This window comes from Lemur catta, chromosome 1 (assembly GCF_020740605.2).
Source record: "Lemur catta isolate mLemCat1 chromosome 1, mLemCat1.pri, whole genome shotgun sequence".
NCBI classification, from domain to species: Eukaryota; Metazoa; Chordata; class Mammalia; order Primates; family Lemuridae; genus Lemur; species Lemur catta.
Genome location: NC_059128.1, coordinates 108,098,008 through 108,381,609, shown reverse-complemented (window position 1 = coordinate 108,381,609; position 283,602 = coordinate 108,098,008). Strand labels below are relative to the sequence as shown.

At 51.4% G+C, this 283,602-nt stretch overlaps 8 protein-coding genes across 15 annotated transcripts; 5 read left to right on the top strand and 3 right to left on the bottom strand.

Moving 5' to 3' along the window:
- Nucleotides 1–10,718: 10,718 nt before the first annotated feature.
- LOC123633264 (zinc finger protein 555-like) lies at nt 10,719–22,003 on the top strand. The gene is made up of 4 exons (XM_045544370.1): nt 10,719–10,788; nt 17,202–17,328; nt 18,196–18,256; nt 18,656–22,003. The coding sequence occupies exons 1-4, from the start codon at nt 10,786–10,788 to the stop codon at nt 19,743–19,745; spliced, it is 1,281 nt and encodes a 426-aa protein (XP_045400326.1). The 5' UTR covers nt 10,719–10,785; the 3' UTR covers nt 19,746–22,003.
- Nucleotides 22,004–47,338: 25,335 nt separating this feature from the next.
- Nucleotides 47,339–56,677, bottom strand: LOC123633258 (zinc finger protein 555). The gene is made up of 4 exons (XM_045544359.1): nt 56,565–56,677; nt 50,607–50,733; nt 50,024–50,207; nt 47,339–49,262 (listed from the first exon to the last, which is right to left on the bottom strand). Exons 1-4 carry the CDS (start codon nt 56,565–56,567, stop codon nt 47,696–47,698), a joined length of 1,881 nt encoding a protein of 626 aa, XP_045400315.1. The 5' UTR covers nt 56,568–56,677; the 3' UTR covers nt 47,339–47,695.
- Nucleotides 56,678–61,749: 5,072 nt separating this feature from the next.
- Nucleotides 61,750–67,051, bottom strand: ZNF554 (zinc finger protein 554). Of its 2 annotated transcripts, XM_045544335.1 has the most exons (4): nt 66,610–67,051; nt 65,607–65,733; nt 64,220–64,411; nt 61,750–63,427 (listed from the first exon to the last, which is right to left on the bottom strand). In XM_045544335.1, the coding sequence occupies exons 1-4, from the start codon at nt 66,781–66,783 to the stop codon at nt 62,241–62,243; spliced, it is 1,680 nt and encodes a 559-aa protein (XP_045400291.1). In that variant the 5' UTR covers nt 66,784–67,051; the 3' UTR covers nt 61,750–62,240. The 2 variants fall into 2 exon arrangements, with proteins under 2 accessions (XP_045400291.1, XP_045400300.1); XM_045544344.1 differs by lacking the exons at nt 65,607–65,733; nt 66,610–67,051 and adding an exon at nt 64,760–65,475.
- A 7,999-nt stretch (nt 67,052–75,050) lies between these two features.
- THOP1 (thimet oligopeptidase 1) lies at nt 75,051–97,376 on the bottom strand. Of its 2 annotated transcripts, XM_045544313.1 has the most exons (14): nt 97,245–97,376; nt 94,145–94,357; nt 91,371–91,519; nt 89,744–89,851; nt 87,114–87,216; nt 83,646–83,806; nt 82,356–82,373; nt 82,136–82,271; nt 81,513–81,879; nt 80,865–81,066; nt 77,939–78,125; nt 77,632–77,760; nt 76,763–76,899; nt 75,051–75,494 (listed from the first exon to the last, which is right to left on the bottom strand). In XM_045544313.1, exons 1-14 carry the CDS (start codon nt 97,258–97,260, stop codon nt 75,339–75,341), a joined length of 2,082 nt encoding a protein of 693 aa, XP_045400269.1. In that variant the 5' UTR covers nt 97,261–97,376; the 3' UTR covers nt 75,051–75,338. The 2 variants fall into 2 exon arrangements, with proteins under 2 accessions (XP_045400269.1, XP_045400279.1); XM_045544323.1 differs by lacking the exon at nt 82,356–82,373.
- Nucleotides 97,377–99,116: 1,740 nt separating this feature from the next.
- Nucleotides 99,117–120,584, top strand: SGTA (small glutamine rich tetratricopeptide repeat co-chaperone alpha). 4 transcript variants are annotated; one of them, XM_045544303.1, is made up of 12 exons: nt 99,117–99,193; nt 109,160–109,326; nt 109,934–110,040; nt 110,345–110,426; nt 111,657–111,756; nt 112,783–112,887; nt 113,518–113,656; nt 114,404–114,466; nt 116,375–116,412; nt 117,819–117,908; nt 118,097–118,219; nt 119,489–120,584. In XM_045544303.1, the coding sequence occupies exons 2-11, from the start codon at nt 109,227–109,229 to the stop codon at nt 118,209–118,211; spliced, it is 939 nt and encodes a 312-aa protein (XP_045400259.1). In that variant the 5' UTR covers nt 99,117–99,193; nt 109,160–109,226; the 3' UTR covers nt 118,212–118,219; nt 119,489–120,584. The 4 variants fall into 4 exon arrangements, with proteins under 4 accessions (XP_045400259.1, XP_045400234.1, XP_045400251.1 ...); XM_045544278.1 differs by having other exon boundaries at nt 110,342–110,426; XM_045544295.1 differs by having other exon boundaries at nt 99,137–99,193; nt 109,188–109,326; nt 110,342–110,426.
- A 6,643-nt stretch (nt 120,585–127,227) lies between these two features.
- SLC39A3 (solute carrier family 39 member 3) lies at nt 127,228–133,844 on the top strand. Of its 3 annotated transcripts, none has more exons than XM_045544266.1 (3): nt 127,228–127,254; nt 128,644–128,975; nt 132,924–133,844. In XM_045544266.1, exons 2-3 carry the CDS (start codon nt 128,766–128,768, stop codon nt 133,656–133,658), a joined length of 945 nt encoding a protein of 314 aa, XP_045400222.1. In that variant the 5' UTR covers nt 127,228–127,254; nt 128,644–128,765; the 3' UTR covers nt 133,659–133,844. The 3 variants fall into 3 exon arrangements, with proteins under 3 accessions (XP_045400222.1, XP_045400214.1, XP_045400206.1); XM_045544258.1 differs by lacking the exon at nt 127,228–127,254 and adding an exon at nt 127,292–127,332; XM_045544250.1 differs by lacking the exon at nt 127,228–127,254 and having other exon boundaries at nt 127,369–128,975.
- Nucleotides 133,845–141,610: 7,766 nt separating this feature from the next.
- Nucleotides 141,611–147,240, top strand: DIRAS1 (DIRAS family GTPase 1). Its single transcript, XM_045544238.1, has 2 exons — nt 141,611–141,716; nt 144,203–147,240. The coding sequence occupies exon 2, from the start codon at nt 144,271–144,273 to the stop codon at nt 144,865–144,867; it is 597 nt and encodes a 198-aa protein (XP_045400194.1). The 5' UTR covers nt 141,611–141,716; nt 144,203–144,270; the 3' UTR covers nt 144,868–147,240.
- A 3,298-nt stretch (nt 147,241–150,538) lies between these two features.
- Nucleotides 150,539–274,210, top strand: GNG7 (G protein subunit gamma 7). Its single transcript, XM_045544224.1, has 5 exons — nt 150,539–150,589; nt 186,177–186,235; nt 241,950–241,991; nt 268,218–268,333; nt 270,467–274,210. The coding sequence occupies exons 4-5, from the start codon at nt 268,253–268,255 to the stop codon at nt 270,590–270,592; spliced, it is 207 nt and encodes a 68-aa protein (XP_045400180.1). The 5' UTR covers nt 150,539–150,589; nt 186,177–186,235; nt 241,950–241,991; nt 268,218–268,252; the 3' UTR covers nt 270,593–274,210.
- Nucleotides 274,211–283,602: the final 9,392 nt, after the last annotated feature.

Here is a 283,602-nt window from a genome sequence, read left to right as displayed (position 1 = left end):
AGATAAAGGCGGTTGTCAGGGTTAGCAGGGGAAGGAGGGAGGAACAGGGAGAGCAGCAGAGGATTTTTTAAGACAGTGAAATCACCCTATATGACACTACAATGGTGGATATGCGTCATTCACATTTGTGAACATTCATACAATATACAACCAAGAGGGAACCCCAATGTAAACTGTGAACTGTGGGTGACACTGATGTGTCAGTGGAGGTTCACCAATTGTAACAAATGCACCACTCTGGTGTGGGACGTTGACAGTGGGGAAGGCCGTGCATATGGGGGGCAGGAGGCATGTGGGAACTTTCTGTACTTTAATTTTGCCCTGAACCTAAACTGCTCTAAAAAATAAAGTCTATTAAAAAAGAAAGAGTTAAACATGGTGTTATCAAATGGCCCAGCAATTCCACTCCTAGATATAGACTGAAGAAATTTGAAAACAGATATTCAAAGAAATATTTGTACCCAAATGTTCATAGCACTATTCACCAGTCAAAAGGTGGAAACAACCCAAATATCCATCAACTGATAAATGGGTGAACAGAGGGTGGTGTGTTTACACAGTAATCACTCAGCCATGCAAGGAATGAAGCACTGACAGATGGTACAACATGAAAGACCCTTGGAAAACATTGTGCTCAGTGATAGAAGCCAGACACAAAAGAACACATGGTGTGTGATTCCATTTATATGAAACAGAACTGCAAATCCACAGACAGGAAGTGGATGAGTCATTTCTTAGGGCTGGGGAACGGAATATGGGGGAATAGGAAGGTGATAGCTAAAGGGTATGGGGTTTATTTTTGAGGTGATGAAAATATTCTAAAGTTGGCCATGGTCTTGATCACACAACACTGTGAATACACTAAAAAACCAATGAAATGTACACTTCAAATGGTGAATTGTATGATATGTAAATTATACATCAATAAAGCTTTTTTAAAAGAACATATAAGTAGCATGAAGTTCAGTGTCTTCCTCAAAAACATTAGATACAAAATGAAGATGCTCATTCCCTCACCCTTGATCAACATACCAGATCCACTGCCACTAGAATACAAATTGATAAGAATTATAAAAGAAAAACTTCTCTTTATGCATACCTCTAAGAATTATGCATGTAAAACCCAAACAGAACAAAAAGATAATCACAGAATAAGATTTTTAGTAAGAGTCCAAGAAGCTGCATTATGTTTTTACTTAATAGCAATAGCTGGAAAATTAATGTTTAAAAACTAATGTATGTAGAGAAAGATCCAAAGTTAAGTAAGTACTTAGCAAGTCTAATGAAGGATAGAAAGATCCCTGGCTGGGCCTGTAATCCTAGGTACTTGGGAGGCTGAGATGGGAGGATTGCTTGAGCCCAGAAGTTTGAGACCAGTCTGGACAGTACAGCAAGACCCTGACTCTACAAAAAAAATCTCAGTGGAGAAATTAAAACATTATTGGGTAATAAGAACTGGGTAATATCAAACATGGAAAGATGGTGCAAGCTCTTAGTATAATTCTATGTCACCAAAACGTTGGATCTCCCACAAGACTTATAATCTTTATAAAATTCCATCATATCTTCAAATGAGACTTTTTAGTACTTAAAAAAAAAAACTACTTTCCAAACCTAATGGGAAGAAAAAATGTCTAAAAATAGCCAAACTTTTCTGAAGAACAAGCTTACCTAATACAGGGCAAGGATTTTAAAACTATTATATTAGTCTGAGCAAGAGACAGTATTAGCAGAAGAATGGACAAATAAAACAATGGGAAAATGGACATATCTGTGAAATAATCATAAACAATTAAAATACTGTAGCTTTTAGAAACAGAAGACAGGGGACAAATAAGTGATAATGATGTTAGGAGGAGGAGGAGGGTAGCTGGCTTTGGGTACCAGAGAGGGATTTTGGATTTTAGGGATTTAATTCCAGCCTTAGGAGAGGACAAGCTGGGGGATCTGTGACAGAACTTTGCATACAGAGTTGAACCATTGTGTCACATAAAACTGAAGGCCCCACCACTTCATTTACATTTCAGGTCACTATTTTTTAAGAACCAGCCAGGGAAGAACCGTGCCTAATTTGTCAGCACCCACGAGTTTAGAGCAAGCCTCATACTTATTAGGTGTGTTTGGGCTTTGAAGGCAACATAGTCCTTATTTACAAACTTTACTCTAACCCATCTGCTGTTACAAACCAGGCCACTCTGGATGGGGCAAGAAGAGGTTCTAGATTCCGTCCAAAGTGCACTGACAACAGGACTCCACTGCGTCTCCCCGCTCCCCGGACTCCTGCTCTGTGGAGGCTGCTGATGCCTCCGAGAGTGTGAGACCACCCTGATGACAGTAGATTGCCCGGGGGCATCTGCTGCAAGACGCTGCCCACCCAGTGCTACACATCGCTAGAGCAGTCGCTGCTGGCCACACACCGAGCCCTGCAGGAGAACATGGCTCTCCCAGGTCCCGAGCCTGTGCCTCTGCACCCAGCTGCCCCGATGCCTGGGGCCACGCGGGCTCACACATCCAGAAGCCTCTTTCCCGACATGAAAGTGGTATCTACAGGCAGAGGCAAACCTTGGCCTCTTGGCCCATCCCACCTGAGGACAGTCCTGTGGATGCAGGACACGATGGCACTCAGGAACTGTCCAAAACACTCTAACCACAAGCAGTGACAGCTACTGTTCAGGAGCTTTACAGGAAGGATGACACTCCCTGGCAGCCACGACAGCTGATGACACTTGGCTTTGGACTATTTCTTGGCCAGCCACGGACAGGGGTTTCCTTAAAGGGGCTGCTTGTTCCATGTGGGTGGACAACGCTGGTGAGGCTGTGAGACAGGACGTTAAAATAATCAATAACGTTGCTTGACTCTTTGCACTGAGCCCCAGAACCCCACTGGCACTTCTTCCTGGCTCTCCGGAGTGCCCTGAGAGGACTGAGATGCAGGCTCTTCCAAGGCCACTTGTCTTAACGAAAGTGTGTCACTTGGGCATTTGGCTTCTGAACTTCACACTCAAATTCACATTAAATGGGATAAGACGCAATTCCGTCATTGTGAATTAGAATAGAGAGACTGGATCCATTTGTGGTGTTTGTTAACAGCTTTTCAAACCCCACCCTCCTCCTCCCCTGCCCCACGTCAGGTAACCAGACAAGGAGGTCCCCGAGGGCCACTCATCCTGCGATGCTGTGAGCATTAAGGTCAAGGTGCACGAACCCCCAGCCCCACCCCCAGGCACCACAGGGGCCTCACCCCATCCCTGCTCCCCTTGTGCCACCTGGACCAGCCCACCCGCCCTGATCTGCCCAGATTACTGAAAATTTTGTTCCCCTCTCGATGCCTGTGTCTTGACACCGAATCCATTTTGAGTGGGGGTGGGGGTTGGCACCCCTAAAAGGGCAACCATGAAGCAAAATCATGAGACAGGAAGACTGGCCGGTTTCCTGCTTTGGCGTCCAGAGGAGGGGCAGATGCCCCTTGCTCTAGCTGTGGCTGAACTCCTAGCCAGTAGAAGCAAGAGACCAAAAACCTGTCAACCGCAGTTCCTGCTTTAGAGGGCTGGGGACTCACCCGGAGGTCCCCGCAGGCACAGTTAGGTTAAGCTCCAACTTACAGTAACCTTTCCCTCAATTTAATAGTAAAAATTGCCCCCGGGGTGCAGACTTAAAATGCTAATGCTACATACAATGCATGAAGTAGTATGTAAAGCTACTGCGCAGGTGCTAGGAACCCCTCCCCCCCCCACACACATGCTTTGGCCCGACCCTTCCCCTTAGAAGAGCCCATAAAACCAACCCCCACACTGTCCTTGCGGAGCAGCCCAAACTTTTCCTTCCTCAGTGCCAGCTTCCTTGTGGACAGCTGAATAAACTTTGTAAACTCTTTTCTTTGTCGCTGTGTCTGGGGGTCTCCTCTTGATTCCCATCCTGGGACGTCCCAAGAAGCCAGGGACAACGGTAACAAGGCTAAGACATCCGATGCTTAAGACACCCACATAGTGTTTGCAAAAGCGCCGGTCGTGATGGGAGAACCCCGTTGCTACTCAGTGGCTACAGGCACTGGGATCCCTAGGTGACAGTGGTGTGGTCCCATAGGGGGCCAATACAGGGTGACAAAAGTGACTGAACCACCATTCCATGGAAAACGACTGTCACCGTGAGAACAAGAAACCTGACACACGGTGGTACACACAGTACTCTGCCACCTGCGTTCAAAATCAGCCCTGCAGAAATCACACATACGGACTCCAAGGTGCACGCACTCTACTCACCCAGAGAGAGGCCTGGCCCGGGCCGTGCTCTCCAGCGGGGTGTCTGGGTGAAGGCTTCTCCGAGTCTTGGTCTGGCTCTCCTTACACAGAATCTTACTCTAGAACGTTTTGCTTAATTGTGCAATTGTTTATGCGTTTTTCTATATATTATACTATATAATGAAATATGATGAAATCAGTTTTTTTGTTGTTTTTTTGGGTTTCTTTGAGACAGAGTCTCGCTCTGTTGCCCGGGCTAGAGTGAGTGCCGTGGTGTCAGCCTAGCTCACAGCAACCTCAAACTCCTGGGCTCAAGCGATCCTCCTGCCTCAGCCTCCCGAGTAGCTGGGACTACAGGCATGCGCCACCATGCCCGGCTAATTTTTTCTATATATATTTTTAGTTGTCCAGATAATTTATTTCTATTTTTAGTAGAGATGGAGTCTCACTCTTGCTCAGGCTGGTCTCGAACTCCTGACCTTGAGTGACCCACCCAACTTGGCCTCCCAGAGTGCTAGGATTACAGGCGTGAGCCACCTCACCCAGTTTTTATAATTTATCCCAATGCCACATTAAAGGAAAAATCATATGAACAGATGAAGAAAAAGATGTACTACTCCCAATGCACCCAAGTAAAATCTCTTAGCAGGTTAGGATGAGCACAGCTTGACAGAAGGCATAAGGAAAGGCAGTGTTCCTTAAAGAACATACAAATGACATAAAGTACAACCCATTCCCAATAAAATTAAGTACAAAAGGAATCCTATGACCTCACTCCTACTAGCATTGCACTAGAGGTCCCATCCAGAGCCAGAGAAAACATAAGAATTATAACGGAAGAAAAAAGTTCCCTCTGTTCATAGTTCAAAGTATGATATATGCAAGCCCCACAGAAACATGAGGAAAACCAGAGCTACGATTTAGTAAGCTTCCAGAGTGCAAATGCAATATAAAAATAAATCTCAGTATATTAATATTTGAATTACTAGCAACAGTTTAAAAAACTTTTTAGAAGATAACAGACTACAAAAACTACCTTAAATTACAACTTTTCAACTTATTACAAATTTTAAGTGTTACAGTGTGTCTAATGAAGGATATAAAATGATCATCATGGAAAAATTATAAAACATTGAATGACATCAAAGTAGAATGGAAAGAGGGCACACGTTCTCAGAAAGAAAACTTTATGGCACCACGACAGCAGAGCTCTCAAATAGATCTAGGGTTTTAACAAAACTCCATTAAATCCAAAATCAACTTTATTTTTTTTAAGAGCAAAAGCAGGTTTATTGAAGTAACAAACAGGAAGGTTTGCTCTATAGGCAGAGCAGCAGCTGTCTCTCAGAACAACAGAAAACAGCCTGTTTTGCTTTTTAATTTATGAAAAACTTTTAAGAATTGAAATGAAAGACAAATATCTAAGAATAGCCAAGTTTTCCACAGACAAGATGGAAGGACTTTCCTAAAAGACATCACGGCATTTAAAACACAATAGTAATTAGGAGAGAATAGTATTAGCAGCAGCAGGATGGACAAATATGTCAATAAAAAGGAACGGAAATCTCTGAAACGGGACCATCTATTCATGGTGCCTGAATCTGTAACAGCAGGTGTCGCCCACAGTGGTGGAAATGAGGGACATTTGAACACCTGGGGCAAGGACAGCTGGTTATCAGTGGGAGAATAAGGGATGTTCATATCAACTCCATGTACAATAATATAATATCTCACTGTGAACGACAAAAGTAGAACACTCATGAGAAGTTAAAGTCAAGTGTTATGACTTCTAAGTACAGAAAGTGTTCGTATATATACACGTGTATATACACACAAAAAACAATAAGCTACAAAGGAATAGATTGACAAATTCAATTCTATTCAAATTAAGAAGAGTCCCCTCAGCAGCACAGAATAGAGGGAATGAAAAGGTAAACCACAAACCAAGAGAGAATATTTGCAGTACCTGCAAATGAAAAGGCATGAGAAGAAATGAGAAACATAAGAAAGCAATACGCAGACAGATGAGTTAAAGGTGAGGAAATGTACAGACTATTTCACAGATGGTGAAATACCACATAGGAAAAATGCTCAAATTCAGTGGTAGCCAGTAAAAAGCAATATATAATCACAAGCAGATCCTGTTTCATACACTAGATGGATGGAAGTTAATTAGATAATTGCAAGTGCCAGTGATCATGTGGAAGGAATAAACACATAGTCACGAGGAGGCGGGGTGGTCAGTTCACACCCTCCACCAGCATTTTCTACTAAAGTTAAACTTACTCATAATCTACAACGCCACAGCTTTTCTCTCAAGTGTAGAAAGTTAGGATGCATTTTGCACTTGGAGACAGAAGCAAGGATGACTGCCGTAGCATTGTTGAGTACATCAAAAAATCAACTCGAAATAACCCAAGCCCCAGAAGCCCTGGATGGATGAGCTAACGGGGCACCCACAGCCTCGGATGCCAGCATGTGCACAGGACCAAGGCAACAAAACCACAGAAAAGCCTTGGGAGCGGGGCGAGAGGGGGGTAGTGGCAGTAATATTCTGGTTGAAATTTAAAAGGAGGCAAAATTAAACAAAACCCTGCTTGGTGATAGATAATAGATGGTAAAGTTAGAATCTGGATGGTGGTCACCCTGGGGACAGGAGAGAGATGAACAGATGTTAACAAACACCCAAGGCCTATTTGCTTATTGGAGTGGTGAGGCCACTGGTGTTCATATTATTAAACCTTAATGCAAAAACCAAACCAGCTGTTTAGAAACAGCCCCGAGGCGACTGCAAGTGCCCCCAAGCACATCTGCAGGCTGACGGCCCTGGCAAAGATCTGTAGACTCTCTGGGCACAAACAGCTCCTGCTGTTGCTGTTCTGAGCATCTGAAGGGCCCCTGCCCGCGAAGGCGCTGGAGCAAGGCCCAACTGCACCTTCTTTGCCCTGGTAGCATGCTCGCCGGAGACGCAGCTGGAGTCACTGAGCGCAGGCCTCGCCTCCCTACCCCAGGTGCTGCAGACATTTGCTTCACTTTAACACATTGACTGTCACACACAAAAAAATCAGAAACTTTTCTTTGGGGCCACAGTGTTTTATCATGAAAATAGAATAAAAACTTTTGAGTGTAATTTAAAGGTAAACGTAAATAGAAAAACGAAATCTATTGACCTCTATTCATTGACTCCACGTTTATAGAATTAAATTATCAATATTAATTGTAACAATAAGAACATCAACAAGTAAGATTTTATATATGCTTCACGTGGCCCCGGGGTCAAAACTAGAGGGAATTCAATACAACTTTCGTGGCAGTCAATGTGTTAAATGACACAAAGACCCCGCTCCCAGTGTCCAAGGCAGGAGAATCAGGACTTTCATCCTGTGCTCTCGTAAGGGAAGGAAATTCAAAAGCATTTTTTATAGCATTAAGTCACTGGAAAATGCTTACCCCTATCAGAAAACAGATACTGCATAATTACTACCCTCACGACAACAAACTGTAAGTTACTCAGACTTGCACACTCCTCAGTTGTACAGGTCACATTTTGGGAAATTTGCAGTAGTGACGCCCAGAGGAACAGAAATGGAACAGGGTCACACACTGTCACAAAATCTGCACCTTGTGTGGAAGAGTAACTATGGTTTTTAGGAACATTTCAATCCATCTCTTCATCTGCTTTTAGGTATGTAACCACGGACGTGCCGTTTCCCCACGGTTGTGGTGGGACAGGGAACATTCCCGAGTGATTCCCCCGCGGCATCTAGTTGCGCCCCAGAGAAACAGGAGACAGCACCGGGGGGCGAAGGGCAGACCTGAGAAACTTCCTGTTCCCGCTGGGCAGAAGGACCAAGGCCAGCAGAGGACGTTGCTCTACATTTACTCAAACCTGCCGCCCCAGTAAAGGAATCCTCAGGGCTGCGCTGGACACACCTGACAGTCCCCAGGTGTGGGACCAGGTGGGACCAGAGCAGGGCACTCCCGCTCTCGAGGCTGGCCCCGCAAACCGCCCCCAAAGCCCACTCGCCCGCGCTGTCCCCCGCACTGCCCCGGTCCCATCGCCCCCGGCGCCCCCAAACCGCCCCCGGCCCCACGCACTCACCATGTCCCGCCGGCCCCTGGGCTCTCCCGGGCGAGCTCCGCGGCCCGTGCAGGTGAGCGCGCCGGGGTCGGGGACACCTGGGCAGCCCAGGGCAAGTTGGGCTCGGGCATCCCTGGCAAAGCCTTTGATTGGACACTGCTTCATACCTAAATAATGGTTCCGCCCCGCCCCAGCGCCTTGATTGGACAGTTGTCAGTCTCTGGGGCCTCTGATTGGGTAGCTCTTCCAGCCCCCAACCCGTAATCCCTGATTGGACGATAACTTCCGACTCCGCACCGCCCCCTGCAGTCTGTGTGACAGGCGCGTCGCGAACACCCGTGGCTGACTCCGCCGGTGACCTTCACATCTGGGGGAACTCAGTCCGGCCCAGGACGGACACCGGCCTCTCCCCGCAGTCGGCGGTGCCTCCCAGACGCGCGCGGGAACTCCAGACTTTGCTTTTTGCTTAACATACTTTAGATCAGGCAGTCCCCGGACTCTCTGGGTGCCAAGTGCTCGCGAGAAGTTGGAACCCTGCAGCCCTAGTCTTCTCAGAACAACCAAAAGATAGGTGTGTTTACTAAAATTTTAGATCACTTTTTGAATGTGTCCCTAGAGAACTTTGATATGTACAAAGCGATACTATCTCTAAGGCAACTGATTGATACTTTTGCTGATTAAAAAAACAACAACAATAAAAGCTTATATAAATTTGGGATGAATCAATTAACACAATAGAAATAGAGAAATTTCAGCACTTGAAAGTAAGACTTTACCCACGTGTAAGGAAAGACCTATTCCCCAGTGGGGAGTTTAATAGGAGTATCAAGAAAAATAAAGTTGTTTCTGATTCACACCAAGGCCATCCCAGTAAATGACCTAGTTTCTGATAAGAGGGCAGTGTGTCTTGTAGCAAAGATGGTAAAATAATGGCCACAGGTTTCTTTCCCAGTGGTGCTTAAATTAGGTCAGGGAGACAGACAACACCACATGAGCACATAGAAAATGATGAGGGTGTGAATTCGAAGAAGAGATTCCTGGGTTTCTTTGTTTTTGTTTTTGTTTTTTTGTTTTGTTTTGTTTTGTTTTGAGACAGAGTCTCACTCTGTCGTCCTGGATAGAATGCAGTGGCATCATCATAGCTCCCTGCAACCTCAGACTCCTGGGCTCGAGTGATCCTCCTGCCTCAGCCTCCCCAGTAGCTGGGACTACAAGCATGCGCCACAAAACTCAGCCAATTTTTTTCTATTTTTAGTGGAGACAGGGCCTCCCTCTTGCTCAGGCTGATCTCGAACTCCTGACCTCAAGCTATCCTCCCGCCTCACTCTCCCAGAATGCTAGGATTACAAGCATGAGCCACTGCGCCTATCCTAGAGATTCCTAATAGAGCCATTAATAAAAGTAAAGATATTGCTTCTGGGGCCTCTCTTCAAAAGGCAGTGTGAAGACAGACCTTAAGGCTGAGACCGAGGGGTAAAAGTGGAAGTGCCGTGGAGAGGGTGGAGCAGATGGATCCTTACATGGAAAACCTCATTGATTTTGTAATCTCGCATCTGAGGATGAGACAGAGGGTGGTGGCGGATCTGTCCAGACCTCTGACGGCAGACTTTCCAAACAGGGAGTCGGGGTGCCACATACAGGAAATAACAAACTAACTGAGGGAAGGAAAAGGAAGTTAAATCGTAACATTGACAGAAAATAATATAAATCTTAAAGAAGCAAGGCAGAATCAGATCTCTTTTAAGTCCACCTAACAACAAAAAAAGCCAACAAATTCTGAGACCAAACTAGAAAATAAATACATGTTTTCCCTGAAACATTCAGGCACAATAACATCAATTTTTAGTGTAGGTGTTGATATATTATAGGCAAAGGTCCCTGGGAGGGCCTGCAGCTGTCCCCGAGGTCCCCAAAGCCCCAGGCCCACACCTGGCCCTGCAGGACCCCAGGCCCTCGTGGCCTGTCCAGTCCCGACCTGGCCCCTCCTGCCCTGGACAAGGGGTCACTCCGTGGGGAAACTGAGTCTGGAATTCCGTGCACACCTGCATCCCGGAGGACGACGCAGGGGTAGATGCCCCGCTGTCCGCCCCGGGGCCTGACCGAGCTCTACCTAGAGGGGAAAGTCCTCTGACCTCTGTCCCCGTCCTGGGGAGGAAAGCCGGGTGGGTAAGGGCAGAGGCCGAGACGCCGCATTTCCGCCCGGCTTAGCCACGTGATCGCACGCCCGTCTGTCACTCGGCGGAACACTGCGCAGAGGCGGCCAAGCCTGGAGCACTGTCCAATCAGCGTTCAGGGGGCGGGGAGTGCCTGGAACACTGTCCAATCAGGCTCCGAGGGCGGGCGGTCGCTGTCCCCCGGGGCCGCGCGCGCTCTGCCTGTCCCTGAACGGCGCAGGCGTCCCGGTGCCCGGCGCGCTCCCCTCAAGGGAAGCAGAGCTGCCTCGGAACGCTCAGGAGCGGGCGGGACATGGTGAGTCGCAGGGTCCGGGAGGCCGCGGGCCGGAAAACCCCCCGGGGAGGCTCCGGGACCCGGTCAGGCGGCCGCAGGGTGGTCCGGGGCCCGCCCGGCTCCCCGAGGCCTCCGGGGCGGGGAAGCCGGTGCCCTGAGCCCGACTCCGAATCTCGCCGTCCGGCCTGCGGGTCCGGCCTCCGCCCGGGACCCCGGACCCTCCCCGCTCCTCACGGGCAGCCTCCCGCGCTCCCGAGGCCTCGGGTCCCGCTCATAGTTCGTGCGCAGCGCAGCCGACATCTCTCTCCAGGGCTTTGGTGGCCGCGTCCCTCCGCTCGGCAAGAGCAGGCGGCCGGGCCCCCAGTCCCGCGGGGACAGTCCCAGGCCCTCCCTGGGATGGGCATCCGGGAGCGGCGGCGGGTCGGGGCCCGGGCTGGTGTCCTGATCTCAGCTGCCAGAGTTCGGGGACCCGCCGGGCTGCCCCGCAGGACAGCGCGGGGTTGGTGGCGGTCCCCGGGGCTGGGAGGTATCGCCAGGCCCCGCCATGTGAACAGCCCACTGCTGGGGCACGCGGAAGCGTGCCCCCCTAAGTCCCAGTGTCCTTCTTGGGGACACGGTGGTTAGTTTCCTCGCACCCGCAAGGTGCTGGTAGTAAGTGGGGAAGACAGGTGACTCCCGGCCCTGGGCTTTCACATACAAGGAGGAAAAAGACACGAGAGAAACCCAAACCTGGGAAGGAGTGTAACGACCCGAAAAGCAAAGTGCACTTCAGACACATGGCAGGGGCCGGGCGCGGTGGCTCACGCCTGTAATCCTAGCACCCTGGGAGGCCTAGGCGGGTGGATCGCTCGAGGTCAGGAGTTCGAGACCAGCCTGAGCAAGAGCGAGACCCATCTCTACTAAAAATAGAAAGAAATTATCTGGCCAACTAAAAATATATATAGAAAAAATTAGCTGGGCATGGTGGCGCATGCCTGTAGTCCCAGCTACTTGGGAGGCTGAGGCAGGAGGATCGCTTAAGCCCAGGAGTTTGAGGTTGCTGTGAGCTAGGCTGACGCCACGGCACTCACTCTAGCCTGGGCAACAAAGCGAAACTCTGAAAAAAACAAAACAAAACAGACACAAGGTAGGGACACAATCAGTTGGGAGGTTGGTGACTTTGTGTCCTGGGACTCTTGTAACAAATGGCCACAAACTGGGTGGCTTGAAAGAACAGAAATTTACTCTTTCACGGTTCTCTGGACTTAACTTTCTGAGATCTGGTCTTTTCCTGTGAGTGCAAACCGATGGGATTCCAGGATTTATCCTTGAGAACACTACTGAGGGAAAGAATCTTGGAAAAAATAGAGAAAATCTCCCTTCCAATGTGGCTGCAGAAAAAATGAATACGAGTTTACAAAAAGAGTGAGGGAGATAGATTGGTGAATTACAAAGATTCACAAAAATATCAGTTACTTTCCTGTGCAAAGTGGAGAATTTTGGATTTTCTGTGTCCTGTTATCTCGACTTCAGAAATAAACGCTGAATCCCAGGAGATGAGTCTTGTAACACTAGACATGTGCAAATATGATTGTTTAGGAATAATTTGGTAGAATGGAAATAACTAGCTGGCATCATGCATCCAAGGCCCATTCCCACTTTAGGGCCCATGCTGTGGCTCTTGCTTTCATCTGGAAGGATCTTTTCACACTCTGCAACTCTGGGCCGAGACTTTGCTTTTCCATGAAGTTTACTCTAAACACCATAATTAATTTTGCATATTTCATTCCTGCTGTCTTCATCCTCTGGAGTTTGCTGTCCTCCCTCCTCCCCAGAGGACATATCCCCTCCACAGAAAATACATGATTTCATTTTGTTTTGAACGTCTGACTTACCAAGTTTCTCAGATCATAAGGCCTTAAAAGAGAAGAGCTTTTTACTTCTCATCGTTTTACTGCATCCAAGTGTTTGGCACGTACTATGCACTCAAGTTCTTTTTGACGAAATGGAGGGACTCTGGTGCCCTGGCATTGTGTTTCTCAAATGTAAAAAGCTAGGAATAGAATCAGCACTTCGATAAAGGATGAGCTGGGATTACTTTGAATCTATACATAGATTCAAAGGTGAATTTATATCCTTACAATATGGAGCTTTCCAATCCATGAACTTGGTATGTCTCTGTATTAATTTTGATCTTCCTTAATTTCTCCCAGTAATGTTTTATTGTTTTCTTCATAAATGTTTTACAAAACCTTGGTTAGACTTCTGACTCTGCATTTAAGATTGATGTTGATTGAAGTGGTATCTTTTAAAATACTATTACTAATACATAGAAATAAGTGGATTCTTGAGCATTGTTCTTTTAACTAGTGTCCTCATTAAGTGCAAAATAAATTTTAATTATTCCGTTAGTTCTCTGAATCTACATGCAAAATATCTGCAGAATTTCAACACTTCTCCTATTCATTATACCTTTCATTTCTTTTACTTTCTTTAGTTTACTCACTAGGACCTCAGAACTCAGGGTCCTAAAGTAGCATAAACACACTGTCCATCCGTCCTTGCTTGACAAGAAACTGTTTACGATTTGAAAATTTTCATTTAACATTGCAGATTTTTTATGCACCCTCTCCCCCAACTAGCCCCATTCCTTCATGTTGTAATGTATTAAATTTTGATATCTATTAATGATAGTGACGTAACATTCATATTTTGGGGTCCTAGGACATGAATTATGGTTTTCATTAATGTGGTAAAATGGAGTTTCTGAATCAATTTCTAAACACTTTTGCATTCCTGGAATAAAACGGGCTTCATTGTGCTTTTTAAATATTTTATTTTTTTACCCAAGAATATAGATTCAAGTTGTGCTGAATATACACTCCTGGTTGTGCTGTATTATGCATATTATTCATTACTCTGTTTAGGGTACTAATGTCTTTTATAGAATTTTGCACTTAAACATTTTTTAATGATATTATGTTTAATTTTTTAAAGGTATACTGTTAAGCTCTTGGCATGTCTCTAAAAAGTAATTACTTCCTACATTCATAATTATCAATCTCTTTAATAATTAGTAAAACTGGCCTGGAAAACAATTTGAAATTTTTGTTTCCTGTGTGTGAATATTTTAAAACACCCTTTTATTTTCTTTCAACTACTGAATACTATGGCAGTCCTCAGATTTTAACATTTTATTTTAGATCATTCGTGTCACGTTTAATCCTTGCAACATCCTAATTAGCATACTTTTTGTCTGTAACTTTATTAGTTCCTGCTTTGTTTTTCTTGAAGAAAGTTGCCAAAGGTTTGTCAATTTGTTTTCAAAAGATATATGTATTTATTTAGCCTATTTTTATATCATTAATTTTGCCGTCCACTTTTCTTTCTACACTTTTTTCCTTTATGCTACTGTTCATTTTCCAAAATCTTGAGTTCATTTTTTAGCCCGTCCATACTGCTCCATCCTTCCTTTTGGGAGTCAATGATATTTCTGCTCTTGGCTGGCATGGGGGACAATGGCCATCTCCTTTGATTCTCTTGCCTCTCAGTTGGGACTTGGTGAAGCTGACAAACACTTGAGACCTTTCCTGGAATTTTTGTGAAATTATGACACTTTGTTTCTAATTCTTTAGAGTTGAAAAATGCAGTGACATTAAAAAAAAAAAAAAAAAAACAAATTCAAGTATCCATTTCCAGTGTGACTTCAACTGGTTGTTTTACTGTTTTTATTTTACTCCGTCCTAGATCTGTTTGCTCGTATGTTTCTCACTCTACAGGCCCTCCTGTGTTTTATTTATAGTGCTTAACCCCATTACCTATATTATATCTGATTTACTGCCCTTCCCCTAAGAATTTAAGAATCATATGGTTCAGAATTTTTTCCTTTTAAGTGCTGTATCTCTATAGCATATGTATATAGTAGGAACTGTCTGAATGTTACCTAAATCAGTTTTAGCAAATGAATGAGCCAGAGAGTTATAGGCATGGAGGAACAACTTGCTTGGGACACAGGGCTCCAGTAGAAGGAGCCCAGGGATGTCTGAAGAGAAGTTTCATTTTTCTAGTCTCCTCAGGGTCGAAATCTGCACTGTCCAGGACAGCAGCCACTGACTACATGTGGCTGTTGAGTACTTGAAATACAGCTAGTCAAAACTGGCCTGGGTTCTATATGCAAAAACACATACCAGACGTGTAGGACTGTAGTATAATGAAAACAATATAAACTATCTCAAGAATTATTGGGTACATGTTGAAATGACATTTGTATTTAATGGATAAATAAAATATACCATTAAATATAAGGTTAGTATAAATATAAATAAATTCCAATACTCCTTTTGATAATATGGATTACATATGTGGTCTGCATTGTATTCTTATTGGATGGGATTTCCCTAGATTAAGGATTGGCAAATTATCTTCCACAGGTCAATTTCACCCTAATACCTATTTATGTCAATAAAGTTTTATTGACACACAGCCACATCCATTCCTCTACATGTTGTCTGTGGCTATTTTTGTGCTACAGAGTTGAGCAGTAGCAACAGAGACGACATGGCAGAAGAATTCCAAACATGCACTATCCATTTATAAAGTTTGCCGACTTCTGCCCTAGATCATCTGTAATTCATGCTGAGGAGTAGTAGCTGTAATAATACTGTAAGGTGTGTGCAGAAACGCAGCTATTAGGAGTTTAAGCTTTGAAGGCAAGCAGACCTGCAACATTCTAATTGGGTGACACTGAGCATGTTAATAATTCACTGTGTCTTAAGTTTCTTCTGCCATATAGATTGTAATGATATGTATACTTGGAAGATTTATGAGGATAAATGAATAAGCTAATGTGTGGGAATTTATGTGCAAAACGTCTCACACAGGGGTGCTCAACAGCACATTTTATTGCTATTGTTGTGATAGAGATTGTTATGGGTTTCATGGCTTTAAAATGTCACCTGACGCACTGCAGTGGAGGAGCTGGTTGAATCTTGTCTGTAGAGAGAGAGTTGTTGTTAGACAACTTTTGGATTCCAGTGTAGCAAGAGTAATTAAAGGATGCCCAGGCATCTTACCTCACTTACTGACCTCACAAGCAGAGTCCCCATTCTGGAGCATTCTAGTGCTACTGGTTGTTTATTGTGCAGGCAAACTGTAGCACCTGTGTTGCAGTGTGGCAGCCTGTATTGACACCCCTGCATGTAGAAGCCAAGGGGATGATGTGTTTTCTAAGAGACCAGGTTTTCTGGGGACCCTGCTATCGGATTCCATGCTCAGCGGTGGGGGAGTTATGCTTGTCTGCATGCCAAGGGGGTTGGAGATGGTTACTGTGTGTAGAGCTCCCAGGAGCCTGGTATAAAAGTCATACTTCTGAATTTTCAGACAGTGGGAGTGGATGTTCTTTTCGAGGAAAGTGTCACCTGATCCCTTTATGAATTTCTAATCTTAGCAAATTCACAAACTTTTCTGGACTCCAATTAACCTACTTCTACAGTAGGACTCATGACATTTGCTTCCCAGGCATCAGGGAGCACTCTTTTTTGCAGGAGACAGTGCTGTTCTGGGATCTCATGGCCACAGTCTGTGTGCTGAGGGAGCTGTCACCTGTAACTGGTGGCTAGCAGCACCCAGGCCCCTGAATGTGGGATTATGGTGAGGTCTGAATCTTTGTGCTTCCTTTCTCTTGTTGGAGCCCAACTTATCTATACATTGCCTGTCTCCTGGAAGAGGATGTAGAAAAAGGAGAGTTGCTGTTTTATAGAAAAATGTCATAAATAAGTAAATATTAATGCTTCTTGTGAAGAATATTCTTATTCCACCATATAGGCCTGTCAGTTTATAAGGATTGGAGTTCTTCAAGGAAATATATCTATCTCAGAGCCTGGGTTGAAGGTTGGGCATAATCAGGCCTCTGGGAATCAAGTTGTTGGTGGAGGTATAAGGAAGGAAATGCTCCCAGGCCCTCAATGTGTTTTCATTCATTAAAACCTCATTCAGGCCTGACCCTTGTTGCCTGTCATGGTGAGAGCTATCGTGGGCAAATGAAGAAGGTGAAATTATTTTCATCACAAGGAACTGATGTTTTTAAAAGAAATAACTTTCATTTGTACAGTATTTCCTTCATTTCTCCAGTGTATTGTGGTCTTTTCTGGACCCTTCAGATGGAGAGGAAGAGTGGAAGAGTGGAAGTAGTCACAGTCAAACTGCAGAGAGATAAGTTCATCAGAGGTGCTGTTAAATCTCTGAGGCAGGATGGGATCACTACAGAAGAGGGTGCTGAAATAGGGGGGAAATAATAAGATGATGGAGCCTTAGAGTAGACGGGAGGCCACAGAACCATGTGTGAACTTGCTATGATTTGATTCTCAATCCTCCAGTGCCGGCAGCCTCATCCTCCCTCATGCACACACTGGTGGAGAATGGTTTCTCATTGAACCAGAATTTGTTCCGTGTTTTAGGACTCAGTGGTCTTTGAGGATGTGGCTGTGGACTTCACCCCAGAGGAGTGGGCTTTGCTGAATCATGCTCAGAGGAACCTCTACCGAGATGTGATGCTGGAAACCTTTAGGAACCTAGCCTCAGTAGGTAAGGATGACACCATCCCTTCACTTAATCATTTAGAGTATAAGTATTCCCTAGCTACTGAGCTTGTCCCAAAACTTGGGCTGAACAATGGGAATTTACTGCTAAGTAAGACAGACGGGGTCACATTACTTATGGAATGCATCATCTAATAGTTTTTCTCATGAACTACTACTATATAAGCCTACTTTTTCTCTTAAATGCCTTTAGCCTCCTGAAGGGTTATAAATCTGTGCCTTAGAGGAACAGTCCTTGTTGAGGAACATTACATTTGGAAATATTAATGAACAAAATAAATGAATTTTCTTATTGAGGAAGGTGAATTTGGCAGATTCCTTGGCTTCATTGTTTGATTTTCATGTATCCTCTCAAAAGGTCCTTGTTGCAAGGGAAAGACCATCCCTATATTTCTTTGTCTAAAGTTAGGATCTGGGCAGATGCATTTGTCCATTTCCTTTCCAGTTGCTTTCCTGATAACAAGGCATACGTATTCCTATTTGTCTCACTGTTCTTGGAAGTATTTTCAGTACATTGTCTACCATTTTGTCTTCTAGTTCTTATTACTGTTAAATTCCTGAAACAGCTAAAACTCCTCAAAGTCTTTTTTGCTGTAAAATGCATTCTTCCTTATAAAATTTATTTTTGGATCACTATTTGAAAAGGAATGTACATGTTCCCTACTTATTTTGTTCCCTTCATCCTACTAGTTTTTTCCAAAGAAAGTAAATTTTGTTACCATTTGTTTTATATATAACACACAACTTAAAATTTATGGGTAAAATCCTCTGCACTATATATTTGGGAAAGAAATAAGAAGTGAACAGAATATACTATGATTCATAAAAAATGATTCCTGGTTCTTCATTTTAGGAGAAAGCTGGAAATGTTATGGCATTGAAGAACAGCACAAGAACCAGGGGACACATTTGAGGTGAGTGACATTCACATAAGAGAAAGTAATGTCTCAGGAGAGAGTATTGGCATGCCATTTGTGTGTGTGTGTGTGTGTGTGTGCATGTTGATATATCGGATATTAAGCATTCACAGAAATTTTTCATCAGTTTTATAAAAGTGATGTAGATGTGGATTGAGACATAGTTCAGTTGTAAATAATTATTAAGAAAAAAAACCCAATTTAAGAAAACACTGAAAATGATACCTGTGGTTGAGCCCTCTGTCAGAGTATTCAGCTCATACCACTTTGAAACAATTCCAAGGTCAAAAGATATACACGTTCACTAGAAATGGTGACTGTAATCATATTAATCATTAATAGCCATCAACAAATCATTAACAAAAAAATTGATAATATGTTTCCTCTTTTCAACAGAAGTCATGTGGTGGAGATACCCCTAAAAAATAATGAAAGAAATCAATGTGGAGAAACCTTCAACCAGATTCCAAAACTTAATGTGCATAAGAGACTTTCTACTGGAGTAAAATCCCATGAAAACAATAAGTTTGAAAAAGCCATCATAAATACTTCATCCCTAAAGAGTCACATAGCATCATCTCAACATGGACAAAAACTCTATCAATGTAAGGAGTGTGAGAGAACTTTTATTTGTTACTCATCCTTTAGGGCACATGTAAGAGCTCACACTGAAGAGAAACCCTATGCATGTAAAGAATGTGGAAAAGCCTTTATATATTTCTCCAAACTTAGAGTACACATAAGAACGCACACTGGAGAGAAACCTTATGAATGTGAAAAGTGTGGGAAAACCTTCAGATCTCCCTCAAACCTTTGGACACATAGAGAAACTCATACTGTTGAGAAACCTTATTCTTGTAAAGAATGTGAGAAATCCTTCTCTTCTCCTTCTTCCCTTAGAAAACACATGAAAGTTCACAGTGCAGAGAAAGCCTATGAATGTAAGGAATGTGGGAAAGCCTTTCTTCATTCTTTTTACCTGATCATACATGCAAGAATGCACACTGGAGAGAAAGCATACAAATGTGTGGAATGTGGGAAGGCCTACAGTTGGCCCTCAGACCTTAGGATTCACATGAGAACACACTCTGGAGAAAAGCCTTATGAATGTAAACAATGTGGAAAATCCTTCAGTTCTCCCTCATCCTTTAAGGGACATGTGAGAACTCACACTGGAGAGAAACCATATGCATGTAACGAATGTGGGAAAGCCTTCAGTAGTCCTTCATACTTTAGAACACATGTGAGAATTCACACTGGAGAGAAACCCTATACATGTAAACAATGTGGGAAGGCCTTCAGTTGGTCGTCATCTTTTCGAGGACATTTGAGAACTCACAGTAGAGAGAAACCCTATGAATGTAAGGAATGTACAAAAACCTTCAGTAGACTCTCATCCTTACAAAGACACGTAAGAATTCACAATGGAGAGAAACTATCTAAATGTAAGCAATGTGGAAAAGCCTTCTGTAGTCCCCATCCTTAAAAAAACACATAAGAACTTACACAGGAGGGAAAACCTTATGTTAGTAAGTAACATGGGAAAGCTTTCATGAAGATTACTTAATGTACACAACAAATTTCATATGGTTAGAAATTTTTGTAAAGGTCTTATATAGTGTTGGCTTTATTAGTGCCTTATGCTTAAAGTAGACCTCTAGCACATTATTTCTGGTTCTGTTTGAGAAAAACACTTAGGAGATAAGTATTCCTTTATGTATTACTTTCCAAGGGGTGCTATAACAAATTGCCACTACATTGGTGGCTTAATGACACAAATTTATTCTCTTACAATTCTAGAGGCTAGAAGTCTGAAATCAAGGTGTCATTAAGGTTGGTTTGTTTTGGACATTCCCAGGGAGACTCTGATCTCTCCAAGCTTCTGGTGGCTACCATCAATGCTTGGTGTTCCTTGGCTTGTAGATGCATCATTCCAATCTCTGCCTCCATATTCCCATATCCTTCTCTAAGAGTTTTATCCCCTTCTCTTATAAGGCATTGGATTCAGGGTCCACCCTAATCCATCATGATCTTGAGAACCTTAATTACTACATCTGCAAAGATGCTTTTTCCAAATAAGGTTGCATTCACAGGTTCTTGATAGATACATCTTTTGGAGGGCACCATTCTATTACATACCTGCTTAGTCAAATTATATAACTTTTGGTATATATACTTTTAATTATGAATTACTTATGCAAAAATTGTCCTATTTGTAATATAAAGTTTTTCAGACTCATCTTTTGGAAGTGTGTTGCCAATATGCAACTGTTGGGATTTTAGATATATTTATTTCTAATTTTCATTATGTTCCAGACATGTAGCTATTATGTTAATGATACTTTAGTATCATTAGGATTTTATTTCTGGCCTAACATCACAGATACTGGAATTGATATATCTGATACATATCCTCTCTTTTCTCCTTTCTAACACGCTATTTATGGTGCTCTTAGTCTTTAGTATTAAAAAAATGTATATTCAGTATTTTTTTCTAGTTACTAGGCACAATATTTCATTATCCTGGGAAGAACTGCTAAACACCAGGCTGTTGAATGAGGACACCCTCGTCTGACTTATTTTCCTCTTTTGCTGTTTTCTGTTTATCCTAGCTCCTGGCTGAGAATTGGACACAAAGTTTTGTATTAAAAACATAGAACTTGTTGCTTGAAGATGATAAAATATAGAGTAGATGTATGGTGCAAGATTACCCTTTCAACATGGGTACATTTGATAGACTCTCTTCCCTATATTGGTGCAAGTTGACCAGTGGCAAGACTTGCATGAGATCTGGAAAGCAGAAATGAATACTGTGTCATACTTAGTTTTTGGAGCTACCATACAGGGAGATAAACAAGGTGCATAAGGGCTTGACAGATGCCCATTTCCAGCTGTTTTTCCTGCTTTCTGGGCCCACCAATAAAGGATGTCCACAAACCAAACACCATACCTCCATTGTTGGTGACTTCCACAGACATCTCCAGTAACTCTCCTGACATAGATCTACTTCCATGCTCATCCTTCCACAATGCCCACACAAGCCACTTGTTTGTACTTTTGTGATTGGTGACTATCACTGTTGCTCTGACTCCCCTTTGTCTAGTTCTTACCAAATTTGTTCTAGGTCTAATTTGTGCATTGAATATCTTCTTCCATGTGTCTAGTGGCCCTGTGTTCTTGGCTCCACCCTGAAAGTTACACTTGTAGCATCAGAAAACACATAGGACTTTGTTTCCTGATTGCAATGTTGAGTGGTTGTATTTACCCTGTACTTTTTGTTTCTGGACAATTCCATATGAGTAATAGACACCTTGTAGATATATGAAGCAGATTGTAGGAGTTTTCTGTTATTCAGAGCTGAATGCCATCTCTAAACAATAAACTCGATATGTGTTAAGTAATTACCATTTTTAAATTTGGAAAATAATCTACATTTTATATGAAAAACACAAGGTTCTGTATATATTTCTTAGAAAAATCCCAGAACTGTTTTTATATTTGCTTTGTACTTAAATTTTTAACATTATAATTCATGTACTGAGAAAGGATATGTCAAAGTGTTCCAATACAATTATGAATTGTTAAATCAATTTTGTAATTTTATGTTTTTAAACATGTTAGGTCTGAGACCATAGTGCTAAATGTTTTTGAATTTTTTATGTGATTTTAAAAATTCTTTTAATGTTAAACAACTTTCTCATTAAAATGATTTATTTATATAAAGATTACATATTGGTTATGTCAATGCCCACCAGATAAAAACCATGAGAAACACACTTGCAGTTGAACAAAGTTGGGTTTGTTGGCTTATTTCAACGTGACTGCATAGCACGGGGAACAACAGGACATCTCAGAAACTGCATGTTACATTGGACTTTCCTTAGGTGACTTGGGGTGGCTTCAAGGAAGCAGGCTTTGCACTAGGTTGGATGTTGTCAGGAAGTTTACATTAAAGTTAATTCAGCAAGCTTTGGTTGATGAAACCCTGCACTTTCCATAGAAAGCACTGGTCCTTGACCAGATAGATTATCCTAACAATGTGACTTATGGTAAATGCCTGTTTTAATATGCCTGAGGCCATAGACAATGCGGTATGTGTTTGATCTGAGACAAGCTGGAGACTAAGTAGCTAATGTCAGTCATTTGGATGCTGCATGGCTACATGACTGACCTCCAATAAAATCCCCAGACACCTAGCCTCAGATGAACTTCTCTGATTGGCAACACTTCACAAGTTGTCACACATCATTGCCAGGAGTGCCTCTTGACTCCACTGAGAGGACAACTGGAAGTTTTTGCCTCATTTCTCCTAAACTTCACCTTAATGGCCTTTCCTTTTGCGGATTGTAATCTGTGTCCTTTCACCATAATCATGAGTACAACAGCTTTTCTGATCCGTCAAACCTACTGAATCATTGAGCCCGAGGATGCACTTTAGGAACTTCTGATACAGGAAGTGAATATAATTTTATGATTGGAAATTTTAATAGTTCTTGTCTAGAAGCCAGGAAGCGTAGACTTGAGCTAAAACTGATTTGTAAAGAAGCAGAAGCCAGTTTTATTAGCTAGAGTAGGGGAATAGTTCATCATTTTGTGGTTTGCATAATTCCTTTTGTTCTGTGCAATGACACAATTACATAGCCCTAGTGAAGCGGGTTCACTGTGCTTGTCTGAGTGCAGTGAGGACACCCATGCATGTAGTAAGTTACATGGAGCAGGTTTATTACATATCGATAGGCAGAAAGGGACTAGGGAGGCCTAGGATTCATGGTGAGCTGATTCCTCAAGGCTCAGAAGGCTCTCTCAAGCAGATGCAGCCTCAACCACACATGCCTCACTTACACCACACCTAAGGACCTCAAAAGGTGGCTGGTCCCAGGCCATATACCTCAGGGGAAACATGACATGCTGGGCTAAAGCATTAAATGACATCCTGTGTTTTTTGGGGGTGGGTAGGGGGAATGGAGTAGAACTCAAGTATTCCAGCCAGCTCCATCCACCCTTATCTCAGGATGTTGCACTCCCAGTACATTCTGGTTATTTTTGAGAACTGCAAGTGAGAGAAGGGAGAACAGTCCTGCACTCTTGTTTTTGCCTCACTCCATCATGATCACCTACTGGCCCTCTGTGATGTTGGTGTCATGAAAAATTATTTCTGTTCAACAGAACACCATGACTAAGGAGTGAATGCCAGGCCAGGTTCCAGTTCTCAGGAGCTGACTTTTCTATGTAAACAGCTGAATGTTGCTTACTATACATCTGCCATTGTTTTCATTGTTTCCCATAAATTCAGTTAACATACATAAATTCAGTGAACCCTCCAAAACTATAATGTAGACACTTTTATCATTTCCTTTTGTGAGTTAACTGAGTCCTGCCCATTACGAAGTTTGAAAGTGATATAAGACAGGATCAGGATTCAAGACAAGTCCTAGCCTACCATGCTCCTTACTAATGTTTGAGCCTCTGTCATGTACCAGGCATTGTAAGCTCAAAATGAAAACAAATAGCCTCAAAATTAATCAAAGCATGGTGGGCTCTCAGCTTAGAAGCAATAAATAAGTCTTTGCAGTTCCAGTGCATGTATTTTTGTGGGAAAAGGGATGTTTTTAAAAACTGAATATTTTAACGTAAAAAGTAGAGATTTGGTATAAAAGATATTGGAGGGAAAAAATTCACACCAAGGAAGATAATAGGGAAAGCAGGAGGATGTGTAGTCTGTATTTTTTCTGTGGAGGGTATCAGAAAATGAGGATGTATTCATTAATTTATATTTCCATCATCTAGTGTGTCTTAAGGAAACACTGTTACAGGGACTGCTCCAGGGTGTTTGTAAATAGTGAGGAGTGATACACAGTCCATGATTTTCTACAAAATAAAATCCTCATGGTTCAGGTTTATTTTTGCAATGGTCAAAAGCTTTAGGTCATGGGATATGTATTTATGAATGGGAAAAGGTTTCTGTCACCGGAGTCCCATCATTTATTAGGGCCACTGAGTGTGGTTGTTTATATTAATAGTCCTTTTGAATGAACTGTAACTTTTATTAAAGAGGCAGCATGATTATTTTGCTATGAATATATTCTGACAGAATTTATAGTTTAGAAGACCATAGAGTTGCCCCTATGTTAGAAAAGGTATAAGGTCATCCATACCGTTTTACTCCAGCATGTGGAGTAAAATTCCTAGAAGCAGAATGACATCTATGTAAGCTCTTGGTGATTTGGTAGTTGCAAGCGGAAGCACCAGGGAGGGTGAGGGGAATTCTAGAAATAATAAAGGTGAGGGGAAGACATAGTATCAAAGAAAGTATATTGGGCATTCTCAAATATGGAAAGTTTCAATACCCTTTCGTAGAAGATGGAAGATTTTTGTTTTAGTGATGCATAAAGCCCAAAAGGGAGCACATTTTGCTCTTCACAGATTATTTACACATGCTTAGTCTTCCAGTACATGTTAGAGGAAAGAAGAAATGCAATATCTTTTTGCTTAAACAGCAAAGGAAGCCAAATCTGTGTCCATTTTCCCAATATTAACATTTTTATCACACGGCAGATATTTCAGTGTAATTGAACAATTACCATCTCATTTGATATTCCCTCTCCCCATCGCTACCACCTTCCAAAGAAGAAAGTTAAGCATAAGGAGCACATTCTTGCATAATCTCATGGAACTTATAATAATGATAAAAGAATACAATGGCAGGTGTTAAGACTTACTTCGTTTCACGATGTGTACTAGCCACTGTAAAAACCTAAAACTCAGAACATCACTAAAAGGAAAGTGTAATTAATTACCCTGTCTTACAAAAATGAGATCAGACATTATAAATCTGACTCAAATGCTACAATGACTGCATTTATACGGCAATCAGCTTTTGGAGAAAGCTAAGGTTTAGGAATCTATAACAGATAATGGTCTAAGGGTGGGGAGGGAGTTTGACTACAAGTTGGGCAGCTCTAGAGTAATTATTTGGGGTGGTGGACTAGTCTGTGTCATGATTGTTCATACCACTGTATGCACCTGTGAAAACTCACAGAACTTCATTAAAAAGACTGTTACCATTATGCACATTCATAAATAATCAAAAACGCACACACCTGTGAACTAAGAGGAAACTTAAACTCACCTGAACCTTGATTTATAGGTAAGCAAAGCCAATTCTTTCCATCTCCGTCGCAATCTTACAGAGGATGGCAGGTGTGGGAAAGTAAACATTTGAAGTTACCAGTCCTTTCTTGGGACCCAGCATGAAATTAGGACACGCCCCCTAGGGCCGTGTCTCTCTCACCTCAGACACATATCTGCAGGGCAGTGAGAGGTTCCTGGAGTCTGAGTTCTGGAAATACAGTAGGTCTGAAATGTAAAGTTCCCTTTTGAGGTTCCCCCTGGGCGGAATTCTGATGCTTAGCCGTCTGCCTCATGTCTTCCGAAAGCTCGTATCGGGGCCCTTTCAATCTTAAAACGCCTATTCCACATCCAGTTCTTTCTGCTGGGAATCTTCTTTAGAGATCCATAGGTGTCCTCGTCTTGAGAATATTTCCTTGGAGCCCCGAGAAAGAAATCTTAGCAATGTGGTGAAAAGAAGTAGAAAATGGGGGTAACCTGGCCTCTGGACACCGGCACCCTGACCCCTGGGCCACAGGAACCCGGCGCTTCCACCCCATCTCCTCGGGACTCCAACTTGCAGTCGCCATGCACGCCACTTCCGGGAGAGGATGCTCCACCCACAGTCGCTGGGGCACGCACAGGCGCACGGGCCCCCGGGTTGCAGTCACCTGACTCAGTCCTGAAGCCTGGGGAGGCTTGGGGCCACACATGCGCAGTCCACACCTATGGCCCCTGCACTTCTGGCTTCCTGCCCATCCTCAGGCATCATGCAGGGGGCCTGTTGAGCAGTTTCCTTCTTGCCCCCTGCTCGCCCACTGCTGGAGAGACCACCAAAGGAACCCCAAGCCCTTTGGGAAAATGCAGTTAAAAAAAAAAAAGACAGCCCTTAGGCGCTAAACAATCTCTGCCCTCAGATTGCTCCCAGCATGCAGTGCAGCCCATCCTCCGGGGCGGATGTGCCCCAGGGGCCGCTGGGAGTTCCGACCTCAGCAGCCTGCGCAGGTGGAAGAGAGTTTTCCTTCCGGGGGGCTGGGCGAGTGGAAAGCTATGAGGCTGGTTTTCTCGAAGGCCAAGAAAGGGAGGCGTTTACCATAATGGTACTTTGTGTATCTGAACATAACCAGGCATAGAAAAGGTACAGCTCTCCAAAGAGATTGTGTATTCCTGTTGCTCCACATCTTCACCAACACTTCGCAATTTCCTGGGTGTTGATTTTCTTATCTTAGCCATTATTATGGTGAGGACGTAGTGGTATCTCACTGTGCTTCTAATTTACATTTCCCTTATTACAACATTGACCATAATTGAAGAATGTGTTAGCCATGTGGATAGCTTCCTTTGTGAATGATTCATTAAATCTGTTTCTATTTTACTTTTCTGCTGCACTGCCTGCTGCATTAATTTGTAGGAGCTCATACTCTGGATGTAAGCCCTTAGTAATATATGTATTGCAAGTTCCTTCTTCCCTGATATATGCTGTCTTTGCACTGTCCTCATAGTGTTTTTGTTGAGTAGTTCCTAATATCAGTGAATTCTGTTTTTTATGGTTGGTGTTTTTGTGTTTCAAGAAATGTTTGCCTATTCCAATTCATGAAAATCATCTATTATGTTTTCTTCTTAAGTTGTTTAATTTTTACATTTATCTTCAATCTGGAAAGAATTTATATGCATGGCCTGATTTAGAGGTCTAGATACATTTTATTTTTGTGTGAAGTTCCTGGCTAAGGAGCAGAGGCAAGAATATGACTCAATGTTCATGGCTAGGAATGATCACAGACAAAGGGGGAGAAGCCGCCAGGTTGGCTCAGTTTACATCCACAAAGAGAAGCCCCTACGAGTCCCCATGGTTGGAGGGTGGTGCAAAAGTGAGGAAAATAAGGCCAGACAGCACTAAATGTCAGCCTATACTGCCAGTGATTTGACAGGACTCAAGGTTCATAGGTAGAGGACTTTGCAAAGATTCTTGGGCTCCATGTGTGTGTAGAGGGAGTGGGCTGCCTCACTTATAGCTTTGGCCTGAGCAGCATCCTAAATAATACACACACAGTCACCGCAGTCACCGGCTGCACTTGCTTGAGCCCGCTTAACCTTCTATTAAATTCTGACACGTGCTCTCTGCTACCACCTAGTGATAACTAATGAAAATGCACACTCCCTAAAACAACTGATGAGAGGGTGTTTAGAAGACTGTAAAGGTCAATGACTTGTAGTTTTTAGAGCAGAGTCAAAAGAATAAACTTGTCCTTTTGTGACTTGGGTTTAATTTTCTTTCGGACTGGATAAAGCCAAGATTTATGGATGGTGCAGTAAAAATGTAATCACCCAGACTTTGGCACTTGGGACACACAGGTAGACACTCTTAGAAATAATGGTCTCAGAGAAACTAACAGATTTCCATGTGATGCAAACACAGCACAGACTCTCTGTACACCTCCCCTGGCTTATTTTTCTCCCTCAGACTTACCACCATAACCATATATTTTACTTAATGTATCTATTTTGCCTTCATAGAATTTCAGCTCTAAGAGGAGTATTTCCTCTGTTCTGATCACAGATAAATCAACAGCACCTGGTACAAAACCTATTACACATATAGAAATAAATGCTTATTGCAAGACTGGTACATGTATACACAGACGCCCTGTGTGGGGACTTTTTCTGTTTATCCACACTCACAGGTTCACATCCACTTGATCTGTAGAAAGCGAAGGGTTGTCTACCCACATTCAAAATAGCAACAATGTCTGTTGGCCACTGAATGTACCTGATAATATTGATTCACAATGTATAATGCTTAAATTCACAAAGTTACAAAGTTGATTTGACAATTCATACTTTCAATATTTTATTCAGCTTTGAGTAAATGAAAAATAGAAATTGACATTTGTTAGTACACAACTTATTTGAAAACACAGTTACTAGGCTATTTCTCAGACACATTTTATACAATTACATAGTATGCAATTTATTTGAAAACACAGTTAACATGATATTTCTTAAAAACAGAAGCTTTTGTTTTAATCATACATAATCAAACATAATAATTGAACACATGCTGAGAGATTGTGTTCAGCTCTGAATAGCAGAAAAACCCCACCATATGCCCAATATATCAGTAATGTATTTATTTATCTAATGGAATACCGGATCTATCTAATTCTAATGGAATACCGGATCAAGGTAGTCTCTCAATGATACAGTAGGGAAACAATCCCATGTGTTTTTATGGCTGCACCATTCTATCTGCCATGGTGGAATCAGGAATACAGAAGCATAAGTGTTAACAGAATGAGGTATTCACCATACAAACTAGACTTTACATACATATGTTAACACTAGAGTAAAGGGGAGTCAGAACATCAGATAAGATCAACCATCATGGCATCCTGACTCAGTGGCCTGGTGGACAGCGTAGGGCTTACAGGAAGATCCAAACTGTGGATGTCTGACCATGCACTGTAGTACATCCATGATGGGAAATCTGGTGGGGATGTCTGTGGAAGCCTACACCTCTGAAAAAACGGAAGTCAAGCAGTTGATATGTGTAATCTAGACCCTGGTTTTCACAGTCCCTATGCATCCATCTATCCTGTATGGTGGTGGCTCCATAAACTGAATAATTGCTTCTTCCAAATCCCATGCAAGTTGGGATATTATGGAATTCTAACATGGAACCATATAGAGAAGGCATCCTGGGAACTGTACTTCCTAGTCTTACCTATGTTGATATAACACAATCCAGCAGAACCATCTCCTCCTCTAGATTTCACTGCCATATAACAGGCCTCTCTTCGTAACTCAAACCTATTATCCAATTCCCAGCCAGAAGCAGCAACTGATGAAGAGTAAACAGCAACTGATGAAAATAATAGTTCATAGGAGACTATACTTGTCCTGGCCCGCAAGACTGTCAACGCGGACCCTGGAAGAGGGAGTGGGAATTGGGGGGACAAGAGACATGAGAAATGGAGACAAGACAGGAGTCTGATCAAGTCTCACTTATTGTACGCTGAATGGCAGGTTATATAGGTCAGCAAAGCGGGAGAGGAGAAGGCGAGGTAAAGACAAAAAGCAGCCGTTAAGCAAGGCGGGAAGCATCAGCTCCTCCCATGGTGGAGATAACTGTGCTGCTGCTCGTGGAGTGGAAAACTACTGAGCTCAGGCGTCAGAGGCAATGCTGTGGCCGGGCCTCAAGGCTCTGGACAGGCCCCCCCCTTTTTTTATTATTTTTAATGCCGAGAGGGTTCCCTCGGGGACTGCGCCTGTCTTAGGTTGTCGAGTCTTAGGAAACCACCCGTACCCGTCACTGGTCGATAGTCCTCAGAGCGACTAAGACCTGTCTTAGGTTGGTGTGGTCTAGACCCAATCTTACCCGTCTTTGGCTGTCCAGTCCAGCTCGCAGGGAGGTGGCTGACAATGTGTCATCTCTTATTTAAAGACAAGCATGAACCACCCTGTTCATTCATCTCAAGGCGATGATAATGGACCTGTATAGGCTTAGCCTGAATGGCCTCAATCTGTTGTCTGATGAATGCCATGAGCTTATTAAGCAACAAAGGTGCCAGTGTAAGGAGGAGCAGCAGGGTAATGAGGGGACCCCAAAACGGTAAGAGGTAGGGTAAGAGTCCACTTAATCCGGTCCAGAACGGGTTGGCCGTCATCTCCTTTCTGCACTGTTCTAGGTCGTCTTGTAGCTGTTTAATCTTGTCTCTGATGATTCCGGATTTGTTTGCGTAGAAGCAACATTTCTCCTGTAAAGCCAAACAGATGCCTCCCTGCTCTGCTGTAAGTAGGTCTAAGCCCCTTCTATTTTGTAGCACTACCTCAGCGAAGGAGCCCACCTGGTCTTGTAGGTCCTGGATAGTGTCTGAAAGGATCTCAACATCTGAGATTAGCTGTCTGGATAGTTTGGTGTATTGGGTGAGGGAGACGCCCAGGCCTGTAGTTCCAGATGCTATGGCGGTAGTTACTCCCAAACCTACAAGCAGCGGAATTAGCTGCACTGCTCTTTTGGACATTCCTATGATGTGATCTATGGTAGGAATGGGAACAGGTTCGTCTCCAGGGATGATGTCTATGTCTGGAAAGAGGTAAGCGACTGCACACCTGCCTGTCCAGTTCCCAGGCAATAGAGTGTAAGCCCTATTGCTACCACAGACAAAAACTGTACCATTTGGAGCACATAAAGGACCCGTAGCGTTAAACGCTTTGCTGCAGTTGGCAAAGCCGGCCATACCAACGTCTACCTCATCAGTGCTGTTGACCATGACAAAGCTTACTGCCCCAAAAGCTTGTGTCAGGGCCTGGGGCTGGCCCCTCATCCCGTTTCGCTGCTGGGGTGGCAGAGAGTTTCCCTGACTATCAGTTTTGGACCGACACTCATTGGCCCAATGTTTCCCTCTTTTGCACCTAGGACAGAGACCCGGAGTTTTTGTTTCGGCGTTCTTGTTGGGGGCCCCCCGGCAGTCCTTTGCGAAGTGCCCTGACTTGCCACATTTAAAACAGCCCCTTTTATTTTTATCTCTATTATTGAGGAAATCTTTTACTGTTTGTCCACTAAAGGCTGCCGCCATTGCCAGGCCCTGTTGATATGAGGGGCCGATATCCGAACAGAGGCGGATATACCCTGTCAGATCTGTCTTTTTTCTATACGGTCGAATTGCTGCCTGACAGGCCGGATTGCCATTTTCGAAAGCTAGTTGTTTTCGATAAGAGATTTTTTCCCAAGAGATTCCTTCCCAGGAGATTCTTTTCTCAAGGACATTCGCCCTGCACAGCTGGCCTCTTTATCAGGAAGTTATTTGTGATGTGTGTTCTTTTTTTTTTTTTTAACTGCATTTGAGCATGGTTTTAGCTCTTTATCGTAACCAAGCAATAAGCAAGCAAGCTTTGTGTACAGAAGCAGAATTTGGCTGTTAGCTAAGAGCAAAAACAAGTCACCATCAAACAAACTAAAATATTGTTTTAGTCCTATTTTACATTCCCCCCTTTTTCTTGTCTCTACGAGCATCCTTGCTCGTGTATGGGGTCTTTTATTTTATGAGCCTTTTATGTTCCTCTTGTCGGGTCTATGGCTGTCATCACCGTGGGTGCGGAAGCCATGTTATAGGGAGGAGGGTATGAGATAGATGGAGGCCAGTCAGGATTATATTTTGCTGCCTCCTCTTCTATTTCGCCCCAGTCCACCTCTGAGGGATCAGGATTATTTTCATTATCATGTTTTTGCAGTTCCCTGCTCACTGGGAACTTTTTAGGCTTTGTACTGCACTGCAAACTCTTCCTCCTTACAGAGGAACATTTGGCCCCCTCCTCCTCTTAATTTTGTGCCAAAGGAACCTCCTGGGTGCCCTTTGCCGGAAGAGCCTTGGCTCCTTCATCATCACTATTTAAGGAAATAAGATCTATCTCTTTCTCTGGCGGGAGTTCTCGGAGATCAGGTTTTGAACAGGATTGTCTTAATAAGTCTTCCGTTTGGGCGATAGCCGCCACTATCTGTGGATAGTCCTCCCTTTTGTCTATTAATTCCTTGATCAAGTTCCAATATGAAAAGGCTGTAATGGGAACCTTTTCAGGCCCAAAAGTTCTGTAGTAATCTTGTAAGGCATCTCCTACTCTTTTTCATCTCTTTATATCAATGGTTCCTTCTTGCGGGAACCAAGGACAGGTGTCCTTTATGAAGTCAAAAAATTTAAGCAAGTCATAACCTTTAACCTTTACTCCTTGCGCCTTTAAAGCCTCTTTTAATTGTTTCACATAAATCTGATGCTGGCTGAGTTCTTGCCCCATGTTCAGATGCTTTCACTTACCTTCAGTTCCAACGCGGCAGGTTCCCATGGCAGCTGAAGGACACTTTGCTCACTTGTATTGCCGGCCTTTCTTTGCGTCTGTTCCTCACGTTCATCCCTCGTGCCCAGGCCCCACGTTGGGCGCCACTTGTCCTGGCCCACAGGACTGTCAACGCGGACCCTGGAAGAGGGAGTGGGAATTGGGGGGACAAGAGACGCGAGAAGTGGAGACAAGACAGGAGTCTGATCAAGTCTCATTTATTGTACGCTGAATGGCAGGTTATATAGGTCAGCAAAGCGGGAAAGGAGAAGGCGGGGTAAAGACAACAAGCAGCCGTTAAGCAAGGCGGGAAGCATCAGCTCCTCCCACGGTGGAGATAACTGTGCTGCTGCTCGTGGAGTGGAAAACTACTGAGCTCAAGGTCAGAGGCAATGCTGTAGCCCGGCCTCAAGGCTCCGGACATATACTCTTTCAAGACTTTTGCATACTTACAAATTTCTACCACCTATTTATTAGCCAGCCAGCAAAATGGAAGACGTATTCTCGGACCAAAAAATTTAAGTCACTGAGAATACATAGTTTATGTAAATGTTTTAATATTAAAAATTGTTGGATTTCTAGTAAAATAGAAAGGTGGGGTATAAGTAATGGGTAAGTGATATCCAGTTTGGAACACATAGAGCCAGTCAGAAAATGCCAACAAATATCAATGTTTCATTGTCTAATGGTCTCATATTTACAGAACAGCCAAAGAACTATGTAAAAATTAAACTTAATGAAAATTAAAAATACACTTCATACCACCCATGGGTCCAACATACTTCTAAATGGAAAGAGAAAAATTATTAACTGAATTTATAAGGAAAAACACTTTTATCAAAATTTATGTACTACAGATGAAAGAGTACTTAGAGAATTCTCACCTCAATCTTTATCTACCAGAGAACTGGAAATTCATTTGCTAGAGGTCTACTTTTAGTATGTCTTACTGATACAGGCAATACTATATTTATAATCTTTATAAGATTTCTCTCCTGGTGTGAATTATCTAAATCATTATGCATTAATTTGCATAGGATTTCTCACACTACTTAGATTTATAGGGTTTCTTTCTAGTGTGATTTCTCATATGACTTTGAAAGGACTTGGGACAATTGAAAGCTTTCCCACATTTTTCACATTTATAGGGCTTCTCTTCAGTCTGAAGTCTTACATTTTTGGAAGAATGAGGCCCAACTGAAGGCTTTCCCACATTGTTCACATTTATAGATTTCTCTCCATTGTGCTTTCTCACATGTTTGTGTAAGGATGAGGACCAACCAAATGTTTTCCCACATTTTTCACATTTATAGACATTCTCTCCAGTCTGCTTTCCTACATTTTTGGAAGGATGAGGCCCAACTGAAGGCTTTTCCACACTGATTACATTTATAGGTTTCTTTCCAGTGTGCATTCTCACATGTTTGTGTAAGGATGAAGGCCAACCAAATGCTTTCCCACATTTTTCACATTTATAGGGTTTCTCTCCATTGTGAATTCTCACATGTCTTTGAAAGGATGTAAGCCAACAGTAGGCTTTCCCACACTGCTTACATTCATAGGGTCTCTCTCCAGTGTGCATTATCATATGTACTCTAAAGGACTTTTGGCAACTGAAGGCTTTCCCACATGGCTTACATTCATAGGGTTTCCCTCCACTGTGCATCATCACATGTGATCGAAAAGATTTGGGGCAACTAAAGGCTTTCCCGCACTGCTTACATTCATAGGGTTTCTCTCCAGTGTGAGTCCTTATATGTTCAGTGAGAGAATGGGAACGAAGAAATGTTTTCCCACAAAATTTACATGCATAGGGTTTCTCTCCACTGTGAGTTTTTACATGAATCCATAGGTATGAAGGACGACCGAAGGCTTTCCCACATTCCTCACATCGATGTAGTTTTTGTCCACTATGACTTCTTTTGTGTCTCATAAGGGATGAAGAATGAGTAAAGACATTTCCACACTCACTGCATTCATACCGTTTTACTCCCATAGGACGTTTCTTGTACAGCTTAAGATTTGGAATCTTGCTGAAGGTTCTGCCATGCTCATCATCTTTACTATTTTTACATGGTCTTGCCATCATTTCAATTCTGTGAAAAATGGGAAGCACATTATTAATAGTTTGTGTTAATAATTTCTTAATATTTACTAATGAGTATTAAGATTACATTTTTACCATTTTCTATGTAAGGTTTTCTGTCTTACTTGAATTAATTCAAAGTAGAATAAACTATATGATGTAGAATAACTTTCAACTATTGCCTATTACTACAATAGCAATATATGGGGTTCCCTCATAATTGTTTCCAACTGAATTATCTTTCAACACTTTGTGTGTAAGTCAGATAAAGAAAAAATTGGGGGATAACTCTCTGTGAATAAATAAATTTGGAGCAAGGTTTATGAGGGTTTTGAAAAATTTCATGAAATACTATGATTCTGTAGTAGGATATTACTTTTCATTTTAAGTGTAACTCACCTCAAGTGTCTCCCCTGGTTTTTGTGCTTATCTTTGATGATATAGTCTCCCCAATTTTTTCCTAAAAGGGAGGCCCAGGCATCATTTCTTTTGAACCTTGCTATTTTCTGTTCAATGGATAATTTTTCTCCAAAAATATCCTCCTGAGAAATTAACCCATTGATTTTAAGTTGAGTCTCATTATCTGAAACAAAAAAGTGAACAAATCTTATTAGAAGTCACCTGTGAGCAAATAAATACGTTTGGGTGTTTAGCTGTTTCATGACTTCATTATAAACAGGCACGAGAGTTCAAAATGGCAGGCAATTTAAAATTCACAAAAAAATCACAAGGTTTCAAACCATAAATCTCTCTGTGGTCCCCAAATGACCCATGAATATGTACCCACACTAATGACACTAAAGGAACCTAAGGCTTTTAAACAAGACAGAAAGAAAACATACATTAATATATATATATATTATTATCACAGAGAAACTATTAAATTATAGGTCAAATACAACAATGATTATAACTGTCCTATTAAACAACATATTCCCCTATTACACTCCAAATCTAAGAATAGGATCAATGAGCAAGAAATACTTATTCTTTAAATAACTAAGTGAAGAAATTATACCATCCTTACCCACTGAGGCCAGGTTCTTGAAAGTTTCCAGCATCACATCTCTGTAGAGTTTTCTCTGAACAGGACTCAGCAAGTCCCACTCCTCCACTGTGAAGTCCACGGCCACATCTTCAAAGTCCACTGAGCCCTAAAATAAGCCACGTATATGTGCAGGAGTATGGATGAAACTCATGGCACTGGGTAACTGGATTCAACTCATAGGAAGTTCCCACAAGATCCTATGGTCTCCCCACATCTATTTATGACTCACTTGTCAGACCTCTTCCTTTATGTCCATAGTCACTTGAACACATCACCAGTTAGAGTGGGGAGTAAAATTTCTTAACTAAAATAATTTAGCCAGTCACCAAACAAATACAAACATAATAATAGCAAGTCCAGAAGGGAAGGGCTAATTTCCAGAGTTGTTAAATATATTACCTAAAATGCCCAGTTTTGAATAAAAAATGACAAGGCGCACAAAGAAACAGGAAAATGTACTCCTTACATCAGGGGAAAAAAGCAGGCAATAGAAACTGCTTGTGAGAGCAAATAGAAGTCAGATTTAAAGAAAAAGCCTTCAAAGTAACCATAGTAATGTTCAAACACTTAAGAAGCCACAATTAAAGAAGTATGATGACAATGTTGCATCACATAAAGAATACCAAAAAGAGATAGAATTATATATATATTTTAAAAGAACCAAGTAAAAATAATGGTGTTGAAAAACATGACAACTGAAATGAAAAAGTCACTAGAGAGGCTCAACAGTAGATTTGAACTAGGGGAAGACAGAACTACAAGTTATATCATTCCACACATATGAAATGTCCAGGATAAGGAAATCTATAGAAAAAGAATGTACATTAATAGTTATTTATGGCTGGGAGGGGTAACAGTGGTGATAGTTAAAGGGTACAAAGTTTTTTTTGAAATGATAAGAATGTTCTAAAATTGACTGTGGAGATGGTTGCACATACCTGTGAATAAATTGAAGCCATTGAATTATGCACTTTACATTGATGAATTGTATGGTATGTGAATTATATCTCAATAAAGCTTTGTTGTTAAAAGCTAACACATAATAAATAAATCTATTGAAGGATATAAAAGAATCATAACTTTTAGAAAAGAATTTAACTTTATTGGATAATATAAAAGCAGAAAGAAATAAATAGAAAGAATTCAATGACACTAAGATGGCAGCTCCCCCCAAAGAGACCTGTAGACATTATAAAATTGCATTAAATCCCCAAACCTGACTTTCTATGACATCATAAAAACTATTTTTTCCAAACTTAATAGGAAAAACTAATGTCAAAAAAAAAAAAAAAAGGCCGGGCGCGGTGGCTCATGTCTGTAATCCTAACACTCTGGGAGGCCGAGGTGGGCGGATTGCTCGAGGTCAGGAGTTCGAGACCAGCCTGAGCAAGAGCGAGACCCCGTCTCTACTAAAAATAGAAAGAAATTATCTGGCCAAGTAAAAATCTATATAGAAAAAATTAGCCGGGCATGGTGGCGCATGACTGTAGTCCCAGCTACTCGAGAGGCTGAGGCAGTAGGATCGCTTAAGCCGAGGAGTGTGAGGTTGCTGTGAGCTAGGCTGACGCCACGGCACTCACTCTAGCCTGGGCAACAAAGTGAGACTCTGTCTCAAAAAAAAAAAAAAAAAAAGCCAAAATGTTCTGAAGGACAAAATGGGGGCTTGAATAACACGCAGCAAGGAATTTAAAACTATGAAAGTCCAGAAAGGAGAATATTAGCAGAGAGGCAAACAAATAGGTTAATGGAAAAGTAAAGAGTCCTGGATAGACCCTTGCATATGGAAATCTGAATAATGACACAGCAGGCTTTTCAGAATGATGTATACTTTACTACAACAGAGAAGGCAGAAATTGGTATCTAACTGCAAAAAATGCATTGAATTCCCACTTATTCCACGGATAAGAACTAACTTATTGTAAATTTAAATACAAAAGACATAACTAGAACACTTTCAGAAGGTACAGGCAAATATTTTTACAACATAAGAATAGGGAGATTTTTCTTATATAAGAAAAAAAGTGTTAGCTATAAAGAAAGAGATTGACAAATTCAACCTTATTAAAAATTAAGGGAATGAAAAGATAAACTACAAACTTAGAGAAAGATATTATGTGTGTGTGTGTGTGTGTGTGTGTGCGCGCGCGCGTGCATAGACTAAAATTGAATGGTCAGACAAATGAATTTCAAAAAATGGGAAAATGAACCAAACATATGTCACAAAAGATGAAAGACCATATATGAAAAAATCCAACCTTACTGGTAATGAACAAATAGCAACATCTCAAGTAGATACCATTACAAACCAACAGAAGGGCAAAAATTAGTAAATTAGATAATCCCATGTTGGTGACCCTATTGAACAAATAAGCAGTTATGATCAGGTGTTTGAACAATCAACTAGTACACTCTCTTGGAGTTTCTTGGTAAATTTGGACTTGGCCATGATCTAGAACCCAGCAACTTTTCTCCAATAGGTGGAGAATTTACTGTGTATTTTTAATTGCAATTGGAGACTGAAACCAGAATCACAGAAGCAGCTTTTTCACAAGAGCAAAATAAAAATAAAAATAAATAAAAAAAACTTGAAAAACCCAAGTGCTATACACATTGGAAGAGGGAACGGGATGGCCCACAGCCTCAGAAACCAGCACGTGCAAAGAATTCTCAGAATATTCACTCATTGAAAGCTCTAAAAGGGCAAAACTAAACAGAACTCTGGTTAGAGAAAAATAGTAGAAGGTCAAGGTGTGAAGAATAACCAAAGAATCAGTGGTCACTGATGTGGCAAGATGGCGATGAGTGCAGGGAGAGGCACCTCCAGAGACCCGACCAACTACCCAAGGCCATTTGTGAATCTTGACGGACAGTGCACAGATGTTCTTGTAGTTACTACTTTTTTTAAAGCTCCCATGAAACATTTTATACCTTCTTTTGTGACTATGACAGATTTCACATAAAAATGTAAAGCATAAATTAAGGTTGAAAAAATATAATTTTTATGTGTTTGTTGCACCATGTAATGTGACTCTGTCGGCTTTTGTTCACAGTCTTTTGTAGCAAAAGACTGGAAACAGGCCAAGTGTCTAATAGAGAGAATTGGTTACGTAAATTCATCATAAGCACCTTTATGAAAATCTATACCAGCAGGTATCGATATGAAAAGATCTGCAGGAGTTACCAAGAGAACAAATAAGCACAGTGTACTGTGAATGTTACCTTTCCTTTAACAAAGGAATGAAAGAAAAATACATACTCATAATGGCTAGTTTTAATATAAAGAAACACTAACATAATGTCCAAGAAATAAAACTGGTTGTCTGAGGTGGATGAGGCAAGAACACTGCAGCACACCAGGCTATGCTGGGCTAAGTTAAACTTAAAACACTTTATGGATTTTTTTAACTTTGCATGCATTATTTACTTTAAACTGAGAGAAATTTACATAAATCATATTTTGCTTTTTAATCATTTTTATGTTTATTTGGAAGCCACTTTTCTACATAGGAAACCATTTTAAGATTCAATTCTCCAAGCACTAAAGTTTATAAAAGTACAAACAATAAGAAATGAAATATTTTCAAATTTCTTGATAACTAAAATGACAAGTGACGTCATAGTTTCTGTTTCTACTCTATCTCTGAGGAGTATTTTCAGAAATGAGTAACATATTTAATGTCTCAGGGGTCTAGGCATAACCCATTAAAGGAACTCCAATTTTCAAGGCTTTACATATCCTAAAAGGATATGTGTCTTCATGTCAGCTAAAATAGGAATTGTCTTAAGAATAGTACAGCCATTTAAATCTCAGAACTCTCTAGGGACTATTATTGATGTAGAAACATGAACAATGAACCTGAGAATTTAAATACACCCTATCATATCTCAAGGTTCTCTTGCCAAAAAGGCAGAATAATTCCAGAATTATCATCTTACATTTTATCTCTCAATCCACTTAAATTTTCACCCACAAAAATAAAAATCTTACACATTCAAACAAGGAGATAAAATTACCAAGTGCTTAGGGAAACTGGAGTTAGTTGGCAGCAATATTTGACACAGGAATGAAAAGGGAAGCAAATAAACATTTCCATAAGCTCAGACGAAGCAACCAGCTTCACCCACAGTTTGCAAGGAAAACTCACATTCAGAAGCTGAAACACATTCCCAACATTGGCATCCAGACTCTCGCTGCAAAAATATAATCCCTAGAGTGGGTCACTCCCCAGTGATCGAGGGTAGGGGGACTTGAGCAGCCACAGGAAGGAACTCAGAGCCCTCTCTCCTCCTCACAGTGTGGAAACACTCCCTTCCGCAGGACTTCAATTCCCACTAACGAGGAAACTCTTAGCTGCAAAGTTCTGACCCAAAAAACTCAGATTCATCCCTTTCTCCAGAAGCCAGAACCCAAAGGAGTCTTTCTCTCAGTCTGACCTTGACAGACTGTCTCAGTTTGCACAAATGACACTCAGACCCCACGAACGCTGTAGACGCCAAACCAAACCTACTAGCAGGAAACAGCCCAAGACAATGACAATTATGACCTCAGAAAGGACATCGCGCCCCACCCACATCTGCCTGTGGGTCCCCGGCTTCCCAACGCTCTACATCTGTTCCCAGTGTAACCAGCTGCTCTTGCCGAGGGTGTGAGAGGCTGGGACACCTGCAAGGGGAGGCGCCCCAGGAAGAACCAACTTCATTTTTCCCTCTTTGGACGCTCCCCATTGGCCTTAGCTTGGAGTCACTGGCCCCAGACCCCTGCTGCTTGGACTCCCTTGGATATTTTAAACGAGACAAACTCAGTGTTTGAAGAATCTAGCAAATCACTCAAACCCAGAGTTTGACGGAAGAGAAGAATTCAAGGAGGGAAGAAAATGTAAGTACTTCTTGTAGTTCAAGAAGGAAACCCACAGGTATCTATTCCTTTCAGAAAATAAAGCGGTCACTCAATTATTTCTGTGATAACAAAATACTTTGTAAACAATTCGATTTCAAAACTTCTAGGTGGTGCAAGATTCAGGACATAGCATTTTGCATTCATCTCTGAAGTTCAGGTAATAAAAGAGAACAGAATTATCCATTGTCACAAATGCTCCACCCTGCAAAAGGTGAATAACTGATGGTTCAGTGAGTTTTTGTAATTCACCAATTGATGCACCAAATATGTTTTTTTCTTGTAGAAATGCATTGATTTTGGGGGTGTCATAACGAAAGAGGGATTTATTCTGTTTCTCCGAGATTCCTTTCCCCGGGAGCATTTTCAAGGCTAAGCCCTGGAATCCCACTTGTCGTCACGGAAAGGAAAACAACAGATGTGAGAAACTTAACGACAAGGGCAAAAAGGGACAACAGGAGAATTAAAAAGAAAAAGAAAAAGAAAAAAGATACAGATGTATTTTTAACAAATGCAATGTAAGACTAGAACTTTATTTTTTCTGAAATTCACCTTTAAGTTGCCTCTTTGGAAATAGTGTATCTTCCAAGCTCTATTCATTATATATATGTTATATTTACTGGGAAAAAAATCTGAGGCTGAGTCACCAAATAAATCTTTTGAAGGGACAAAGCCAGGGAGGGGCAGGGCTGAGCGGGACACGGCCTCCAGGGTCAGGTCCGGCCACCCTGCACCTGTTCCCGAAGCGCAGGCCTAGGGACGCTGGCTGTGTCCCCGCTGCGAAACCACAGTGCGTTTCGCTTTGCTCCAGGTTAGTTTTTCTCCCCGGCCGAGGGGCAGGAACGATTTCCGTGTCCCCCCTCGGGACCAGCATCCCGTCAGCCGGCAACGTCTCTGCAAGAAAACCGACGCCGGGACTGACTCTCCGCGCGCCCCCGGGACCAGACGGAGACAGAGGCTGCACCCGGGGTCTCCGGCGCGCCCAGCCCCCAGGCTGTCCCGCCCTCCCGGGGGGGGGATGACCCGGGGCTGCCGTTCTCGGGACTCTCCTGACCCTAACCGTGACCCTGACCCCGACCCTGACCCTGAGATCCTGACCTGGCCCTGTGCGCTCACCATGTCCTGGACCCGCTCCTGGGCTTTCCCGGGCAGGTTCACTGCGGCCCCGCGGCCAGCGCAGGCGAACGCTCGGGGGACTGTGACGTCTGGGGCCGAGCTGGGCGAGGGGAACGCGTGCGCTGCCTGGAGGACAGCGACACGCCGGCCCCGGGCGCTGATTGGACAATGCTCTGGGCCGCACGCTACTGGTAGTGCACCAGGCTTCGGCGGTGCCTCTGATTGGACAGCACTCTGAGCTCTGTCCCTGGGGCCCTGATTGGATGTATTGACCCCTACCCTGCACGCCCCGCCCTTTGGAGACTACACCAGACCCGGCCCAGCTCCCCTGATTGGACAGTTCTCAGGCCCCGCCCCAGCTCCCCTGATTGGACAGTTCTCAGGCCCCCACCTCAGCTCCCCTGATTGGACAGTTCTCAGGCCCCGCCCCAGCTCCCCTAATTGGACTGCTCTCAGGGCCAGCCCATCCTGTGGTCTTCCTGAAATGAAAATAGTACTTACCTAGAGGCAAACTGGGGCCTTTCGGGGTCCCCCACCTACAGGAGGAAGCAGCTTTCTCTGTCCTCAGTCTGTTGCCAGATGCATTAAGCTGGAGGAGGTCTCCTCTCTCCCGACCAGTAGCCAGGCACCCGGTGAAACCCTTGGGATCAAGTGAGTGATCAAAGCAAGCTTTTGCATCCCCTAACTGGGGCCAGCACAATTGCCTGAACTTCCTAGCCCCAAAGGATGCCCTGGCCAACTACCAGCCTCATCTGAACGTTTGTGCAAATTCCTGAAGCCATCAACTGTGGTCTAGCCATATGGTCCTCACGGTGGCAGCAACTCCTTATCCTAGGTCAACACTTTGAGGTAAAGAACTCTAGGCATGCCTTGCTTCAGTTACCCCAACACAAATCAACGTCACTCATATCTCTGTAACTACTAAAGCTCAACTCCAGAGGCTCAGTTCAATGTGCAGGCAGATAAAACGGCTAGAGTTTCTGAGATGCATACCAACATATAACAGAGGGAGCATAGTCCCTGGGGTCTGTCCCTAAGGCCGATGACAAATAGAATTTATAGTGTCCCTGTCCACCTCTACAGAGTCTGTCCCCTGTACCCTGATCATGGTAGACACTTAAATGAGCATATTACTTACCCATCCCACAAGACAGGCTACTGAAGCCACAAGGCTTCACCAAGACACTCCTTACTCCTTGGGGTTCCAGGTGTTACTGACAGTGACCAAGGCACTTAATTCGTTTCTCAAACTACAAAACACTGGGCTCTTTTTTTGTTGTTGTTTTTCTTTTTTTGAGACAGGATCTCGCTGTGTTTCCCAGGCTGGAGTGCAGTGGCGTCATGATACCTCACTGCAGCCTCAAACCCCTGGGCTCAAACGATACTCCTGCCTCAGCCTCCCGAGTAGCTGGGACCACAGGCATGCGCCACCACGCTCAGTTAATTTTTCTATTTTTTGTAGACATGAAGTTTTGCTATTTGCTCAGGCTGGTCTCGAACTCCTAAGCTCAAGTGATCCTCCCACCTAAGCCTCCCAGAGTGCTGGGATTTCAGGCACGAGCCACCACACCTGGCATGGTTCATTATTTTGATCACAGGATGGCTTCGTGGATATGTATGTGTGTCATAACTTACCAAATTATATACTCTATATATGTGCCTTTTATTGTGTTATAGTTATTACTCAATAAACCAAAAAAGTTAGCTTGGTCCCAACCTTTCTATTTCATTCAATAACAAACTCACTTTAAAAATTATGAAACTTTTTTATTTTTTAGTATATATTGGAAGAATGTAATAATACAATAACTACCTGCCTCTTGAAGGTTAAATGCAACTAATTTGTAACTCTCAGCCCACTATGCCTTTACATTTCCTTACCCAAAGACTAGGGAACACATAGAGACACAGAAACACCACAGCCATGCGGTGAGACACACAAACACTTCTGGACACAGGGACTGCTGACACATGAAACCTCCCAGACATACCAATGTGGCCTCACAGAATCACCCAGACTTTGTCACTAGAAAAAACAAGTAGACACACCCAGACACACATCACAGACACATCCTAAGGTATGCTGGTCCCAGAAGCAGTAACAGACACACATAGCCCAGGCCCTTTGTGCGCCTTGACCCCAGATTTGTTTTGCTCCTTAGGAATTACCACCATCCATACCATGTGTATTTTACTTACATCCCTTGCTTTTAGTCTCTGAGAATGTTGTCTTTAAGGGAACAGGTATATTTTGTCTATTCTGTTCACTGCAGGACCCACGACATGACATGTTACACAGGAGAACATCAAGAAATACTTATATGTTCAGGATCAACACAAATAGGATCAGAGATTTGTGCATAAATCTCATCATAGGGCCACATCCACCTGAACTTCAGAGAATTAATTTTCGCTTGAGCTGTCTTGGTGGGGGAAGAGCCACCAAGACGGGTGGCTCTTGGTGACTTGGTGGGGTGAGCCCTCACTGTCCACATGAGAACCTGAGAACGAGGAGCCTGAGTCCCTGAGTGTAGGAGCCCCACATGACAAGAGTTATGATGCTGTACCTCTCATGCTGCTCTAGAATTCTGAGTTCCAGGTGATGTCTCAGGACATCATTGGTATCTGTTCCCTGGCTCAGCCACCATGTCCTCTTCTGCAGTCACCCCTCATGCCACCATATCTGGGGCAGTCTCTTCTATCCGCCACTGAGGGTCCTTCGGACCGTCAGGGGCCCTCCCCGTCAGACCTCATGGCTGAAGTACATCTGCTGTTGTGAGAGGATGGAGGCCTCTGGAGCACGCATCCTCTACCCTTAACAGACATGTAACATCTGGGACCCATCACACCCGAATCTGAGGCGAAGGAAGAGAAGGGCTTCCACCACTTCCGGTACCGCTCTTGCTCTTGTCTCTTCAAGGTCTCCACTTCCGGTAAGTGCGCCTGCGTACTTCAGCGAAGGTGGACCCCCCCCCCCCCCGCCAGGGGGCACAGCTCTTTTAGACGCGAGCCGTGTTGCATCCTGGGAACAATCTGCAGGACGGGGCTCCCGGCGTAGGAGGGGCTTCTCTTGGGAACTACCTTTCCCACAGGCCAATGGGCTGGGGCTCTGCGCGGTGGGGCGCCTCCCGGGAAGTGGGCATGCTCCAAGGTAAGGCGTTTGGTAATACCTGCCCTGGAGCATTGGTAGGAGGCAGATAATGAGCTTGGGGGCTATGAAAATCTAAGTTAGCTGGAAAATGATGGAAAAAGATTCAGTATTGTTTGCTCTTTAATAAAACACCAAGGTGTTACATTTTTTTCTCTTCCCTAGCTGGTGCTGGAAGTCTACAGAAGTGGAAATGATATCTGTGAAAAGTTAAATGGGCTTTTGGGGCTTTGTGGATCATTAAAAGAAAAAGCTCCTCGTTAGCACAGTAGGAGTAAAAACAAAAACAAAATAAGACGCTTCTACTTTGTTCTCCTGTAAAACACATTAAATTTTTTCCTGCTTCAGGATGTCAAAAATGTCTTCTTTTCTATTAAATTTTACTCAAATTGATACTTTACGTTCTGGAACTCACCTTCAAACCACAAAAATGACCAAGCATCCCCTTCTTCTCCCCAATATGACTGACTGCTGCTGATTTACCAATTAGTTTTCAACTCCACTTAACATTTTCTGCCTTCTAGAGAGGAATATTTAGGATTCCCAGAGAGAATTATATTCATGACTTAAGAGTATCCAATCCAGACCAAAACCTGAATTCCTTGAACTCTCACCAAAATCACCAAAGACAAGACCAAATCTGATAATAAATCCTTTAAAAAAACCCTCATGTAACCCACAGTTCTTCATCATGTGTTCAAATTGTTTTAACTCAATACAACCAATGTTCTTCGACTACTAGTCTGATACTGGTGGGATTTTGCCAAAAGCGCACTGACAACACCATTATTTAGGCTCTTTATTATTTTTAACAATGAATAAAAAATCAGTTCAAGGGTAAATGTAGGTATATAACAAGAAATAAAATTTACATGACAAAAAAATACTTGTATACTTCTGGTGATATTGATTTGGAATGTATAATGCTTACATTAACAAAATTACAAAGTTGATTTGAAATCCATAATTAATAATTCAGTAAATGAAAAATAAATATAACATTTGTTACTGTTACAGGTTGAAATTTATATGTTGAAGCCCTCAGTACCTCAGTATGGGAACTTATTTGGAAATAGAATTTTTTTCAGTTATAATTAGTTAAGATGAGGTCATACTGAAGTTGGGTGGGGCCCAATATGAGTGATATACATATAAAAAGAACACCATCTGAAGAGATAGACCAGGGAGACTGCCAGGTGAAAATTAGAGTTATGCTGCTACAAGTCAAGGGACTACCAGAAGCTAGGTAAGGCCTGAAATAGATCCCTGTCTAGCATCTTCAGAAGGAGAATGGGCCTGCCAACACCTTGGTTTTGGACTTCTGGCTCCAGAACTATGAAACAGAAAATATTTGTTGTCCTAGCCCACCCAGTCTTTGTACTCTGTTATGGCAACCCTGGGAAACTAGTACAGTCAGTATACAACTGATTTGAAAACACAGTAAATAGAATATTTCTAAGAAGTATCTCTAGAAGGTTTTCCTTGAAAAAAAAAAAGCACATTATTTTTAATGACACACAATCAAACAATAATTAAAGGCATATCAAGGAACTGCATTCAGCTTTGAGTAACATAAATTTCCCCAAATCTAATAGATGAGGATGGTATTTGTTCTCACATAGGACTAGTTAAGCACACTTAAAAATGCAAAAGGGTAACAAAGTCCATGTGTTGCTTTCTTATTTTGCTGCAACATTTTATTTATTTATTTATTTATTTTTGAGACAGAGTCTCACTATGTTGCCCGGGCTAGAGTGAGTGCCGTGGCGTCAGCCCAGCTCACAGCAACCTCAAACTCCTGGGCTTAAGCGATCCTACTGCCTCAGCCTCCCGAGTAGCTGGGACTACAGGCATGCGCCACCATGCCTGGCTAATTTTTTCTATATATACTTTTAGTTGTCCAGATAATTTCTTTCTATTTTTAGTAGAGACGGGGTCTCGCTCAGGCTGGTCTTGAACTCCTGACCTCGAGCGATCCACCCGCCTCGGCCTCCCAGAGTGCTAGGATTACAGGTGTGAGGCACCGCGCCCGGCCTGCTGCAACATTTTAGCCTTGTGGTGGAACCAGGATCACAGAGCCACTAGAAGTATTAAGAGAACAAGGTGTTCACTATACAAATTAGACATTATACAAACGTGTTAAGATCTAGAGAAAAGGAGAATCAGAACATCAGAGATTGCCAACCATAACAGTCTGAATCAGTGGTCTGGAGGTCATGTAGGTTTTGCAGGAAAATCCAAACTGTGGATGCCTGACCACACAGGTGTACCCTTGATACCAAGCTCATGGAGATGTCTGTGGAAGACTACACCTCTGACAAAAAGGAAATCAAGCACTTAGTGTTTGTTTTGATGATACTCTTTGATTGGCAGGGCCAAGAATCTGGAAAATAAGCTGAAGGCTGGTGTCCACAATGCTGCTATGCATCTATCTGTCTCCATTTATTGTGGCCCTCAAAAACTCAGTAGTGACTTCTTTACATCTTCCTTATAAATCTCCTGCAAGTTAGGCTACTGGTAAATTTAAAGATGGAACCACAAAGGGAAGGGATTCTGACAAATGCATTTCCTAACAGTACCCACACTTACATACCACAAGCCAGCAGAACTATCTCCAACTCTAGATTTCATTGTCATATCACAGGTGTCTCTGAAGTCAATGCCTATTGTCCACTTCACAATCACAAGCAAGGACAAACAGTAAATGGCAAATGTTGAAAATAACAATTCACTTGAGACTATACTCTTTGAAGAATTTTGCATAATTATAAATTTCTGCTAACTACTTCTTAGGAGGAAAATGGAATAATAAAATAAAATAAAAATAAATAAAATAAAGATTCTCCTGATAAGAAAGGTTGAAAATATAATAGGTAAGTTATATCAAATATCTGCTACACTAAGTCAGAAAAAAAAAATTCCAACAAATACCAAAGTGTCTTTGTGCCAATAACTCCTTACTTAGAGAACAATTTAAGAAACTAAGTAAAAATTAAACTTACTTGCATATTTAAAATATACTTCAAATCATCCATGAGTCCAACAAGCTGTAAAGATAAAAGTTTATTTACCAAATTGTAAGAGAAAAAAACTACCTGCCCACATATACATATTACGGCTAACAGTATTTAGAGAATTATTTTTCACCTATTTATTTGTAAATAGACTATAAATACACTCCTTATATGTTCACTTTAAGGATGAGGTACTCATAAAGGCAATACCATATTTACAACTTCTATAAGCTCTTTTTCCTGGTGTGAATTTTCTGAAGCATTGTACATTAATTCATTTGCAGGGGGAGGTCCCATATTACACTTATAGTGTTTTTCTGTCATGTGTATTCTCATGTGTCTTCTTAAGGATGAAGAACAATTAAATGCTTTCCCACAGTGCTTACATATGTAAGGTTTCTCTCCAGTGTGCAGTCTCATATGTACTGGCAAAGATGATGGCCATTTAAAGACTTTCCCACATTCCTTACATTCGTAAGGTTTCTCTACAGTGTGTGTTCGTACATGTTGTTGCAAAAGTTCAGGCCAACTGAAGGCCTTTCCACATTGCTTGCATTCATAGAGTTTCTCTGCTGTATGCCTTCTCATATGTTTTTGTAAGGATATGTGGCAATAGAAAGCTTTCCCACATAGCCTGCATTCATATGATTTGTCTTCAGGATGTATTCTCACGTGTTCTCGAAAGCAAGCAGATAAACTGAAGGCTTTCCCACATTGCTTACATTCATAGGGTTTCTCTCTAGTGTGTGTTCTCATATGTTTTCGTAAGGATATTGGCCAATTAAAAGTTTTCCCACATTGCTTGCACTCATAGGGTTTCTCTCCAGTGTGCACTCTCATATGTCCTCGAAAGGATGAGGGGTGACTGAATGTTTTCCCACATTGGTTACATTCATAGGGTTTCTCTCCACCATGAGTCCTTTCATGTCTTCGAAAGGACTGGGGATAAATGAAGGTTTTCCCACACTGTTTGCATTCATAGGGTTTCTCTCCAGTGTGAATCCTTTCATGTCTTCGAAAGGATTGGAGATAAATGAAGGTTTTCCCACATTGTTTACATTCATAAGGTTTCTCTCCAGTGTGTGTTATCATGTGTCTTCGAAAAGCTGAGGAATAACTGAAAGCTTCTCCACATTCCTTACATTTATGTGGCTTCTCTCCAGTGTGTGATATCATATGTCTTCGAAATGTTGAGGAATAACTAAAGGCTTCTCCACATTCCTTACATTTATATGGCTTCTCTCCAGTGTGTGTTATCATGTGTCTTCGAAAAGTTGAGGAATAACTGAAAGCTTTCCCACATTCCTTACATTTATATGGCTTCTCTCCAGTGTGACTTCTCACATGACTAGTAAGACTTGAAAAATCAATGAAAGCCTTCCCACATTGCTCACACTCATAGGTTTTCTCAGCAGTGTGAATCCTCATATGTCGATTGAGGGAAGAAGTACGAGGAAAGGTTTTCCCACATAATTTACACACATAGGGTCTCTCTCCATTATGGGTTCTCACATGCATTCTTAGGTGTGAAAGACAACTGTAGGCTTGCCCACATTCCTGGCACTGATGTGGTTTGTGTCCAGTGTGAACTGTGATGTGACTCTTGAGGGACGAACGGTGCATGAAGACTTTTCCATATGCATTATAATCATACTGTTTTACTCCAGTAGGAATTTTCTTGTAGAGATTAAGATTTGGAATCTGGCTGAAGGCTTCTCCACATTGATCTTTACTTTCGCAAAGTCTCTCCACCATATCATTTCTATTAAAAATGAGAAGCATGCTATTAATGGTTTGATTAATAATGATCTATTAATATTTATTAGAATTGCATTTTAACCATTTTCAGTGAAAGTGTAGGTTTTCTCCCCATTCTGAATTGTTTCAAAATAGAATAAACACAATGCTCTGGAAGAGGGTTTGACCATTGCCATTATTAAAGGTTTTTCTTTTTTTTTTTTTGAGACAGAGTCTCGCTCTGTTGCCCAGGCTAGAGTGAGTGCCGTGGCGTCAGCCTAGCTCACAGCAACCTCAGACTCCTGGGCTTAAGTGATCCTACTGCCTCAGCCTCCCAAGTAGCTGGGACTACAGGCATGCGCCACCATGCCCGGCTAATTTTTTTTTTTTTTGTATATATATTTTTAGTTGGCCAGATAATTTCTTTCTATTTTTAGTAGAAACGGGGTCTCACTCTTGCTCAGGCTGGTCTCGAACTCCTGACCTCAAGCAATCCACCCGCCTCGGCCTCCCAGAGTGCTAGGATTACAGGTGTGAGCCACCACGCCCGGCCTAAAGGTTTTTCTAATATATGGGGTTTCTTGATAATTGTTTCCAACTGAATTATGTTTCTAAGGCTCAATGTCTAAGTCACATTTAAAGAAATATTTTTTGTAAAAATTCTGCTGTGAATAAACAAATTTGGAACTAGGGATATATGAGTTTTCTGTTTGCTTGCTTTGTAAATTTCCTGATATACTAAGATTCTTTTCTGGAATACTACTTTATCTTGTAAGTACAACTCACCTCAGATTTCTTCCCTGGTTTGTGTGCTGATCTTCAGGGGTAAGGTCTTCCCAGATTTTTCCTAAAATAGAGGCCCAGGAAACACTTCTGATGAATTTTGCTATTTTAGGTTCCTTGAGTATTTTTTCTCCATAAACATCCTGCTTAGAAACTGATCCATTGGCCTTAAATTGAGTTTCATCATCTGTAACCAAAAAGTGAACAATCTTATAAGAAAAAAGGCACCTGTTAGCCAAAAAAAGACACTGAGGAGTTTAGCTATTTCAGGACTTCATCAAGCACAAGGTGTCAAAATAGCAACCAATTTAATAAACACAATAAAATTTTCATTGGGCCCATGAAGCCTATATTCACAATGATGACACGAAGGGAGCTTTCTTTACAGAAAGAAAAATTGAGTTTAATACATAGATTCTCATTCTCATGGGAAAACTATTAGATTCTATCACTATGACAACTGTGACCATGTCTGTCTTATTTGCCAATGTTTTCCCTTTCCACATTCCAAATTTTGGAACAGGTTTGATGTATAAGAAATACTTGTTCTCTAAATAACTAAGTGAAGGAATGATGTCATCCTTACCTACTGAGGCCAGGTTCTGAAAGGTTTCTAGCATCACATCTCTGTAGAGGTCCCTCTGAGCTGAATCCAGCAAAGCCCATTCCTCCAGGGTGAACTCCACAGCTACATCCTCAAAGACCACTGAATCCTAAAACATCAAACATGTTTACAGGAGGATGGTTGAGACTGACAGCATGGGAGCACTGTGTTCAATTCACATATAGTTCATACAAGATTCTGTGTTCTCCCAACATCTACTGTGTGATTCAGTTGTCCAACTTCTTCCTGTGTTAGAGTCTACACGCACTTCCTCATAGATTTAACAGCACCATTAATACCCTGAACATATTTCTACATTTTTACTGTGACCAATTCAAGAATTACTCCTATCAAAAGGGTTCAGACCACATGGGAAATATAAAACAAATGCTATACAAATGACAGATATTTGCATTTTACCATCAATCCCTTGTGATACGAAATATCTCAGTCCTCCCCTGCTGCACACCACACACCACTCAGCACTACATCCAGCACAGGGTCAAACTTAAGTGAAGTTTTAGGACTGGGAACTTTCCTTTCTGTTACCTTCACCAAACATGAGGCCAAGGGACCTGAGGGGACCCAACTTGCAACAAGGGCCAGGGAGCCATAGTGTCTTAAAGAGCTGCAGGTCCAATAGGCTGAATGAAAACATACTTTTAGAGAAGTATTCATTTTAACTTATGTGTGTAACAATTATTATAGGCTCAGTTTCTATTTTTCTCTGTGCATTTTCATGGAAACAAAGTTACTGAGAAATTATAGCTCAGAAAAGAGGAAAAAGACGCGAGAACTTAGACCTCTACATATTCCATACACTCCCGAGCCTCAGTACTGAAGCCTTACAACTTTGATCCTCCCCGCCCATATACAAACACACACACAAAGTATGAACAGAGTGAGGTAATACAATCCCCAAACAGCTCTTTTCACCAGAGCCATAAAGATTATTCCTGCTAACCTTACAAATAAGGTTAAGAGCCCCACTTTGCAAAGAAATTAACTGAAGTCCAAAATTTATCTGAGAATAAATTTGCCATGGATATAAAAGATATAAAAGATTCAGCAGTGTCCTCCAACAAAACACTCCCTTGTCTCAAATTCCAGGAGGAAGTGGTTCCCCACATATCACCCTAGAGGCTGCACTCTCAATTTCTCATTTCCATATCCCATATTGGGCACATGAGCATGACAGCCCAAACCCTGAGCATAGGAACCACTGAGATACATGGTTCTTTTAAACCCTGGTTTCTGAAAAAGATCATCAACCCACTAACATCCACAAGTAGGATTCAGAGAAAATACTGTCATGCAAAATTCTGATGCTCACATTTACCTACTTAACAAAGCAACAGAATCATGCCTATAGTATTGTATTATTGGTACATGGAATGATACGAGCTCCCTGGGTCAGCATTCATTGTTCTCAGTATAGGGTATCTGTACTATTTTCTCATAATGAAGTTCCCTGACCTAGTATGCAGAAAAGAGTTAATGCTGCAGGCCTGAGGCTTTACCTTTAGAAAGGCTTGCTGGTAACGATGGCCTTGGCTGGTGTCTGAGAACTTGGATTTTAGGAGGATTCACATTACCCTAATTAATATTACTCACTGTGCAAAGAGCACTGTTAATGCTGAACACCTGGAAGTCTGGAATTTGGGTACCATGCTAGGCAGAGGATGCTACATGCTAGGCAGAGGATGTTTATGGGATCTACCAGCAATAAAAATCCCGGGTGCTGAGTTTCTAATGAGCTTCCCTGGTAGACATTTCACATGTGTTGTCATAACTCATTGCTAGGGGAGTCAGATGCAGTGGCTCCACTGGGAGAGTACTTTTACATGCTTGCGTCTGGTTTCTTTTGGACTTCCTCCTACGTGCCCTTTTCCCTTTGCTGATTTTGCTGTGTGCCCCTTTGTTGTAACAAATCATAGTCGTGAGTATGGGGACTGTATGCTGAGTCCTGGGAATCCTACTAACAGGACATAGGGGTGGTCTTGGGGACACCTGATACAGCCAGCATCAGAGGTGGGATTTGCTAGAATAACCTTGACTCACTGAAATATGGCAAAACCATCATTTGGAAAAGGAAGGATGAAGGAGTAGAGGATGGTAAGCCTTTGGTGCCTGGGTGGCTGTGGAGTCATCCAGGGTAGGAAACAGCAGCTGAGCTACTGTCTGCTGTGAGAATTAAAAGTTCACATAGGGGAAGACGATAGATTGAACTGCAGGAGGGTGGGCTCACGGGATGTCCTACCTGCTTTTGGCCATACAGGCTAAGTGGCAGAAGAAGAAGTGCAGCCTTTGGTTTTGTTCTCTCCTCCAGGTAGGAGAAAGGGCTCCCATGTTCCCAAAGGTGAGCTTTGGATGGGCAAGAAATGTTAAAAGTTTCCATTGCATTGGGAGAGGAAAAAATGTTAAATCAATTCCCAGGGCTGGAGCAAAATTTTAGATGAACAATGGGGAAGGGGTGCGGAGGCATTCTAGACTATTTTCAACCTGCTGCTGGGGCTGCCAGAGCCTCCTGACCAGCCAAGATCTTCCCCAGCAGCTGTGATCTTATCCCTGCAAGTGCTGAACAGACAACCAGGCCTTTTTTGTAGGTTGTCCCCAGAAAGACAAGTCCATATCCTGACCCCTGGTACCTGAGACTGTGTTTGTATGTGTGACTGGTTGTAGAGCAGGCTAAAGGAGAACAGTAATGGAACCATGTGAGAAAACACTGCAAAATGATACCAAATTGTTTTTAAAAATTGTACACACACATTTATAACAATACACATATATGTGCATAACTATATGTAATTATATAACTAAATATATTATATACCATAATTCATATGTGAATTACATATATGAATCATAATTCAAAATATTGGTTACATCTGGAGAATAAGGGGGCCTCAACTGGGATTCATTAAAAGGAGGGTGTCGGGGTAAAAGTTTGTTCTACATCTAAGGCTGGCTTTCATTTCACAGAGGATTATTTTTTAATGTTTTTTTGTTAACTGTACATATGTTACATGTATTTTTCTGCATTGATGTCATATTGTGCAATAGAAAGCTCTAAAATCAGGCTGGGCAGTGGTTCATGCCTGTAATCCAAACACTATGGCAGGCCAAGGCAGGAGGATTGCTTGAGGCCAGGAGTTGGAAACCAGCATGGGCAACACAGCAAGACTCCTGTCTCTACAAAACAAACAAACAAAAAATCTTTTTAATTAGCCAGGGATGGTAGTACGCCTGTAGTCCCAGCTCTTTGGTAGGCTGAGGCAGGAGGATCACTTGAGCCCATTTCAAGGCTACAATGAGCTAAGATTGCACCAATGTACTTCAGCTTGGGTGACGTAATAATTGCTGAAAACTATTTTATAAACCACTTATAATAATGAACAGGGATATATTTTAAAAAAACCTCTTACCATTGGGGAAAAGATGGTAATGTGCATAACTAGACAAAGGACTGATAAAAGAATGTTCAAAAAAGAACTAAGAACATATAAATGGTGTGAAGGTCATTATTTGCCCCAAAACAATTAAGTACAAATCAAGTGTGCCCAGACCCTCACTCCTAGTGAACATTATATGGGAAATCAAATCCAATATCACCAGAAAATAAACAAATGTACAAGAACTATAAAAGAAAAAAAATTGTCTTTATTCATAGCTCTAACAAGTTTGCATGTAGGACCCCAACAAATAAAAACATAATATGGAAAAAGAGTTTCGCAAGATTCTAATATAAAAACTCAATATAAAAATCAATTTCTAGATGCCATTGTGGCTTGCGACTGTAGTCCCAGCTACTTGGGAGGCTGAGGCAGGAAGACTGCCTGAGCCCTGGAGTTTGAGGTTATAGTGAGCTAGGCTGACGCCACTGCACTCCAGCCTGGGAGAAAGAGCAAGACTCTGTCTAAAAACAAACAAAAAAATTTTTCATTACCTTTCTAATTAATAGCAACAGCAAGTTAGAAAACTAATCTTTAAAATGATAAGACCATGGTAAAAAACAAATTTAAATGAGTACTAAAGTCTAAGGAAAGATATAAAAAGAACCCAATGGAAAAATTCATAAACAATATTGCATAATATCAAAGCAAAAGGAAATACATGCATAGATGGCAAAGGTTCCCAGAAAGAACTGTTACCTAGATATCAGCGCTCCCAAAAGAGACCTATGATCTTAATAAAATTCCATCAAATCCCTGAACCATATTTTTTAAAGACTTGATAAATGCTAATTTTACAAACCTAATAGAACAAATGTCCAAAATTAGCTAAAACGTCTTGAAGAACAAGGTGTGGACTTTGTTAACATTCAGCAAGATTTCTAAAGCATAGTCATCCTGATGTTATGGCATTTGCAGTAGAACAGCCAACTAGTTCAAAGGAAAGGAAGAGCGTCCTGCCCCCGGCCCTCATATTTGGGGAAATGTGGTTAATGCCAGGGCAGTCACCTCAGAGTAGTCGCAGAGATGACACACACGTTAATACATGGGGCAGTGACAAATTAAATAAGAAAAATGTCTTGTATTCCCACCTATTTCATGACCAACAAAGAATTTATTATAGATTTAAGGAAAGAGTATTGCAGATCGTTGGAATCAGAACAGAAACCATACACTGCCACAAATTCCCCACCATGCTGAGGAGAACAACTGACATTTCGGTGAATCTTTATAATTCACTAATTATAATTCACCTGTGACACATGTTTGTGGAAATATATTCACTTTCCTGCAGCCATAATGGAGAGGAGATTTTCTCTATTTCTCTGAGATTCTTTTCCCCAGGAACATCGTCAAGGCTAAGCCCTGGATTCCCACTAGTTATCACTCAACAGAAAGGAAGAGATCTGAGAAACTCACTACACACTTTCCAGGGCAAAAAATAAATGGTAAAGAAGAATGTTTAACAAATCTCAAACTGCTTTGACACTAGAAAAAAAAAACAAATAAATAAAAAATAAAAGTAATGTTTAACAAATGGAATGTAAGACTGAAACATTAATTTTTTTTCCTGATATTCACCCCTTTGGAAATATTTAAGCTTATCTTTCAAGCTCTATTAACTAAATGTGTGTCATATTTACTGAAAAAGTGAGGCTCCAATGAGCGAAAAAATCTTTTCACGTGGACAAACCCGAGGAGGGGTCATGTCTGGCCAGTCTACCATGAGGAATATCTACACCCCACCTGCTCACGTAAATGTTCCCTGAACAAAGGACACTGGCTTGTGTCCCCGCTGTGTGTCTGAAGTGCACTTTGCTTTTCGGGTCGTTACACTCCTTCCCAGGTTTGGGTTTCTCTCGTGTCTTTTTCCTCCTTGTGTGTGAGAGCCCAGGGCCGGGAGTCACCTGTCTTCCCCCTTTACTACCAGCACCTTGCAGGTGAGAGGAGACTAACCACCGTGTCCCCAAGAAGGACACTGGGACTTAGGGAAACACGTCTCCGCGTGCCCCAGCGGTGAGCTGTTCACATGGGGGGTTCCTGGCGATTCCTCCCAGCCCAGGGCACCCGGCAGCTCCTTGGGGACCCCCGCCGCACCCCGCGCTGTCCTGCGGGGCAGCCCGGCGGGTCCCCAGCGCGGGCAGCTGAGAGGATACCAGCCCGGGCCCCGACCAACCGCGGCTCCCGGATGCCCGTCCCGAAGAGGACCTGGGGGAGGGCCCGGGACTGTCCCCGCGGAGCTGGAGCACGGCCTCCCGCTCTTGCCGAGCGGAGGGACGCGGGCACCAAAGCCCTGGAGAGAGACGTCGGCCGCGCTGCGCACGAACAATAGGCAGGACCCGCGGCCTCATGACACCGGCTTCCCTCGCCTTGGAGGCCCCAGGGAGCCGGGCGGGCCCCGGACCCCTCTTTGGCCGCCTGACTGGGGTCCCGGAGCCTCCCCGGGGGTCTCGCCCGCGCGCCGGCCTCCCCGGCCCCGCGCACTCACCATGTCCCGCCGGCTCCTCGGCGCTCCAGGGCAGCTCCGCGGCCGGTGCAGGGGAGCGAGGCGGGGACAGGGACGCCTGCGCCGCTCGGGGACAGGCGCAGCGGGCGCGCGCAGCCCCGGGGACAGCGACGGCCCGCCCCCGGAGCCTGATTGGACGCTGGTCGGGGCATCGGCTCCCCTGATTAAACAGTGCTGCTCTTGTCTGCGCCCCTTATTGGAGTGTTCCTCGCCCCTCATCCCTCTGGCGCTTTTGATTGGGCAATACCCCCTAGGCACCGCCCATGTGTCTCCTGATTGGATAGTTCTCTACGACCCGCCCCCGGCAGCCTGAGTGACAGGCGCGTCGCGAACACCCGTGGCTGACCCCGCGGGCCGGGGACCTTCGCATCTGGGCGAGCTCGCTCCGTCCCAGGGCGGACACCGGCCTCTCCCCGCAGTCGGCAGCCCCTCCCGGACGAGGGTAGGAACTCCAGACTCAGTTTCCCCACCCAGCGACCCTAGTCCAGGGCAGGAGGGGCCAGGGCGGGACGGGTTGGCCTGGGGTCCTGCAGAGATGAGCAGGCCTGGACCGCGAGGCCCCCAGGACGGTGTCCCGCGACTCAGACAAGACCCTGAGCGTGACGTCACCACGTCGGCTCCGCGCGGATGTCTGACCGCGCAGGCTGCGGAAGTCCTGCCCAGACTGGGCGCTGGGGCTGGAGACCGGAAACCTCTGCCCCGGGGAAGACAGGAGCCCGCAGCCCGGCAGGGGCGCAGGACCTCATCTCAAAACCACGAGATATGAGATGTTCATTAAAATCTTCAAATTCATTTTACACTGCAAGGGAATTTATTTCACATCAGCTTCTTAGTGTACCCCCAATTGATTTTGAAAATTAAAAGGCTATATTGCACAATATGAGTGCACCTAATACCACTAAACTATACACTTAAAACTGGGAGGCCAAGGCGAGAGGATTGCTTGAGCCCAGGAGTTTGAGGCTGCAGTGAGCTATGATGACACCACTGCACTCTACCCAGAGCAACAGAGTAGGCTCTGTCTGTCTAAAAAAAAAGTTAAGATGATAAATTTTATGTGTATTTATTTATATAAACTTATTTATTTAAAGTTGTATTTTTGAAAAAATGGTTATGATATGCCTACAGCAATTGAATTCCTATTTTAACTGATATAACACAAAACAAACAAAATCTTATATAAATTTGAGATGGACCTGAAAACTCTTCATACAGTTGATTGAGGCTGAACACCTAATGCATTTAACGGCTACTCAATTCAGAAAATATTGTCTAGCTTAAGTGAACACACAAACTCTGATATCATTTGTCATTTCATTTACAAACATTCATTTCCTATTGTTTGCAAAAAGGTTCTAAACACTTTTATAAAAATTAGTGTTTAGAGGATTCACACATAGACAAGCAGTTTCCAGTTAAAAGCAAATTAATCACTGGACGTATAAACTATTAAAATATAAAATACCACCATATACATTTTTGTTTATTATGCATTAATAGCGAATGCTAAGTTTCAAAAAATTGGCATGAAATTTAGAAGTCTGCCTTATGGCTCTTGGCATGTACCTCTAGGACTCGTATGTGCTTCCCATAATGTCTTCACAGACATATGTCTTCATACCTTGGTAACATCACCCATAAAGAACATGTTGTTTCATTTATTAGGGTGAGAAATTAGGCTGGTCTCTGAATTCTTCACACAACATTGACTACCACAAGAGAGAAGAGTAACAACTATGGTTGTTTGAGCGGAAAGAAGTTAAGGATATTTAGAGCATGTCAGGATGTTATTCGAGGATAAAGGTAACAAAGACATTCTCAATATGCAAGGCGTGCCAGGGACAGGAAGTCTACAGTATGGAGCAGAACCTTTCTCTCTTCTCCAGCCTTCCATCCTACCTCCGAAGTCTCCGGTTAGCACAGCCTAATGGGAAGCCACTGGCAAGGTAGAAATGTGGGTTGAGGCATTTCGCTTGCACATCACAAAGTCCGGTGTAAAAGGGTAGCTTTGACATGCAGGATCATGGCCCCCAAAGATCTCCACATCCTAATCCCAGGAACCTGTGAATATGTTACCTTATACACAAGGGATGGGATTATATTAGGGATCTGAGATGGAGACACTGTCCTGGATTATTGGGTGGACCCTAAACATAATCACAAGGGTCCTTAGAAAAGGGGGGCAGGAGAGATGGGACAACATTAGCAGAGACTGGGGTGATGAAGGGCCATTAGCTATGGAACATGGGCAGCTTCTAGAAACTAGAAAAGTCAGGCTGGGCGCAGTGGCTCACGCCTGTAATCCTAGCACTCTGGGAGGCCAAGGCGGGTGGATTGCTCAAGGTCAGGAGTTCGAGACCAGTTTGAGCAAGAGGGAGGCCCTGTCTCTACTAAAAATAGAAAGAAATTATCTGGCCAACTAAAATATATATAGAAAAAATTAGCCGGGCATGGTGGCGCATGCCTGTAGTCCCAGCTACTCGGGAGGCTGAGGCAGTAGGATCGCTTAAGCCCAGGAGTTTGAGGTTGCTGTGAGCTAGGCTGATGCCACAGCACTCACTCTAGCCCAAGCAACAAAGCGAGACTCTGTCTCAAAAAAAAAGAAAAGAAAAGAAAAGAAAAGTCAAAGAACAGGGTCTCCCCTAGACTTCCAGAAAACATAGCCCTGCACACCTTGATTTTAGACTTCTGACCTCCAGGACTGTTATGAGAATAAATCTGTTGTCTTACACCACTAAATTTGTGGTATTTATTGCAGCAGCAACAGGAAACTCACATAGTGGGGCTGGCTTAGTATGTGGCACAAACAACTCCTGTTCCCAATCTCATATTTCGTGAGATTTTGAACCTTCCATGGGCACCTTCTTCAACACCACTCTGCTCATACTACAGAAAAACGGATCTGACAGTTTTTCAGAGAACAACATCTTTGCATCTTTGTGTTCAAAATATACTGTTTTTGGATAGATCATCCAGGATAATTTCTGTCTACAAATTTTATCCCAAACCGTAAGTATCCATTAGCAAGACATAAAAATGGACAGTTGATTTGGAAATGAAATTGAAAACCAATTATTAATATGGCTAAAGTAATAGAACAAGCCAGATTCTGAATGATAGAAACAGAAAACACACCTTCTTCTCCAGCATCTACGGAAAACTTCTAAAACCTGATCACATTGTAAACTGCAAAGCAAGCTTCGATAAATTCCAAAGATTCAAAACAATAGACACATTCTCAGACCATAGTGCAATAAAAGCAGAAATTTAATAAAAGAAAAACATCAAAAGTATCTATGAAAACCCCACAGTTCACATCATACTTAATGGTGAATGACTGAATGCTTTTCTCTAAGATCAGGAACAAAGCAAGGGGGTCCACTCTTACCATTCCTGCCCAGCAGGACACCAGAGGACCAAGCCAATACAATAAGAAAAAGATTTAAGAAAAGAAAAAAATATACTTAAACATCAGAACCTTAAAAAATATATTCTTTCTCAAAAGACTTTTGAGTCAGACATATTGAACCAAAAATTTGTATATTTAGAAAATACTTAACATTTCACGTGTGAAAACAAAGCTATACTGGAGCTCTCCTCTGAGTAAATTCTTCATCTCGGATGCTCTGATGACTCATCTCAGAAAGGTCCTACCTGAGGCTGGTCCCCATGCTATTATCTGTCACAGCAGCATCGTGTGCATGTCCTCCATAGCATCTCCCCAAATCTGTAATTACTTAATTATTCAGTTACTTGCTTAACATCTGTCCCTACCCCTCACTCCTGTACAGAACAGGCTATTGAATGTACAGGGCTCACAGCAACATGCAAGTAGGTGGGGGCTTCTTATTATTAAAATTATAATTATTTGATAATATCTAATTATTATTTCTCAGAATGATTAAGAATATAAAGGTGGGGGATTTAAACCAATCACAGGACACACATGAGCCTTGTGTGACTGCAAGGGTCACATGGCCATAAAGCTAGTCCTGCTCCTTCAACACGGGAACACATGTCCAGTGAGGGCAGCAACCCTGTCTGCCTTATATGCAGTCACCAAAGAGTTTAGGTTCTCTATGAATAATTGTTGGAGGGAGGGAGATATCAAGACTGAAAACTGTACTCATGATAGCTCTAAGTCAACTTTTCTCAAGAATATAGGCTGGGCATGGTAGCTCACGCCTGTAATCCCAGCACTCTGGGAGTCTAAGGCAGGAGGATCGCTTGAGGCCAGGAGTTCGAGATCAAGAGCATGCTAAAAGCTACAGATGCTTTCCCCAGAAAACACATCTATGCACCAACACACAATTGGCATACAGTTCAAGCTTGTTCATGGAGCCCTCCATCAACCAAGTTAACCTACATATACCCCAGATAAAGGATCTCTATGTTAAAGAAAGGTAACAAAATTCCTATGAACAGGTCCCATTTGGGTGAAAGGAGAGCTGAAACCTCCCTCACTGGCTCTGAGGAAAAGGGAAGATTCAGAGAAAAGTTAGGTGACTCTCAAGGGGAAATTTGAAAAACACAAACTCCCCTGTGTCCTCCGTGATTGGCCGCATGCAAATGAGGCATTGGATCTATACAGGTTGCTAGATTCAAATCCAGATTCTACTACTTCCTAATTGTGTGACCCTGAGCAAGTTACTTTATTTCGGCATCCCCTTCTGTAATATGGAGTATAACTAGCGATTGTCTCATGGGGCTGTTGTGAAGGTTAAATGAAGAACCACATGTAAGTACTGGACTTGTGCCGGGCAAACAGTAAGCACTCAATAAATTTTAATGATGATGTACAACTGCACTCTTGGTCCTTACTCTGCCAAGCACATCTCACAGCTGGGACTTTTCCAAGGCCACCCAAGGTTGCTAAACTTCCCCATTTTCCAAAACCTACTCTACTGTATCTTTGCCATCTTGGTATCCACAATCTACTCCAATGCATGGATGAGGTTCCACATCCCATTCAATTGGTGGTGGTGTTTGATATTTATTCATTGTCAAAATGATTATAGCAATACAAAATGAAATGGCCAATGACACAAAATTACACATAATCAGATAACCTATCCATTTTACATCTCTGTCTAGCCTTTGTCACTTTGTGTGTGTGTGTGTGTGTGTATGTATATATACACAAACTTATAGACTTCATTGGATCAAATTGCACACACTATTTTGCATCCTTTATTATTTTATTATTTCACATCCAAAGCACTTGTCATCTTAGCACACACTCTGCTTTGCCATAGTAGTGCATGAGAAAAATTAAGAACTAGCTAAGTGACCAACAGGGGTGGAATGACTAAGTAAAATATTGAAACAATATATTGAATGTTGAATTAATAAGTTGAAAGTTAAAACAGAATATCTTTTGTTTCAGCAACTAAATTAACATGTGATAGTTTTCAGCAAAATCCCATTCCATGTTAGCATTCCCATTGGCCAACCTTTTCTAAGAGGGTGGAGCTCACTGGGTATTGCTTAATGGTGATTTCTCCCATTACAAGGCTCCTCAGTTCTATACCTCAGCTGTCTTTCAAGAATGTGACACGAACCTACTTCCTGTCAAATAGTACATTATCCCAGAGCAAAGTCTAACCAGGTTTATATGTCAGAGTGCTAAGAGGTGTTTTACGAGGCAGCACGCAATTACTAAAATCCAATAAGGTGGCTGCTCTGATAGAATGCTTTCGCACAGTCTATTATTTTATAGGTTTTCTGGCTAGTGTGAGTTTTCTGATGTGTGATAAGGGAAGAGCTCTGGCTGAAGGCTTTCCCACATTCATTACAGCTATAAGGTTTCTCTCCAGTGTGAGTTCTCTCATGCCTTACAAGGGAAGACCTCTGGCTGAAGGCTCTTCTACACTGGTTACACTCATAGGGGTTCTCCCCAGTGTGAGTTCGCTCGTGCTGGTTGAGAGAGGAACGATCACTGAAGGCTTTTCCACATTCGTTACATTCATAGGGCTTCTCGCCAGTGTGCGTTCTCTTGTGCAAAATCAGGTAAGAGCTCTGGCAGAAGGATTTTCCACAGTCTTCACATTTATAAGGCTTTTCCCCTGTGTGAATCCTCTGATGTTGAGTCAGAGATGAAATCCTGTTGAAGGCTTTCCCGCATTCGCTGCAGGCGTAGGGCTTCTCTCCAGTATGAGTCCTCAGATGGCGTGTAAGGGTTGAGCTGTGTGTGAACGCTCTTCCACATTCCTGACACTCATACGGTTTCTCTCCCGTATGAATTCTCTGATGTTCACTCAAAGAATGTCTCCGGTTAAACATCTTCCCGCACTGGTGACATTCAAAGGGTTTCTCTGCTGTATTAATTTTGTTGTGTACAGTAAGAGCCATATTATGATTCAATGGTTTCCCATTTTCTGCATACACAGACGTTTTCCCCCCTGTTTGAGTTCTTTCGTGTTGAATAAGGTGACTGTTTTGGCTGTAGGCATTTCCACATTCATTACTTTCACAGGGTCTCTGAGCTACATGTCCCATCTGATGGCACTTTAAGGTTGAATCAGATGCTAAACTCTCAATATGTAGCTCACTGTCATGGACACGTTTTCCTACTGAGCTTCCCTGAGATAGAACAAGGTCTGAGCTCAGATTACCGCTGTCCCCAAATCCACACCATGCAGTTGCTTTCTGCTGAGCAATTGCCTTTATTTGGATGGATGCCATTTGCCTCAAAAGCCTCCGGGGGTCATCGTGGTTCTCCTTGAATTGGTCACATCCCCAGTCTTCTACGGTAAGCCTTATAATATTCACACCACCAGATGGTTCCTCCCCCAAAACCACCTTCTTGTAAGTTGATTCTTGGATTTTCAGTCTTGTCTCCCAATCTGAAATACATTGGAGGGAAAAAAAATATTTTTGGAGGAAGAAACTGCTACCTTAAGAACAGGGCGACAAAAGCACTTCCAACATATACAAAAACCCATGTGGACTGATGGTCAAATATCAGCTTTCAACACAGGGGAAGGATGAGAAAGAGAGATAGGTCAGTAAAGACAATGCTGAGCACAGGACACAGCGTGAGAAATCTGACAATGACAGAGAAGAGGGGAAGTGGAAACACAGAAGCAATTATTCAATAACAATGGGAGAATAAGGACAGCAGAAAGAAGCAACAAGATAGCAAAAAGAGAAGAGATGTAACTAGAAAAAAGGGCAGAATGGCTTCAAGAAGAAAATGGGGCCAGGTGCAGAGGCTCATGCCTGTATTCCCAGCACTTTGGGAGGCTGAGGTGGGAGGATCAGTTGAGCCCAGGAGTTTGAGACCAGCCTGGCCAACATAGTGAGACACCGTCTCTACAAAAATAGAAAAATTATCCAGCATGGTGGTGCACACCTGTAGTTCCAGCTACTTGGGAGGCTGAGGCAGGAGGATCGCTTGAGCCCAGGAGTTTGAGACCAGCCTGGGCAACAGAGCAAGACCTCGTCTCTACAAAAAATTTTTTTAAAAATTAGTCAAGCATGGTGGTGGTGGTGCCTGTAGTCCTAGCTACTGGGGAGGCTGAGACAGGAGAATGGCTTGAGCCCAGTAGTTCAAAGTTGCAGTGAGCTATGATCACACCACTGCACTCCAGCCTGAGCAACACGGCAACACCCTGCCTCTAAAAAAACAGTCTTACCTGAACAGGAGGCTTGGGGAATTCCTTTTTCCTCCACCCACAGAGCTTCTCTTTGCTGCAAATGGAAAGGCTCCACTGGCTGAAAGACTGAATACCCGGTACATGGGGAAAGCCTGGTGACTTGAGGGGTGTGTGCTGGGGAAAATGGACTGTCCTTGATACCTGTATCAGTACTTTGGGTTTTCAGGGCTTCTGAAAGAGACAAGAGTACATTTGAGAGGCAGCACATTGCCCAAGCTAGAGATTTTATTTTCCTAATTAAAAAAATCTTGGATTCCATTTGGATGCTACGTTTCCCCCAAAGAAAATATGCAAATGGTAAATAAACACATGAAAGGATGCTCGATGTCATTAATCACAAGGACACATCAAAACTACAGTGAGATACCACTTCGCAGTGGGATAATTAAAAAAAATAAGTGCTGGCAAGGATGTGGAGAAATGAGTTTACACTGCTGGTGGGAATGGAAAATGGACATAGCTTTGGTGAGAAACAGTGTGGCAATTTCTCAAAAAACTAAATTCTAAACGTTGAATTACCATATGATCCAGCAATTCCGCTCTTAGGCATTTACCCAAAGAACAACAGATACTTATTCGCTAATGTTCACAGCAGCGTTATTCACGACAGCCGCAAGGTGGAAACGATACAAGTGTCCATCAACTGACGGATAAATAAAATACATTATATACATACAAGGGAATCTTATTCATCCACGGAGAAAGCTCTGACACAGGCTATAATGTGGGGAGTCTGGAAAACATCGTGCCCAGTGAGAGAAGCCAGACACAAAAGAGCACATATTATATGATTCCATTCATACAAAACGTCCCGAACAGGCAGATCCACACAGACAGAGAGTGGATTAGTGGTTTCCAGGGGCCGGGGTGCAGGGGGAAAATGGGAAGTCAGTGTTTAATGGGTACGGAGTTTCAGTTTAGGAGGATAAAAAAGTTCTGTTAATGGATAGTTGTGTTGGCTGCATACCATCATAAATGTGCTTAAGGCCACCGAACCGTATACTCAAAAGGCAAATTTTATGTGATATATATTTTACAATAGAAAACACTTTTTAAAAAATTATGGCTCTTTACATAGGCAGAGAGAGTTACAAATACTCTGACTCCATACCCAGGAGGAATCAGAGACGTCATCTGGGCTGAACTAGGACATGCAATTGAATGGCCACTCTAGCTATCTCATACTGAGGGAATAAGATCATCTGATCTGTCAGAGAAACCAGGAGACTGTGAAAGCCACAAGGCCAGGAACAACATCTGTCTTATTCACTGATAAATCCCCATGTCCAGGCATGACGCCTGACAACAGTGGATGTGAGATAAATGCGGCATCTATGAGCGCAGGAATTAATGGTGCTTGTCTTACCCAGGGAGGCCAGGTTCCTGTAGTTCTCCAGCGTCACCTCTTTGTACAGCTTCCTCTGAGCAGGGTCCAGGAACTCCCACTCCTCTGGGGAGAAGTCTACAGCCACATCCTCGAAGGTCACTAATCCCTAAAACATCACAGCAGTTCTGTTCAAGATGTGTCCATCCCCACGCACATTCCCAAGAGGAGAGGTGAGGATGGTGGCACCAGGGAAGTTCAGAAAAGTCAGTGAAGTGCTGACATCGGGTTGTACCAGCTGTCCTGTGGGTACCTATCCATGGTTTACAATCAGAGGACCACACAGACTCTTGGCCTGCCGTAAACACAGCAAGGAGGACCCGTGCACAGGTCTGAATGAAATATTTTGCCTATTTCTTATTGGACTGGTTATTCTAACTTCTAGATCTGTGGATACGACATTTCCACTTGAGAATCTCCTGCTGCAGGGGCCAGGCACGGTGGCTCACACCTGTAATCCCAGCACTTTGGGAAGCCCAGGCAGGAGGATCACTTGAACCTGGGAGTTCAAGACCAGCCTGGACAACATAGTGAGACCCTGACTCTACAAAAAATAGAAAAGTTAGCTGGGCGTGGTGGTGCACACCTGTAGTCCCAGCTACTCAGGAGGCTGAGGCAGGAGGATCACTTGAGCCCAGGAGTTTGAGGCTGCAGTGAGGGCCCTGCCTAACCCTCAATCTCTCTCAGGGAAGAGAGAGTGGCAGGAAGGCCCACCCCACCCCACCCCTCAATAAAAAGGATGCTTTTCTGGGCAGCTCTCCCTGCTCTATGGGGGACCGTGCTAGAGCCCACCTCTATCCTAGGGCCAGGGGCTCTGCTCCTTACACTTGGGCAAAGCGTGAATACTAGAACCAAACATTCACAAGGACTCTCCTGCGTTTCCCACATAGCAGGGGGGCTCCTTCTCTAACAGTGACTGACATTCTGATGAGTTTGTTCCCTCCAGATATCCTGGGCACCTTTCAGGAGAACGAAGATGTCTCACCTGGGACCAGGGGGGCAGGTACCCAGCTGCCATTCTCGCCTCTGGGGAAAGCAGGTTCCGGGGCCAGCAGAGCTGCAGCAAGGAGAGAGGCGCTGTGAAGACCAGACCCAGGCCAGTCCGCAGGTCCCAGAATCCTTGGCTAGAGACCCCTGCACCACCTGGGGCGACCCCCATATGCAGAGAGAGGTAGAGTTGAAGCCAGGACTAAGGCTAGAAGCCTTAAAGTCTCCATTTGATGGACGGAGGCACAGAAGCCCTTGCAAGCAACCAACTTACTGGGGTTTACAAAACATACGAGCTCTATCGCTAAGTGAAGCACCCTGTGAGTTTCCTGTGGCTGCCTTAACAAGGAACCACAGACCCAGTGGCCTCAAACAACAGGAATTTATCCTCATTCAGTTCTGGAGGCCAGAAGTCCGAGACTAGGGCATCAGCAGGGCCATATTCCTTCCAAAGCAAGGGGATGTTCTTTCCTACCTCTCTCAGCTTCTGGTGACATGAGTGGTGTCCTTCTCAGAGAGAGAGACAGACACAGGGGAGGCAGAGACTGGAGTGACACAGCTGCAAGCCAAGGAATGAAGCCACTGCCGGTCACCACCAGAAGCTGGGAGAGGCAGGAAGGATCCTACCCTGGAGACTTGGAGGGAGCACGGCCCTCCTGTCACACCTTGATTCCGGGCTTCTGGCCCCCAGACTTGGGAGAGAATACGTTTCTGTTGTTTTAAGCCATCCAGTTTGTGGTAAGCTGTGACATCAGGCACAGGACACTCACACAAGGACCAAAGGCAAATGAAGACACCACTCCCTGCTCACCCTCAGCCTTGCCACCACGGAGCTGTCCCCAGGGGATGCTTTCAAGTGCCTTTGAGGATTTGCAACCTGCTAGGCTCCCCTCTGCCTCCCATTCAGGGTAAGGTTCCTTCTTTGCTTATGGGACCTTATATTGCAGCTCATGGCAATGGGTACAGGACCTCTTGCCCCTTAGCTCCTGCAGACCAATTCTCTCCCACCCTCTTGTGCTTCACGGGACCCTCTTCCCTCCTGGCTGACGTCAGCAGCCCCGTCAGACCCCCTCATTCTCCCAAACCTGGGCACCCGGACCAGGAGCATCCCTTCCAAGGTCTGGCCCTTGAGACTCATGCTTGCTCCACAAGAAAGGCCGGATGAGGACTTCCTTGAAGAGAAACATGAAATCAAGCCCAGGTAGGGAAGAGGCAGGGAACCTGGTGTTGGGAGACCAGCTGCCTCCTCACTCCTCCACAGGTGTGCATGGGGACAAACAGAACGGGCCCTTGGTATCTTGTCACCGGGACCACAACACTGAGGCATAAACCAGGTCTCTTCCAAGGGCACTGTGGACATTGGGACCGGATCGTTCTCTGGGGTGGGGCCGTCCTGGACACTGCAGGGTGCTGAGCAGCATCCCTGGCCTCCACCCACCCCATGCCAGGAGCAGCCCCAGTGCGACAACCACAAATGTCCCCAGACATCTCTCAGTGTCCCCTGGAGGCAGATCATCCCCACTTGAGAACCCCTACCCCCAAAAGGAGCCCAACTCAATCTATACTCGAAGGTTTCACGATAAAAGATCCTCGAGAGTCTGTCGCCCACTTGGCCATGCGGGCCAGGGGTCGTGCAAGCCAGCCGGCCTCGCCCCCGTCGTCCCAGACCCGACCCGGAACCCGGGACCGTCCCCGCCGCCCGGCCCGCCCGGCGCTGCCCCCGAGCTCGGCCCGGCCACTCACGGCGCTGCGGGCCCCACGTGCGCGCGGGTGACCGTCGGGGCGCCGCGCAGCTGCTCCGCAGCGGAAGCCGCTTGCGTAGGCCGACGGACTTCCCCGCGCGTCCCGGGACCCCCGTTCCGCTCGGCCGCTCGCGCTCCGAGCGACGGCCCCCGCCGCGCCCGTGTGAACTCCCGCCGTCGCTCGCGGACGCGCGTGGACGCGGATCAACACTGCGCCTGCGTACTGCGAGCCCATGAACTACAAGTCCCAGCAGGCCCCGGGGCGCGGCGCTGGGCTCCCAGGACTCCGGGGCAGCGAGTTGGCTCACAACGCCCCCTGCGGCCAGGCGGTGTCTTCGCAGGACCGCCGGCCCCCGCGCCCTCACCTGCCTGGGGCGTTCTGAGTTAGGCGGAGCCTTAATCCTAAACCCGCAGCTCCCGGGGCTGAACCGGCTGCGCAACTCATTCACGCCCGGCCCGGCCGCGACTGCCAGATGCGTGCAACGGGGTACCCAGTTCCACCGGCTGCTGTGGAAAATAAGCGAGAAAACGCGAGTCATTTATTTAGCACGAAGCCTGACACACAAAGGTTTGCCATTAAACATTTATTATTATGTACTAACAAATTATATAAATATGACGCATTTATACCTGTTAAGATTATTGTTTTAATAATTATTCATTTTTTAGAAGTTTGACGTGACCAGAAATAATTATTCTTTAATAATATTAACATATTAACTGATGTTATTAATGATAAATTATTAATAGTATATATAATAGATTTATAATATAGTTTTTTTTTTTTTTTTTTGAGACAGAGTCTTGCTCTGTTGCCCGGACTAGAGTGAGTACAGCAACCTCAAACTCCTGGGCTCAAATGATCCTCCTGCCTCAGCCTCCCGAGTAGCTGGGACTACAGGCATGCGCCACCATGCCCGGCTAATTTTTTCTATATATATATATTTTAGTTGGCCAGATAATTTCTTTCTATTTTTAGTAGAGACGGAATCTCCCTCTTGCTCAGGCTGGTCTCGAACTCCTGAGCTCCAACGATCCACCCGCCTCGGCCTCCCAGAGTGCTAGGATTACAGGCGTGAGCCACCGCGCCCGGCCTATAATATATTCTTAGTAACATAATAATACATAATTTTATACATAACACTACATATACAATTTATATGTAATATATTCATATGTATTATATATAATGTTATAATACCATAATAAATATATAAAATATATTTATATTAGCTACATATTAATATATTCATTATGGAATATATTAACATGTGATATATTATATAATAGGCATATATCAATATATGTTTATATATTATATATTAACATACTGTTTATTAATGATATTTAATATATAACATGATAAATATAATTATATAATAATTATATTTAATAATTATTAAATAATTAAATAAGTTATTTATTGATAAATTGTATTTATTTATTTTTTGAGAGACGGGGTCTCACTGTCACCCAGGCTGGAGTGCAGTGGCGTCATCACAGCTCACTGCAGCCTCCAACTCCTGGGCTCCAGTGATCCTCCTGCCTCAGGCTGCTGTGTAGCTAGAATTATAGACATAGGTCACCACACCTGGTGATAAATTATATAAATACATAACAAATTGTATATATTTATTATTATTGGATCAAACCATGATATGTGTTACCTCTCTCCCACAGTACTATTTATTTCTCTTTCTCACTTTTTTTCTCTATATATCATGCTATCTATGCGGGGGCCCAAACCCTCCACGGCAGGCTGTCTAGTGGAGAAGAAACAGGACCTGAGGGAAACGCAGGGACCGATGGTGCTTTCCCCATTACAGTTCAACATCCACTAACGGTCTTTTGACACCTGAGATGATGTGCTGTGTGATGTATAGTTATAAACATTGTGAATGTGACTCTGTCATATGATCAACAGATGCTCAGGCAAAATGAATGGGACCCTTTCTCCAGAGTTACATCCTGTTTGTCGCAAGCCTAGATTGGGGATCTAGTCTTGAATGCAGATCAGGTAGGAGGCTCCGATGTGAGGATGAAACTGTGGCATGTGTGGCCCAAGCACAGCTCAATAATAAACACGTGTTGAACAATGTTCCAACCCAACCTGTTCAACCCATTTTTTTCCGTCCTAGTCTGTGATGTGGCTGATGTGCTGTGCTGCCCAGAGCCCCCGCTCTGGACGGAAGGACCTAATGCCGCAGACTGACAAGTCCTCAGCTTAATCAAAATAACAGCAGTGTGTTGAGGGGTTTGTAACAAATGTCAAAGTAAAAGCCATGGAAACAATTGCACGAAGATTCATAATATATTCTGGAAGGGTAGAATGGACATACACTATTGAAGAGTTCTTATACTGTGCACAGAGTGGTATTGTATCACATAAGGATAAACTAATGAGTTAGAGATGCATGCTATAAAGCTTAAAGCAGCTAACAAACCCAATGGCAAAACAAAGAGTTAAAGCTAAGAAGTTAACAGGAAATAAAAGGGAGTCTTAAAAATGTTTGATCAGGCTGGGCAAGGTGGCTCACGTCTATAACCCTAGCACTCCGGGAGGCCGAGGCGGGTGGATCGTTTGAGCCCAGGAGTTCCAGACCAGCCCAAGCAAGAGTGAGACTCCATCGCTACTAAAATGCAAAGAAATTAGCTGGACAACTAAAAATATATAGAAAAAATTAGCCGGGCATGGTGGTGCATGCCTGTAGTCCCAGCTACTCGGGAGGCTGAGGCAGGAGGATTTCTTGAGCCCAGGAGTTTGAGGTTGCAGTGAGCTAGGCTAACGCCACAGCACTCTAGCCTGGGCAACAGAGTGAGACTGTGTCTCAGAAGAAAAAAAAAAAAATTTGATCACTACAAAAGAAAACAGAAAAAGAAGGAAAAGGGGAAAATGGAGTGAATAGAAAATAAACAGCAAGATGATAGACTCAAATGTAACCATATTAAAAATCACGTTATGTTAGTGGCATAAATATCTCAATTAAAAGTCAGAGATTGGCAGATAAAAAAAGTTAGACACAACGCTGGGCCTGGTGGCTTTCGCTTGTAATCCTAGCATTTTGGGAGACTGAGGCAGGAGGATTGCTTGAGCCCAGGAGTTTGGAAGCTGCAGTGAGCTGTGATGACCCCACTGCACTCTAGCCTGGGCCACAGAGCAAGACCCTATCTCTAAAAAATAAAATAAAATATATAGTAAGAGTATATCCTATATGATTTCATTTATGTAAAATTTCAGAAAATGAAAATGAATCTATAGTGACAGCAGATCAATGGTTGGGTGAGGACAGGGGACATGGAGGGCTGGGAGGGACAGTAGTGGTGTGTGATGAGTGTGTACATCTGTCCATACTTTAAATGTGTGTAGTTTATTTTATGGCAATTTGACCTCAATAAAGTGTTAAAAATATATATCCTCACTCACCCACCTCCTGACCTAGTAATTGTTCTGAGATTCTGTGACAAAAGTCTAGCCGAGGAACCAGGAGCCCTGGGTTCCTAGTCCAGCCCGGTCCTGCCGTGCTGTAGTATCAGGCATGTCCCCTCTGCTGACCTGTGTTCCTGCTAAGTGGGGCTGGTGGCTGCGGAATCTCTCCCAGACTTAGCAGTCATTGTGGGGTATGATCAGGGTTGGTACAGCCGGGAAAGTAGACACAAGACACCAGTGATGGCTGGTCTGAGCCTCCTCTCAGAACCAACACGATGTTCCCCAGGACCCCGATCTGCTCCCAGCCTCCATGGCTTCCACATCCCCAATCTCGGAGAGCAGTGATAGCTAGTCCTTGGGGGCTCCCAGGTTCGGTCCATTCTAACAAGTTCAGCTTCAGCTACTGCATATCTCAGATGGGGTCGGAGGGGACATGGTGAAAGACAGAACCCTTTTGGTTGCGAGTGACCAAATACCGCTCCAACTGGCTTAAGCAAAAACACGGGAACTTGTTGGTTCACATAACTGCAAAGTTTCGGGGCAGGATTGTCCCCCCACGTGGGCTGGGATCCCAGCACTAGGGTGACATTGTAGGGCAGGCCCCCGCCACAGCCCTGATGTCCTGTGTCAGTCGGCTCCCAACTCCAAGTGGCTCCATGTGCCAACAGATTATTCCCTCCCAGTTCAAGTTCAGGGGAAAATAAAATTCTTTTCTCTAACGGGCTTAACAAAAGTCACAGCTCAGACTGCACTGATTCAAATGATTCCAAATGGATCACTACCCATCCACGAAGCAATAACAAACAGTGCCGGGGGGTGGGGACGGATGACCCACTCCAACGCCTTCAATTGGGGGCGCATGACCCCCTTTAGGACAGAGCTGCACCTCCCTGACCCTGCAGGCTGATAACCGGGCAGGTGGGAGTGCCTGAGGGAAATTCCGGATGTGAACAACATGACATTGACCCGTGACAGCCTGGAAGGCCCCACGCTCGGTGCACAGCCACGGTGAACTCAGGCCCCAGGAAGCTGCTCAGGCAGCCACCTGGCCCCGGCCCATGCTGGAACCTCCACCCCAGCTCCCCCTACCCTAAGAGCTGAATCCAGGCCTCCTGCCCCCAGCCCTGGCTCGCCCCACCCTCAAGCTGCCCATGTGTCTGAATCGAACTTGAGTTTCACGAACGGACCCTTTGTCCCCTGAACTAGTGAAGGCCCTAGATGCTGAGGCCCCCATGGGCTGTTCCTCAAGAGGCCGTGGCCTTCAGCGGGTGTTGCTCATCGGGAGGTGGACGTGGGCTCCGATCCTGAGACCCTCTCTGAGACACAGGGACGGTGACACCAACCCTGTGGGGCGGTGAGGAGGCAGCAGCGCCTGCCCGGGCTGGAAGCCAGGCATACCTGCTGCTGGTAAGAGTCCTACAGTGGCCCCGCCTGCATCAGGGAAGAGGAGGGAGTCTGCCCAGGGCCACAGCCAGAGAGACCCCGGAGCTCTTCTTGGTGAGAAATACTTGCTGGTGGGGGTCTGAGGCAGGGATGGAATCCCAGGGACAAGAGCCAGAGTCCCCCCAGGTGGCCCCAGGGCTGGACAGGTGGCAAGTGACTGTAGGAGAAACCGCAACGAATGAGTTTATAGATAAACGTTGCAAAGATTGGGAGACATACAGGTGCGGACCTCTTTTTAATTTTTACTTTTTTCCTCTCAATAGAGTGGCGGGGGCTGGGAGGAGAATGACAGGCTGGACCGGCAGGGGAGCCTCACACCAGGCTGTCCTCTGAGCCCACAGCTGGCACCCTGGACAGGCGTGGGGCAGAGGGGCAAAGAGGGCCAAGCAGCTCAGGGGACAGGTGGTCCATCCGCCCGAGGCCGTGACCCCATCCCAACTGCCCAGGGCACCACATGGGGGGGTGCTCCGGCACATCTGCATCTTGCGCAGGGAGGAGGTGGAGGCCGTCCGCAGGCTTGATGCAGGGGAGGGTGAGGGCACCCCCAGGCTTGCCGCCTGCCTGCACCGAGCGAGGGCTCTGCCCCTTGTCTGTCGCAGGGAGCCCTGCTGTGGTTTCTTGCTGTCTTGTCTTTCCAGCCCCAGGTATTTTCAGCAACAGCTGTTGTGACTGTCAATTCCAGGACACTGTCCTGGCTGGCCCCATGGTGAGCCCACCAGCTCTGCCAAGAGAACACTCACCTTTGTCCCCCGAGTTTAAGAGACAGAAGTGGGTGCAGGAAGCAGAGCCCGGTGCACAGGAGGGTACTGGGCTGGCCCGGGCTCAGGGAAAAGGGGACGGGGCAGACGGCACAGACCCAGGGATCCCGTCCCCATCGAGGTGATGAGCATAGGTGGCCGTTTGGCCGCCTGCTCTGGCCTTGGGAAAAAGGATTGGGGTGATGAATGTCACTGGTCCCACTGCCCAGCTTCCTCTGCAGAGGACTTGTGGGGGCGGGTGTGGCTCATAGCAGGGGAGGGAACGTCAGTGTTCACACAGACAAGCGATGGGGGGCCCTCCTGCCCTGGTCAAGGGCTCAGGGACCCAACCAGGCAGTTCACCGAGGCATTTTTGAGGACTTATCCAAGGATCCAGGAAGTCCGCCCCTGCCTGGCCAAGGCTTTGCTGCGTTTCTAAGGGCCAGGCGAGGACAGGGCACTGGGCGTCTCTGGACTGAAGCTGGCCTAGTCATTTGGCCAGAGGCCACGGCGGAGCTCCCAGCAGCTGCACTGGTCAGTCAGCAGCCAGCTTGTGTCAAGTAAACCCAGAGTCTTTGGCCACGAAGCCAGAGCAGCCGGGTTTCCCTGCACACGCCCAGGAGGGAGAGCTCCCCGGGGCGCGAGGGCGGCAGCTGCGGATTCGGCTTCTTGCACACACAGATGGGGCTGCCTTGGCTCCCCAGACTCTCAGGCCTGGTCCTGGCGCTCCAGAGCTGAACAGGGAGGGGGAGGTATTTTGCAGAATTTTCCAGAATGATGCCAGACGAGATGTGTTCGGGAAGCAGAACTCTCTTGTGAGTACCCCAGCCTGGTCGGACAGAACAGGGGACCTCCCAGGGTTCCTGAGGCCCTGGGGTTTCACTCCCTCCGGCAGCTCAGCCATCCCCAGGGACCCAAGCACGTTGCGATGCAGAGGCTGGGGTCGCAGGCTGGTGAAGTCCAAGGGCTGGGCCCTGACAAAGCCCAGGGTTCAACGGAAACACCACGTTCCAGTCCACGTGCAGCAAAGCACATTCCGACACCCGAGGACAGAACGGGTGGGAGCCACAGACCAGGCTGGGAGCCTCTCTCCTGTTTTTGTTTTTTTAATGAACACATTTCAACATGGAATATTTCCCAGGGAGGGGACGTGTTAGTGCAACAAAGATGAGGCCCTGGGCAGACGCCTGGGCCCTCCAGACACCTGGAGCAGGAGACCTCATAGGGCCACCTCAGTGGGGAGTGAGGACCACAGGGGCAAGAGACGGCCCCTCCTGCACGTGTGTCCCGCCTGGCACTGTGCTGGAGCCCACCCTGTCCCAGCTGGAGGCTGAGGCACCGGGACGTGGGCAGGACCGAGGCAGTCGGGGACCGGGCGTCAGCAGGCCTGTGGCTCGCAGCCCCCCACCCGCAGCCCCTTGCTCAGGAGGAAGGCGTCCTGCTTGGGGTCGCGGCCCAGGAAGCGCTTCAGCATGGTGCTGGCATCCTCAGAGCCGCCAGGTCTCAGGATACAGCTTCTGTAGTCCATGCCAACCTGTGAGGGGATGCAGGGGCTGGGGCTGAGAGGGCACCGGGGAGGAGGGGGAGAAGGCGGGGGGTCTACAGGGCCCCTCCTGCGTGGTCCTCGGAGCAACCCCTTCCCCAGTGCAGGCCGCCCACATCACATCATGTAGGGGTGGTGCGGACGCCTCGGACCCCCATCTCAGGGCATGTGTGCGTATGCAGGAGCTGGGGTCCTCACAAACCCCTGGGCGGCTCCTCCCTGCACAGGGGACTGGAATCCCAGGCCAAGCCAAAGAACGGCAGAGGCAGAGACACTCTGGGCTCCATCCTGCCCCTTCCCCAAACAGCTGTGGGACGCTGGGCAAGTGCTGGCCGGTGGCACACCCGGGTCCCTTCACAGCACGGACGGGACAGGAGGCGGCTGGCACTGGCTGCAAGGAGTTGAGGGACCCAGCACAGTCCGGGCCACAAAGCAACTCAGGACACCCTTAAGCATCACTGGTCCCTACACCAACTGCAGACTCCAAAGCCAGGCGGCCGCTGTCCCCACCCAGCCCCATGCCCTTGGGGGCCCACTCTGCTCCTCCAGCCCCTCACAGCTGATTTATAGGGCGTGATAGCTGTCCTGTCCTCAAAGGGGGCCCCAAGTGCAGCCATGGCTGCCAGGGGCTGGTGCAGGAAGCAAACGGCTCCCAGCTGTGCCAAGGGGCCTGACTGCCGGGCCAGGGGGTCACGTCTCCAGGCCCCAGCCTCCCATGTCTGTACAGGGGGTGGCCACGAGCTGGTCTTGGAGGCCTGAGGCTCCCACAGCCTGCCCGGCGCAATGCTGCCCAGGCCCCTCAGGGACGCCTGGGCTGGGGCAGGCTCCTCGGTGCAGCCGGGATCTGTCTGTCTCTTGTGACAGACGCTGGCAGCTGCCCCCGGGCCTGGGAATGCACCGGGCCAGTGGGAGGCACGAGCCTGGGGTAGGTGTTAATGTCCCCATGTTATAGGGGAACACGCTGAGGGTCAGAGAGGGGAAGAAATTGCCTTGTCCCCACTAAGTACCCGAGGCTCTGAAGCCCGGTTAGGGGAGACAAGTGGCTCCCAGCACCCACCTCCGGGCCCCACAGGGAGGAGCCTCCTGCAAGGCGGGAGGGGGCGTCTGTAGCGCCCGGGAGAGCAGCAGGTGCTCGGCCCAGGGCTGGCCACACACACGGGGGCCTGAGGCCAAGGACGCGCTGTTCTTGGTCCTGGACAGCGGAAAAGTCACTCGGCCGCCAGTGGCTGGCGCCAGATCCTTTCCCGTGAGCCCCTCACCTTGCTGTTCAGGACACCCTCCTGCTTGAAGCGTGTATGAAACATGTCCATGGAGTACACCTCGCTCCACAGGTAGCCGTAGTACTGCGCGTCATAGCCGCCCGCCAGGTGGCCGAAGGTAGCAGGCATGTTGGTTCCTGGGACAGACACACAGTGAGGTCAGTGCCACAGCCCTGTCACCCACACTCCTCCCCCAGGGGACAGTGACCCACCCCGACCCTGGCCGGAACAGGCCTGGAGGCGAGTGGCGAGAGCAGGGCTAGGGGACACGTCTCCACCCACCGTAGAAGGACAAGGGCACAGTTAAAGGTGGCACCAGCTGCTGCAGCCCTAACTCCCCACAAGGAGACTGCCCACCTACACGACGGGATATGTACTCCGTAAAAGACTATTGAAAAGAGTTTTTAAGTACTCATGAAATATCAAACCAGTACGGCATGACACGTTAAGATCCCAGTTACCTGAGCATACCTACACATCTACACACAAGTAAAGGGTATCACTGACATGTCACCTTCGGGATCTCCAATTACTAGTCTTTTCCCTACTTTCCCAGGCTTTGTACAAAGCACATATTATAATTTTGGATCAAGAAAACACTAGTTTCACTTGTCTATTTATTTAAAGTGAAGGCTTCAGAGAACACATTCCTCCTTGGAGGCCGGGGCCCCATGCCCACCACAACTTTGGCCTGTAGCCGCATCCCAGCCAGGGCTGCTGTCCTGTTGCCGCCCCGAGAAGCCCCGACACACTCTGTGACCCCCCCAGCAGAGACTTCTGTACTCATGAAGTAAAACATCCGCACGGGCTCCCTCTGAGTTCCCAGGCTGGCCCCAAGTTCTAAGGTGGCCCTGGCTCAGGGCGGCTACCTGGTGTGGCGGGGACTCCGAGGATGTCCCTACAGAGCCGGGCATACTCCTCGGCCGGGTCTGCATCTGTCTGCGTGTGCAGGGCCTGGTCCACCTTGGCGAGGACGATCTGGCGCAGGTTGAAGAGACCTGGGAAGGAGGGAAGCAGCTGGCCTCTGGGCTCCCGCGTGGCATCCCCACACCTCCAGACACACGCCAAGCACTTGCTGGAGCAACGGGGCCCTGAGAACTGCGGACGCCCCCGTGACAGGCCTCCTTCCCCACCATGGTGACCAGATAGCACGCAGGTGGGCAGGGGACGCCGCACCTGTGTTGGCCTGCCGGGACACGATGAGCTTCTCCAGCAGTGCCTGGGGCACGGCGCCGCCCGTGCGGTAGTGCCGCGACATCCTGAGCAGCGGCTCCTCCTCCCACACCCAGTTCTCCAGCATCTGCGAAGGCGCCTCCACGAAGTCCCGCTCCACGTGGGTCCCACTGAACATGGCAAACTCTGCCTGCGGGCAGGGGGCGGAGAGCCTCGCCAGTGCTCAGACCCTGCCTGGCCAGTCCCCAGGGCCTGGCCTTACCTGGGCCAGCCTCCTGGCTGGCAGGTAACGTGCTGGTCCCGTCCCACCCCACTCCCCAACTGCGAAGCCTGGAGAGCAACGGGGACGGGGGTGGCCCCTGGGCTGCCGCTGGGTAACCTGTCCCAGCAGGACACGCTGTAAGATGCCCACCACTCGCACCTGTCCCTGCCAGCCACCCACATTCCTCTGCCCTGTCCATGGAGCCAGTGCTCCCCAAACGCTCTGCACCCCAAAGAGCCAGAAGAGGCAGTGTGGAAAGGGCTGGGGACTGCTGGGTCTGGGTGACCTTGGGTGCCAGCGTCAGAAGGCATGCTGCGTCTCCCTACTTGTGTCTGGAATCTTCCCCGAAAGGCACAGCCCTTGATCCAGTCCGGCCAGAGCCACGTCTGGCAGCCCGTGGGCCAAATGGCCTCATGAGTGACCTTGCAGAGTCCTCTCAACAGCACAGAGGCTCTTCCACGCCAAGGACCATGCAACTGTGCTCCTGTCCCAACAGCAAATGGGCACGGAGGCACCTGTGCCAGGTGCTGTTCTGGCTGCAGGGGACTCGCAGCAAGTAGCACTTCATAATGGCTGCACTTGCCACCCCAACACTCAAACATCAGCACTTGTGCTCCACGGGAGTCGGGGGGCATGGCAGACCCACATGTGTGCATGTGTGTGCACAGGCATGCATGCCAAGGGTAAGCACTACGGAAATAGAGCACGCACAGCAGGGAAACTAGGCAGGACACACACAGGCCCGTTTTGGATTCCATATTTTTCAATTCGCCGACTCACTGTAACATTCACATTATCACCTGCGGTGCTTTCTTAGCGACCTAAGCGATGCTCCGCCCCCTCTCAGCTCATTTGGTGAACAAGGGTCCTTTTTTGGTTCCACTGAGAGCCACGATTTTTGCATTTTTGTGCTTGCTGGTGATTTTGCTGTTTAAAATACTGCCCTGCGTGGTGCTGAAGTTCTATCTGGGGTCCTTGTGCGCCAGGAGGCTGCGACGAGCCTCACGGAGGAAACACATGTGCAGGAGAAGCTCCACTCGGGCCCCAGGGACGGGGCTGCTGGTGTTGAGTTCAATGTTCACGAAGCAACGATATGCCCTCCACAAGGCGTCGCTCAACAGAAGCACACGTGGATGGACCTTGAGGACATCGTGCTCGGTGACAGACGCCAGGCACAGACAGACACACAGTGTGTGACTCCATTTACAGGAAGCCTTTTCACCCACGGTCTCACCCTCTGTGGTTTCAATTACCCACAGTCCGGAAACATGAAATGAAAAACTCCAGAGATAACAATTCCTAAGTTTTAAATCATGCGCCATTCTGAGTCATGTGACGCACGCTTATGCCGTGCTGTTCCATCACGCCTGGGACACAAACCTCCCCTTTGTCCATCACATCCACACTGTGGCCACCAACAGCTGCCAGGCACTGAACAGCCACCTCGGTTATCAAACCCACAGATCACAGGAAAGGTGAGCACAGAACAGGGTATTAACAGAGAGAAAAACACACTGACCACAATTACGTAACTTATCATGCTGTTATAACAGTCCTATGTTATTATTAGTTATTGCCGTTAGTCTCTTCCTGTGCGTAACTGACGAGTTAAACTTCATCACAGGGTGTACATTTAGGAGAACCGCAGCTGAGCGGCTTGGCACTGCCTGTGGTTCCAGACGAGGGGCTCCCGTGTGCGAAATGTCCAGAGCAGGCAAATCCGGAGAGATGGGAAGCGGATTAGCGCCTGCCGGGGCTGCAGAGGGGCAGCGACCGCTGACAGGGCACGGAGGATCTTTTCAGGGCGATGGGAACGTTCTGAAGCTGGACTGTGATGACAGTGGCACGACTTGGCAAATTTACTAAAATCAACGAGCACCCAGGGCCTGTACATGCCTGGTGAGGCTCCAAGAATGTTCCCACCACCAGGAGAGCGGGCGTGGCGTCCTGAGCGCCGGCAGGAGGCCGAGAGCAAGTCCACGAGCACAGCCGGGATCCCAGGACGCGGACACAAGGCTGTGGCCTGTCGTGGCCAATAAGAGTCCCCTGGAGCCCTCACCCTACGCCCACCACTGACTTTCAAAGGGTCATCAGGCCACACGGCTCAACTGCCACCAACAGGGCACAGGGCCTCTGTGCCAAGCACCATCCCCTGCAAGTGACATGTGCCAATTCCACTCCCTCTGCCCAACAGCTCTGAGAGGCGTTATGGGCTGACACGGGTCCCCCTAAAGTTCAGACACTGGGGTCCTGAACCCCAGTCCCTCAGGAGGTGGCTGTGTTTGGAGACAGAGTCTTTAAGAGTTCATTAGGGTGGATCTCTGGGCCAGCATGACAGGTCTTCATACGAAGACATGAGGACACAGACAAGCACAAGGGGACAGCCCCATGGGGACGCAAGGAGAACATGGCGTCTATACGCCAAGGAGAGAGGCCCAGGAGAAACCACCTCCCCACACCTCGGTCTCAGGCTTCCACCCCAGAACCATGAGGAAATCAACGCCTGTTGCCTAAACCCCCATCCTGTGGTGCTTTCCTGCGGCAGTCCAAGGACACTGACACCAGGGGGCATCACCACCTCCGTATCAGGTGAAGGCGACAACAGGCAGTACCCAGGCACCCGACTTCAGCCCCTCCCGGGCCTGGCGGAGCCACAGGTGCACCCACCTGGGAGCAGAGCTGGTGCATCACGTGTCCGAACTCGTGGAAGTAGGTCTCCACCTCGTCGTGCTGCAGCAGGGACGGGGTGTCAGGGGTGGGCTTGGTGAAGTTGGCCACCATGGCCGCGATGGCAATCTGGCGGCTCCCATCCTGCCGCAGGCAGCCGGGCTGCAGGCCGAAGCAGGCCGCGTGCCCGTACTTCCCTTCCCTGCGGAGGGAGGCGGGGTCAGGCCCTACCTGGGACTAGAGACACAACGATGCTCCCCAATGCCACATCCCTTAGCCCACCTGACAGCCGAGACCACTCGACACATTTCAGGTTCTAAACTTCCCTCCCAACAGAGGAGCAGCCAGTGCGGGGGTCTGAGGGACCTCTGTGCTGCCCCGCAGCCCCCGCTCCTTGGGCAGAGCTCCTGAGGTGCCTAGCTCTGCAGGGCAGTGTGAGAGCCACGGACCAGTTCACGGCTCCCATCTCTGGTATCCCTGTCCGTGTGGCTGAGCCACAGAGGGCAGCAACAGTGACCACCGCATATTTAATGCCTGCAGCGTGGCACGCAGCAGACCTCCTCCCCGTCCATGGAGGCAGAGCTGGGCGCACAGAAGCCCTGGGGCCTGAGCGCATCCCTCCCCCCTCCAGGCCCTGCCCACACCCACCGCGGGTACAGGTCCAGGTAGAACTTGCCGATCACCTCCCCCGAGGCTGCATCCCGCACCGAGTACAGCCTCACGTCCTCGTGCCATACGCTGGCCCCCTCCTCCAGGTCGAAGGTCAGCCCCAGGAGCTCCTGGTAGATGCCCAGCAGCCCCTGGGTGACCACCTGCATGGGGAAGTACTCCTTGAGCAGGTTCTGGTCCACGTGGTAGCGCGTCTCCTCCACCTGGTTCATGTAGTAGCGCATGTCCCAGGCGTGGATGCGCCCGTCGAACTCCAGCCCCCGCCGCTCGCACTCTGCCTTCTTCAGCTCCAGGATTGCGGCCCGCTCCTGCTCCCCCAGCGGCTTCAGCTTCTGTGCCAGCTCATCTGCAGGCAGGCAGAAAGGTGGGGCCACCTCGCTGCGGCAGGCTCTCGATGTGTGCCCGGAAGGCCAGAGCCACTGTCCCCGACTCCGTGGCAGGTGCTGGTGGCACCTCCCAGCACCCTAAGGGGCCAGGCACATTGGGGGCCTGCAGCCGAGACCAGGAGTCGGGGGGCTCCAAAGTCCTACTCAAGGTAACCCTGTGTCACGGACAAGCACAGTCCCCCTGCAGGGTCCCCAGTGGAGGGCAGCAGCAGTTACCTAGAAACGTGGCCACAGCCTGGCTGGTCTTAGCCATGTTCATCTCCAGTACATAGTCCGCGTGCGTGCTGAACCCCAGCAGGCTGGACTTCTGGGCCCGCAGGGCCACCAGCTCCTTGAGGATGGCGCAGTTCTCCTGTAAACAGCACCACGCAGTCAGCCAGGGGCTCAGCCTGGCCTCCTGCCCCTCCTGGCAGGTCTCCACACCCCGTCCAGTCACACCACGTGGGCTTGAATCCTGTTCGGGACCAGAGAGGGCGTGAGGCTTGAGTGCTTCCAAGGCTTTGAAAATAAAGTGGAGTGGGGGGTAGGGGCTACTGGGGAAGCCTCCAAGGACATCTCTGTGCACTTGGGGATGCCCCACCATCCCCAAGGCAGGCCCCAACCTCAGGGGCCCTGCCCAGCTCTGCTGGCACACAAAACACAGACCACGCTGGGGGTGCAGGGCTGAGCACCACACAAAACCCATCTGACTCGTTTACAGGAAGATGCTGAGGCCCCTTTGGGATAGACACACCCTCAGCACGAGGGGCCTACAGAAAACCCAACTGGAACCAGTCAAGTGTGGCCTGGCCTCCTCCGCGTCCCCTTGGCCTGCAACACCCTGCCTCTTGGCTACATGTCTCGCTGTGACACCTGCCTAGGGGCTGGGTGGGATTCAGGATGACTCCCCCAGGGCCCTGATGCCTGCCCTGTCAACCTTCAGAGGGCATTGGGGAGGTTGAGACCCAACCAGCCCATGGAGCTACCCACTAAAGGCTTTTAGCGACAGGAATTCACAGCTACGGGCTGGAGGGCAGAACGTGCCCCACCTGAACCCGAGGCCCCAGTCTCTGAGTGATCAGAGCTCTTGCCTGGATACACGGCCACCTCCAGGGCCACACCCCAGGCCCTGCAGTGGGGCTTCCCCTGGAACCCTGGGTTACGTGAGACTGAGGTGTCTGCTTCGGCCCACGGAAGCAGAAAACACAGGACTCTACCACCTGCTCCTATAGTGCCACCTGCTACATGCCTCTGGCTGGTGGCTCCTTTGCCAGCTGTGTGAGCCCACCTGGTGTTGTCAGGAAGACTGGGGGGCACCACCCCATGCCCCTACCTTCCCAAGATGTTGGACAGGGAAAGTGCAGAGGCCACCTGGCCACATGGCGGGGGTGGGGACACCATATGCGTCTATGTGCAAGTGGACATCTGAGGCTGAGGCCACAGGGGCAAGTATGGATCTAGGCTCTACCGTTTGAGAGAAAGATCGGCCCAGGCAGAGGCGCATGAGGAGCCTCCCTTGGCTTGGGAAGATGGAGGGAGGAGACATGCTCAGGGTCCATCACTTACAGAGCCCAGGGAGGAGGGACCAGACGCCAGGTAGTGGCCCCAGGGGCAGGCCCAGGCCAGGCACGGACTGCTCTGCCAGTCACTGAACCCGGCCAGGCGCAACCGCAAGACCCTCTGTGGGCAGAGCTGGAGGTGGCTCCATACCCGGGAGAGCACGGCCGGGGGCTCTGGCAGGCCTCACCTCCTTGCAGCGGCAGTTGAAGGCCGCCTCCACCTTCCGCCGGGTCTCGGGCACGTGGCACTTCTTCAGCAGGGGGAAGTAATGAGGGTACTTGAGGGTGACCTTCAGCTTGTCATCCTCTGTCTTCTCTAGCGAGTTCAGAAAGTCCTCAGGGAGCCCTCCTATGGGGACAAGGCCAAGGCAGCTCTGAAAGGACCCCACAGGCCAGCACACGGCGCGGGTGGGAAGGGGGTGGGCTTCCCCTTCATGCGGGAGGCCAGGGAGTGCAGGGAGCAGCCGCAGCCTTCCACCACCCTCTGCGGCTCTGCCCCACGAGGAAATCTTCCGGGGCCCCGAGTGGGCTCTCTGTTCTCATTGGGACGCCCTCGGGGATGAAAAGCTAAATCCAGCTCAAGCCTCCAACAGCGTGGTTTCCAGGAGCTTCTGCCCCGAGTGTGCGAGGAGGAGGGCAGTGGACAGGGTGGTCAGGCTGCCACACGAGGACACCCTCGGGAGCCGAGAGGTAAAATGAAGTCAAGGGCAGGAGTTCTCGTCAAAGATGCAAACAGTGGCCCGGTGCAGCTGGGCTGCACCACCCTGGGCTGAAATCACTGTCGGCTTGGCAGATGCCAAGGCTGCTGCCTCTCAAAGACTGGTGCCCTGGGACCCCCAGGACGGCAAGGTGAGAAGAGATGAGATGTGGGGGGCAGTAACGGATGGGGATGCTTCAGGAGGCCTGCGGGGTGTGGGCGGTGAGGGAGGAGCCAAGATTCCCGTGGCCTGCGGCCCCCCTCGGTACTGGCGCAGGCCCAACAAATGTCGGCTGGTGCCTTGGCAGGGGCAGCACCAGCTGCGCACACCCGGCTGGGGTCTGCGGGCCAGCAGGCAGCAGGAGCAGTACCAAGAACGCCCCCCCCACGGGGTTCTGCACGACTTGACATGGCACCTCCCCACCTGGAAGGTGCTCATCCCCTGGGTGCAGATGGTGCCCAGCTGAGTTGAAACCCAGTGAGGGAGATGGTGGGGGGAGCCCCGCAGCACTGGACTGGTCGTGGGTGTCGATGTGCACATGTGGATTATCACCACATATGTAAGTGTGCGTGCGTCCGTGTGCGACCCAGAGACACGCATCTGTTTCCCAGCTGTCTATTGAGGGTGCCCAGGAATAGCAGCTCCCTGGTAGCAACGCGCACACCTGGCACCTGGATCTTGGTTGCTACACATCACTCCCCACTCCAGGGACCCAGCCCCTTGGAGAGACGGGCGATGCCAGGGCCGGGCCGGGGCACGTGAGGGACCAGCCTGGAGCATGTGTCCAACAGTTAGAGAGCACTCAGAGAGCAACAGACACATCCAAAGGACACAGGGACAGCTGGAAGGGGCTCCGACAGTCAGAGTGGAACAGGCTGAGCACTGAGATAAATAACAACAGTGACAGATCATAGCCCACAGGAGCCTCTGGGTCCACATGGATACACACTGACAAGTGACCGGAGAAGGCAGAGCTCCAACTTACAGTAGAACTAACGCACGTGGAGAGGACAACGCAAGGGGAACCTAGATCTGTGGACGCTACAACTGCATAGCTACGACACGGCAAGTGCCATGACAAGCGACAGACACTGCCTGGCCTCGCTGTGGTTTGAGCATCTGTCCCTCCAAGACACATGCTCAGAGTTAAGCCTGTGTGGCAGGACTGAGAGGCGGGGCTTTATGAGGTGACTGGGTCACGAGGGCTCTGCCCCCATGGGTGGATTCGAGGATTAATGTGTTCCCGGATCAAGGGGTGATCCCGGCAGTGGGATGGTGGCTCTGTAAGATGAGGAAGAGACCCGAGCGAGCACGTTAGCATGCTCAGCGCCTATGCCTGTGTCACCTGGGACTCTGCAGAGAGTCCCCCACCAGCAAGACCCTCACCAGATGTGGCCCCTAGACCCTGGGCTTCTCAGCCTCCAGAGCTGTAAGAAATAAATTGTTTTTCTTTCTAATTTGCCCGGTTTCAGGTACTCTTGTTATAAGCAACAGGAAACAGACTGAAAGTCTCAAAGCATCTACTGACAAATTAGTGACCACAAAGAGAAACCGAGTCACTTTGCAGCAGAGAGGGCCACTGCCTAACCCACGGAGCACAATCGTCAGTTCCTCAGCGACTCCCAGCTGCCCCCGTGGGAGGCCAGACTGAGGCCTGGGGCTGGACGAGCAGCCACACAGGGTGCTGTGGGTGACCAGCGTGTCCCAGAACAGCAGAGGCCAGGCCCCCTTTGGCTGGGGACAGGGAGCTTTAGAGCAAATTGAAGGCCACCGTCTCTCCTAGGTATTGGGGGCTGAGTGGTGGGATGTGCTGCCCAAGACACGGGATGGCTGAGCAGGAGGCAAGGCCAGCTTAGCAGTGTCCGATGGGTGGGCACACAGGGAAACGCGCACCTAGGTGGCTGCACAAGTAAGCCGCCCTGGGATGCGTCGGCCGAGCACGGCCCCTCCTTGCCGGACCCTCAGAGGCAACTGCAGTCAGAATGCCAGAGCCAGAGATCACGGCCACAGCTGGTTGGAATATCTGGGCCCCGTCTGAATCCCCCGGTGGAGCCGTGAAGGCAGCTGATGACAGCTGCAGAGCACGAGGCCTGGGCACTTCAAGAACATCCACGACAGGAAAGACCAAAGGACAGAAGGACCCTAGGGAGGCCCGAGATGCTGAAGCCCAATGGGTGCTGGTGGGGAGGGAAGCACAGTTGTCAAGCCCGTCACTGGACTAAGGGGACCTGCCTGTGTCTCAGACACCACCAGGTTCAATGCTGCTTCCCAAGGCGAGAACCGCACCAAGGTCACGTGGGAGGGTGGCCGTACTCTTGGCGAAGTGTCACAAAGCCTCTGAGTAACTCTCAAATGGCTCAGGAAAAACCCCACACACGCAAGTGTCTCTGCAGACAAAGCCAGAGCAGGTCGCTAACGGGCGCCGAGGCCGCACGCACAGGGCCTCTCTCTCTCCATCACACTGTGCCTGTAACTTTTGCAAAACCAAACATTCAGGAAAGGAGAAGTAGGGAAAGAGGGGGAAAAAAGAAAGACACCTTGTCCCGAGCTCTCTGCACGCCAACATGCACTCCGGACTCAGTCTACCCCGTTCGTGTTTTCAAGAGTAAAAAGGCGGCGGGCATGTGGGGTCTCTGAGGGGAGATTCCAGCTAACCTGGCAGCCGAGCTGAGAGCCCCGTAACTGCCCGTCCTAGCCCGGGCCTCCTGCCACTGCCTGGGGTGTATCTGTCTGGGGTAGAACCTTGGTGGGACAGACCAAGGCCTTCCCCAAGGCGAGATCTGGAGCTTTGGCTCTAAAACGCCCTGAGTGCTCCAGGTGAAGACATCCTCGTCCCTGTCTCCACCTCCGCCATGCCTCCCACCATCCTCTGCAGAAGCCCCCAGCAGGAAGCAGCAGCCCCCAAAGGCCTGCCAGGACCACGGTGGAACCCCAGGAATGGCAGGCCCTGGCCCATACCTAGCTCCTCACGCGTGAATGGCAGGAAGGTTGTGTCCTCGTTCAGGTTCTTGTTGAAGTCGATGCACAGGAGACTGAGCTTCTTCTTGATGCTTTTGATTTTCTGAGGGAAAGACAACAGTCGTGGGAGGAGGAAGAGACTGGAGCAGCATGTGCCATGACAGCAGCGGGGAGATGCCATTCCCGCCAAAGCCGGGGCCGAGGGGTTTCCTCCTGTGATCCCAGCACGGAGAAGAGACAAGCTGGGTGGGAATAGCAAAAAAAAAAAAAAATCGAGACAGAAAGAAAACAAACTCGAGACAGACGCGGAGGTCACAAGACTGTCCTTGCAGCGTGGATCTAAACATGACTCTGTCTGCTGCGCTGGCAACCTCAGGGCTGTGCCCACCCGCCAGGCAGGGCCCAGCAGGCCTGAGTGCCTGCGCTCAGGAACCGCCTCTGCTTTTGGACATGTTAACAGAGACACGTTTTTCACCCTTTATCTGGTAAATCTGGTTTTTAGAAAGTTAAACACCAGCCCTGGCAACGTGAGGTCCCAGCTAAGGAAGCGACTCTTGAGAGGCCCCTTTGCCATCCAGGGGAGGTGACCACGGCATGAGGAGGACCTCGCTCAGGGCCACATGACGAGTGACAGGCTGGCAGCAGAGCTGGGCTTCAACTTAGAACCTCCCGCTGGCAGAGGAGCTGCGGGGAGGTGCAGGGAGCCACCCACCCACCTGCCCCAGGCTGGTCTGGAGTCCTCAGATGGCCGGTCCCTGCCCCCCGGCAGGAGGATGCTGCTGCTCCCCAGGGCTGGAGCACAACTGCCTGTCGGAAGGACAGAGGGGTGGGCGGGGGCAGGCAGGACTGTGGTCTCAACCAGGCGCGCTTGGCCTCTCCTGGGAGCAGGCCCCACATGGGGCGCTTCTGAAGGTCCCCTTCCCTCACTGGCGCCTCATACCAGCCAGCCCAGCCGCACCAGGTGAGGCTCTAGAGACAGAGTGAGACACTGGCAGCCCTAGGCGCCCAAGGGAAGGTGCTAGAATGCCCCACCCACCAGTGTCCTCCGAGTGGGGCTGCCCTCGCTCCCTCTTCGCTCGCGGGTCTGCAAGGGACAGTCTCCTAGCTTCTCCCGCGCACACAGCCACTGTGCTTCCAACAATCTCAGGGAGTTTTAAAAATAGTCGTGACTCTTGTCAGCTGTGGCTGAGCTGGAACCTGCACCCGCCCCTCCTGGGAGCCCACTCTCAGGGTTCAGGGGTCCTAGAGTACTGACTTGGAACCCAACCCTGCACCACCAGCACTGGCCTGAAGGGACAAACATGCCTCCCCTCTCCACATCTTGGATTCTTCAACCAGAAGGTGGCAATACCCACCTAACCAGGGCAGCCACAGCCACGGAGCCCTGGCCACTGCACCAACCACGCCTCCTATTTCCTGCACAGACGCTCCTCAACCTGGGATGGGAGGTACATCCCAACGAACCCGTCATAAATTGAAAACATCATTAAGTCGAAAATGTCTTTAATGCTCCAAAGGCACATCATGGCTGAGCCACACGTGCTCAGACACCACGTCAGCCCACAGTTGAGCAAAGTCACCTAACACAAAGCTTAATGCACAGTGAAATGCTGACTCCCTTATGAAATTCACTGAACTCAGCATGCCACTGTGCGGTACTGGTGGGTCACCCTCCAACTGCCACCAGCACCACAGGGAAGTCCAACATATGTCGCTAGCCCAGGAAAAGAGCAAAATGCAAACTTTCAAGTGTAGTTTCTATTGAATGCACATCACCTTCGCACCTCTGTAACCACGTTAAGTAGGAGCCTGTGTGTGTTCTGGTGCCTGGATGTCTGGGGCCTCCCGGGGGGGACCAGTTCTTAGAGACAGTGAACCGCGAGCACAGGCACACCCTCCCCTGCAAACCATGCTCTGGGCCACCAGCACCCACAATCACTCCAGGGTGGTACCAGACAATCCAGCAGCCCTGTACCCAGGGCCTGCTCTTCCCCACAGGGCCATGCGACTGGCCAGGCACTGCCCCCTCCTCTTGGGAACTGTGACAAACATCTTTCCAGCAGTGGCTGCCCCCTGCCGTCTCAGGCTCGATGAACCTGTTTCCTACCAACACAGCACACAAGACTCCAGCACCACGCTGAGCTCTGCACAAGCTGTCTTACGTTGCCGTCGAGACCACACGCGCCGAGGACACTGGGCGGAGGGGCCAGGGTGGGGAGGGCCACCTTGTCCCTGTAGCTCTACACCAGGCACAGCAAAGAGAAGAGGGACATGGGCACAAACACTGACATGCTGACTTCAAACCACAGGACCTGAGTGGGTGGCCACCCTCCCCCAGCCCCAGTTCCCAGGCAGACAACGGGTGACACCCTCACACCAGGCCATAGAGCGGGCTGACACGATGGGTGAGGAAGGGCCCAGTTGCCACCTGTGAGGTCTCTCGCTGTCTTTCAAGCCAAGGGGGCCCTGACTCCAGAGAATCCCATTTTGGATAGATCCACCTCCCTAGAGTATAGATGCTCTGGCAGCAGAAAGACGGGCAGACTCAGCCCTGAACCAAGGACATTTCTGAGGTGGCAGGGCACGAGGACCTGGGGACTGCTCCCTGCGAGGCCAATCTGGACACTCACTTCCTGCGTCTCTCTGGGGAGGTGCAGCCCATTCCTCCTGCCCAGCTTGATGAGCCGCTCCAGGTAGCGTGCCGCCTCTGGCCTCAGCGAGTCCTTCGGAACTTTCTCCTGGAAAAAACAATGGAAACATTGTTTATGTGAAAAATAAGGACAGTGTTACATGCCAGGCAGGGTGTGGAAAGCCTGGATCACTCATACATCTCGGGTGGCAACGTAGGATGACGCATCCGCTCCAGAGAGCAGTGTGGCAGCTTCTTAAAAACCCAACCATTCAGCCAGGTACGGTGGTTCACGCCTGTAATCCTAGCACTCTAGGAGGCCAAGGCAGGAGGATCGTTTGAGCTCAGGAGTTCAAGACCAGCCTGAGCAAGAGCGAGACCCCATCTCCACTAAAAACAGAAAGAAATGATCTGGACAGCTAAAAATATATAGAAAAAAATTAGCTGGGCATGGTGGCACATGCCTGTAGTCCCAGCTACTTGGGAGGCTGAGGCAGAAGGATCGTTTCAGCCCAGGAGTTTAGGTTGCTGTGAGCTAGGCTGATGCCATAGCACTCTAGTCCGGGCAACAGAGTGAGACTCTGTCTCAAAAAAAAAAAAAAAAAAACACAAAACAAAACACCAGACCATTCAACCCCCTGTGGCCCAGCAATGACACTCCCAGGCACCATCTCACAGAAATGACGACCTTTGTCCACACTACACCTGTGTGCAGACGCTCCCTCTGTTTGAACAGCCCCAAACTAGAACCAGCTCAGAGGCCTCTAACAGGGTGTAGGTTAAACAGGATGAGATCTCTGGACTGTACCAAGACCAGTCATTAGATTATCCTGCAGTTTTGCAAAATACCATCATTTGGGGAAACCAGGCAAAGCGCACCAAGGCACACTCTGATTGCTTCTTACAACTGTCGCAATAAAAGTCTTCAGTCAGAAAAGAAAATCCAACTGCTCTCCCAACCTGTGTTTGTAATAAAGCACCCGGCTGTGTTCTGACATCGCAGGGCATACGTGTGTTGACGGGGGTCCTCGCCTAAAAGGATGGACACAGCAGCAGGACAAGCGTCTCTGGTCCTCCCCTCCTGACCACATGATGTCACAGCAAAGGCCCTGGGAGGAGTGTCCGGGGGAGGCAGGAGCCCAGGCAGAGGCCATACCACCCTGTCCCTGTCACTGGCCTCTCTGACCCCACGTGTATGCCCAGGGTGGCTGGGATGTGGAATGGAGCTATGCGTGTAAGGAAGGATCCAGAAGCCCCTGTGTTTTATACTTTGTTGGTGTCGTTCTCCATCTGCCTTTGTTGTTTTTAATGGCTTTTAAAAAAAACTGTTGTAAAACATACATAACATAATATTTACCATTTTAACCCTTTTTAGCACAGAATTCAGTAGCATTAAGCACATTCACATTGTAGTGCAACCATCGCCACCATCTACCTCCAACTCTGTTCTCTTTACACGGTTTAGAAACCAGAGCAGAGCCACCAGTTCTGAAGAGGTTCTGGCCCTGCTGCTCCTCTGGGGAGTCTCAGCCCGGCCAGGTCTCCCACCTCCAGCCTGCCCAGTCCTGTGCCATGTCAGCTGTGTCCTAGCTGGCCTGGATGCTGTGTTCCCCACTGTCTCCCCTCACCTGGAGCCACACGATCCGCTGGTACACGTCCTGCCGCATGCTCATCTCCACGTCAAACTCGGACAGCTTCTTGTCGGCCTCTGTGCTGGCCGTGCGAATGTCCTTGCAGGGGGACACGTGCTGGGGGAAGTCAAGGATGTTCCTCTGAACTGCAACAGGCGAGACAATGAGACAGACGTGAAAATGGGCCCCCAATGCAACTGGCAAGTGCCAACCAGACCCCCAGCCCAGGCGTATCTGCTGAATCCTTCCGTGAACACGCGCCGCACCAGGCCTGGGCTGGGTGTCGAGATGCAGACACAAGGACCTGTCGCCAGTGTCCTCGGGGATCTCACAGTCCAAATAAAAACACAGATTCAACTCACGATACACCAAGCCAGGAAGGACCCTAATGGAAAGAGGTGTGACGAGACAGAAGGGCTGACAGAACCCCATTGTAAAAAGAGAGCCACGGCCAGTGACGGCTGTATTTTAAAGCCACTTTGTAATTCCCAGAGCACATCCCCTCTGTTGATAGGGCAAGTGTCAGCGGCTCTAAACACATAAGCTTTAAGGTGAAGTCACCCCATGACCCCAAAACTCCACTACTAGGCATCTGGCCAAGAGAAATGAACACACATGTCCACACAGAAACCTGGACACACACGTTCACAGCAGCATAATTCACAACAGCCACGAAGTGGAAATAATAACAAACAGACACACACAGCGTGCTCCATCCACACACAGGAACATCACTCACCCACGAAAAGGAACAAGGCTCTGACACAGACCACAGCATGGATGGACCCTGAGGACGTTGTACTCAGTGAGAGATGCCAGACACAGAAGGACACACAGTGTGTGACTCCATTTATATGAAACGTCTAGAACAAGCAGATCCACAGAGACGGGACGTGGGTTCGAGGGTGCCAGGGGCTGGGAGCAGGAGAAATGGGGAGTGACTGCTAAATGGCAGAGTTTCTTTTTGGGGTGATGAAAATGCTCTAAAATTAAAGAGTGGTGATGGTGGGACAACTCTGCAAATTTTGTAAAAACTACTGAGATATGCTTTAAATGGGTGCACAGTGTGCTATGCAAATTATCTCTCAACACAGCCATTTAAACAGAACGAAGCATATACTCTGTGTGACACCTGAATTCAAATCGCGGTTTGCTCACTGGCACAATTCTGGGCCAATGAAAACATCCCCAGGCTTTGGTGTGTATAACCGTGCAGTGGAGACCCTCCCCGTCAGGCCTGGAGGGGACCCCCTGCAGTCCGGCTGCAGCAAACACATCAGTGGTGCTGCCACTGAAGAGGGAACAGGAAATGGGCCTGTGCTCCTGGGATTTACAGGCTACCGATTACACAAGCGACTATAATGACACCAAGTGTGGCGAGTAGCTGCACACAGGTGTGTGGACAAATCCAGGCACTGGTGTGGCAGGAGGGACAGGAAGGGCCCCTGGGCACAGTGGGCTTAACCCAAGATCAGACAGCAGCCTGGCGTTCTGCACAGTGAAGTGAGAACACTGGGCCGGCAGGAAGGCCCGAGACGGGGGAGCGTGCTAGGCTCCAGGAGGTGCAAGGCGGCCACCTGGTGGGGCACAGACAGCATAGGGCGCCAAGGGCCGCGCCAAGGGCACTGGTTGTCGTCCCGTGGGCAGTGGAAAGGCCCAGAGGGGGACATGGGGGCAGCACCAGGCCCGATTTTAGTTTTCTTTAAAATCACTTTGGTTACCATGTGGAGGAGGAAATAAAAGGCCACAGCAGGGGGAGGCGGGGACTGGGGGAGGCTGAATGACACCTGGCACAGTCACACTGGATAAGAGGGAATTAGTGTCACTCCACCCTCATGAGACTCCTGTGAGAGAGAGGAGCCACCGCTTGGCAGGAAGGGGAAACTGAGGCCCCGGCTCAGCAGGAGGCAGACCTGGGAGTCAAAGCCAGGTGTGTATATGCAGGGCCACTCTTTGAGCTGCAGCCTCGCTCCCAGCCCCCGGCCTGCCCGCCCGCTCCTCAGCAGTAGCAGACACTCTGGAGTCTGAACGGCATAGGCCAGGGGTTGGCCAGCCCACTGGGGTGACAGCTTGGAGACACACAAGCCCTCAGCTTGAATTCAAGGATTCTCGGTGGTTTCCAGAACAAAAGCCTTCTCCTAGAGACTTGCAGCACAGAGTGTCCCTGCTCGGAGTTCTCTGCCGCGGGACTTCTCTGGCCTTTTGGGCACATGTGCACACTGTCACCCTCTCCAGGGGCAGCTCTGGGAAGCGGTGGCCATGATCTGTTTGACCAGCACCTCATCCCCCACAGTGAACAGGGAGACCTTCGGGAAGAGAAGGACCTGGTTGGGGGCAGGGAGGATGCTTGAGGACACGACCCAAACCAGAGGGCAGAGGCCAAAGTGGCAGGTGGGAGGAGGAAACCAAAGGAGTCAAGTTCAGTCATTAGAGAGAAAACAAATATCCTCTGGGACTGGGAAAGAGGTCAGAAGGGACTCAGGTTTCAAGGCCATCACCCGAGTTGGCTCCTGGAGAGGTGTGCTGCACAAACATGTGTCCTGTCTCAGGCTCTCAGATGACGGAACTCGTGAGCGCTCTGAACAGGCGGGCAGGGAGAGGGAGCCACCTCCCCTGGCTGCTTCCGACGACCAGCACCTGTTGGTACCTCTGCCCAGGTCATCACGCCCATCCATGGCCACCACCCCGGGGGAGTGGGTGGTGGTGCCCCGAGCCCAGGATCAAGGTGTCTGACTTGCCGCACAGCCGCCCTCACCCTGACCTGGACATACCCGTGTAGGTGACCTCCACGTCGGCCAGAGCCTTGAGCGTGCTCTCGTACGACACTTCCTCAAACTTCTGAGAGCCCACTTGGTCGTACACGCGCTTGGTCTGCTCAATGAGCTCCTTGGTGAGCTCCTCTATCTGCTGGGCACGCAGGTCCCATCGCAGGTAGTTCATGACGGAGCATGGAGATGCTGTGTCCAGGACATCTCCTGCACACGCTGGGCAGAGAGAAGACAGAGCACGATGCGACCGGGTCTGTGTTACACCCTGAGTTAGGGTGAGAGTCACTTGGGGGCAGGGGAAGGAGCAGATCGCCCGCTTCCCCACCCAGGTACACGAGCTCCAGGCACCTGGCAGGACGACACTGACGAACCCTGTAGAGCAGGAGGCGATGCTGGGCAGTGTCTGGGGACATCTGTGGTTGTCACAACTCGAGTTGGGGACTGCACCCAGCATGGAATGCCCTGAAGCAGTCAGGACAGCCCACCCTAGAGAGCAATCCAGTCCTCAATGTAGATAATGCTGCTGTTCAAAATACACCCTGCCCTAGAGACACCAAGCAGGTCCCCTTGCCAGCAGGACCCTGCAAAGAGCCCCGTGTTCACAAAGAGGAGGAGTCCACTCCGGCACTGCTCAAATCCTGCTATGCCACAGCAGGGAAGTGAAAAAAGTGAGGCATGGTGGGGTGTCCAAGAGAAGCCCCCTCTTCTACTGGCTTAATCCATGCTGACGCCTACCCAGGGAACACACAGGCCCCATTCACTAACTTGGCATGCCATTTGGGACAGGGCGTGGCCGTCTAAGACCCCTGGGTGCTATGGGAGTGTGATGAGTGCCTGGCCCATCCACTCTAGGGCTGCTCAGAGAAGGGGGTGAGTAAACTCAGCTGTGAAGGAAAATTAGCAGGTGGGGGCTCCTGGCAGGCAGAACTACCTGCTGGAAGGGCCACTTCTTGGAAAAAGTCAGTGAGGCTCAGCCCAGAGAAGTTGGCAAAACCACCCAGCAACACCTGACCGGGCAGGACCCAGTGGAGTCTGTACAGTGTAGACCAAAGTCAGCCAATGCTTCTGCAAAGGGCCAAATATTTTAGGCTTTGCAGGCCACATACGGTCTCTGTCACACCCAGAAATCAGTTTTAGCTCATGGGCTATATAAAAATAGGGCATAGTTTGCCAACCCCTGCTGTAGACTATGATAAAGATCTGAACTTTAATCCCAAGTGCAGGGTGGAGCCCTGGAAGGGGACCAGGACAGGGGTGCGACAGGCGGCCTGACAACCAGATGTACATTGGCACAGAGGTGGGGGCAAGGATGCTAGTTCGGAACGCAGACGCTAATGTCAGACCACCCAGTTTGAAGCCCTCCTCTGCCACTCGCTAGCTGTGGGATTTCACAAGAAACTTTAACTCTCCAAACCCAAGGCCTCCCATCTGTAAAATGGCAGCCACAATCTGAGTACACAACTAAGAATTCAATGAAGGAATAAATGCAAAACATCTTGCATGCTGAATAGGATCAGACAGCAAGTTTTCTAGTGGAGATGTTCTTGTAGACCACAATCATCCAAAAACACTTGGGGCCAGGGATGTTTTAATACTCAGAATTTTCCCCTACTTTGGAAAAGTAATACAGTACAAATGCCATGTATCGTATAACATCAAGGGTGGTCGAGGCAGCACCCTGTAGTCAAATTACTCTTTCTGCAGTGAAATGTCAGAACATAACCAGGGTTTCTCCCCTTCAGTACTGCTGACATCTGGGGCCAGATCATTCTCTGGGGTGGGGCCGTCCTGGGCACTGCAGAGTGCTGAGCAGTGTCCCTGCCTCCACCCACTCCATGCCAGGAGCACCTTCCAATTGTCACAACCAAAAATGTCCACAGATATCGCCCAGTGTTCCCCGAGGTGGCACAATCACCCCAGCTGGGAACCACTGATGTGCACTAAGTAGAAAAAAGAAAGGCTCTAAGTCAGTCAGTACAGGTTGGATTTTTCTGGCCAAATGACTTTGCTGCAAACTTAAAAGCAAATCCTCTCACTGGCAGAGTATTTTGGATTTCAGAACTGCAAAAAAAAAAAAAAAGACTGTTGCTCTACATTAAACCTTGTGCTAAAGAAGGGCTTCAGGAGTTCAGGAAAGAGGGAGACCCATGGGAGGTGGAATTGTCAGAAAGTTCTGAGCAGAATTTGAAAAAACTTGTGGCCAACAGTTCACTCCGTAAATATTGACCGATTTCCGCCTATGACCCAGCAGCAAACAAGGTGGACAACATTCCTGCCTTCCTGAAGCTTGAACAACCCTAATTATCATCCTCACTGCAATGTGCTGGACAGAGAACTTCAGGGAGAGGAAGAATAGGAAAGAGAAAATTGCCAGATAGAGAATTCAAAGATAAGGAGCAAGGAGGCACCACACAAGAACCCGAGGAATTTTCTAAAATACAGTACACAGGTCACATCATTTCCCTAATGAAAACCCTTCCACAGCGTCCTTTTGCCCTTAAAATAAAAAGGTCCCCCAGCTGACAACGTTCTAGACTTTTTGCTCTCCAAACAGGTTACACGTGTTCCTGCCTCCTCCCGCTTCCCTCCCCCTGGGATGCTCCTCCCCCAGGTCTGGGCAGGACACCTGTTTCTCCCGATCAAGTCTCGGCTCACCTCCTCGGAGAAGCCGTCCAGGGCCACGCTCTCCAAAGAGGGGTCCCTAAGATTGCCCTGTTCGTGTCTCTGCTCCCCCGGCACCGACCCCTATCAAAAATCCTCGCTGATTTACTTGCCGAACGTCTCTCTCCGGCTGTATAACTCCGGGAGAACCAGGGTCCTTAAATCACTGTCTCCCCAGAGTGCACCCCAGGGCCCGACCCGTCCGTAGGGGAAGCGCCATCAAGTTTGCTGAATGAATGAAGTGCTGAAAAATCTGGACCATTCATTCCGCAGACGAGGGGGCGTAGTCTTCCACGCGCCCCACCGCCCCCAGCCCAGGCCCAGGGTCACTCGAGGGTCACTGGGCTCCGGTCTGAGGCCCAAGGCGCGACCCCGGGAGGCTTGAGGGTGCCGGGGACGCCCGGGTCCAGCCAGCGGGGTCGCACCGAAGGGCGGCTGATACCTGCGGGGGGCTTCATGATGGGCGGCTGTGCACCGGCGGCCCGCTCTCTCCTTCCACCTGGTCCGCGTCAAGCTGCCACCGCCGCCGCCGCGACCGCCCTGCTGGGTCTCAGCCGCCGCCGCCGCCCGCAGAATAAGGGGCCCGCCGCCCGCGCGCCCGGGGCATGCTGGGGGTGCGCGTGCGCAGGGGGGCGGGGCGCACGCTCTCCCAAGCTCCGCCCACGCCGGGGGCAAGCAGGCCCGGAGGTTGACGCCCTCTGCGCACGCGCTGCAACCCTCCCATTCTGTCATTGGCTCTCAGCGGCGGGTGGGCGGAACTATGGGGCTCCACCCCTCGAGAGCCGGGGTGGGAGGGGGAGACTGGAAGGACCGTTTCCACGGTAACCGCACACCGCTGACACCTCTGAGTTCTCATGTCTGCGACTCTTTTTGCCGGGATTTCAGGCTCCTGTGTTAACGTGCACGCGCCTCCTTTCTTATAATTGTGTATTGGACTGGTTTTACAAGTTTTCTCCCTCACTTAGGGGCCTCAAGTGAGCGATCGCTTACTGTATCCGAAGCTCTTTTTGTAGGTTATTTCCTCCCCACCATCCTGCCAGGCTTCTAGCATGATGCATACAGTAGGTGCTCCACATGTGAGAGTTGAATCCGGTAAATCGATTAAATTAACCACAGCTTTGCAAAAAAAAAAAAGAAAACAAAACAAAAAGAAAAAACCCTGAAACGTAAGCCGGTTAGTACAATCAAGAAACCTTCGGTAAACGGACCCATGACTTCAGATGATAACAGGTGTTTGGGAGCAGGGCAGGAGCCTGACCTACATCCAGTCGTCGGTTAAACAAACAAAAAAACTTGAACCTTCGAAGGTACCCAGAAAAAAAAATGACTAGAATTAAACTGACGAAACAACAACAAAAACCCACAAACCCACATCCTTTCTTTCTGTAAAACAAATTAAAGTAATCCAGGCATTAATGGTGCAGGGATGTCCTTGAAAGAGGATGAAAATCAATTGGGAGCACATTTCTGGCAACTTTAACTCCGAAGGTGATCCGTTTTCCGTGGTCCTAGGGAATTTCACATCACTTGATCTCTGTCTCTTGAGCACACCAGGCTTAATCTTACATCGGTCTTCATTTTCCCTGTCCCCTGGGCCTGAGTTCCTCTCCTTTCGGGATTTTTACATCCTTCAAGTCCACATCTGGGGGAGGTGGCTGCCCTAACCATCCCATGTGACATGGCTCCCAGTCACAACCGCGTCGCCTCAATTTTTCTTCATAGTGCTTGCCATGACGTGCAATTTCCTATTTATTTATGGACTAGTTTACAGTCCGGCTACCCTAATACCAGGTAATGAGAGCAGACACTTTGCTGGTCTTTACGGTTGGTTTGAAAGACATATTTGTTGAATGGGAGATTAGGCACCTGCTATCTACAAATAACTCTGTATTCCTTCCTTTCTCACAGATCGACTGAAAGAATGCATTTGTGGGTGAGTGTATGGATGGGTGGGTGAGTAAATAAAGAGAGTGAATGGATAACAGACACTCCCATTCTCTGCGAGCCTGTGATGCTCGGGGCGCCAGGTGCCCAAAGGCGGCAGCACCACGTGGCCGGCTCTCAACCACGTGGTCGGCTCTGCCGGCTCGCTCCAGTCCGCCACTGTCCCACCATGCACCGCTGCATTCCCGCTCTAGAGGGCAAGCGAACCTTGATTTCCGGCCTCCGTTTAGTCACAAAGGTCAGTTGCCCTAACGACCAGCTTGTTCCCGCCTCTACAGTGCGTCACTTCCTTCCAAGCCCGCCTTGATCATTGACACGCCTGCGCAGAATGAAGGCAAACAGCAGCGGTCTCATTCTGCGCAGGCGTCGCGCCCAGGGGGCGGGGCCGGGCGGCGCCGTGGTGCGCAGGCGCGGCCGTCGGTGGGTCGGGTCTCGGTCGCCTGAGAGGTGAGTGAGGGGCTCTGTGCTGGGCCGGGTGGGCCTGGGGTCTGTGGCTTGGGGCTCACGGGGCTCCGGAGCTCATAAGAGGAGGTTGGTCAGAGGCTGGGGTCGCTACGACCCGCCAGGTCCTGTGAGTAGGCAGCGCGGAGGGGAAACTGAGGCCGGGCAGCGTCGGGCAGGCCCTGACGGGTCCTCGTCTCCTGGCCCCTGGAATCGCTGGTCCGCAGGCTGGCGGCGAGGTCGATAGGAGGCGAAAGCGCCCCGCATGCAGTTGAGTTGAACGCTGCTGCCCTCGTTCTTATTAACTGCCAGGAGACACGGCCCTTTGACTCGGGGACCCCCGGTTGTGGGGACTTAAGTCGGGGCTCTTGTCCCAGGGCCGCCAGTCATTGCCTGGATGACCGTGGCCAGCCTCTTGGAACCTCAGTTTCTTCCTCGGTAAAACGGGCGTTGTCAAAGTCCCTGCCTCCCAGGCTGAGAGCCGCAGGGCCCGGCGCAAAGTGAAAACTGCAGAGGGTTTGCAGTGGCTTCTCTTATTTCGCGTTTAGGGTCTTTGGCATATCGTACTCGAGGTGGGGGGAAATACGGGGTTGAGGACCCGCCCACCACGTCGCGCCCGCTGTGTAAACTTGGGCAAGTCGCTTTCACTCTCTGAGCATCCCATTCTTTCTCTCTGAATAGGAGTTCTAAGAGTATACGCCTTGGAGGGTACTGTAAAAATTTTTTAATCAGGTGCTTGGAATTTGATAATAGCTCGCTTGAGAATCACTATTTTTGTTCTTAGGTGTTGGAAAATACGTGTGCCATGTGCATCCCTTAGGCTGAATGATTTTCCTGTTTTCTTTTATTTGGTTTTTGATTGTTGTTTTGATTTGTTTGTCTTTCCTCTCCGTTGACCAGTGGTTCTCAGCTGGGGACAGTTCTCTCCCCCAGGGACACTTGGCGATGTCTTGAGACACTTGTGGTTGTCATGACTGGGTTGGGGGGTGCTCCTGGCATGGGGTGAGTGGAGGTCAGGGACGCTGCTCAGCACCTGCAGTGCCCAGGGTGCCCCCTGCCCCACAGAAAATGATGCTCTCGGAATGTTGATAATGCTGCTGTTAAAAACCCTACCCTAGACCAGGGATTCTTCACCAGTGTGGGCAGCAGGGGGTGTGTGAGCCCAGGAAATTGTGTGCAGGGTTTTGTGTGTGTGCCTAATTGTGTAGGGAGAGGAAAGGGCATTTTGGATTTTAGGCTCTAGGGCCATCCTGCCTGGGTTCAGAACTCCCGATTTGCACTATCACAGCTGGGTGAACTTGGATGGCCCCCATCTTTCTAAGCCTCAGTTTTCTTCTTTCGTAGAATGGAGATAATAATAGTAACCACCTCAGGTGTGTGAAGATGAAACTACCCAAGGTCTCAGCAAACTGACCAGAGAAGCCCAGTGCGAAGGCTTACGTCTGTAGTCACAGCTACTCAGGAGGCTGAGGCGGCTGGATCCCTTGAGCCCAGGGGTTCCAGGGTACAGTGAGCTGTGATTGTGCCACTGCACTCCAGCCTGGGCCACAGAATGAGAGAAAAACAAACCAACCCAAACCTATGAGCAGAGGGTCAAATCCAGCTGCGGCCTGTTTTGTGAATGAAGTTTTCTGGGAGCACAGCCATGTTCCTTCATATACACATTGTGGCTGATTTTGAGCTACAAGGGCACAGTTGAGTAGTTGCCACGAAAAACCTATGGCCTGCAGAGGTGAAAGTTTTTTTCTGGCACTTTCCAGAAAACCTTTGCTGGCTCCTGAAATAAGCCGCTGCATGCACAGCACTTAGCTGGATGCCTGGAAAGTCCTGAGCATGCCAAGGATTTGAGCAGAGGTTTTATGATTAAATCTTCCTAGAAGCGAGAATGACTCCAGACAGGCGTAAGCTCTGCCCCAGATCGTAGAATCTTTGAGAGCTGTAGTCTACTCAGTTCTACTTTTTTTTTTTTTTTTTTTGCCAAGACCCAGTGCTGGCCCTGGTAGAAAATGCTCAGTAAAAGCTGAAGGAATTTTTTGTAGGTGGGCAGGACAGTTTGTTTTTTACCCAGAAAGAAGCCAAGACCCAGGGAGGAGTGACATCCCCACAGAACTCGATCATTTGACTCTGAATTTGACAATGATCTAATGTGACCCTTAGTTTGCACAGGTTAGACACTGCCAGGTGCAGGGGTTCAAAGGAAGGACAGGCCCCATAAAAGGGTGTAGAACCTGGTAAGACATGCCAGACAGAGGTAGGACGAAGACTCAGAGTTTGTGGTAGTGAGTTTCTTTCCCAGGGGAGTTGGAGGAGAGGTGAGCACTTGAGTTTGAGTGGGCCCTGCAGATGACGCCGGCTGGTGAGGGGCCTCTTTGCACGCTTGTGAGGTTCCAGGGAGCAGTGGAGGATTTTTATGTGCACGATGACATCCTGGTGGCATTTTAGAAGAAAACAGGGCTTTCATGTTGGCAGTGGACAGGACTGAGGTAGAACTCACATGTCCCAAGATGGGGGCAGGAATGGAGACGGAGCAGACAGCTTTCCTGCCTTTGCTGTGGGTTTAGGACGGGTACCTCTCCTTCCCAGCGTGTAGGGAGGCAAAATGACCTCTTGTTGGTAGGGTGTGCCATTTTTCCCTTTCAATGATCTGTTCTTGGCAGGGAAATAAGACAGGAGTACAGGCTGTTGTTTTCATTTTATTTTTATGGTAATGAGAAAATGAAAAGGTGATATATAGTCATAGACTCAGAGCTGAAAGGGATCCTGAAGCCCACTGAGATGAGCTGGCTCTGGGACCAACATCCTCCGCCTCTCACACCAGGCCGGTGGTGGTGTCTGAGCGCTCATAAAGCCCTCACTGTTCAGAGAAAGAGTGGGCCTTCTCTGGGAATGTTGTCCAGCAGCCAGAACCCCACAAGTTGTGATTGTTCAAAAGACACTGGGCATGCCTCGTTGCAATTGAGGAAGGAGCATGCCTGCCCGTGTTTGCTGCACCTGGCTCCAAAGAGCAGAAAACTTTTTATGTGAAAATCCAGGTGTTGAAGGAAGATATGAGAACCGTCTTGTGTCCTCCCGGCTTGGTGAGGGGAGAGAAGTAGCAGGTTCTAGAACCACAGACCCGCATCACTTACCAGGCTAGGCCCTGTACTTACCTTAGGTAAGTGGCCCTCAGCCACAGATCCACTGTCCCTTTTCTGCAGCTCTGAAACCTAGAATACTCTGCAAACAGATTTTCCGAAAGTTCACAGCAGAGTTATCTGGCCAGAAAAAGCTGACTTGTACTGACTGGAACCTTCCTTTTCCCATTTAGTGGCTGTCAGTAATTTTCAACTGGGGCAGTTGGTGATGTCTGGGGACCTTTGTTGTTGTCACGACTGAGGGTGCTCCTGGCGTAGAGTGGGTGGAGGCCAGGGACACTGCTCAGCACCTGCAGTGGCCAGGACAGAGGATTATCCACCCAAGATGTCAACAGTGCCAAGGTGGAGATACCCCAAATTAATTATTTGGGAAAAAATTAAGTCCTCTCCCTGCTCACAATGGACACCAGAATAAACTCCCGATGCGGTAGACGGTACAGACCAGGTGACCCCCAGTTCCTGGGACTTCCCTCCTCCCTCCCTCTCTCCCCACTCAGTATGTGGATTATTGTTTTTAGAGTCAGGGACTCACTATGTTGCCCAGGCCTGAAGGTTCCTACCTAGTTTATGTATTTAAATGTGTAGATCGTCATGGGACTTAAAGAGTCTCTTGGGGGTCAGTGGACTCCGCTGAACCAGGAGGGGGTCTCACCTAAGGGCAATTCTGCTCAACTCTGCCCAAGACATGAAAGCAGCAATGAATGGGTGTGGCTGTGGGCCAGGAAAACTTTATTTACAAAAACAGGGAACTGGTAGTAGTTTGTCCCTGCCCCAGGGGAATGAGGAGAAGAGGGGAGTGGGCAGAGACCACCCAGTCTGCCCTACTGGGGCTGACAAGTTCACTGGCGGGGAGGGGTGTTCCAGCAGCAGGGGCAGCATGTGCAAAGGCCCTGATGTCAGAGGTTGACAGGGGAAAGATTGGAAGAACAGAGAGCACCAGAAATGAGTCTGACTTCTTTCGATTTTCTGATCCCTCAGTGACCCCTTCAGGAGGTCAGTAGCTGCCTTTTTCAAGTCTCACAGATTTCTTTGTTCTGTGTTAGCTCCCAAGGTCGCAATGTGGATACCCCCCTGCACACACGCACACAGCCCAGCATGGGTCTTGCTGGGCCCCGGGTGTCGGACAGAGAAACAGTCCTCAGAAGTGGTGCTTGAACACGAAGCTCTAGCTGTTAACTGTATGATCTTGCACTCGCCACCCCTCTGGACCTGTCACCCCCCTCCGTAAGATGTGGCAGTGACCCCCAGTCTTCTAGGTTTGTGGGAGGACTTAGGCAGGACCGGTTTCTGTGACTTGCTGTTGCTTTGTTCCAGACCTGAAGTAGGTAAGTCAGGTACGGCCTCATGGGAGCCTTACCTGGTTCAGCCTGTCGTGTAATCATTTAAAGTGTGACCTCCTAAGAAATGCAGAAACCTTTGTGCACTAGATGGACACCTGGCCAGATGTGACCTTCGAGCCTGATTTAGAACACAATGTACAAAAGAATCAAGCTGCACAGGTCACAGAGGTTCTTTTCCAAAGGACCCCAGACTTTGAAAAGAAACTTTTTTCTAAATACGTAGAATTTACCGTGTTAACCATTTTTCAGCGTGCAGTTTAGCAACGTTAAACACATTCACATGGTTGCACAACCATCAGCACGCTCCATCTCCAGAACTTTCTCACCTTCCCAAACTGAAGCTCTATCCCCATGAAACACTCACTCCCCACCCCCTCCCCAGCCCCTGGCACCCACCATCCCACTTCCTGTCTCTGTGGATCTGACGACTCCACGGACCTCCTGTGAGTGGAATCACACAGGATTTGTCCTTTTGTGTCTGGCGTCTCTCACTGAGCACGATGTCCCCAAGGTGCATCCACGCTGTGGCCTGTGTCAGAGCCTCATCCCTTTTCATGGCTGAGTGATATTCCAGGGCATGGATGGTCCAGGTGTGTTTGTCTACTCGTCTGTCCATGGACGCTTGGGTTGTTTCCACCTTTTGGCTGTTGGGAATCATGCTTCTGTCAGTCAAAACAAGTATCTATTTAAAAAAGAACTCCGTAAATCAAAAATATCTTGGGTGGCATGTGTCTGTTTTCCTTGGGTTTGGGGGTCAGGAGACCTGACTAGTTTGCTCTCTGAACCCCATTAGCTGGGGCAGGTGACTTCACCGTTGTGGCTGCACTTTCCTGTGTGCAGTGGACCCTGCTGTGTCGCACAGGAAACCCTCAGATTCTGGGCCAGCTGTTGGTCTGCCGGGCTCTGGCCTGTCCCGATCCCAGAACTCGGAGGTGTGGGCTCTTGCCTATGTGCAGAGATGGGGGCAGAAAACTCATCATCCCCATGGAGCTTTCTGGGAGACCATAACTTCCTGTCCAGCTGCATGAAACACAGCTCTTTTAGGCCTTTCTCTTTTAAAAAATTGAGAATATAGGCTGGGCGCGGTGGCTCACGCCTGTAATCCTAGCACTCTGGGAGGCCGGGGCGGGTGGATCGCTTGAGGTCAGGAGTTCGAGACCAGCCTGAGCGAGACCCTGTCTCTACTAAAAATAGAAAGAAATTATCTGGACAACTGAAAATTTATATAGAAAAAAATTAGCCAGGCATGGTGGCGCATGCCTGTAGTCCCAGCTACTCGGGAGGCTGAGGCAGTAGGATTGCTTAAGCCCAGGAGTTTGAGGTTGCTGTGAGCTAGGCTGACGCCACAGCACTCACTCTAGCCCGGGCAACAAAGTGAGACTCTGTCTCAAAAAAATAAATAAATAAATAAAAAATTGAGAATATAGTTCACATGGCATAAAATTCAGTGGCTCTTAGTACATTCACAGACTTGTGCAGCCATCATCACCGTCGTGTTCTGGAATATTGCATCACCCCATAAAGAAGCCCCGTCCCCATCAACTGTCACTCCCCACCGCCCCCCCAGCCCCTGGCAACCACCAATCCACTTCCCGTCTCTGTGGATCTGCCCCTTCTGACATTTCGTATAAATGGATTTATATACCATGTGGCCTTTTGTGTCTGGCTTCTTTCATTCCTTTTTTTTTTTTTTTTAAATAATTGTCGATGGTTGTCGTTTTCCCTGAAATGGAAACAACTTCAAGCACACCCTGCGTGTCTTGACTTCTAAGCACTGAGTGGCCTCCATAATCTGAGTCTGATGCCAGCGGCGTTTAAAGCCTGGAGGGTCACTGACCTGCTTGCCTCTGGTGAGTGTCAGGTAACGAGGATGTGGTCAGGGGGCCCACTCCTCGTTTTCTTTGGGGCACAGGCTTCTCACCCCCTCTGGGTCACCTTAAGGGGACTAAGACGCTAAACAGCCCCGATTTCTCAGGGGGTGTGGGGGCAGGTCAGGCAGCTGCTGAGTTTGGGCCCCAGCCCCACCCGTCACTGCCTGCATGGCCTTGGGCAGACACCGCCATCCCCAGTCTGAGCCTGCGTCCTCTCTCAAAGGGTCACAGTGCCTACTGTGTAGGTCACCGTGCAGAGGGACCCACAGGCTCTTCATGGTGTCCTATTATTCTAGTCCAGAGTCTGTCCCCTCCACCCTGGACATTGGCCAGGTCATTCCTAATGGGGGTGGGGAGGGTCCTGGGCACTGCAGGGTGCTGAGCAGCAACCGTGGCCTCCGCCCACTCTGTGCCAGGAGTGTATCTCTAGACTTCACCAGGTGTCCCCTGGGGCATCATACCCACTGAGCACTAACATTGTGGGCATTAAACAGTCTAGAAGGAGGTGGCCATAGGTAAGTAGCATCCACAGGGCTCCTGCAGTATGGCCTCCTAGAACGTGAAGGCTGTGTTTTAGGGGAGATCATCAGTTTGTTAAAAATTCTCCGGAGGTGCCCCCTCCTTTGCCAAGGTAGCCATAAAGGTATTTCACAATGTCGATGTTCTAGATCTGCGGGAAGCAGATCAGACAGGTAGTCTTTGTGTTCTCGGTCCTTGGGGCCCTGCTTCCAGTTTCACCCAAATGCGGCCTGTGCATGAGTGGTGGTATCCAAACGGCCTCCGTGTGCGCACGTGTGTGTTAACCTGTGTGTCTTGGGCCATCAGACATCTGGGCACTTAGGATTCAAACAGACATTCGTGTAGAAAGGATACAAAGCTTCCTTTTCTTGTGGAAGGAGGAGCTGCCCCTCTGGCTGCCGGCTTCCGGTCCCCAGCACAGTGGCAAAGCACTGCTGGTCACTCCCTCCTCTGTCCCTTGGCACCGTCCCTTGTGGTGGACACAGCAGTCATTGCTTCTTTCTGTGTTGTGTTGTGACAGCCTGGTCCTCCTCATGGCTGCTCAGCCCTGGGCAGACTACCAAGCCCTTCTGCCTGAGTCAGCGCATCTAAAAACAGGAGCAGCCTGCCCGCTGGGGTGTTTTAAGGGTAGAGGTGGTTCTCTACTACGAGGCCTGCCTCACAGTGCACTTGTTTGTGGACCAGGGCTGCCAGAACAAGGTGCCACCGGCCTGCGACTTAAACAGCAGAAATGTGTGGACTCACAGTTCTGAAGGACGGAAGTCCGAGATTACGTATCAGTGGTGCTGGTTCCCTCTGAGGCCGTGGGGAGGACCCTCCCGGGGCTCTCCCAGCTTCTGGTGGGATCTGTTGATCTTTGGCATTGCTTGGCTTGTGGGTGCTCACCCAACATCTGCCCTCGTCCACACGGCATCCTCCTGTGTTCTTGTCTGCGTCCCTCTCTTCCCCTTTTTTTCTGAGACAAGGTCTCACTCAGTCACCCAGGCTTGGAGTGCGGTGGCCTCATCACAGCTCACTGCAGCCTGGAACTCCTGGGCTCAAGCGATCCTCTTGCTTCAGCCTCACGAATAGCTACGACTACAGGCGCACTACCATGCCCGGCTAATTTTTTCTATTTTTGTAGACATTAGGGTCTCACTATGTTGCCCAGGCTGGTCTCGAACTCCTGGGCCTCTCAAAGTGCTGGGATTACAGACATGAGCTGCCGCATCTGGCCCAAATTTCCCCTTTTTATAAGGACACTGGTTATTGCACTGGGGTCCCACCCTACTCTGGTATGACATCATCTTAACTGATTCCATCTGCAAAGACCCTATTTCCAAATAAGGTCACATTCTGAGGTCCCAGGAGTTAGGACTTCAGCATATGGATTTTGGGGGACACAGCCCTTAACAGCATTCAGCGAATGGAGCCTTCTGTCTGTGTGACTGTGTGTGCGCAAGGGTCATTGGTGCTCAGCTCCGGGTAGAATCTGGCAGGCAAGACCCCCAGGTGTGCTGTTTCTGTGCCTTCTGTGCCGCGTTAGCTCAAGAGGAGAACATCAGCCACCTGGGTCCTGGGACAGTATTTCTTCATCTAAGTGTTTGTTATTTCAATCACTTTTTGGAAATCGGATCGGGGCACAAAGCACAGAAGAGTAACAAGTTATTACGAAGCAGCTGGCAAAAGCAGATGTGAAATTTGTTCCAGCCCGGTGTTTTCCCTCATTCAGCCCCAGGCTGGCGGTCCACTCAGCCAGGCCCCGTCCTACCCAGCCTGCGTTTCAGGATCTCCCCCCAGAACCCCTCTGGGAGGGTGAGCTCAGCCCCTGTACTTGATCCCAGCAGGGCCCCACTCCAGAGCTAGGGCTGCCTCTCCCTTTCCCTCTATGTCTGGTCGCCCAGGGCACAGGCCACAGCCAAAAAGGTGGCCCGCTGAGCTGAGCCTCTTTCTCCCTGTGCGCCAGTCCAGCGGCGGAAGGAAGCAGCCCCTCTCATGGAGACACCCGGGGCCCTGGGCGGCGAGGGCCTCCAGGAAAGGCGGGAGGCCCGGCCAAGGGGACTGTGGTGGCTTCAGAGAGCGGGGGGCCCCATCCCTGCACCAGGGCCTCCCTGGGCATGCTGCCCTGCCACACCTTGATGCCAGCGCAGCCCTTCCACTGCCACCTTCAGCCAGGAGAACCCTCCACTGCTGCCAGCAGAACCACTCAGTCCAGGAGTGTTTCTGGCATAGCCACCGCGAGTGTTGATCCGGGCACTTCTAGCACATGTTCAAGAAGAGCCTCCACCCAGGGCTTAAATTTCCTAAAACCAAACAGTGCCTGCCAGGACGGGGCTGCACACCCAGCATATGTACTCCATGTCTTCCTCCTCCTCATACCCACCCCGCGGGGATCTGCTGTCACCTTCCCGGGTGACAGAGGAGGAAACTGAGGCTCACAGTTGCTTTCCTGAGATCACACAGTCAAAAATGGCCAACCCAGGTCTGTGCTGCATGACTTACCCTGAGGAATTGTGATATTAACAGCAGACGCCTGGGGGCCCTGAGAGCCATGGTCCCGACAGCAGCCCTAATGGGCATTTCCCACTTTTCAGACATGAGGACCGAGGCTCAGACAGGTGAAGTCACCCACCCAAGAGTCCTGCTGCTGTGATCCACGACCCAAAACGTCCCCGGCCCCCCCTCAAATGCAAGGGCTGTGCCTTACTCAGGTCTGGGGCTGCCATTGAATGACCACAGTCTGGTGGCTTAAAGCCACAGAGATTGGTTCTCTCCTGGCTCTGGGGCCAGAGGTCTGAAATGAAGGCATCGCAGGGCTGGGCTCCCACGAGGCCTCAGTGCTGCAGGAGGAGCAGTCAGGAGAACTGGGAGTGCAGCGGGCAGAGCCAGGCAGCCCCCAGCTACCTGCTGACCGCGATCGCTTCTGGCCCTGTGCACGGGCGGATTAGGAAACTCTGGAGCCTCAGGTCCCCATCTGCGAATGGGCACAGTTAGACATTTCCACCTCGAGTGAGACGAGCCAGCGCCAGCAGAGTGCCTCTATCAGGCCGAGTTAGGGGACAGGCCTGGGGTGTCTGTGGTGGGGCGTGAAGGGGCACAGTGAGGCAAGGGACTTGCCTGTGCCCCCAGCACTCAGGCTCCCAACTTGGCCCCGAAGATCCTGAGGACCCCCCAGCATTGCTCCTCCCAGCTCAGGATGGACAACAAGAAGCGCCTGGCCTACGCCATCATCCGGTTCCTCCACGACCAGCTGCGGCACGGGGGGCTCTCGTCCGACGCCCAGGAGAGCTTGGAGGGTAGGTGGGCACCTGCCACCCTCCCTCTGTCCCCCCATCCCAGGTCTCAGGGAGAGGAGGCTCTGGTGGTGCCCTCACGAGGCTAGTGGGCTCCTGTCTGGGTCCTGCCAGGCCTCTGTAGCATAGAAAACCAGTGTGGGGCCTGGGACCGACACCCTTGGGACAAACCCAGTAATGCAGAACTTGCCTTGGGGCTGGCTTCAAGCTCTTCCTCCAGTCGGGTTCCCTTGGAGATCTGACAGCGTCCCCAGGGACCTTCCCCCCAACACACACAGACAGCCTGAGCCCCCGCCGCTCCTTAGCCAGGTGGCCCCAGCATTGTGACCCCACAGAGGCCCGAAGTCAGCACCTGGGCCCAACTCTGCCCATGGCCTCCCCTGCTGTCGCAGAGTGTGTAGGGCGTGTCTGTCTGTCTCCAGTTTCTGAGGCTTGGGAAGGAGAATTCCAAGCAGGGCCCCTGAGGGGCACAGATGTGCCCAGTGTATCCCAGGGTCTTTGAGAACAACTGTAACTAGAGAAGAGTACCCATGAGCCCTGCCCTCTGGGGCCTGAAAAGTAAGCTCAGGATTGCGTTTGATACCTGTGGGTGACTTTTCCCCGCTTCCAGTTGCAATCCAGTGCCTGGAGACCGCTTTTGGGGTGACAGTGGAAGACAGTGACCTTGCACTCCCTCTGACCCTGCCGGAGATATTTGAAGCCGCTGCCACCAACAAGGTGAGCCTCTAGGCTTCCCCCAGCCACTACCCCCCAGTTAAGAGCAGCAACAGTGGTTGACATCCGCAGGGCCTGGGTGCTCCACCTGCATCATCTCAGGGGCTGGGAACCTCAGGCCACAAGGAGCGATTGGCTGTCCTCGTCCTAGAGGTGGGGCCTGAGGCACAGGGGCCAGGAGTGCCCTGCAGAGCCTCCGGGTCCCTTGGAGCCTGGCTGCCCTCTCGGGCGGCCCTGGAAGTCAGAAGGCACTGGGCTGGAGAGAGAGGACAGAGGTCAGAGGTCATCTTTGCCCTGGGGCCAGGAGATGCCGCAGGACCTGAGGAGCCCCGAGCGGACCCCGCCTTCCGAGGAGGACTCGGCGGAGGCAGAGCGCCTCAAGACTGAAGGTGAGGGAGGGGCTCCCTGTCCCTGCAGGAGTAATTGCCTGGATGTGGGGGGCCATGGGCGACGGGGCAGCCATCTGGTCCAGACCAGCCTGGGGACGTCTCTCAAGGGCAGCAAGCTGGCCTCTGGGGCTGGGGCTGAGGGAGGCGATTGTGAGAACACAGATGCACGACGTGGGGAGATTCTGCCCTCGTACGCAGCTGGTGGTTCCTCAAAGGGTTGAACAGAATTTCCATGGGGCCCAGCAATCCCACTCCTAGATCCACGCCCAGGAGACCTGGGAACGTGTTCCCACAACAGCTTAACCACGAACATTCACAGCAGCGTCGTCCACGACAGTCAAAGGTGAAAACAACGTAAGTGTCCACAGATGGGTGATGGATAAACCCAAGGTGGTCCATCCACGCATTGGAGTATCACTCAGCCAGGAAAAGGCCACAATGTGAATGGACTTTGAGGATGTCGTGCTCAGTGAGAGACGCCAGACACAGAAGGACACACAGTGTGTGACTCCATTTATATGAAGTGTCCAGAACAGGCAGATCCACAGAGACAGGATGTGGATTTGTGCTTTCGAGGGGAGGGGGAATGACTGCTGATGGGGACAGGGCTTCCTTTTGAGGCGATGGAATGTTCTAGAATTCGATAGCAATGATGATGGTACAACATAGTGAATATACTAAAAACGACTGAATTGTACTTTAAGGTGAGCTTTATGGTACGTAAATTATATCAGCAAAACTGTTTTTAAAGACACAGGCAGAGCCCATCTCCCCAACGCCTGACCCTGAATTGGGGTCATGGGGTGGGAGCGGGAAGCTTGGGCTTGTGTCTTCAGAGCTGGGTCTGGGCCAGCCTTCCCCTTCCCGCCAGCCAGGACCCGTGCCCTAGAGAAAAGTCCCATTGCTGAATGTTCTGGCACATGGGTCCCCGCCTGGGCTGTTTCTGAATGAAAAGAAAAAGGACAGTGTTGGACCCTGAGCTGGGGTCGCGACCCATGCAGCGATGGCTGCCATTGCTGGCACAGGCCGGGCCCTACCGCCTACCCCCACACCTTAGCGGGTGCAGAGACCAGAGCTCGTGGCTGGACCCCAGCAGGTCCAGATGCCTCTGTAGCCAAGACTGAGAGTTAATCCCCTTGAGTACACGCCAGAAGAGCCAAGAGTGATGTCGTCTAGACCCCTGAGTCAGGTGTGGATGACCTGGCTGAACATTCTTTTATTCCTCTTCAGGGAACGAGCAGATGAAAGTGGAGAACTTCGAGGCCGCCGTGCACCTCTATGGCAGAGCCATCGAGCTGAACCCGGCCAACGCCGTCTACTTCTGCAACAGGTACCAGCTCGGGCCTGCCTGGGTGGGGCGGCCAGGCAGCGGCACATCCTCGTCCTCCGAGATGCTCTGCAAGGGCCTGAGACAGGGGAGGCCTCAGGCAGTCAGGGGTCGTCGGGGGCAGTTCCGCATGTGGTCAGGTGTCAGGCACAGCAAGGGGGTTGGGGAGGGTCGGTAGTGACGCTGAAATCAGGCGGCTCCATGCTCCACTCAGGACATCACGCCAAGAAAATAACCGAGAATGTGAGAGCATCTGTGCATCTGTTCATGGCAGTATGAGTAATAATAGCGGAGAGCCGCGTCTGGCCTCCGCTTGCAGTGGAAAGGCTGAGTAACCTGCAGAGCCTCCCGCGTGGAGCTGTGGTCGCGGGCTGGCAGCGACTGGGGGGAGGAGTGGGAAGCAGAGAATCGCACACTCCCCTGGGCAGCCACGGCGTGACCCACCCCGCCTCAGGTGCAACTGCCCTGGGGTTTTGTTTCTCTCTCACCTTGTGGTTTGCGTCTATTCCCAGCTTAGGGGAGAGTTGCAGGGATCGTGCAGCGCGCTCCCGCCTGCCCTGCCCTCCACGTGGCCGCTGGTCACCAGGTGGTTTCTCCTTAAGGCCTCTCTGTGCCTGGGAAACGAGGAGGCACCTTAAGTGAAATACTAAAACTCAGGAAAATGGCCCATACGTCATAAGCCGGGAGCTTTGACATCAGCCCTTCAGTGGAGCTGGATCAGTTTTTCGTAGCGTTTCGCTATTTGGCAGCATAAACCAGGCTTCTGTTCACTGCTCTGGTCCAACCACAAACCTAAACACCATCACAAACAGATAAAGCTCAGAGATGCCGTTCTGAGCGGCCCGTGGTGTTTTGAGCCCATCACCTCTCAGCAACCCAGTATCAGCCCCATCTCCATGGGGAAACTGAGGCTCGCACCTCGGGTAGCGCCTCTCAGGTAGCGCAGGAGGAACACGGCTGACTTCCCTCCTGCTGCCTGCATGGCGCAGAGCCACTGATGAGGGGCCCGCCCTGCCTTTGTCTCCTCAGAGCTGCGGCCTACAGCAAGCTCGGGAACTACGCAGGGGCGGTGCAAGACTGCGAGAGGGCCATCTGCATAGACCCAGCCTACAGCAAGGCCTATGGCAGGATGGGGTGAGTGCCGCCCAGCGCCTGTCCCACCCGTCTTCTCAGTCTGGGCCGCCCCCACTTTGTGTGGTTTTTCCACTCCCATGACCGATTCTCCGACCCCAGTCCAGTCCTGACGCTAACTCCAGAGTGAGCTTGGTCCCTGTGGGATTTCTCTGGATTGCATCGCTCGAGGGTTTTTATGACCAAATCTCCTTGCGGGTCGAGGAGGGTGGGCTGGGAGTCCACTCTCTGCTCCACGTCTGCTCCTCTGGGGACCAGCTCCATCCAGGGTTCTGCCCCACCAGTCACCTCCTCACACAACTCAGGTGAGGGTTTCCAGGACTGCTGCTGTGAGACAAGAGATACTCCTGTGGTTCAGGAAGTTCCAGGGGTTCTAGGAGCCCTGTGCGGGGAGCCAGGGTGGAGACCAAACGCACATTTCTCGCTAGCCCACACATACCCCTCCCTCCACTCAGCCCCACCTTTGGGCTTGGGAAGTACTTTTGTGTGTGGCGCCATGAGCAGGCAGGGGTGATGCCATCCCTGGCGGTTTGGGGGTTGCTGGGGCCCACAGGGACCAGGGCTTGGAGAGTGGCCCAGTAGAGTTGGGGTGACAGGGACAGGCCGCCTCCTGGGGCCATCTCTGTCCCGCAGCTTGGCGCTGTCCAGTCTGAACAAGCATGCGGAGGCTGTGGCCTACTACAAGAAGGCCTTGGAGCTGGACCCTGACAATGAGACGTACAAGTCGAATCTCAAGATCGCAGAGCTGAAGCTGAGAGAAGCCCCGAGTCCCGTGAGTCTGCCGGGGAGGCGAGCGTGGCCCATGGGTGGTCTCACTAGCCAGAGGCTTGGCCTGTGTGTTGTAAGGGTCCCTGGGAGTGTTTCGGTTGGGTGTGGTGAGACACCCAGAGTGGGAGTGACTGTCGTAGGGAAGCCATTCATGCCTATAGGTCCCTAGAAGCAGGAGGCAGGCAGGGCCACCCCAGAAGGCTGGGCTGGGGGTACACGTGGGCAGGAGCCTTCACTGTGGCTTTGCAGGCAAGGCAGCCTGAGCAGACTTGGGTTGGCTCATGTGAATCACGTCAGCAGGCCCTGGGTGTAAGGGCCACCCCTGGGCATCTGGTACCTGGCCCTGGTGGTTAGGGGAGACAGATTTTGGCCCCCAGTGTGGGCGCCCAGTGAAGGAGGTGTGGGATATAGGCTCTGGGGCCGCTGGTTTGCATCTGAAGGGTGCACTTCTGGGCCGGCCCTTTGCTATCTAGGAATTGGCCACCCCTGGGAGGAGCCGGCTCTCCCAGGTCTGCAAGGCCCCCAGGTGTCAAAGCATCAGAACACAGAAAAAAAGGCTGTGGATAACATACCACGCTTTTCCCGAAGTGATCAGCCCTGTGGTTTGTGCCTTGTAGTTCACAGCCCTCTCTGGCTATGGGGACTGGCACAGGTGGACAGACCATCGAGCCCTGTGGGGGACATTGTTTCTCAGTTCCCGGGGGCCTGCCAGTGTCCAGGCGTCACTAACCAGTGCTGTTCTCACCCTCAGACGGGAGGCGTTGGCAGCTTCGACATCGCCGGCCTGCTGAACAACCCGAGCTTCATGAGCATGGTTGGTAACACCCCCCCGCCTTCCACGGGCCCCCCTTCCCGCCCCTCTGCGTCCCCACACTACACAGGCGCTCACCTGCCGAGTCATGGCTCTGCCTGGGCCAGGGCTTCCCGCTGTCGGCCTTTGGTACCAGATGATTCTCACTTGCTGGGGGTGTCGTGGGTGCTGCAGGGAGCTGAGCTGCACCCCGGCCTCCAGCCACTCTGTGCCAGGGGCTCCCCCACCTCAGTTGTGATGATCAAAAATGTGCCGGATATTGATGTCACATGTTCCCAGGACCACCCCAAGCAAAGCCCACCAGTAGTGAGCACAGCAGACAAACGGTATCCTTCCCCTCCTGGCTGAATAACCAGGAAAATGAAAAACCGAACCCCACCCCCAATCAGCCTGCTTCCCCCTCGCAACGTGGGGCCAGTGGTGACAGCACAGCCACCTTCCCCTTCCTGAGGTGAAGATGAGATAACTCAACACCACGCGCCCAGGCCCCCTCCCGATGCCAGCGTGCTGGTGCCACAGAAGACTCATCGTTTGGCTGGGGCCCTCAGAGGGCCGTCCCCGCACATGTCCATTTTCTGGGTGGTCTTTCCCACCCTCCAGCTGATCTGCTGGCTACCACGGCCTCAGGATGCGGCGACTCCCCTAAAACCGTTAGGAAGAGAAAAGTCAGAAGTGTGTCCTCACCAGAGCAGGGAGCGTGTAGCCGCGTAAATCAGCAGAGACTGCCATGTTCACTGTGGCCTAGGCCAGTGGCCGGGCCGCCCGGAGGCCTGTCTCCATGAGAGACGGGAGGGTGGGCGGGCGCAGACCCCTCAAAGGGCATCTCGGCCCGACTGCTTCTGACGTCAGGCATGCAGGGTGGGCAGGTTACAGCCCACTGCAGGGTTTGTTAACGGAGTTCTATTGGCACGGCCATGCCCATTCATACTCAGCTCAGATATATGATGCAGATAAACAATATAGCGGTCCAGCTGAGTGGGGTCAGAGACCCTGTAGCTGGTGACCGCTGCTAAGTTCCTACTTGTCCACTTTAAGTAGATCCCAAGGAGTAATCCTAATGGGCAAGTTAGTACAAGAAAATGCTCAGGACAGCACTCTCATCTCATAGAGCAAAGCTGGAAACCAGACAAGCCCGCTACAGTGTCAGAAACGGAAAGGCATCCTCACAGCCAACCCTGAGCTGCCAGTGGAAACGTGACATGGCGCTGTGGGATCTTGCTCAAAACAGGTGTCCAAACAGGACGTCAGTGGTAAATGTGACGTCCCAGCTCATGAGGAAAAAGAGGCAGAACATGGGAAAAGGGTGGGAAAGGCCAAATGCCCAGCTCCTGCTGGTGTTCCATGTGCTTGGGTTATAGAACCTCGCTTCATTAAGTTGAAGATTTATTTCATTTTTGTTAACAACCCTGGAGTCAGCCAGCACAAGCTGGAGGAGCGCTGGAGGAGATGCATGCCTCACCGAGGCATTCGAGCCTTGAGCACAGCCTGCAAGATAAAGATTTTTTTTTTTTTTTTTTTTTTGAGACAGAGTCTTGCTTTGTTGCCTGGGATAGAGTGCGTGCGTGGCATCAGCCTAGCTCACAGCAACCTCAAACTCCTGGGCTTAAGCGATCCTCCTGCCTCAGCCTCCCAGGTAGCTAGGACTACAGGCATGTGCCACCATGCCCGGCTAATTGTTTTTATATATATATTTTAGTTGGTCAGATCGTTTCTTTCTATTTTTAGTAAAGACGGGGTCTTGCTCTTGCTCAGGCTGGTCTTGAACTCCTGACCTTGAGTGACCCACCCGCCTCGGCCTCCCAGAGTGCTAGGATTACAGGCGTGAGCCACTGCGCCCAGCAAGATTTTTAATTAAAGAAAATAATGTGTGTGGAAACTTGCTTTTTCTGACAAAGCTGTTCTTTTTTTCAGGCATCAAACCTAATGAACAATCCCCAAGTTCAACAGCTGTAAGTAACAACCATTCTCCTTTGTATTTGCTTGCGGCTAAATGTCTTTTTACTGTGGCAAGATACATGTAGCATAAAACTCAACATTTTAACATTTGAAAGTGTACAACTTAGCCAGGCGCGGTGGCTCACGCCTGTAATCCTAGCTCTGGGAGGCCGAGGCGGGTGGATCGCTCGAGGTCAGGAGTTCGAGACCAGCCTGAGCAAGAGTGAGACCCCGTCTCTACTAAAAATAGAAAGAAATTATCTGGCCAACTAAAAATATATATACAAAAAAATTAGCCGGGCATGGTGGCTCATGCCTGTAGTCCCAGCTACTAGGGAGGCTGAGGCAGTAGGATCGCTTAAGCCCAGGAGTCTGAGGTTGCTGTGAGCTAGGCTGATGCCACGGCACTCACTCTAGCCCGGGCAACAAAGTGACACTCTGTCTCAAAAAAAAAAAAAAAAAAAGAAAGTGTACAACTTAGTGCATCAAGTACATTCACGATGTCGTGCAACTGTCACCAGTATTTTTAGCACCAAAGCATTTTCATCACTTCCGAAAGGAAGTCCCATCCCCATCAGCAGTCACTCCCATCCCCTCCCCAGCCCCTGGCACCCACGAATCCACATCCCATTTTCGTGGAGCTGCCTGTTCTGGACATGTGATGTAAATGGAATCACACACTGTGTGTCCTTCTGTGTCTGGCGTCTCTCACTGAGCACGATGTCCTCAAGGTCCTTCCTTGCTGTGGCCTGTGTCAGAGCCTCATCCCTTTTCATGGCTGAGTGATAGTCCAATGTGTGGATGGACTGTTTTGTGTGTCCTCATCCCTCTGTGCTCACGTGCTGTTTCCACCTTTTGTGAATGGTGCTGCCGGGAACATTGGGGCACAAGTTGTTCTTTGAGTCCCTGTTTTTAGTGATCTGGGATATGTCCCTGGGAATGAATTGCTGGCTCACAGGTAACTGTTTAACTTCCTGGGGAACTGCCAGCCTGTTTCCATGGTCAGATGGTAAAGCACAGTTGCCCAGCCACAGCACTGCCGGCACATGGGGCCGGAGCGTCCTTTGGGTTGGGGGCGTCCTGGCCCCTGCAGGTGCTGAGCAGCCTCCCTGCCTCCACTCAGCAGGTGCCAGGAGCTGCCCATACCCCAGTAATGACAGTTAAATGCTGACATTGCCAAGTGTCCTCTGGGGGCAGGATCACCCCAGCTGGGAACTGCTGTCTTTGCCAATAAAGGATGTTCCTGGGAACGCTGACAAAATTCACAGGGCCTGAGGAGGGTGGGTTTGGGACCTGCGGGGTCCAACAGGTGGCAGGGGAAGGGGCGAGAAGGAATTCTCTCCGGGGCCATCTATGAAGGGCCGCAGTGGGGCTGGGCAGCTGCTGTCCTGTCTGCACGTCACAGGCTCTCTCCTTGCAGCATGTCCGGGATGATTTCAGGCGGGCACAACCCTTTGGGAACGCCAGGCACCAGCCCTTCGCAGAACGACCTGGCCAGCCTCATCCAGGCGTGAGTGGTCCCGTCGGGGAGGACGTGGGTGGGCAGCAGGGCGGGCACACAGACAAGAGGGAAGCGGGGATGCAGAAGGACCCGGTGTCCTCCAGGCAGCCACAACCACCTGAGGAGTCAGCAGGGCCAGGTGGGGAGGTGTGTCCCCTCCTCCTGGGGCCTGGCTGAGCCCCGACACCTCCTCACAGCGGCCAGCAGTTCGCTCAGCAGATGCAGCAGCAGAACCCGGAGTTGATAGAGCAGCTCAGGAGTCAGATCCGAAGTCGGACCCCCAGTGCCAGCAACGATGACCAGCAGGAATGACCTGCCACGTGAGTCCCCGGCGGGGCAGCAGGGGGCACGGGAGCCATGCCCGGGAGGGCCACCCTGAGGCACAGAGGCCAGGGGTAGGTCTCAGATCTCAGGACCCTCCCCTGGATCGGAGCTGTGGGGGGCCCTGGGGCTGATCCCCACGGGCCCTGTGCACAAGTGTCAGGACAGCCACTGCAGAGGTGGCAATGAGGTCGCCAGGGCCGAGCACCTGCCTTTGCATCCACTCCCGAGTGGTCTGCCTGCGTTTTGTGGGGTTCTTTTTTTGATGTTTTGTCACTGTGAGCAAGTGTTATGTTTACAATTGCCTAAAAACATGCCCAGATGTCCCAGATGGGTTCAGGGCCCCATGGCCATACTCCGTCCCCAGGGGCTTCTGGACTCTGTCTCATCTCCAGCCAACGCCAACTCCCTGGGGTGGGTGGCAAGTGGCCCCCTGTCTTCCCCAGGAGATGTTTTATTCTGCTTTGATGGGACCTATTGTTATTTTGCCATCATCTCCCCTCACACACATACCCACACTTTTTAAAATGTTTTAACCATGCTCACTCTAGAAAATTTTAAAGGACAGAACATTAAAAAGCATTAAGAGTAACCTTTTATCTTTCTGCCCAGAGCAGCAGCCAGCATTAATATTTTGGGCACCAATTCTTCTTCTCTCTCTTTTTTTTTCTTTTTTTTTTTTTTTTTTTTGTTGAGATAGGATCTCACTCTGTCGCCCAGACTGGAGTGCAGTGGTATCACAGCTCACTGCAGCCTCTAACACCTGGCTCAAGTGATCCTCCTGCCTCAGCCTCCCAAGTAGCTGGGACTACAGGCACCACCACCATGCCCGGCTAATTTTTTTTTTTTTTTTTAAGAGAAGGGATCTCGCTATGTTGTCCAGGCTGGTCTTGAACTCCTGGGCTCAAGTGATCCTCCCTCCTTGGCCTCTCAAAGTGCTGACATTACAGATGTGAACTACCACACCTGGCCCTTTTTCTTTTTAATAAGCTTTTACATTTTTGTTTTTTTTTTTAAACATATTCCAGATCAATTTTACACTGTTGTAACCTTACATCCAAAGTAGCTTCACTAATACTTTCGTGTCTATACTCGTAGAACCTTCTAGATAGTGACCATGTTCTCTCTCTGCGCTGATACAATGCCCCCAGCCACATGTGGCCACTGTGTGAACGTGGCCCATCTGCCCTGGAATCACTCCTCCCTGGACGGTGCTCCGTACCCTGGGCTCCCACCTGGGTCCTGAGCCCATGTGTCTCTCCCTCCAGGTGCCCCGACTGCGTCCTCCCAGCCGACCGGAAGCATTCTCATGTTTCGCCACTTCCTCCTGCTGGGCCACTCGAGAGAAGAAGAAATCGGATGTGCATGTTAAGATGGATTTTTCTCCCTGTTTTTCCTTTGCCCCTCCCTTTTTATACTCCCTTATGGCCCCCAGACCCCTCTCGAAACAAGAGCCAGCAAGCCGAACGCAGACCAGCAACCGTCTCCCCTCCGCCCCCAGGAAGCCCAGTCACTAAAGTATTTTCTAGAACTCTGGGGGTGTGTCTCAGGCTGCCCTTGGAGAAGTGGCAGGTTTGGGGTTGAGCCACGTGGTGCATTCCCGTGGCTCCGGGAGCCCTTTTTATAGTCCCCCCCACCCCTGCCCCTCATCCTTGGGTCTGTCTTCAAGAACTCTCCTGTCCTGTGAGAAGCCACCTGCTAAGTCAACCTCTCTGCTCGCCCGGCCACCCTGGCCACCTGCCTGCCCGGGAGAGCTCACTGCCAGCCAAGGCCTGGGCACCAGGGTCTGCCCGTGACCCACAGGCCTGGTGTCTTTGCATGAGGAACTCTTTAGCCGCAGACACCTGAGAGACGACTGCTGTCACCCATGCCTCCCCGGCCCAGGAACCATCCTCAGTGCCCAGGACCAGCATCTGTGACTTCTTTTCCAGCCGAGCATGTTGACAGACACGCGTTCCATTTCTTCCCGCGCTCCAGTCCTCATGGCTGACAGCTGGTGGCGTGATCGTGGCCTGTTGTCTCGGGCAGAGGTCCGCCTTTGTGTGTCCCATTCCACTGTTCTGCCCCTGTGTGGCACAGGCCCGGGGTCCTCGTGGGCCTGAAACAGCCACCAGAGCTAGGAAGCGTGGCCTTGGCTCCTGAGGGCTGGGGAGGGAGGTGAGCTGTCCCGGCAGCAGTTTTGTCAGCTGGCGCGTCCTGAGGCTCCCTGGCAGTCTCGGGCCATGTAGACGCAGTACCATGTGTCGTAGGTAACCAGTAGGAAGAAGGGTCACCACTGGCCACGGCAGCCAGATGTGTGCTGACTCCCATGCTAACCGTGGTGCAGAGCGTGACGGAATAAATAAACGTCGCGATCTCTGTCCATCTCTGTGTTGGCCTCTGTGCACCACTGACACCCCCTCAATCCCAAACTTCCAGGAACCGCTCCCCCCAGCATGGAGTTTGCAGACCACTCAGGCTGTTGTGAGTTAGTCACCTCAGTGCCTGGAGCACGAGACCCCCCTGTGTCAGCCCTCCCTTAGGTGCCCAGCCTTTACTCTTCCAGTCAGAGGAAGAACTGAGATTTGTAGGGGTGAAGTTCAGGTTCAGCCATTATCCACTGTCAGCTCCCAGAAATCACACCCCCAAAATCACAGATAACAATGATGAGAGAACAGCTACCCCAGGGGGCTCTCGGTCCCATAGGGAAGGCCGGAGGTGAGGTCTGGGCCATGGCTGGAAGGTGGGCAGGGTTCTTCAGGTAAAGGCAATGGGTCTCACCTGGGCGGTAAGGGGACACTCGGCAGTGTCTAGGGACACTTGTGGCTGTCACAACTGCAGAGGGAGAACTCCTGGCATGGAGTGGGTGGAGGCCAGGGATACTGCTCAGCACCTGCAGTGCCCAGGATGGCCCAATGCAGAATGACCTGGCCCCAGTGTCCACGCTGCTGAGGAGCAGAGCACCTACGGTAGGGCCGTGAGTTTAAAACTGTGCCCAGCCCAGAAGTGTCAGTGTCACATGGGACCTCAGTAGAAAGGCAAAGTCTTGTTCCCACCCTAGACCTGCTCTGCAGCCAGTCAGGTGTGTTCATCGATCCTTCTGGGTGGTTCTAACGCACACCAGAGCGTGAGAAGCCCTGGTCCAGTCCGTGTGTTCCCCCAGTCCAGCTCCGTATTGGATCTTCATTTAAGCAAGCAGCCCAGGTGACTTCGGCACACCTGCTTGGAGAACCCCACTTTGAGAAACGTCAGTGGGCGCTACACTGCGTTGGGTATCCCACAAGCAGCCTGCACGTCCTTATTTGGTCCTCCCAGGTACCTCAGTTCATTGCCCCCACCTTGCTTTGTCCACCACCAGGGGAACCCGCACAGCCTCTTCCAAGTTCACCCCAAACCCAGCCCAAGTGCTTAGGACGCATCCAGGAACTTTCTATTCTGGAATCACGGGGGCGGGGAGGAGGAGCTGTCAACATCTCATCCCAGAAGCCAGTGGCTCCTCTGTGTGACTTGATGGGAACCATGTCGGAGATAATTACCGCTCGATCCCACACGCGTTAGAAATAGGATCTTTCTGCATATTCCTGTCAGAGGTGTGCTGAACAAAGGGACAGCAACTAGACGTGGATCGAGTTTTAAGTCGTGACTTGGGCTTCCAGGAGTACGTTGAGCCTTGAGACAGAGAGCAGCCACCACCATCTGAAATCAGGGATTAGGAGGCTCTGCTGCCTCTGCACTGCCCCGGCGGCCCAAGCCCACCGGGGTTGCAAACCCCACCAGACTAAGTCCCATGACACACCAGGAGGAAACAAATTGTGTCTTTCACAGGAGCAGAGGTTCTCAACTGGGGGCAGTTTTCTTCCCCAGGTACACTTGGCAATGTCTGGGGACATTTTTGATTGTCACAGCTGGGAAGAGGGGGAGCTCCTGGCATGGGGTGGGTGGAGGCAGGGACGCTGCTCAGCACTTGCAGTGCCCAGGACACCCCTCCCCAGAGGATGACCCAGCCCGGTGTCCGCAGCACCCAGGGAGAGAGACCCTGCCGTGCAGTATTACTGGCCCACAGTAGCCCCCGATACACATGTCCAGTAAATGAATGTCCCAAACCAATTTGCCACCAAAAATTTTGTTCACTGGCACTCGAGTGTCCCTTTATCTTTGAAGGAAAATATTTCACGCCAAACTGGGTAACTTGAGAACCCAAAACTAAGTCCACTTCCCCATCTAGCAAAATCTGTCATTTCAAACTGTCATTTCAAAATTTGAGCGGAGGGCAAGCAGCAGGAGGTGGCCCCAGTAGACGAGGAGCTGGGGCGATGCTGCTCAGGGCCACCAGGAGGCGTGCTGCGACCAGTCCTGCTGGACCCACCTACGCCTGCACCTGCGGGCTGGAGCATCCAGGCGAGGGTGAAGGGTGTGGCGGCTGGTCCCACAACAACCCAGGCTGGAGCCCGGGTGCAGACCTCAGAACTGGCTCTCCTTTCAGAATGACACAGAGGAAACGTCCCCCTAAGCAGCGATGTCCTGCTCCCATGAGGCCACAAGTGTGTATGCAGCTGACCAACCTCAGCCCAATTCTGGGCTCAAGCCATCCTCCCTCTACGGCCTCCCAAAGGGCTGAGATTACAGGTGTGAGCCACCACTCTTGGCCTATTTCACATTGTTTCATTTTGTATTTCCATGATTATCTTCATGGATTGAACATCTTTTCTTATATTTATTTGTCTCTTATATTTGTTCTGTGAATTGTCCATTTCATCTCTCTTCCCATTTTTATTTCAAGACACTTGTTCTGTCTCAAGTTCTTTCATAGATTATCAACATTTCCTCCCAGCCTGTCACTTGTATTTTAAACCCATTCACAGTGTCTTTTACTGTGGAAAATTTTGGAACCGTTTGATGCAGTCAAATTTGTATTTTTTTTTTCTATCTCACTCTCAACATACCTGCTCATACATAGGTCCTGGTGCCTAGGAGGTTTTCAGAAACATGTATTGAATGAATAAAAGCCCACAGCGTATGCAGCTCCTTCTCTGAGCAGCCTCATTCTCCAAATAGTTATGAATAAACATTGCACGCTATGAATTCTTCCATAGGAAGGAATCATCCCTGGTGTGCTGGTATTACGAGGCATCTTTCTTATTGTGAATTATGGAAAACAGAAACAGAATCAAGTCACTTGGTGTCTCATAATAATAAAAATAGCTACCCACATATTGTGTGTTCTGCATGATGAAGCAAGTGCCGTGCAGGCAGAACATGGCATTAAATGCTAAGAACTCGTAGACATCTCCTGCATAACCTCTGCGAAACTGAACTCAGTCTTTTTTTTTTTTTAAGACAGAGTCTCGCTCTGTTGCCCGGGCTAGAGTGCCGTGGCATCAGCCTAGCTCACAGCAACCTCAAACTCCTGGGCTCAAGCGATCCCCCTGCCTCAGCCTCCTGAGTAGCTGGGACTACAGGCATGTGCCTCCATGCCCGGCTAATTTTTTCTATATATATTTTTAGCTGTTCATATAATTTCTTTCTATTTTTAGTAGAGACAGGGTCTCGCTCTTGCTCATGCTGGTCTCGAACTCCTGAGCTCAAACAATCCGCCCGCCTCGGCCTCCCAATGAACTCAGTCTTTTGACACCTTCAATTTCTGTGCCTCCTCCAGGCTTTCCTATTTTAGGGAACACCACCAGAATCCATCAGATTGCTCAAACCAGAAGGCTAGAAGTCATCCCTGACACCTCCTCCCCGCTGCAGCCCACACAGGCAAACCAGTGCCAAGTCCTGTCAATTACTCACCTCCCAAAATATTTCTCAAATTCACCCACTCTCCATCACCTCCCCTGCCAATTCTCTCATCGAAACTGCCATCGATTCTTGCTGAAGTGGCCTTTAACTAGCCTCTCTGCTTCTATTCTTGCTTCCCTATAATTCAGCCTTTCTTTACACAAGACTTAAAATAATCTTAAAACATAAATTAGATTACAACCCTTACCTGATTAAAACCCTTCAGTGAATCACACTGCACTTATGATAAAGTCCAAATTCTGCAACACAGTCTATGAGCCCTGCCCTTATCTCTCCTCTGCCAGAAGATTCGGCCAGCCTGGTGTCCCAGTTCCCCAAACACAGCAAACCTTTTGCCACCTTTTCACCAACTGTCCTCTCTGTGGTCCCCACTTCTCAGCACACTTGACTTCATTAATTCCCACAAAGAACATACACACTCTCTCTCTCTCTTTTTTTTTTTTTTTTTTGAGACAGAATCTCACTCTCTTGCTTGGGCTAGATTGCCGTGGTGTCAGCCTAGCTCACAGCAACCTCAAACTCCTGGGCTCAAGCAATCCTCCTGCCTCAGCCTCCCAGGTAGGTGAGACTACAGGCATGTACCACCATGCCCAGATAATTTTTTCTATTTTTTGTTGTTTGGATAATTTTTTCCATTTTTAGTAGAGACGGGGGTCTCACTCTTGCTCAGGCTGGTCTCAAACTCCTGAGCTCAAGCGATCCTCCCAGCTCGGCCTCCCAGGGTGCTAGGATTACAGGCGTGAGCACCCCCCTGGCCTCTCTTTTTTGCTTCAATGTGCTTAAGTCCAACCTATAGTTTTTCTATTACGTGTGTGTATTAGTTACCTATTGCTGCATGACAAATGACCCCAAAACTGAGTGGCTTGAAATGGCATATATCATCTCAGTTTCTGTGGGGCAGGAATCCAGGTGCAGTTTAGCCGGGTCTTCTTCCTCATTGGGTCCAGTCCACACCCAAAGAGAGGGAATGAATTACACACGGGCAGGAACACCAGGAGGTAGGGATCGATCATTTGGGACATCTTAGAAGTCTGCCTGCCACAGTATGTTATTACTTCATTCATAGTTGTTTCTCTCACTGCACCATAACCTGTGAGGGCAGGGGCTTTGCTTTTTCTTCCATTTTATTTAAAATTTTTAAAATTTGTTTTTAAAAATTGTGGTGACATAGACATAGCATAAAATCTACCATCTTAACCATTTTTAGAGCACAACTCAGTGGCATTAAGCACATTCACATTGCTGTGCAACCATCACCACCCTCCATCTCCAGAACATTCTCATCCTCCCAAACTGACACTTTGTCCCCATAAAACACTCACTCCCCACCCCTCCCCAGCCCCTAGCACCCACCATCCTACTTCCTGTCTCTGTGGATCGGACGAGTCTAGGGACCTTTTGTAAGTGGAACCACACAGGGTTTGCCCTTCTCTGACTGGCTTGTTTCACTGAGCGCCCCTTCTCATGCCGAGGTCGTGGTAGGCCAGCAAAAAGATTTTGGCTAACAAAGGAGTCCAGTCTTTTCCTTCATAAGTCTGGTTGCTTTGATGGGGCTGTGGAGCAATCAGTTTTTTTAATTGATCTAAAAAAGATTAATTGTTAATAATTAGCCTTGATTTTATTTGATCTATCAGCAGCATTAACACAACCACCAAATGATTTCATTAAAATAAGTTGGATTTATCACATCTCTGATCAAAATTCTGCAATGGCTTTCTATTTCCCTCAAAGGTCTCTCAATGCCCTCTAAGGCCCTTCATGCTCTGTCTCCCTGATCTCCAACTATGCTTCCCCACTTCACTTTGTTTTGGCCGTGGTAGCCTTGTACACTCCTGGCCTCAGGGCCTTTGCACTTGCTGTTCCTTCTGTGTGTAATGCTTTTCCTTCATATACCCACTTGACTAACTTCTCCATGTTCAAGTCTTTTCTCAATTATCTCTCAATGAGATCTATCTGAGCATCTTATTTAAAATAGGAACTCACCAACTAGCACTCTTTTTTTTTTTGAGACAGAGTCTTGCTCTGTAGCCCTGGCTAGAGTGCAGTGCTGTGATCATAGCTCACTGCAACCTCAAACTCTGGGCTCAAGTGACCCTCCTGCCTCAGCCTCCCAAGTATCTGGGACTACAGGTGACACCACTCCAGCTAATTTTTCTATTTTTAGTAGAGATGGGGTCTCACTCTTGCTCAGGCTGGTCTCAAACTCCTGACCTCAAGTGATCCTTCTGCCTTGGCCTCCCAAAGTGCTAGGATTACAGGTGTGAGCCACTGCGCCCAGCTAAATCTGCTTCTTAACAGAACGGAGATTTCTCAAAGAATTAAAAATAGAATTACCCTATGACCCAGCAATCCTCCTACTGGATAGCTACCCAAAGGAAAAGAAATCAATATATTAAAAAACATACCTGTACTTGTATGTTAATTGCAGCACTATTCACAATAACGAAGATATGGGATCAACCTGTGTCCTTCAATGGAGGACTGGATAATGAAAATGGGGTGTATATATACACAATGGAATACTATTCAGCCATAAAAGAACAAAATTATGTATTTTGCAGCCACATGGGTGGAACTGGAGGCCATTATCTTAAGTGAAACTGCATGTTCTCATTTGCAAGTGGGAGCTCGTCATGTGCACGCGTGGGAGCAGAGTGTGGAACAACAGACAGTGGAGACTCAGAGGGGTGGGTGATGAGAGGTGCCTGGTGGGTACAAGGTGCATTTAGTGACGGATGCACTGAAGGCCCCAACTGCACCACAATGCAATATATCAATGTAGCAAAGTTGTACTTATGCCCCATGGATATATAAAAATAAATAAATAAATAAATAACATAAATAAAGGAATCTGCATCTTAGCCGTGGGTAAGGGCATCAGCGGCGAGGACGCTCGGAGAGGAGCCCTCTCCCGTGTAGGAAATCGCCTCTCGTCCCCCGCCAAGCGTCCTTGGGAGCGGGATTCAGCACCAGGAGCCCCTGGACAGCTCTGGGAGCCAAACCCCCGCCAGAACTGGTACTCGGCGGCCCGTGTTTCCCGCCGGAGCCTCTTGGTGGCTGCACCCGCGGCTCCGCGGGAGGAAACTACTTTCTCGTGCGGATAGGAGAGGTGGAGTCGCAGGGTGAGTGGCAGCCTCAGTAGCCAATGGAGCGTAGAGCTCGGCTGGAGGCGCTCGGAGCGGCCAATTGGTAGGGGCATGGGCGGGGCATGGGCAGCGGCGCGCCGTGGTGGTGCTGCGGAGGCAGCGGCTGTGGGGTCTGGACCGCCGGGCGGTTGGGCGGCGGGCGGCGGGCGGCGGGCGGCGCTGGACCGCGGGCGAGGGGCCCGGCGGCGGTAGGTGCGGGCCGGGAAGTTGGGGGCCGGGGCGGCGGGGCGCGGCCGGGCGGTCGGTGGCCTGGCGGACTCTGCCCACCCGTTAGCCGAGGCCCGGCTCCCGCGTCCGACGGCGCGAGGCACACAGGAGGCGCTCAATAAGTACTGAATGAATGAATGAACCCATCCCCTCCGCGGCTCGGCCCGATCAGCCTCCAGTTTGAGAGCGTCCAGGCCTTCCTCACCCCTACTCTACGGACTGGGGCATCCAGCTATCGGACGCGTTTATTGGGCACCTATTGTGTGCCTCTGTGGCTTTGCGCTGGGTTCTGCTGGGCTTGAGCACAGCAGCCACACTGTCCCCGCGGAGCTTACAGCCTAGGGAGAGGAACGGCTTTAAATAATGTAGTTCCCCGTGTAGCACAGGATAGAAGAAAATAACGACAGAGAAGGGGATGCAGGGAGCCTTTCTGACCGGCGACCGCGGAGCAGAGATCTCAAGACCTGAATGAAGAGAGGGAGCGGGCTATGGGAAGGGCTAGGGGGCTGGGGTCGGGGGGAAGCCCCCAAAACAGAGGAGGGGCCGAGATTCCTCCTAATAATGGTGACATTTTGGAGCCCAGGGTGAAATATACCCCACTTTGGCCCATTGAGTCACATAAAGAGGCCCTGGTCAGTGTCCACACATTTCAGCTCGCCTGTTTGTTCAGCCAGCAGTTGCTGGGCTTCTGTTCTCCTGTGGCAGGTACAAAGCACACAGTTTAGAGCCGAGGTCAGCCGGAGAGGGCCCATCTGAGGGGTCCTAGAGGCAGTGAACCAAAAGATAAGAAGAAGACATCACTGAATTGTGGGGAGAGGGGTGTTTGGAATGTTCCAGGCAGACAGAGAACAACCCGTGCAAAGGCCCTGAGGCACAAACAAGCTTGGCACATTCTCACTGTCTAGAGCTCCAGCCTCAGGGTAAAGAGTTGGCATTTTATGTCAGGGCAGTGAGAAGCCACTGGAGTGGCACCATCCAGTAGAACATTCTGTAGCCATGGAGATGTTCTCTGTCTGTGCTGCCTAACATAGTAACCACTAGGCTCACGTGGCTACCAAGCTCTTAAATAGTGGCCCACCAGACCGAGGAGCTGAATTTTAGATTTTATTTAATTTTAATTAATTTAAACAGACACACACAGGTAGATGCCACAGCACTGGAGAATTTTCTGTAGGAGGCAGTGGCATGTACCAAGTCTGAGAATGGAGTGAAGTTCTTTGGTTTGACAGCCTGGGTTACCTGAGCTGGTTAGATAATTGGACAGCTAACACGGTTGCCTCTCATGTTCACAGTTGCTGGACTGAGGCATGAGCCTCCAGCCTAGTGGCCTGGCCCGGTAGCAGAGTGTGGGGCGGAGTGTGCGCCTGCACATGGTTTGGGCCCTGTGGTGACTGGAGCAGCCCAGGCCGCCACCATGATGAAGTTGTTGGTGGCCAAGATCCTTTGCATGGTGGGCGTGTTCTTCCTGATGCTGCTGGGCTCTCTGGTCCCCGTGAAAATCATCGAGACGGACTTTGAGAAGGCCCATCGCTCGAAAAAGATCCTCTCTCTCTGCAACACCTTTGGAGGCGGGGTCTTCCTGGCCACCTGCTTCAATGCTCTGCTGCCTGCTGTGCGGGAGAAGGTACGAGCTCCCTGGGGAGTGGTGGCAGCCCGGGGCCACCTTATGGACAAGGGGCTCCGATGCGTTTTCAACATTGATCCCAAGTTCAGTGGGGGCGTTGATGCAGTGGGGGTGATGAGAGTAGAAAATGAATTTGCTGTGTGATTGTGCATTGGTTGCTCTCCCTCTCTGTGCCTTACCTGGTAAACAAGGGGTTTGGATTAGGCCTGGGATTCCCAACTGGTGGGCTTGTCGGTGGTCACCTGATAAATTTTCAAACTAGACCACCCACCCCAGGTAGCACACACTCTGTCCGGAAGCTGGAAAGTGTGGCCTTTCTTCTTCCATTCCCATATTAGTCAGTTATTGGTGCATAATGAGTTATGAGAAACTTAGCATCTTAAGACAAGAGGTGTTTATTATCTCACCATTTCTGTGGGTCAGGAGTCTGGGCACTGCTTCAGGATCTCACAAGGCAGCAGTCAAGGCATCTCCTGGCTGTGGTCTCATCTGAATGTTCGACTAGGGATGGGTCGGCTTGCAAGCTCACGTGGTTGTAAGACAGATTCAGTTCCTTGCCGGTTTTCAGACCATGGGCCCTTGTTTCTCACTGACTGTTGTGTCAGCCAGGGGCAGCGCTCGGTGCCTTCCCTCGTGGGCCTCACCCGGGTGGTCAGTTGCTTCATCTGCAAGCAGAGGAGACAGGAGAGCCAGCCTGCAAGACGGAAGTCACAGTCTTGTGTATCATAGTGACTGAAGTGGTGTCCTTTCCCGTCTGCCCTGGTGTTCTGCTGGTTGGAAGCAAGTTCCAGGTCCCTCCTACATTCAAGGGGTGAGGACCCTGCAGAGTCTCCATCTTGGAGTCTGTCTATCCCAACTCCTAAAATGACCCAGTCCTTGAGCTCGATGACATCAGGGGCCCTTGTAGGGTCACAGCCGGACAGGCCATTGCCATGCCTGCTGGGGAACCCCAGGTGAGCTGCTTCCTCTCTCTGAGCCAATGCCAGATGTGCTGGTTGGGTGTGCGTTGCACTACGTGCTTGGTGGAGATGTGAGGACCGCCTGTTCTCCCCACTGCCCCACGAGGTACAGAAGCCCCGAGTTTACTAGCCCTCTCCTCTGGGCGGGGCTGGGACCACAGTGGGGTGTCACCCCTACAACCATTTCATCCAGCGGAAGGGATTTTGCAGCTGTGATGACAGCCCCTAATTAGCTGACATTGAGTAATCCAAAGAGAGAGTGACTAGGAGGTGTGGCCTAATCAGGCTGGCCTTGGAGAAGCAAAAAGCCACAGTGTACAAGAGGGGAGACACGGGCAAGGACCTAAGGGCAGCCTCTTGGTGCTGAGAGCCATCCCCATCAACAGCCAGCAAGGACACGGGGAGCTCAGCCTTGAGGAAGTGGATTCTGCCGACCACCAGTGAGCTTGGAAGAGGACCCAGGGCCTCAGATGAGGTTTCAGCCCAGCAAGACCCAGAGCAGGGGACTCAGCCAACCTGTGCCTGGATTTCTGATGTTCAGAACCGGGACAATGCATTTGAGTTGTTTGGTGCCGCTAAGTCTGTGTTCATTTGTTATGAAGCATCGAAAGCTAACAGTGGGACTAATGAGGATAAAAATCTCAGTTGTGCCAGGCACAGTGGGTCACCCCTGCAATCCCAGCCACTCAGGAGGGAGGCCGAGGCGGGAGGATTGCTGAGCCCAGGAGTTCCAATCCAGCCTGGGCAACATGGCGAGACCCTGTCTCTACAAAAAATGAAAGAACTTAGTTGTCTCTGATGTGTTCTGTACCCCAAGTGCCACATCCAGCCCCCCTTGTCCCACACACCCATCACGTCATCCCCAGTCCGCATTCTTCCCTGTCCTCTTCCTCATACACAGCCTTCTCAGGACTCCCCAAACTGTCCCCCTGCCACGCCCCTGCCCTCAAGGATGTAGTCACTCCTCTGGGCCCCACAGCCTCACAGACACCCCTTGGAAAAGGGCACCTGGCTTGAGGCTCTCTGTGTCTCATCTGTCCTGATCAGTTTGTCCCTTTGGGTGTACCTGGACTTCCTCGTGAGCTGCATGTCCTCAGGCGAGTCTCGTAGGAGGCCTCTAGCAGATCCCTAGCCAGCACATCAAATGGCTTCTCTACAGAAACAGCGTTCTGCTGCAGGTGGGCTCTCACCCAAGGGTGACCCTGCCCCCAGAGGACCCTGTGCCATGTCTAGGGACATTTGTGGTTGTCACTACTGGGGGTACTCCTGGCACGGAGTAGGTGGAGGCAGGAACACTGCTCAGTGCCCTGCAGGGCCCAGGACGGCCCCAGCCCAGAGAACAATCTGGCCTCAAATGTCAGCACCTTGTCCCCAGCCTGGTCATGAAAACCAAAAATGTTTCTAGGCATCGTCAGGTGTCCCCTGGGGGCACAGAATCACCCCAGTTGAGAACCACTGTGTGTGTCTGTGTGTGTGTGTATGTACACCCCTTTGGGACACTTCTTTATCCTGAAGGCCTGGTGCCTAAGTGACCAGGCATCCCTCTCACAGGAAGCTTGTTTGTGGTGCAGATGCCTTCGCGGCTCTTGTCTGACCCACATGCAGTTTGTTCCTACCACGATGGCCCTTCTCTAGGGAGCCCTGACCAGAAGAGAGTTGGGTGAGACACAGGGGGACAGCACAAGAAACCTGTGGGACAGCAGGAGCAGCGCTACCAGTCACAGATACCAGGGGGAGGGCAGCAGCCTTGGGGGGGGGGTGCATCTGGGCCGTGAGCTCAGCTGGCAGGTGGAGGGAGCGAGGGAGAACAAGAGCAAGCGAGTGGCTCAGGGGATGTGTGCACAGAGCCTTAATTGGGTCCAGGGCGTTACCTAAGCCGGTTTCCCACGGAGAGTTCTAATTGGCTGGTTTGGGGCTAGCAGGCGCCAGCTCCATGGGTTCCCGCTGTGACTGAGAGAGGGTCATTTGCGCATATCTGCCCAGTCCATGCGGGGAAGTCACACAGGCTGTATCCAGCCTTCCCGACTTCTTTTCTGCCTTTTGTAAGGGTGCCTGTCACGGGGAAGCCAGGGTGACCTCATCTTACCTTCTGTGTTAGCCTCCTGTGGCTGCTGTAGTGAAACACCACAGTATAAGATCAAGGAGCCGGCAGAGCTGCTTCCTTCTGAAGCCTCTCTCTTTGCCGCCTCTTCACACGGCTGTCCCTGGTGTCTCTTCCTTTTCTTATAAGAAAACTAGTCCTGGGCTGGCTGCGGTGGCTCACACCTGTAATCCCAGCACTTTGGGAGGCAGAGGTGGCAGGATCGCTCATGGCAGGAGTTTGAGACCAGCCTGGGCAACATAGTCAGACTCTGCCTCTATAAAAAGTTTAAAACTTAACTGGGCATGGTGGTGCACACCCATAGTCCCAGCTACTGGGGAGGCTGAGGCAGGAGGATCACTGGAGCCCAGGAGTTGGAGGCTACAGTGAGCTATGATGACACCACTGCTCTCCAGCCTGGGTGACAGAGGGAGACCCTGTCTCAACAACAACAACAAAAAAAAAACAGTCCCATTCAATCTATTAGATTAGGGCCTCACCCCAATACCCCATTTTAATTTAATCACCTCTTTAAAGGCCTTATCTCCAAATACTATATTTTGAGCTACTATACTATATGTTGAGAGATTTTGACGTATAAACCATGGGGAGGACACAATTCAGCCTCTAGCACCTTAATCACATCTCAGTTTTTCTAAATGAGGTCTTGTCCTGAGCTTCTGCGTGGACACATCTTTTGGTGGCCCCAGTTAAGCCACTGCGGTACCTTAGTATCGTTGGTTCGATGTGACGTAAGACCTCAGGGTTCCTTACAATGGTTGTTTTTTAATCCATCACAGGCAAGCCCTCCCTCCCCGCTCCTTTTTAACCTCAGTGTGAATCAGGCGTTTCTGTGCTTTCCTGATCAAACGGTGAAATGTCTCTGTCCCACGCGTGTCCCCACCCCAGCTCCAGAAGGTCCTGAGCGCCGCGCACATCAGCACCGACTACCCGCTGGCCGAGACACTGCTCCTGTTGGGCTTCTTCATGACGGTCTTCCTGGAGCAGCTGGTCCTGACCTTCCGCAAGGAGAAACCATCCTTCATCGACCTGGAGACCTTCAACGCCGGCTCGGACGTGGGCAGTGACTCGGAGTACGAGAGCCCCTTCATGGGGGCCTCGCGGGGCCACGCGCTCTACGTGGAGCCCCACGGCCATGGGCCTGGCCTGAGCGTGCAGGGCCTGGCGCGGCCCAGCCCCGTGCGCCTGCTCAGCCTGGTCTTCGCCCTGTCGGCCCACTCGGTCTTCGAGGGCCTGGCCTTGGGGCTGCAAGAGGAGGGCGAGAAGGTCGTGAGCCTGTTCGTGGGGGTGGCCGTCCATGAGACGCTGGTGGCAGTGGCCCTGGGCATCAGCATGGCCAGGAACGCCATGCCCCTGAGGGACGCGGCCAAGCTGGCGGTGGCCGTGAGCATCACCATCCCGCTGGGCGTGAGCGTGGGCCTGGGCATCGAGAGCAGCCGGGGTGTACCCGGCAGCGTGGCGTCCGCGCTGCTGCAGGGCCTGGCGGGCGGCACCTTCCTCTTCGTCGCCTTCCTCGAGATCCTGGCCAAGGAGCTGGAGGAGAAGGGCGAGCGCCTGCTCAAGGTCCTCTTCCTGGTGCTGGGCTACGCCGTCCTGGCCGGCATGGTCTTCCTCAAGTGGTGAGTGTCCTCGCCCACCCTCACTGCCGGAGCCCGGAGCCCCGGCCACACGCAGGCCGTGTCCCACGAGAGGGAGCGCCGCGGCCCCGCTCTGCCCGGGCACCAGGGGCCTCCGGACCGCTGCGCCCCAGACCCCGCGCCCCGAGCCTCACGGCACTGCCCTTTTGGAAATACTGCTCTTAAAAATATTCAGCGAAGCTGCATGGCTTGTCAACCTCAGGCGAGGGGTCTCGTCACTCGCGGGAGGTGGGGCAGAGGCAGGGCTGGGTGGCTCGCTCCTGCAGCCTGCTGACAGGACAGGGGCAGCCTTGTCTGCACCACAGGAGCCAGCTGGGAGGCTCCAAGGCTTTCTCATCTGTCCTGCCCTATTGCTGAGACCTGACCCCACTGCCAGCCTCCCCCCAGGTCCCAAGAGTATCCCAGGGTTTATTTGAGGTTCGAGTTGCTGCGATGGGGCACCATGGGCGGTTTCTGAAAGGAGCCCTTCAGCATGGGACGCCCATTCCACACCTAGACAGCCCAGGCCCTGCCCCTCCTGCCACGCCAGGTTGTGCCCCAGAGTGGGAACAGACCCTGAGCCCTCAGCACTGTCCCTCCCCGCTCCTTGCCCCTTCAAACAGGGAGGAGCTGGGACCACCAGGCCGGGTGAGCATCACTTGGCCATTGGTGCTCAGCTCCACAGGCGCCCGGGGTCTCCAGAGGAAGACGGACCCCACCAGCCGTGGGGCTGGCCCCGTGGTGCGATTCTCCCACCAGACACGCCACTCGGTGAAACCAGTCACCACCCCAGAGACAAACCGCCGAGCGAGCGTGGGCAGGGGAAGCTCTGGGCTCCGGCTCCGTGGCAACCTCCCCTCGCCTGGCCTGTCGTCCTGGTAACCCCAGTGGCCTGTCTTGGGACATGGGTGTCAGTGAGACACCTTCCTCCAGGGACTTGGCTCTGCCTGGCTCGAAGCGCCCGTGGTGCAGCGCGAGGGAGCCGGGCCGGCAGGCTGGGCCTGCATCGCTGTGGGCTCTGTCGGGGCACCCTTGAGACTGGCTGTGCCCCGTCCTCCCTCATCTGCTCGGCTGGCATCAGGGCCCAGGATCCGGATTCCCATCCTGTGCTCGGAAGACCAAGCTGCAGGGACCAATTAGGCCCCTGACAAGGAGGGGCCCCCATCTATCTGCCCGTGGCCCTGGGCTCGGCAGGGCCTCCCCGCCACTGCAGCCAAATGGGGGGTTCCAGGCCCAGCGAATGACTTGTCTGCTGTGGCCAGCTCAGCCCCTCCAGGCACCGGGCCGAGGAAGAAGTGACCTTCGAGACAGCCCTGTCCGCTTAGGAGTTGTTAGCAAGTCTCAGGAAATAAACCAGAGTTCACCCCCAACTCCTGGGAGCCTGGGACGTGGTCCGAGACCCCCAACTTCCACCCAGGGGGGGTCCCCACTGTTGCTGTCAGGAGTATCGGGCCCAATCCTAGGAGCTTCTGTCTGAATCTTTTCTCGGAACCATCTCTGACCTCCATGTAGCCTGACCCCGTCCCCGTGCCAGGACAGTGGCCCCATGGGGGTAGCAGCGTGGCCATGTCTGAAACAGTGTTTTTCCACCTCTGCCTGCCATTTCACCCGGAAACCATGCCCGAGAACCAGAAGGTTCCACCACTGGCCTTTGCCCTGGCTGGGTGGGTCTGAGTGAGGCCGGGACCCCTGCCAGGGGAGGTCTGCAGTCTGCACGCAAATCCCACGGAGCCTCCTATGGGGGCAGAGCGCGGTCTACTGGGGGTCCCCACCTCTGCCAAAAGCAGGAAATGGGGTCTTGCCCTCCCACCAGCCCTCACCTTTTCAGGGTACCCTGGGGACACCAGTGAGCCTGCCTGGCCTGAGGGCCTCAAGCTGCCTCCTCCCCTTCTCCCCAGAGGAGCCTCGGAGACCATGTCGTTCCTCCAAGGGTACCACCAGGCCACCAAGGGGCCCCACAGTGTGGAAAGGCCCCAAGTGCCCACCCACCAGTCTCCTGCACACCCGGAAGGCCACAATTAGAAACCATGGGACCCGGGCAGAGCCACCCTGGGGTCCTCAAGCCCAGCGGTCTCGGCCTACCTGGCCCCCCGTGTGCCTGCCGCCTGCTACTTCTCCAGTCTGCAGGGCTGTGGCTGGGCCGGCTGCATTTCTCTCATTAGGGTCCTGCTGGCCCTAGCAAAGCCACTTCCAGGCCCCACTGAGGACTCTGGGACCCTTGAGAGGTCTGGAGGAAGGCTGGGCTGGTGTAGCAGGGCCACAGCCTGCTGGACCCTCGCCTCTGTGTCCTGCCTCCTGGCTGCTGCGCTCAGAGGAGCAGGGCAGGCCCGAGCTCTTGCCCCCTGGGAACTGCAGGGGACAGGGCAGGCTCAGCCAGCCGCAGAGGGCACAGGGTGTCTCAGGCTGGTTTTGGTCCGCTTTCCCCACTCTTAATGAGGAAATCAGAGCTGCTCCATGTTGGGGTGAGAAGAAGTAGAGCGGTCAGCTCTCCCACCCGACAGGTGGAGAAGCAGGGCCGCTCCTGAGGCCCAGAGCCCGGTCTCTGAGGCTGCCCAGCGGCTGCGACCACAGCACACTGTCACCTGGTAACAGGAGCTTCCGATTGAGGAAGGCTGTGGATTTGTCGCTGCCTGCAGCCACAGACTGTCCCCTGCCTGGAAACTGGATGTCACAAGTACTGCCAGGTGGGCCAGCACCTGCCACGGAAGGCCTCTTCCATCTCTGTGGCTCTGTGGCACTTTGGAAGTGTCCCGTGGCCTGCAGGAGCCCAGAGGCCTCCTTCTCAGGGGTGTCTCTCACTGACTGTGATTCCCAGTTGGGGGGACTTGGGATTCTGCCCCCCAGGGGACACCAGGCTGTGTCTGGGGACATCTGTGGTTGTCATAACTAGGACAGCTCCTGGCATGGTGGGTGGAGGCAGGGACACTGCTCAGCACCCTGCAGCGCCCAGGACGGGCCCCCCCGCTACAGAGAACGCTCCGGCCCCCAAATGTCCACAGTGCCCAGGGGCAGAGACCAGCCCCCCAGCTCATAAGAAGACCCAGCAGGCAAGTGACGATGGATTGTGCACAAGGGCCAGATCGTGACAGAGACAGAGACGGACCGACAGAGGGGAGGGCACAGGAGGCGCCTGCTGTTTGACCTACAGGCAAGGACCAGGAGCTTGGACAACAGCTTACTCCCTAATAGCACAAACAGGTTTCTGTTTAAAAAAAAATAGCAAAACTCCAAGCTCCATTTATCTGAATGTGTTGCCCATGGCTGGGTCTCAGCCACCCCCAACACTGCTTTGCTTGGCCAGGGCTGCTCTTGTCCGGGGCTCGGCATGTCACAGGCAAGGACTAAAGTCAGGCCCAGGCCCTGCCCAGGTCCCAGCAGCGCCCAGGTGGGTACCGTCTCAGGGCAGGATGGAGAGGACCCCCCTTCTGTGTCCTGGGGCTGGAGAGTTAATTCAGGACTTGGGCTCAGGTCCTCTGCCTGGGGCGGGGTGGGGGCAGCCTCCCTTGGGAGCCCCTGTGGGGGTTCTCAGCACAGAGGCAGCTGGATGGAGTCGTCCCCCCGCCCCCGATCTGGAGACAAAAGAGCAGAAAATGGCAAGGCGGCACCAGCCTCCGGGTTGAATCAGCCGTAATAACAGCGTGTCGGGCTTCCCTCGTCTGGTGTTTGCGTTTCTGTTGCAGAAGTTATTAGCGTGGGGCGGGGACAGGGAGCACAGGTCCCTGGGCCCCTCCACGTCTTTTGGGGGCCCAGAAAAACCAGCATCGGCAGATGGGATGGTGTTTCCCGCCCGGGCCACAGCACCGTCACACTGTCCTGGCCACCCGCTCTGGGCCCTCTGCCCTGCCAAGAAGAGAGGGGGCCGTGTCCCACCTGTCCCAGCCACCATCCTGCACCCAGCATGGGCCCTAAGCTGCACCAGCTTCAGGCAAGGCAGTGACCAGCCTGTCACCAGTAAAGACTCCTCGGCTTTCCCCTCAATGATCCGTGGCTGTCCCGACCTGTCCAGGGTCCCCCTGCAGGGGGGGAGGGGCCGAGGCTCCAAGGCCAGAAGAGGGTCCTTCCCTGTCCGCCACCAGCAAGGGCTGCTGCAGTCCCCGGGGTCTTGTCTGTGAAGAGCCTGGAATCCTCCCTACTCTCAGGTGCTGAGGCCAGATTGTGCTGGGGTGGGAAGATGCCCCACCTCTGTCTCTGCCCACTCCCCACCCCCACTCCCGCCTCTGCGGGCCCGCACCTGCAGCCCCTCAGGGCAGGGACACAGCCTGCCTCCGTGTTCTGGCTGAGGGTGGAAGTGACCACAGTGTGCCAGTCTCGTGGTTGAGAATCGGGTTAGACAGGCGGGGGGTTCAGGGCCCCCGTGTCTCGGAGGCTCTGCTGAGGTGCTGCACGTACTGGGGCGTGAACGGCCACCACTGCTCCATCCCATTTCTCAAGGAAGGGGGATGTCGGGTTGGCCAGGGACTCTCAAGGGACTGGCTGAGCTTCCATCTGAGTTAGTTCGGGCCCAGCCAGACTCAGGCCAGGCGAGGTGGCTCCTAGCACAGGGCTTCCAGCACTGTCCTGTGTGTCCCAGGTGCTGAGCAGCATCTGTGGCTCTGGGACGGGCCCAAGACACTGTTTCTGCCAAGCTCCCCAGTGAGGCTGGCGCTGCTGGGGGGGCACCTTGTGGACACTGGGGCTGCATCGTCCTCTGGGCTGGGGCCGTCCTGGGCACTGCAGGTGCTGAGCAGCATCTCTGGCACTCACCCACTCCATGCCACGAGCACCCACAGTTGTGACAACCAGAGGTGTCCCCAAACACCACCCAGGGTCACCTGGGGGGCAGGATCACCCCCCAGGTGAGCAGCACTGCCCTAGGACAGGCGTCTCCCATTGTATTGAAGGAGACAGGTAACATGAAGATATCATGAGTATATCGGGTAGGAATAAATGCCCTGAGAGATGGCAAGGGAGACTGTCTCAGCATCATGGTCAGAGAGGTCTCTGATGTGACATCTGGGAGGGACAGAGGAAGCTAGTTAAAAGGAGATGGGGAGAGCTTTTCTGGCGGCAGCAGCTGTCTGTGCAAAGGCCCTGGGGCCTCTGCAGATCTCAGCTTGTTCTGATGACCAAAGTGGCCCCAGCTTTCGGTACAAAAACCCCAGTGTTACCAGGGTTTATCCTGCTGGCTGTGGAGGCTTTGGTGCTTCCTTGGGGGGCTATGAAACAGCACCCTGATGTTAGGGGGACAGTCCAGGCCACCTCCAGGGGCCAGGCAGGAGGCCTCGGTGAGCCACGCATCTTCCACGGCAGTCTGGGGGCCCAGGGAGCAGCAGTGGAGGCTCCGCAGATGCCAACAGGCAGAAATCGGGCCTAGGAAGCTGGCCCATTTGAAGGCAGACTGGGTTTTGACAAACAGTCTTCTTATTTTAAAGTATTGATGCTAAACTTACAAAGATGCCATCTTTTCAGGCCGGGCTGCTTCGGGGCCTCGTCTCCTGAGGCCGCGGGGGGCAGCCTCTCTTTGCCCACATAATTGCATTAGTGCGAGGAGCACAGGAGACAGCAGAGGACAGGCCCGGCTGCCCTCCTCCCACAGCCAGCCGGGGACACACGAGGTCGGTGTGGCCCTGGCCAGGGCACCAGGGTGGGGAGAGGTCCCACAGAGCTGCAAGGCCAGGTGAAGAGCCAGGGTGAGGTTGCCGATGAATGGCCTCCAGACAGCCAGGGGCAGGGAGAAGGGGTTGCCAAGGGGCAGTTGCCCATCCCTAGCAGGCTGGGCTATGGCCTCAAAGCCTGATGGATCCGAATTCCAGTCCCGACCCATCCTCTTCCCTGCTGGGCCACCTCAGGCAAGTCGCTTCCCTTCTCTGAGCCTGTTTTTGGATGATGGCAGGGACAGTGGCCTTGTGCATACCGTGTGCGGCTCAGCATGTGCAACAGTGGTTCTCTTGTGCACACTGCCTGGCAGGGTTCACCATGAGGATTTAGCATGAACATGTGTGGACCCCGACAGTCTTCGGAGCCAGAAGGACTGATGGGTCCTCCTCTCCCTGCCAGGGAGGCGCCGGCCTCTGAGCCCTTCCTCACCCACCTCAGTGCTGCTTGGGACACTCAGGGACTCTCCGAAGAGGGAACAGGGATGAGAGGCGGCAGGGAACCCAGGAGACACGAGTCCCAGCCCTGGCTCACTCAGCCTCCCTGTGTCCGAGTCCCCTTGTCCTCACTGTTGGACGGTGGAGCTTGTCAAGGAGGGGTCCAGCCCTCTGCTCCCCTCCCCACCGTGGGGCAAGGGGTGCCCAGGTGGGGGTGGAGCCCTGGGCTCCAGGGAGAGCGAGGAGGGACTCAGGCCCGTCTTCCCCTGGCTCACGAGGCCCGCACCCTGGCCTGGAGCTATAAATAGCAGCCGCAGAGTGGAACTGCTGCCGTGCCCACTCTCCTACGCATGAGTCAGCCCGCCTGGCCTGGGCTGCAGCCCAGAGGAGCCAGGGAGCTGGGCAGAGCCCCGGCCCGGTGCTGGCTGGTCGCTCTGGAGACGCAGGCAGGCAGAGTGGGAAGGTTGCAGGGCTGCTGTCTCTGAGCACTTTGTGCCTGGCAGCCCCACGTGGGTGGGCATCCTGCCCACATGTTCCTAGCAACCCCACTGGCGGGGCAACTATGATCCTCATTGGCAGATGGGGAAACTGAGGCTGGAGGGCACTTCCCTGGAAAGCAGTGACACAGACCAAAAGCTGGGCTTTCTCTGCCCACAGGGCTGTCTCCGTCTCTAGCCGAGAGCACCCCGAGATGAGCCTGGGATGGATGGGGCTGGCACTCAGGTCATGTCACAGAGGCGCCTGAACGCCAGGCCGAGAAGCTGGACCTTGACCTGGGAGGAGAAGGGAGCCATGGGCGACATTAGAGCAGGGGAGTCTCATGTTGGAGGCCAAACATTGAGTGGCAGAGTGGAAGGAGGGCTGGAGGGGGTTAGCCTGGGAGGCCAGGAGGGAGGATAGGGTGGAGTAGGGAGAAGTAGAACATTCTGAGCCCCCAAACAGGATGAAGCCCGGTGCCCCAGCCTCGGCAGCAACAGGAGAGGGGCGGGTAGTCTCAGTGGCAGTGCCAGTGTCGAGGGAGAAGGGCCCACCTCAGCCAGGCCTGTGCGGATGCTGAGGTCCTGAGGGACCCTGGGCTCCTGCTGATCATCTGCTCACAGACCTTGTGACCGGGACCTCACCACCTCCCAGATGACTCTCCAACTGCTCTGACTCCAGAAAGCCCCTCCTTGTGCATCCTCTTCATAGAGGGGCACCTTCCTCTGACAGCCTTGTGGCCTGGGACTGTCTCATGCCCAACCCCAGGTGGGCCCTCTGGCCTGGTCCCTGGACCCTAAAGTCTGGTGTCCTCGGGTCGAGGGATGAGGTCAGGAGGGAGGAGGGTGATGGTCTCCTGTCGGCTTAAAGGCAGACACAGGGTCACACTCAAAGGAACAGATGCTCCCCAAAGACATTTATTCCCAGACACATCCCCTGCTAGGGGAAGACAGACTGTTCTCCTAACAGGCCCTTAGTTCACTCCTCTTTCCTGTAGCCCCCCAGACCCACCAGGGGCCTACCTGCCATCCCCCCACCCCGCCAACCCAGCCAGTGCCGCCTGCGCGTTCCTGCCCTTCCTGCCCGCCCTCCCCGCCAGCTGAGCCCCTGGGCCACCTCTGCCTTCCCGTGTGTCCCTTACTGATCGATCTGTTATCGACTCGCTTGTTCGGCCAATGCACCCCCTCTGGGCCCAGCCCTGGGTGCGTCAGGGGGGCCCCCAGCCAGCCTGGGGTGTCCCATTCTGCGCCCCACCCCCGGCCGGCTCCCCGGGACGCAGACTCCCCGCGCGCGGCCGGAGCGCGCAGGAGGCCACGAGGCCGGGGTCCGGGCGCGCCGGGGCGGGGGGCGCGCGGGGCGGCGACCTTGGCGCGGGGCCGGGCGGGGCGGGGCGGCGCGAGCGGCGGGCGGGGCGGCGCGGGCGCGACTGCGGCGGCTCGGGCGGGCGGGGGGCGGCGCCGGCGGACACGCAACGGCAGGAGCAGCGGCCGCGGCGCCGCGGGGACCAGCGGGCGCAGGTAGGCGGCCCGGGGCGGGGCGGGGGTCCCCGGCAGCCCCCACGGCCAGGCCCCGCCGGCCGCCCTCCCGCGCGCCCTTCCCCGGCCCCACCCTCCCGGCCTCCGCGCCTCGGCCCCGGGCCCGGGTCCCCTCGGCTCCTCGCCGCGGACACCCCCTCCGCGCTGACCCCTCCCACGGGCTCACCTCGCTGTCCCCTCTGGGTTCTCCTCTCCCTCCACCTAGCGCTGCCTTTAGCCTGGGGGCCCCCGGGGCCGCCCCATTGTGCCATCTCTCCGAGGCCCCTGGAGCAGGCCTTCCTCAATCAAGCCCTGCTTGGCCAGATAGCCCGGATCAGACCCCCGCCCAACCCTCGGCCAGGCCTCCTCCTCAGACCCTCCCCTGGGTCAGGGCGCTCTCTGCTTCCCTGCACCTGAGGTTGCTTCGGCCCCCTGTGCGTGGCCTGGCGCTGGGCTCCGGGGACCCAGGGCTGGTGCAGACCCGCCTGGCCTGGGCATCTCGGGCTGGGCTGCCTGGCTCTAGAGAAACACCCCGCGCCAGGGTGGCCACCCAGGGCCGGCTCCAGGTCCTGCTCTGCTCACCCCTCTGCTCTGTGACCTTGAGCCAGTCCCTCTCCCCTCCCCTCCTCTTCCCCCCACTCCCCGCAGGAGGTGGGGGTGGGATTCCCACAGAGCAAGGTGGGTGCCAACGTGGGGGGTGTTCAGTTGGGGGCTCCTAGGCAGGAATCCCAGACCCAGTGGGGAGAGGACCCTCCTGCTGCCGGGGGCTGGGGCCCTCAGCACACACAGCAGGGCGAGGGCTGGGTCGGGGGCAACAGATCCCACCACCATCCGGTGCCCAGGCCAGTTGCTGCAGGGTCTGGCCGTGTACATAGTGCGCCCGCTTCTCGAGGTGCCCACCCAGGAAGGGGCAGAGTCTGCACCCCGGCCTCCCGGGTGCCAGACTCACTATGCATGTCATGCACGCACCCTGCAGTTGGTTCAGTGAGGTAGCACGGCTGAAGCTCCCCGAAGTTTGCTGGCACCTAACAACGGGGCTATGTGTCGGCTGACGCTTTATCATTCTGTTTTTTTTTTCCTGGCAAATCTGGTATCTTTGATAATTCAGAATGTGCCTTTGCAACCAACGAGCATGGCTAAGTGCTTTGTCCCCTGAGCCCTTGAGATGGTGACAGCAGTTATGATCGTCCATCTCCGTGGGGGCTCCTGTGTGCCAGGCACCTGCCTAAGGGCTTTCTCTACCTTATCACAGTCCTTGTCACCACAGGGGCCACTGTGACCGCTCACATTTCACAGATGAGAAAACTGAGGCTCAGGGACACGGATTTGCTCTGGTTCACACCACCAGCTCCTGCCTGGCTCCAGGGTACCCCCTGTTCCCTCCCCAGACACACACACCTGGGAAGGGGCCTTGTCCAAAGTGTGCAGGGAGGTGACAGCCAGGCAGGTAGACACTGGTGCCCCCTCTCTCCCACTGTAGACCCCCTGGCTGCAGGACCCTCAGACACAGCTGGGAAGAAGGAAGGGAAGGGGTCTCCCCAGCTTTATATAAACGAGGACATTGATTCTAGAGACAGGACTCCTGTCCCCCTGCCCAAGGTTCTTTTCCCCACCCACCTCCATCATCTCAGGAATCGTTGTGCTGTGTGACCTACCCAGACTGCTGGACCTCTCTGAGCACAGGAGAGGAGAGAGATGATTCTATTCCCTAGGATACATCAGATCTGTGCGAGAGTCCCAGGGCATGCTGGGCCTGGCAGTTTGGGTGCAGAGTTTAGGGAGCAGGGACTTTTCCATTGAGTTCCCATTTTTGTTTTCTCGTCTCCAGCCTGGGCTGCTTTTGGGAATGAACATGTTTTGCAAATTGTGGTTCTCTGACCCCTAGCATCAGGGTCACATCTAGCAGGGCAAGGGTAGGGGGAGGAGCTTTAAAATAAACATTCCCAGGCTATTCCCCCCTCCCCCCAACAGCTGATCCATCATATCTGGGGCTGAAGCCCTAATATCTGCATTTTAAACGGCCCACGAGGTTTAGGTAGCTCTGGGCTGGGGCAAGGGTAGGGAGCCCATGGTGTTTGGGGATTGGCACCGTTTCACCCACTAAACCGAGGCCCAGGGTGGCGAGGTGGCTGGCAGGGATCTCAGAGCCAGGCAGATGTGCGGCTGGGGGGAGAGAGGAGGCCAGGACAGACTGGAAGAGGCACATGTACCCAGGGCAGGAGTTAGGTGTGCATGCCCGTGTCTCCCATGCCTCTTCCAGCTCTGAGTCCCCTGGGCAAGTCAGGCCCCAGATTTGTTAGGGGGAAGCAGCAGGGGCTGCCAGTGAGCCCGCAGGCAGGGCAGAACTGCAAAGTCAGCCTCAGGACGCAGAAGGAAGGAAGGCCAACTCCCCTGAGAAGCCGCCCCTCCCACCTTATCCCAGCAGGGCCCCCAGCTGTCCCCTCCCAGGGCCAGGTGGCCTTTTGCGTCTGACACTGTTCTCTGCACAGGGTCGGTCTGGGGTTCTAGCAGCTGGCACCAGCCCTCCCGGCCCCGTCCCCCACCCACCACGGGGAAGATGCCCGAGCAAAGCAACGACTACCGCGTGGTGGTGTTTGGGGCGGGCGGCGTGGGCAAGAGCTCGCTGGTGCTGCGCTTCGTGAAGGGCACGTTCCGTGACACCTACATCCCCACCATCGAGGACACCTACCGGCAGGTGATCAGCTGCGACAAGAGCGTGTGCACGCTGCAGATCACGGACACGACTGGCAGCCACCAGTTCCCGGCCATGCAGCGGCTGTCCATCTCCAAGGGCCATGCCTTCATCCTGGTGTACTCCATCACCAGCAAGCAGTCGCTCGAGGAACTGGGGCCCATCTATCAGCTCATCGTGCAGATCAAAGGCAGCGTGGAGGACATCCCCGTCATGCTGGTGGGCAACAAGTGCGACGAGACGCAGCGGGAGGTGGACACGCGCGAGGCCCAGGCGGTGGCCCAGCAGTGGAAGTGCGCCTTCATGGAGACCTCTGCCAAGATGAACTACAATGTCAAGGAGCTCTTCCAGGAGCTGCTCACACTGGAGACGCGCCGCAACATGAGCCTGAGCATCGACGGCAAGCGCTCCAGCAAGCAGAAGAGGACAGACCGCATCAAGGGCAAATGCACCCTCATGTGAGCCCGGGACGTCCCCGGTCCCCGCTGCCTCCCCAACACCCACACCCTCCTCCACCTCCTCCTCTTCCTCTTCCTCCCTCCTCCAGCTGGGGAAACCAAGGCTCCCTCCTGGCCAGCCTGCGGCAGAGCTGGGCTCTTTCCCCCCAACCCCTGCCCTCCCGTTCCACCTGTAACCCCAAAACCAAGAGCCGGAGGCAGCCCCCCATCCTGCACGTGGGAAAACCGGGGAGCCGGCAGGAGGGGCTGCTAGTCCTAGCCGGGTGCAGAGGAGGTGCATTTCCTCCATCTCCTCCCAAGGACCCCCGTCTCCGTCCCCTTCCCTTGGTGCCCCCAGCCAGACATGTGCCCTGCCCGCCACATTTGATCACTGTGACCTTCCGGGGGAGGGGCCAGTGGAGATGTACTTCGACCTCAGATTTTTTTTTCCTTTCCTCCCATTTGGTGTTTAACATACACCCCACTCCATCCATCGTGACCTCTGACCTGTGCCCCTTCCCTGGGTCCCCAAGCACTCCCTCTCACCCCTGTCCCTACACTGGGGTGGGGGTGGGGCCCACAAGATAGGCCTCAGGCCACCAGGCAATAACCACAGGCCCTGCAGCAGCGTCCCCACCAGCCAGCCCCAGATCTCGCCCCTGGGACAGGGATGGAGACCAAGGGAAGCCCAGGACCAGCCGACAGCCACAGCACAACTCCAGGGACTGTCCAGCGAGGACGGCCCCGCTGGAGAGGCACAGGCAGACCTGGCGCTGTGAGCACGGATGGGCCTCCTGGACACCCCCCGTCTGGGGACCCGCCTCTTCCATCGAGACAGAGACGTTGGCAGTACCCTGGTGGGGGGTCTTGGGTGCTGGGGAGGGGGTGCTTGGGCCTCTGATGAGAGACGTAAACCACACCCCTCCAGGGGCAGGACCAGCACCAGCAGTATCCAGGGGGCTCCAGGCAGAATCCTGTTCAGCCACTTCCTCCCACCAGCCGTGCCCAGGAAGGTGATGTCCTGGAGTGGGGGTGTCTCTGCAGCCATGAGGTTCTGGGTCACTCCACACTCACGTGACCCCAGGGGGCTGTGTCAGCAGACATGGAGGTGACTGTGGAACTGTGTACCCGTATGGCTAGGGGTGCATGGATGGGTGGCTTGTATCTAAAGGTATGTCTCTGTGTGTGTGTGCCACTGGGATAGTGCACTTTTTGCAACAGTCTGTGCATGTAGTGATCGGGGCAGGGTGTCCGTAGAGGTGGGCAGCTGCAGCTTCATGCGTGTGGTTGTCAACAGGACTGGGTCTCTGTGACGTGTCCATGTGAATCTTTGTACCCATGTGAGCGTGACTGTATTTTCAGGAGTGGGTGACGTGTTTTATCTGAGAGCATGTATCTGTGAACCTGCTGGTTCTGACCGAGGGACTCTTAGTGAGGGGACTCTCAGCCATAAGTCTGTATCAGCCAGCTGTTGTCGAGGAACAAGTTACCACACATGTGGCAACGTCAAACAAGACACATTTATTATCTTGCAATTTCTGTGGGCAGGTTGGCTGGGTCTTTTCGGGGTCTCCAGAGGCTGTGATCAAAGTGTTGGCTGGGCTGGGGTCTCATCTGAAGGCCAGATGGGGACAGGATATGCTTCCAGAACTCACGAGATTGTCCCAGCACTCAGATCCTCACAGTGTAGGACTGTCCGGCCTTTGTTCCTTGCTGGCTGTCAGCTGAAGCTGCCACGTGACATCTCCATGAAGTGGCTTGGGATGGAGAAGTTAGGCTAGCCAGGGAAAGAGAGTATCCCAGTATCCCTGCCAGAGAGGTTGCATGCATGTGGCTCTGGGGTCACATGGTCAGGTGGACATTGAAGGTAGGACAGATTGTTTGTGTCTGACCTACTGTCAGCATGTTTATTTTTGTCTGTGTTCGTGGACTGTTCCCTCAACACGTTTACTGGGCACACTCTGGGGGAGAGAAAGTGCGTGTGTGAATCACCACCCAGCACGTGGACGGGGCCCCAGGAGAGCCGCACATCGTGTCTGAGCATAGCTGAGCCCCCCAAACTTTGGCTGGCCTGGGGCCTCCTCCCCTGCCCTGGGAGTGGCTTCTGGACTTCGAAGGTGCCGAGAGGGTGAGGCTGAATAGGGCCCTTTCTCAGGGACACACCCTGATAGCACAATCCCCCTGGGGCCCCGTCGGCCCCAGGCCTCTCCTGCCCCGGGCCCCGACCCTAGGGAGAGAGAAGGGTTCTCTCTGGACGCTGGCCGGGCCGTGCTTGCTGTCACCCTGCCCCTCCCCCCTCCGCATGTGGGCGCCCCTCCCCCCAGTGTGGGGTCTGTGTAGCATTCGCTGTAGACATAGTCTTCCTGCAATAAAGTGGATCCTGCAGTCCCTGCCCGCACCATGCCCCTTCTTTGGGGTGGGGGGGTCTGCTCGCCACCTCCAAAGGATGGGGGTCTGGACGGGTGGGGAGGGAGGGGCTGGGTGAGGACGTGGAGCAGGGGAGGTTGAGGCAGGAGTGGTCTGGGCTGCAGGGCTTCCATCTCCATTACAGGCCCCCATGGGCCTCAGTTTCGCCATTCGCTCTGCACACGTCCCATCCACCCCCCAGACACCATCCTACCCACCCAAGCCAGGCTGGGCCAGGGGGTCTCAGCAGAGGAGGTAAGGCCTCATTCGGGGGCAGAGTGGGAGGAAGAACTGAGACACCATTCATTCATTTATTCATGGGCTCATTGTACCTTCATTCGTTCATTCGTTCATCCAGTATGTAGTAGGCACTACTGTGTGCCTGGCCCTGTCCTGGATGCTGGGGGCATGGCAGTGACCAACACAAACCCCAGAATCTCTGCCTCCTGGGGGAAATGCTGTCCCGAGAAGAACTGGATCGGTCTACTTCAGAGGCGCGCTGCTACGTGGGAAGAAGATGAGCCTGCACTGCAAAAGGGATGCAGGGGTGGCGGTCCGGGTGTCCAGGAAAGCCACTCTGGCTCAGGAGGTGACATATGAGCTGACCTGGGAAGGCAGGGGAGAGACTAGCCCTGAGAGGATCTGAGATGAACATGGAGGCGAGGGAACAGCACGTGCAAAGGCCCTGGGGCAGGCATGGAGGGAGGAAGGGGTGGTGGCCAGTGAAGTCAGAACAGTCGGCCAGCATCAGACAGCACCCGGTGGGCTGTGGGAAGAGTTTGGACTTTAATGACAAGGACAGTGGGGGCATTATGGGAACATGTCAGCATTTCCCCTTGTGGTCCCCACAAGAGACCCAGAGGGCCCCGTCACATGTGCACTGCATATACCTGTTGAAGCCAGTTGAGGAGACCGGGCAGGCACTCCCATCTTACACAGGGAGGAGCCTATGGGGCCTCAGTTTCCCCATCTGTATAATGGAAATGCATGGTTAGAGTCCGGCTTGCCAGGATCCCAGGAAGCAGAGTAGGGCAGTGGTTAGGGCCTGTCCTCCATGGCAGGTGGGAAGATGGGGGAAGCCCAGTTGGTTCCATATCTTTGCTTTTGTCATATGGTGCTGATCTCAGATCACCTGCTATCCTGGGTGAAGCAGATACTGTGATTTTAGAGGCTCTGCTATGCAAAGCTCCCATGATGTGCCAGGTCACTCCCGGAGGATGACCCAAGGGGGCTTCGGGTGCTGAGCAAGGTTGAACGTGTCCACGTCATTCTCAGATAATTTTTATCAACGTCACTTGGTGACAGTTTCACCCCCATGATTTCCCTGTTTTTCAGTCTTAAACCCACTCCACCAGGTTCCTTCCTTCATCCTTCCAGTTGCCAGGAAGTAATTGAGCTCCTACTGTGTACTAACTACTATGCCAGCCACTAGGAATACAGGTTCCCAAAACTGCAGTCATCAAGCTACATGCTATTTTAATGCAAGGTTTAATGCAAAGGAAGCCATGATGAACCAAATATCAACATTTTAAACAAAGACAGGATCTGAGTAGGCTGTGGGGAGTGAGCGAGGTGAGTTGTACAAGTGCAGCATCAATCAGATCTCCCGTCTTTTAAAAAAAATGCTGGTGTTTTGTTCATCATGGATTATTTGTGGATTTATTCTGAATTTTTAAAATACTGTCTGAACATAGTATTTATCTTGATGGCGACTTGAGTTTTTTGTTTTTTGTTTTTGCCTCTATTTAAAATTTGGATTTGAATGTTGGATTTGAATTGCAGATTTTGCCATTCCCCAATGTATACATATTTCAAAACATCACGTTGTATACCATAAACAGTTTTTGTTTGTCAGTTAAAATACTAAAATTAAAAAAATACATTTTGGATCTGAGACACATGCGTCACTGGTCTCACCCTTGTCCCAGCCCTGATTTTCCTTTGGGGCCAAGTAGTGACGTGCCTGAGTGAAGCACACTCAGTTGATTTTCACCCAGTTGCTGCAGGAAATCTCTAGACTTTCTGATTTTCTAAGAGCACCTGGAAATCTGGATTATTTTTTTTTTTTCCAAACCATCCTGATTTAAAAACATTGGCAACAGATTTAAAAATTTTAAAGGATTTTTTTTTTGGACACATCTAGCATGGAGGAGCCACCAGTTTGCAACGCCTATTTAGACAGTCATTCCTCTTAGGGGATGTGGGCTGAGGGGAGCCGGGGGTGGGCAGACAGGAAAAGGGAGCTGCCGCCCCGGTGCCCTGGTTTCTCTGTGCGCTGCAGGGGAAGCCGCTGGAGCCTGAGATGAGCAGGGAGTTTCCTGCAGGGATGACAGGAGCCCTAGGGGAGCCTAGCTGGGAGGCCAGCAGCCCCATCACAGGGCCCAGGCGGTGGTGGTGGGCACAGAGTGTCAGTGTTGGCTAAAGTCCCTGAGTTCACACAATATTGTGGCTGCATCCTCCCACATAGGAACGGCTCCCTTTTGGGACCCCTTGCTGGTTTTGGAGACAAATCAAATGTTTCCCAACATCACCAGGGAAGCTTGCCAAAAATGCAGATTCCAGGGTCCAGTTCCCTGCAAGATTCTGGTTCATTCCATCTGGGTGGGGGCCCAGGAATCTGCATTTTAAAATCCAGGCCCATGAGTTAGGAAATTGGGAAACCCTGGCAATTACGAGATGGGCTTAGGCAAATGACCCTGGGTTTCACCTCCCTGAGACTCAGTTTCCACCTCTGTAAAATGCGGCTCATCATTATCTCGCCTCCTTGCTTTATGCAGAGGGTTCCACGAGAGGGAGCCCATGAAGTGTTCAAGAAAGCGGCGTCGCTCTTATTGTTACTGACATTCTTCCTTCGAAAATGAGCCCCCAGAATTAGGATCCGGGATTCGAATCCGCTGCGCCCATGCCTGGGATTGGAACTTGCGAAGCGCCTCGCGCCTCCTTGACGTCATGAAGTCGCCCCAGGAAAGCCGCTCCTCGTCCCGCCCCCGAGTCCCCCGCAGCGTGCTGTTTGCATATTAGCATTGCCCCGCCTCCGCTGTACCCTCTACGGCTCGCGAGTGGCCCGCGGCGCTGCCACTCAGCGCTCCGCCCTCCGGCCCCGCCTTCACGAGGAGCCCCGCCCCGCTCTCCTGGGCGCAGCCTACCCCGCTGCCTGCCCCGCGCCCCGCCCCCGGCGCCAGCCTCCCGCTGCCTGGGCCCACGATTGGTCGCGACGGGACGCCAGGGCCCGCCCCCCCGTGCGCCGGCCCCGCCCCCCGGAGGGGAGCGAGCGCTCGCGGGCCGGAGCTGCGGGTTCGGCTGCGCGGCGGGGCTGAGGCGGCCGCGGGGCCCGATCGCAGGTAAGGGCACCGCGATCCCGGCCGGGAAGCGCAGCCGGGGGCTGAGGGCGGCGCCAGCGGCCCGGGGAGGAGGCTGGGACGGCTCCGACTCTGCGGACGAGTTGGGGGTCGGGGGTCAGCTGAGGAGGGGGCTGGGGCTGGAGCTGGGGGCCAGGTTAGCTGAGGAGGGGACGGAACTTGGGGTCCAGGTTAGCTGGGGAGGGGGCTGAACTTGGGGGTTGAGGTTAGCTGGGGAGGGGGCTGAACTTGGGGGTTGAGGTTAGCTGGGGAGGGGGCTGCAGTTGTAGTTGAGGTTAGCTGGGAGGGGGCTGGACTTGGGGGCCGAGGTTAGCTGGGGAGGGGGCTGGACTTGGGGGCCGAGGTTAGCTGGGGAGGGGGCTGCAGTTGTAGTTGAGGTTAGCTGGGAGGGGGCTGGACTTGGGGGCCGAGGTTAGCTGGGGAGGGGGCTGCAGTTGTAGTTGAGGTTAGCTGGGGAGGGGGCTGAACTTGAGGGGTGAGGTTAGCTGGGGAGGAGGCTGCAGTTGTAGTTGAGGTTAGCTGGGGAGGAGGCTGCAGTTGTAGTTGAGGCTAGCTGGGGAGGGGGCTGGGCTTGGGGGCCGAGGTTAGCTGGGGAGGGGGCTGCAGTTGTAGTTGAGGTTAGCTGCGGAGGGGGCTGGACTTGGGGGCCGAGGTTAGCTGGGGAGGAGGCTGCAGTTGTAGTTGAGGTTAGCTGGGGAGAGGGCTGGACTTGGGGGCTGAGGTTAGCTGGGGGGGAGGCTGCAGTTGTAGTTGAGGTTAGCTGGGGAAGGGGCTGGACTTGGGGGCCGAGGTTAGCTGAGGAGGGGGCTGCAGTTGTAGTTGAGGTTAGCTGGGGAGGGGGCTGGACTTGGGGGCTGAGGTTAGCTGGGGAGGAGGCTGCAGTTGTAGTTGAGGTTAGCTGGGGAGGGGGCTGGACTTGGGGGCTGAGGTTAGCTGGGGAGGAGGCTGCAGTTGTAGTTGAGGTTAGCTGGGGAGGGGGCTGGACTTGGGGGCCGAGGTTAGCTGGGGAGGGGGCTGCAGTTGTAAGTCAAGGTTAGCTGGGGAGGGGTCTGAGAGTGGAGTTGGAAGTCTGAGTTAGCTGGGGAGAGGGCTGGGGTTGAGTGGAGGGTGGAGGTTATTTGAGGAGGGACTTCAGAGTGGAGTTGAGAGTCGTGGGTAGCCAGGGAGGGGGTTGGGGATGGAGTTGGAAGTGTGTTCCTCTGGGGAGGGGGCTGCAGACAGAGTTAGGGGCTGGGCTTAGCTGGGGAGAGGGCAGAGGGGTATAGTTTGTTGAGAAGGGGCATAGAGGGATCCTGTGGTTAGGGTTATCTGAGGAATGGCCAGAGGGACAAAGTCAGGGGCTGGCCAGGGAGGGGCTGGGGGATGGAGGCATCGGTCAGGCTTGTCCCAGAAGGGGTCCCAGGGATATGGGGAGAAATGGAGAGCTTGAAGTGCATGGGGTGGGTGGAGGATGTTAGGGCGGGGTGGTGAGAAAGGTGTAGGGTAAAGGCCAAGAGACCCCAGGGGCAGGTGTCTTGCTAGAGGTTGACTATTCAGGAGGTAATGGGGGAGTCTCGGGTAGGAATCAGTTATAAAGAATTTGAAATCACCCCCTGTACTTTTTGGGGGGGACTAATCATTTGTCACAGAAAAGGACACCAAGCAGAAGTCCCCGGGGAGCAGGCAGCAGCAGGAGATGGGAGTTCAAAATACTTTCCGAGGTCTATTTCTAGGATATAGGGTGCAAAGGAGATGTCTTAGGAAGCAGAAAGGCTCATGTTGGTGACTGAATTTTTCAGGAACTGAAGTGGGAGTTTTTGGGACGATGATATTGAGGGGCGTGGGAGGCACTTTATTTTTCCTGGGTAGCGGGGGTTGCTAGGGGCTGGGAGGTGGGTGGTGGAAGACAGGCTTGACGGCAGAAAAGCAGCAGGTCCCCAGGGAGGAGTCTTGAAACTGTTGCTAGGTGTCGGTGAGGCAAGTGCCAGGTTCACAAACTCACGCCCGTAGGGGGCTGCGGTCTGGTCTCACCAAGATGGAGCGTCGAGGGGCTCAGAGAGATGGGTTGCCTCGAGCTGCCAACTTGGCAGTGTCACCTCTCAGAGATGTCGTTTGCCCCCTGGAAAAGCGGAAATCATAAATACAGTAGCATGTGCCTCGTAGGGTCCTTGCAACATGCGACGGGGGAATCCCTGCCCCAAATACAACTTCCTGGCACGCCCTGAAGGTTCATGAAGCATTGAGGATAATGTTCTAAATGGAGTTTTTCTTGGGGTGCTGGGGTGGTGATGGTGGAGTACAATGACTGGGTTGGCCTAAAGGCGAGGAAAGAAAGCAGTTGATACTTAACTCTAGTCGTTGGGGTGCACATAAGGGTCGCCCTAGGAGCTTTAAAAGACAATCTGCAAAAAAAAAAAAAAAAAGTCTCCATATTAGTAAAAGTGAGAAAAAAACTCAAAAGGAAGTAGAATCTATCTGGTCCTGGCACCAGGAGCTTCTGAAGGCTTGTCAAGGGACAAGTGCATGTGCTTGAGAGAAGGTTGCCTGAGTTGTTGGGACCTAGGTGTCCCCTCTAAGGAACCGTTCTGATGTGTGCCCTGTAAGGAACCATCCATGCCCAATTTTATGCTCTTTAAATTTATGAGCTTTACAAATTGACTTTATGTGATGCATTCGGGTCTCTCTGCTGCCCGGGCACTGTGGACACTGGGGCGGGGTTGTTTTCTGGGGTGAGGGTGTCCCGGGCACTGCAGGGGGCTGAGCAGCGTCCCTGGCTTCTACCTACCCCACTCCAGGAGCACCCGTCAGTCGTGACAGCCACAAATGTCCCCAGCCATTGCCCAGTGTCCTGTAGGGGCAGAGTCACCCCAGTTGAAAACCATTGTTATAGGCAAAACTGATTTATTTTCTCATTTAAAGACACTCCTCTCACCTTTGAGCCTTAGAAACCACGGCCATTCCGAATGAGGGATTGTCCTTTAAATCACTTAGTGCTCTTGTTTTGAGAGGAGAGAAGAAAAAAATCACTCCTTTTAGAGAATTTTGGAAATGCCGACTTATTTCTGGGTGGGGCTTTTGTGTTACTTTTGATCACTTGAAATGGATTTTGAATATGGGATGCACTTCCCAGTCACAGGCACGGGAAGGTGGCGAGTTTGTGAGTTGCTTCCTTGGTTTTAACATCAAGTGTGAGGTCCCGACAGTGGCTTGAATGAATTCCTCAGGTGAGTCCTGGTCCACAGAGGAGCTTTATTGAGAGCAATATGCTTTGACTGATGCCATTATTTTCTGTTCTTGTTTCATGCTTAATAAACCCTGGGGCCCTGCCGTGGAAGGGAAAGACAAATAAACACGAACTGTCCTCACACGTAGACAATGTGGCGGCATGTTTACCGAATGGAGGCGTTTTTCTCGTCCACCACGTCGCAGTGTGAAAAACTCCCTTTTTTCCCCATTCAAGGTGTTACTGCAGCTTTTTCTCATTTGCATCTGCAGACAGGGATGGCCTTTAAAATCATATTAACTAAGTCATTCATAGTTCTGAAGATCTGGGGTGATTTCTTCCAAAAAGGTCGTGCCTGGCCTCTGTGGCTTTGGAACTTTCTGGTGCCTTCCGGAGAGGCTGGTTACTATCCCAGTTGTGTGATGGATCAGGGTGGCACAGCCTTCTCATCCCCTTACTGTGTCCCCTGCGGGCTGCTGTGTCTCAAATGACACGGGCAGCCCTGGGGGTGACTGCCCGAGCTGGGTTTCTGTCCCCGGGAAGGTTTGTCTCGGCTCTGCCACACGCTTGTGTCCTTTCACGGTGGACTTGTGCAATGTGGCCACGTCCTTGGCTGTGTCATGGCGCCTCCCTCTGAGCAGCGATGTTCATTTTGACATTTGTCGACCTCACTTGTCACTGCCTCTTGCTGCTGCACCCTTTGGCCTGGCTTGTGTCCATTAAGGGTTAGAGAAGAGCGTTCACGGTCCTTGTCACCCAGGAGACCTGGCGCTGCAGACCTGATGTGAGAGCCCAGGAGATGGGGTGACTTGTTCTCCGTGGCACACTGGCCCCCAGCATGTCACACCCATCCTTCTGCTCGCCTGTCCTGTGGCGTAGGTGGGCCACCTTCTCTCCATGTCCCTGTGTGGGTCCTCACCTCCCGCCTGGTCTTGCCACTGGTGGGATTGTGGGCCACACCAAGACTCACCCAGAAACGGTTGCTGGTTCTTCCCGAGAAACTTGCAGAGAGGAAAGTCTTTTTGCTTTTTATTGTTTTAAATGAAGGCTATAATTTACATATCATAAAATTCAACTCTTTTAAGCCTACCATTTAGTTTTTTTATTAATAAGTTTATCGAGTTGTGTAATCATCCCCACAAACCCCTTTTAGAACTTTCTACCACCCCAATAAGATTCTTCGTCCCTATCAGCAGTCACCCCCCACCCCGTCTCCAGCCCCTGGCACCCACGAATGCATGTCCCATCTCTGTGGATCCGCCTGTTCTGGACATTTCATATAAATGGAGCCACACATTGTGTGTCCTTCTGTGTCTGGTGTCTCTCACTGAGCACAATATCCTCAAGGTCCATCCATGCTGTAGCCTGTGTCAGAGCCTCGTCCCTTTTCCTGGCTGAGTAATATTCCATTGTGTGGATGGACCACGTTGTGTGTGTCCATTCATTTGTGGATGGGATTTGGGTATGTCCACCTTTGGTGCTGAAGCATAGAGCTGCTATATTAATGGCTTTTCCTGGGCACAGGTGGCCAACTAGACTGAAGCTTGGGGTGTTCATCAAGGGGTGTTTTTGCCTCAATTCTGTCTGCTTTCTTTCCCACCCCAACGTTCTCCCTTGAGCTAAGAGCGGACTCCCATCTCTGTCACTCCACTGGGTGGACCCTGCAAGGCCCCAGTAAGCTCCCTACATTGCCAATCAGATGGTGACTTCCCTGCCACCTCCACCAGCTCATCGTCCCCACCGGAATCGCAGGTCCTCACGTGGCCTCCGTGGCCCTGCTCGTGCTGGCCCCACCTGACCCTTCTGAGGCCTCCATCACCCCATCCAGCTCCCCGCTGCCCCCCGGGTTTCCTGGACGCCGCCGTTGCTGGCTCCTTTGTCTGAAACGTTCCTTCCTTCCTTCCTCTGTCCAACAAAGGCCCGTTGTGTGCCTATTTTAAGCCTCAGAACTTGTGCCAGGCCTTGGGAGCGCCACGTGAATGAGCTGCCTGTGTGCTGGTGCAGGGGGCATGGAGGTGGCAGCCAGGGTCGGAGGTGCCTGAGCCCTGCTGCCTGCCCTGGCACTGGGAGGCAGGGTCCCTGGGGGTGGCAGGGAGAGGGGCTCAGCCTGGGTACTCTGTGAGCTTCACCCCTGCAGGCACAGTAAGGAGTCTCCCAGGGGTGGAGGGTGGGGAGGTGGGGTGAGGTCTGTGGCCAGGAAAGTCCAGAGAAGAGGCCAAAAGGAAGCTTTGAGCTGAACACACGTGTGGCAGGGGACAGTGGCAGGAGAGCATCCCATCTCCGTGTGTGCACAGAGGTGGCTGGGTCTCTCCCTTCATCTAGTGCTCAGCCTGGACACCGGTGACATGCCGAGTCCCTGTGGGCTGGGGCTGTCCTGGGCCCACAGCTAAGGCCCGGGCCTTGCGGGCCTTGTCTTCGCCGAATTGCGCAAAGTTCCCGGGGCTGCCGTCACCGTTGATCACAAACTGGGTGGCAGAAACAAAAGGAATGTATTCTCTTGCAGTCCTGGAGGCCAGATGCCTGAGATGAAGGGGTGGCAGGGCTGCTCCTTCCAGAGCCTCAGGGAGGAGCCTTCCTTCCTCCCCCAGATCCCCCGGGGTCCCAGGCATCCCTTGGCTTGTGGCCACATCGCCCTAATCGCTGCCTCTGTCGTCACACAGCGGTCTCCCTGTGTGTGTGTGTGTGTGTGTGTGTGTGTGTCCGTCCTCTTACGAGGACACCTGTCACAGGATCGGGGTCCACCCTACTCCAGGGTGACCCCATCTTAACTTGTTACATCTTCAAAGACCCTATTTCCAAATAAAGTTCCATTCCCGTGTATAGAGGGTTAGGTTGTGGACAGATCTTTTTTGGGGGCACAGCGCACCCCCTAACACCTAGAAAGCGGCCGGTCTCCTGCATGTGGTGAGATTCAGGATTTCCCTAGACTGTAGTCCGGGTGCTGAGCCCCTTTCCTACTTCTCCCTCCTCCTTCTGCCTTTCCCAACAACACAGAAACTAAACCGTGCAGCACTGCATACAAAATGGAGAACTGGGTGCCCCCGGGGGCCCCCTGAAAACTGCCCACCATGTCCTCCTCTGGTGATGTGCAGCACACAGAAGGATCCAGTGGGAATTTTAAAATGCTCTATAAATATTAACAGTATTGTTGTTAAAATGCTGGGCTTTGAATAAACCAGGGTCTCTTGGACTTGGACACTGGGGCAAGATCACTCTCTGGGCGGGTGAAATTATTCTTTTGTGTTGTTTTGTTTTTTAAAACACTGGGTCTCGCTCTGTTACCCAGGCTGGAATACGGTGGCATCGTCATAGCTCACTGCAGCCTCCAATTCCTGGGCTCAAGCGATCCTCCCGCCTCAGTCTCCCAAGTAGCTGGGACTACAGGTGCGCAACACCACACCTGCTCAATTTTTCTATTTTTTTGTAGAGATGGGGTCTCGCTCTTGCTCTTGTCCCTGCCTCTACCCATTCCATGCGAGGAGCACCCCCTAGTCATGACAACCACAAATGTCCCCAGACATCGCCCAGTGTCCCCTATGGGCAGAGTCACCCCTAGTTGAGAGCCACTGGGCTAAACTATTTCTAATGGGATTTTCTGATTCAGTGATTGCATTAAATAAAAAGATATGTCTGGGTTTTTAATAGACTTTATTTTTTGAGCTGTTTTCGGTTCACAGCAAAGTTGAGTGGTTCGTACAGAGAGTTCCCATATGCACCTGCTCCTCCCAAACCACAGCCTCCCCCACTGTCAGCCTCCCAGCAGCAGAGTGGGACGTTTGGTACAGTCCCCACCCGTGAACCTACAGTGACATATCCTTGTCACCCTGAGTGCACAGTTGACATTGGGGTTCACTCTTGGTGTTGAATGTTCTATGGGTTTGGACAAATGTGCAATGACATGTGTCCACCATTGGAGTAAGCTGCAGAATTGCCAGGCGCTGTGGCTCACACCTGTAATCCCAGCAACGCGGGAGGCCAAAGTGGGAGGATCGATTGAGGTCAGGAGTTCGAGACCAGCCTGAGCGAGAGCGAGACCACGTGTCTACTAAAAATATAGAAAAATCAGCTGGGTATGGTGGTGCCTGTAGTCCCAGTTACCTGGGAGGCTGAGGCAGGAGGATCACTTGAGCCCAGGAGTTGGAGGCTGTATTGAGCTATGATGACGCCACTGCACTCCAGCCTGATTGACAGAGCGAGACCTGATCTCTTAAAAAAGCAAAACAAAACAAGAATAATTTCACTGCCCTAAAAATCCTCTGTGCTCTTAGTATTCATCCCTCTCCCTCCCTGGTATTTTGTTTTTATGGGCAAAGAGATAAGACCAACCTAGTAACCTTGAATGCCTGTTGGGAAGGACGTACCTTTATATACTACAGCGTTTTATATGAATTATCTTCTGTGTTACCCATTCTGATAAATAGTCCAGTAGAAACACAACCAGGAGCTTCACAGATAATTTTAAACATTCTACTGGCCATATTCAAAAAACAAAAATAGGCCGGGCACGGTGGCTCACGCCTGTAATCCTTGCACTCTGGGAGGCCGAGGTGGGTGGATCGCTCAAGGTCAGGAGTTCGAGACCAGCCTGAGCAAGAGCGAGACCCCGTCTCTACTAAGAAAAATAGAAAGAAATTATCTGGCCAACTAAAATATATATATAGAAAAAAAAAATTAGCCGGGCGTGGTGGCACATGCCCGTAGTCCCAGCTACTCGGGAGGCTGAGGCAGTAGGATCGCTTAAGCCCAGGAGTTTGAGGTTGCTGTGAGCTAGGCTGATGCCACAGCACTCACTCTAGCCCAGGCAACAGAGCAAGACTCTGTCTTAAAAAAAAAAAAAAAAAAAAGGTGAAACTGATATTAATGATGCATTCTTCTTAACTCCATAGATCCAAAATATTTTTTTGTTTTGCAGGCAGAGTCTTGCTCTGTCACACAGGCTAGAGTGCAGTGGCACGATCACAGCTTACTGCAGCCTCCAACTCCTGGGCTCAAGCGATCCTCCTGCCTCCGCCTCCCGAGTAGCTGGGACTACAGGCATGTGCCATCATGTCCCGCTAATTTTTCTATTTTTAGTAGAGATGGAGTGTTGCTCTTGCTCAGGCTGGTCTCAAACTCCTGGCCTCAAGTGATCCTCCCGCCTCGGCCTCCCAGGGTGCCAAAATATTATGCCAGCATGTCGTTCAATGTAAAGAAAGCATGAACGAGCTTTTTTCCATTCTTCTTTTCCTGCTAAGTCTTGGAAGTCAGGTGTATGTTTTGCACCCAGAGCCCATCTCAGTTTGGAGGAGCCACATCTCAGGCGCTCGGTGGCACCTGAGGCCAGCGGCAGCCATGCTGTTAAGTGCAGGTCTGGGAAGTAAACAGGGAAAGTCTCAGGAGAAAATAACATGTCTGAAGGCGTGTGCACACATCTTCACATTTGGACATGGCAGTGGTCGTTTTTGGAACTACTCAACTGTTTGCTTTGCTGAGGGATGGTGCCGGACGCCAAGAAAGTACTTGTCAAGACTTTCCAAAGGGGGAAAAAGCCAGTCTACTCATTGCTTGCTAAAATGAGGGTTGAAAGATTTACTGTGCATTAAATATTATAAAAAGCACATCGATGCTATTTTGGAGGCAGAGTGTAGGTCAACACAAGGGAACATGCAGCTTTGTTCTGGCGGGACTGAGCCCATGGCCTGAGAAACTTACGTGGATTTAGAATCAGAGAATCTCAGAACATCAGTTCACCAAGGGCCCTGGAGATTGTCTTGTCCTGGGGTCGGCAAACCACAGCCCCTGGGCCACCCCAACTCACAGCCTGTTTTTGTATGTGACCCGTAGGCTAAGATGGTTATCACATTTTTATTTTAATTATTATTTTTATTTATTTATTTATTTTTTGAGACAGAGTCTTGCTTTGTTGCCTGGGCTAGAGTGCAATGGTGTCATCACAGCTCACTGCAGCCTCAACCTCCTGTGCTCAAGCAATCCTTCTGCCTCAGCCTCCCAAGTAGCTGGGACTATAAGCCTGCGCCACTACACCCGGCTAATTTTTTCTATTTTTAGTAGGGACGGGGTCTCCCTCTTAGTCAGGCTGGTCTCAATCTCCTGACCTCAAATGATCCTCCTGCCTTGGCCTCCTAGAGTGTTGGGATTACAGGCGTGAGCCATGGCACCAGGACACACATCTTTAAATGGTAGGGAAAAAAGATCATGACACATTAAAATTATATGGTGTGCAGATCTCAGTGTCTGGAAATAAAGTTCTATTGGCACACAGCTTCATGCATTCTGCTACAATGGTGCAGTCGAGTAGTAGCCATAGAGACTGTGCCGCAAAGCCCAAAGCAGTGATGATCTGGCCTCGTCCAGGAAAAGTTTGTTGGCCCCATTGGCTTGAGTGCTTTCAGGTGACAAAATTGAAGCCCAGAGGTTTCACGAGTTAGTGGTTATGGTGGGACTTGCCCTCGGGAGTTCATATTTTAGCTTTTATCATTTCATTTAGGCCTCTGTGTTGGTAGAACCCTAATAGTCCACTTCAGAGAACTTGTCCCAAATACAATCTTGTGAGGAGCTTTTATCTCATTTATGGGCAGGGTTTAATGATTTTGGAACAAATGTATAGAATGATTTTTTTTTCCCCTGTAGCATTACACCATATACAGTATGATTGGCATTCTGTTTTCTTTCTTTCTTTTATTTTTTTTGACATTGTTTTTATTTTTAACTTATTTTATCTTATTTATTTGTTTTTAATTGACAAATATTTCCTTTAGTGTCACCAAATGTAACAGTACATCTTAGAAATAATGGGTTATTAGATTTGATCAACTGTGACATTTGGTAGCTCAAAAATATATCACATTTTTCAATTGAGATGATCTTTATTATGTTACTTAAAGATGTACAAACAGACTAGGTGCGGTGGCTCACACCTGTAATCCCAGCTACTCGGGAGGCTGAGGCAGGAGGATCACTTGAGCCCAAGAGTTGGAGGCTGCAGTGAGCTATGATTACACCACTGCACTCCAGCCTCGGTGACAGACTGAGACCTTGTCTCTTAAGTAAAAAAAAAAAAAAATGTACAAACACAAAACTGTGTAAAATGTCTTGAGCTTACAACTATCATACTAAACCATAAAAAAGTATATAAAGTAAAATCAAAACAGGAACACATGAAGCAATGGTTATTCAAACTCTTAGTCAAATTAACAACTTTAACGTCATGGGGTGGATGTTTTTTAAGAATGATGTTTTTAATCCTGGCAATTAGCCTGGCAAAATTTTCCATAGCGAAATTTGAAAACGGTGACAGCTTTAAGTGAAAACCAATGTTTCCTTTTGTCTGCTTGGGAGCAGAGGACAGTTTTCTCTTTCAACACCAGCTGAACTCAGACCCGCCATTCTCTCGAGGCTGAGAACTGACAAACTGTTAGCGCTTAGCAGTGGAGGCCGATGTAAAAATATTCGAGGCAGAAGAGAGAAATGGTGGTTTGGCTTTTATGATTTTGGGGTTTTCTCTTTGCAGATTGCAGCTTATGAAAATGTACAGTTGTTTTCAACTTGAATTTTCAATGCTCCAAAGGCAAGAGGGGATGGGAGGACATGGGGCTCCGTGGAACTTTGTGGATCGCTTGACTGTTTTTTCTTGTACCTCTCTCTCTCTCTGTCTCCTCTGCTTTTTTCTATCTCTGTCTCTGTCTCTCTGGGTTCCAGAAGGCGCTCACTCTGGGTAAAGAAAACCAAGGCTGCCGATTTGCATGTCACAAAACTCAGACACGTGTTTGTAGGTTTGGGGCACATGAGGGCAGGGAACCAGGATTCCAGAACTTTCACTTCTGGTCTGGGCTCTGCGTCTGCCCTCAGCCTGCGTTTTCCCAGCTGTGAAATGGTTCCTATGATAAGGTCATGTTCATAACTGTCACTCCATTGATCGGAGCAGCCTCGCCCCTGGAACAGAACAGGACACCCTCAGCCTGCACGTCGTCTCTGACAAAGATATTGGACTGAGCTCTGAGGCCTGATTTTTTTAAAGAAATTTCTTACTTTGGAATAATTTTAGATTTCTAGCAAAGTTGCAGAGAGAGTATAGAGAGGTCTCGTCAAGCCCTCATCCCGCTTCCCTGGATGTTAACATCTTAGAGTGCCTTGGTGCATTTGTCATGCTAAGAAGTTAACATGGGGACATTTTTATGAACCACGCTCCACACTTTATTCAGATTTCATTTGTTTTCCCCTTAATGTCCTTTTTCTGCCTCAGGGATCCATCCGGGATCCCACCACAGTCCATGGTGACAGTGTCTCAGACGTTCCTGGTCCCTCGTGACCTGGGCGGGCCCGAGGAGGACTGGCCGGCCACCTTGCAGACCGTCTTCCAGCCTGGGGTTGTCTGATGTGTTTCTCTCGGTCAGACCGGGGTTAAGGGTTTCAGGAAGACGCACAGAGTCAAGGGGCCCTTTTGGTTACACCCTGCAAGGGGTGCATGATACCCTCGAGACGCACCACTGGTGACATTAACCATGAGCTCCTGCCCAGGTAGCCTTTGCCCACCTGCCAGGGCCTCTGAGGCCACAACCCGCTGTGGGAACTCCGGCCTCCCCAGGATACCGACACTGGCATGCTCCATTCTCTGTCCCAAGAACTTGGTCTTCGATCTTTGAATCATGATTTAAACTTACTTTCCATCCCACCCAATGCAGGCTATGCTCCTTGAGATGGTTTTGGGGCCTCAGAATCCCATCGTCTTATCTGTCTTGGCCGCAAACACTGAAGAACACCTCGGAGAAACATTTCCCTTATGATTTGAGACATATGTGTCCCGCTGGTCCCAAATGTGTTGGGAGAGGGGCTTGGCCCGGATCCCAGTGTTGGAAACTGAAACAAACATAAGCTGGCCTAGAGTGTTGCACACAGCTCTGCCACCTTTTTTAAAAAGGAAGGGGGAGATTTATGTATTTATAAATTTTTTCTTTTAAGATACAATGTCTCCTTCTGTTGTCCAAGCTAGAATGCGGTGGCGTAATCACAGCTCACTGCAGCCTCCAACTCCTGGGCTCAAGCGATCCTCCTGCCCCAGGCTGCTGAGTAGCTGGGACCACAGGTGTGCACCGCCATACCTGGGTAATTTTTAAATTTTTTTTAGAGATGGGGTCTTGCTATGTTGCCCAGGCTGATCTCAAATTCCTGCCCTCAAGTGATGCTCCTGCCTTGGCCTCCCAGAGTGCTGGGATCACCAGCGTGAGCTACCGCTGGACCTGGGAGGGGGAGATGTAGATCTGCAGGGGGATCTGAGGCACAGACCACCCAAGGCCGGGGAACCGCCTGACCGAGTGCTAGTTTCTGCTCTCTGGCCTCCGGGGACCAAGGTGGCACACCCTGGGTCCAAGTTCTTTCATGGATGGCATGACTGGCAAAAGGAGAGGATTGCTGGAAACCAGGATATCTGCATGTCAGGGTGTTTGGCTTGCCCTTTAAAAGTGAAACTGGGCCAGGAGAAGGAGGATGGGCTCTCTACTCCTGGGGACAGTGAATGGGGCCTTTTGTCTCATGGAGGCTTTTTTCTTCGTGGCCTCTTTTGACTCGACAAACACGACAGGGTGTTGTTGGGCACTGGGTGTGCAGGGCTGTGCCTGCCTGCGGGGCCTCATCTCGGGAGGGGGAGACCTGGTGGGCTCGGACGTGACCTCGGACCCACCGGGCACTTGGTGTACACCGGGCTCGGGCCCTGTGACTTCCCAGCCCTGCCCTTGCCCTCCTCCCAGGTCCACTTCCTCTCTTGCCTGCTCTGGTTTTGTTTTATTTTTTGTTTGTTTTTGTTGTTGTTGTTGTTTTGCTTTGTTTTGTTTTTAATTGTGCTAAATTACATACAACATTAAATGTACCATCTTAGCCATTTTTAATTGCACAGTTTGGCGACATTAAGCACATTCACACTGTTCTGCAACCATCACCACCCTCCATCTCCAGAACTTCTCATCTTTCCAAACTGAAGCTCTATCCCCATGAAACACTCACTCCCCACCCCCTCACCAGCCCCTGGCACCCACCATCCTACTCCTGTCTCTGTGGCTGTGATGACTCTGGGGACCTCCTGTGACTGGAATCTCACAGGATTTGTCCTTCTGTGTCCGACTTCTTTCCCTGAGCACGATGATGTCCTTAAGGTTCACTGGTGTTCGTATTTTAAGGCTGAATAATATCCCATTGTGTGGACGGGCCTTGTCGTGTTCAGCCACCCTCCCCTCAGGGGCTGCGTCCACTTTTTGGCTGTTGCAAATCACGCTGCTGTGAACATCGGGGACAGGTTTCCCCTATGGACGTATGTTTTCCTTTCTCTAGGGTAGACACCCAGGAGTGGCATTTCAGGACCCATCGTCTATTTTTGAACCCACACAGTGTTTGTTGGTCCGCGCTTCTGTGCCCAGTGGGGTTTTTGTCCATTTGCGGCTCCTTCTGCAGCTCAGCCCTTTGGGGCTCTGCAAGGACTTGAGTTCCTCCGGCTGATCGTGTCCATCAGCTTCCCAGCCTAGCATGAGCTCCCCCTGCCCCCTGATTTCTGCATGGGCACCTGCCCGCAGCAAGCCTGTCCCTGCCCTCACGGGTTAGCCCCGGGCAGTTGCTCACGGCACAGTGTACGTTTCTCCCCCTTCCACCGGGGTCTCTGTCCTGTTCTCCGTGTCACCCGGAATGCCCTCTGCTCGAGCTTTGACAACACTACGCTCTCGCCTTCTGTGCCCTTCTGGTCTCCCTGTCTCCGTCTAACCGTGTGCTCCGGTGCCACGTCGATGCCACTGGGCTCCCACCCACCTCCCCGCTGCTGTCTGTGCAGGACCTCGCACATGCTCTAGTCCGAGCGTCGGGTTTTGTTTGTTTCTTTGCTTTACCTGTAAAAGAGGCTCCTGCCTCAAGAGTGGCTGAGAAGCCCACACAAAATGTATGTACAGGATGTAGCAGGTGCTCAGTGCGCTGCAAGAAATGGACTTTGGTTTAAGTAAAGGCCTGGAGGAAGGTGTAGGAGACAGACTGACGGCCCCAAAGACATCCCTGTCCTAATCTCTGGAACTGGTGCATATGTCACCTTATGTGGCAGAAGGGACTCTGCAGATGGTATTAAGGACCTTGAGATGGGACATCATCTTGGATGACCCGAGGGCCCAGTGTCAGCACAGGGTCCTCCCACGAGGGGGCAGGAGGGTCGGAGGCAGAGAGACTGGAAGACGCTGCGCTGCTGGCTCTGAAGGGGGAGGAAGGGCCCCGAGGAAGGTTCCAAAGAGGATAGGAATCACTTCCTAGGGTCGTCGTAAGGGTCGAGATTGTGAACAAGTTGGTTGGTGGTGGCCATGGTTGTCACTGTTATTGCTGTAATCACTGTTAACATTACTCAAAGTATTGTATATTAATATTAATATTATAGTACACGTTACTATTATATTCCTATTTTTCCCCACCGACACCACAGGTGTGGACCCAACCAAGGGAAGGGCACACTGTCTTCATGAGGCTGCCACGCCCAGACTAACGACCATAGAAAAATTAGCTGGGCGTGGTGGTGGCACCTGTAGTCCCCGCTACTCGCGGGGCTGAGGCAGGTGGATCGCTTGAGTCCAGGGGTTGGAGGTTGCTGTGAGCTAGGCTGATGCCACTTCACTGCAGCCTGGGTGACAGAGTGAGACTCTGTCTCAAAAAAAAAAAAAAGAAAAGAAGAAAAAGAATCAAAGCAAAAGCAAATTTGTTTGACATTTTCTGCTGCTCTGTGATATCCTGTTGCTAGATTAGAATGAGACCCCTTGCTCTGATACCAGCTCAGCACTGCTTGGAAGGTCACATCTCCAGGGCATGTCCCCAAATCCTATTCCCTGGAAGAACTCTTGGCAGGCATGCGGAAGTGTAATTAAGTGGCGTCTTCCCTCCATGGTGCTGACACAGATTTGGGTCTGTAATAAAGATGAGGTGTCTCCGGAGAGATGAGGGTCCAATCAGAGCCCAGAGAACTTGCTCCGAGATTCTTTGGAAATCAGGAGCCCCCAGGCCCCCGAGTGGGACTCAACCCTGTCTAGGAGGGAAAGCGCAGATCAGAGCAAGTGGGTCATTTCTCTCTCGGGCCTTCTAGCAGCCCAAAGTCCGGCTGGGCTGTGCTTCCTCTGGGGGACCTGGGGGGAGGATCCTTCATGCCTCTTCCAGCGTCCTATGTGGCCAGCCATCCTTGGCATGCCCTGGCCATGACACTACTCCAGTCTCTGCCTCTGTCCTCACATGGCCTCCTTCCCTGCAAATGTCTGTGTCCAAATCTCCCTCCTCTTATAAGGACATCAGTTATTGGATTTAGGGCCCACCCTAGTCCTATGTGACTTCATCTTAACTAATTACATCTGCAAAAACCCTGTTTCCAAATAGGGCCTCCTTCTGAGGCATCTAACTCAAAACTTTTTTCCAAGTAATTAACTCAGGGTTTATCTCCCCGGGTACTGTGGACACTGGGCCCGGATCATTCTCTGGGGTGGGGCTGTCTTGGGCACTGCAGGTGCTGAGCAGAGTCCCTGGCCCCCACCCACCCATGCCAGGAGCTCGCCCCCCCTGTCCTGACAGCCATAAATGTCCTCAGACATGGCCCAATGTCCCCTGGGGACAGAATCCCCTCCCCTCCTCTGCCCCTACCCCTGTGTAAGGAATGTGTCTTTTATGTGTTTTCCTTTGTATCCTATAAGATCTGGGGGAATGTTTTCCCCAGCAGTTCTTTGTGTGATAGGTCCCTCGCATGAGCCGATTTAGGTCATCGCTGTCCTTCAGAACTGTCCTCCACAGAGGGGCCGTGACATCAGCTATTTTCACCAGCTTTTCAACAGCTGGTTTTGATAAATAACAACACTCCCAGCTTCTCTACCCCCAGCGACCTCTCCTGCTCCTGGTGGCATTTCCTGGGTTTTGTGATTGCAGGTTTTCTGTGAATGACACTGGGCTTAGCCACTGAACTGCCCCTTACCCGTGTTCTCCTGAAAGCCAGACCCCTGTTACGGGACCTTCATGCTGGCTGCCGTGCCCCCAGATGGTTCTGGGGTTTGACAATCCTGTGCCGCAGAGAGACCCTTTTGTTCTTTGGGGGGACAATGTGAGTTTCCGGCACGCATCTGTCTCTGGGAGTGTGATCTGTTTGGGTTCACTTACAAACACGTCCAACTGTGAGGAGTGGTTGGCACGGCTGCACATTTGTTTGCAGAATTTAAAGCAATCTGTAACCCCATAGCGTTCTCCATGTGTTAAAACATTACCCGTCCCAAGTGTGTGAAAATCTGGACTTTTTGTCTATTCTAGTCTCAGCCGGAGGGGGAGGCGTTATAACAGTTCCGTTTTAAGAAAACTAGTACGGTATACAGAACGATATAGCATTGTTTTCCAATCTAGTCAATGTTCAGGGACACACAACAGCACAGTTTCCAAGCCTGGTTACATATAAAAACTGCCGGATGTAGTATATGTGATTGAGTGTGAAAATCAGAGTTATGAACATCAAATAAGGGTACCTCTGTTTTCTCCCAACGCCCCCAGATTTCTCATCGAAGCAGGTGTCCCCACATGGTTTTAGAACGGAGACCTTGCACTTCCAACAGTGGCGCAGTTGTGATTCCCTCCAAAAATGGGCTGCGGCTGCTCTTGTATATTTCAAACATACAAATTTGCATATTTTGAATGTATTTTAGCCTTTTATCTTTGGAGGGTAGGTTTGAATTTTGGAAAAAGCCTGAGTCAGTCAGCTAATGCTGTGTAACGAATCACCGCAAATGCAGTGGATTGAAATGACACGTGTTTGTTGTCTCTCAGTTCCTTGTGGGTCAGGAATCCAGCGTGGCTTAGCTGGGTCTTCCACCCAGGGGCTCTCACAAGCTCCAGGCAAGGTGTCAGCCAAGGCTGTGGTCTCATCCGAAGACTCACCGGGGAAGGGTGTGCTTCCACACTCACTCACGTGGCTGTTGGCAGATTTGTTTCCTGTTGGTGCAATGGAGACTCCCTCAGTTCTCGGTTGGCATGTGAGTCTCTCCCCAACACAGAGAACTTGCTTCGTCAAGCCAACAAAGGAGTTTGCTAGGGAGACGGGAGTCACATCCCCATGGGAGATACGCACAGAAGCGACAGCCCGTCCCCTTTGCATATTCTGTTGGTTAGAAGCAAGTCACAGGTCCTGCCCACTTTCAAAGGGAGGGGATTACAAAAGGCACGGAGACCAGGAGTTGGGGCTCCCTGGGGAACCATGTTAGGGTGTCTTGCACACTGTCACAGGTCACTCAGGGATCAAAAAGACAGATGGCCTGATGGGAACAGGGTAGATTTTGGTTGGACCGAGGATATTACTGCCAGGTTGTGGGGCTATATTTCTTAATCATCCAATTTTTACTCTTTGAAGGTGGTTTCAGAGGATGCATGCTGCAACGTCATGAGATGGCATATTGCTTTGAAGTCATTTTTCAAAGTGACTCTTTGAAGGGAAGAATGTCTACGTAATTCTATCGTGTCTATTAATTACCCAGCTACTTGTCTTTGGTCACCTTGAGTATGCATGGAGAATTAGAGACCAGCCTCTGCGTGTTTGGAGGGGGACTTAGGATGGGATGAGAGAGACAGTGAGATGGTGAGAGTCTCGCTTTGTCACCTGGGCTAGAGTGCCGTGGCGTCATCATAGCTCACAGCAACCTCTAACTCCTGGGCTCAAGTGATTCTCCTGCCTCAGCCTCCGAGAGTGCCAGGATTACAGGTGTAAGCCATCATGCCCAGCCTGCCACAATTATTGAAGCAATATCAATACACTGTTATTTTCTTCTTTTTTTTTTTTTGAGACAGAGTCTCGCTCTGTTGCCCGGGCTAGAGTGAGTGCCGTGGCATCAGCCTAGCTCACAGCAACCTCAAACTCCTGGGCTTAAGCGATCCTACTGCCTCAGCCTCCCGAGTAGCTGGGACTACAGGCATGCGCCACCATGCCCGGCTAATTTTTTTCTATATATATTTTTAGTTGGCCAGATAATTTGTTTCTATTTTTAGTAGAGACAGGGTCTCGCTCTTGCTCAGGCTGGTGTCGAACTCCTGACCTCGAGCAATCCGCCCGCCTCAGCCTCCCAGAGTGCTAGGATTACAGGCATGAGCCACTGCGCCCTGCCGATACACTGTTATTAACTAAAGTTCATACTTGATTTAGATTTTCTTAGTTTTTGCACTGAGGTCCTTTTTCTGCGCCATGGCCCCACCCAGGCTCCCTGGTGACATTTATTCGGTGCATCTCCTGAGATGGGCCATTTCTCAGGCTCGTTTTTGGTGACAAGGTGGTTCTGAGGGGGCCTGGGCAGGAGTGTTATAAAGCATCCCCTGATGTGGGTTCCTCTGATGTCTCCCCTTGAGCAGTCTGGGGCTCAGGGTTCTGGGGAGGGACACTGCAGGGGTGTGGGCTCTCCACGAGCTGCCGACCTCGGTCACCTGGCCAGCCCAGTGGTTTTAAACTTTGAATTATTGCTGATGTTTAAACATCGGGAGATTTTACACTATGAAATCTTCCAGCTTCTCTCAGAATAAGTCGAAGAGCTGACGACATTGGGCTACGTCCCCTGGGGCCAGGAGCGGTATCCCTTCGAGTGAGCCAGGTGTTGTGTCTGCAGGTTCCACAGCTCCGCACCTGCCTGCCTCAGGCCGACCTCAAACTCCTGACGCCCAGACTGGCAATTGGCCAGCCCCGCCAGCCCTCCTCCTTGGCCCTTGAGGGCGAATGTCCCCCTGCAAGGCTCATTCCAGGCGGCTGTAACTCAGGGAGGCAAACGCAGGAGGACAAAGTGACTTTGAAGCCTCCCTCACTTTAACTCCAGCAGCACTCAGGGGTTGGTACTTGCAGTTGGTGTATGGACACAACTGAGCCCAGGCCGGGGTTCAGAGCCACCAGTGTCTGGGGGAGACTGGTATGGGGGCTCCTTCCTCCAGACCCCCAGTGGCCGTCAGAGGTCAGCAGCTCATGAGCTTCTGTGGAGTGGGGAGGCGGCTGTCTGAGATCAGACAGAGCTGAGCCCCCAGACAGGGATGGATCTGTGGTGGTCACAGGTGAGAGGGGGGGGAGCTCCTGGCCTGAGGTAGGGATTCTGCTCAGCACCTGCAGGGCCCAGGATGGCCCCTCCCCAGAGAAAAATCCAGCCCCAAAGTCCAAGTGCCCCAGGGGAGACCCTGGGCCAAGGTGACCTTCATATTAAAGGGTGTTCTGTGACGCTTGGCACTCAGACACAGAGCCGTGCCTGAGGCAGCTCCGGTCTGAGAAATGAGGCTGGTCACTTTGGCCATGCGGAGGCGGCAAGGCTGACCTTGTGAAGTCAGGCTGACATGTGTCCCTGCAGATACCAGAGCTGGGAACAAAGCCTCAGCACCGCCCCACATGACAGCGGGGTCGAGGTGACAGCAGGGCCAAGCATGGGGCCTCAGAGGCGGGCGAGCTGCCAGTTGCTGCTCCTGGGACAGGGGTGGGTGCACCCCCGCCAGGCTGGGGGTTAGGCGAGCAGGGAGGGTGCAAACCGCCAGCCCGGCCTTGGCCAGACCGGGAAGAATCCATTTCACTGTCCGGGGAGGCTGCCTCTGCTTCATTTGTTCCTTCAACACAACATTCACGGAGGACGCAAATGGTGCGTTTGACAGGAAAGCAGTCAGGGGCTTAAAGTGGTGAGGTAGGATCTCTCTCTGCGACGAGTCAACAGAACTCTCCTGTAACGCACCAGAGACTAAATACTTTCAGCTCCAAGGGGCAGGCGGTCTCTATCGCAGCTGCTCACCTCTGCCGTCATCAGGTAAACGGGTATGGCTGTGTTTCAATAAAACTTTATTGACAAAAACAAGTGGTGGGTGGGCTGTAGTCCTCTGCCCCCTGCTGTGTTAGATTAGCATTGTCCAACTCGGAGGCCCTCAATGTTAAGGTAGTATTTGACACAGGTAACCACCCTCTTCTTCTCTGGGGTTGGTGACCTTGAGCTGGTTTTATCACCTCTCTGAGCCTAAGGGTCCCCATCTGTAGGGTAAAGATAATATGGATCCTTTATGGAGTGGTTGGGCAGATTGAGCTGAATATTTTAGGACAGTGGTTCTCACTGGGGGACACTTGGCAATGTTTGGAGACATTTCTGGTTGTCACACGGGGATGGGGGCTGCTCCTGGCATGGAGTGGGTGGGGGCCAGGGATGCTGCTCAGCATCTGCAGTGTCCAGGATGGCCCCCCTACAATAGAATTATCTGGCCCCAAATGTCAGCACCAAGGCGGAGAAACCCCAGTGTACCTGAAAACGTCCAACAAGTTCTAGAACTTTCCATCCATAAAACTGCTACCCTCAGTGGGCATTTATTGCACGCCAACTGGTTGCCGCAGCCTCAACAGTGCATCACCGAGGTCAGGCTCGGATGTTCCAGGGGCTTCCTGCAGCCCCCCATGCCTGGCGGGGTTGGGGTCCTCCAAGCTGGGGGAGCAGGAGACAGCACGAGTCACTCAGCCACCTGCTCCCCTCCCCCACCCCTTTCATAAGAGCAAACTTCCCCTGCCGATTTGCATATCCCGTTTTTAGCGTCTTTCTTTTCTAGGTTTTACATAATCATCTCATTATTAGATGCTGTCACGGGGACTTAATGTTCCCTCAATCACATTTTAGAGCATTTTTCCAGCATGAGTAGCTAATTGCCTGTCGTCTCTCTCTCTCCTCCTTTTTTTTTTTAAATAAACTTTTCATTTTAGAATAGTTTGAGATTCAGAGAAAGAAACGGGAACACAGAACAGAGAGTCCTATGCCCCCTACACCCAGCTGCCCCTGTTGTTCACGTCGTATGTTAGCTCAGGGCGACCATCACTGTTAGCAAACTGGTGTTGCTACATCGTCATTAACTGACGTCCGTGTTTATTCGGGTTTTCTACATTCCCCTAGTGTCCTCTTTCTGTCCCAGTGCCCTGTCCCGGGTCCCATGTGACATTTAGTCGTCACATCGCCCTGTGATGGTTTCTCAGACTTTGGTTGTTTCTGATGGACCGTCTTAGGGGGGCTGGTCAGGTGTCCTGTAGAATGTCCACCCACTGGGATTTGTGTGACATTTTTCTTACGATTAGGCTGGGGTTGTGGGTTTTGGGGGAGGAAGGCCACAGAGGCAAAGGCCTTTCTTGTCCCATCCTGTCAAGCATCAAGGGTGCAGGACATCCACCTGACCCACTGGCCCCGGTCACCTGGCTGAGGTGTGTTAGGTGTCTCTCCTGCAAAGTGACTCTTTTCCCCACTTTGCATACTGTCCCCTTTGAAAGGACATCACTGTGGGTAGCCTGCACATGAGCAGTGGGGCTCTGCCACGTCTTCAGTCCTACATTTTTGGGTAGGTGGAAGGGATGGGCCACCACTGCTCTCCCCCAACCCCCACCACCTCCAGGATGTCCCCTCTGCTTTGTGACATTGCAAAACTCAGAGATGCAGAAATCCAGTGATCGTTTTGCCAGATAAAATTCCAGGATGCTGATTGGGTGCGGTGGCCCACGCCCGCAATCCCAGCACTTTGGGAGGCTGAAGTGGGAGGACTGCTTGAGACCAGGAGTTCAAGACCAGCCTGGGCAACATAGCGAGACCCCATCTCTATAAAAAACCAGAAAAATTAGCTGGGCATGGTGGTACATGCCTGTAGTCCCAGATACTTGGGAGGCTGAGGCAGGAGGATCACATGAGCCCAGGAGTTGGAGGCTGTGGTAGGCTATCATGACGCAACTGCACTCCAGCCTGGGCAACAGAGCGAGACCCTGTCTCTTAAAAAAAACAATCCAGGTTGCCCAGTTAAATGTGAACTTCAGATAAACCACAAAGAAAAAAATTTTTTCAGTATAAGTCTATGCCAGCTATTGCATGGGTCATACTTATACTAGACATCTATTTGTGGTTTGTCTGAAATTCACATTTAACGGGGTGTCTAGTTTATCCTGCAACTGAATGCAGAAACCATTTCTCACGCTGGGGACAGCTCATTAGGGGCTGCTACTGGCGGTGATTTTGCAGGTCTCACACTGTCCTATTTAGAACAAGATGAACATTTTGCTCTCCATAGATATTTTGAATGCTGTTTGCAGCCAAGGTTTTGAAGCCAGTAGACAAAGTCGAGGTGTTCACGAACCAAGACAGATGATAAGGAAAACAGTGGCCTCTTCTGCGTTTAAAAGAGGCAAAACCTTGGGGTTGTGAATGTGTGTTTTGCATTAAGGGGTGCTTTCATGATTTTGCTTTGTGGCATTGAGGATCGGACCTAGAGCTTTTTCATGTGGACAGGGGTCTAATTTCAGGATGTAAGATTGGAAAGTTGCCCGGGTGACAGTCTGTAGTGGTTGAAATAGTGCTGTGTTCTCAAAAGACTGTCTTTCAGGTGGGGGTCTCACACTTTACAGCCAGTCAGCCAAATCCAGGTTACCTGGTGTTTTAAATAAAGTTTTATTGGCACACAGCCACGCCCATCTCTTTTTGCACAACCTACGGCTCCTTTCGAGATACGATGGCATTGCTGATGAGGTGAAGAGAGAACATATGGCCTCAGAACTGAAAATATTCACTGTCTGGAGCTTGAGCCCAGGAGTTGGAGGCTGCAGTGAGCTGTGATGACACCACTGAGCTCCAGCCTGGGTGACAGAGACCCTGTCTCAAAAAAAAAAAAAAATTACTATCTGGCCCTCTATAGACATGCTTTGCTGAGCGCTGATCCGGTCACTAGGACAGGTAATCCAAGTTCTAAATAACAAATTTTACACACTGTGAGCAATGTCGCAGGCACTGCTTTAAGCATCTTATAGATATTTATTTAGACCCCAGAACAACCTCATGGTAGGCGTTGCTGCTACCTGCATTTTACAGACTCAGCAACTGAGGCAGAAAGTGGTGACAGTCACCTGGCTGCTGGGTCGTGAGGCCAGGACACAGCAGGTCTCGGCCGGTTCTTGGCCTGGGCACCGCCAGAGTGTGTGCCCCTACCCAACCCCTTCCCGGGGACGCAGGGCAGCTATTCTAATTTTGAGTGGAAAAAGAAATCCGTTTGTACACGTTTTCTTTCTTTTTTGTCTTGAACTGGCCCTCTTCCCAAATTGCCGTTGCCCATCTCTGCACATATTACAACTCCAAGTGGTGGGTGTGGACTGCCCACCATGGCGGGGCCATCCTGCCCCCCAGGGGACACTGAGCCATGTCCGGGGACATCTGTGGTTGTCATGACTGGGTTGCAGGGGGAGCTCCTGGCATGGGGTGGGTGGAGGCAGGGACGCTGCTCACCACCTGCTGTGCCCAGGATGCCCCCACAGAGAATGATCTGACTCAACATCCAGTGCTCTGGGCAGACCCTGCATTCGTTGTTTGGCGAAAGGTGGGCTTTGCTCCCTGCTCCCAGGAGGCACCGAATAGATTTCTGATGGAGCAGACAGTGCCAGCCAGGGCCACCCTGCTTGTGTTACTTAGAGGACTAGGTCGGGAGCGTTTTAAAAGCTCCAGGGACGCAGAACCGACAGGACAGTGCCAGCATCCTCTCCCTGTCCTCGCACCCTTAGCCCCGGGGGTCAGGCAGGACTGCCCCTTTGTTCCGTCTGATCCGGGGTGTGATGGACCCTGTTCCAGGTCGAGATCAGCCACGTGGCTGTAGGGCAGCCACGTCACCGCCCCGGGCCCTGTGCCTCCCCCGAGCCTGCACCCGCACCTGGATTTGAGCCCGTCACCCGGGCCCCTGCACTCCCTCTGCAATCAGCACTCCGCTGGTGACATATTTAGATGGTTGCCGTGGTGATGAGTGAAGGCTGAGGTTGACAACTTCGGTGATGGCACAAAGGACAGGGCTGCGTTTCTATATCCAGCCTCCAACGAGGCAAGACGCTGCTGCCACGTGCCGGCGGATGTCAGCGTGGGAAGGAGAGGGGGCTCTGACAGCCTGTCCCGCCCACCCCGTTCCCGGGTGGGGGAACTGCAGCCGGGGCTGGGGGCGGGTATGCCTGTCACCAAACGCCAGGTCCCTGGCTGTCCCTGTCCTTGAGGGACATGCCTTTGAGCAGTAGGTCTCAACTCGAGGTGATTCGACTCCTCAGGGGACACCTGGTGATGTCTGGGGACATCTGTGTTTGTTAGAACGGGAGGTGCTCATGGCATGGGGTGGGTGGAGGCAGGGATGCTGCTCAGCACCTGCAGTGCCCAGGACGGCCCGCCCCAGAGAACCATCCAGCCCCAAATGTCCACAGTGCCTGGGGTAGACCCTGCTTTAGTGGGAAACAGATTAGCCAGTGGACTTGTTCAGTTTTAAAAACTGACGCTGGTGTTTATATCTCGGTAATTTGCAAAATGGCCAAATGCTTCATTTTCCCAGTTGCTTGTTCTTCCAATCTTCCCCCATTAAATGTACAGCATCGGCTGGGTCTGGGGTCTCACCAGGTTGTCAGGGTGACAGCTGTCAGGGAAAGGAGTGAATGAAAGGTCCCGTGCTACTCACTGCCTGCTGTTAGAAAAATGTAACAGTTGCCTACACATCTATCACGTACTGCTAGAACGGAATAGCACAGACTGGGTGATTTATACACAGTATCGACTTACTTCTTGTGGGTCTGGAGGCTGGGAAGGCCAACGTCAAGGTGCCAGCATCTGGCGTGGGCCTTCTTGTTGCTGAAAGGCAAGAGAGAGATGAATAACCTGGTGCCTCCATTCATGGGGGCAGAGGCTTCCTGACCTGGTCACCTCTGGACTTGGTTGCAGTGGGGATTAAATTTCCAAAGCACGCTCTCTGGGGGACACATTCAAACCATCGCAACATGGAGACATCAAGTGGATCCGCCCTTCCTTCCCTTGGCAGGTGCACAGGTATCTCTTGCTGTAAATAGATTAGCCCCACGCTTAGTGCAAACAGTAAGCATTTATCACCCCGAAGTCTCTAGGGGTCCGGAATCTGGAAGTGGCTTAGCTGGTGCTTCTGGCTGAAAGTCTCTCATGTGGCTGCTGAGCACGTGTCAGCCATGGCTGTATCACCTAAAGGCCCGAGCTGGGTGGAGGATCCACTTCCAAGATGGTGCCCTCACACGGCTGTTGGCAGGAGGTTTCATTTCTGTGCCATGTGGGCTTCTCCACAGTGCTGCTTGAGCTTCCCGACTACATGGTGGCTGGCTTCCCCCAGAGCACATGATCCAAGCAAAAGCAAGCCAAAGCCACTGTGTCTTTTATGACTCAGTCTTGGGAGTCACACGCTATCACTCTGCCATGTTCTGTGGGTCACACAGACCAACCCCGATAGAAGGTGGGAGGATACAACACAAGGGCATGACTACCAGGAGATGGGACCACTGGGGTCCTCTCAGGGACAGGCCACCACAGCAGGAAAACGTATTTCTGAAATCAGCCAAGATAGGCACATTAATATACCCATTTTCCCAATATCCCTAAAAGGGGGGGAGGGCCACACCACCTGCCTTCAAAAGAAATGTTATATAAAGTGATAAATATGGGAGTTTTTAGCCCACTCCATTCCCAGGGTGCTCTGGGTAGAATTGCAGTTTTTAGAACCATCCCTGGAATGCCTTTTGTCCACTTATTTCAGCTACTTTATAGCTTGTCCCCTTTTACCCTGGACGACAGAAACAGGGTGGACAGATGGAAATCGTATGTTCAGTTCTCCTTCCACATGGTGTTGGAGCAGGAGGGAAAGCTGGTCTTGCCCAAAGCAGGAATGGAGGGAATTGTGTCTTTCCCACAGGGAAGGGGACGAGGTTCAGGGTGGGTTGCACGGAGTCCTGCTGGGGTGACGGGAGAACAGACACAAGGTTGTCCTCTGCTCACGCCATCTTGCAGAAATAAGCTAATTGCCTGCAGGAGTATGCTTTCTTGTGCCAAATGGGATTTGCACACGCATCCCAGGCTAATCTGCCTCCCAGTGGCCGGCTTGTTTCGTGGGTAATCCGAGGGGCTGTCATTTGGATCTGATTCCATTAGGACTCTTCTGTGATCCGCTCATGGGGCCCCCATGGCCCCCAGGTGCGGCTGATGGCTCCAGTGTGGGTTAATCCAGGCTTGAGCAGGCAGGCGGTTTTGATCCTCTTGGTGTTATGTCGTTATGATACTCACTGGGGCTCTGGGGACACGGAGAAAAATCCACTTGGCCGGGAGAGTGACCAGCCTTCTCTCTGGGGCTTTTCAAAACAGCTTGTTGAATGAATCAGCTCATAAATGTCAGTGCTAGAGATCATGTAGTCTAGCTTGGGTCCCTTCCCTCCCTCCCTCCGTCCCTCCTTCCATTCCTCCCTCCCTCTCAAATCAGAATCCTTGGTTCTTGACCTAACTCTTGCAATTTGTGTCTTCAAGTCCCCCTTTTCATAGACTACTTTTAGGGCAGTTTTAGGTTTATAGAAAAATCGATCAGAAAGTACAGAGAGTTCCCATCTATCCCCTGTCCCTGCATATGCACTTTCCCCTGAGGCTGTTGTGACGTCTCTGACCTGCCCTGTCAGTGTGCTGCGTGTGTCACCATTGGTGAGCCGGTATCCATACACTATTGTTAACTGAAGTCAGCAGTTTGCGTAAGGCTTCATTCTGGGTGTGGTGTGTTCTCTAGGGACCTCTTGTGAGTGGAATCACACAGTGTGTGTCCTTCTGTGTCACTGAGCATGATTTCCTCAAGGTCCATCCATGCCATGGCCTGTGTCAGAGCCTCATCCCTGTTCATGCCTGAATGATATTCCATGTGTGGATGGACCACGTTGTGTGTGTCCACACATCTGTCAATGGACACTTGAGTCATTTCTGCCCTTTGGCTATTGTGGATGCTGCTGCCGTGAACATGGGCGCACGCTTTGGTGTGGTTTGTATGTACCACGTTTTGTTTATCAGCCTGCTTTTATAAAAGTCAGGGGTTAGAATTCCTTTTATGTTTTTTAAGGGTTGTGAAAAAATAAATAACAAAGAGGAAAGTGCAACAGAGATCCTACGGCCCACAGAGCCTAAACTATTTACTGTTTGGCCCTTTACAGAAAAATTTTGCCAACCCCTGATGTAAGATATTAACCTGAGGGGAAGTGGCTGAGGGGTATCTGGGAATGCTGTACTAGCTTTGCAGCTCTTCTGTAAATCCAGAGTTATTCCCAAACAAAGGATTTTTAAAAAGGAGAATTGCAGGCAGAATTAAGAAAGTCTTTCCAGGCTGGGCGTGGTGGCTCCTGTGGTCCCAGCTACTCAGGAGGCTGAGGCAGGAGGATCGCTTGAGCCCAGGAGTAGGAGGCTGCAGAGAGCTGTGATGATGCCACTGCACTGTAGTCCAGGTGACAGAGGGAGAGCTCCACATATGTGAGCGAGGTCATGCAGTGTTTGTCTTTTTGTGCCTGACTTATTTCACTGGACATAATGTCCTCCAGTTTCACCTATGTTGTCACTAATGACAGGATGTCCTCCTTTTAAAAAGCTGCATAGTATTCCGTTGTGTATATACACGCATTTTCTTTATTCATTCATCCGATGATGGGCACTTAGGTTGATTCCGTATCTTGGCTACCGTGAATAGTGCTGCAGTGAACTTGGGGTGCAGATGTCTCTTCTGCATACTGTTTCCTTTCCTTGGGACATACACCCGCTAGTGGGACTGCTGGATCATATGGTGGTTCTATGTTTAATTTTTTGAGAAGCCTCCATGCTGTTGTCCATGGTGGCTGTGCTGGTTCACATTCCCACCAGCAGCATGTGAGAGTCCCCTTTCCCACATCCTCACGGATACTTGGTACCTGTCGCCTTTCTAGTCTCAGCCTTCCATCCTAACTGGGGTAGGAAGGTATGTCCTTGTGGTTTTAATTTGCATTTCCCCGATGATCATGATCTCTTTTTCTTTTTTTTCCTTTTCTCTCTCTTTCTCTTTTTTTTTATCTCGCCTCCCCTCCCCTCCGATGATCATGATCTTGAGAGCTTTTTCATACACCTGTTGACTAGTTGTATGTCTTCTTTTGAGACATGTCTATGTGGGTCACTTGCCCATTTTTTTTTCCAATCAGGTTATTTGTTTTCATGCTGTTGAGATATTTGTGTTTCTGTTATTGTTGTTTCCGGTTACAGGTGTGGCTCTCTCAGAGCACCTGCTGTGTGCAGGGGGATTTGTGTTAATGTTTGTGGTCAGTTTTTAGCCTTCCTCAACCCTGACAAAGTAGACAGTCAGGACATGGAGCCACAGGTGTGTCATCCACGTAGGGGGCAGGCGCTGTGGCTGGAATTCGGACGCTTGTCTACTTGCTCCTTGGTTTTCTTGAATCGGCTGTGACTACTGCAATGCAACGAGCATGGAATGGTGTTGTTCTTCCTCAGCAGAAACCCGGGTATATTAACCCTTGTCTTTATCTGCCATCGCCCTCCCCACCCTCCACCAGAACGTCTTTAGAATTTTCTTTTTCTTTTTGAGACAGGGTCTCACTCTGTCACCCAGGCTGGAGTGCAGTGGCATCATCACAGCTCACTGCAGCCTCCAGCTCTTGGGCTTAAGCAATCCTCCTGCCTCAGCCTCCCGAGTAGCTGGGACCATGCCCAGCCTATAGGAAATGTCAATACCACGATTATGCTGTGTATGTTTGTATGTGCTGGGAACTAAGTAGGGCCACAAACCACTCAATATTTAAGATTTTCCTGCCTTGCTCTAAAAACCAATCACATGTTTTAACCCTGTGGAAAACACGTGATTTGAATAAATTTATATTTGGTGTTAGTGACAGAGAACGGCGTTTCTTTCTCTCTGCTGCTCTGGAGAGAGTAGATTCTATCTGGGGCTCTCCGATGTGTCTTGAACACTACCTGGGGCCTGTGGCTGCGGGGCTGGCAGGTTAAAGCCAGTGGAATCCATCCTCCAGGGCTCGTGGCGACATCCGGTGTGTCCTCCACTCCCCCTTCCCCTCCTCCGGCTCATGACATTGGCGCCAGGGCTCTGAGTGGACAGGATTTACTGTCTAAGAGGGGACAGGGTGCTCAGAGGTGGCCGCAGCTCGTGAACTCTTGGGGCCAGTCTCGGAGCCTCAGAGAGGAGCTCCGGAAACTGCCCTGCAGGAGTTTCTCTCCCCTCCTGTCCCCTCGGCTCAATCCTGACCCCTCAGTGGACACAGGGTGATGTCTGGGGACATTCGTGGTTGTCACAACTGGAACACTCCTGGCATGGAGTGGGTGGAGGCACAGACGCTGCCCAGCACCCGTAGTGCCCAGGATGGCCCCTCCCCAAGGAACGATCAGGCCGGATATATACAGTGCCCCCGGGGGGAACCTGCGTTAATTATTTGGAGAGGAATTGAATCTGTTCCCTGCTCACACCAGACACCAGGATAAACTCCCGACGGGGCAGATGGTGCAGACCAGGTGACCCCCGGCCCCTGGGACTCTCCTCCTCTCTCCCTCCTGACTCAGGTGTGGATTTAGACGTGTGCAGCCTCCTAGGACCTCAGCAGGGCAGGTGACCGTGGGAGGCAGATCAATCCCTCACCTCCTTCCCTGCCCCTGAATTTTCCTGCTCTGTTCTTGTCATTGCAAAACCCCCGGGTTTGAGGGCTGAGGGTCCAGCCATTTGTGTCCCCACGCACTGCTTGGGGACATTAGGCTGTAAAATCTTCCAAGCAAAATAGAAACCAGCAGCCAACATAGTAACCCCGGAAGATCCTCCATGAACACCGCTGGTGAGATTTGGTTTTTGTTTTCCTTTTTTCAACATGACAAACGACAGCTGGAGTCCACAGCTGGGGCCTTGCTCCCCCCGTGTGGGGCCAGCAGGAGCCTCAGTCTGTGGCATCTTTTGAGTGTCGTGCCCTGGCCAAACCGCTTCTAAATGTTCCCCTTTACCCGTCCTGTAGGAATGCAGCGAGGCTCCCAAATGTCACTCCTGGTTGACAGGACAGGCCCCGAGGGGGAACTGGGCTGTTCCCTCAGCACCACTGACTGGATTAGGTCAAATCCCTGTAATTATCAAGCACCTCATGCAGGCCTGGCTCTGTGGGAGGTGTCTGAGCCACGGTGGCAAAGCAACACCCCACAGTCCCTGGTGTTTGGGGTCCGCCCTCTCCTGGGGGAATCTGGGCTTTAAACCATAGGTTGCACATGGACACGGGTCCCTTTAGAGGGCAGGAGAAAATGCCCTGGAATTAGCTACAGAGGATGGTTGCACAACCTTGTGACCTTCCTAAAAGCCACCGAATTGTATACTTTAAAAGGGTGAATTTACATACTTGTTTTTTATGGCATATATTTAAGGGGTACGACAGGATGTTTTGATACAATATCCACAGAGTGATATGATGCCACAGCCAAGCAATTTAGCATTTCCGTCAATCTCACATGGTTACCCTTTTCTGTGTGTGGTAAAAATCCCCAAAAGATACTTTCTTAGCAAATTTCCAGAATATAAGACACTGTTTTTAACTGTAGCCAGCACACCGTGGTTAGAGCTCCAGGCCAATGTGTCTAACACAGGTGACAATTTGTGCCCTTTGAACTCCGTCTCCAGGGTTCCCCCCTCGGCCCGCTTCTGTCCCCAACTCTCTGTTCCTGTGTATTTTGAGTTTTGTGTTTTGTTTTGTTTTTAGAGGCTACATATAAGTGAGATCATGCCGTAATTTCCTATTCTATGTCTGGGCATGTGTCATTTAACATCGTGTCCTCTAGGTTCTAGAAGGGTGAATTTTATGGTGCATGACTATCTCAATTGGAAAAAAAGAGAGAGAGGGAGAGAAAGAAAGAAACAGAAAACTATGAACACGGTGGGGAAGGGAGATTGTAAGATGCATGTCTCGGGACATGGGGTGTAGGAGCCCTGGAAGGAGGTGGTAGCCCTTTCTACTCGGGCGTCCCTTGACCGCCAACATCAGACATGGCATCTGTTCCCTAAGCGAGCACGATTGATTTGTCCCTTGCAGCACTTGGCGCCGGCTACCTGGCATGTTTGCTGCTTGTCTGAGACTCACCTGCCCTGCTGGGTGGCAGGGCTGGGTTTAATGCTGTTGTCAGTCTCTTGAAATTCCTGCTAGTTTGTGAGCAAGGGCCCCACGGTTTCATGTTGCCCCTGGCTCTGTGGGTTCTGTGGTGGGCCCCATGGAGAGGTCCCTTCTTCTCTGCTCCACTGCCACTGCCCCCGGGGCGGAGGAGGGGGTGGAATTCATACAGACGGGGAACGGGAAAGCCCAGCATTTTTGTCCGGCTGAGTGAGCGAGTGAAGGTCGCCGGAGACAGCCCGGCGCCAGCTGCTGCGACTCGTGGCCCAGAGGACAGAGTGGCTGGGACGCGGTTCACCCACGCTGCACTCTCCTTGTGCCGAGAGCAGGGGCATCTGCAGTGGTCATTGCGCTGTCATGTCAGGCTCAGGGACAGCCGTCAGCTGGGGTTAAAGGGCTTGGGACGGGGAGGTTTGCAGTCTGTAGCTGTGAAGATAGAAAGTGAGAAACCAGCTTAAACATAGTCCATATGACACAAATGTCCATAGCAGCAGATTCCCAGTTGCCAAAAAGTGGAAACAGCCCCATGTCCATCAATTAGTGAGTGGACACACATGATGCGGTCCCTCCACACACATGGAATATCACTCAGCCATGAAAAGGGACGAGGCTCTGACACAGGCCAAAGCGTGGATGGACCTTGAGGACATCGTGCTCAGTGAGAGATGCCAGACACAGAAGGACACACAGGGTGAGACTCCATTTATATGAAACGTCCAGAACAGGCAGCTCCACAGAGACGGGATATGGATTCGTGGTCCCCAGGGGTTGGGGGAGGGGGATGACTGCTGATGGGGACGGGGCTTCTTTTTGGGGTGATAGAATGTTCTGGTACTAGATAGAGGTGCTAGTTGCCCAATTTTGCAAATGTAACTAAAAACACTGAATTGTATGCTTTAAATGTGTGAGTTGTACGATGTGGGCCCTATATCTCAGTAAGACTTTCTGAAAACACAGTGCTTCCTAGTGGTGGGTCTGTACACTGAGCCTATGGGCCCTGTCTCAGTTTCCTGGCTTTGATAATGTCCCCTCGTCGTATAAAGTGTCACCATCAGGGCAGCTGGATGAAAGGCACGTGGGACCCCTCCGAACTATTTTTGAAATCCCCTGTGAGTCTTCAATCAATTCAGTCATCCAACGTTGAAGCATCATGGGCATAGGTAGCCCTGCAAGGTGGAGGCGGGAGTCCCGGCCTCTGGCAGCTGCATGGGCATGTGGCTCCGGCCCTTTCACCTCTCATCCCTGCTGGCCACTGAGGCCTGGGCAGCACCTGGCCTGGGTGGATGCCCTGGTCTGCAGCTCGCAGATCCCAAGGGCGTTCAGGGCATTCCTGCGGCACGGGCGCCACCTGCAGGGCACAGTGGGGATTTCAGCTTCAGGGAAAGGGAACCAGCATTAAATTTTTTAAAAAGTCAGCTGCTTTATTAAACAAATTTCTCATGTTGGAATAACCTTAGGTTTCTGGAAGAGTTGCAAAGAAAGCCGGAGTTCCTGTCTGCCCCTTCCAGTTTCCCCTTAGTGTTAGCGCCGTACACAATCTCCACCCTCTGTGATGGCCAGGAAACCCACGTCGTACGTGTCTAGTAGCCAAATTCCATTCTTTATCCCGGTGTCACTAGTTTCCCCTAATGTCCTTTTCTTGGTCCCAGGACCCCATCTGGGGTTTCCTTTTTTCTGGGCTGTGACAGTTTTTTGGTTTTTCCTTGTTTTCCTTGACCTTGGCAGTCTCAAGGGGGGCTGGACAGGTGTCCCGCACAAGTTCCCCGACCAGGGTGCGTCTGGTGTTTTCTCACCATGATGGGGGTTGTGGGTTCCAGGAAGAACGTCCCAGGAGTGAGGCGCCTTTCTCGTCATATCATATAGGGGGGAGCCAGCACTTATTGAGTGCCAACTGTATGTGAAAGGCCTTGTATTGGTGACCCCATTTAATCTGTAGAAAGGGCTGGAGGGGCTGTGCGTGGCCATGGCTGGGGAGAGAGAGACAAGAGTCCCTGCCTAGGGGCTTCTGCCCGCCCCGCCCCCGCACCAGCTGTATTTTCAGGCTGCTGCAGTCTCAGGACAGTTCCCCACAGACAAACCCACGTTTCCTGTGCTCTGGCACTAAATTTCCAGCTACCTTTACCACCCGACCCTGTTGTCGTTAGGCTGCAAGCCTTGAGGGCCTCCAACTTCTGTCCCCAGGGAGGCCCCATGTCCTCCCCAACTGGGTGACTTCACACCATATGTGGGGGTAAACCAGGGGGTCTTACCAGGGATGATCCCACTCCCAGGAGCCCTTATACGGTGTCTGGGGACATCTCTGGTTGTCAGCCTGGGATGTTCTTGGCATGGGGTGGGTGGAGGCAGGGACACTGCTCAGCACCTGCAGTGCCCTGGACGCCCCACCCCAGAGAATGATCCAGGCCTAATGTCCACAGTGCCCGGGGGTGGGGGGGGGACTTTGAGTTAGCCAAGCCCCCCTGCCTTGTCTACGCAGCCCTGCACTTCCAGCCTTACTGGTCAGCTGGGCACATGGCTGGGTGATGGTGCCACATCGTTTGCCACATCCTCCTCTCTTCTCGAAGTACTGTCCGTCCCGTGAAGCATAGTGAGGACCCTGCAGCCAGGTTACTCTCAAATCCCCTGATGGCTGCATTGCCCACCTGAATCTTCTCTGTTGATACCTGGAGCCATGGTTTGTTTTTCTGGCCTGTGACTTTGAGAACCCCTTGCGGGCAGGCTAGGGGTCCACTATGGCCCCAGCATCATGCCTTGCTGAGCATGCATCCTTATGTTAGTCAGTGTATTGATAAACAGTAGAGACCAGCACCGGGCTATTTGAGTGGGGGGCATTGAAAACCCTCCAGTCTCTTAGAGCTTTTAAAGGGGCTTTTTGTATGGGAGGGTGAAGAGACATGGCCACATATGTCCACAAAAAAGATTTGCATGCAAACATTTGTAGCAGTGTGATTTGTAGTTACCAAAAAGTGGAGACAACTGCAGGCCCCTCAACAGGTGAGCAATGGGTCAGCAAAGCATGGTCCATCCCTACGATGGAAAATTACTTGGCCGTGAAAAGGGATGAAGCTTGACACAGGCTAGAGCAGGGGTGCGTGTGGAGAGCATTGTTTATCTGCGGCAGCTTCTCTGTGGGCTGTTCCAGTTTGAGGGTGGGAAGCGTCTTGGCGTGGCCTGCAGGGTGACCTCCCTGTCTGGGTACCGTCCATTTGGACCTAACCAGGAAAGGCAGGTGTGACCTTGGCTCAGCCGTGGTCTCTTGGTTCACTTCTCTAGTGCAGGGTCAAGTACACTGAGCCGGCCCCCCGGGCTGCAGGAATCTGGGGCGGTGCGGGGGACAGATCCAACTTTGTCCAGTTGAGCCAAAAGGCCCCTCGGCGAGGGCCAGGCAGGAGAGTTGGGGTCCTCAGTGTGGGGGTTTCCAGTCTGAGAGCTGAGGCTTCACCTGCTGACTGTCCAGAGGTCCCCAAGGCCACCCCCAAGTGCGGTCACTCAGTGTGTGGTTGTCCTTGCTGCCGTGGTTCATGACAGCAAAGGGACACAGCAGAGTCAGCAAAGGAGAACGTCGTGTGGGGTGCATCGGGGAGGCCAGGCCCAGCTTCCAGAACCCTCTCCCTCTGGAGTCACGCAGGACACGCTCTGCCCCCAGCATGGAGCAGTGATGACATGTGAGGAGTGTTGTCCCCAGGGAAGCTTGCAGAGACCCCACGCCGGGCTGTCCTTGGGGGCTGGTCACGTGGTCCCCTGCCTGGCCTGTGCTGCAATTCCAGACCCCAGAGGAAACCAGGGGTCAGGCATAGACCTCAATGTTTACAGGAGCAGTTTAGGCCCAGCTGCCCCTGCTGTCCATGAGGTAGGGGGGCCCCGTCCAGGTTCCCAGACGCCCCAAGGGCAGCCTCACTGGTGCCTTCTGAGGTCACAGCCCCAGGCCTGTGCTGGGGCTCTGCTATGCTCACAGACCAACTGTCCCAGTTCATCCGGGACCAGGGGAGTTTCCAAGACTCAGGACTTCCACGCTGACTCCGGGGAAGTCCCAGGAAGACCCGGATGAGTTGGCCACCCGTGGGCACCAGGGACAGGGGGACCACGGAGCTCAAAAGACACAGATAAACATCTTTTATAAACTATAATATATCATGTAAACATCGATCCTTGTTTCAGTTCAGTTTTTAAACACCTGGAAAACGTATTAGGAGCAACGTGGTGAATCTCCAATGTCTTGCCTTCTTGAGTGGAACCTCTCTGGGGTTGCCTCCGCACTGTCCCCACAGTTTGGCTGGAAACGAAAAGACAGGACTCCCTGAAATGACCTCTACCGTGTCTGGTCACGGGCAGGGGACTGTCCTACCATATTGACCCCGACCAACACCCCCCGCCCCCCGCCCCTGGCCACACCGACCTAAAATGCTGTGTTTCTCTTTCAGGGAGCGAAGCTTGGATTCCGAGCCTCTCGGTGCTGGGGACAGCCAGGCCTTGTGCACAGGTCAGTGCCACGATGTTTTCTTCGTTCCACATTCACAGTTGAAACTGGTGTTCAGTTGGCTCTTTGGGACGTGGGGCTGCTGTCGGGGCAGGCGCGTTGGCCTTGACAGCTGTGTGTCCGTGGCTCGTCTTTTCCACCAAGGGCACATTTCCCGCCCTCGAAGCAGGGTACGCAGCGCTGGAGAGGCATGGCTGTGTCCCTGCCTGCCCCGGGTCTCCCATCCTAGGGGGTTTGCAGAAGGAGGCTTCAGCCCTCACCCCCATCCACGATCACATGAAGGGTGATGTGTCGGTGGTCCCCACCCAGGGGAGAGCTGAGTCTCTGGACACCATATGCGTCTGAAACGCACCATGCACCCTGGCGGGATGGCAGCCTGGGGATGCTCCAGTGACCGATGGTGTCTTAGTCCGTTTGCATTGCTGTAAAGGAATGCCCGAGGCTGGGGGACGTATAAAAACAGAGTTTATTTGATTCGAGGTTCTGCAGGCTGTGCAAGGAGCGTGGCGCCGGCACCTGCTTCTGGGGAGGGATGCAGGCTGCCTCTGCTCACAGAGGAACGCGCAGGGGTGTCAGTGGCGGGAGGAAGGCAGGCAGGGTGGGGGCGGGCAAGGAGGTGCTGGGCTCTTCTATTTTATTTTATCTTTTTATAAATCAGCTCTCTCAGGATGAATAGAGCAAAAATTCAATCATTACCCCAAGGATAGCACCACGCCACTCCTGAGGGATCTGCCACCAGCTATATCATCTGGGAAGATTCTTTTGAACGAGTTAGGAGCAGAGCTGAGACTCCGATGTTGGTCCCTTAACTGTCCTCTGTTTGCCTCTGAAGGGTTTTGAAAGGCTTTTAAAATGTAGGCAGAAGAAATCATTTAAAAATAAATTATTTTCCTTTGCTTTGTGCACAAAAGAAGAACACACACACACACACACACACACACACACACACACACACACGCAAGTTAGAGAAGAAGGCAGAATTCCTGAGAAAGACAGATCTGTAGGGACAGGAAGGTGACCTGTGGTGGTCAGAGGCGGGGGCCATCCGCATGTACCAGGGTCTCTCGGGGGTGATGGAACAGTTCAGAACTGTGTGGCAGGGGTGGCCACACGACTCGGTGGACTTAATAAAAAATCTTTGGATTTCACACTTCAGTTGAATTGTATGGCATGTAAACTGTACCTTGGTAAAGTTAAAACATGGATATTTTAGCTCAGCCCAATAGAAATCATTTTGGTCTCATCTGTAGTAGACGTCTTTTAAGCTTCGAGCAGATACCTTGGTGTTCACCTCCCTGGCAGCAGTGACAAGCCACCGTTGTCATGGGCAGTAACTCCAGAGCAGACTTACTTACAAAGAGAAAGATATGTACACGTATAGAAATGAGCTAAAGAACCCAAGTGTCTGTCAAGGGGTGACTGGACAAAACAGAGCCGTCCATCCATGCACTGGAGCATCACGCAGCCAGGAAAAGGGACGAGGCTCTGACACAGGCCACAGCGTGGGTGGACCTTGAGGACATCGTGCTCAGTGAGAGACGCCAGACACAGAAGGACACACAGTGTGTGACTCCATTTATATGAAATGTCCAGAACAGGCAGATCCACAGAGACGGGACATGGATTTGTGGTTTCAAGGGGAGGGGGATGGGGGAGTGGTGACTGCTCATGGGATGGGGGCTTCTTTTGGGGGCGATAGAATGTTCTGGAATTAGAGGTGACAGTTGCACAACTCTTTGAACATACTAAATGCCATTGAATTGCGTATTTTCAATGGGTGGATTGTGTGGCATATGATTTGTATCTCAATAAAGCTGGTGTGTGTATATATGGAGAGCTGTTTTATGCATATAAAGCATGGATATAAAAAGCTTTTATATATATATAAAAGAATTCAAATATAAAAGTGTGAAAGACTTCATATTGTCTGATTCCACTTATAGGAAGTTTCTAGAAAAAGCTACAGATCAGCAGTTGCCTGAGGGCCAGGGGTGGGATTGGAACAGCTTTTGGGGCCGATGACAGTGTTCTGTAATGAGATTTTGCCACTGGTTGCACAACCATATAAATTAACTGAAACTCTTGCAACTGTGTGCGCTTAAAGACGCGTGGGTCTTTGGGTATGTAAATCTTACCCCAGTGAGGCCATTAAACAAACAAAAAATCTCAGTCGGAAAGAGAACAGACAGCAACACCATGGTAGGAAGGTGAGGCAGAGCCGGGAGGGTGTTAAAAAGTTTCAGGTGGCCGGGCGCAGTGGCTCACGCCTGTAATCCCAGCACTCTGGGAGGCCAAGGCGAGAGGATCACTTGAGGTCAGGAGTTCGAGACCAGCCCCAGCAACATATGGAGACCCTGTCTCTAGAAAAAAATGGAAAAATTAGCCAGGTGTGGTGGCACATGCCCATGGTCCCAGCTACTCTGGAGGCTGAGGCAGGAGGATCACTTGAGCCCAGGAGGTTGAGGCTGCAGTGACCTGTGATGACACCACTGCACTCCAGCCTGGGTGACAGAGCGAGACCCTGTCTCTAAAAAAGAAAAGTTCCAGGAGCTCACTGGGGCTGGCCACACCACAGGTGTTTGGTGTTGGGCTCTTATTTTATTTTTATGAGACAGGGTGTCACTCTTTGATAATCCTTCAAGCGATCCTCCGATCCAGCCTCCTCAATGGGAGGACCCTGTGCTGACACTGGGCCCCCAGGTCATCCAGGGTGACCTTCCGTCTCAAGATCTTTAACCTAATCCCATCTGTAGAGTCCCTTTTGCCACATAGGTGACATATCTACAAATTCCAAAGATTAGGACTTGGGCATCTCTGTTAGTCCCTCTGCTGGAGTGGAACCCGCTGGAGGTGTGAGCTGAGCTGGGCTCCTCCCTGGCCTGATCCCACATGTCCCCAAGATTTTAAGGAGCAAGAAGGGAGACTGCAGCGGGGGTCCACCAGGCGTGACTCTGGCCATCTTGGGGCTGGGTGTCTCGGGACTGTGACCACAGGGATCAGTTGCCCATACCCGGGTCCCTTCTTGGGACTACCCTGGGGTGGGGAGGAAACCTGCCGATTGCTGGAGTACCTGTCCTTAATTTCATAGTATTAATTCCCATCATTAATAACTTCCATAATTTCATAGTATCAAGCTATACACAGCAACTTGACCTGAAGGTATTTCATCCCTGGCGAGATCGAAACTCTCTGAGCGGTTGGTTTGGGTTTGGTGTCATGCTCTGCTAGGTCAGCAGTCTGTGCCCGGTGAGAGCTCCGAGTGAACACACGCAAAGAGCCGGCAGTGCGCCCGGGAGTGGGCATGGCTGCGGCTCACCCGCCGGGCTAAGACAGGACAGGCTACTGCGCTGCTGTAATTCAGGCTTCGAGTTTATAATTCTGTCTCACAGGAAAGCCGTCATAGAGCCGTCTGCCCCCAGGCCACAGAGTGTGTCTTCCAGGTCAGGCAGCTCTTTCCCTCTCCAGCTTGCCTGCTCTGGGGTTGCAAACTACGGCCCCAAGGCCACATGGGGGACAGGGCAATTTTGAGGCAGCAGCCTGGATTTTTGGTCACCATCTTCGAGGGGAGCCAGGGGCCCAGAGGATGGCATTCCAGCACCACCTGCCTCCAGCCCAGACCTTCCTCCCGGGTCTTCGGGCAAGAGCAGGACCCTGCCGAGTGAGTTGGGCTGAGGAAGGAGGTCCCAGCCCCAGGGAGACGCGTTGGGACAGAGACGCAAGAGACAGGCTGTCCCCAAAGCCAGAGAACAAGTTAGCAGCAAAGCTGGAACTGGAGTCCTGGTCTCTTTGGGCTTGTTTGTGCTCGGCCTGGTGCAAAACAGATCTCAGTGTTTAACTTTGTTGGGCAGGACGCGTGTGGGGTGCGTGTGTGTGCGTGAGAAACGAGGGAGCCCTGCCTATCCCGTCTTTGAAGTCAAAGTCAGACAGATTTCTTGTTAAAAAAAAAAAAATTAAAATGAATGAAGAAAAGTACAAAGAGGAACGCCAAGCCCTCCCCCACCCACCCGACAGTGACCGCTGTTCCCGTCCCGGTGAGCACGTCCCGGGATCTGTTTGTGAATTACGTCCACATGTACGATTCTAGCTGAATAGGATTTTGTTCTTCAAGGTGCTCATTTTGATGAATGGGCCTCTTGTCAATAACTCTAGATTTCCATCATCGTTGTTAAGGCTTGCTTAATACTCCATGTGACAGGGCATGGCCATTTATTCCCTTGTAAATGATTTTGTAATTTATTTAAGTGATTCTCCCTGGATGGGCATCTGGAGTGTTTCTCTCTCTCTCTCTCTCTCCTTTCTCCCTTCCTTTCTTTCTTTCTTCTCGCCACCTTTGTAAACCCTTGGATGGCTGTGGTTTCCTGTAAACACCTGTAAATAGACTCGCCATGCTCTGTGTGCGTGTGTGTGATTGACTTTTTGACATTGGACTACAGTGACCTCCAGAAATGTCCCGGTTCCCTCCAGGAGTGCCCATTTCTCCACCCTCCCAATACAGTCTTTAAATCTTTGCCAACCTGACAAGTGAGAACAGGTCCTCTCTCCCGGGCTGCGGGTGCAAGCACCCCGCTCTCTCAGGTGTCTCTTGGGCGCGTCGCCCGACGTGTTCTCTGCTGACCTCTCTGCTGAGGTCTCTGTCTCTCCTCGATTTGTTTGAAGTCTTTATATACGTTCGTTTGAACTCTGCAAATATTTTTCCGAGCACGTCTTTCGACTTTGCTTACAGTGGCTTTTGCCACAGAGGATTTTCAATGTTTTTCATACATCAGTGTTTGCCTTTGTTTTGTGTGGCACTCTTCCAGATTTTAAGATTATAAAAAAAAAAAAATCATCTGTATTCTGTACTGGCTGCATGTGCTACACTTAAATCTTGAACCGTTTGAAATTTAACTTTGTTAGTGGGTCTCACGGGGGCGGTGATTCTGCCTCTACAAATTGGAGGGGTGACCCTGGGCAGTGTCTGGGGACATTTATTGTTGTCACAGCTGGGGAGGGGGGTGCTCCTGGCATGGGGTGGGTGGGGGCCGGGGACCCTGCTCAGGGCCCTGCAGCGCCCAGGATGGCCCCAGTATCCACAGCGCCGTGGTGGCAGTCCCTGTCCCAACATAAGCACTTCGCTGTCCTCTTTGCTTACTGCGTGCAGTACAAAAGAACTCTGTGACCTCCAAATCGAAGCATGTTTTTCTGATAGCCCTTTGTTCTCCCTGGGAGTTTTTGAGCATTTCTGCCAAGAGCATTATCGGAGCCTTTTATTTCGAGAGCGGCCCTTGTGCAGTGAGCAAACTCCAACCCCAGCCTGCCCGTCACAGTGCACCTCTTCCCCCCGGCTGGTTCCCGGCTTTCAGCCTGTCCTGGGCATGTTGAAATGCACATCATTATCAGTTTTTTTCCGTGGACAAGTTGTTCCTCTGAAAGAACTGCCAAGCTATACTGTCAAAACCTTAAAATGTTCTGCTCACAGAAGGTCACAGGCTGCCGCTGCTGCTTTCCCCACAAAAAACCTGTACAGTAGACATGTAATTAGGGAGTGCCACGCTGAACCCCCCAGGGGCCTCTGCCACGGCCCCCAGTGCCTGAAACCCCCTTCTTGCACCCTGTTGCCACTGAGTCTGCAGCCGCGGACACGTGGTGCTTCCCAAGGTGGCAGGGGAGCTTGGACACAACCTTGACCCTTTACAGCAGGGGTCACCTGGAGGTGATCCTGCCCTCCCCACCAAAGGACACTGGGCCATGTTTGGGGACATTTGTAGTTGTCATGGTTAGGGGAAGCTCCTGGCATGGGGTGGGTGGAGGCCACGGATGCTGCCCAGCACCCTGCAGTGCCCAGGATGGCCCCCCACAGAGAACAATCCTCACAAGTGTCCACAGTGCAGGGGGGGAGGGAGACCCTGAATTATTAATACTTATTTGGGGATAAAAACTGGGTCTATTCCCTGCTCACGCTGGACACCAGAGTAAACTCCTGATGAGGCAGACGGTACAGACCAGGGGATCCCCAGCCCATGGGACTCCCCTCTTCCCTCCCTCCCCATTCAGTTGTGGAATTAAACGTGTGCAGCCTCCTAGGACCTCAGCAGGGAAGCTGATGGTGGGATGCTGAGTCTCTTGGGGCCTGTGAAATCCCCTCACTCAGGGGGTCTCAGCTGGAGGCACTTTTGTCCCCAAGACATTTTTGGGTATCTGGATTGATGGGTGTGCCTGCATGGAGACCAGGGACACAGCTCAGTGTCCTGCCATGCATGGGAGGGATCAGCCCCGAATGCCCACAGTGCCCAGGGTGAGACCCTGGTGCCTGAGAACCTTGCCTCGAGGGTGAGTCAAGATCATTCTGTCTGTTCCCTGCCTGACCAACTTACTGTGGTTCCTGCTCAAGCCCCAGCAAACAAACCCTCTCTTTGGAGCCCTTCAGGTCAAGGCCTGTCACAGATGTCCTCTCAGTCCTTCTTAAGGGTCGGTGACTGTCACCACCCAATTTTCCTGAGCTGAAGCTGGACACCTGGAGAGGCTCCGGTGTGCAAGGACTGGGCAGGGGACCACTCTGCAGGGCAGCCGCAGCGCGCATGCGTGCCCGTTGCTAAGCAACCTCTTGCACAGTCAGCCTCCCACAGAACAAGGGATGCTGCAAACATGGTCACTGCAGAGTCATCCAACCTCGGCCGCCTTTGACTCAAAACACACACGGGGGTGACACTCACGTATGATGAGAAGTCAGGGGACGGGGGACATGGGGGAGCCAAGTGGGGGCCGGAGGGTGCCTCGTTGGCTGTGGGCCCAAGGGGTCGCCACATCCCCCAGGGCCCTTTCTCAGTTCTGCCAGCCGGCCCCCAGTGTGATTCCACCTGGCCATGGTCACTGATGGTGTGGGCACTGGGATTCTTTTTCCTTCCCTCTGGTTCATCCATTTAGTCAGCAGACATCCACCTGTGTGCATGTGTGTGTGAGTGCACACATGTATGTACATGTTTATGTTTGTGTGTATGTTTATATGTGGGGAGTTTATGCATGTTTGTATGGGTGCTTGTGTATGTGAGTGCACACGTGTACATGTGTGGGGATAGTGTATGCATCTTTGTGTTGTTTTTTATATATGTGTGTATATGTGTTTGTTCATGTGTATGTGAATGTGTTATGTGAGTGTGCATGTGTGGGGGGGGTGTATGTTTGTGTGGGAGTGTATGCATGTTTTGTGGGTGCTTGTGTATATGTATGTATATGTGTTTGTGTGTGCGGGTGTATGTTTGCATGGGGGGAGTGTATGCATGTTTGTGTGGGTGCTCATGTACATGTGTGCATCTGTGTGTATGTGCCTGTTTGTGCACATGTGTGTGCACATGCATGCTTGTGTGTGTGTGTCCGTGATTATGTATGGGCCTGTGTGTTTCAATGTGAACTCTGCAGTCACCCAGAATTGATTTCAGCCCACAGCGTAATCCAGGGATCTAAATTTCGTTTCTTTTCCAAGCACTTACCCAGTTTTCCTGGCACTACTGATTAAAGATTCCCCCTTTCCCCAGCGAGCTGCAGCCTCTCACACGTCCAGGGGAGCTTCTGCCAGGACCTCTGCCCCCACCCGCACCCTCCTCCTCCTCTCTGCCCCAGGGAAACAGCAGCTCTAGTCCTGTTGGCCCTAAAGAAAGCAAACAGAGAGCGGCCTGTGGAGGGTGCCATGTGGCAGAGACCCAAGGGTGGCCTCTAGGAGCTGAGTGCACCCCGCATCCAACAGCCACGAGAAAACAGGGGCCTCTTTCCTACAGCTGCAAGGAAACGGATTCTGCAGTAACCCCAAGGAGCTTAGAAGAGGACCCTAAATTCCAGTGAAGACTCAGCCCAGCCAATACTGATGTGATTCCAGGCTTACACGAATGGAATCTTACAAGATTGAGTTGAGGACCCCACGAAGCCGTGCCAGACCCCTGACACACAGAAGCTGTGAAATGACAAAGGGGTGTTGTTTTAACTGTGGAGTCTGTGGCGATTTGTTACGTGGCAGTAGCTGACTAATACACCTGCTATGTTGCAGTGGAGCGGATTGTCTCCATTTCACAGATGACAAGAATAGTAGCTGAGGGAAGCCAAGTAACTGCCCAGGGCCACAGGGCAACTGTTTTGTGATTGTCACCTGGGATCAGACGTCAGCTCGTTAAGATCAGGCATTGGTCCAAGTCCCCGTGAGATGTTTAGCAAGTGAGTGAAAGAAGGAAAGAATGAAAGATCTGGGACATAGCCTCACCTGACCTCCTGCACACAGGTGAGTCTGTGGCCAGGACCAGTGACACCATGGGACAGTGAGTGAAACCTCCAGAACATAACTGTTGTGGCCCTGGAAGGAGTAACAATCACATGGACCGCCCGGGCTGAGTCAGTTGCCAGAGCTGAGGTCTGAGCTAATTAGCCTCCCGGAATGTGACATGCTGTTCCCCGGCTCTCTGACTAATACTCTGTCTGATTCAGAGCTTTGCTCGTAATGACAGGCAAGCCTTGAGCCAGTCATTCTCTGCCCCTCGTGAGATGGGGACCCAGGAGCAGCTGGCAGGGACAGAAAGCCAGGCTGGCTGGCACTCCAGGACAGGTGTTCAAGTCGTGCAGGCTGCCAGCTGTGGCCGTCCTTGAAGGAAGCTGGGGCCAGAGGAAGCAGGTGCAGAGAGGACAAGGCACACGGAGGAGGCGGGAAGAGAGGTAGCAGCAGGGATTTGGGGCTGGAACCACACCCTTGGGTGCCCCTGGCAAACCATTAACCAGGGTCCTCCTCCTGGCACCGTGGGGTGGGCTTGCCGCTGCTAATGTGGGGGCGTCCTGAGCCCTGCAGGATGCTGAGCTATGTCCCCAGCCTCCACCCACTCCATGCCAGGAGCTCCCCCTCCCTCCATTGTTAACAACCACAGATGTCCCCAGACACTGCCAAGTGTCACCTTGAGGGGACAGAATTGTCCCAGTTGAGACCCTAATCAAGTGAACTGATCAAGACAGCACTGCCCGAGGGTGAAAGCAGGTGCCCATGCAACAGGCCTTACGTGGGGCTTCAGGGAGGGCTTCCTGGAGGAAGTGACATCTGAGTTGAATATGGACAGAACTCTGGAACTGACTCGTTAGGGGACAGGGCACACAGGAGTTGGACCCAGGACCTCAGGCACAGTGAGGGGGAGGGAGCAAGGAGCCACAGGTCCCAAGGGCAGGAGGGAGCCATGGAGGGTTCCAGCCCCACCCATGACAACAATCAGTTGGTTTGGCTCCAGCCTCCTTCTCACCCTCCCCTTCTCTTTGGTAAAATTGGGGTGATAAGCACCCCACCGCCCAGGGTCATGTGAGGAATAAATGATGCAATCAGCTATGAGGTCCTTGTCCCGTGCCCAGGCACAGGGAGGGCATCTTGGAAACATGAAGTGCTCAGCGTCCATGTACATTCCTGGAAGCGTCCTGTCCCCCAAGCAGGGCTGGGCCCTCTCGCTCCCTCTGTTCCCCTCTCTGGGCCCTGTCCTCTTCCTTCCCGAAGACTGTTCCTTTTCTGGCTTCCTTGGTAACCATGGAAACACCAGGAAGTGAGTGGGAGGCCCACAGGTTGGTGTTGGAACCCTGGACCCCTGCTCCCTGATCCGGTGTCTGTGCCCTTGCCCAAGGAGGAGAGAGACTTTGGGGGACCCCCAGGGACAGAACGTGACCCCTTGGCACAGAGCCCAAGCCCCCGGGGAAGTAAACAAAAAGAGTCCACCCCAGCCTGGGGATCCCCGGCTCTGTGTCCCCCAGGAAGGATGACAGCTGGGCAGTGGCTTCTTTGCCCTTAGCCGACCTTGGGTTTCCTGTTCCCCGGGGCAGGAGCGGCTTGGCCCTCAGAGCAGAGAATTCCAGGCTCAGAGGCTCAGTAAACACCGGAGAGCTCGCAGATCTCCTGCCTGCCTGCCACTGCCTGGGGGTCATTAGGAAAGGTTCCTCCCCCACCCCAGGCTTTCCCAGAAGGCTTGGCCAGGCCCCGCCTCCTGCAGAGGGAGGGGGCCTGGGACACTGCTGGGAACAGCTGCCTGCAGGGCCACCAGGCCTGCACTGCTCACAGCTGCTCAGGAGGAGGAACAAAGCCAGACAGAGGTGGGGGACTCTTTTTTAATTGTGGTAAAACACATGTAACATAAAATTTACCATCTTAACCATTTTTAGTGCCCAGGTCAGTAGCATTAAGCACATGCACATTGCTGTGCAACCGTCACCACCCTCCGTCTCCAGAACTTTCTCGTCTTCCCAGACTGAAGCTCTGTCCCCATGAAACACTCACTCCCCACCCCCTCCCCAGCCCCTGGTACCCACCATCCTACTTCCTGTCTTTGTGGATCTGCCTGTTCTGGACATTTCATATAAATGGAGTCTCACCCTGTGTGTCCTTCTGTGTCTGGCGTCTCTCACTGAGCTCGATGTCCTCAAGGTCCCTCCATGCTGAAGCCTGTGTCAGAGCCTTGTCCCTTTTCGTGGCTGTGTGATTCTGTCCACCCAGAATCAGTGTGTGGACGGACCATGTTGTGTTTGTCCATTTGTCTGTCCGCCACACACCTTGTGGCTGACAACGTGGTGTGCGAATATGTGTCTGGGTCTCTGCTTTCGGTTCCTTTGCGTATGGAACACCCTTTTGCCCTGTTGTGGCACCTCTGCCCAGCCTGTGGTCACCTCCGTCCCTTCCGGGAGAGCAGGGAACCCAGGCTGAGCCTCAGAGTCCAGGAGCTGGGCCAAGAAGCAGCTCGTCCCTCCCCGCTCACCTGGGCCCCAGGAAGAGGAGCAAAGGCTTTGCATTGGGCAAGGACTGTGCCCGTGGCATAAAAATGCAAAGCATGGGCTGGGCACGGTGGCTCACACCTATAATCCTAGCACTCTGGAAGGCCGAGGCGAGCGGATCGCTCAAGGTCAGGAGTTTGAGACCAGCCTGAGCGAGACCCCGTCTCTACCAAAAATAGAAAGAAATGATTTGGACAGCTAAAAATCTATATAGAAAAAATTAGCTGGGCATGGTGGCACATGCCTGTAGTCCCAGCTACTCGGGAGGCTGAGGCAGGAGGATCGCTTGAGCCCAGGAGTTTGAGGTTGCTGTGAGCTAGGCTGACGCCACGGCACTCACTCTAGCCCAGGCAACAGAGTGAGACTCTGTCTCAAAAAAAAAAAAAAATGCAAAGCATGCAAGTGTTGTACAGTGACAGTGAAGCCTCCCTCCCCGCTGGCTTGCTGGCTTTGGGCTCCCCTTCCCGGAAGCAAGTGGCGTCACCAGTTTCTGGGTCTCTTCGCCTTCATTTCTGACTGATTATTTCTGCAGGGCGACATCTCGCACCTTCGTAAGCCTAAAACCCCCGGGTGGAGGGGACGCCAAGGGCAGGGCTGTGGTGGGGCAGCCCGAGTGCCTGGCAGCTTGCCCAGGGCACAGCCGCAGTTTAATAATAATCTGCCCCACCAAAAAGAAGAAGAAGGGACCCTCCGGGAAAGGTGCCGTGTGGCAGTTACCGAAGGGCAGCCTGAATGCTCATAGGGACGGAGGTGGGGAGGAAGTGATCTTTAAATCGTCAGAGGGGGTTTTGTGCATTGAACTTGCTCCTCAGCGGCGAACAGCATCCGGAGGGGAGAGAGGAGAGCAGATGAGTCTCTTGTGGCTGCTGTGACAGGTGACCACAGACCTAGGGGACTTAAAACCACACACATTTCTTCTTGCACAGTCCTGGAGGCCAGACCCCCAGAGTCAAGGTGTCTCAGGGCCGACCTCCCTCCAGAGGCTCCAGGGGAGGCTCCTTCCTGCCTCTTCCAGCTTTGGGGGACTTCAGGTGTCCCTTGGCTTGTGGCCACATCGCTCCAGTCTCTGCCTCTGTCTCCATGCAGCCGCCTCCTCTGTCTTCTCCTCTTTTGTCTCTTGCGAGGACACTTGTCTTTGGACTTAGGGCCCACACTACCCCAGCACAACCTTGTCTTAGCCAGTGACATCTGCAAAGGGTGGAGGCCCCCTTTCCAAGTAAGGTCTCTGTCTCCGTCTGCTGGGGCCACTGCGGACGGGGCGGCTCCAACAACAGACATTCATTTCCTCGCCATAGCACAGGCTGTGGGTGCACGATCAAGGTGTGGGCAGGTGCGTTTCTCTTGAAGCCTCTCTCCTCAGCTTGCAGGGGGCCGCCTCCTCGCTGTGTTCCCACGTGGCCTTTTCTCTGTGCGTGTGCAACTCCACTGTCTCTTCCTCTTCTGAAAAGGACACGCATCCTTATAAAAACACCCTTATGACTCATTTAACCTTCATAGTGTCTTTAAAGACCCCATCTGCAAATGCAGTCACATGTGTTGGGAGGGTTAGGGCTTCAATGTATGGGTTTTAAGGGAACACAGTTCAGTGCATAGCAGTCACTTTCTGGGGTTCCACCCTCTGCAGGGGAGCTGGGCTGTCCTCAGTCCTCAGTAAACAACTGCGGTCGGTCGTGGGGAGGGAAGGTCAACCCAGAAAAAGGTAAAAGGTGATGGTTGACGGTTGATGGGGCCCCTGTTTGCTCAAGGCTGCAGCTTGTGTGTAACCTCCAGCCTTCAGAGTGCCCTGCGGGAGGGGACACGTCACCGCTTTTATAAACGCAAGTAGAAGCCCAGGCTGGGGGGGTTACCCAGGGTCCCAGAACTCTGCCTCGAATCAGGTCAGCACTTCCAGCCCCAGGGTGTCCATTCTCTGCAGGACACCGGTGGCTTGGCTGGGGACCTGATGGCGTGTGCACATCCCCAGCCCCCCAGGGTGGCCAGCAATATGGCCCCAAGAAACCCACTGACAGCTGGGATGTTTCAATGAAATCTTTGCTTTTGCTTTTAATTGCCCGAAAATGTTGGATTCTTGCCTGAGATCTTTCTAACTTGTTTCACCTTTTTTAAATATCCTGTTGGTCTAGTGGCTTAGCGGCCCCTTGGGTGGCAGGTTTCCTGGTGCACGGGAACTGCTCTGGGGTGTTGGGGACAGGCTGAAGGCCGTTCCTCTGGCTGTGGGGGGATTACGGGGGAGCAGTGACCATCCTGGAGCCAAAATGCAGGCGTGTCCACTTTTATTTTACAAGTATGTTTCTCTTTCTTTTTTAAAAAAAAATAGCTTTATTGAGATATAATTCACAAAGTACAAAATTCACTCTTTAAAAGTGTACAATTCAGTGATTTTTAGCACATTCAGAGTCGTGTAACCATCACTTCTATCTAATTCCAGAACATTCCATCACCCCAAAAGAAGCCACAGACCCATAGTGGTCACTCTCCATCCCCTCCCCCAGCCCCTGACACCCGCAGATCCACGTCCCGTCTCTGTGGATCTGCCTATTCTGGACATTTCATATGAACAGAGTCTCACACTGTGTGTCCTTCTGTGTCTGGCGTCTCTCACCGAGCACGATGTCTTCAAGGTCCCTCCATGCTGTGGCCTGTGTCAGAGCCTCATCTCTTTTCCTGACTGAGTGATACTCCATGGTGACATTTGCTTTAGCAGGCAGTACGTGATGGACGTGGCAGTGGCAGTCTGACGTCTGTGGGTGCTGCACTGTGGATATGGTTTGGCTAATTACAGACGAGCCCTTGCTGCAACATTGCTATAGTCTAGACCTGGAGTAGCAAACTTTTCTGCAAGAGCCCGCCTGTGAAGTCTCAATCTTTGCTGACCAGGCAGTCTCTGCCACTGTAGTGGAAAATCTGCCACAGGCAACATGTAAACAGATGGGCTTGGCCGTGTACCAATAAAACTTTATTTACAAAAACACCAGTGAGCCAGTGGCAGCCTAAGGGCCACAGTTTGGCAACTCCTGGCTCAGGACAAAGTTTCTCAAACTTTCTGGTCCTGAAGATTCCCAAGAGCTTTTATTTATGTGGGTTTTTTTTTTATCGATATTTGCTATATTTAAAATTAAAACCAAGAAAATGTGCAATATGTATTAATGCGTTAAAAATAACAATAATAAACTCTTAGGGTAACAAAAATGACACTTTTTTTTTACATGGAAAATAACTATTTTCCAAAACACACAAATAAGAAAATTAGTGAAAATGCCAAGGAAAGACCAAGAAACTGTCACAGCCCAAAGAAGCCTTAGATGTTGTGACAACTAAATGCCACATGGGATCCTGCGCAGGGCCCTGGGGCAGGAAAGGGCATGAGGGGAAACTGAGGAAACCTGAATGAAGTGTGGAGTTTGCTTAATAGTAACGTGCCTGTGTCCGTTACTCAGCTGTAACCAGGATGTCACCTCAAGAGGAAGCTGGCGGGGCATAGGCGGGGACTTTCTATACTATCTTTGTAACTTTCCTGTAAATCTAAAATTACTCTAAATAAAATGTTTATTTTTAAAAAAATAGAACAGAAGAAAGAAATGTGGCTGAGAGCTCCATTAGAGGAGGGCGAGACCTTTGTCCTCAGTGCCTGGTGCCCAGGGGTCAGCAAGATGGACAAGCCAGCGGGTGGAGGGTGGATGGTGGGTCAGCAAATATTGACCCAGCAGCACCTACTGTGTGCCAGCAACAGTCTAGCTGCTAGAGACCAGCCTGACTCAGATAGAATAAAGTCCTGTCCTCAGGGGGCATCCATTCCAGCGCAGGATGGCACGTCACACCGAGGCATGAGGCACACAAGAAAACGAAACAGAATCTTAGAAAACAAGGAAATGGGATGGGGCGGGGCTGAGAGGAGAAAGAAGAGACTGTCTCTAGGCAGGTGTTGGAGGCAGGGGGGAGGGCAGGGGGGAAGGCTCCCTGGAGGGGGGGTTTGGGAGCAGAGGAGGGAGCTGGGGACAGACCCTGCAGGGCTGCAGGTGGTGAGGGGATGTGGACAGTCATGAGGCACCATGGCCAGGTGTCCTGCAGGACGTCCTGGGTCTGGGTGGGTCTCATGTAGCTTCTTGGTCAGACCAACACGGTCCCCAGGACTCGAAGCCCGAGATGGGGTCAGAGCTGCAGGGACCTGGGTGGGCTTGACCCCTCGAGGCTGGTGGGCTTAGCCTCCCCGAAAACCCAGGTTCTCAACTGGGGCATATCTGCCCCCAGGGGACACCAGGTGATGTCTCGGGACATCTCTGGTTGTCACAACTGGGGGTGCCCCTGGCATGGAGTGGATGGACCCTGCAGTGCCCAGGACGGCCCTGCCACCATCTGACCCCCTGGGATTTTATTCTGGTGTCTAGTGTGAGCTAGGGATTGAGCATGATTCTTGTCCAAATAGTTAAATCAGGGTCTCTCCCCCTCAGCACCGTGGACATTGGGGCCAGATCATTCTCTGGGGTACAGCCAGCCTGGCTCTGCATCTGGCCTCAGATGGTCCCTGGCAACTACCTGGCTCTGCCGATGTAACACAAAAGCCGCCATGGACAACGTGTCAAGGGATAGGTGTGGCTGTTTGCCGATAAAACTTTATTTACACAAACAGGCAGCCCACAGACACTGGTCTGCCCGTCCCTGATTCAGAGGGTCTCCTACAGGGACACGTCCTGACCTGATGGGTACCTTTTGGCTGTGTCCATGACATACTTTCCAACTCTACATTTTGTGTGAGGTGATTATGGGATACAAAGTCTTGGCAGGGAGGGGATGGGATCCTCTAACTCATCTGGGGACAGTTCTGTCCCCCACGAGACACGTGGTAAAGTCTGGGGACATTTTCAGTTGCTGTGACCCAGGGGAAGGGCATTGCCCCTGGCATGGAGTGGGTGGAGGCCAGGGACGCTGTAATCCCAGCGCTTTGGGAGGCTGAGATGGAAGGATCACTTGAGCCCATGAGTTGGGGACCATCCTGGGCAACATAGCAAGACCCCATCTCTAAAAAAAATATAAAAATTAGCTGGGCATGGTGGTGGTGGCGCCTTTAGTCCCAACTACTCGGGAGGCTGAGGCAGGAGGATCACTTGAGTTGAGCCCAGGAGTTTGAGGCTGCAGTGCGCTGTGATGACGTCACTGTACTCCAGCCTGGGTGACAGAGCAGCAAAGACCCTGTCTCTTTAGGAGGAAAAAAAAAAAAAGGAAGGCTTCACTGAAAGGTGGGGATATCAGAACAGAGATCCTGCAGAGACAAGGGCAGGTTGTAAGAGCATTGGAGGAAAGTCTAGCAGAGCCGTGCAAATGTCCTGTGCCAAGAGGATGCCTCTGGGAGGGCTGAGTGGCTAGGGACTTCTGAGAAGCCGACAGGCCACTGTGAAGTGTCTGATTTTGCTCCTGGGGGTGCGAGGGCAGCGGGGAGGTGGGGGGTCTTGTGAGCCGAGGAGGCACATGGTCCGATGGAGATTCTGAAAGGCTCCTGCTACTGGGAACAGCCTTGACTCAGCTGGCGTCATTTTGTTCCTGCACGTGGCACAGCTCAGAGCCCACGGTGCCCTCCCTGATGCAGCCAGCTCCCCCACAGCGGGGGTGCCAAGGGCATTGCAGGAACCGTCTGGGCTCCTCCCTCCACTCCCCTACCAGCCCCCACCTGGAGCTTGCTGGAAGCAGGCAGCTGCCCTGGGGCTCCCTCCCGGCCTCAGGTGTCAGTTTCCCGGAAGTCCAAGTCACAAGCCACAGCTGACATCCCTCTGGGAGGCCAGGGCTACAGCCACTTAGCCCCTTGGCTTCGTGGAATGGGTGACATAACTTCAGGACGATGTCCCAGTGGCTCCCAAATCCTGGGGTCCTACAGAGGACAGCCCTTACCCTGTTCAGGCAGGGCGTGCGGAAGCTCTGAGAGAGGAGGAGTCAGCCCAGGTCCCCTGACCCCCAGCCCACCACAGACCAACGTCCCCAGCCTCGTCCTGGGAAACCTGAATCGAGGACTCTCGGGGCTGGCAGAGACCTGGAGACACAGTGAACAAGGTCACTCTGTGGGGTGGGGCTGTCCTGGGCACTGCAAGTGCTGAGCAGCATCCCTGGCCCCCACCTGCACCACACCAGGAGTACCCCCAGTGGTGACAACCACAGACGTCCCCAGACATCACCCAGTGTCCCTTGGCGGGCAGAATCCCCCCTGGGGGGGACCCCCTGCTGTGGTCCAATAACAGAGATGATTTGGGAACCGGCGGGTCGGACACACTGTGCAGGGCTTTGGAGAGTGTGGGACGCATCTGGGGGGCCTGGTGTGGCTCTAGGGAAGGTCCGGTGCCCTGGGTGGGGGCGTGTGCTCTCAGCACAGATTCTCACATTTCTGTTTGCCCAATTCCTGGAAAACGCAGTTCTCAGCCCTTCTCCAGCCAAGGAGTCTTGTCCCGTACCCCTGGCATTGCTGCCACACGTGGCCCTTCCTCACCCAGGCCTGTCTAAGGCAGGTGCTGGGGGACGGGCGGGGGTGCAGTAGCCAACGCCTACCATTTTAGGTCACCACGGGGTCCACTTTGAACACAGGGCTCAGTCACCTTGACATGATTTCCAGTTCTGCACCACACCCAGAGGGCATCTCTCCCGCCCAGCAGACTGGGCTCCCCATTTCCTGCCACCTCCTTAGAAGGGACCATTCAGGCATTTGCCCTTGAACTTGAAGTGACCCACACCCTATTCCCATATACACTGCTAGTTGCTGTGCTGTAGGCTCTGTCCCTGACGTCCATGCATGTGGCCCCGGGACCTGTGAGTGATAAAATCTTATATCCATGGTGTCTCTCCCAGTCATCGAAGGAGAAAGACCCTAAAACACAGGCACCTGTTGGAGCTGCCTGCCCCTCTGCCCTCTCTCCTCAGAGCCTGGACTAGGGCAGGGGTCTTGCCCAGGGGTGATCCTACCCCACCCAGGGGACACTGGGAGACATCTGGGGACATTTGTGACTGTCACAACTGGGGGGTGCTCCTGGCATGGGGTGGGTGGAGGCAGGGACACTGCTCAGCATCTGCAGTGCCCAAGACAGCCTCACCCCAGAGAATGATCTAGCCCTAGTGTCCACAGTGCCCAGGGGGAGAGACCTTGGACCAAGGTCAATCCAATTATTAAAAAAAGAAAGATTTTTAAATTGCATTATTAAGTCAAGTATTAAATAGGTGCAGGTTTGGCACTGTCCTTCCCCACCAGACTGCAAGCCCCATGCAGTCCTGGTGTGGTGACCACAACACCCCCTCACCCCGAAGCGCCCACTCCATGGTGACAGCGAGTCCTGTCTGGCCATGACCACCAGGTGGCAGCACAGCCTGGCCCTCCAGAGACCGCTCCTGGCTCCGGCTCCGGCTCCAGCTCCAGCTCTGAGCGTCCCAGAAACACCGCAGTCTAGACGCTTGCCTGCCGGAATTCCTGTCCCCTGAAGTCAGTGTGCGTGGAGACATTCTCAATCCCGGCTCCCAGCCACCGCTGCCCACCCCGCGTCTCCGGGGCTGTCTAGCCAGGGCCTTGGAGCCCTCGGCGGAGCTGCTTAGTAAGGGTCGGGGTGGGGGGAGCCCACACTGCCCACCACTGCCCGGAAGGCAGATCGGGAGAGGGAAGCCACCCCGCAGGCCTTACAGATGTGTGTGACACTCCACCGGGGCCCGGGTGGTCACTTGTGAGAAGGTTGACAAGCGTCTCCCTGGCCTGGCATGTGGCTGGCTTTGAGTTCGTCCCCTCCCCCACCCGGTAGGAACCGAGAGTCCCAGGTTTAGTGCTGGGGCAGCAGGTGTCTGCACCCTCAGCCGGACTGAAACCAAACCTGGCCCAGGAGAAACGGATCCCAGGGGCCGCCCAGGGCCAATACGGTCCAGGCCCCTTCTGAAACGCGGCAGCCCCTTGCAGCAGAGAGAGATGGTCTTTGTCACGTTAGCTGAGGCCGCCTGAGCCACCCTCTGCCTTCCTGAGTCATCCTCTGCACCAAGTGACATCAACCTCCTAGGGTTTGGGGCAGGGACCTGGGTCCCCCACTCCTAGACGCCAGGCCCCGGTGTGCAGGTGGGGGCGGGGCCTGGCAGGTTGTTGGTGGTGGCGACTGACCTTAGCTGTTGGGATGCACACACCACCCTGGACCATTCAGTTTCCTCATGCATGCAGGTGCAGTGAATTCACCAGCTCACCAAGCGTTACTCAGCCGGCCAGTGGTGCCTCCCGGGTCCCACCGGATTGTTCTACAGTGTCTAGTCTGGGGCGGTTATGGGCTCTGCAAGCCAATTCCTTCTAACCCCAGGGGTCGGTTTGGTAGGGCTGTTGCAGTGAGCTACACACAACAGGGCTTCAGCAACAGAAATTTATCCTCTCTCAGTTTAGAGGCTGGAGGTCCAAGATCAAGGTGTCGGCAGGCAGGGCTGGTTCCTGCTGAGGCCGTGAGAGATCTGTCCCAGGCCTGTCCCAGGTCCTGGAGTTTCCTGGCCATCCTTGGCGCTCCCTGACTTATGGAAGTATCACCCCAATCTCTGCCTCCGTCTTCCCGCGGAGATCTCCACGTGTGCGTGCCTGTGTTCAAATGTCCCCCTTCTTATAAAGACACCAGTCATGTTGGATTAGGGCCCACTCTACTCTAGTACACCCTCGTCTTAACTAGTCACACCTGCGAAGATCCTATTGCAGTCACGTTCTGAGGTCCTGGGGGTTAGGACTTCACCCTAACCTGGATTTTACACAGTTCAGCCCCTAACGCCAGACACTGGCCTCCAGCCCCGTGGGGTCCTGGGCTGGAAACAAGTGCTCAGTGGCACCTCCCAGCTTGCTTTGCGGGAGCTGGAATCCCACCCAGCTGGGGGGGGCGAGGAGCAGGGCGGCCGGGACACAGCCCTGGCTGCACTGGCTGCGTGTGGCTCGGGGCCAGGCGTGGCAGAGGGAAGTGCCTGTCGGTGCCATCTGCAAAACAAATAATGTTCTGAGAAAGTGCCGCAGTGCTTCCTTGAAGCCTCATAGGGTGACAGCGTGGTGGAAAGTTCTCCAAAGGAGGCCCTGCTCACCTGCAGAGAGGCCTGAGACCCCCCTGCCTCCCTCCCCAGCCCAGGACTGTTTCCAGAAGTCTCTAGAGGGACACTTAACTCCTCGATGGCAGGATGCATCTGGCTGTCACATGCTAAGAGTGCAATTACTGCCTCATTCATCCCCCCAACAACCCCAGGGTTGGGGGCCTTGGTCACTGCCCCAGATTTGTCAACAAAAAACATGGGGTTCAGAAAATTATGCCAGTGGCTGTTCCCGTCCCTCCTCGGCAAGACCAACAGAAAATGAAAGTGGAACCCCAGCTGTGCCTCGCTTCTCTTTAGACAGCTCTGGCTGCGCCAGCCCCTTCCAGGTCCCTGCGGCGTCGATGACAGCCCAGCTGCACTGGCCAGTGTTAACAGGTGGGACCTTTCCATGCAGCGGCACTCGGGGCTAGGTGGGCAGGCATCGCTCCAACCCACCCAGCCGCTCTGCACAGCTGGGATTCCAGAAGTGGCCAAAACACGATGCAGAGAAGGGAGCCTGAGGTCCCGCCTTGAGGAGGCGGCTAAACTCCAGTCGTCACTCAGACCTGTCAGGGTCCCAAATCCCAGGCAGTTCCCAGGGTGCAGCAGTCGTCACTCAGACCTGTCAGGGTCCCAAATCCCAGGCAGTTCCCAGGGTGCAGCAGGTAGAGCTGAAAAACCTCAGCGATCAAGAGAAATAATATTTGAATGTAAAATAAAAATTAACTCATTAATTTTATTTGAACTGAACCCATTTTATATTCTGATTCATTCTAGTTTGATTTAATGTCAGTGTAATATTATTTATTATTTCTATTTTATGGAATTTCTTTTTTCTTTTTTTTTTTTTTTTTGAGACAGAGTCTCGCTGTTGCCTGGGCTAGAATGCCTTGGCGTCAGCCTAGCTCACAGCAACCTCAAACTCCTGGGCTCCAGCGATCCTCCTGCCTCAGCCTCCCGAGTAGCTGGGACTACAGGCATGCGCCACCATGCCCGGCTAATTTTTTGTATATATTTTTTTTAGTTGTCCAGCTAATTTCTTTCTATTTTTTTAGTAGAGATGGGGTCTCGCTCTTGCTCAGGCTGATCTCGAACTCCTGCTGCTCTTGAACAATCTGCCCCCCTCGGCCTCCCAAGTGCTAGGATTACAGGCGTGAGCCACCTCGCCCAGCCTATTTATTATTTCTATTTTAAAAATTCAAAATCAATGCAGAAATCCACAAGGAAGCCAATTTCAAAATTTTAAATCAAGACAAGGTCGGTAACTGTGATTCTCCTTCAGCGTCAGGCTCTAATGTGTCTCTCACATCACTGTCACTGTCTTGGTTGAAAATTATGATGTTTTGTTCATCGTGGGTTGTGCACATTCATTTTGAGTTTTTGTAATACTGCATTAAAATATCACTTATGTTGATTGCTGACTTTTTTTGGCAGTCCCTTAAATTTTGTGCACAAGGTGAGTGCCTGGGTCACCTGACCCTGGTCCTGCAAGACCAGCCATCTCCCACTCCCGTGACCCTCGGGCGTGTGACCTCCCATCAGAGAGATGTACACATGCCAATTCTGAATAGTGATACTTCACAAAATCCAGCCCCAACAGTGCCAGGCGCAGAGGCCTGGCTTAGGCCATTTGAGGGGTGACGCAGCAATTCTGCTCATGGGTGTGCACTCTGAGGGCTTGAAACGGGTCCTCAAACAAATGCATGTACGTGAATGTTTACAGCAGCATTATCCACCGGAGCCGAGAGGTGGGGACAACCCAACATCCATCAACGGATGATGGATAAACTCAACGTGGTCCCTCCACACGTGGACTATCACTCAGCTAGGAAAAGGGACGAGGCTCTGACACAGGCTACAGCGTGGATGGACCTTGAGGACATCGTGCTCAGTGAGAGATGCCAGACACAGAAGGACACACAGTGTGAGACTCCATTTATATGAAATGTCCAGAACAGGCAGATCCACAGAGACAGGATGTGGATTTGTGGGTGCCAGGGGCTGGGGGAGGGGGTAGGGAGTGACTGCTGATGGGGACGGGGCTTCCTTTTGGGGTGATAGGAATGTTCTGGAATTAGATAGAGGGGATGGTTGCAAAGCACTGTGAATACACCAAAAACCACTGAATTGTACAGTTTAAAATGGCTAATTTTATATTATGCAAATCTTACCTCAATTTTTTAAAAACATGTCTAGAGGAGTGTGGCTCTGGAGAAGGGACACAGATTTTGGCTGTGGTTGCAGCCGTGCAGGGGTCCCATGGAGGCCTGGGTGCTGGCAGAGGGGTCCCTAAAAGCCAGGTCGCCCAGCCCTGGGAGGCTCCAGGGGTCATCTGAGGCCATGGTGCAGGCAGCAGGGCCAGCATGTCCTCTGTTTCTGCCACACCCAGGAGGGACTTTGAGACTCTCCCTCGTGCCCTGTGCTGGAGAGGGCTTGCCCCGGGAGGCACCAGGCTCCCTGCCCTGGGGTGTCAGGGTTCCCGGTCTCATGACCGCAGAGTTCAAGGCGGTGCAGGTGTGCCTGCATCTGGGCACACGTGAGCCAGCTGCCAGTCTCTGGATCACTGTCCCGCGTCATTTGGGGGAGGGTGGCGTGCCGCCCCCGCAGCTGTCGTCCACCCCCGTTAGCCGATCTCCACCATCCCAGTCCTCAGGCCTCACCGCGTTGGGGTTGTATTTTCACCGGGGCGATCCGGTGTGGGCGGCACCTTTGCTGAGTCAGATATTACTGTTGTGTTTCGGTTTTTTTCTGCCCCTCAGACCTCGCCCCTCCTCCTCACCACCCACGCACCACCTGCAAGTTGCTCTGACTTTTAGGTGTTGAAACCAGTGTGGCCTGTTCTATGTCGCCGGGTGGCAGCCACGGGCTCTGTCTAAACCCCCCACCCCCCTGCCACCACCACCTTCCCGCTCAGTTTGCTTAACCTCTTTTCTCAAATACCATCTGATCTTCCGATCTCGCTCAGCGAGCTGCCTCTTAGGTCGCTGCCGAACTTTCTGAATGGTGTGGTCCGCCAGTGTGTCTCTGGCTGCCTGCCAGGAAGGAACCAGTTTTGCTGCGGTGTCCTTGTCAACTGAAAGTATTGCAGTCCCAGGGACAAGCTCCCTAGAAAGCCTCACCACTGGTCCATGCTGACACCTCAAGCCACTTTGCCACGCAGCTGGCGGTGGTACTGCCTCTTCCGTGAGAACTCAGGGAGGCTCCCCCATGCCGGGCATGGGAGGGACTTGCGTACCAACCCCAAGTGGGTTTTACTTCCCATCCTAGTATGTTTCTCTCTCTCTCTCTTTTTTTTTTTTTTTTTGCCATTTTCATCTTACTAAAGTCTGCAACTCGGTGGCATTAAGTCCATCCCTGCTGTTGTGCAACCACCAGCCGTATCTAGTTCCAGAACGTTTTCATCACCACGAACGGGAATCTTCCCAGCTTAGTTTTGGAATGTGCTCCGACACCGCCGCAGCTCGTGGTCGGTCTCCCCTGCCTGGGCCGCCCTCCCTCTTCCCAACTCCTAAAAGCACTTGCTCACACAGAGGCATTTCCTGTGAGCATGTAGGTTTCCCTGGAGCGAGACTTTGCAGCAGGCTGAATAATGGTCCGCAGAGACACCAGCTCCTGAATCTCTGGAACCTGTGAATGTCCCCTTACGTAGATGGCAGAGAGGTTGCAGACATGACTGAATTAAGGCCCTTGAGAAGGCAGATTATCCTGGGTTCTCCAGGTGGGCCCCAAACACAATCACAATTATCCCTCTAAGAGACAGGCGGAAGACACTGACAGACACAGGGCAAAAGGCAGGTGGAAGCAGAGACAGGAGCGACATGGCCAGAAGCCAAGGATACCTGGAGCCCCCAGGGACTTGAAGAGGCAGGAAGGAGCCTCCCCTGGGACCTTTAGAGGGAGCGAGGCTCTGTTTACCTTGATTTTGGACATCTGACCTCCAGAACTGTAGAGAATACATTTGCATTGGGGTTTTGTTTTGTTTTCTGAGACAGGGTCTCGTTCTGTCACCCAGGCTGGAGTGCAGTGCTACAACCATAGCTCACTGCAGCCTCCAATTCCTGGGCTCAAGCGATCCTCCTGCCTCAGCCTCCCCAGTAGCTGGGACTACAGGTGTGCCCTCCATCATGCCCCACTAATTTTTTATTATTTGTAGGGATGGGGGTCTCGGTATTGTCCAGGCTGGTCTTGAACTCCTGGCCTTAAGCGATCCTCCTGCCTCGGCCTCCCAAAGTGCTGGGATTACAGGTGTGAGCCACCACGCCTGGCTAATTTTTCCATTTTTTTGTAGAGATGGGGTCTCACTCTTGCTCAGACTGGTTTCGCATTTGCATTTTTTAAGCCACCGAATGAATGTGACCTGTTACAGCAGCCACAGTAACTGAATCTAATTCATCCTGGATTTGGGGCGTTCTTGGGCCCGTGTGGCCTAAAACAGTCACACCTGGATTTTGTTCTCATCACTGTCCTACGTCTCTGTCTGGGAAAGGCATTGGAGCAAACCACACTTCCGTCCCTGAATGTGGGGTGGTGGGACACCCAGACCCTGCCAGGGCACCAGGAAGAGATGGGTTGAGGTTTTCATGCCACTGTTTGTAGGTCTGGGGTAGAAAACTCAGCATGTCCAAACAGAGACACTCCTCACTCATAGGCCTAGTTTCTCCACCTGCAAAATGAATTCTGGTGAAATGAGCTCTGAAATTCCTCCCAGCTCTAACATCCTATGAGAAACTACGGAATCTGTGAACAGCCAAGACGCACGGACTCATATTATCCTCCTAAGTGCAGTGGCTGCTGCTAACGGCTTCGTGTGCTTGCATTCCCGGGATAGCTGGGTTTCCTAAATTTAGCCACCACCTGGCAAGGGTGAGTCCTGCGTACTTTTGGTTGGTCTCCAGCCCAGGCTCTGAATGCATGGCCCTGAGTTTGCATTTCTGAGCCCTTGGACATTGGGTTCCTGGAATGTCCAGCCCTGAGAGCCACCGCTCTCCCACCCGGTGCCTGCTCCTCCTGGCCCCAGTGCTCCCCCTTCAATTGGGGTGACAGCTCCCTCGCGCCATCCTGGTGGGAAGGAGAGAACATGGTTCTTGCTTCTGGCGTGCAGCTCTGCCACGTGCTATGTGACACCAGGTGAAATATTTCACCTCCCTCTTAAAAAAAGGGTGGGCAATGCCTCCTGCCTTGCAGAGCAGCAGTGAGCTCTAAATGCCCGTAAGGAAGGAAGTGCTTGGCAGGGTGCCCGAGTGGGCCCTGCCCTTCCACCCTTGCGAGGGCCCGGGACCCACGACCTCTCCTGGCCCCGCTGTGCGTAGCACCTGCTGTGAGCCTCCTGCACCCGACACGTCCAGGGCTTCTTCCTCTAGTCCTTCGGCCTCCTCCAGCTGTTACACATCAGCCTGGCTATGAAAGGCAAATCTGATCTAAGGAAACGGCGGGCGGGTGTGGAGGAGCATGGGGTGGCCGGCTGCCCGGCTGGGTTGGCTTCTGCTGTGGTCTGCAGTCCGGCGTATGGGATTAATTTAGATTCCCCGAATACCAGGCAAGGCAGCACATGCTGTTACGATTGCGTAGTGGCTCGTGCCGTGATGCGCCAGGGCCCCGGCCCAGGGTGTCCCGCCCGGCCGCCCGTGCGTGGCAGCAGATCTGCATTCATGCGCCCTGGGACTCAGGAGGGCTGGCGGCACCTGGGGCTCCTGCATAGACTGTTCTTTGCTACTGACAGCGTCTCCCTGTGGCCCCAAAGGAAGGCGGTGTTTCTGTCTGAGAGTGCACAGGGTGGGCAGAGCTAAGCCAGGGCCACAGAGGACGGGGTCTGCAGCCCGGTCTAAAGTGCTCCATGCTCAGAGCCCAGCAGCCTCCTTCCCTGGGACGCCGCTGAAGGGCCCTTGCAGATTACGGAAGGAGCATGAAGGACCGTCTGGGATTCCACTGCCTTTTTTTTTTCTTGATGAAATCTTGCAGTGGGGAGGTGGCACTCAGCTCTAAGTGCAGGTGCCTCTTTTTCTGCTGCCGAACTATGGGGACACAGAGTGGAAAAGCGCCCAATCCTTGTCCCCAGAGAGTTCATCCTAGAGGGAAAGGAGACAGGCACGTATATGGCAAGCCCGCAAGTGTACCTGCAACATGTGTATGCCATGCCTGGCGGGACTGCGTCCCCCAGTAGGTGCAAACATGGTGCCCAGCACCTAGAGGGCTGTCGGATAACAGCTGGATTAAATTGAGGAGTGGTTCATTTGGGGTTTACCTCCTCATGCCCCGTGGTTTTTAGGGAACTCAAAGGTTCTCAAAGTGTGATCCCAGGACATCCAGGGGTCCCCAAGAGCCTTGCAAGGCGACCGTTAGGTCAAAACTGTTCCCATTATCACACTAAGATGCTATTTGCCTTTTTCAGTCTCTTCCACATGGATGGTGGAGTTTTCAGAGGTTACATGACGTCTGATGACACAGCAGATTGGATGCAGACGCTGATAGGAGGACCCAGCTGTCTTCCATTAAGCCAGACATGAAATGAATTTGCAAAAATGTAAAACAATGCCATTATTCTCCCTGATTTTTTTTTAAACAGTTACTTTTCCGCTAGGCACAGTGGTTCACACCTGTAATCCCAGTGTTTTGGGAGGCTGAGGCAGGAGGATCCGTTGAGGTCAGGGGTTTGAGACCAGCCTGGGCAACACAGCAAGACCCCATCTCTGCAAAAAAAAAAACAGAAAAATTAGCCAGGCATGGTGGCACCTGTAGTCCCAGCTACTTGGGAGGCTGAGGCAGGAGGATCTCTTGAGCCCAGGAATTGGAGGCTGCAGTGAGCTACGATGATGCCACTGCACTCCAGCATGGGAGACAGAGAGAGACCTTGTCTCTAAAAAAAAAAAAAAAAAATTTAAGAGTGTGAGTGAGTTCTGAGACCTAAAAGTTTGAGAATCACTAGTGCATAATAACAGTTTCAGGAGATCTTTGCCTCATCTGATTTTTCAACTACTTTTTGGGGCAAATGCTACTACTGGCCTCTTACTATAGGTGAGGAGCCCGAAAACAGATTCAAATTCATTTTCCCAAGATCCCACAGCCAGCAAACAGTAGAACCCAGACTTGGAACCCACACCTTCTGCCTCTGGAGCCTGTGCTCACAGCTGCTATGAGATTGTTCCTCTAATTATTATCTCTTAAAAGATCAAAATTGAGATAAGGCAGAACATTCCCAGGGATCATGGAGCCTGCTGTTTTTCAATGAGTCCAATATAGTCAAATTTTCTCTCTAGTATTAGACCAGTCCACTGTACTTTCACCTGGGGAAGCAGATGCTTACATTTAGAGGCCATGTTGTTTAAAATAATAATAGTAACAGTAATCACACACTGGGAGGGATTTGGAGGCTTTTTGCTGGAAGAGTGTCTGGGTGAGAGGGAAGGAACTGCAAGTTGGCATACTCCATCTCGCTCTGGGCGCGCACCCTGTGAGTGGCGTCGCAGAATGGTGGGTAGAATTCTCCGCTCTGTTTACAAAACTTTTCTCATGTTTTATTTCTCATCCAGCTCATGATCATTGAATTTATGGCACAGAATGCTCCCACAGGACTCATCTTAACTCCCCTAGAACACAACAGGCCTTTCCTAGTGACAGTAATCTGAATTTTTGCAAATTGGATCCCGCTTTAAATGCTGTTTTCAGTGTTATCACCATCTTGAATGCAGTGTTCTGGTTCACTTGTTACTCATTTTTGTAAAATTCTGCTGAAGGTTTTCCATGGTAATCAGTTGTTAGGAGGCTGCAGTGGAAATTGTTCCAGTACATAGTTTATTACCTTTGTGACTGTTAGCAGAACTTCCCTTCCTCGTCACGCTGTTTTTCTCTATATCGTTTGTTCATTTGTCCACCCACGGCTTGCATGGGGGCCTGTCCCGTAGCAAGCAGGGCATTGGGCGCTGAGGGTTCAGCCCTGCAAGATGTAGGAGCCCAGAGGGGTTGACTGTCCTGTCCTGGGTCACGCAGCTACAGAGGGGGAACCCCCTGATCAGCTTTCGGTAGGTGCACAGCAAACGTTGCTTGAGTTGCATCAGCAAAGGACAGTTGCTTACTCGTGTATAATGAGTTCTAAACCAGGGGTCTCACTGGAGTGAATTGCCTCCTGGGGACACTGGGCGATATCTGGGGACATCTATGGTTGTCTCACTGGGGGGTGCTCCTGGCATGGGGTGGGTGGAGGCAGGGACGCTGCTCAGTACCCTGTAGTGCCCAGGACAGCACCCCCCAACAGAATGAATGATAGGGCTGGAATGTCCACAGGGTCCCCCAGGAGACCCTGCTCTAGACAGTTTCTACCCCACGGCATCTGCGAGCAGCAGGGGAACCCTAGTGGTCGTATCTCTCTCACCCCCAGGGGTCCTCACATCTGGGATTTCTAGGCAGAGAGTTTATTTATGTTCCTGGCCCTCCCAGGAGCTGCCTTCATCTGCTAATAGATGGTTTTCATACACCAGATCTCATGTTGCCCGAGTTTTGTGACAACAAAACTGGGTTGCCATTATAACTTGACACCTTAGCGACGTGCCCAAACTTCCCCAGGGGTAAGGACGCACCTGCATGGCACAGGTTGCAGTCCCAGGTTGCAGTCCCCAGTCCACGGCCTGGAAGTCGTGGGCGGGGTCGGGGGGAGGCGGTTATGATCCCCTGAAAGCCCTTGAAATGCTCTCTGAAACCAGCTGGGTTTATTTTGATTGTAGTATTTATTCTGGTGGAATGGAAACCTCAGATCTTCAAGGAGATATCAGAGGAGACAAAAATTCACCAAGCCTGGGAGGGAAAGTGCAGTGTTTTCGGAGAGAGGTCAGCCCAGGACAGCAGGCAGACCAGGGCCCTGCCGTCCAGCACAACCCCACGTGGTGTTTGTGCAGCGCAGCAACGACAGGGACACCCAGGGTCCTGCGCACCCAACTGCAGGGCCCGAGTGTCCCTCCCGCAAGCATTTACTTTCCCAGCTGAGTGTGGGCCACCTGCTCCCCGACGTGCCCAGATCTCTTCTGGCAGGGGCTCTTCCTCACCAGCACTCAGCACAGCTATGTGCTAGCAACTTCCCTTCCCACTTCTGCAGATGCCTCTAGATACCAGATTTTTTCCCCCAGCTTGAAGTGAAATAAGCTGGAAGTTTGAACAGTTTCCATTTCTTTCACTTAAAAAAAAAAAAAAATCACAGAAATAATACTGGCTCACTATAAACCAGTATTTCCCCAACATTCTTTTTTTTTTTTTTCCACAATTACCTTCTTTTTAGACATTCTTTTCCTAATTGCTCATTGAAAAGAATAAGGGTAGCAATGGATTTAGACACATTAGACATCTGATTTTTTGGACAAAAGGTGCCTAAGTAGCATTATTAAGGTTACCTACCATAGTGGGTTTTTGTGTTGTTTTTAAATTTTACTTATTTATTTATTTTAGAGACAGGGTCTCACTCTGTTGCCCAGGCTGGAGTGCAGTGGCGTCCTCACAGCTCACTGCAGCCTCCAACTCCAGGGCTCCAACGATCCTCCTGCCTCAGCCTTCGGAGTAGCTGGGACTACAGGCACCAACACACCTGGCTAATTTTTCTATTTTTTATAGAGATGGGGTCTGGCTATGTTGTCCAGGCTGATCTCGAATGCCTAGGCTCAATGGATCCTCCCGACTCAACCTCTCAAAGTGTACCATAGTGTTTTTAATAGAAGATAAATCAGTTTCCCCCGAGGGCCACCATCACAGTGTACTGCCTGGAATTTTGTCTCACCATTGCTAGGAGCAGTGGGAAGGCATTTGCACATTGCAGTAATCTATGATGACATGAATCGTAGTTAAAAACTACAGCAAAAAGGGGTGTAAAAGTTGGTTAAAATCCTTTCATTCTCTCTATTTTCGAGATTTTTATCCTTTAAATGTGAAAAAACTACCTCATTTGTTAAAATGTAAACTCATTAACTTCAAAGAGGAAAACAATTTTAAAAGATACGTCACATATCTCAATACCATTGGGTTCATAAAAATACTTTAAAAAAAAACTTTCCAGGGCCGGCACGGTGGCTCACGCCTGTAATCCTAGCACTCTGGGAGGCCGAGGCGGGTGGATCGTTTGAGCTCAGGAGTTCGAGACCAGCCTGAGCAAGAGCCAGACCCCGTCTCTACTAAAAAAAATAGAAAGAAATTATCTGGACAACTAAAAATATATATAGAAAAAATTAGCCGGGCATGGTGGCACATGCCTGTAGTTCCAGCTACTCAGGAGGCTGAGGCAGTAGTATTGCTTGAGCCCAGGAGTTTGAGGTCGCTGTGAGCTAGGCTGACGCCACAGCACTCTAGCCTGGGCAACAGAGTGAGACTCTGTGTCAAAAAAAAAAAAAACCTTCCAGTGTTCACTTTGGGAGGTTGCTGGGCATTGACTCATTATGGGGAAAAACTAAAGTTCCAGTAATGAGAGCTGATGGAGAACATTCTCTTCATGGAAGACCTGTGACATTTTAGCACCCGACAGATATACTGTGTATCTGTTTGTATCCTGTCCATACAACTTGCCATGATGGTTTTTCACCTCCCCGAGAACTGGTTTTTGCCGTGTTGGGAATGTATTTATAAGGAAATCTCATCACGCAGGAGTGAGAAAGTGGAAATCTCCGTTCTGGAACCCCCAGCATTAAGCGCCGTCGACAGCGTGGGGTGGGTGGAAATTGATTTATCACCAACTCGGTGGAGAGACAAACAGTCCGCGTCTAAATCTGCCCGATGATTTTGATTACGAGTTCTTGGACAAGTTGCTTTGTTTTCCTGCATTTCCGCTTCCTCCTCCGTGCTGTGGGATAATAACCACGTATTGTATGGAGTTGTCGTGAGCACTGAGTTGGAGCATTGATGGTCACAGCTGAACAGAGGCTGAGATGAGTAAGTGCCAGCTAGATGCTGTTCCTGCCAGGTGTGGTGGCTCAAGCCTGTAATCCCAGCACTGTGGGAGGCCAAGGCCAGGAGTTTAAGACCAGCCTGGGCAACATAGCAAGACCCCATCTCTACAAAATTTTTTTTTTTAATTTAGACAGGTGTGGTGGCATCTATAGTCCCAGATAGGAGGCTGAGGCAGGAGAATCGCTTGAGCCCAGGAATTGGAGGCTGCAGTGAGCTATGCTGATGCCACTGCACTCCAGCCTGGGTGACTGAGCAAGACTGTGTCTAAAAAATAGAAAAAAATAAGGAGGGAAGAAGGGACAACACAAGAAAGAGTGGGATGTTGATCCCTGTTGGAGGAAGTGACAGTGTTTGGGGAGCCCTCATCCTGTCCTCTCTACTTCAGGATGTGTTTGAAATTTTCCACTCTAGATTTTGAGGAGACAGATTAAAAACAACAACATCAGGCCTTTTGGTGACAGAGACCAGCAACCCCTTCCTCTTAACCTGGGTGGCCACGGGTCACTTCTTGCTACTCTGGAGCTCAGTTGTCTTGTAAGTGTGTCCTCTGTGCCGGGTTTTCTGACTTTTTTGTGACCTCAACTAAGGTTTCAAAGGGGTATTAATTTGCTTTAATCTGGTCTTGCTCAGGCTTTACAAGAGGAGAGGTTTAAAGTGATGTCGTCTGCCCATATTGCTAGAAATAAAAATCCTATGACAAAAGGAAAACTTAAAAAAAAAAACTGTAATGGTGATACTTTGTAGCCTTTTAAAAAATATATTTTAACAATTATTTTTGCTTGTCTTTTTTTTTAATCAGTGCAATTAGTCTACTTCATTCTTTATAATGAGGGCATTCGGTGTATGGATGTATCGGAATGATTTTCTTTTCCTATGTCCAAATAATGCTGCAGCAAAAACATCATTGTGCACATAACTCTGTGAAAGTGTCTGAATGTTTCAGGGGGTAAATTCCTAAAAGCAGAAATGCTGCTTCAGAGGATATTTGTATTTAAAATTCGGTGAGTTATTGACAATAACTTTCCACGAAGTTTGTGCCCACTTGAAGTCCTATTAGTAGGGAGTGAGAGCCTCATTTCCCCACTGCTTAGCCATAATGGTCAGTTACAAAATTTAAAAATGTTGCTAACCAGTTATGTGAAAAATAGTATCTCTTTGATGTTTTCATCTTTATTTGCTTATCAGTGAGATTAATCACCTTTTCTTTTCTTTTTTGGCTGTTAGTATTTTTTTTTTTAACTAAGTAACTGTACATGATCTAGCTATTGAGACTTTTTTCCTTGTTAATTTGTAGATGCTCTTTGCTTATCATGGGCACTAATACTTTGTCTATTATGTATGCTGTGACCATTTTTTCCAGTTTATTGTTTTGTTTTTATTGGCTTTATGGCTCTCACCATCCTGAAGCTCCTGGTGTGTAGAAAGCAGCTTCCCTTTGTCTTGCACCTTGGCATAGACTTTTCCCTACTTTTCCCTTGGTTCTTTAGTTGAAGAGCCTCGGCAGGGAGCTGGGAGAGAGATGAACTCAAGGTTGTCTTCTTGGTCCCTTGTAATCTCTCCCTTTAAAAAAAATTAATAACTTTTTTTCAAATTACAAAAGCAATGACATACTAGGAAATCTTGAAAATACCAAAAGGTTTGGAGGAGACAGAAATAATCCTACATGCGTCATTGACATCTTATGGGAGAGAAAACAGGGCAGAGAGGAGGCAAGGTAGTACAGTGGCAAATAGCATTGGCAAGTAGGAGTATGCCTTACAAGTCTCGTAAGAAACCGCAAGGAGGGGTGATTATTTTTAACTCCCGCATCATTGGTTCACACAAGCCTTCAGATGTGGAACGCTAGTTTGCAAGTCGAACACACTGCGTGAGAAGGTTCTCCGAGAGACGGTAAGTTGCTAGGTTACGGAGAGCATCAGGAATCCAGGGAACAACATATTTGGAATCAAGCTCAACTTTGAAAAATAAAATAGGTATTGACATTTTTAAAGGAATAAGAAAAATATTGAGCCAGAATTTTCAAGTCTTTAATTCTAGTTGCAATTCTACCATTTCCAGTGTGTGTGGATGTGGATGGGTGGGTGGGTGGATGGACGGATGGGTGGATAGGTGGATGGATGGATGGACGGACGGACGGACGGACGGATGGACGGGATGGGTGGATGGATGGATGGATGGATGAGTGAGTGGATGGATGGGTGGGTAGGTGGGTGGATGGATGGATGGCTGAATGGATGGATGGATGGATGGGTGGATGGGTGGGTAGATGGGTGGATGGGTGGGTGGATGGATAGATGGATGGGTGGGTGGATGGATGGGTGGATGGGCTGATGGGTGGATGGGTGGATGGATGGGTGGATGAATGGATGGATGGGTGGATGGATGGATGAATAGATGAGTGGTGGATGGGTGGGTAGGCATATAGACATAAATGACAGCTTTATTGAAATATAAGTCACATAATTCTACCATTTCTAAGCCTCAGTTTCGTCTGCAAGATATAAATTATTATGTGGCCAATAGAAAAATTAAAGACCAACATCCTGTTCTCTTTACCTATTGTATTTTTTCTCATAGCACTTATAGTGTTATTTTAAATGATGCTTTTAAAAACTGATTCATTTGAAAATTCATTTAGATAAAGGGCCGAACCTTTTGATAATGGTGTTACCTATCATTTATTTTCTAACAGCTTTATTAAGACAAAATTTATATACTATACAATTCACCCATTTTAGGTGTACAATTCAAAAGTTTTTAGTATATTTAACAAATTTCTAACCATTACCACTATCTAATTCCAGAACATTCCCATCACCCCAGAAGGAAGCCCCATCCCCATCAGCAGTCATTCCCTATCCATCCCCACCCATGAATACACATCTCGTCTCTGTGGATCTGCCTGTTGTGGACATTTCACATAAAGGGGGTCTCGTGGTGTGTCATTCTGTGTCTGGCATCTCTCACTGTGCTCGATGTTTCTGGGGTGCACCCCCTCTGTGGCCTGTGTGCTGTGACGTTGTAAATGCTCGCAGACCTCATACAGCAGGGCCCAGGGATGCTAAACCATGTCTGATTGTCCTTGCTGTCCTCATGGCCTGGACAGATCAAACAGCAGAGGCGGGAACAATGCGGGAAGGTCAAGAGACCTGTGTGGGAATTTTAGGATCTGCAGGAGAGGGGTCCTGGGAGTTGGCCAGTGCCAGGGGATCACAAGGGACAGCTGATGTCACATCTGAGCAACCAGGAAATGAGATGGAGCCACCAAGTCACCACACAAGAGTCAGTAGGGAGAAGAAGGCAGTTTCCCCAGAAAGGTGACCACCTGGTGGAGTTTGCAGTGGCACCAACCGTCTAGGTTTGAGAATTCAAGCCCAGGCAGTCCCGGGCAAACTAGGACGGTTGGTCACCCTGCGTTTGGAGTTCTCACGACTCGGCCAAGGTCAGTTGCGTCAGAGGGTGGCCTGGAATGAAGGTCAGAGGAGGATGGGGAAGAAATACAGCCCCTGACGGGAGAAAGTTCCACAGGCAGGGCTGGCGTCCAGCTGCCGCTGCCCTCGGCTCCTGCCCTATTCCCCGCTGGAGGAACAAGCCCTTTTGACTGCCCTGCCCCAGCTCTGTGCGACTCACCAGCTGTTGACTTTAAAGAAAAAAAAAGAAAAAAGAAAAACAAACCTCATGACGTGCTTTAAGAGGTCTGTTTACTACCTGTCCCTTGGGTCGTGGTTTATCTCCGTGTAACTTTTTAATCTGATGCCCTTCTCGTTGTCCCCAGGGAGCTGATTAGGATGTAAAGGCCAGTTGTAATTCACCAAGACTCCCTGTCTCCCGGCGGAGCACAAACAACATTGTCACACACCCCGGGCGCCCTCCCACGCCCCCACTGAGCTTAGGAAAATAGCTTGTGCTCTAGAGACCCACGAGGTTTCTAAGCAGCCTGTTTGGAGCTGCACCGCTGCCGTACAGCGTGTACCCACCGAGCTTTTACGCGAGCGCATGCTGTTTGCAAATGGAGAGACGGTTTTCCCTCTCCCTTTTCAATATGGGTGTTTTTTATTTCCTTGTCTTGCTCACTTGCCTGGGCTAGGACTTGCAGTTAGACATTGAATAGCACGCGTGTGCAAACTGGTCTTGTTCCTGGTCTTAGAGAAAAACACTGAGACTTGCACCACTAGGGTGTTGGTGCATGCCTTTCGTCACGTTGAGGAAGTTCGCTTCTATTCCAAGTTAGGCTGTGTGTTTTTATCACGAAGGGGTGTTGAATTTTGTTTCATCTACTGAGATGCTCGTGTGGCTTTTGTCTTTTATCCTGTGGCTAATGTGTATTACATCAGTTGGCTTTCAGATGTTAAACCAACCTTACATTCCTGTGACAAATCCCACTCAGCCATGGGGTTCAAGCCTTTTTCCATATTGCTGGATTTGTCTTGCTAGGATTTCGTTAAACACCATGGGGTCACCAGCCTCCCAGCCTTGATTCCCGGTGCATCTAACCCTGACTGTGACCCTGTTCACAGGGCTGTGGGGAGGACGGGCTGTCGCCCAGCAGTGCTCCTCAATCGGGCAGTCCACTGGGTGATGTCTGGGGACATCCATGGCTGTCACACTAGGGGAGCTCCTGGCATGGTGGGTGGGGGTCAGGGACGCTGCTTAGCACCTACGATGCCCAGAATGGCCCCACCCCAAAGAACGACCTGACCCAAATGTTCGCAGTGCCCAGGGGCAGAGAGCCTGGGTTAATTATTTGGAAAAAATAGAATCCAGTCCTTGCTCACACCAGACACCAGAATAAACTCCCAACAGGGGAGACAGCACAGACCAGGTGACCCCCAGCTCCTGGGACTCCCCTCCTCTCTCCCTCCCCACTCAAGTGTGGATTTAAACGTGTGCAGCCTCCTAGGACCTCAGCAGGGCAGGTGACTGTGGGACACAGAGTCTCTTGGGGGTCCGTGGAATCCCCTAATCCAGGGGGTTTCACCTGGGGTGATTCTGCTCCCCCAGGGGATATGGGGCAATGCTGGGGACATCCGTGGTTGTCACACTGGGGGGGTGCTCCTGGCATGGGGTGGGTGGAGGCAGGGACGCTGCTCAGCACCTGCAGTGCCCAGGACGCCCCTCCCCAGAGGGTGACCATACGCAGTGCTGGGTAGAGACCCTGGCTAAGGCGAAGCCCCCGTTGAGAAGGCGTCCGTGGGTTGTAATGACCAGTCACAGGATCACCCACGCGGCTCTGAACTCCGTTTCCTGAATGTTAGTCAGATGTCCACCGGGACCGCCTGGTGGCTGAGCCATTCTGCTCCTCCTTGTCCCAGCCGGGGGGTTGGCACCATGCTGCCCCGAGTTCATAACTTTCTGTGAAACGCATGAGCCCCACAGCGACTCACAGCCCAGGCCGTGACGGGTGGCCGCCGCGTAACCCATCCCCAAGCTGGTGGTGCCTCCCGTTGTCATAATTAGCCTGTCCCCTGTGGTTCCCAGGGCCGGGCGTTACATCTGACGGCTCTCTCCGGCCCCGGGAACTTTCCTAGACCTCTGCAGCCGCGTCTCCGCAGCTGGAATTCCCATCAGCAGATGTGGCCTCCGGAGGAGCCGTCCGTCCTCCCACCAGGCCCTGTGAGCATGTGGGAGCTTCCCCCAGGCAGGAAAAGCTGTGTGGGGCCCACACCCACAGGTGGGGTCCAGGGGGCAGCAGAGACCCCTGGATCTCGGTCTGTGGAAATGGTTTGGTCCGAGCAGAGACTTAAGTCCACGTGGACTGATGGCGCATGTACAGCCAGCACCCTCCCGGGATCTCACTGCCACCGTCACAAGTTACCGTGGTGAAACCTCTAACCCAGCAGTCCTCACCTGGGGTACACTGGGTGATGTCTGGGGACATCTGTGGTTGTCACACTGGGGGAGCTCCTGGCATGGGGTAAGTGGAGGCAGGGACACTGCTCACCACCTGCAGTGCCCAGGACGGCCCCTTCCCAGAGAACAACCCAGCCCCAGTGTCCACAGTGCCAGGGGGAAAAGCCAGGATTAGGTTGAGGACTTTTGTGGTCAGGCTTATGTTTTGGTGAGGACATGCAGGGCCAACCTGGAGGCAGGAGAGCTCCTGTGGCTGGTGGCAAGTTAGTGCCTGGTGGGGCAGGGAGGGGGAAGTGACAGGAACCGGAAAGCTGCCCCCGCCACCTTGTGGTAGCTGAATTGACAGGATTTATTGACTGGTCTGCTGTGGACAGAGAGGGGAGGGCGAGGTAGGAGGCAGGAAGGAAGCTCAGATTGGGATGTCTCTGAGAAAGTTCAATTCAGGAATGTTCTAGTAAATACATGTTTGAAAATATATGCATTTATATGAACCGTACATATGGAAACATAGGTGTGTATGTGCAGATATATGTAAAGGTGGGTGTGTGCACCTAGAACTATTTTATCTCTTATCTATCTTATCTGTCTATATCCATCCACCACCCATCTATCCACTCACCCATGAATCCACACATCCATCCATCCATCTATCCACTTATCCATCCACTCATCCATCCCTCCATCCACTCATCCATCCATCCATCCGTCAATCCATCCATCCACTTATCCATCCATCCATCCACTCATCCATCCATCCATCCATCCACTTATCCATCCATCCACTCATCCATCCCTCCATCCACTCATCCATCCATCCATCCATTGATCCATCCATCCACTTATCCATCCATCCATCCACTCATCCATCCATCCATCCACTTATCCATCCATCCACTCATCCGTCCATCCATCCACTTATCCATCCATCCACCCCTCCGTCTCTGTCATCTGTCTGTCTAACTATTTATCTATCTATCCAGCCATCCTAAGAAGTCATCACCTCTCCTTAGGCCCCTCTGGGCTGAGAAAGTTTCTCAGACTGTCTTCTTTCTGATGCCTGGGGACAATTTTCAGGAGGACTGGTCAGGTGTTTTGTAGGATGCTGCTTGATTGGGTTTGTCTCATGCTCAGGCTGGGGTGATGGGTTCTGGGGGAGCAAGACCCCAGAGGTGAGGGCCCTTCTCACCATGTAGTGTAAAGGGCACATGATGGCCAATGTCCATCTTGGTCACCTGGTGCAGGTAGTGTACACTAGGTCTCCCACTGCAATTATGCCTTTGAGATGGTATTTATTCTGCATTCCCATTGAGGTGTGTGTGTGTGTGTGTATAGATTCTATCTCCTTTTTCATTTGAGGAAATAAATCAAGGCTCAGAGGAGACCAAGAGTGCCCTTGGCTGCAAATGTCAGGGCTGGGATCTGCACGCGGGCTGGCCCAGCTCTGGCCCGTGAGTGCCCTTCCTTCCCCAGCCGCTGCTCCCAGCTTAGCTGAGCTCACGGACAGAGTTCACCAGCAGCCTGTCTGGCCCCGCTGGCTCCTGGCTCCCCAGGCCAGACCCGCCATCCCAGGCGCCCATCTGTGGCCCTCGCTTTGAGTTTATGGGCCTACTGAGCGGATGGCAAACTCATCAGGGAGCGTGACAGTCACTCTAGAAGGTGGGAAACACCAGCAGCCCCGGCACCTGCACCAACAAGACAGCCGGTCGCACAGCTTGAGCGGAGGGAGGGTCAGACTGGGCGGAGGTGCAAGTCCCCCAGCCCCGAGTTCCTCAGTCTGCAAAGGGGACGAGAGGTCAGTTTCCAACCATCAACATGGTATTACTTTCTCTTATAAAAGTAACACAGGCCCATTGTTAACAAAATTTTCAGAAAACATCCAAAGGTTTAAAGAAAGGATACTGAAAAAGTCACTGAATTTTATATTTTAAGGAGGGGAATTTTATGAGATGGGGATGTCTCCGTTTCTTTTTAATAAAGGGAAAGTTTCCTTGTAATCCCAATCCAGAGATAAATGTTGTTAAAATATCGTCCAGGCTGTCTTTTTCTAACTGTCTGTTTTTCATATAGTTTTGAATTTATTGAAAAAAGTTACAAGAATAGTACAGGGAACTTCGTTCACTCTTTATACTCGACTATGCCAACTGTTTACACTTGTCCTATTTTCTTTTACTTTTTCTTTCTTTTTTTGTCAGGGGGGATAGGGTCTCGCTCTGTTGCCCAGGCTGGAGTGCAGTGGCATCATCACAGCTCACTGCAGCCTCCAACTCCTGGGCTCAAGCTATCCTCCTGCCTCACCCTCCCAAGTAGCTGGGACTACAGGCACCGCCATGCCCCGCTAATTTTCCTGTTTTTAGTAGAGACGGGGGTCTCGCTCTTGCTCAGGCTGGTCTTGAACTCCTGACCTCAAACGATCCTCCCACCTCGGCCTCCCAGAGTGCTGGGAGTATAGGCGTGAGCCACCGTGCCTGATCCTTCTTTTATTATTTCTTTCTCTCCTCTCACTCACTCAATCTCACTGCATATGTACACATGCATCATGTGTGTGTGTATATATTGTATGTAGATATGTGTATGTTTGTGTATCAATATAGATACACACAGAGAAATAGCTATAGTATATACACTATAGTATTACTTATTCATAATTATTAGTATTAAAATAACACTATAGTATTAATTATTATTAATTAATATATTATCTTATGGTTGTACCATAGGTTATTTAACCAATCCCCTAAGGTTGGGCATCTATGTTGCTTATTACTTGTTTGCCTTTGTAAACAGCACTGCAGTTACAGTGTGGGGTGTGCGCTGTGCACATCCCACAGTCGCGTCCTCAGGACAGCTTTCCAGAAGGAGCTACTGGAGCAGTCATTCCAATTTCCTCCCCTGTGTTCATGCATGATTTCTCACCCCGGCCATCCTTGGATATTGTCTGTTTTTTAGAAATATTTGCCAGTTAAAGACTGAAAGTACCATCTCATTGTATTATCTAAGATTTCTTTGATTGTTAGAGAGTCTGAAACATTTCCTAGTCATCACTGATAATGCCTTTTGTGGATTCTTTGTGTTCACTTTTAACCATTCATTTTTAGAATTTTGAGAAAATTTGTGACTTACAGAAAAGGTGCAAATATAGTACAAAGTTCCCTTACAACCTTCCTCTGGCTTTCCCTTGGCCAACGTCTTCCTAACCACAGAACGTGTATCAGAACCGAGAGGTCAGGCTTGCTGCGATGTTGTTAACTACGGGCGGGGCTGATTCAAATGGCACCATTTTTTCCCATTAATGTGATTTTTCTGTTCCATGATTCTACCCAGGACCCCACATTTATTAAACTGCTTTGTTTACTTTTTATTGATTTGTTGGAGATCTTTATGTATTAAAGACCTCCACATTTTGTCCCTCATACCTTTGACAAAGTATTTGTCATTTTGCTCTTTTGGTTTAGTGGTGACTTCAAGAGATGGTGGGCAGGTGACATAGGATGATGCCAGTGTCCTGGTTTAAGGCTAGGGTGACAGAATGAGTGCCAGGCACGCAGCGGGGCAGAGGCCTCATGCTGGGCTCACCACAAACTGTTCACACCTTCCCGTCCCCTCCCAAACATTCTCCATTCTTCTAACACAAGTCGAGCAACTGGCCACATGTCACCTTGTGAAACCTCAATAATTTACTCCACAAAGTTGTGCCAAGCTTGGGTAGAGCCTGCGTCTCAGACCATATCACGGGTCACAAGTTGATCCTGTATCTGTTGAGTGACACAGAGTGAAAGGGGCACTTTATGGCGGGGTAGGGGTGGGGAGGATCCTGTCACTGAATCCCCATCCTCATGGAGAAGGGGAGGTGTCACCATAAACGTGGTGCAGGAAAATCCATCCCCACAGGGAAGGCCACAAAACCCTGCAGCAGTGAGCGTTCGGGGTGGAGCCGGGAGCTTGGCTGCAGGTGTGGCTTTGCAGCCAGGGACCAGTGAGGTGGCCCCCCCAGGCCCCACCCACAGCCACAGGCCTGTTCTCACCCCCCTGTGGTTTGAGAACTCTGTGGCTTAGCTGTCCCCTCCTGGGCAATTTGCAAGTGAGGGAACTGACAGCATGGTGCTCCTGGCCACCCCAGAGACACCCCCCAATCAGACTGTCACCCAGACCACTGGGCACTTTTTGTCCTTAAGACACACTCTGTTGGGGGAGGGGCCAAACCACAGATGACTGATGAACAGGACTGTAGTGGGAATTTTCACGAGGTTCATGTCAAATTTTTCTTGTGGCCTGATATGGGGGGAAGGTGGGAGGAGAAAGAGAAGCCCTCAAGAACCGGGCAGAGGCCGGGCATGGTGGCTCATGCCTGTGATGCCAGCACTTTGGGAGGCCTAGGCAGGAGGATCACTTGAAGACAGGAGTTTGAGACCAGCCTGAGCAACATAATGAGACCCCATCTCTACAAAAATTAGAAAAATTAGCTGTGTGTGGTTGTGGCACCTGTAGTCTGAGCTACTGGGGAGGCTGAGGCAGGAGGATCGCTTGAGCCCAGGAGTTGGAGGCTGCAGTGAGCTGTGATGACACCATTGCACTCTAGCAAGAGAGTGAGACCCTTATATCAAAAAAATAAAAAATAAAAAAAGAACCATGCAGAGAGCGGCAGGGACACATCCTGTCCCTGTCCCTTTACTGAGACAGGCTGTGAAGGGAGAGATTAGATGGGAAGAACAGGCTGTCGGGGGCTGATATCAGGGGCCTAGGGCTGATGGGAACGGCGGGGCACACTTAACTGTGGCGTTGGTCCGTGATCCCCAGCAGACATCCATTCCCTCGCTCCCTGAGGATTTCCTCAAACCTTATATGGTGTGTGCTCTGGGCAGGGGACAGGCAGTGCAAAGATTTTTAAAAGTCCCCACGGAGCCCAGCAGGGCATCTGAGGAGGACACAGGCCAAGAGACACTTGGAGCCCCCAGAGCTGGAAGAGGCAGGAAGGACCCTCCTCTGGAGCCTCCAGCATTGTGGGAGGATAAAGGTCTCTTGTTTAAGGCCCCCCCACCCCCCACCCCCGTCCCCTCATGTGTGGTACCTCGTTAAGGCTGTACCAGGACACACAGCCACAGGGTAACTGAGAAATTGGGATGTCATGCCTGTCATTTGCATGTTTGGTGGCCAGAAAAGGACCTGTCTGTGGGGGCACATCCTTTGCTCCCCCCACCCCCATTTCCACCGAAGCCCTTCAGCTTGGTGGCTTGTCCTCCTGTGTCCCCGAGGAAGTGACCAACAGGCGGAGCTGCTGACCGGCAGTGGCCGCCCCCATCCCCTCCTCCTCTTGTAACCGTAAACACTTGCAGACTTCAGAGCAAAACACTCCCAACAATTCTCAACTGACACGCCAAGTACTGGGGGCTTTAGATCCGCCCGTGCCACGCCGGCCAGTCCGCCCTCCGGGCACCCTTTCCCACGCCCGCCCGGTGACCGGTGTGTTTGCCCGGCTCCCCCTGCCCAACTGGCTCCTCAAGCCAGCCCGATGGCCAGGGTGGAGGTCTGGGTGTGATCCAGGGCCCTCCCCCGCGCCCCAACCGCCCTGAGCTGCAGGACACGGTGACCCGGACAGGGGCCAGCAGGGCTGGGACTTGCCCCGGCTCTGGTTTACGCGGAACAGTGAAATTTCACAACAACCCAAGCCACGCAGCCCGTGTCAGGGGCGTCTGGGTGACCCCAGCTCGGGCCTTGGCATCTGGACCTGCCTGGCCAGGGGACACAAGTCTGCAGATGCCAGGGAGCCCTGGTCCCTCCACTGTAGGCACCAGCCGGCTGCCAGGGGCGGAGAGGCGCAATTTGCATTCTTGGGATGTTTTTTCGTTTAACGTCCATCCCTCTCCCCGCTGCTGCCGTTTCCTGGCCTCGCACAGACAGACAAGCCGCGCTGGCACGGGGCCAGGCCGCTTGTTTTCCATGGGGGGTCCAGTCTGAGATCCGCATCCCTATGGCCTCGAGGAACCAGGAGACAGGGGTTTGAGGTCAGCCCTCCCCAGATGTGTGACCTTAACATCCTTCAGGGTGGAGTTTCCCCACCTGGGCAGTGGGAACACTTGGAGCCAGATGATTCTTGGCCGTGGGGGTGACCCTGGTATCGGGCGACTGGAGGCAAGGACCCTGCTCAGCACCTGCCACGCCCAGGACGGCCCCACCCCAGAGAACGATCCATCTGGCCCCAGTGTCCACAGTGCCCGGGGGCCGAAACCCTGGTGAACAGGACAGCAAACAGGTGCTTTTCCGCCCAGGTTCCCTGGCTGGTGTCGGGAGCCCAGCCTCTGGGCATGCCTCCTGAATTCCCTCAGCCCCGCAAGACGAGCACTTTGTGGCACGCGGCTGGAGCGCAGTTTTCTGTTGATTCATTTATATTTTGCCTTGTTCTGCAAAGAACTGCAGCGAGCGTTCAGGAAGAGATTCAACTGAATAGAAAAATGTGAATAGCTCTATCGATGCGAGTGCGGTGCATGGTGAATCAGCTCCGGCTGCCTCTTCACTCTGCAGCTGCCAGGCTGCCACCAGGTTTTTTGAGGGTCCCAGCCCTGGAAAAGCCTCCGTCTCAGCTCTTGGTCCCACTCCAACTGCATCTCAGCAAAACCTCATCCCTGAGCTCTGTGACACTGTGATGCTACGTGACAAATACCATAACATTTAATATAGAGATGCTCTATATTTTATTTTATTTGGATTTATTCCTCAAAACAAATATATAGGATACATGCATATTATATTAATATATGCTATATAAATGTGTAGCATATGCCTACTTGTTAATATATATATAAAATATGTAACATATTACATGATACTTATGTTTTAATATGTAAAACATTGCATGCTATGGAAGGTCATATCAAATACAAGGTATTTGACAGAGGAAAGCATCCTTTACAAAATTTTCTTTCGGGTTGCAGACTTGACTGTTGAACTCTTACAGTGATACATGAAATCTATGTCTGCTTCCAATTAATTTGGCTACCAATGCATGCTTAAAATCGCATATTACAATGACTTTGTTAATGCTCATATTCCATAAAACTGTGTAATTTGTATTCTTTTTTTTTTTTTTTTTTTGAGACAGAGTCTCGCTCTGTTGCCCAGGCTGGAGTACAGTTGTGTCATCATAGCTCAATGCAGCCTCCAACTCCTGGGCTCAAGCGATCCTGCCTCAGCCTCCCAAGTAGCTGGGACTATAGGCACCACCACCACACCTGGCTAATTTTCTATTTTTTGTAGAGATGAGGTCTTGCTATGTTGCCCAGGCTGGTCTCAAACTCCTGACCTCAAGTGATCCTCTACCTTGGTCTCCAAGAGTGCTGGGTCTACAGACATGAGCCAACTCACCCAGCCTATAGTTTGGATTCTTTAAAGAAAAAGAGGCCAGGTGCGGTGGCTCACACCTGTAGTCCCAGCACTTTGGGAGGCTGAGGTGGGAGGCTCACTTGAGGCCAGGAGTTGGAGGTTGCAGTGAGCTATGATTGCATGACTGCACTCCTGCCTGGGTGGCAGAGTGAGACCCTGTCTCAAACAGAAAAAAAATGAAGAAAAGAAAGAAAAAAAAAGAAGTCATCCCTCTCCGCTCACTGGGTGTTGGGAAGTGGTACTTTTCGCCCAGTGTGCCCTGCAACTCGTCCTCTGGGTGAGACCCAGTTTGGGGATCAACTGTGCGTGGCCGGCCCCCCCTGCCCAGTCAACCCTGTGGGAATGGGCACCTGGGAGGGTGTGGACCTTGTGTCTGAGTCCCGGCACTTCCGGGTTCTGCCCAGAGAGCCAGGAGCAGGTAGAAGTCAGTGTATAGAGCTCGTGGACCTAACCCTGCGAGAGGCACTGGTGTCATTCACAGGGTGTGTTGGTGACAGCTCTCCAGGGAAACAGAACCAACAGGATAAAAGCCGTAGAGAGGGATTTATTGGACAGAATTGGCTCGTGGGCTGCAGAGGCTTGGCAAGTCCAGAGTCCAACGGGGCCGGGGTGGGGGTCTCTGCTGGAACCACCAGGCCTGTTTGTTTTCCTTGTGGTCCTCCAGGGCGCCGGCGCTGCAGGCCTGCATGTCACCCGGGGCGGCCTGGCCATAGTGGGTTGGGAAACTTAGTCTCGGAGTTCGCCAACCTGCCGACCCCTGTTCCGGGAGCGCTTACATGTACAGCATGTGTCCGTGTGCCTGCGTGTGGGTCTGCGTGTGCCCGCGTGTGCAGGCGCCACGAGTAGGTGTCCTTTCTCCTGCCTCGTACACTTCCCAGCGGCTTTCCAGAGCCATGTCAAAGGATGACAAAACAAAACAAAAGCAGAAAGAATCCTTCCCTGGTTCTCTGACAGCTCGGTGACAATGTTGTCCCCTGTAAGCAGAGCAGCTGCTGGAGGCTGACAAATGTAGTCGCTCTCTGGGGCTGCAGCTCTGGGAGGTCAGAGGGGCCTAGAGGACATCGTGCTCAGTGAGAGACGCCAGACACAGAAGGGCAAATCCTGCGTGGTTCCACTCACAGGAGGTCCCTAGGGGCGTCATATCCACAGAGACAGGAAGTGGGATGGTGGGTGCCAGGGGCTGGGGAGGGGGTGGGGAGTGAGTGTTTCACGGGGACAGAGAGTTAGTCTGGGAAGATGAGAAAGTTCTGGAGTTGGAGGGTGGCGATGGCTGCACAACAGCGTGAATGTGCTTCATGCCCTTGAGCTGTGCACTTAGAAATGGCTAAGATGATATATTTTATGTCATGCATATGTTACCGCAATTTAGAAGTTTTTTTAAAAAAAAATTAAATTTAAAAAGAAAGTGAGAGAGGAGAGAGCAGGGAACCCTCAGCCTCAGCCCTGGTCTTTAAGATGGGGTTGTGGTCAGGAAGGACAAGGGTACTCTGCGGACAACGTGCCGGGTGCTCTGGGGCCACCCACCTCCCTAGTGGGGCTGCCGCACTTAGCCCGGGGTGGGCAGGGAGGAGGGAAGGGTCACACAGGAGGTGACCTGCCAGGGTCCTGCCCGTTTCCTGAGTCTCTCTGAGGAAGGACCACCTCTCCCCAGAAGTGTCCCCCACTTAGGACACATCCCTGGGGCGCTTGGGCATCTCTCACCGTCCGTCCCTAAAAGCAGGAATGGAGCATGCAGCGAATTGACTCATGTTCCCCCCAGAATCCACCACATCCCCTGGGAACTCCAGAATGCGGCTTTATTTGAAAGTGGAATTAAGGTGAGGGTTGAGATGAGATCGTATAGGATTCAGGAGGGCCCTAAATCCAAGGAGCGTGTCCTTGTGAGAGACAGAAAAGGACACACATAGAAGGAGCCACAGGGAGACGGAGGCAGAGGCTGGAGCGACACAGCCACAAGCCAAGGACGCCCGGAGCCTCCTGAAGCTGAAAGTGGCAGGACAGCCCCTCTCCTGGGTAGGCGGCGAGGTCTGAGGCCCAGGAGGGCCACCACGCTATCGAAGGAGAACTGGCCCTACCCGACTTCAGGACACACCTTGAAGCTACCGCTGTCAGGACAGCGTGGCGTTGGCGAAGGAACAGAGAAATAGATCGACGGGACAGGATGACAGCCCAGAAACAGACCCGTGTATAAATGTAGTTGCTGATCGTTGACACGGGAGCCAAGGAAACACAGCGGGGCAGAGAGAATTTCCAGCCTACAGTGCTGGAGCAACTGGACGTGCACATGCAAAAACGTCAGCCCCGAGGGAGCGCGGCTGCCGACCCCTGGATCTCGGCCCCCGGAGCTGGGAGAATCGCCTCTGTTGTCTTCAGCCTCCAGCTGGTGACACTGTGTTAGGGCAGCCCCTGGAGACACGCACGCACAGAGCTCTTCCCGCTTGCTGACACCTTGGCCCGACTTTGAGAGCTGCTATGTGTGACAGAGGGGAAACTGAGGCCCATCCCAGACTCTCCACTGGGCAGCGCCAGCCAGGGTGGGCCGTGGCATGAGCAGCAATAGGGCGAGGGCAGCCGAGCGCAGGGGAGGAGAATCGTGGAGTGAGCCCAGCTGTCCAGGTCCCCTGGGCAAAGGGAAGGCTCACCTGGCACTGGGGCAGAGACAGCCGCCATCACCTTGGGATACTGGTTGGGCCACGCAGCTTCCCCCGAGCCACCTGGCGGGGCTTTGGGGTTTGGGGATTTTTTTTTCCTTGTATGAATCGTACACATTTACATATTTTGCCATCTTTCCACTGTGGGGGGAAGTTGTCTGTTAATGGAAAACCTTCTGGGACATTCCACTCATGGCTGAGACTTGCCTGTCTCTCTCCACTGCCCCCCCTGACCCCTGCGGGGCCCGTCCAGTGCTGGGTCCTTAAGGTTTTATCGCCTCCTTTGCTCCCAGTGAGTTCGCAGACGCGCAGGTACAGACATGCCCATTGTACAGGTGGCAGAGTTGAGGCTTGTGGCTGCGACTTCCCACACAGGCCCCGCCCATGTGTGGCCAGAGGGCAGCTTCCTTCCCCACCCCAGGCCCCTGGAGCTCTGCGTGTCCCCACGCACCTGACCTTGTTCAGTTCTGTGCTGGCGGTTTCTGGGATTTTCTAGGTGTTTTTGTCCTTGTTGTTCTAGTATAGTGGTTTTCAACTGGGGGCCATTCTGCCCCCAAGGGAACACCGGGCCATGTCTGGGGACATGTCATCACACTGGGGGGTTCTCCCAGCTCAGGGTGGGTGGAGGCAGGGACGCTGCTCAGCAACTGCAGGGCCTAGGACGGCCCCGCCCCAGAGAATGATCCGAACACATGTCCACAGCACCCAGGGGGAGAGACCCTATTCTAGGATAATACCAATTGCACATCATTTTATGCACTTTTCATTCAAGAATTAGGATAATTATGGTCTGTGTTGTGGCCACTGTTTCTCCAGGTGTTTGATTCTATTCTGTGTTTAACCAGATCCTGCCCAGCTCCTCGTGCCCCGGCCCTCCTGTCGCTGAGTTGTGCGTGTGTGCATGGGGGGGGGAGGGGCATATTTGTATACAGTTGACCTTTGAACAACATGAGGTTGGGGACGCCAACCCCTGCACAGTCAAAAAGCCGTGTATGACTTCTGACTCCCCAGAAACGTGATTAACAGCCTCCTGGTGACCGGAAGCCTTACTGACAACATAAACGGTCGGTGGACACAGATTTGCGTGTTACATGTGTGTCTGCTGCGCTCTTACAACGCAGTGTGCTGCACAGAAGAAAATGGGACGAAGGAAACCTTGAGGCAGAGAAAACAGATTTGCTGTTCATGAGGCGGAAGTGGGTCGTCCTAAGGGTCTCCATCCTTGTCATCTTCACGTTGAGGAGGAAGGGCGGGTGGGGCTCGCTGTCTCAGGCGTGGCATAGGTGGAGGAAAATCCATGGATGAGTGGACCCGCGCAGCTCAGACCCGTGTTGTCCAAGGGTCCCATGTGTGTGTGTGTGTGTGTGTGTGTGTGTGTGTGCATGCATGTTGTGTGTACCTGTGTGTGTGCATGCATGTTGTGTGTACCTGTGTGTGTGCACTCAGGTGTGCTCACATGCATGTAAATTCATCCCTGGACGGCCAGGCTGCGTCACGAGGCACATTTTCCAGGAAGGCTCTGCAGACGCCCAGGGCCCGAGTTCCCACAGAGTGGAGAGGACTTTCTCTCACTTCCGCATCTCAGTGCCATCCCGCCCCGAACACATGGGTGATTCCCCGACTGGGGATATCGTTCTGTCTCCTGCCGGCACCTGGTGCTGCCAAGGGGGAGTCGTGCCTCACCCTTGCCCACCGGCTGCTGGTCTAGGAACGGAGGCTGCTCCCGCAAAGGGCTGGAGAGCCATAGCGTTTGACCTTGTGACCAGATGACCTCTGTCCCCGCTGCTCAGCTTGGCTGCTGTAGCTTGCAAGCAGCCAGAGACAAACGTATAAAAAGACATAATAGAAGACACCGAAGAAGAAATGAATCTACAGATGGAGACGGTGTGTTGCATATTAGGAAAAATCGCTGCAGAAACGAGCACCACTAACCTAGAACTTGAAGTGAAGGAGCTTCTAGACTGGGGGTCAGCCAACTACAGTGTTTCTGTCAATAAAGTTTTATTGGCATGCAGCCACACCCATTCACTCACACACTGTACATGGTAGCTCCGTGTGAGTGTCCTGGGGTCGCCCTAACGAGGTGGCTTAAACATCAGAAGTTCATCTTTTCCCAGTTCTGGAGGCTGGGAGTCCAAGGTCAAGGTGTAGACAGGGCTGGCTCCTGAGGCCGTAAGGGAGGGTCTGGCCCAGGGTTCTCCCAGCTTCTGGCAGTGGTGCACCCGTGATGTTTCTTGGCTTCTAGAAGCACCACCCCGAGCTCTGCCTCTGTCCTCACCTGGTGCTGTCCCTGTATGCGTGTCTGCGCCCAAACTCCCCGTCTGTCTAAGGATCCCGGTTATTGGACTAGGCACCCGCCCTGCTCTGGGTATGACATCATCTTAACTACATCCACCTGCAAAGACCGTTTCCAAATAAGGTCACATTTTGGGGGTTAGGACTTGAACATATGAATTTGGGGAGGTGGACACAGACAGGGTCCACGGGTTCCTGAGTGTCTGCTCAGGAATTGGAGAGAAGCCCGCAGGCCCAGTAAGGCAGCAAGAGGCTGGGGGCCCTCAGGTGGGTTTGGGGGCAGTGTGGGGGGCTGTGCAGGGCACTGTGCAGTAGCCTCTGCTGCATGTGTCTTCTCCACCCAGGAGCCTCTGCATGGGGCTCCACCGAGCTCTCAGACGCTGCCGGTCTGGGTGTCACAGGCCTGGCTGGGGTCGGGTGACCGGTTCTGGTGGACAGCACACCTCTGGCACAAGGGTCAGCTTTGCTGCTTCTGGCTGCAGCGACTTCTTGGAAGAAAGGACTTGTGTGACGTTGTCCCTGCAGCTGCTGCCTGAGAGGGCAGCGAGGGGCCCCCAGCAGGAGACCCCAGCTGGGAGCAGGCGGCCCAGAGTGTCCTATGGACACCCCCAATCCACCCCATCTCGGGGCCTCCCCCCTTCCCATCCCCCAGGTCAGCCTCCCCTGCCCTTCCCCTGGGATCGACCCCCATACGTCAGACCCCTCTGCCACACCTCTCACCACCCAGATCGGGGCTGTGGAAACCCCCCCTTTCCCACCTCATTCGGTCTCAGGTCTGACATATCCATGAAGGCCACCAAAGTGCTCCAAATTCTTTTAAAATCAGAAGCCATGAATACCGCCCGCCTGTGTCATATTCATCCTTCCACCAATACGGTCGTACAACAGTATTTCTTTACAGAAGGGGAACCACAGATGTCATAATGGGACACTGCTGGGTGTCTCCTCCCCTCTGAACAGATCATTGTCACCGAGGATACTTCCTCCCAGCCCAGTGAAGGGCACGTGGTGGGCAAGGACATTTTTGACTGGCCTCTGTCCCCTCGGCCACACCCACATCCTGGCCCTGAACTTGGGTACTGTCCTAGCCCACGCTGCTGTGCAGACGCAGCTCCCACGGCTCCTCCAACCCCACATTGGCACCCACGCTTCCCCCGTGCGCTGGGACATCGTCTCACTGGGACGTCTCCCTTAACTCCTTTTCTTCTCCTTGATTGAGATATAATTCACACACTGCAAAACTCACCGACTTAAATGATGCAATTCAATGTTAACATATTCACAGGGTTGTGCAACCATCACTACTATCAGACCAGAACATTCCATCACCCTCAAAAGGAAGCCCCATCCCCATCAGCAGTCACCCCCATCCCGTCCCCAGCCCCTGGCACCCATGAATCCATGTACTGTCTCTGCGGATCTGCCTGTTCTGGACATTTCATATAAACGGAGTCTCACACGGTGTGTCCTTCTGTGTCTGGCGTCTCTCACTGAGCACGATGTCCTCAGGGTCCATCCGCACTGTTGCCTGTGTCAGAGCCTCCTTCCTTGTCATGGCTGAGCGATATTCCATTGCATGGATGCACCACATTTTGCTTATCTTTTCATCGTTGATGTGCATTTGGGCTGCCTGCACTTTCTGCCTCCCATGAGTCATGTGGCGGTGAACTTTCCCATATGAGTTTCTGTGCACAGACGTACGTTTTCAGTTCTCCTGGGCGGACACCCAGGGCTGGAATTGCTGGGTCACATGGAAACTATGTTTAACCTTTTGAGGAACTGCCAGTCCTTCACTCCAGAGGCCGTTCATCTCTCCAGCTCAAAGTTCTGCAGACCACAGCCAGTGGGTCACATCTGACCCTCTGCCTGTTTTTGCAAATAAAGTTTTATTGGCACATGGCTCCACCCACTCATTTACATATCATCCCTGGCTGGTTTCTCCCCATGCAGCATAGATGAATAGTATTAACAGAGACCTTCAGGCCCTCAGCATCTAGGTATTTATTCTCTGGCATTTTACAGAAAAGGTGTGTTCATTATTTACCGCTTATGATATACACTGGAACAATTGGCTATTTGTGCATCTTAAGAACTCCTCCCTTCCCCCACTCACACTGCACAGAAAGCTCCTAAGGGCAGAATTTGATCATTTATTTTTTTATTCCTGTTTCCTACTATCATTAAATGTCTGAACACATTATCCACCGGCCCCACTGAGGAGCACTGGGTATGTTAAGTTTCTGGGGTACCCAGGGCTGCACCCCAGGCTGCCGGCTACAGTTACCTGCGATCTCAACTGTCCCAGGCCCCGGCCACACCCCAGACCAACTTGATCATCGTCTCCTGGGTGGGACCTAAATCCAGGGTAACTTTCATCTCAGAGGTTTATCTTCCAGCCACAAAGACCCAGTCCCCACACGCTGAGCTTCCCGGTAGGCGTGAATTTTTTTAGGACATTATTCAACTCACTGCAAGCCATAAACATTATCTTTGTTGAATTGAAAACTACTTACACTTAAAATGAACACGAAACAGCCCTTCCATGTAAACATCCTCCTCCTCGTTTTGCTAACTCTGCTTTAACTTTTTCCTACCCTTTCCCCTACCCCAGCCCACCACCAAATACCACCTCTGCAGTTTCTCCCATGCCTTGTTTTTGCAATGTCATTGTGTTGTTTGCAGTGCATAATTGCTTCAAATCCTTCCTGGACCAAGGAAGGGTGGGTGGGTAGGAATGTTTAAATAACTGGACAGTTAACAGTTATGCTAAAAATTCATACTTAAAAGGAATCCATTGAAGGGCTTCAAAGATAATACCTCAATAATCTTGGAGCAGTGGTTCTCAAAGGGGCAGGGTTCTATCTCCTGGGGGACATTTGTGGTTGTCATGACTTGGGGGTGCTCCTGGCATGGAGTGGGTGGGGGCCAGGACGCTGCTCAGCACCCTGCAATGCCCAGGATGGTGCCACCCCAGAGAAAAATCCAGCCCCAAATGTTCACAGTGCCCGGGGGAAAAACCCGGTTGTAGATATTGAAAGTGAGTGTCACTTTCAGCTGAACAAAAATGTTTGCTGGTCATTTAAAAGAAAAAAGAAAAAGAGTCGCTGTAGGTGTGTGTCCCTGTGGGGAAACCGGCAGCTCTCAGAGGGTTTGTGGTGACTCAGGGTTCCAGCGCTCATGTGAACCCTCCAAATCTGATGGATTTTTATTGCAAACCCCCGAGTGGGTGGAGGTGTGAATGCTTGCCCTGAGCCGGTTTCATTCTGAGAAGTGGAACGCAGAGACTCTTCTCAGAGAAGTGGCTGAGGAAGGGGATTACCCGCAGGTCTCCCAGAAGAGCTGGTAAAATCAGGGCCAGGCTTCCGGCTTCTGGACAGCTTTCGCACTTCTGAGAGTGAAAAGAACAATGAGTAGATGATCTATTTTGAAGGCCTTCTGGGAGAGGCCCTTGCCCGCATTTTATAGCTGAGAGTTCAGACATGGAGGGAGAAAGGACTTGGGCCGGAGAACAGAGATGGAGGGACAGGGACCGGGTCCCTCTTGGGCGGGGAAGCACGTGCTGCCCCTGGCACCATCTGTGACCCCAACCTACCCAGGGTCTCTCCGCTCAACACTGGGGACATTGGGGCTGGATTAAGTTTTTAAGAGATAAGGTTTCACTCTGTCACCCAGGCTGGAGTGCAATGGCACCATCACAGCTCACAGCAGCCTCCAACTCCTGGGCTCAAGTGATCCTCCTGCCTCAGCTTCCCAAAGTGCTGGGATCGTAGGCGTGAGCCACCGCACCGGAAGCCTCATGCATTTTAACTGTGTACACGCCTGTGTCACCATCACCTGCATCAGGACGTAGAACATTTCCAGCACCCCCCAAAGGCTCCCCAGGGCCTCCTCCCAAATGTGTCACTATTCTGGTGTTGCTGTCATTATTATTATGATTTTTATTATCATCATTACTATCTGCACTTTTGCTCCTGAAGGCAGAAAAGAGACATAGAGATTTGGGCTGCATATGAAATGTTTAGGTAAGGCAGAAGGAAGAACCTCCTAGAAGGTTCTAGAAGACAACCAGCCTGCACCTGCTCAGAGGTGTTGAGAAGTCAGTGCTGGCCGTAGGTACAGTGAGAGGATTTGGGGCGTGCACAAGCGCGAGCTCTGGCTCTGCTGCCTTCACGGACATGTGCCTTTGAACAAGCTGCTGACTCACTCGGAGTCTCGATGTCCCCATCTGTAAATGGGGACCCTGCAGCATCTCTCAGGTTGTTGTTAGGATGAGCTGAGACAAGCACGGTGCCTAGCACTTGGGAAGGCCTCTACCGACAGCAACAATCTTGGCAATAATGCGCTGGTGCTGAGAAGTGACATTTCCAGCCACCCAGAAGTAAACCCAAGTCAGGAATGGGCCCACTCTGGCCTGGCGAGATGGCTCACACCTGTAATCCCAGCCCTTTGGGAGGCCGAGGTGGCAGGATCGATTGAGCCCAGCCTGGGCAACATAGAGAGACCCCAACTCTACAAAAAATTTTAAAAATCCAGGTGTGGTGGCACCTGTAGTCTCAGCAACTCAGGAGGCTGAGGCAGGAGGATCGCTTGAGCCCAGGAGTTGGAGGCTGCAGTGGGCTATGATGATGCCACTGCACTCCAGCCTGGGTGACAGAGGGAGATGCTATCTCAAAAAAAAGAAAAGAAAAGAAAAGAAAAAGACAGTAATGGCCAAAAGCGGAGCTGTAATGGGCCCAGTGGCCCAGGACAGAGTCAGAACCTGGGGCTGACTGTGGGCTGCCGCGTGCACGCTCATTCTCTGACTTTATGGATGTAGGAGCCTCAGTGGGGTACAGGGCAGGACTAAGGGTCCCACTGGGCTGGCGTGGGGACATCACTTTCACTTGGTGTTTACAGTGGTCAGAAATCTAATTTCCCTTGTTCTCTACAAAATCCTGGGAAGGTGTTAGGACCCCATTTGCCAACTCGGCCAGGCAGGGCCTCTGAGTCGTCCCTGGGTAGGGGAGGAGAGTCTCAGAGCCCCCTGGTTCTTGTGCTTTCACGGTCAAGGCCCTGCTTTCTCTGCAGGACAGGCCGCAGGTTCTCACTCATGTGTGTATGTGTGTGTGTGTGTGTGTGTAGGTGGGAGGGCAGGTGGCCCCCGGCCATCCCTAGGTGACTAGGTCATGAGTTCTCGCAGGGGGTGATCCGGGCCCCCCCAGGGGACACTGAGCAATGTCAGGACAGATTTGTGGTTGTCAGGACTGGGTGGCAGGGGAGCTCCTGGCATGGGGTGGGCAGGGGCAGGGTTGCTGCTCAGTACCTGCAGTGCCCAGGATGGCCCCACCCCAGAGTCCCCAGTGCCCAGGGGAGAGACCCTGGCTTAAGAGAAAGCACACACCCCCACCCCCACCCCCGCCCCGCCAGGCTACCTCCTTCCTGCGGCAGAGCCTCCTGGAGCCTCCCAGGGGAGCCGGGGCTCGGCCTGCCCTGCTGGGCTGCAGGAAGCCGTCTTCCTGCTGGACCTCAGGTGTCCTTTGGCCTCTGCTGCGGCCACGATGCCCAGGGCTGCTGAACAGGACTCGCGCGAGGCCCTCATCTTCAGCCTAGGCCCCACAGCCCTGCGGCTACCCTTTGTGTAGGTGGAAAAAAACCCATTGGTTTGTGGAAACAGCAAATGTTTGTAAAGGAAGAGGGGCCAGGCTGGCTCTGGGAGACCACAGGGGACCTTCGGGGCCAGAGGGAAACAGCCTGGCCACGTGAGCCTGGGCGGGCCTGGAGCCGCTCAGGAAGCTGGGCCTGGGTTGGGCCCAGGGCAGGGGCCTCTGTTGACCTCCCTGGCAAGCCCACTGCAGAGTGAGCCCCGCTGGGCAGGACAGGGCCTCCCCTAGAGCCAAGGGTACCCCAGCTCTGAGCTGTGGAAAAGGTGGCTATGGCGAAGCAGCAGCAGCCTCGCCTGGGACAGGGAACAAGGCACGTGGCCGAGCTGGGTGCCGGTCCCAGCTCCTTGACGCCTCGAGTCTCTTTGTCCACATACTAGGAGGCTGGTGCTAGCCTTGCAGACAGGGTGCGGCCGGAGGGGGCAGGGTCCCTGCCAGCCCCTCCCTCCAAGCCTTGGTGGGAATGAGGAAAGCAGGTGCTGTCCCTGGGAGGGGCCCACATGTTGCGTGCACTGAGTATCAGAGACAGACACAGACCCAGCTGCATCCAGGGGCCGGCGTGGGGCAGAGGATCCCATTCCATGGAAAGTGGCAGCTCCAAAGCGCCCAAGCCCACCCCACCCCCAGAGTCCGATCACGGGGCCTCCTCTCCTTTCCTGCTGACCTCTGGCCCTGGGCGGCTGTCCCGCCCCCATGTACCTGTCACTTCCTCCGTCCTAGGTTAATCGGTTGCCCCCCGACTTTGCCACCTCCCCCTTTGCCCCGGCACGTGCCTCACATAAAAGCAGAAACCAGAGATGGAAAACCACTGAAGTATTCCAGGTCTGGGCTCGTTTTCCTGCATGTTCTGTTGTTCTTGCCCTGCTACGTCTGACATACCACGCTTTTGACCACGAGTTGGGGCCCCTGCATTCCCAAATGGAATAATACAAGTCCTACAAAAACCCTGACCTTTTTTTTTTTTTCTTTTTTTCCCCTGCAAAAGAAACAACAGTTGTCTTTTTCTGAACGCATCAGTTGTAAAAAAAATAAGGCCTGTCCTCTCCCCAGGGCGGGGGCATTTTCTGCAGAGGACACGGCCGTTTCAAATTCCCGTGCCACATTTTTGGGGACAGCAACATCCTTAGAAACGCCGGAGATAGCTCTCCGAGCTCCTTGTAAGTAAAAAATATTTAACCATGCTTTTGTCTTTCTTTCTCCTTTTTTAACCAGGGCGTTAGCGTGCAGCCGTGCTTCCTGGGAAAACTATAAAAGGTATGTAGCATTTTATCTTACTTCAAGAGCTTGGAATCTCTTGTTTTTTAGCAAAAGGAACAAACAAGCCACAGTATTTTATGGGCCCCTGACACATCGGGAGTCAGAGTCATCCCACGGAGAGCTCAGGGCTCCGAGCCAGGAAACCTGAGTTCAGATCCCTGGCCCACCTCTCCTGGCCCCCGCCACATTTGGGTGGGTCCCCGTCATCTGTCTGCGATGGAGATAACATTCCTCACTCTGCAGGAATGTTGCAAAGATTAAATGAGGCTACAGATCTCAAAATGTAAAAAAAAAACGCCCAGCACAACCCCTGGCATGTGAGAAATGTGGAGTCGAATCTGAAACCGTGGCTGTTCCGGTCATTTGTGTATTTCTAGGAATTTGTCCATTTCACGCGGATTGTCCATCGGGCGGCGCACACTTGTCCACATCGCGCAATATTCTCTCATAACCCTTTTGATTTTCGTAAGGTCGTGGGCGTGGAGTAATGTCCGCCCCTTTTGTTTCTGACCCAACCCCAACCCCAACCCTCCCCCCTTTTTTTTTGGTCAGTGGAGCTAGAGGTCTGTCAATTTCAGGGACCATTTCAAAGAACCAACTTTTGGTTTCGCCGATTCTACTATTTCTCTAGTCTCTATTTGTTTATCTCTCCCCATCTTTATAATTTCCTTCCTCCTGCTGGCTGCGGGTTTCTTTCTCGCTTCCTCTCTGGTTCCTCAAGGTGTCACGTTAGGTTGTGGAGGTGAGTCTTCCTCCTTCCCTGATGCAGGCGTGTAAGGCACCGGCTCCCCACCGGATGCGCAGGGTCTGGCGAGGTTGCGTCTCGGTCCTCACTGGTTTCAGAGCGTTTCCCACTTTCCCTCCTGATTTCTCCTTGGACCCACCGGTGTCTGAGGGCATGCTGTTTCATTTCCACACATCCCACGATCTGTGTGGGAAGGAAAGAGGGATCCGGAAGCATTTTTTAGTTGGGAATGGGCTTCTGTGCCGTTGTCTTGGGACCCTTTGGGAGGCTGTGCTCCCCTCAGGACTGGTTTCGGGGTGCGGGGGCTTCTCCCTGCAGTGTGTCACCTGTTCACCTCTGGGCCTCTCTAAACTGCGTCTGCAACCAGGACTCTGGTGGCCGCGCCTGCTGCGTGGCAGGGATGGATGTTAGGACTCGACATACCTTTTTGGAGGGACGAAGTTTAACCCGTAATACCCCCAAATCCTAACCTGTGTGCACTGGGGACTCCTTCCCCACACCCCAGCTCTGTCTCTGACGGGATTGTGACTTCTAGGGACATTGTAGGGACCAGCTCTCCCTCCCCCTAGACACCTTCTGCTGGAGGTGGGGGGTGTTCCTTTAATGGCCCCTGTGTCTTGTGGAATTTTTTTCTTTTTGAGACAGGGTCTCATTCTGTCGCCCAGGCTGGAGTGCAGTGGTGTGATCACAGCTCACTGCAGCCTCGAACTCCTGGCACTCTGGGAGGCCAAAGCAGGAAGATCATTTAAGCTCAGGAGTTTGAGACCAGCCTGGGCAACGGTGACACCTCACCTCTACAAAAAATAGAAAAATTAGCCAGGCGTGGTGGTGGCACCTGTAGTCCCAGCTCTCCGGAGGCTGAGGCAGGAGGATCGCTTGAGCCCAGGAGTTGGAGACTGCAGTGAGCTGTGATGACACCACTGCACTCCAGCCTGGGTGACAGAGCAAGATGCTATCTCAGAAAAAAAATTTTTTTAAATAATTTAGCTCCCAAGGCGAGTATCTCACCACCTCACCCTGGTCCTGGCCCTGCACACTTGATGTAACGGTGATGACAACGTCAGTGAAGATTCAAAATGCAGCCGATTGCTGAGTGGTTCCCACACGCCCGCGGTACCTCGTGCAGATCTTTTTACGTCCTCCACACATGGAGCTCAGCTCCCCGCCGCCCTGTCCCCCTCCCGGTTTTCCTGACAGGGAGACCGGAGCTCTGTTGCCTTAGGCCAGACGGCCGGTGTGTGGCCCCAGAGCCCGCCCCAGCCCGTCCCCTGGGACATGCACGTGTTGGCCGATCCAGCGGCAGGTGCAGCAGAGCCCTTGGCCTGGCTCAGGTGTCGCCAGCGTGCAGGCTCCAGCCGCCAGCCGCGTGGCCGCGTGCCTCAGGGATTAGGTCCCTGTGCTGCAGCACCTGCCAGGAGGGATGAGAAAAAGCTCCAGCGATGACATCAGGCAGCTCCTGTCCGCCTGTGGCTAGGCAACCCCGGGCCCAGCCCCCACACAGCCCGCAGGCCCCACCGCCCACTGCCGTCTGCCTCCCCGTCCTGGGCTGCCCCCACTCCGACACTTGGCCATTACAGGCCAGGCCCCCTGCTCTGCCACGTTTAGTTCTCCTGGGAACCCTGGGGAGCAGGCTTCATGGTCCCTGTTTTGTAGGTAGGGAAACTGAGGCAGAGCTGCAGAAAGATGCAGGGCTGGTTGGAGATGGGGCTGGATTGGAACTCCTGACTGTGGCCACAGAGCACCCGGTGGCCTCTCAGGCTGCACTGGCCACGTGCCCATGTGGACAAGCCCTGGTGGGCTCCACAGGGCCACCGTCCCTGGGGCACAGTTGCAGCAGCTGGGAGCTTGGTGGGAAGGCGAGTGGAGGAGGCAGAGTCCACAAAATAAAGAGAAGTGTGCACAGCCGTGTTCACAGCAGCACCGTGCGCAGTGCACAACGGTGGACAGATGGATAAACACACATGGAACATCACTCGGCCATGAAAAGGGACGAGGCTCTGACACAGGCCACAGCGTGGAGGGACCTTGAGGTTATTGTGCTCAGTGAGAGACGCCAGACACAGAAGGACACACAGTGTGAGACTCCATTTGTATGAAATGTCCAGAACAGGCAGATCCACAGAGACAGGAAGTAGGACGGTGGGTGCCAGGGGCTGGGGGAGGGGGTGGGGAGTGAGTGTTTCATGGGGACAGAGCTTCAGTTTGGGAAGATGAGAAAGTTCTGGAGAGGGAGGGTGGTGACAGCTGCACAACCACATGCATGTGTTTAATGCCCCTGAGCTGTGCACTTAAAAGTGGCTAAGATAATAAATTTTATTTTATATATATTTGATGAAAACTTTAAAAAAATCAATATGGTAATACACCGAAAACCATTGAATTGTACACTTTAAATGGGTGAGTTGTATGGTGTCTGAATTTGTATCTCAGTAAAGCTGTTCAACACAACACACACAGGGACACCGAAACAAAGGCACAGGTGTCCACAGGGATTCCACGGGGGTGGTAGAATCACCGCTGGTTTTATTTTCTTTCCTGTTTTTCTGACATTTCTTGGATATTCTGGGGGCCCTGGGGAAAGAGACATTTTTAAGTGTTTAAAAGAGAGAGGTCGGGCGGGCATGGTGGCTCAGGCCTATAATCCCAGCACTCTGGGAGGCCGAGGCAGGAGGATCGCTTGAGGTCAGGAGTTCAAGACCAGCCTGAGCAAGAGTGAGATCCCGTCTCTACTCAAAATAGAAAAATTAGCTGGGAGTGCTGGTGCTTGTAGTCCCAGCTACTCGGGAGGCTGAGGCAGGAGGATCGCTTGAGCCCAGGAGTTGGAGGCTGCAGTGAGCTAGGCTGACGGCACGGCACTCCAGCCCCGGCAATAGAGTGAGACTCTGTCTCAAAAAACAAAACAAACTACCCCAAACTCCACGGCTTCTAGCAACACACATTTATCATCTCACTAACGAGGTCCTCTGTCCAGGGTCTCAGCAGGTAGCAGCTGAGCCGCGTTCTCATCCGGAGGCCGGGCTGAGGGAGAATCTGCTTCCAGGCGCCCTCTGGGTGTTGGCAGAATTCGTTTCCTTTCGGTTGTAGGGTTGTGCACCTGGCTACTCACTGGCTGTCCGGTGGAGGCCGCCCTTAGCTTCTAGGGGTTGCCCACTGCTGTGGTGCCCCCTAAATCCATATATTGAAATCCTCACCCCGCAAAGCAATGACATTAGGAGGTGATCAGCTCAGGAGGTCGGAGCCCTCATGAATGGGGTTAGTGCCTCTCTGAAGGAGCCCCCAGAGAGCTCTCTTACCCCTTCCACTATGTGAGGACACAGCGAGAAGGTGCCATCTAGGAACCGGAAGGTGAGTCCTCAGCGGACACTGAAACTGCCACGCCTTGACCTTGGCTTTCCAGAACTGTAAGAGCTCAGTCTCCGTTGTTCATACGCCTCCCAGATATTTTGTTATCGCGGCCTGGATGGGCCAAAACACCCACTGCTCCTGGCCACGTGGGCTTCCCCGACACAGCCGCTGACTCCAGCCAGCCAGCAAGGAAGGTCCCTCGAGGTGCGGGCAGGGGTCTGAGAGGCCTGGCCCTGGAGAAGCACTGAGAAGCTTCAACGAGGTGGTGCCGTTTGGGGGGCTGTGGTGGCTCTTCCTGTGCACCCTGCACACTTCCTGCCTGCCGGCGGAGAACGAAGCCATCTTCCCCCCATTCTGCAGAGATTCTGAGAGCCGGGGACACCCCAGCCCCGAGGCAGCCACGTTTCCCCTGTTGAGTGACAGCTGCAAGAGACCTCAGCACTTCCTGGGGTGGCCGAGGGCTTGGCTGCACTTCTGCATTGACAAGAAAAGGCATCATGGAACTTGGACAGACAAGAAAAGGGGATGTGAGCGTGCACGAAACCACACACTTGATCTCGTTGTTAGAAATTCCACGTGGGTGATCGAAACCTCATCTGGGGCAGAGGCCATCAGGAAGCTGGGACGAGCTCATGGTCACAAGTTTTGTGCCAACCAAGGACGGGCATTGGGGTCCCTCCCACCCAGTCAGCTGACTTAGCAGGGGTGGGTGGGGCAGGGGGGATGCCCAGCTGTGGTGGCTGCAGTGCTGGAAGGTTCTGCAGAGGAGACCAAAATTCCATGCGTAGGTCACACTTAGCTGGTACGGAACCTGCTCGTGGGAGCCCTGGATGAGAATGCAGCCGTGCAAGCCCTGCCCTCCCCGCCTCCGCCCCCGCCCCGCTGGCTGCGTTTGCAGAAACTCTCCTACAGGACTGACACTCTGGCTTCTCTGCCACTTCGCTGCATCCCTACAGCGTGGGCCTGCCCCTGCTGCAGAGCCCAGAGAGGTGGACACACCGTGCCAGGCACAAACCCAGCGTCCACTGTGGACACAGGTGGCGCCAGGCGCTCTGGTCCTGTTGCCTGGTCCCAGGGAGCCCCTGTCCCCGGAGGGAAGTTGTCCCTGGGGACAGAGTGAGTTCCTGGAAGTAGCACCAAGTAAACTCCCTGCACTGTGGACGATGCCTCCAGCACCCAGGTGGCCCCTTTGGTACCCGGCTTCTGGGATGTGCCTGGCAGAGTGATGGCCCCAGAGACATCCCTGTTCTAATCCCTGGAGCCTGTGAATGTGTCACTTCATGTGCTGAAGGGACTGTGCAGATGGATTGAGTTTAGGCCACTGAGACGGGAGGTCACCCTGGATGACCGGGGAGGGCCCAGTGTCAGCACAGGGTCTTCCACGAGGAGGCGGGAGGGTCGGAGGCAGAGAGACTGGAAGGCGCTGCGCTGCTGGCTCTGAAGGGGGGGGAAGGGCCCAGAGCCGAGGGACAGGGGTGGCCACTAGACCCTGGGAAAGGCTGGAGACGGTTCTCCCCTGGAGCCCCCAGGAGGGACTGGCCCTGTCACACCTTGACGTCACCCCAGTGAGGCCCATTTTAGATCTCTGACTCCACACTCCAAACTGTGAGATGAGAAACGTGTGTTGTTTTAAGCCACCAAATCTGTGGTGGCTTGTTACAGCAGCCACAAAGTTACCATGCACAAGGAAGGTCCAAGGAACTGCGGGTATGCTGAGAAGGGGTTTTAACGCAGCCTAGTTGTACCTGCATGGTTCTGATCAGGGGCTTCTCAGAGGGGCTTTGCAGGATGTGTAGGAGTTTTTCTAGGGCCTAGATGGAAAAAGACCCGTCTGAGCTGAGGTGGGAAATCCCGGCACTGCCTTCTCAGCTCTTCCCAGCCCTCCTGCCCTTTGGCTCCCCAGCCACACCCTCCAGTGGCCGAAGCTGCCCCTTGCCCTGGCCCAGGGCCAAGGTGACAGCATTTCCTCAGTGCCGGGAAGCCCAGAACAGGAGTGACAGGAGCCATGGGGTCCAGTGTCCTGGCCCTGCCCGGGTTCCTGGGCTTGCAAACTCTCACATGACCGCGGTCGCCCCCACCAACCCCGCCGCCACCCCACAGACAGAGAGCAGGCTATTCTCCCACTCCCGTCACCGGGGCGACAAAAGCCACATGAGCCGCGTCGTCACCCTCCGTCATCACGGGCCTCTCTGTGCAAACAAGCCGGCCCTTTCTTGGGCTCCGTGCTGCCAGTGGAGGGACCTGCCGCACTGGTCTGTTTCTCACTCTCTCGTGGGCACCTCATTCATTCCCTGTCTTCAGCCCCTTCTAAATATAGCTGCCCGGGAGACCGATTTAGCCTGGGGACAAAGGGCCAGCGCTGACAGGGACAGTCACGAGACTCTGTTTTCCAGCTGGGGTGCCGCTTGCCCTTCCACGCAGCCAAAGCCCCACTGCAGCCCTGGGCCCCGCCGTCCTGTGCCAGGTTGCGGAGCTGCAGGCAACCAGGGCCGGCACAGAAGGGGCCTCGCTCACGTGGCTGCCCTCCCACGCCCTGCTTGGGTGACCATGGCCCTGGAGACATGTCCCCATATTGAAGTTCCTGTGCCACACCAGCGCCCAGGGCTCTGCATAGATCCCCTCTTTGGGGTCCCCGTGGAGCCTGCTGGGGGTCACAGAGCATGGGGGGTCCATCCTGGCCACCAGGAGACACATCCAGGCAGGTGCCCACCCTGTGTGTTCTCGCCGTGACGACCAGCGTCTGCTCTGAGAGTCCAAACCAGCGTCCCCGTACCCGGGGTCCTGTGGACATCGGGGCTGTGTCATTCTCTGGGGTGGGGCGTCCTGGGCACTGCAGGTGCTGAGCAGGGTCCCTGCCTCCACCCACCCCATGCCAGGAACTCCCCCTGCAACCCAGTCATGACAACCACAGATGTCCCTGGACATAGCCCAGTGTCCCCTGGTTGGAGGGGGGGACCGAATCACTGCCATTGAGGACCAGTGTCCTTGGAGCTGCTGTTAAACAGACCAAGGCCCTGTGTCTCCCGGGAGGGGAGCACGGCCCTGGTGCCCACACTGGAGGTTGCTGGAGGTGCCCGAGGACACAGCTCTCTGCAAACTCGGCCCCCGGGGCCGCTGTACGAGGGCAACTTGTTCCCAGCCTCGCCTCAGAGCCGCCTTCTCTCCCAAACCACCGTTTCGTTTTGTTTTGGTTTGGATTTTTTCCTCTTAAATCATAACACCCCGTCTCTCCTTGTCTCTGAACACCATGTACTCAGAAGCAGACGTCCCTCCGCTGGGGAAAGAGCTGGCGCTCGCTCTCGGGCATTGTTTGTCCTGCAAGATCTGGCTGGAGGTTTTTGTTGTTTGGGGTTTTGTTTTCGCCCCTTTCTTGCAGCAGGCAGAACGCGGGCTGGGGGGATGGCCGGGCCCCAGAGGACACTCCAGGAGCATGCCGAGCTGTAAAGCTACCGGTTCCGGAAGCGCTGAAGCCAGATGAAGTGTGTCCCTGTTCTCTCTGAAGACAAGGCGTCGCTGCTGCCAGCTCCCGCCCACCCTGCAAGGCCACCTTCTCGGGCTGACTCACCCCGCACACAGCACGAGGCCCCGCTGCTTTGATGAACAGACTGGAAAAGTGCACCCACCTCGGTGTGACACTGCCCGGGAGCCACCAGAGCTGGCTCCGAGCCGACCTCCTGCGCAGTCGGGAGAGCAAACGCAGGCTGCACTCAGGAGCCAGGTCACAGGATGCACCGGGGACCATTCGGCCCTCGAATGGCGAAGTCCCCGGAAACTGCTACGGCTTTAATGCTGTAACCTTCACCTCCGGCTGTCCAAAGGAGAACTGCGGAGATCGTGTCCGCAGCACGCCCAGGCCAGAGTCTCGCACCCAGAGACAGCAAACGGGGGAGCAGCTGGAGCCCTCCCGGGGTGCAGGGCTGCTGCCTGCTCACCGAGGAAGCCCTGCAGCTGGTCCCATCCTGGCCTGGCCACAAAGTTACCATGCACAAGGAAGGTCCAAGGAACTGCGGGTTCTTGGACAGCTGTCTGCGCTGCATAACAGATACCATGAGCTTAGCAGCTTCAAACAATGTCCACACGGGCTCCTCCATCTGCAAAGCCAGCAATGGACAATCTCCTTTTCGATATTCGAATCACTTGGTCAGGAAAGACACCGGCCCTTGCGAGGGGTCACCTCATTAGACCAGCCCCACCCAGGACAATGCAGTCTTCTTCAAGTCGGCCGTGCCTCCACGCCATGTGGCAGGGCACTCTCCCAGAGCCACAGCCCACCTTAGTGACGGTCCCACCTACACTTCAGGGCAGGGGCTCGCACATGGTCTTTGGGCGTCATCGTAGACATATCAGCCCCACATGGCTTGAGGTTCCGTCTGTACAATGGGCACAGCACCCCCCCCCCCACTGGGAGCCGCCCTTGCTAGGGTGTGGTGGAAGTTCAGTGTGACAAGCACGTGTGAAAGGTGCTTCGAAACTTGCCAAGTGGCACCCCTGGGAGAGGTGGGCGGGGGGTGCCTCCCAGGCTGGCCCTGGGCGGTTGCTGCAGGCACAGGTCAGACCGGGCCAAGCCAGCCCCGGTGCAGGGTGTGGCCTGGAAATAACCTGGAAGAAGAAAACCTGAATCCCTGCTTCCCTGAGATTCCCCTTTTGTTCCTTAACAGCAGAATTCAGGAAAGAGCATTTATGTTCTAGCCCAGGGGTTCTCACCTGGGGTGTCCTGCCCCCAGGAGACACTGGGTGATGTCAGGGGACATCTGTGGTTGTCACACTGGGGGTGCTCCCTGCATGGGGTGGGTGGGGGCAGCAATGCTGCTCAGCACCTGCAGTGCCCGGGACAGCCCCTCCGCAGAGAGTGACGTAGCCCCAGTGACCACAGTGCCCGGGGGGAGACCCTGGTCCAGTCCGTGGGTCCTACTGGTGACGATAGCTAACCACGAGGCGTGTTGCCCGCCCACCTCATGCCAGGCCTGGTGGCCAGTGCTGTTTTGGGAAGTTGCGTCCCTCTCTGGGACACAGAGAGGTCAGGCAGCAGGTTCTAGAGAGACCCTGACTCCTAAACCCGGCTTTTCTCATCTCACAGAGTAATCAGCCCCAGCTGTCACGAGCTTAGGCGTTAGCACAGGCACAGCCTCTGGAAGCTTCTCTGCGTCTGCCTCAGAGAAGAGCCTCAGGGATGCAGCCTTAGTGGTCTCAGCTCTGTCTGCGGCCCAGCCATGCTGCCTGGAGCTGGAAGGTGCGCAGCAAATATTCAGCGCCCAGAATTGAAAACCCGAAACACCAAGCTGCCTCCTGGAGCCGGCTGGGTCCTGGGCGTGTGCCCCCTGCAGGGAGCGCAGACAGAGGGCTGGCCATGCTGGGTGCAGGAACACACCTCTCCCCAGCTCGGTCCTCAGCCCTCATCAGGCTCCTTTAACAGGGGCTGGGGACCCATGGAGCTACCCACAGTAGCGCACGGCCCTCTCTGGCCACCAGACCCCAGAGCCGCTCTGCAAAGGCCCAGCCTCTGCCTCTGCTTCGCAGGGCACATTCTTCACATTCCTGTCCCTTTATGCAGCCGCCCAGCCACCTCTCGGAAGCCTCCAGCAGCCGCACGTTCTTTCTCTTCTGGTAAGAAGGCGGCCCTGGCCGCGGCTCGGGTGTCGGTTTATCGAGCGGGCTGGGAGCGGCACTTTCCCAACTATGACAACTATGTTTGGAATCCGGAGCGATCGCTGCAGGCGGTTCTCGGTCTCACTGTCATCGCTTCCTGTGCGGCTGGAAAACACCTCTGAGGGTGGCAGAGGCATCGCAGGCCCAAAAGAGGAGCTGGGTTTTCTCTGGCAGGTCTCGCTGGGAGGGAGGAGGCCAGGCCCGGTCCACGCCCCACCCAGGGCGGGTTTGAGCTGCGACCTCAGAGTCCCTGCAAAGTCTGGCACCACCCCCGGCCTGCCGTCTGCCTCTGGGCTTTGCACCCTGGGACACTTAGATTCAGCCCACCCGCCCCCCAGCAGGGTCTCAGGTGCCTGTCTGCCACGCAGCCCCCCTCGAGGCGGTCTGGGAACACAGTCGTGCTAAGAGTCTTGGCAGGACCCGGATCAGAGCAGCATCTTGGAGCTTCCTAAGTCTGAGCCTGTCCTGCTGCCTTAGGGACCACCCATTACTCCTCTGATTCCCCAAGGCAGGAGCAGGACTCTCGCTGTGACGTGCAAAGCCCAGAGTTACTAGAGCAAAGGGGACAGAACCGTGACCTTGAGGGGCCTTTGCGGAATCCTCCATGGGGCGAAGCAGCGATGGCGCCTTTCAAGGAACCCGGCAGTCTCAGCCCAGCTGGACACTGACAGGAGAGTCTGCTCCGGCCCTTGGGGAAAAGTTCCCAGGACCCAGAAGCGCCCTGGCACTGCTCACAAACCACCACACTGGAGGCACGAAGCACAGGTTTTGTTGTTGAATCTCACTCAGGGTTTCCCCTGACCTTGGCGGCACCGCAGTCCGCCCCAGCCTCTGCGTCTCGGGAGTCCCGGCCTTTCCAGCACTCTGCAACATCTGCAATATCTGCAGAGGCCCAAGCCGTGACCAGCGCTACCCCAAAGAAAGAAGCAGCGTGAGGTTCCTGGGACTGTGTGTATTTAGAATCTAGAACTGTCGGGGGCCGGGCACAGTGGCTCACACCTGTGATCCCAGCACTCTGGGAGGCCGAGGTGGGAGGATCGCTTGAGGCCAGGAGTTCCAGACCAGCCTGGACAACATGGCCAGACCCCATCTCTACAAAAAATTTAAAAATTAGCAGGGAATGGTGGTGTAGGCCTGTAGTCCCAGCTACTTGGGAGGCTGAGGCACGAAGATCACTTGAGCCCAGGAGTTGGAGGCTGCAGTGAGCTGTGATTGCATCACTGCACTCCAGCCTGGATGACAGAGTGAGACCTTGTCTCTAAAAAAATAAATAAATAAAATTTAAAAATTAAAAAAAAAACATCCTTACCTGTCTCTAGACCCCAGTTTTCCTGTCTGCAAAATGAAGTGAGAATGGGGTGAAAACCTTCTGCTTCTGTGCAGTGAGGGGAACCAGCGATTCTCCAGCTCTGCGGTTTTCAGATTTGGTACTTAAGCTACAGATCCCTCTTTTAAAATGGAATCTGAGGCCAGGCACAGTAGCTCATGCCTGTAATCCTAGCACTCTGGGAGGCCGAGGCGGAAGGATCATTTGAGTTCAGGAGTTCGAGACCAGCCTGAGCAAGAGTGAGACCCCGTCTCTACTAAAAAATAGAAAGAAATTAGCTAGACATCTAAAAATATACAGAAAAAATTAGCCGGGCATGGTGGCGCATGCCTGTAGTCCCAGCTATTCGGGAGGCCGAGGCAGGAGGATCGCTTGAGCCCAGGAGTTTGAGGTTCCTGTGAGCTAGGCTGACGTCACGGCACTCTAGCCCGGGCAACAGAGTGAGACTCTGTCTCAAAAAATATATATATATAAAATAAAATGGAATCTGAGCTTTTGGGGGTAGAGACATTCATTGTCTTGACTATGTGACAGTTTCACAGGTGTATACCTACGCCCAAACTCATGGCATTGTACACGTTGAGTACGTTCAGTGTGTTGCTTCTGGATTATATTTATATATTATGAAGCTATTATATGTTATATATAATATTTGTTTTATTATATTTATGATAAAATACACACACACAAAAATGGAATCTTGCCAAGAGGTGCAGACTGTACCCCAAACCCGAGGTGGCTACTCTGTGAGGCCAGGGTTGTTCACCTGCACACAGAATGCCCAGGGGTACCACTGAGCAAGGAGGAAACTGCTCTTTAGTCCTGAATTTCAGAGTCGAGAAATCTAAGGCCAAGGGGAGTCCAGGGGACGTGCCCAGAACCGGGTCCCCGGCCTGAGCGTGTGCTCCCCTGCACGGCCCCATCCACAGCCCCGTGGTGTGCATGACATGCACGCACGCCAGCACCCCAGTGTTCCCGTCCACGAGCCAGAAACACAGATCTTCTGCTTCTTGCTCCAAGACAAACAAAACATTGAGTGTTTTAATCTTTCACTTTAGTTCTGTTTAGGGGGGAAAAAAAAGCATGTGGCTTTGGTTCCAACAACAGCAACCTGAGATCTTTTTCTTTTTTCCTTTTCTTTTAAAACAACGTTTGCTTCAAAATGTTGCTCTGTACAGGTAATGGAATATTATTCAGCCTTAAAAGGGAATGAAGTCCTGACACAGGCTACAGCGTAGAGGGACCTTGAGGACATCGTGCTCAGTGAGAGACGGTTGTCTCTCTTCAGACACAGAAGGACACACAGTGTGTGACTCCGTTTATGTGAAATGTCCAGAACAGGCAGATCCACAGTGACGGGACGTGGATTCATGGGTGCCAGGGGCTGGGGAGGGGATGGGGAGTGACTGCCAATGGGGACGGGGCTTCCTTTTGGACTGATGGAATGTTCTAGAAATGGTAGTGATGGTGGCACAACAGCTGTGAATGTGCTAAATGCCACTAAATTGTTCGTTTCAGAATTGTTTAAATGGCCAGATTTTATTATAACTAGATGATTTTTTAAACGTGTGTGCTTCCCAAACCAGGTACTTGGCTCAGGCAGAAGTTGAAGGGCACTGGGACAGTGTCCCGTGGCTCTGGGATGACAACAGTGGAGAGCCTCCTCCCACTGCGCTTGCAGGGAGAGTTGCTCACGGCTGGGGGGCTTCTTGCTCTTCTCACCTGCCGAGGGCTGCTCTGTGCCTGTGACCTTGGTGACTGCAGGAAGAAAGACTCAGCCCTTGCCTCCTGGGTGCCCACACTTTGCCAGGGAGACATGTGAGCAGGTGGCAGTGAAACAACACACAAAACACTGTGGTCTTTGTCCATTTAGGCTGCCACAAAAATGTACCATCACCTGGATGGCTTATGAAAAATAAAAATTATTTTTCACCATTCTAGAGGCTGGAAGTCCAAGGTCAAGTGGTGTCTATTAAGATTTGGTGTCTATTAAGGACCTACACCTTGGTTCATAGATGACGCTTTCTCGCTGTGTCCTTACATAGTGAGAGGGGCGAGGGAGCTCTCTGGGGCCTCCTTCCTGAGGGCGCTAATCCCATTCACGAGGGCTCCACCCTCATGGCCTCATCACCTCCCAGAGCCCCACCTCCTAATACCCTCACACTGGGGATTAGGATTTTAACATATGAATTTGTGGGAACACAAACATTTAGTCTATAGCAAACACCACAGTTGAGTTTCTGTGTATACCCAAGAGGGTTCTAGGAATCCCAAGTCAAGATCCCCATTAAAAGGGGTTCCAAGAAGAAATAACATTTGAACCCAGCATTGTAAAGGGTGAAGGTATCAAAACACAAAGTGGTCCTCTAGGGTTAGGGCTCAGTGTCTGCAAAGGAAGGTGCCCCCCACCCCTTCATGCCCCTAGCAAATGTTTTTTGAGCACCTACTATGTGCCAGGCTCTGAGGAGAAAAGCCCAGCTCTGTAGACTCATGGGGCTTACAGTCCAATGGGGGGACAACTTAAATATCAAATTATGGCCAGGTGCAGAGGCCCATGCCTGTAATCTTATCACTTTGGGAGGCCGAGGAGGGAGGATCATTATAGAACAAGAGTTCAAGACCAGCCTGAGCAAGAGTAAGACCCTGTCTCTACAAAAAAATAGAAAAATTAGCCAGGCGTGGTGGCACCTGTAGTCCAGAGGTTGAGGCAGGAAGCTGAGGCAGGAGGGTCACTTGAGCCCAGAGTTTGAGGTTGCAGTGAGCTATGATGACACCTGTGCACTCTAGCTCAGGTGACAGAGTGAGACCCTGTCTCAAAAAAGAAAAAAAAAATTCAAATTATAAGTACTACAAGAAAAGAGACAGAGAGCCATGAGAGAATGGTGTGGCAGGCTGAATAACCACCCCCAAGGGAGTCATGATGGTTAATTTTATGTGTCAATTTAACTGGGCCATAGAGTGCCCAGATATCTGGTCAAACATTATTCTAAGTGTACCTGTGAGAGTGTTTCTGGATGAAATGGACCTTTGACTGAGTGAAGCAGATTGCCTGCCCTTCCACAGTGTGAGTGGACCTCATCCAATCAGTTGAAGGCCTGAATAGAACAAAAAGGCTGAGTAAGAGAGAATTCCTCCTGCCTGACAGCCTTCAAGTTGGTACATAAGTCTTTTCCAACCTTTGGACTCAAATTGAAACATCCACTCTTGGATCTAGAGCCTGCTGGCTTTCAGATACTGGAACGACCCTATATGTCTCCAGCTTGCTGATTTCAGATCTTATGACTTCTCAGCCTCCATAATCATGTGAGCCAATTTCTTGTAATAAATCTCTTTTGGGCAAACCACTTCCCTTTTCTGAGCCATAGCTATCCAGGGACAGCTGTCCCCCTGATGGCCCCTTCAGGGAAACAGGAAAATGCTGAGCTCGTGAGGCCACATGGTGAGGCAGTAGGTGACCCTGGTGCTAGGCATCAGAGAATGCACTCTTTGACATAATTGAGGTTGGGGGAAGAAGAATTCTTGGCAGGGGGTACTGAACTACAAGCTTTGATTTTGCACTTGATTTTTTCAGGGATTAGAAGCTGCTGGTGGTTTCTGAGTAGGAGAGGAAGAGATTCAGCTGCATTTTCAGAAGCTCCCTCTAGCTGTTGGGAAGTGTGTTGGAGGGAGTGGAGAATGGGGCAGAGGCCATTGGTAGGGGGACACAGGACTCTGCCTGACACTGCTGAGGGCTGCTGAGGTGGTCATCCAGGGAAGGGCTGGCTGGACCCAGGAAAAGTCTCTGGGGACAGCTGGTCTTCAGCCCTATCACTCTGCCTCTGGACCAGTCGCAGCAGATGGAGATATATATATATATATATATTCAGATGCTGACTTCATTTTTTCTGTGTGTAAAATTACAACTTTCCAATAATGTTATCACTAGCAAACTCCTCAAGCAATATTGAGGACTCCAGTCACTAGAATCCAATAACCAAAATAATATAATAAAAATGGTATAATAAAAATGTGAAGGCAGACGTGTAGAACATCTCCTGTTGATAGAGTGGTTGAAGGGAGGTCTGAGTTGATGGCTGTGGTGATTCATTTGTGTTCCGAGGCTTTTTTGGTGTTTTTCACTTCCTGTTCATCTTTCCACGGGAACCGTAGAATCATTTTATCAAATTCTTTCCCCTCCTCAATGTTTCTGTTGTTTTTCACTCCTCCGTGCACTTCCTACCTTTCATCTGGAATCATTCTTCTCAAATACCCCTTAGTTTTACCTTTAAAAAGAAAAGTCTGTTGGTGGGAAAGTCATATAATGAATCATAATATGTACCTCTAATGTTTGGCTTCTATTGCTTGACAAAATTTTTTTGAGATTCATACATGTTGCTTCATCTGTCAATAGTTTATTCTTTTGCTTTTGCAGTAGTATCTCATTGTATGAAATACCAGAGTTTGTTTATCCATTCTCTTGTTGACAGGCATTTGGACTGTTTCCAGTTTTTGTTATGACGAATAAACGCTTGTGAACATCTTGTACAAGTCCTTTTGCGGAGACATGTTTTTATTTATCTTGAGTAAATCCCTAGGAGTGGAATTGCTGGGTCATAGGTTAGGTATGTGTTTTGCCTTATAAGAAACTGCCAAACCATTTTCCGCAGTGGTTGTACTATGTCACATCCCCATCAATAAGGTATGATGCTTCCAGTTTTTCTACAGCCTCCCAAATATTTCGTGTTGTCAGTCTTTTTAATTTTTGCCATTCGAGTGGTTATGAAGCCGCCTCTCATTGTGGTTTGTTTTTTTTTTTTAAGACAGAGTCTCACTCTGTTGCCCGGGCTAGAGTGAGTGCCGTGGCGTCAGCCTAGCTCACAGCAACCTCAAACTCTTGGGCTCAAGCGATCCTCCTGCCTCAGCCTCCCGAGTAGCTGGGACTACAGGCATGCGCCACCATGCCCGGCTAATTTTTTCTATATATATTTTTAGTTGTCCAGATAATTTTGATTTCTATTTTTTTAGTAGAGACGGAGTCTCGCTCAGGCTGGTCTCGAACTCCTGACTTCGAGCGATCCACCCGCCTCGGCCTCCCAGAGGGCTAGGATTACAGGCGTGAGCCACCGTGCCCGGCCCTCATTGTGGTTTTAATTCATATCTCCCTGCTGACTAAGCATTAAGCACAGTTTCATATGCTTATTGGCCATTTTTCTTGTCAGTTTTTAAGACATTTATTTTGCCCGGAGGTTCTAGGACGTTTGGGATCTGTGGCTTGAAGTCTTTTTATCAGTTTTTAAAAATTATCAGTCATCACCCCTCCAAAGATTGCATCTGCCCCATTCTCTCTCTCCTGCCAGCATTACACGTAGACCTTACTGCATCCTCCGTGTCTTTTACCCTCCACTCTAGTTTCTTTCCCTCTGTGTCTCCTTTCTTCATTCTGGATATTTTCCTCTGTTCCATCTTTCCATTCACTAATTTTTATTTCTCCAATTCAGCTCTTCCTTTTCAGGTATTGTCATTTTCCACCTGTCTTTGTATGTCTGGTTATTTTTATTTGTGTGCCAGACATCATATTTGCAGATTAGTATGTAGAAATATTTCGAGACCTGGGATGATGGATGTTGTTTTCCTCCACAGAGGATTTATGTCTACTTCTTCCAGGCTTCTAGGGCTGCAAGGAGTCTAGGATCGCCTTAATCCAGTATCGGTGATTGAGATTATTCAAAACTCAGCTGCCTTCTCTGTATGGCCCTGTGTGTTTCCTGTTTACCATTACTTCTAAAGTGTAACACGAAATTGCCCCAAATCACACCAAGGGGGAATTCACTAAACCCACTCTCCTTGGCAGGTGTCAGACCTCAATCTCTGTACCCCTGGCCTTGTGAGGCTAATGAACAAACCACTCAGCTTCTCTGCAAACTCCTCGCCCTAGAATAAAGTGACCCCAAAGCCTCCCAGGCTTCCATCCCCTCCCACATCCTGGCTGGAAATTCTTCACTATCTTAACAGCCCTCCAGGGCCTTCGGGCAGACGTTGGGACACTCTGTCCCACTTTTCTAGTTGCCCCCAACAGGACAGTGAGTTTGTCCTTATAAACTGACTCACCGTTGTGTAAGACAAAATCTACCAAGGGAGATTTTTATCCAAAGTCCAAGTACTTTAGAAAGAGGTCATTAATAAGGATCATCTTGAGCTCAGATCCACAGAATGACGAACGGGGACCTCTCCCCAGCTTTGAGAACAGCCCTCTTATTTTCTGGCTGAGGAAGTCAAGTCCCAAGTCAGGAGCAGAGCTGGGCTGTGCGTTTCGGGGCGTCCGTTTCCAGACTTGCGCTGTGTATTCTATCTCCAGGAACTGGCGCCAACCCTGAATAAGGTCCCTGAAAATGACCTCACCTCTCCCTGAAACCTGAAAGTCATGTCGATTCAGCAAGAGGCTTATGCAACCCACAGTTGCCAGAGGTCCTTTGGCCTCTCCTCATGTCCATAAATGACACGGAAGTGACCTAAGCATGACCGGTCATCACAGACTCTCCAAACCAACAGCACAGCCTAAAAGATGGGGTCGTGCTTTAAGTCAGACAACCCAAAAATGGGTCATTCCAGGACACCCAGTCTCTGGCTCTGTTGCTAATTCCATCCACTCTGATTTTTAGTATGACTGACTTCCGACTCTGCCTGGGCCTCCCCCGGAGCGATTCCCTGCCCAACCCCAGCCTGGGGCAGGTCAGGGGAGTGGCCACCGGGTGCCAGCGAGCTCCTTAGGGAGCGGGATTTCTCAACAGCTTCCAGCAAACCTGCTCTTCCACCTTCGCTGGGTGCAGGGTGTTCTGGTCACGTTTTCTCTCCAGCAGCTGTGTTTACATTTCGCAGTTGCCACAGGTCCCCGAAAGAGGGCCCTCTCCTCGGCCACCAGCCTCTGGGGCCTGGGAAGTCTGCTGCCAGGGCCCAGTGCAGAGATGGGCCTGTCCCTCTGAGCATCACAGCAGAGTTCCCTGGGGCTCAGAGAGGGGAGGCCATTTTCCCAAGGCCACACAGCTTGGTGGAGCCACAGCCAGTTTCAGGTCTACCACTTGCCATAGCAGCCCCACCTTTCCAGAGTCCCCTCCTCTCTTGGAGCTGTGGTCTCGACCCCCTTCAAATGTGTTGAGCTCTAAGGGAAGGAGGGTCATGGGATGCTAATAAGAGTAATCCGCTTTCGAAACAGGCTTCTGTTTTCATTCAGGACTGTTTCTTGGGGTAGCAGAAGCCGGCCGAGTTCAAACTGTTTGCATCTATCTCACCTAAAGGAACCGCTTTAAGCCTCAGGGTTTCCGTAAAGGCCTTAGGTTTTGCCCCCAGGGGACACATGTCCAAATCTGGAGATATCTGTGGTTGTCACACTGGGGGTGCTCCTGGCATGGGGTCGGGGGAGGCAGGGATGCTGCTCAGAACCTGCAGTGCCTGGGACAGTGCCACCCCAGAGAACGACCAGCCCCAAATGACCGCACTGCCCTGGGAGACTCTGCACTGTGGGGTGTTAAATGTCCAGCTATTGATCAGGTGCCTTCAGGATTTTATAAACATAATCGTTCAGCCAGATTTGCAGACGGAGCCCTAGACTTCGGTTCGGCTCTCTCCACTGGCGCGGTTGCCAGTTTTGTGTCACTTTTTCATCTTCACCTGCCCAACCATCTGCTCAGCAGACATTTAGAGTACACCTTCCCCACCCAGCAGGGACAGGCCACAGACAGGGACCCAGGCCACCCAAATCCCCTCGGCACCCCCAGATGAGGGCATCTGAGGGAGACACAGCATCGTGCACGTCTGATTCCGGCTTTGATGTTGTCTCATAGTCACACACAACAGTGCCTGGGGGAGCCAGGAGAGGGTGCGTGGGACGCCCTGGGCTATTTTGCAACTGCCTGTGAGTCTATAACTGTTTCACAATAAGAAGTTAAAATACACAATGCTCAATAAGCCTGTAACAGGTGATATTAGTACACGATGGGTACATATATACAAAGTAAATAGATGGTAATCTGAATATCTTACAAATATAAATAAATATGAAATTAATAAAAACAATATAAACACGTCATGAATATGAATCAAACTACGTAATATGATGACGAAACATACACATATGTAACATGTGTGTAGTAATACAAATGTTAAAATACTAATAAAATTATATATTAATAATAAATGATCTGACTATATAGTGAATGAATACTTGAGTATATAATAAATATAAGTGGCATATATTATACATATAAATAGATAATGAGTAATAAATAAACTATAAATATCTATGAATAAATATACAAATATAAATAAATGTATACAATATTATAAACCAATAAGTATGTGTAATAAATAATAAATGACATGAATATAATGGCAATAAATAAATAGTAAATAAATATGTAATGATAGAAATATGTAACTAATAAATGTATAATAAATATGAATGTATTTTAAACAAATATATAGCAAATAATATCAATAAAATGAATTAAGATCTAAATATTTAATAAATGCATAATAAATAATATAAATATATGAATAGGTATGTATAAAACTAATATCAATTAACATTTTTGGGGCCGGGCACAGTGGCTCATGTCTGTACTCCCAGCAACCTGGGAGGCTGAGGCAGGAGGATCGCTTGAGCCCAGGAGTTGGAGGCTGCAGTGAGCTGTGATGATGCCACTGCACTCCAGCCTGGGTGACAGAGCAAGACCCTGTCTCGAAAAAAAAATATCAACATATTACAATATAAACAACTAAATAATAAATAATAATAAATATATAATAAATGATACAAATACATAATAATAAACATATAATAAAATAAGTGGCAATTCTTGCCTTCCCTCCAAAATCTGTTAATTTGCGTAGAGCCTCGCAGATCCCAGAGCCCTCCCCTCCCTGGCTCTGTGCGCTGGGGCAGCCAGTGCGAGGCCAGGTGGGGAGCCCCTCGCCCATTCTCCGGGTGTTAAATCAGCCCCACACAGTGGCAGCTGTGCCCAGAGCAGACCACGCTGAGACCCCTGGTCTCCCACTGCCCCCAGGGCTGCCTCTCTCCCAGACAGTAGCTAGTCCTCGTGTGTGAGAGTCAGTCCCCCGCAACTCCTGAGCCACCCTCGTGCTTGGTCTTAACTCTGTGTGGCTCTGGGCAGGTCACTTTGCCTCTCTGGCCCTCACTGTCCTCCCCAGACCATGAGGCAGTCAAGCATGCTAGACAGTCCCCTTGCCGTGTCACCAACATCCTGGGGAACATCCCATCTGCTAGCTCAGTTCCATGCACGAGCCCTCGCCCTCCCCTCCCCTTGCTCCAAAGTGAGGACACCTTTCAGCTAAACTCCACCTCCCAAGGGGCTGAGAAGAGCTCCAGGGGGGACCCTGGCACAAGGACCACCCATGTGTGTGACCCCACGGCTGGCGGGGCTCAGGGCCGCCCAGGTTCTCCCGGGCCTGAGAACCTTGTCCCACCTTTGGGGAACCTCTTTGCACAAACAGCTTCTGGACATGCAGATGCTCATAGTCGCTTTAACTGACGCTTTCAGCATGAAGGGGGCATTGGGGACCCTGAAATGGATCCAGGTCTCTCCCAGTTGGTGTCAGGCAGCCCCAAAGGGGACACCTGGCAACTGCACAGGTCAGAGCCACTCTGTGACTGCCTTCACCGCCGGGGTGACCGACTCATATCCTGGTGCACCAGGGACTATGCCCGTTTTAACACTGAACGTCTGTGTCCAGGGAAGCCCCTACGTCCCAGACAAACCATTTGTCACACTATTCGTGTCCTTGGCCACATTGCTTTAGCTTCTTCCTGGGTCTATCTACACTATACCTGCTTTTAAAAAAAATTATGATTTTAAAAACCCTTTGATCTCTCCTGTACTGCTGGTGGGAAAACAAAATAGTGCAGTGACTTTGGAAACTGTTTGGAACAGCATTTAACTTACAAAGTGAATCAGGAACCAGACACCTCAGGCCTAACAATTTCTCCAAGAGAAATGGAAACAGGTTCACCCAAAAACCTGTACATGAATATGTGTTGCAGGTTTATGCACAATCGCCAAAAACCAGAAGCCACCCAGATGTCCCCCAAGTGGTGAACGGCCCTGCAGGCTGTGGCGTGTCCCTGGGGTGGAATCCTACACAGCCAGGAACAGGAACGAACTGGTGTCTACAACACCCGGGGTGAATCGAAACGCTTCATGCCCTGGGAAAGAAACCAGACTATGCACCATATGACTCCGTTCGTAGAACTTTCCAGAAAAGGCAAAGCTATATGAACAGAGAACAGATGGGTGGCTGCAGGGGCTGGCTACAAAGGCGTTAGTTACACAGGGGAGTTTCTCCTTCTCTGACTGGACTAGTGCCGCAAGTACATAAAGTGCTGCCCATTAGTTTTCCACCCTGCTTTCCTTCCTGATTAATGAGGCCATTCTAACTCGTTATTTGCCAGTTAAATTACTTCTTACACCAGTTGATTAAATGTGTTCTTCACTCGCTCTCTCAATGGGACCTGGCTAAGGTATTAATATGCTAAAGAGGTTTGCTTTCAGCATCCTTGTGGCAGTGATGTTTCCTAGGTCAGTGGTCTTGGGTTTTAGTTTTATTAGTATTTGTCGTGAAGTTCTATTTTTTTTTTTTTTTTTTTGAGACAGTCTCGCTCTGTTGCCCAGGCTGGAGTACAGTGGCATCATCACAGCTCACTGCAGCCTCCAACTCCTGGGCTCAAGCGATCCTCCTGCCTCAGCCTCCCGAGTAGCTGGGACTGCAGGCACCACCACCACCACACCCGGCCCTAAATCCTTATATGTGGTCATAGCTACCCATCTCTGTTCACTCTGTTGATCCAGTCGCTAGGACATAACCTATCTACGATAAAGAACATTCCGTATGATTGGCCTAATCTGGGTATATTTCCATTTCAGTCTGCGGCTGTTTATACAGAGTATCTCCGGGAGTGTGGAATAAGGTCTACTCTAACCCAGTGATTCACTCAGGGGCCGTTCTGCCCACCATCCCCAAGGGATGCTTGGCCACATCTGGAGACATCTGTGGTTGTCGTGCCTGGGAGAGCTCCTGGCATGGGGTGGGTGGAGGCCAGGGGTGCTGCTCAGTGCCCTGCAGCGCCCAGAGTGGCCCCACCCCAGAGAAGGACCAGCCTCAGTGTCTGCAGGGACGAGGTTCAGACCCTGCTCTGACCAGGTGCTGCCATTTCGCCACCCACGTGTCCTCTGGGTTTGCTGAATCCTTGCACATGTTGCAGCCTCACCTCTCAGCTCAGACCCGTTCTATTTTGGGGGTGATGCCCCTCCCTCTATAAGTATCACAGCCTTACAGCATACACTGGGGGGGGGCTACCATGGATGTCCTTGCCTTTCAGGGCGTGCGTGTGGGATTTTTCTGCACGAGGCTTAAACTCGGGCATGGTTTGTTAGCCCTTGGCTAGGGGGCCAGCCCAGAGCCTGGCAGCATCCATTAAAGTTTTATTTTTAGAGAGCCTCACCCCACGTTGTTCCTCAACCTCCCCAGCGCGGAGCACCGTGCACAGAGGCATGTGGGGAGGTGACCCTGGGGCTGCACACAGCTCTGACCACCCCACCCCTGCCCAACAGCGTCCCCAGGCCCTGCCCGGCTGCTGAAGCCTTCCCAGGACCTGCCTGGCCCAGCCAGGTCAGGGCGCCTGGCACCATCACGTGCCTTTGCGGGGAGGCAGCCAGTGAGGAATGTTCCCTGGGCTGACTCAGCACCAAGGCGTGTTTTGCTGGTGTTGGCTAAATTCTCGGTGGGGGGCATGGCTGCTCCCTGAGTCAGTGGCTGGCTGGTGACAGCAGCCAAGACAGGGACTTCGGGAGGCAGCTGCAGGGGCTGTGGGTGATGCAACCTCTGTCTGAGTCTCAGTGAGCACACACAGACACGTGCATGTGCAGACACACACGTATGCGCATGTGCACATATGCACAAGCACCCACGTGTACGTGCATGTACACAAATACACGTGTGCACATATGCACCAGTGTCCACGTGTGCACGCACAAATACATATGTGTACACACATGCATCTGACATGCACACATGTGCATGTATGCAGTCACAAATACATGTGCACAAATATGCACGTGCACATATGCACACTGGCACATATACACATGTGCACAAATACCAATGTGCAACGCACATTGACATGCATACCACATGTGAGCATGTGTGCATGCACATATATGTGCACTTATACACACTGGCATATGTGCACACATACATATACACATTCACACATAAACACACATGTGCACACACAAATGTGTACATACACACACAGACACACACACACACGCAGCCCTCTCTGGCCTTTCCAGCGGGCCTGGGCTATAACCAGCCCCGAGGGAGCCTCTGCCACGGCGTTTGCCCAGAACAGGACCCGACGGTCGCGTGGAGGCTGTGGCTCCAGGGCCCTGTGCATGTCAGATAGGGCCCCCTTGGCCTTCCAAGGAAAACAGGCCATGGGGCCGGCCCATTTGTTCTCTATCCATGTCTATATTTAGCGCTGAGTAATTTAGGTATTTTTATGCTGAACCCAGGGCGGTTTTCCCTGAGTTGGATGTTTTGTGGCCGCTTTGAAGCTGTCTGTTGAATCAGAGCCCACACGCGGGCCCTGCAGGCAGGAGACAGGCTTAGGCCTTTCTGCCCCAAACGGGGGCCGGACGTCGGCTGGAGACGCGGGAGCCGGGCGGTGTCCAGAGCCTTTTTTTTCTAATTGATGCTTTTACTGAGATCCCTGTGGAGGCACATCAGTTGTAACAGAGAACACGGGGAAAGTGTGTCTCACTGACCCGGTTCTATGGTAACATTTTGTAAAACTACGGCATGACCAGACAGTGATACAGCCCACCCGGCTGTTCCGATTTCTGCAGCTTCCCTCGTGCTCTGGGCTTCTGCGCCTCAAGTTCCCTCCAAGTTCACCTCCTGGGCAGGTTTGTGCATCCAGCAGCATAGCTGAGACGCCAACTAGTGTCCTTCCTGTCGCCCTCCCTGACCCCCAGAGACCCCTAATCCAGTCTCCGTGTCTCTCGGGCTGTCGTCCCAAACACGTTGTATCCACGGAATCACACGGCACGTCACCATTGGGATTGGCTTTGTTCCCTTGGCCCCATTCCCTAGAGATTCGTCCCCGTCACTGTGTGTAATGTTGACTGATCATGAAGTCGGAATATTCTGAAAATCTGAAATCTTGCCTTCACTTTTCTGTGGCCGCCTAGTTCTATAGAACAGACAGCGACACCGTGAGTTATGACGGACACGGGGCGCTACTTAGTCACCTGGTTAAATGGCGGGGACAGGGGCTCTGTGCCTGGCACCCCCAACAGCACAGACACCCTTGCTGGGTCCTACTTGGTAGGGTCCTTTGACGCCGATGCTACTGACACTGGGGCAGGGTCTCTGGGGTGGGGCCGTCCCAGGCACTGCAGGTGCTGAGCAGCCTCCCTGCCCCCACCCACCATGCCAGGGGCACCCCCTCCTCCAGTCGTGGCAACCACAGATATCCCCAGATTTCACCCAAGTGTCCCCTGGAGAGGGGCAGCATCACCCCTAGTTGAGAACCACTGAATTAAAGCTCACCCAATAAATCAAAATTAGATGGAAGGAGTAGAATTTTTGCTGCCTAAAGGAACAAAAAAAAATTTCACATAACTGAATTATGTAAACAAGTAAGCATTGCTTGTACGTGGCTGGTGGGACCATAACACGATGCAGCCACTTTGAGAAACGGTTCGGCAGTTTCTTAAAAACTAAACCTGAGGCTACCGTGTGACCCAGCCACTACGCTCCTCGGTGTTTATCCCAGAGAAATAAAGGCATATCCACAGGAGAACCCGCGCAGGAGTGTTTGTAGCAGCTTTACTCGTAGTAGACGAAACTAGAATCGGCTCAGATGTCCTTCAGCAGGTGGATGGTTAAGCAAACTGTGGTCCCTCCACACGGCGGAGTACTGCTCGGTGCAAAAAGGAATGAGATATTGATACTTGCAACCACCTGGGGCGGGGGCAGCCAGTCCCAAAAGGTTTCATACCGTATAGTCCCATTTCTGTAGCATTCTCTTTATTTTATGTATATATATATTTATTTATTTATTTTTACAGACAAGGTCTCACTCTGTCGCCCAGGCTGGAGTGCAGTGGTGTCATCACAGCTCACTGCAGCCTCCAACTCCTGGGCTCAAGCGATCCTCCCACCTCAGCCTTCCGAGTAGCTGGGACTACAGGTGTGCACCACCATGCCCAGCTAATTTTTCTATTTTTTGTAGAGATAGGGTCTCACTATGTTGTCCAGGCTGGTCTCAAACTCCTGGGCTCAAGCAATCCTCCCGCCTCAGCCTCCCAGAGTGCTGGGATTACAAGCATGGCCACTGCACCTGGCAACATTCTTAAAATGACAAAAGTTTGGAAAAGGAGAACACACCGGTATTTGTGGGAGATTAAGGGTGGTGTCCAGGCTGGGTGCCACTTTCCCAGGAGGGACCTGGAGGTGGGAGGTGCTGTGTGTTTGACTGTACCAACTTCCGGCCTGCGGGCAGCAGTAAGCTCTTTGTGAGGTTTGCTGAAGAGATGGAGGGAAGGGCGAGTGAAGCAGGCCCAGGCCCTCCCGAGACGGGCGACCCCCCCAGGATGCCCAAGACCTGCCTCTGTCCCACCAGAGACACTGCGCCATATCTGGGGACACTTGTGGTTGTCACGACGGGGTAGGGGTGCTCCTGGCATGGGGTGGGTGGAGGCCAGGGAGGCTGCAGTGTGGGGGTCCCCCCAGTGTCCACAGTGCCAGGGGCAGAGCCTGGGGCAGGGCAGGGAGCAGAGAAAAAGCTCCTTCCTGTTTCCTGCCATGTCCCTTACTCCAGCCTAACCAGGAGCTGGTGCTGCTGTTTCTAGAACTCTGCTGGGAGCCCTTTATGGTCACAGCCAGGAGCACCGGCCCCAATCAGCTACAGGAAGAGAAGTGGGATGTCATACTTAGCGGGGCTCCCTCCCCCTGGCCAGGGAGCTGGGAACACAGACAACATGGCCACTCCCCAGAGCAGGGCCACCAGGGGGCTGCGGGAAGGGGCATCCTGCCCTGCTGTCCTCCTGGGTCCACCGTCCTGGGCCGTCATAAGTGGGCTCACCTCTCTCTGCTCCCCCCACAGGTCTCTGGACGACGGCCCCGAGCTGATGGCAGACAATGTCAGCCACTAACAACATAGCCCAGGCCCGGAAGCTGGTGGAACAGCTCCGCATCGAAGCCGGCATCGAGCGCATCAAGGTGAGCCGGGCGGGCACAGGAGGAGCTGGGGCATCCCAGGAGCGCTCAGCAAATGACGGGCAGGGAGCCTCGCGGGAGGGCAGAGGTTGCGCCACCGAGGCTGTGTCTCTCGGGAGGGCAGAGGTTGCGCCACCGAGGCTGTGTCTCTCGCTGTGTGACCTCAGGCCCTTCACCTAACGTTTGGCCAAACAACACGGCACCGTGGCCTGGCCAAGTGGACCCGTAAAATCAACTGTCCCTCCACGTATCCGCTCAGATCTCTGTTCTCAAGCACCTGTCACCCGCAGGTGGTCACTGGTCACGGTAATTCACTGAGAAGGGGTGACCGGCCCCCGGGTGGCTCCAGCCGGGGACAGAAAGACTTGCCCCTGCTGGCCGGCAGTGGAGGGGAGTCAGGGGCCCGTGGGCCTCCAGCCCAGCCCTGAGCCCTCCCGGACCCCGTCACGCCGCTGCCAGCTGGGATCCTGCCATGAGGGGTGGGGGTGCCCCCCACGAGGTGTCTGAATGTTCCAGAACCCCGACTGCTGGGGCAGACCTGGGCATTCAAAGCATTCCTCCGGGCTGAGCACAGAGAAGGCCCCGGTTGAAGTGGGTTTCCTCTGTGAGCGGTGCCAGCCCGGCCCTGGCGGAGGGCGGTGACTCATCCCGCCCCATTTGATGTCGAGGGCCGAGCAGGGCCCCCCACCCTTTGAAAGTCAGGCCAGCGGGGGTCAGGACTACAGCCCACGCCCCCCGCCAGTCCCGCCTAAGGGTTTTTGTCCCCTCAAAGCGGCGACCAGAACCACAGAGCCCGGGCAGCAGCGGGCTGGGGGCTGAGCGCGGCGGGCACAGGGTTTCTGTACGTGCCGGGGCCACCGCGCCGGCTATTTCCAGGCCGGAGGCTATTTCTGTCGCGAGGAGGCTGCTTCCCAAATAGATGTCTAGAAAGCGAGCCGACCCAAGTCATCAAAGGCCGCGGCCAGCGAGCTCACAAGAGTGGCAATTTTCTCCATCCACCCGTGGGCAGGAGCGTCCCCCGGGGCTGCCTGGCTTGGCAGGACCCTGAAGCTGGCCCGAGGGGATGCGGTCCCAGGGTCCCTGGGGTCCAAGGGAGAATGGGGTGTCTGGGGGCAAAGGTATCTTCCAGGTGAGGCAGCCAGGCTGGGAACGGTCCTGCAGAGAGAGAGTCGCCACCACGGGGGTGAGTTCTGGGGCAGAGAGACATGTGTGTCCCCATTTGCCTTGGCCTGGGACACCCGACACCTTGGCCTCCTGCCCTGCTGGGGTGAGCCGCGGGGCAGCACCTGCGGGCTCCCAGGGCGCAGCCTGGAGGACGGACAGTGTGGCCCAGGGACGGTTGGTGGCCGCAACCCATGGCAGAGGGCCCCACCCATGAATGGGAGTGTCAGCCCCTCACTAGGGCGAGAGTCCCCCATGGGTTCCGGCTGCATGTGACAGGATGAAGGGCAGAGTGCCGGGTGTCGCTGTCAGACCTCCCACGATCATGTCGCATATTCAGGAGGGTTTTCCCATCCTGCGGTGGGCATGGGGTGTCCGGCTGATTCGTAGGAGGGGTCCGTCTGTCCCCAACTCTTTTGGTTCAACACCTGGCAACTCTTGGAGGAAGCTCAGCCTTCTCTTTATTTTCAAAATCATTTTGCAGTCGTAGTAAAAGACACACATAAAATTTATTATTAGTGATATTTAGTATATTCACAACGCTGTGCAACCAGCACCTCTCTCTAATTCCAGAACATTCCATCACCCCAAAAGGAAGCCCGGTCCCCATCAGCAGTCATTCCTTATCCCCTTCCCTAGCCCCTGGCGACCACAAATCCACGACCCGTCTCTGTGGATCTGCCTGTCCTGGACATTTCATATAAATGGAGTCTCACACTGTGTGTCCTTCTGTGTCTGGCGTCTCTCACTGAGCACGACGTCCTCAAGGTCCCTCCACACTGTGGTCTGTGTCAGAGCCTCGTCCCTTTTCATGGCTGAGTGATGTTCCACATGTGGACGGACCACGCGATGTTGATCCACTCACCTGTCGTGGACACTGGGCTGTTTCCCCCTTGGGGCTGCCGTGAATGATGCCGCGGGAACCCAGGTGCCTTCTCCCTTCTCACCCTTCTCCCCTCCTTGTGACACACACAGGTCTCCAAAGCCTCGTCGGAACTCATGAGTTACTGCGAACAGCACGCCCGGAACGACCCTCTGCTGGTCGGGGTCCCTGCCTCGGAGAACCCCTTTAAGGACAAGAAGCCTTGTATTATTCTATAGCTGTCTTCTCCGCGCACTCAGCTCCTCTCCCTCTCTCTGTCTCTCTGTCTCCGGCAGGGCATCATTCAGTGCCCAGCTCGAGCAAAACATCTCGAGTCCCCAAAACTTTTAATTCCAAAAGAAACTAAAAAAAAAAAAAAAAAAAAAAAAATTGCACTGCCCAGGTGGGGTAAAAATGTATCCTTCAGATTAGATGGATTTTCAGACCCGACGACACAGCTGTCTCACGGGCCTGGCCAAAACGGGTCAGTGGCTCTGCAGCCACTTCCAATTAAGAACAACTGAGATGCCCAAGCGATGTGGTAACAATTTTTTAAAACTCTCAATTGCCGTTCACCTTGTGGAACCAGAGCTGGGAAGGAAAGGAGGGTGACAGTTGCTGTTAGTTCAGGGCACCTGTCCCCAGGGCAGTAATTCCTTCACAATTGGCCACACGGAAAGGACGTCAACAGGTTGCGGGAATTTTTTTTTTTTTTTTTTTGTAGAGGTAAAACTGGGGCTGGGGGGTTGGGTGACATAATGAACTTTTTTGTAAAAAAAAAAATCTCTCCTTTCCATTTAAAAAATTGTTATTCCACACTGCTGACACCAGATTTCGGTAGCTGAACCTGTAGCTAAACCGTACGTGTCGTGCGCAGATGGATTGTAGGGCCTGGGCAGGGGCTTTTGTCTCTGATACGCACTCCGGGCTGCCAAGTGTCACTCCCCTGTGTGGCATTTGTCACTTATCCCTTCCTGGGGACCCCAAAAGCAGATTTTCAGGACTTGTCCCTGGTGAGGGAGAGGTGGCTGTCATGGGCCCGGCCAGTGTTTCATTCTAAGCACGAGGTGTCCGTGTGTTACCGAGCGGCTTTGATCACACCGGGCCCTTCCGGGTTGTTTCCCCCTTTCTCGAATCACCACGGCCGTTTTTCAAACCCAAATGCCGCCCGGGGAGCCCCTGCCTGGCGGGTTGAGCCACCTTTTGCGTGGGTGTGTGCACAGTTGCCAAATTGTCTCAAAGTGACCTCAAAGGACTGTGGGAGGCGAGATCCTCTGTCCCAGAGACGGAAACGTCCGCTCAGGTCTCCCGTCGTCCCTCACGCCCGATCCTTGCGGTTTTCCACCCAAGTCACAACCCGGAAGGGCTGGCTTGAGGATGAGAGACACATTTTGGGGGAGAATCAGTCACTCTTCCCAATGGCCTTGCAAATTTAAGATGTCATGGGGGGAGGGCATTTTTAAGATGACTTTGTCCCCTTTTACGACCCAGAGAGTGACAGCAGCAGGTGGCAGAACGGAGGTGCTGCCGGCACACCCTCTGGCGCCCACCTGCTTCACCTGTGGCCACACCTGAGATGGGTCCTGGGCAGCAGGGGCCCCACATAGCCCTGGACTTTGGAGGCCCCACGGAAACCAGAGTCTAAGGGCTTATGCCCAGAATGTTCCAGGACGGCACCCTGGTCTTCCCTGCAGGCCGATAGGGCCCGTGCCGGAGCCTCAGCCGACTCCCCCACGCTCCCAGTGCAGCCGCTTCTCGGGGCAGGGTCGAGGTTCCCGTCTGACCAAGGCTGGAGAGACCGGGCGGCTGCTGGTAGGGAGCAGGTGCAGGTGCAGGGGGGTGGCCCTCAACCCCCCACCCCGGGCTGGCTCCCGGAGGGATCAGACGGCAGCTCAGGCTTCTCCCGGGCTCCCAGCTCTCTACGGCCGGTCCGGGAGGACTGGGACTCGGGGGCCCTGGCTCCACCAACCTGCTGCTGGACCAGGAGACAGCAGCCTCCTCCTGCTGGGCTGGGGCCGGGGGGCCCAGGGCGGGCCTCTGCCACCCCTGGCAGGAATGTGGGAAGCGGCACAAGCCTGTCCTGGAAACCCAGGGAGCGGCCCCAGCAGGGAGGCCGAGGCAGGGGCAGGCGGGGTGGTGTTAGAAGCAGGCAGCGGAGAGAAAGCCCCTGCCCCAGCTCCTCCCTTTCCAACCAACCGTCTTGGCACCTGGGAACCAAGGCGCCCCCGTTTCTCCTAGAAAGAAGCCTTAATCCCCTGAGCTGGTGTCACATCCTTGCACGGCCATCCTTCCTCTGTGGTCCCCACTGTCCCGGCCCTCTGGCCAACAGGCCCCGCAGAAGACAGGAGATTTTGAGTTCAGGGTCAGCAGCACCTGAGGAGCCCAAGCCCCCTTCCTCCCCCTCTTCCTCCTCCTCCTCCTCCTCCTGTGCCCTCTGCCCTGCCAGGGCCAAGGGAGGAGGGGGACGCAGCTGTGCCAAGCCCAGTCCCACCTGTGTGTCCCCACTGATGCAACCCCAGAGAAGCCAGCAGGGACCCCTGGGCCGAGGGAGATGATGGGGCTAAGCCCGAGCTTCCCAGCCCCAGGCGCCCACTCTGTGCTCACTGGACCGGCAGACACTAAACCCATGTCCTCCCGCCCCATGGAGAGGACCCTGGGGTCCAAGCATTCTAGGTAAACTGAGGCCCAGGGAGGGGAAGGACAGGCTGGTGTCTCCCCAGAGTCAGGCCTCGGCTGCCCATCCCTGGGTGTCCCTGCCCCCTGCCCGGCCATCTCCCATCCGATCCTCCACCCCCTCCACTCCGGCTCTCGAGCCTGGTGACCAGGTGCCCACAGCCTCGGACCCCAGGGAGGTGGCACTTGGCAAAAGCCTGTGGGTCTCTCTCCGGCTTTTAGAGTCAATCTCTTAAGACCACATGGAGGGACGTGTTTGTGCAGCCCTGACACCCGATGGCACCCATGCTGCCGACCGCGTGTGCGTGTCTGGCGAGAACTCGCTATGTCCAGGCGGTTTCGGGGTTGCTAGAGCACCGGCGGCGGGGAGCTCTTGTGGGTGCAGCCCTGGCCCTGGCCGTGGGGAGGCCAGCATCTCTCAGCCACATGCCATCTGCACCGAAAAGAAGAAAAACAGGGCGCAGGCAGGAGGGGGAACCGAAGGAGTTTCCCTTTCTCCTGCAGCCTGGTCTAGAGCTGCCCATGGGCCAGGTGCCAGGTGGGGGCTGCGAGGTGCACCTGGTGGCCCACCTGGGCACCCTACCCGGCCCCCCCCACCCCAGGAAGGCGCTAGAATTGCACCCCTCCCCCACCCTCCCAGAAGGTGACCCCCAGGCCAAGCATGAAGTGGCTCGGTTGTGACCTCCGGGGACACACACGGTGGCCAGCATGGCCTGGGGTCGGGGCGGAAGGTGTTTGTCTTTCTCCCTTTCTGCCAGGTCCCTTTGATGGGCCGCCAGGCTGCTCATCCATCTCCGCCAAGCTCTGGGGCCACAGGAAAAGGCTATCGCAGCCCTGCCCGCGCAGGAGTGACCAGGACGGGGTTTCCGGGCTGAGGTGAAGCCACTGAACCGTCGCTCTTCCTCGAGGGGCGCTCATAAAATAAGTCAGCCAACCTAAGAAGCCATACGCCAGGCTCTCACCGCCCGTCCCTGTCCTCGAAGGGACGCAGTCGCCAAGCGCGGTGAAGACCAGTGTCTGGCCGGTCCCACCCCGTCTGCATTTCAATGTCCCGTTATCTTTATTTATTACTTTTTTTTAGGATACCAGGCGTGCCGCACCCACTTTCTCCAGTGTTTTAATATCGTGTGGAATTGTTGATACGAAGTGAATTCATACACAATAAAAAGGCTCACGTTTCCTTTTCCCTGGCTCTGGGCTCTTCCTTCTCTCTCTGTGGCTGCAGCTGAGGGGAGGGGCTGGGCCGCATCCTCCCCACCCACTCCGCCCACCGGGGGGGGGGGGGGAGGTGCCCGGAGGGGATCCGACGAGGGCACCCAGAGTGAGGATGGACTTGCCGATTTGTGGTTAGAAAATCTAGGAGGAACTCTTTAAGCTCTGCACAAGCCTTGGTTGTGTGGCCCACAGTTTGGGGTGTTTGTGTTTTGTTTTGTGGGGGGAAAGGCAGGACTCTCTTTTAAGGGCTAAAATGTGGGAAGGTTTTAATACTGGACCTCGGGCCCCATTCTGTGCTTTGCAATCACCTTGAAACCACGCTGGATGGTCAAAGCCCAAGCCCGGGGAACGGAAGTCCAGTGAGTCAAAGCTCAATCTCGTACAGCACTTCAGAGAGTTCAACGTTTAATATTAAAGTATTTAAATGGGTGACTCTGACTTCAGAGCAGGGAACGTTGTCAGTATAAAACAGGTGCAGATGCAAACTGCATCAAAATGATCCACTATAGATTAACATGCATAAGATTAAAAGGCAGTTCACAGCCTAAACACAGAATTACCGTAAGGCCCAGCAATGCCACCGGTATGTACACAAAGGGACAAGAAGTAGGATCTCAAAGGGGTATTTGTGCACCTGCGTTCACGGCAAGACTCACAGGGCCAATAGTGGGAGTGACCCAAGTGTCCACAGATGGACGGATGGATAAACATATGTGGTCTATCCACACACTGGAATATCACGCAGCCATGAAAAGGGACAAGGCTCTGATACAGACCACAGCATGGATGGACCTTGAGGACATCGTGCTCAGTGAGACGCCAGACACAGAAGGACACACAGTATGTGACTCCATTTATATGAAATGTTCAGAACAGGCAGATCCACAGAGACCGGAAGTAGGATGGTGGGTGCCAGGGGCTGGGCGGGGGTGGGGAGTGACTGCTGATGGGGACAGCATGTCAGTTTGGGAAGATTAGAAAATTCTGGAGGTGGATGATGGTGATGGTTTCACAACATTCTGAACGTACTTAATGCCACTAAATTATACACTTAGTTAAGATGGCAAATTTATTATTATGTAAAATGTACCACAATTTGTAAAAAAGAACTCCTGAAAATTAGAAAGGAAAACTCTGAGATTCCAATAGACAAATGGGCCCAGGATATGAGTAGGGAAGAGATGAGCCCGTGTTTACTCATAATTTATTTAAATGATGAAATTTCTCCTTTTGCCTCAAATTTATCAAAATGAAGATAAGCTTTTGGGTTCTGTGCTGGCAGGAACGCAGGGAGATACAAGCCGTCATCCACTGCCAGGGGACCTCGAAGCTGGTACAACCTTCCTGGAAAGTGCTTTAACAACTTATCCCAAGGACACATTCGCTTCTGAGAATCCACAGTCATAATCTGAAATGCCGGCAACATCCAACCACAAAGGTTCAGTCCCTTGTTGTGATGCAATCACACACTGGGGTATTTGCAGCCTTCAAAATATTTATGATTTTTAAAATTGAGATGTAATTCACATAGCACAAAGTCACTCTTTAAAACATCGGCGTTGTGCAACCATCACCTCTGTCTAGTTCCAGAACATTCTACCACCCCAGAAAGACATCCCATCCTCATCAACAGTCACTCCCCATCCCCTGGCAACCACAAATCCATGTCCCATCTCTGTGGATCTGCCTGTTCTGGACATTTCATATAAATGGAGTCTCACACGTGTGTCCTTCTGTGTCTGGCGTCTCTCACTGAGCACGATGTCCTCAAGGTTCACCCACGCTGTGGCCTGTGTCAGAGCCTTGTCCCTTTCTGTGGCTGAGTGATGTTCCACATGTGCATGGACCATGTTGTGTTTATCCATTGTGATTGGTTTTTTTAAGGACATAGGAGCATGCTTATATAATAATCATTGGAAAACCCAGGTGCAAAATTGTACACACGTTACCATCAACTGGGCTTTTTAAAATGCACAGAAAAAAAGACATAGGAAATACGCAAAAAAAAAAAAAGGCTTGCAACTTTTTTCCGGATCCCCCAAACAAAATACAATACTTACAGAAGTTACAGAAAACAATAGGGCATTCAAAAGTCATCCTTAATTTCACCTCTTTCTTTTTCGTTACAAGTAAGCAAATGAAAATTTCCCTGCATGCTCTTTCATCAGAACCCACTCTCAGGACCTGTGCCCACAGGTCACAGTCCAGGCAAATCGCTCAAACTTCTAAGCACAGGCAAACGCTGGCATCCCTCGGGAGAAGGTAGTGACAGGAAGTAGCATTAATGGTCCATTTACTTCAGATTGTGTCATCTGATCCTCCCGGAAACCCTGTGAGGTAAGAGCCCTGGCTATGCCCATAGATCATGCAGATGGTTCAGAGAAGTTAAACAGCCCCCTCAAATCCGACAGCCGGTCAGTGGTGCGGCCAGAATTTTAAGCCAGACCATGGGACTCCAGGGCTCGTGCCCAAAACTGTCGTCACTAGCAGAGATCGGTACTGCCTCATGCGCAGAATTGCGATGTGTTTTTCAAAACTGGGCTCACTCCATACAGACTGCTCTGAAACTAGTTTAGCTGGGTTTTTTTTTTCCACTAAACTTCATATCACCACCAGCTTTCTAAGTCAGTGCATTTTCTTAATAACAACTCCAGAGTAACCTATTTACTTGTTCCCCTACTGGTGGACATTGAGGTTACTTCTGAGTTTCGCTATTAATACTTTTACAAACTATCTTTCAAGGAAGCTTCTTATATTTATTTCTATACACACACACACACACACAGACGTACATAAGTGTGTGTGTGTGCATGAGTGTGCGTGTATACTTCTGTCTACAACGATTAGACATTTGTATTTCCGCATATAAAAATGCCAACTGCACCAAATAAGGTGGAAGAGGCAGAAGCCGGGAGGGTCCACAGTGACCCTGGGGAGAGAGGAGAGACTGCCCAGAGCCGCAGACATCTGCCAGTAATCCCCAGGGGATAGAAATCGCAGGGCAGCGCCCAGCACCGTGGTGCACAGCTATAGGCTCCACTACTTGGGAGGCTGAGGCAGGAGGATCGCTGGAGCCCAGGAGTTTGAGGCTGCAGTGAGCTGTGATGACGCCACTGCACTCCAGCCTGGGTGACAGAGCAAGACTGTCTCAAAAAAAAAAAAAATGATTAAGAATTTCAAGACAATGACAGCAGGGCATTAAACCAAGCACGGGGCCCTTCCCAACATGGGGGCCTGGGTGATTCACAGGTCACACACCCATGAAGTGGGCCCTGTATCATACATATACCCACCACAATACTTTTCAGACATTCTAAAAAGGGTTTGTTTAGCTTTCCTATGACAGGAAAAAAGTCACAATAGATTGAAGGAAACATTTAAAACTTTATATAAGGTCCCTAGAGTAGTCACATTCATAGAGACAGAAAGTAGAACGGTGCGTTCCGGGGGCTGGGGAGGGGGTGGGGAGTGAGTGTTTCATGGGGACAGAGTTTCAGTTTGAGATGAGAAAGTTCCAGAGATGGAGGGTGGTGAAGGCTGCACAGCAATGTGAATGTGCTTAATGCCACTCAGCTGTGCACTTAAAAATGGCTAAAATGGTTAATTTTATGTTGTGTGTATTTTACCGTAAAAACAAAAATAAAACAGAAAGCCTTATCCAACATTCATGCGAATGGCTAATTAAAAGGTTGGTGTCGGGGAGGATGTGCAGCAACCAGAACTCCCAGAGTTGCGGGTCAGAGAGTGAAACGGTAGCACCACTTTGGGAAAAGGTTTGGCAGTTTCTTATAACACTAAACACACACCTGCTCCATAACCCAGCAGGTTCCACTCCTGGGTGTTTACCCAAGAGAAATAAAAACACACGTCCACAAAAAGTCTTGGGAAGAGTGTTCAGAGCAGCTTTTCTCATAAGAGTGAAACACTGGAAACATCTCAGGTATTCAGCAACAGGTGAGCGGATAAACACACTGTGACCCACTCATACCACGGAACACCACTCAGCAGTAAAAAGGAACGAACCACCAGTCAGCGCTGGAACACGGATGACTCGATGACTCGCAGGAACTTCATGCTGGGAGAAGTAAGCCTCACACAAGGGGATCGACGGTGTGATTCCATTCACATGAAATCCTAGAACAGGCAGGCCTGGTGCACAGACTGTGTGGTCAGCCCCCAGAGATGTCGTGTCCTAATCCCACAACCTGTGACTGTGTTCCCTTACACAGGATAAAAGTCACTTGGCAGATGTGATTCAACCAAGAACCCTGCCGTGGGAAGAGTATCCTAGATTGTCCGGGTGGGCCCAGTGTCATCACAGGGGTACTTACAGGAGGGAGGAGGGAGGCAGAAGGGTCAGAGTCAGAGAGGGAGATGTGACAACAGAACCAAGAGGTTGGAGGGATGTGAGGCCACGAGCCAAGGGATGCAAGTGGCCTCTAGAAGCTGAAATAGAATCCTGAGATTAATCGGAAGAAAAGCCAGTCCAAAAAGGCCACACGCTGTACGATTCCAACTATATGACATTCTAGAAAAGGCAAAACTACAGAGACAGTAAAAAGGTGTAGAGGGACGAACAGGAAGGATGGATTGGGAGAGGACAGAGGACATTCTGTACGATACTGACATGGTGGATGTATAACATTATGCCTTTGGCAAAACCCACCACCAAAAACGTACACCACAAAGAGTGACCCTCATGTAAACTGTGGAGTGGGCTGGGTGCAACGCAACATGCAAACATCCCTCCATGCAAAGAAGGGTCCGTGCCACACAGGGTGCCGACTGAGGGAGGGTCTGATGGCCTCCCTAATTGGGCCAAAGTGGCACGCCCAAACAAAGCACATATTGCCACCAAAATCCAAAGAGACCCATGAGGCATTGTGCCTCCTTTTTGGTGGTGGGAATTCGTTTGACATCAAATAAGAGAAGGTCGGTGAGTACCATCACCACCTGCCTTCACACTGCACACATTTTACTTACAATAACTAGAAAGGTTCTTTCCACACTAAAGAAAAGGTACAAGAAAGGGCTGTGGTGCTGTAAGTGCTTATCTAAGCAAAGACTTCAAACCTGTCTATCTGGACTTCTGTCTCTGACCCACTGCCAGTTTCAGATCCCTCCCACTGGGAGCTTCCCTCTTCCAGAATCCCGTGCCTGCTCTCCTGCTCCCACCCCTGCTGGCTAACCCACAGGACTCCGAGAAAGTCCTTGACAAGCGAATGACAGGGCCCCGGAGCCCAGGCAGCCAGAGAGGCAGGATCACAGACATGAGAAGAAGAAGAAAAAAAAATCTGACATGTGGGGCCTTGGAGGGCACAGCAGAGTCTCCGGGATGGGGGGGGGGTCCCCCTGGGTGGCTGCAGCAGGTTCAGCACTTTCAGCAGGGCACTTGTGGCTGATGCGTGGAAGCCAGAGCCGGGTTTACAGTGGAAAGAGTGATGTGAGGCCTCGCTGGTGGGCCGGCCCTAAGAATCTGGCACTCTTTCTAGCCAAGATTTATCACTCTGGGAAGAACTCCAAGCCAAGGTTGAGAAAGAAACTTTTTCTGTGTTCAGAAGGCAAACTGTCAGCTCACAGCAAGGCAGGCCAGGGTGGGGTGGAGAACTAGGCCGACAGGTGCCCAGGGTCTGGGTCCCAGCTCTGCTTCTCACTTACATGACAGTAGGCAACCACACCCCTTCTCGTACCTTTGCTTTCCACAGGTGATCTCAGTGATGTCTAGCTCCGCTGGTCTATCTGTGATCAGTAAAAGTAGCAGTGACACTCCCCTTTCTAAAGCCCCAAATCCTAGGTAAGAGACCAGCTTTAAGGAGGAGAAAAATGATCACCTACCCCAGCGAACATACAGCAAAACCCCTGCGTGCACTGCCAGGTGGTTTAGCCAACCCCAGCCCACTCTCTAAGAATCAGGGGAATCTAGGAAGATTCTGAGTTTGTCAAATATTCATGTTCCCCCAATCCCACCCTGCAAAGCCACACAGAGCTGCTGCCCCTGGGAAGGTGGAATTCTCAGACCAGGGTCTTAAAGTTTCATGAGACAATCTGGGCACAATGACAGAGTCAGAGCTGCAGTCACTTCCCTGGCAGGAGGCATGTAACAGGCTGGCTTGGGGGTAAACGAAAGCCAAAGCCCGACCCCTGGGTCATGAAACTGCTCTTCTGGCAACATCCCCCCACTGGGAGGAAGTGGTGGAAACTGTCCTCTTCCTGACACTCCTGCTGTCTGGTCTAACTGGCAGCCTCATCCTGGCCACCCCTGGAGCACCCATTTGGAGGAGAGCGAGGGAGGAAGTACCCTTCACGTCTGGTCTCTTTCCTGGCCAGCAACTTCCAAACGTTCCCTCCGTGGGCTCTCGGAGGCTCTGTTTTGAAAACACCTGAGACTGGGAGAGCTGCATGGGGCTTGAGCCCGGGATCATATGAAACAGAACCCATTAACTCCTTGACTGTTGCCAAAAGGCTGGAGCAAGGCGATGGCTCAGGAGTGGGTCTGCACAGCCCCTAAAAGCACTCAAGCACAGGCTACATGGAAAAGGAACAGTCGAGGCAGGTTCTGCCACCATCTTAGCTGTGGGACTGCCAACAACTCACGGCTGTGTCTGTTTCCTAGTCTGTCAAATGAGGACGATTAATAGCACCAAGGTTGTGAAGAAGATATTCAATAGGTGTAAAGTACTTAAGACACATTCAACAAATCAAACTGGCTGGTGGTCTCAAGATTCTGCGATGCATTCAATATCCAACTGGCACACAGGACAAATAAAGCAATTGTCTCCTTCTGAAGGCCACGGGCATTTCCTGCCTAATGCCCAAGCCACATTTACTATCTGTCCCTACCTCTGATCTTCCCAGTCAGGCTATCGGCTCCGGAAGAGAAGCAACATGCTCATAAAAAATCAACTTGCATGGTGAAAAAAGTGTGTTTGTTTGAAAGAAAACCATGGCCAGCTATAGTGGTTGTTGTCACCCAGCTCAATGCAAAGAGAGGACCAGTCCCAGGAGGCTCCCTGAAGGCCAGAGCCTGGGGAAATGCTGGAACTTTCTTCCCTCACGAAACCGGTCCTAGGACGGAAGGACAGGGCACAGGGGGCCTGGCCCCGGGGAAGGGCGGAGCGGCTCCGAGCTGAGCTGAGCTGAGCAGAGCAGGGTCTGGGCCTGACTTCCCTCATTCAGCAGCCCAAGGCTTCCTCCCCATTTCCGGAGGCTTTCTCCGAAGATGAGCAGCTGGGGCCCCAGGGGAGTGTCCTGCTTCCTTTCTCCGAAGTCAGGAGGCCCCAGCGGGAGGAGCCGCCTCCTTTCTCCGAAGGGGCCTGGCGGGGCCACGACCCTCGGGCCTCTGCCCCACCAGGACCTCGCACTCGGCCCAGATTACCGTGAGGGAACACGACGGGCGGGCGCCGGCCCTCAGACGCGTCCCTTCAGCCGGGCCGGGGCCTTCAGAGCCGGGGTCGCCACACGACAGAGTCTCCAGGCGCCCGCAGTACCCGCCTCGGGCGCTCAGACGCCTCCGTTCCCCTGGAGGCACCTCATGCCACCCGGAGGCACTGTTTGCGCGGGAGGCCAGAGCGAGACTCCGCCCCCGCGAGGCTGCGCAGAGGGGCCGGAGCCTCGGAACCTGAGGCTAAGGTCGGCCTCTGATTGGCGGAGTACCACTGACAGGCAGAATGCGCATGTGCAGGCATGAGGGGCGTGGCCTTCGACATAGGCCCCGCCCACCCTGGGCTGTAACAAAGAATCGGGCACAGGTGAGAAAGCGCTGGGCGGGTACCAGGGTGCCGAGCACACCTGTGCCCCTGCAGCCCACTGTCTACTCCACAGCCAGAGACATCTGGACACCCAAGTCAGCCTGTTACTTCTGATTAAACCCCTTCTATGATAAATTATAACTTATAGTTAGTCACACGTGGGAGTACTATACAGCTATTTTTTTAGTATAAGTATGACTCAAGTATTTAATGAGACATACACTAAATTTTTTAAATATTAAATGAGATGATAATTATATCCCAAGTATTACATGGGACATATTTATACTTAAAAATTATTTGTTTGTTTCAATTCGAATGTAACTGAGTGTCTTGTATTAATATTTTATCTGGCAACCCTATTTATAATTATGTTTGTATCATTGTGACCACGTGATCCATGCTGGCCATGGCCCCAGGACTGTAAACTCCAGGACAGGCACCCCTCAGTTTTCGTTCCCCACTGTCTACCAGGCACCCAGCAGGGCCTCACCAAAAGAGGCACCTGGGGTGAGCTGAATACAGCCCCCCAGAGATGTCCATGTCCTAATCCCTGGAACCTGTAAATAATTTAAAGACTTTGCAGATGGGATTAAGTTAATGATCTTGAGAGGGGGAGATTATCCTAAATTATTGGGGTGGCCCAGTGTCAGCACAGGGTCCTCAGACGAGGAGGCTAGGAGGATCGGAGGCAGAGAGATTGGAAGATGCTGTGCTGCTGGCCCTGAAGGTGGTGGAGGGGCCCTGAACCGAGGGATTCCAGCAGCTGCTATTCTGGAAAAGGCTGGAGACGGGTTCTTCCCTGGAGCCCCCAGGAGGGAACAGCCCTGCCACACCTTAACTTTGGTCCACTGAGGTCCATTTTGGATTCTGACCTCCAGAACTGTAAAAGAATACATTGTGTTGTTTTAAGCCACTAAAACTGTGGCGATGTGTCACCACAATCCTACAACATTCACACGGTGCCCGACACATGTTTGCTGACTGAGTGAAGGAGCGGATGAAAGAATGCAGAAGACAGCTGTGGAATACCGTGTGGGTCACAGCCAGGAGTCAGGAAACTGTGCTGGCCTCCTGTGTGTCACCTGTCATGGGACCCTGGGCCTGTGAAACGGCCCCGGGGCCTGGGTTTCCTGATCTGTAACATGGGGTTACTCTCACCAGCCTTATGGACTTGGGAGGAGTAAGGGAGTAACTGAGTGTCCTCCCAAAGTATGGAGCCAGCCAGAGCCCAGAATGTTCCTCTCTGCTCCAGCCAGATGTATCTCAGCACCCTTCTAGGACCACTGGGCCATCTCCTGCCAGGATCTTGTTCTCTAAGATCTTTAATAAATTCATTCACATATTCACTATAACTCTGTTGTGACTATCACCCCATGTCCTGAAAGAGGCACAGAGAGGTCAAGTAACTGCCCCAAGGTTAATCAGCTGTTAAGGGGTAGAGCAGGGAAGGAAATGAAACCATCAGGGAACAAGCCTAAGAAATGTCCCACTCCAGCGGCCTCTCTGTGCCTCAGTTTACCCTCACCGCGCAGCTCTTGCTCTTGGGGACCTGAGAGCCCCCAGCCAAGGGGTGTAGGAATCAAAAACCTGTTCTTAGCAGGGCAGAAGCG

Excerpts from the sequence above, each read along its gene's own strand:
- LOC123633264 (XM_045544370.1), top strand. Across the intron at positions 17,329-18,195 it reads TAGGAACCTAGCCTCAGTAG|GAGAAAGCTGGAAATGTTAT; the intron begins GTAAGGATGACA and ends TCTTCATTTTAG. Across the intron at positions 18,257-18,655 it reads AACCAGGGGACACATTTGAG|AAGTCATGTGGTGGAGATAC; the intron begins GTGAGTGACATT and ends TCTTTTCAACAG.
- LOC123633258 (XM_045544359.1), bottom strand. Across the intron at positions 50,208-50,606 it reads TCAGAACCTGGCCTCAGTAG|ATGATGAAACTCAATTTAAG; the intron begins GTAAGGATGACA and ends TTTTGGTTACAG. Across the intron at positions 49,263-50,023 it reads AACCAGGGAAGAAATCTGAG|AAATGATATGGTGGAGAGAC; the intron begins GTGAGTTGTACT and ends CATTTTTAATAG.
- ZNF554 (XM_045544335.1), bottom strand. The coding sequence starts at position 66,783 with ATGGGGGTCGCCCCAGGTGGTGCAGGGGTCTCTAGCCAAGGATTCTGG. Across the intron at positions 64,412-65,606 it reads CAGGAACCTGGCCTCCCTGG|AAGCCCTGAAAACCCAAAGT; the intron begins GTAAGACAAGCA and ends TGTCTCTTTCAG. Across the intron at positions 63,428-64,219 it reads TCCCCAAGCCTCCTGTTCAG|ATTGGGAGACAAGACTGAAA; the intron begins GTAAGACTGTTT and ends AATGTATTTCAG.
- THOP1 (XM_045544313.1), bottom strand. Across the intron at positions 91,520-94,144 it reads CGTGGAGGTCACCTACACGG|TTCAGAGGAACATCCTTGAC; the intron begins GTATGTCCAGGT and ends CGCCTGTTGCAG. Across the intron at positions 81,067-81,512 it reads TACCTGGACCTGTACCCGCG|GGAAGGGAAGTACGGGCACG; the intron begins GTGGGTGTGGGC and ends CTCCCTCCGCAG.
- SGTA (XM_045544278.1), top strand. The coding sequence starts at position 109,227 with ATGGACAACAAGAAGCGCCTGGCCTACGCCATCATCCGGTTCCTCCAC. Across the intron at positions 110,041-110,341 it reads AAGCCGCTGCCACCAACAAG|GAGATGCCGCAGGACCTGAG; the intron begins GTGAGCCTCTAG and ends CCCTGGGGCCAG. Across the intron at positions 112,888-113,517 it reads AAGGCCTATGGCAGGATGGG|CTTGGCGCTGTCCAGTCTGA; the intron begins GTGAGTGCCGCC and ends TCTGTCCCGCAG.
- SLC39A3 (XM_045544266.1), top strand. The coding sequence starts at position 128,766 with ATGATGAAGTTGTTGGTGGCCAAGATCCTTTGCATGGTGGGCGTGTTC. Across the intron at positions 128,976-132,923 it reads TGCCTGCTGTGCGGGAGAAG|CTCCAGAAGGTCCTGAGCGC; the intron begins GTACGAGCTCCC and ends TCCCCACCCCAG.
- DIRAS1 (XM_045544238.1), top strand. The coding sequence starts at position 144,271 with ATGCCCGAGCAAAGCAACGACTACCGCGTGGTGGTGTTTGGGGCGGGC.
- GNG7 (XM_045544224.1), top strand. The coding sequence starts at position 268,253 with ATGTCAGCCACTAACAACATAGCCCAGGCCCGGAAGCTGGTGGAACAG. Across the intron at positions 268,334-270,466 it reads CCGGCATCGAGCGCATCAAG|GTCTCCAAAGCCTCGTCGGA; the intron begins GTGAGCCGGGCG and ends TGACACACACAG.